Genomic DNA, 261,685 nt, shown 5'->3' with positions numbered 1-261,685 from the left:
TGTGTGTGATGCTCACAAACCTGCTACCCCACAGCCCTCAATGCCTCTTTTAGGTTTAATTCCTGGCCATTTGGGCCCTGTGGATTTTCCTCTGCTTTGTGGTTCCCCAAGCCCTGCTCCACAGCCCTCCGGTTAGCCCCTTTGCCTGCCCTCCACCACAGCACACATGAAATAACCAGCATGCCCAATTTGCCCCCCTGTGTGCCAGTTGCCCACTCTTTGTTTCCAAGGGCTGCTCTGTGTCTCCAGCTGGCATTGCCCTGGAGGCTGCCTTCCGGCCACCTGGGCCTGGTATTGAATGTCGCTCTTGCCACGTGGCTGGGAGTCTGAGCCACCCTGGCACTGTCCCCAAGGAGGCCAGACGGCGCTCTGCTTCACGGGGTAATCCCCATTCAGAGTCGGCCCGGCACAAAGCAGCTCTCAGAGTGTGTCCCCCACCCACAGGAAAGCCCTGGCTCTGCCTGAGGCAGGGGGGGGGGAAAGGAGGGCAGGATGGTGCCCCCAGCAGAGGCCGTCCAGCTGGTGAAGATTCACCCTCCCTCCGACATCCTAGGCAGTGTGAAATTTATACCCCCAGAAATATCCTCCTGCTCTCAATGTCCTCCCTCCGAGGAAGAAGAAGCCCACCGGAATCCCCTCCACGCTGGGTCTCTTTCAGACAAAGCTTCTCCCTGTTTTGGTGGCAGCCAGAAGTTTGGCTGGGTTTCAGTCAATGGAACTCCTAGCAACATGGAGCAAACACCAGGTTTGCCAGGAGTTCTCCCTCTTCCCAGGGGGTGGGAAACCTGTGGCACTCTGGATTTATTTATGGATTATTGATCAAACCTGCACACAGCCCAACTCCCAGCCACTCTGGGAACCTGCTGAAGTTAACGCACGCACGCGCGCGCACACACACACACACACACACACACACAGAGAGCAATAAAACCTTGTTGTAGGATGGAGCAGGACTACAACTCCTGACATCCCCCAGGATTCTGGACCAGCAGCATTGCATGCTGGGAGTTGTGGTTCAGTGGAGTCTAGCAGGCCTACATCTGCTGGAGGAGATAACCGGCTTGTAGCCTGAGTTGGCTTTCACTCCAAGCTACAGTTGAGGGGTTTAGGGGGGAGTGGGAGGCGCCAGCTGTTGGCTTTCTGCCCACAAGTCAGCCTGAAATGTTTTCACAGAACTGGGAGAGAGAGGGAGGGTCTTGGTTTATTAAATAAACCAAGATTAGCTCAATTATCATAACACATTAAGCCACAAATCATGGTTTCCAATCTCAGATTCACATAACATTAAAACCAAACCAAATGCTTTTTGGGTTTGTGGATCCAAATCGATATTCCCATCCGCTGCCCAAATCCAAGGAAATTGCACTGAAGTAACGTCAGGGTGGTTCCTTCCTTTGAGTGAAAATGATCTTTGAAAAGAAGAAGAAATCTGTGCTCTGCCTGAAGGGAAAGGCTGTCTGTCTGCGAGAGCCATGCCCAAGAATCAGAAATGTCCGGGCTTTATTACTTACAGGAATAGGTAAAATATTCCATCTGGAAATCAAAATTCAGACTCTCCTCATGGCAAGATTGGCAGCAAATAAATTCAACACATAAAAAATAAAACTGAGTTAGTTTTGTTCAGAAAAAAATGCATTGAAGGTGACAAGATAATAAAACGCGCAAACATTATTGTGAGGAGCAAAAGCAGAATAATAGAATGCCAGAGTTAGAAGGGACCTCGGAGGTCTTCTAGTCGGACCCCCTGCACAAGCAGGAGACCCTCTATCATTTCAGACAAATGGTTGTCCAATCTCTTTTTGAAAGCCTCCAGTAATGGAGCACCCACAACTTCTGGTGGCAAGCTGTTCCACTGGTTAATTGTCCTCTCACTGTTAGGAAGATTCTCCTTGATTCCTGGCTGCGTCTCTCCTTTCCATCTGTGCGGTTGGAGAATAGGCGGAGCCCCTCCCTCTTCTTTGTAGCAGCCCCTCAAATACTGAAAGGCTGCTCTCATGTCCCCCCCCCCCCCACCGCCCCCCCGTCCTCCTTTTCTGTTCTTCTGGACTGTTCGTGCTGTTCTGGACTGTTCCGACTGTGATAACGAAACCCTGGGTGGATATGGCGGATTTTATCCTTAGGTGAGTGGGATATTCACTTGATAGCAAAAGTAAGTAAGTAAATAAATGAATGAAATTGTTACACCACAATTGTTACAATAAGATAATCCAAACCTTTATTTTTCCTGAGATGTTTCTGGATTTTGCTACTTTCTGTCAGCCAAAACCTTGTAGCCAGAAGTGGCTACACACTTAAACAGGGGAAGATGAGTGCTAATTAAAAGAATGTTCCGCAATGCATTAATAAGAGTTCAGATTTCACTGTTACAAAGGATCTTAGAAATTGTGAAGGGATCATTTATGGGGGGTTTTATATGCTGCAAAGCCACTGCACCTTGTTTGGGGTTTCAGATCATTATTTAGAAATAGAGAATAGAATGAGCTGGAAGGAACCTTGGAGGTCTTCTAGTCCAGCCCCCGATCAAGCAGGAGATCCTATACCGTTTCAGACAAGTGACTGTCTAGACCAGGGGTATCAAACTGGATTTCATTGAGGGCTTCATCAGGGTTGTGTTTGACTTCTAGGGGCCAGGGTGGGGGGTGGCCAGGGTGGGGGTGACCAGGGTAGGGGGGTGGCCAGGGTGGGGGTGGCCAGGGTGGGGGGTGGCCAGGGTGGGGGGTGGCCAGGGTGGGGGTGGCCAGGGTGGGGGTGGCCAGGGTGGGGGTGGCCAGGGTGGGGGTGGCCAGGGTGGGGGTGGCCAGCTCGACCTCACTCATGTTGTGGGTGTCTGTGGGGGCCCGAGTGCTTTGCCATCAAAAGTGGCCTCCCAAGCTCCGTTTTCGACTGTGACTGCCTCCTGTCCGTGACTCCGTGACTCCGTGGCCCTTTCCAGCCCCCTTCTGGTTGGCAGAGTCACCGCAGGTCCTTTGCTGTTCCCAGGGCAGCCCCGCAGGCCAGATTTCAGCACCCCATACACTGGATCCGGCCCCCAGGCCTTCCGCTTGACGTCCCTGGCCTGGGCTCTTCTTAAAAACATCCAGGGATTTTTAAATGGCTTTTTTAAAGGCAAGAGCAAGAGGACCGTGATGGGAAACCTATGGCGCCTGTGCCAGAGGTGGCACAAACAGCACTCTCTGCTGGCACGCACACCATCTCCGGCTGCTCCTCTGGTCTTCACAGGTGCCGGAAAACGGACTGAAAACGGCCAAAAAAACAGACCGTTTGGGGGGCCATTTTCCTGGACTTATTTGGGGTAAAAACAGCCCGACAAACGGACTGAAAATGGCCTGAAAAATGGTCAAGTGACGGGCATGGACGGGCTGGCCGGCTGGCCTTCATGTTCCCAGAGCTCCAGCGTGTGCTCACATGGAGGCACGATCCAGTTTGCACACTCAGTGCCGGAAAGGTTTGCCGTCACTGGTCTACAACAACTCAGCACAGTGAGATCGGCACAAGCAGGCGGGTGTGTGGGTGGGTTGTAGGCAAATGGGCATGGATGACTTGGCAGATGGGTGGGCACTGAGGGTTGGGTGGGCACCTCAGAATGAGACGACGTTTCCTCTAGTGGTGATGGGGGCGGTGCCCCTTACCCACTTGGTCCAAATTATCTCACAGCGCAGGTTGCCCCACTCCTGCATCTCATCTGCCGACACATCAGGGACTGTCGTGACCCGTCAAAACCGCGGAGGACAAAATCGCGGTCGACGAAAGCGCGCATGTGACGTCATCACAGCGCGACGAAAAAAATTAAAAATTGAAATAAAATTAAAATTAAAGCAAGCCGATTCACATAAAGGTAAGGGTTAGGTTTAGGGTTAGGGTTATGTTTAGAGCGTTAGGGTTACGTTTAGCGTTAGGTTAAGTGTTAGCGTTAGGTTTAGCGTTATGTTAACAGTTAGGTTTAGGGTTAGATTTAGGGTTAGGTTAAGGGTTAGGTTTGGGGGGGTTAGGGTAAGGTTTTAGCTTTATTTTTACATTTTTCGATCACAGCGCGATGTTTTCGTTGCGCTGTGATGACGTCAAATGCGCGCTTTCGTCGAGCGCGATTTTGTCCTCCGCGATTTTGTGGTGGAACCGGGACTGTTGCCTCTTCTGGGGGCTTGTCAAGCTGTCCTCACATCCAGTTGGCTGGGGTGACTTGCCAGGATAGCCGCGCCCTCCTCCCCTCCACACCTACCCCTCTGTGCCCACCCATGTGTACCGACCTGGCCTCACTAACTCATCTGCACCCAACCTCTTGTGCCCACATAGCCATGCCCATCCATCTGTGCCAGGCTGGGTGCACTGATTGGCCCCTTTCTGAAGGAAATACGCCATGCAGGCTTTGTGCACCGGACCACACCTCTCTCTCCCCCTACTCCTTCCTGGATACTCAAGCAATTCCCTGCTCAAGGAACCCCACCCATCCTGGGGCTGAGAGGGGCCACTTCTTCCTCCAGCCTCACCAACCTGGATGGTTGTTTTAAGGTCCACCCGAAAGGGGCACTTTCAGCCCTTAAAATGGACGGATAAAATCAGAAGAATCTTAACTGAAATAAATGGAGGCTTATCAAAGAGGCATCCAACCTAGAACTAAAGAGAAATTTCCGGACAGGCAGAACAATTCTGATCAATGGAAGGGCTTCCGCCCCAGAAGTCGTGGTGGGGGCTCCATCACTGGAGGCTTTTAAGAAGAGACTGGACGGCCATTTGTCTGAAGTGGTCTGGGGTTGGACTAGAACAGTGTTTCCCAACCTTGGCAATCTGAAGATGTCCGGACTTCAACTCCCAGAATTCCCCAGCCAGCATTCGCTGGCTGGGGAATTCTGGGAGTTGAAGTCCGGACATCTTCAGATTGCCAAGGTTGGGAAACACTGGACTAGAAGACCTCCGTGGTCCCTTCCAACAATGGCATTCTGTGGATCTGTTAAGAAAGAATTCACTTCAGTGAAAGAAACCTCCTAACCTGCAAACGATGCAGAATTCCCGATGGCCTCCCTGCAGCCAAGAAGGTTTTTCTAGCTGGCTCAGTGGGCCCCATTAAGCCACAGCCTGTTCATCCTGGGTTTCTCTGATGCATCACAGTTTTGAAGACGCCCAGCCCCAAAGTTGGTGGGCAGGTGGGCCACCCATTCACCCGGGGAGCCTGCCTCGCCTCTGATCTACTGCAGGGGTTAAGATTTTTGTCAATAAACCCCAAAGGAAAGAAATGGCTGCCCCATCGAGCCAATTTCTCCAGGTCTCCAGAAGGTTCGGCTCGGTGGGGTTCAGCAGCCACTCTCACACACACCCCAGACGGGTGGTATTTTATGCCCAGGGCGGGGCCTCTGTTGTGCCCCCAAAGAGACCCAACCCACTTTCCTTTCTCCATGGCTCAGTACGCCCCTTGGTCACTCGCTCAAGCTCTCTGGCGGAGCCTCCTCCCTCTTTCTTCCCCCTCCTCCCCCCCTTCCCTTCCTTCTGCCCTGGGAGAGGCTGGAGACCCCAGACTCCCTTGTGCTCCTCATACAGAGGCAGACCGGGGAATCTCTCCTACCTGGCCTCAAATGGCAGATCCTTCTGAAGGGGTCAAATGAGGGGGGTTGCTTTCTTCTGGGCAAGTGTGCTTTCCCCCCCCCCCCGTGCCTTTGTTCCCTGCCCCCTCCCACCCAGTGCCTGCCTCAAGCACAGTGGGCCTCCCAGCAGCTGGGCCCAAAAGGCCAAGCAGATCACATGGATCAGATTCACCAAAGGTGTCCAGCAACCAGGACGTCCCACTTGGCGGCCTCCTCCTCACCAGCTCTGCACAACCTCTTTGGGGTACATCCCTCTCTCCCTCCCTCAGGGTTTGCCCACTCTTCTCCAGAGCCCGATGCCCAGCAGACTCCACCTCAACGGTCAAGGGGATGGGAGGAAGACAAAGCCCCACCCTACCCCACCCCACCGCCAATCCCAGTTAGGAGATAAGCCCCTCCGAGGCCAGTCGTAGGGCTCCAAAGGAGGGCAACATCCCTTGAGAGAACATCTTGGGAGACCACCTGGATTTCCCAAGCAAGCAGCCATGCCCCGCTTGGGTGAGACCACTCCCCCACGTCTGGTGTGAGTGGGAGAGGCTTTCTTTGCCCCCCCCCCAGCACCCAAAGACTTACAATGGCATTGCTTCCATTTTGAAGGCAGCTGTTCTTTTTTTGCAATTGATGGATGTGTGCGCATGGATGCCTTTGCACCTTCACAGCCCTACTGGCGCAGCTCATCCCATCCATCCCAGGTTCTCATGTGGCCCCTTGGAAAAATGAAAGTCACCCCCCCCCCTGCTGTGGATGATTGAAATTGTCTGACGTGCATTACCACATTGTCAATTTTATAAAGGCATTTTGTGAATCTACATTGTACCCCTAAGAAATAAATTCCTGGAGAGTCCAGGTAAATTTTACATGAACTTTCCCTGGATCTTTGTGCAGTAGCTAAATTTTGTGTTTCTGCAATGAGAGCAAGGTAGAATTGGTCAAAGACATGTTTACTTTTGTTTACAAAACACTCCATGATTTGATATATCTTAACTGTTAACTCTGGGTGATATATAGTTTTTATTTTATACCTGTTAATATTTTACATTTATCACCTGTGTAAATAATTGTATTCATTAATACACGTAAATAAATGTTGTGAATATTATATTCCAAGATATATTCTACTAGTTGTAACTATTTCATTGTATTTATTTACCTCCCTCTGGACTTTGGTCTCCTTTCAAAGAAAGTCCATTTTATTTGATCAGTGACTGTATTCACACAACAGTCAAAGATGGTGGTTTGCTTGGTGCAGCTCCACCAACAGGGGCTCCAAATCTTGGTTTATAGGTGATATGCTGTGCCGGCTGTGGTTTATTCCCTTGGTTAAGCAAAACAAAGATCAACCAGGTTGTGTGAACGCTACGACTAACCACCTTTCAAAAGCTGGGGAAGTAGATCCCTCCAGAGAAAACCTTCGGTGCAAAATTCTCCTCATTGTCTCAAGAAGCCTCTTCAGAACCTTTGAAGTTGATGCGGATGATGATTATTTTTTCTTTTTACGTTTTAGCCTTCATTTTACACGCAGCCCTCAACTTACAACCACAACTGAATTCAAACTCTCTGTTGCTAAGTGAAACTTTAGTTGGGAATTTTGCCCCATTAACGTCCTTTCTGACCACTGTTCTTAAGTGAATCATCACCACAGTCATTAAGTTCATAACATCCTGGTGAAGAGATTCTGGATTTCTCGTTGACTCAATCGCAAAAGGAGATCACTTGACCCCGGGACAATGCAACTGTCATAAATGTGAGTCAGTTGCCAAGCATCATGTGACCATGGGGCAGTGGTGGGATTCAAATAATTTAACAACCGGTTCTCTGTCTTAATGACCATCTGGGTAGGTGGGGCTCAGTGGTCATGTGACCGTGTGGGCGTGGCCAACTCAACGTCACTCAGGTCGATGGGCGCTTCGCCTTAGTTGTTACAATGGTGATAAGGGATAACCGGAGAGGCAGTTTCTGTAAGCAGGGCAACAAAGATTAGGCTAGAAACAACACCAGAATGTTTCCTTCCTGCCTCCCTTACAGGATTAGCCCTGTGAAGCGGGAAAAACCCAAAAAAAGATTTCTTCCAACAACCAGTTCTCCGAACCGCTTAGAAAGTTAAGAACCGGTTCTCTTGGATAGGTGCGAACTGGCTGAATCCCACCACTGCCATGGGGATACTGCAGCAGTCATAAGTGTGAAAAAAATGGACATTAGTCACTTTTTTCAGTGCTGCTGTTGTAACTTTTTTAACAGTCACTACATGAATTCTTAGTCAAAGACAGTGTTTCTCAACCTTGGCAACTTGAAGATGTCCGGACTTCAACTCCCAGAATTCCCCAGCCAGCGAATGCTGGCTGGGGAATTCTGGGAGTTGAAGTCCGGACATCTTCAAGTTGCCAAGGTTGAGAAACACTGGTATAGCTCTTGGTGGCAGCTGCCTTCAACCTCTTGGTACAAACCTCTACACCACGGGGGTCAAACTTGCCATGTCACGTTGCTGTCACATGAAGTTACATGGCATTCCCCCCCCCCCACATTCAGGGAGCTGAGGTGGGCGTGGCTTGGGGGTGGCTCACCTGGACCACTCGCTCGACATCGACACCTGAAGCAGCAGCAGCAGCTTCTTACACAACAAGCTTGGCCAACAACAAAGCCAGCCGGGATCCCACTGGAGGTTGATTTGCCGATCCCACCTTTGGCAAACAGGGGTTTGCTTTATATGTTGATGTTTCCTTTCCAGACTGAGCCAGACGAGAGAGCCGGGTTTCAAAACCCAGCAACTCAGCTCAGGATCTGCAGGGGCTGCAGGACAAGCCAGGGAAGTGCCTGATGCTGGGGGGGGGGGTCAGGTCCCCCCCCCCATGGCTGTTCAAAGCAGCTGTGTTCAGAGTCAGGTGGAGAGAAGCTGCTGCGTTCAGGAGTTGCAGGCAGAAGCCGCGTGAGCGAGAATCCTTGCATGCCCCCCAATTCAAAGGGGCCCCATAGAGAGGCACCTTCAGCGCTCAGACATTTCGGAAGGGGGAGTCCCCAAAATCACAAAGCTTAAGAGTGGGAGGTCAAAGCGGGCAGCCCCTCCCCCAGGAGACGGCTTTCACCTGGCTTCCGTTTGCAAGCAGTCACAGGTCCAAAGTTGGCTTCTTCGAGAGCCGAGGTGGCACAGTTGTTAGGGTGCAGCACTGCAGGCCACCTCAGCTGACTGCAGTTCTGCAGTTCGGCTGTTCAAATCTCACCGGCTGAGGGTTGACTCAGCCTTCCATCCTTCCGAGGTGGGTGAAATGAGGACCCGGATTGTTGTTGGGGGCAATATGCTGACTCTGTAAACCGCTTAGAGAGGGCTGAAAGCCCTATGAAGCGGTATATAAGTCTAACTGCTATTGCTATTGCTATTCGGATGCGTTCAGCATTTCCCACCATCCCTTTGGAGTGGGAGAGGACTCTGGATACCCTTTGGCCCTCCCTCCCTCCCTTTTCACTGTTCCAATTAGAAAATTCCCAATTATTTGATAGTCAATTTCACAATGCTCCTGACTGCAGAATTTTGGGCCCCTTCCTAGCCAGACCCTGTTTTTCAGTTCTGGTGATTTTACAGCATCAGCATCAGTTCTTCTACCTGTTGGTCTTTCAACACGCGTGGAGCCTGCCTGGTGTTTTCTCTTTGTTTTCTCTGCCTGGTTCCACCCCTGGCACCGTGCAACCCTCGGGGGGGCACCCTGGTGTTGGTCTCCTAATAAGCTGTCTCTGCGCCAGACTCCCAGGAGGGCAGCCTCTGTCTGTGAGTATGCCAAGGGCTCCCGAGACCCTCAGATGAGGTCAGGAAGGAAGCGGCTCATTTACTTCTAATGCCAGAAACAGGAGCCGCCAGCCCCTCCCTTCCCCTTCCCCTTCGGAGGCTCTGGCCCCCTCCCCTGGGCCCCCAGCGGCCCCTCGGCATCCCGTGGGTTCTCCCTGGCACCAGAAGGGTCCCACAAGGCAGGCCTGGTGCCTGAATCCTCTGCACCTGTGCCTGGCCCTGCTGGCTCCTCACGCACAAGCCCGATGCCCCCCTGATGCCGCTCTCCTTGTTGCCCTAAGCACCAGCACCACCACCAGCGACCTGCAGTCCTGGCCTCTGCTTCCCTGCTCATCTTCCTGCCTGGCTCCATTGGGATGAGAGAGTGAGAGAGCTGGCGTTTGAAACTTCCCACAATGCTCTGCCAGCCGCAGCTGAGCTCCAGGGCCTTCTGGGGCAGGTGAGAGGTGGGCCGTCTTCCTTTGGCACTCCAGCAGGCCTGGCTGAGCAGGGGAGCAGGGCAGGCAGCCTGGCATGTTGGCTTTACAGCTGTGGCCTTCCCACTGGCAGGGGCCAGATGAGAGAGACGCTCCGTAATGACAGAGGGAAGAGGAGGGGGCCACGCCTCGCTCTGGGTCTTGGGGAAGTGGGTCCTATTTGGTGCCAGGGCTCCACTTCCCCTCCTTCCCAGGGCAGCAAGCTAGGGGGCAAAGCTGACCCTCTGGCCCAGGACTATCCCTCCCCCCCAGCTGCCCACAGGCGGAGAACCCGGGAACTCAGGGTCCGATGGGAAGTGGCACAGTAGCCTTGGGCAGCCGGTAGGGGGAGGGCAACCCTTGCCCGTAAACCTACCCTGGATCCATTCGCAGCAGGTCCAGCACTTGGTCCAACTCTGCTCCAGCAAGAATAGAAAGCGACTCTTGAGCCGGAACGAGAAAACCCACCCAAGGCTTCCCCTGTGATGACCTTGGACTAGAAGAGAATCCCTGTCACCCCCCCCCCCCCCCTCTGAGGTCCTCGGTGCTCTCTGAGCTTGGCTGCTGCGGACATTTCATTACCCAACTAGGTAACTTCATCCATGGTCCTGGGTGTGGGTTTTCCTCCCTGGTTACCTACCCTAGCCCTGCCGGTGTGGGTGGTATGCTTTCTCCTTGATAATTCCTTGATTAGGGCATCGGTTTTTTCCCCCCCTGATGTTTGTCTGGTGTGAATCCCAGCTTATCTGGGTGTTCCCTGCTGAAGGCAGAATGGCACAACTTGCCACTGCAAACTCACCAGGGGACATTTCGATTTGATTTGGGGCACAGGTCCAGTACACATGTGGAGGCACTTACAGCTCCCATGGCTCCTTGTCCACATCCTCAGTGGTAACAGCTTGAAAATCAATCCAGTGATGTCCTTCCAGATTCTCCCCTGGTGCCTCGGCTGGCTCTGCGCAATTGGAGTCCAGGTCCGTCCGAAGCCGAGCAACTTTATCCGCGAGGAATTGGACGTAATCCTCAGCTCTGCCTTGCAAAGGATCGCTCGTATCCCTCCTATTCAAATTATTTCAATAATTCAACGTAATTATTTGAAATAAGTATAAAAATGTTTTAATTTTTGTTATCATATTTCATTTGTTCCTCCTTTGGCATCCTTTCTTTAATGATTCCATCCCTCCATTTCTTCGATATTAATGTATCTCTTGTCCTGTTCTCGTAGACCCCGCTGAGGGGATGCGTTCCAGTCCTTTTGCTTCCTTCTTCTTAGCTTGCTTGTCGTCTTTCGATTTTATCATCTGTTTTATATTATTCCCCTTTTCTTTGTTTTAGCCTCAAAATGTAGCCGAACTCCGGCTTTAGCTGCTGGCAAGTATCGTAGCTGCGAGTCTTCCCGTTTCAGAAGTGGAATTGACAAAGGGCAGATTCACGACTCGTTCAGCCCTTGATGCCTCGAGACCCTTTCCCCACCAACCTGGGGTGTCCGCAGGAAGTGGGCCAGAAAGATGGTGGCCACCACCCTGAAGCCCCACCGAAGCCTTTTCCAAGAGAGCCACGACTCTGGCCCTCCCTTCCCCCGCCCTCCCCAGCCTCATCGGTGTCCTGTGAAGAGGGCCAGAGGGCTTGTTCAGGGCATGGCGAAAAGCAGAGCTCCCAGGCCCTGGCCACCAGTCCTGAAGGCTCACAGTTCCCAGTTGTTCACAATAATAATGTTGGGATTAAAAAAGAAAAAACCCCTTTTCAGCGCAAGCAGGAAAAGGAAGGGAAGAGCCGCTGGGGGAGGGAGGGGGCAGTGTTGGGCTGTCTGGAATTTCAGCCACCTTCTGCCCACCTCCCATTTCTCAAAAGGGGGGGGGGCTTGCCTGAGGCCACCAAGAACATGTGGGCGGTGGCCACAAGAGCAGCCTTTGCCAAATTCAAGTCAAAACTGAATTCCTGTCAAAATCTGTGGAGCTGAAGGGAAAGAAAGAAACTTGTTCAAGTCTGCAGGGCGATTGGTGAGGATCGAAACAGGCAAAGGTGCTTCTGAAAAGCCAGCTGCACACGGCCAGCTCTGCATAGTCACGACCCCCATTGAGCTCAAAGTTTCCACAGTTAAGCAAGACAGTTAAGTGAATTTTGTCCCATTTTACGACCTTTCTTGCCACAATTGTTAAGGGAGTAACGCGGTTGTTAAGTGAATCAGGTTTCTGGGGTCACAGGATCTCAGGACACTTTGCCCATGATAAGTATGAAGCAGTTGCCAAGTATCTGAATCTTGGCCAAAGGGGCAAGGCTGCCACGGTCATAAGTTTGAGAAATTTCTCTTTCTTTCTTTCTTTCTTTCTTTCTTTCTTTCTTTCTTTCTTTCTTTCTTTCTTTCTTTCTTTCTTTCTTTCTTCCCAGTTGAGAGTGCAAGGTCAACTTCTCCCCTTGTCCACTTCTAAGTAGCCCCTGAAATACCCCCCCTCCCTCTTTCACAAGGTCAGGCACGAATGTGGACGGCCTTATTTTAAGTCTCCGCCTTTACGTTCTTTCCCTTCATCCTGGGCCAGTTGACCGCAATTCTCAAATTAACACCCAGGGTCTCAATTAACCCCCAGGGGCTCAAATTAGAAACTCATTGGTTCAGGAAGGAACCCCCCCCCCCCCCAATTGCTCTCCAAGCCACTCCATTTGAACTGCCTTGTGAACAGCCAACTGTGTGGTAGCCGAAAGGCCTGTGAGAAGGCAAGAGAAACGTTTTCCAGAGAGGTGGGAAGTCAGAAGTGCCAGAAGTTCTACACTGTTCCAGCCAAAGTGCCAGGGCAGAACCCATCTTTAGGATGGCAGGGGAGATGGCTGGCTTCATGGAGGGCTGGTGCTGAGGGTGCTGGGATGGGGAGCATTTTCCCCCTGCCCCTCCCTCCCCCCAAGTTCTTGGCAGGTCTCCAGGACCTGCTGTGGCCCTGCCCAGCCCTCCCGGATGGCCAGGGAATCCTTGCGAGGAGAGCGATGGAAGAGCCTTACTGGGCAGGCGGCAGGGAGGGGAGCCCCAGGGCTGCGCCTGGCTCCCCCCCTGCCTTTCCTCCCCCCACCCACCCCTTGCAGAGGAAGAAGCCTGCCGGCAGCAGCCCCCTGAGCATCTCCCCAGGGCTCTTCCTCCTCCCCTCTGCCCCTCCCTCCCGATCCCCTTGCCCCTCCCCTCCCCTCCCTTCCATGAGCTCATGCAATGGATGGCGGTGGTGGGAGAGACATCTGTTTTGATTCAAAGTGGGGCTGGAGCCTTCCAAGAACAAAAGCCATTCCAGCTCTCACTCCCCCCCTCCCCGTTTCAGAGAGAAGAAAAGGCATTCCTCACCACTCCCCCCCCCCAGATTTGGGAAGAGGACTCAGTCCAGCACAGCTTCCTTTCCTCTCCCCCTGCCCCCCCTTGCTGATGATAAAAGGGCAAGGGGAGGGGCCCAGAGTCTGGGGTCTTTGTGGCCTCCAGCACTTCCAGCCCAGAGCAGCACCCGGGGTCCCTCCCTGGCACAGAGAGCCGGCTGTGTCTGCCCAGGTCTCCTTTGCTCTCCTCTACACTTTTGCGGCTGAGAACTGGGCTGCCATGGATCAGACTTGGTCAGAGCCGGGTGGAGGGAAGGGTCTCGGCTAGGACTGAAGGGGAGGGGGGCTCGCTTTCTTTCCAGGTGGCAACTGTCTCTTCCTTCTTCTTGTGGGCAGAAGGCAGAGCATGAAAAGACCCCCTTTGTTAAATCCCAGAGTTGTCCAAAGGAGCTTGGAAGCCATCCCCAGGGCAGAGTCTCGGAGAGGCTGGTGACAGGTTGGAGCTGACCTTGTCTGACGTCTCAACAACTTCAAGCTGTCTGGACTTCAAGGCCTGGAATTCCTCAGCCAGCACGGGAGTTGGAGTCCCTACCTATCAAGCATGCTGGCTGGGGAATTCTGGGAGCTAGACTCTACACGAGGCTGTTGAGGTTGAGAAACTCGTGACCCGTCAAAAGCGCGTTCCACAAAAGCGCGGTCGACGAAATCGCGTATGTGACGTCATCACAACGTGACGAAAAAGATCGAAAAATTGAAATAAAAATTAAATTACAGCAAGCCGATTCACATAAAGGTAAGGGTTAGGTTAAGGGTTAGGGTTAGGGTTAGAGCGTTAGCGTTACGTTTAGCGTTAGGTTAAGGGTTAGGGTTAGGTTTTTAGTTACGTTAAGGGTTAGGTTTAGGGTTAGGTTTAGGGTTAGGTTTGGGGGGGTTAGGGGAAGGTTTTAGCTTTATTTTTACATTTTTCGATCTTTTTCGTCGCGCTGTGATGACGTCACATACGCGCTTTCGTCGACCGCGATTTTGTCGTCCGCGGTTTTGTGGTAGAACCGAGAAACTCTCCTGCTTGTGTCTGTGTCTGACCCCCCCTCTTTCTTTTGGAAGAAATGATCGATTCCTTTGGAGACTAAACTACCATGGTTAAGTCAGGGTTACCCTCAAGAATGCTTTCCCAACCTGATTGGCCTGGGATTTCAGGCCCACCATTCCTGGAGGACACCAGTTGCCGGAAGAAGACGGCTTAGAGTGAAACCATCTCTGCTCCCAATTCCCAGGCCCCAGATAGAGGATAGCAAGGGGGCCCTGGACTTGCAGTGGGTGCTGGGCCAGAGTATTGGGGCTTCCGGAGCGCAGTGGGAGCAGGAGGGGGAGGATCCTTAGAAAAATCATGAACTGGGAGATCCAGAGGACAGCCGGAAGGCCCATATCCTCAATGAAGCAGAGGGGATCCAAGGGAATCCTCACACAAATGGAGAAGGGTGCCTGGGCTAAAACTACCTTTCATTTCATGGATATTTCACAAGTAGGTGTATTCCGTGGCACGACATAAGCGCGAACGTCAAAAGCGCGCCGACAAAACCACGGCGCTAAAACCGCGATGTCAAAAGCGCGCCGACAACAGCGCGCCGACATAAGCGCGATTTAAGTTAAGGTAAGGTTTAGGGTTAGGTTTAGGGTTATGTTTAGGGTTATGTTACAGCACGCTTCTGTTGGCGCGCTGTTGTCGGCGCGCTTCAGCGCTCATTCGTCTCCGCGGTTTTGACGACACGCTTTTGTCACCGCGGTTTAGTCACACACGCTTTTGTCGTTCGTGCATTTGTGGTGGAATCGGTGTATTCCTTTTTCACGAGCTCCGTCACTTCTGTCACATTAAACAAAAACAGCAGCTGAAACAAATGAAGTAGAGAAAGTCCTACATGGAGCAAATGCTGATCCCCATCAGACTCAAGAAAACCCCAGGTGTGGATCTCTCTCTCTCTCTAGTCCCTGGGTTCATTTCTACAATGCTAAGTTGGGGCCGGGGACCCTCAGATGACAGGACCAGCCGGGGGGCAACCCAGTTTCAAGTCACAAGGCCACAGGGGGAAGTGGGGGGGGGGAGGCAGATTTTAGTCAACTGGAGGGCCTGGCAGGGGGCAAAGGGCCTCCCACAGAAATTGATGGCGTCATGGCGCACCCTCACCACTCCGCCCGGAATCCAAAGGAGCCGCCTAACCCCTTTGCTGATCCACGGGGTTTAATGACAGGCCAGAAGCTCCTTGGATGGACGTGGGTCAGATGACACAACAACCCAACCCAGGATTGATTATCTATTCATTAAACAAATATACATCCCCCCGCCAAACTCCTGCACAGGTGACAGAGGCTTTGTGGCGCCTGAAACCCTTCCAAAGTTTTATTACAGCATTTGGTGGGCCACTGCCCAGTTCGTACCCCAAAATGACAAGGAAATGTGTGCCTGGCGGCAGGAATGAGGGTGGCAGAGAGTGGCAAGGCAGAAAGGAGGGTCTCTAGACGGTGCTAATTACTTTATGAATGCTCTCCATTCACAAAGCAAAGGCCGCTTGAGAAGTCTCTGATGTTTCCACTCTCTTTCTGTGCTGCTGAACACACGGATTGGCCTCTCTCTCCTAAGACCGAGCATCATGGGCACTGCTAGTAGATGATGCCCCCCCTTCTCTCTCTCACACACACACACAAACACACACGAGTGACAGATGATCAGGTGTAGAAGCTCCTGATATTGAGTGGGATGCAGTCAGATCTTTAACAGTGTTGCCCGTGAAGACATGGGATGAAATCAGCATCTCTGGGTCCTGAATGGCTGAGCTTTTGACTCAGAATAACAAATGGTCACAATGTGGGGTATCACAAAGGGCAACCGCCAGAACCTGAGGGAACAGGGGCTGCCCCTTAACTGCAGGGTCAGTTTTACTTAGCAATTGGCTTCTGGTCCAAGAAGGTTCGCCCTTAACAATGCTCCGTGCCTTCATGAACAACTAGACAAGTTTATCAGAGGCCTCCCATTGTTTCCAAATCGCCCTGTTAGTAAGTTCAATTGGGTTGCTTCCACCGAGGGGCCTCTGGGCTCAGGCCAGCCTTAGGGACCCTCCAGGGGGCAAAATAGGCTCACCCTGTTCAGGGCCCTGGGCTCCTGGCCGGAGAGCCTGCAGATCCCCGCTGGGCAGAGCCCAAGCGCCCCGGGGCCACCGCAGGGGCCAGCCTTCTCTTCCCCCGGGGCTCTGGATGCCAAGAGCCCCCAGCCGGGCCAGGAGCCCCCGCCCTCCCCGCTCCGGCGGCTTTTCCTCCCCCAGCAACCCGCCCCGAGGCGCCGCTCCCGTCCCCCGCCTTCCAGGCCGAGCGCGGGGCCAGGCCGGAGCAGCCGAAGCCTTCCCGGGCTTCCTCCGCGAAGCGTGCGAGCCCTGAGCCAAGCAGGGCACCGCCACGCCCGGGACGCGGCTCGCTGCAACGGCCCCGCGCTGCCAGGACGGAGCGGCTCCGGCGGGCCCGGCTGGCCAAACGGCGGCGGCGGCGGCCGGGGGGTCTGGGAGGGAGGGGAGGGGGCGCTGCCGGAGAGAGGCGGCTCGGGGGGCCGGGAGAGGCTCGCAGCCCCGCCCGCGCCTGGCCGCCTTCCGCAGCGCTGCCGCCCGCCCCGCCCGCCGCGCCCGCCGCCGCTCGCGCCCGGAGAGCGAAAAGGGGGTGTGTGAGCCGCCCGGGAAACTACATCCCCCATCAGCCTCCGGGCCTCTCCGCCAGCGGCGGCTTCGGGCAGCAGCAGCAGCAGCAGCCAGGGAATCGGGAACAAAAGAAGCTCCGGCGTCGCCCGCCCGCCCCTCCCGCGGCCGGAGCCCTCCCGCGCACCGGACTCCGGCTCGGCGGCTGGCTGGCTGGTGGCGGTGCAAGGCGGGCGGACTCGGGCGCTCCTCGGTTCTGCCGGGTCTCCCCGCCCCTCCGCGCTTCTGCTGCGCGCTCCCGCTCGCCTCTCTCCCGGTCTCCATCTCCACACCCCCTTCTTCTCTGCCAAGCGGGATCTGGGAGAGCAGCGAGAGCGGAAAGCAGGAAAGGGAAGGAGGCAGAAAAGAGAGAAGGCGAAGGGAGGAAGGAGACAAAGGGGGAGAGAACGAGAGAGGGAGAGAGAGGGAGACAAAGAAAGAGAAAGAAAGAAAGAAAGAGAAAGAAAGCGGGCGGGCGCGCGGGACAGCTCTGCGCGGCTGGATCCACGTCGGGCAGGAAGATCAGGTTTCAGCGCAGGCAGCACCGGGCGAGGAGGCGAGCCGAGCCGCGCCGCCAGAGGCGAAAGGAGCGGGGAGCTGGGGCTCGGCCAGCAGGGAAAGAAGGGAGGTGGGCGGGGGTCTCCGGCTCTTCCCTCCCGGCCGCCTCGCTCCCCCTCTTTGTGCCTCCCCCTCCCTCCTCGCAGGCTCTTTGTTCCCCTCCTCCTCCTCCTCCTCCTCCCCCGCCGCCCAGCCCCCTCCCCTCCCAGCCCACCAGCAGCAGCAGCGGCGGCAGCAGCAGCCGCCCCAGCGAAAGCAGGAGCAGCCCCATCATCGCCATCCCGCCGCCGCGCCCCCCCACCCCCCTCTCTCCCCAGCCTTTGTTAGCCATGCCTAGCCTGGTAGTGTCAGGGATAATGGAAAGGAACGGGGGCTTCGGGGACCTGGGCTGCTTCCCGGGGAGCAGCAAGGACAGGGCGCTGCTGGAGGACGACCGGGCGCTGCAGCTGGCCCTCGACCAGCTCTGCCTGCTGGGCTTGGGGGAGCCTTCGGCCGCCGCCGCCGCGCCCTCCGCCGCCGCCGCCGCCTCGGCCTTGGGGGGCGGCGGGGCGGCGGACGACAGCAGCGGCGGCCAGCAGGCGCAGCCCCCGCCGCCGCCGCCTCCCCAGCAGCCCGCGCCCCCGCCGCCGCCGCCGCCGCCGCCCCCGCCGGCCTCGGCCCAGCAGCCGCAGCAGCCCCCGCCGCCCGCCGCCCCCAAGGCTCCTCGGGGGCCGCCATCCCGCCGCCGCCCCCGCCGCTGCCGCCGCCGCCCCCCGGAGTCCCCGAGGCCGGCAAGCTCTGCGTCCTCTACAAGGAAGCCGACCTGCGGCTGAAGAGCAGCTCCAACACCACCGAGTGCGTCCCGGTGCCCAGCTCCGAGCACGTGGCCGAGATCGTGGGCAGGCAAGGTGAGCCGGGGCGTCGGGGGCAGGGAGGGAGGGGGCTCCCCCGCCAGGCCCATTGTCTCCGCCGCGCCCGCCCGTTCCCCTTCCCGGCGCTGCCTCGGCGAGGACCACTCCCCCTCGCCCGCCGCGCTCGCGCCTCGCCCGCCCGCCCGGTCCCGCGGCGCCCGCTCCCCTCGGCCCAGCTCCCGCCTCCTGCCTTTGTGCTCTGGCCGGCCGGCGGCGGCGGCGGCTACACTTGTATTCTGGGCGCTCCCGCCACCGAGCCAGCCCGGCCCCTTGTCCGACCCTCCCGGCGCCCCGCGCTCTGCTCGGTCGTCGGAGGCGCTTTGGGGCTCCCTGGGTTAGTGCCGGGGCGGCGGGCGGGGAAGGCTCCCTCCCAAGTTCAGCGGCCCTCGGCGCAGGTGGCGGACGGGCACTGCAGGGGGCGGCGCTGGGGCCCTCCGGAGCGAGGCCCGCGGGGGCCCCTCTTCCCGGCCGGGCGCGGAGGCGGGGAGGGGAGGCGGGGGGGTCCCTCTCCTGCCGCTGGAGAGGCCGGAAAGTTGCGCTCTCTTTGTCTGCCTGGCGGTGCCCAGATGCGGCTCTGGAAGCGGCTGCCCAGCCACGGCGGGCGCCGAGCTTGGCGGGAGAGAAGCGGGGGGGGGGGGGGGTGCGCGGCTTCGGCGCTCAGCCTGCCCAGAAACACGCCGCTTACTTTTAATTGTGTGCAGCCCCCTCCCTCCCCCCCCTTTGTTCCCGGGAACCTCCGTTCGGAGCCGTGAGAACGCGCGGCGCTTGTCAATGGGCGGCTGCTGGGGAGCCGGGGGGAGGCTGAGAAAATCCCTTCTTTTGTTGAGAGTCTTTCTGGGAGCGAAAGGGGGTGTGGTTCTCCGACTCTCTCGCGGCGGCGGCGGCGGCTGAAGGGGGGGGGAGCCGGGAAGGAGGCGAGCGCTGGACCCGGCGGAGGCTTCGGGAGCAGCCGAAGGGAGTGGGACTTGGGCAGGGGGACCTCGGAGCCTCCGCCTGCCCGCCTCGGCCTTCCCCGGTCCCCGGCGCTGCGTTCCGGGGGCGGCTGAGGGGCCGCCGAGGCTGCCTCCATCCCGGGGTCTTCAAGCTCGGCTTTGTCGTCCGGCGTAGAGCGACCTGAGGCGGGGAAGGGGAACCCGGGGTGCCCCACCCTCCAGGAAAGAATGCCGGCCGCTGCTGAAGTCCCGTCCTTTGAAGAGGGGCGGGAGGCAACGGCTGTGGAAAAGAAAGATGAACCCCCCCCCCCCCCCCAAGCGAGGCTAGGAAGGGCTTGGAAAGAGGTTGCAGCTCCATATTGATAGGCGCCAGGAAGAAAGGGGGGGAGGGTCTTTGCTGGGGCTCCGGGCAGAAGGGAGGAACTGGGGTTCAGGATGGGGGTCTTGCTGTGGTGGGAACGGAACTTAGGTGAAGTTGGGATCCAGAAGCCCCGGTTAGAACAATGGAAGCGTCGGTGGGTACGGAGGCTTTGAGGCCCACCAGCTGTGCTCCCGCAGCAGAGAGGAGCCTTCCTGCCCCCTCCCAGGAGCACCTTTCTCAGGCCTCCCGGCAAATCTGGTTATAAATCCTTCAGAAAGTGGGGGGTGGGTTAAAAAGATCTCCCTGTGCCCTAAAACCACTCAGGGTTCATTCACAGGCTCTGCAAAAGAAAGAAAGAAAAAGAGCCCAGGACATTCTGCTCTGTCGGGGTGTGTGTGTGTGTGTGTGTGTGTGTTTGTGCACCCCAGCTCAGGCGCCTCCTCCCCCTCCCCTTGTTCCCCCCTCCCCCCCCGCTGTCCAGGCTGGCCCACCAACCCAAATCCCCCCCTGCCCAAGCCCTCCACCGCCACGGCAGTGGTGCAGGCAGAGCCCTGGGAAGGTGCATTGCAGCGGAAGCCGCTCTGCTCTTTGTTTAATTAGGCTGGGTTCTTGCAAGGGGCTGGAAGGGTCCCCGCTCGCCTTACTTCCACGGCATTTTCCAAAGGAAGTGGCCTTTGAAGCCCCCTCCCAAGTGGGATTGTGTGCGTGGCTACAACAGAGGCTTCTTTTCCGCAGGCAGGCTCACCTGCTGACCCAAAGGGGCTCTTTGTGACCCACATGGCAGCCAGTGGGGCTGGCAGGAAAGAACGGATTCTTTGGTGGGGGGGCACAGAGAAATCCCTCTGCAACCCTTTGCAACTCACATAAATACGCCTGGGCTGCCTTCTTAGCCTGACTGGGTCCTCGTAGCTTCTTCTTTTTTTAATTTTCCCTGGAATGAGGGGGGGGGGTGTATTTTGCACGACCCCCAAAAGCAGAGAAGCCCTGACAAGGCCGAGCATCTCCTTGGCTGCTTCTGAAAGGGTCTCCCGCTGCCTCCAGGCAACAAAGAGGCTTCTCTGGCCCATTGTTCCCCAAGGGGCCTGGCGGTGGGGCTTTGGGGGAAGGGCCTTCTCTGGCAGGCAGGCAGGCAGGCAGCATGGCTTCCGTTGGGCCCCTGCTCCATTTACCTGCCTTGAGAGTTTTGGGGAATGGCAGAAAACGGCCCTCCTCCTCCTTCCCGGCCTTTGCAAACAAATGAAAGAGAATCTCAGCTTTGCAAATGTCTTGTGGTCTGAGCCAGTGAGGAGAAATCGGGTCTCTTGGATAAGCGACATTCGGTTCTGCTTGCCCTTTTCCCATACATGGCTGTAACTAGACGTGTCTCGCCCCCACTCCGGTGTGATTCATGGGGGTCACTCCTGGGGAACCAAGCCCTGTTTCCCAGTTGGCTTTCTCCAGATGTTGAAGGGATCCAGAGAAGGGGGGAGGGAGGGAGGGAGGGGGTGTGAGACTTAACTTGAGTGCAAGAAAACCTAGGAAGCCATGAAGACAGGGCTTGCTTACAAGCAGGCTTTTGTGAAAGCACCCAGTTTAAATCTCACCCCCTTCTTCAGTGGGGGGGCAGTTCTTTCCTCCACCAGCAAGGCAAAGACTTGACAAGGTGAGCTATGAGAGAGGTCAGCTGCCTGTGCCCATTAAAGGGCCCATTGAAGACTCCCAGAAGGCTTGTGAGCGGGCATTCTCTCCTGCTCCCCCCCCCCCCCAGGCTGGAGGAACAAAACGGGGATGGGGCCTCCAACCCCAACAGCCAAAAACTGAGTTTGGCTTCCAAAAAGTGGGTCCCTGGCTTAGTGTGGAAACACCTGTCCTTTTTCCCATGCAACTGGATTTACGTGGAGATAGGTGGAAAAGTGGATCCAGTTGACAGGGAAGGTAGCCTGAGAATGGCCCGTTTGCATCCTGTGTCTCTGCAAAGCCATTGAGGGTGGAGGGGGACAATCCGGGCTCTTCCGCTGCAGTTTGCGAAGGACGCGGGATAGCTTTGTGTGCAAAGTGCCAGCCTCTGCCCAGCTCTCCGTTTCTTTCATTATTATTTAATTATTAATCTTTCTCCTACTTTGCTCTGTCCTAATGGCTCGCCAACAGAGCAAGAAATTTGCTACCAAAAAAAGAGAGAAACAATAGCAGCCAATTGAGACATGCAACGTTTCAACCTTGGTTTCGCTGAGCCAATGGCTGAGTCCAGGATATGGTGTGGTGGTGAGGATTTTGCGCTGATCCCTGGGGATCCAGGTTCAGATCCTCTCTCGGCCTCGGGAACCTCCCTGGGCAAATCAAAGGCCCGGACTTCCTCTGCTGCTGTGGGCCAAATATGGGAGGTGGGAGGGCTGGATGGAAAAGAGGGCAGATACCTGCCAGCCAATTCAATGAATAAAACATGGAGCCCTTGCACAGCGTGGAGCCCCCAAACTCTCTGGGCCGAGCCTGTCACGTGGCCTTTTGTTAACCTGCATTCAGGGTTGAGCGTCTTGTATGAACCCAGCTGCATCTGGTCAGTGGCTGCTATGAAGGGGCAGCTGGGTGCTCAGTGCTTGGCAATGCTCCTGGGAACAGGCCCAGGCCCAGCCTTGGGGGGCTTCCAGGCTCTTGGGTGGAAATCCCTCCCCCTTCCTGGGACTTTGCATAATCTTTCCTCGCAATTCTCCCACCTTCCTTCTTTTGGGGAAACAAAATGTGTTGAGGAAGAAAAGAAAGCCCACATTGCCTTTTGATGAGTGGCTGCAGGAGCCATCTGGCTGGGAACCCCCTTGGCTGGGTCTCCAGGGGGGAATAATGAGCGTGGCAACCCTCCACCACATGCCCTTCTCTTCGGGCTGGCGCTGGGGATGATGGGTGCCGCAGAGTGGCCTTCAGATGGTGACGGAAGGGCAGCTGGCACTTCCAAAAGCTTCTTCTGGCTCCCCTTGTGTTGAACCCAGAGGAGATCCCACCGAGGACAGGCATGGGGCCTCTTTGACGGCGGGGTCTGCCCTCAGGTGGGGCCCCTTGTGGGGCCTTTACCTGCATATGGGAGGCCCCTTCGGGATCAAGGGAGGGGCTTCCCAATAACCGCTAAAGATCAAGAGGCTTTGATTAACCTGGAACCACAGCTTCCTCCACAGCACCTTCTGTACAGCAGAGGGGCTGGAGTTGAGGGGCTTCACCTGATGGGGAGCATTCTCTGTGCGGCAGCTGCCTTCCTGGCTGGGATGGGGGATATGATGGAGGTCAAGATGAGGTTGGGGACAGAGATGAAGATGAGAGGGTGGAGATGGAGGTAAAGATGGATGGAGATGATGGAAATGAAGATGGAGAGGTATTATGACGGAGAAGATTGAGATGGAGAGGATGATGGAGGGGCATGGGGATAGAAATGAAGATGAGATGGTAGAGATGGAGATGATGGAGATGGAGTTGATGGAAAGATGGAGACAAATGGAGATAATGGAGATGGAGATGAAGATGGATGGAGGTGATGGAGACGATGGAGATGGAGATGGGGGGGCAGGTCCACCCATTGTCCTGCAGGGCTGCAAGTTAGCACAAAAGATTCTTTGTCGTGGCACGGGGCTGGCAGGCCAATTCCAAGAAAACTGGGTGGCTTAGCTCAGTGTTTCTCAACCTTGAGAAACACTGGCTTAGCTGAAGCTCTTAGCCTCCTGGATGCCCTTTCATTCCGGATGGATTTTAGATCCCCTCACAGCCTGTGATGAAGGCCTAATTTTGCCCCTGGGGCCCGCTCCCCCCCTTGCCTCCTACTCCCCAGATGCATAGACGGCTTCTGAGCAGCTGCAGAGTGCAATTCTCGTACTATTAAGCAGCCGCGGAGGCTTTTCCAGCAGAGGGAGGACTGATGGCGACCGAACAGGAGGGCATCCCTAGGCTCTTTTCCAGAGGTTGAGGGGCTGGACTCGAACCAGCATCCACCCCCCTGGCATTGGTAACTCCTGAGCGAGTGGATGAGGTAGTCTCCGGGATCACAAAATGGAAGCGGTGACTCAGATGATCAAATCATCATCACAGACAGAAGCTGCAGTTCTCCAGACTCAGGTGATGACTTTACTCATGAGCTCAGAATCTTTCTCAACCTTGGCAACCTCAAGATGCTTGGACTTCATCTCCCAGAATCCCCTCCGCCTTTCTGGCCTTTTCTCCAGGGGCTCCAAGCCCCTCTGGTCTTTGGGGCAGCCTTCCCTCCCTCCCCCCCCCTTTTCCCTTGGAGGAGAAACCTTGCAGGCAAACTGGGCCCACAAACAACCTTCGCACAACCAGCTAACCCAGAGTCCCAGTTTCCCCAAAGGCAGCATGAAGAAGCGATACGCAGATGGTCCTCTCGACATACAACTTTCTTTAGCTGAAAGTTACAGCGCCACTGCAAAAAGCGACTTATGACCAGTTTTCACACTTACGACCATTGCAGCCTCCTCATGGTCACGTGATCAAAACGTACATACTTAGCAATTGACTCGTATTTATGACGGTCGCTGTGTCCCAGGGACACAGGATCCCCTTTCGCGACCTTTGGAGAAGAACAGGGATTCACTTAGCAACCGTGTTACTAACTTAACAAGTGCAGCGGTTCACTTAACAGCCGCGACAAGAAAGGTCGACAAATGGGGCCAAATTCAGTTAACAAATGACTCACTTAGCAACAGAAATTTTGAGCTGGTTCCCTTATGACCAAATGGATCTAATGTACAGAGCAGGCTTTACTCAGCCCCTGCCTTGGCCTTGAGATCCACAAAGGAGTTGGGCCAACCTGGGTTTCCTCCTCTCCGGGGTTCAAGGCTTGCCAAGGCCTCCTGGCCACCCGTCCGAGAGGCTGCTCAGGGTCATCCCCGAGAGAGGGGGAGGAGGAGGAGGAGAACGTGGGGTGAACATGGCCGTCCTTCTCAGTGGCTGGAGCGAAGGCTGCTTCCCTGCCGGGGGGGGGGGGAGGGAGAGCCCGTCGGGAGGGGCGCTGTGACCAGGAAAGGATTCAGCATTTCAGGATTGGTGCCACAAGGTGTGCCGAGGCTCCTTCCATATCTGTACCAGCAACCCCGTCCTTCCCTGGAGCCTGCACGGAGGGCCCCCTCGGAGCAAGGCAGGGTGACCCCCTCGGCCAAGCCAGGCCTCTGAGCCACTCTGGTTGCCACACCTCTCCATGAACCCTTCCGGGCCTTTCTTCCGCCCCCCCCTGCATTCAAGAGCCTTCGGTAGCGCCAGCTGCTCCACGGCTGCCTTCAACCCAGTCTGGAGTTCAACCTGCGGCCCCTGTTCGGACTCTGTGGGTGGGGTCTTCGTCCTGGGGCCCAACTCCCAGGCCCCCCTCAGCCAGGAGGTGCTGCCTTCCCCTGAGTCGCTCTGCTCACACAAGGCCGCCGGCTCCTGGCTGAAGGAGGCTGGCCCTCTTCACCCGAGCGGATGAAGCCCACCTGCCAGCCTCGGCAGGGCCCGTCCTGTGACCTGGGTCCTGCAGTCTCTGAGAGGCTCCCTCCGTCTCCTGCCAGGCTCTTGCCCGGTTGCCCTCCCTGCAACGGAGACGTGGGTCCAGCTTCAATCGCAGCAGAAGCGGCCCTGGAAGCCCGAATGGCAGCGTGGAGCTGGGGATTGGGGGCAGGGAGGGAGGTGGGGGCCTTGTCTGCAGAGCCTGTGCCCGCTTCCCCTGCCATTGGCAGAGGCCGAGGACCAGGCCTGCCTCAGCTGCCTTTCCATGGCAGTCCCTGCAGAGCTGGCAGCCGCCATCGGCCCAGCGTTCCCCATGGGTGTGGGGGGTGTGTGGGGGTGTGGGGGGGTGTGGCTATGATTTCTTAGGAGCGTGGAAGAACTGAGGAGGGGTTTCCTGACAGGGAGAACAGTGGGACGGCTTCCCTCCAGCAGCTGCGGGTGCCCCTTCTGCCCTGGAGGCTTTCAGGGAGGGGCTGGGCAGCCGCTTGTCCAGGATGGTCTCGTGTGTCCTGCTTGAGCAGGAGGGTGGACTAGAAGGCCTCCGGTGTCCCTTCCGACTCCCTGGTTCTGCAGTCTGTAGACAGAGGAGCCCTTTCAACAGGGAGGAGAAGTTGAGGATTGGGACCCAGAGCAGGAAGGCTGGGGGAGGGGGGGTAGCTGCCCAGTGCGAATGGGTCCTCCTGCCCAGGCCAGGAAGGCAGATGCTCCGTGGGGCGCAGGGGCCAGGCTGAGAGGTGGGGCTATTGGTGGCAACTGGGGGAGGGGGCGTAGGGGGATCAGTCCTGCAGAGTCTGCAGCCCCCCCCCCCGCCTTCCTGCAGTCTCCGGATGCTGAAAGTTGAGAGCTAAAGTGCCCAGTTTGGTGGGGAAGCTTTGAGCTCCTGGATGCTGCAATGAGCCAAAGCAGGTATGGGAGGTGGGAGGTTATCTGCCCCCCCCCCCCACCTCAGCCTGGCCCTGCGCCCTGCCTGAAAGAAAAGGGAGGTCAATGCAACTGCAGCAGCTGAGATTGGGGGGGGGCAGAGAACAATGGAGCTGCCTGGGTCTTGGCCCCTGGGACCCCTGGAAGGAAATACTTTTCGGGCCTCCCGGAGAGGGACGGTTGGAAGCAGCTGCTGGGCTGAGTCAATAGCCCCTCAGAGGCCCCCATTTTTACCATGCAGATGTTTTACAAATTGGCTGCTCTGCCCCCTGAGACCCTTGGCTTCTTCCAGAGGTGAAGGGCAGGAATCTGCAGGGATCTGGAGGTGCCCTCGGAGTTGCCTTTCTGCCTCTCCAAGAGCCCCCCTCTGCCGCCTGGCAGCACGAAGGCCACGGGAAGAAGACTTGCTAGTCCCATTCTGCCCGTGTTCGTGGTCCATTTCTGCTGACGGGGAGACCGTGGGCCACTACTGGTTCCTGGCAACAGCCCCGTGGCTCTCGCAATCTCACGTGTGCTGAAGTGTAAGCACCAGGGCCAGAAGTGTGGCTGTTCACGGGGAAGATGCAGAAATGTCGGAGCCCAGTTCTGCCTCTGAAGCTCCAGAATTGAAGCCTCCCAACACACTGAAGGTTTTGTGTTTTAGGGTTAGTGGGAGCCGAACGTGCTGAAGGGCTGCCACCGGCTGGTTTCCCTTGCTGTCTGCCCAGGGTATCTTGGCCAAGGCATGCCAAGGGTCCAGGATCACAGCATTGTGCCTGCCCATGGAGAGCCCCAGCTGCGACTTTGGGGCACCGGGTCTGTTGGCCCCCCTTGCCTGCTGGTCCCTGTCTCAGGACCCCTTCCTCTGCTCCTGCCCCCTGGGTGAGCCTCCTTCCTTGCCTCCCATCTCGCCCCCTGCCTCCTGAGAGCATCCTGAGAAGATGCCTCAAAGCCCAGCTGGGTGGGGCAGCCCACAATCCTTGGAGAGAGCCCACCAACCTGCCCTGCTAGGGCGATGGTGCCAATTTCAGGTGGAAAAGGCAGCAGGGTGGGGGCACACTTATGAAGGCTGGCTGGCCCACTCCAGGACACGGGTTTTGGAAAATAAATCTTTACTTATTTTGGTTTTTTAAAAGGTTGCATTTAACGTTGCAAGCGTCATTCCTCAGCACACAAAGGCACTTTTTTCTGTCCAGATATCAGAAAAGAATATCAATGATTAATCCGCTCTGCATTATGAGCCAGATTTAAGACATCAGATTCGTAGCTGCATCGGACCCAATAGAGAACGTTTGATTCCTCGGGAGTAAAGTTCCTGGAAAGGGAGGCCAGGGAGCCCCCTCAGGACCTTCCTGGGGCTACCTCTGTTCCAGTTTTGCTGCACGGTGATGCACAAAAGTTCTCGGGGCAAAATTGCATGACGAATTTAAAAAAAATCAAATGTCTTTGTGACTGCAATCTTTACAGTGCACACTTACTAGCTCAGGTTTTTCTCAACCTGGCCATTATTTAGAGAGATCCAAGATATTTGGACTCCAACTCCCAGCATTCCAGTGGCCAGGGAAGTCTGGGATTGGCGTTCACGCATTTTAAAGTTGCTGAGGCTGGGAAATCCTGGACTCGATCACAATTAGTTGGTTGGTGAACGGACAGTTTTAGCCTGTTTGGCCCTGAGACCATTTCGTGCCATTTCCTCCCCCTCCCTCCTTGTCTTGCAGATGTTTCAATACCCAGCTGGGCAACATCAATGCGTCAGTAGCACTGATGAGGTTGCCTAGTTTGAAATGAAACGTCTGCACGAAAACAGCCGAGCTTGGAGAGCAGCAAGGACCCCACAACTTCCTTCTCCCCCTCTCTACACACCCCCTCTCCCTCTAGCACTGATGACGTTACATAGTTGGGTCATGAGAGAAGGGATCTTTTCTGTTAGGACACCCAAATTTTGGATCTCTTTGAATAAAAAAACCTTTTTCTTTGTCCTGCCTCACTGACCTGCCCATCTGGGGGGTGCAAATGTCGACTTGTGCTCTTTCGGACAGATGCACTTTTAAAACGAGGTTTAGGAATATCGCTGTGCATTTTCTACAAATCGTGGATTACAGGTGGAGTGTAAACATTTCTGTTCTTGCAGTCAGGATCACCCACCACTTTACATAGTTCCATCACTTTCTGTACTCCCACAATCGCGGCCTCCTTAAAGGAGTAAGGGAAGGCAACGGAAGGCTTCCTGGCCAGATGGATTGGGGCCAGTGGGTAAAATAGTTCTAGCTCCTGCCTGGTGCCTGGTGTGTTGGTCAGTCTCTGGCTTAGCTGCACCTGGGAGAATTTTAATTCTGGGGTTCTGTGTGTTCTTAAGGGTGATAAACATGGATTATAGTAGCCGGAACCAGAGGAAATTAGGGTTCCTGAGGCTGTGCAGAGATCCTACAAGGGGCATCTTGTGAAAGATCACATGGGGAGGTTGACTTCCTCCAGGTTCTGATCCGCTGGAGAGCTTGTCTTTTGTGTGGGGGGAGGGCTGGGGCATCTGGGTCCAAGATCTCCCAAGTCTCCTCTTTGGTGAGTTGAGGTGAAGCCCCTCCCCCCTCCTTTTGCACCTTCAGCCAAAGGAAATCTGGAGAACTCCTGAGCACGAAGGATTTGCAGAGATGGGGACTTGCTGTTCTGGCCTCCTCCGTTTGTTGTGGTGCTTGATGAGGATGGGTCTTGACTTACGGCCTTGACTTGCTTAACAACCGTTCAAAGTTAGGATGGATTCCCCCTCTCAAAGGTCTTTATGGCCTTAACTTTCACCAGCTTCCAAACTTTCGAAGGTCCCACAACCCCCCCACACCCCCAGTCACTTGACTGCATTTTGCAGGCTTGGTAAACAGCATTTAGACATTTGCATTGACCCCGTGGCCATTTGCCCAGGATCTATGGCGGTTTTTGTCAAAAATTGCCCTTCTGGTTTTCAGCAAAAACGTCCCAGGGCTGACTTAACAATCACCACAAAAATGGCTGTGAAGTCGGATGGGTTGCATGCATGACCCGCTTGACAACTGTCGCGGCTTCTGCTGTCCTGGGCAGCCTCCCTCGGTTCCTGTACAAGCAGCGTCAGGCTCCCTGCCCTGCTTGAGAAGGTGCCCGGAATGACCCCCCTCCTAGGCAGCCCCTGGGAGAACGGCCTCACGGCTCCAACCCTGTGGGGTTGGTCCCTGGTGGTCTGGCTGGCTGGGCAAGGTGGGCCAACGTCCATTTGGTGAAGGCTGAAAACTGGGAACGAAGCCTTGGGCTCCACTCTTGAGCCTGGATGCAGCCTCCTTGCTGAGGACGGGGGACCCCGCAAAGCAGAGACCGCCGCTAGGGATCCCCCCCTCCCAGCCCTTCCTCCAACTTTCTCCAGCCCGAGCTGAGCTGCAGGATGGGGGTGGGGAGAGATGGAGTCCCTCCTGCCGAAAGGCATAGCACCCCCCCCCCCACAACCCAATCCGACTCCTGTTCTCGCTGGTTCTCCCCTCTGCAGACCCCCTCCCCCCGGACAAGGCTGGTGCAAATGACATTTGTTCTTGGTTAAGCTCCTGGCTTGATTTAGACTCCCTCCATCTGCCGCCTGCCTGGGCTCCCCCTTCCTTTGTCTCGGCGTCTGCATGACCCCTTTGTTGCCGTCAGCTCCATCTTTCCGCGGCTCCTGCCAGCACCGCTACGACCCTCTTCTCTCCCAGATGGGCGGGGGGGGGGGGAGCCAGCCAGCTAGGAAAGGCCGCCTCCCCAGGAGGACTTTGTCTCAAAAATGGTCCCCAGATGCTGGGAAATTGCAAAAGCCAGTTGGAGGAGGAGGGCTGGAGCGACCCCTGAGAAAGAGGATGCGGGAGCCGCTCTGTTTCAGCCCTTAAAGCAGCCGCCTTTTCTCTCTCTACCTCCCTTTTGGGATGCAAAGGAACTGTAAGTCCTCTCCTGCATGGAGGCGGCCCAAGGCAGCCGGGCCACACCAGAGGGGAGGGGGGGGCAAAGGAAGCAGCCTGGAGGGTTGGTCGTGGATGGTGGATCCCATTCAGCCCTGCTGCAAATACACAGCCAAGCACTCTTGCAACACACACAGACACACACCCCAGTGAAGTCTTTCTGGCTACCCCTGAGTTGGGATCCCAACCGAGAATTGTGAGGGATGAGTGTGGAGTGTTTGGGGGTCTTCTAGGGCTGGGGGGGGCATTGCAGTGGGCGGGGGGGCCATTGATGAGTGGGGTGAGAAGGCAGGAATTCCACCATGGCTGGGACCAGTGGAGGAAGACCGGATGGGGAAGCTGAGGATGGGCTATTTAGGAGCAAGATGGGAGGTTTGGTCGTTTCCTTCCAGTCCTCAGCCCTCATCCTGGGGGCCACAGTGTCCGATCCTGAGGGGCCCTCAATTCCGGCTGAATGAGCCTCCTCATTGGCCACTTACTGTGAATGAGGCAGCCAACCTGATGGGCATAAGTCAGGCCTTGGGGCAGAGTGGCAGGGAAGAGGGTGCCCAGTTGTGCTAGTTATATAATCTTTCCTTATAAATTGCAAACACACACACACACACACACACACACACAAAACTGGTGGACAATTTCAGTTCGTGGAGATTTAATTAAGAAGAATTTTGCACAAATCTGTCCTCCAGAAACTTTTCCAACAACCACTCCTGCCCGGGTCACCTTGGGCTACAGCAATAATTCTGCCATCCAAAGCTTGCCAGAGCAACCCAAGCTCCCGATGATGATCACCTCCAAAGCCTTAATGGCAGGCAGGAAGCCTCCTTACCCAAGGGACCCTTGGTCTTCCCTGGTTTCTCCTCAGCCTGGGCACAATTGGCACAGTCCTGGCGCCTTCCCTTGGGCCACCGATTCCCCACCCGAGCAACTTTAAAATGGGTGGCCTTCGTGCTGGGTGAGGAATTCTGGGAATTGAAATCCAGCTGCCTTCAAATTGCTGGGGTTGAGGACCCCGACCTTAGGCCCTACGAAGGAGCCCCCCTTTCTGCCAGCGCCCGTCCTCTGAAAAGCTCTCCCCACAAGGTACCCCTGGCTCCTGCCCTGCCCCCCCCCCAAAACCTTTACAAAGTGTGTTTTCTTTCTCAGAATTTTTCTTCTTCTCTTACGTACCATTTTAAGTTACATTCACATACTGTTATTCTTCTTTATATTTATCATTCTTATACATTTATTATTTCATTTAATATGCAGTTTGGGTTGCTTTGTTTACCATCTCTTCCTCCTGTTGTAACACCACCTTATTTTCCCTTTCTTTTCTCCCTCCCTTCTCTGCTTTCTTCCTTCTTCCTCTCCTTCCCCTTCCTTATCTTTCTCCTACTCCTCCTCTTCCCCTTCCTCCCCCCTCTCCTTCTCTTCCTCTCCCTTCCATCCTCCCCTCCTCCCCTCTTTCTTCTTTCCCCGTCTTCCTTTCATTCTCTCCTCTCTCTCTCTTTTCTATTATTGTAGGTGTCTCTTTCAGATCTCAGTTTATGTTTCCTTGGGATGGTATTTCCGCAAACCCAAATATAATTTGATATCATTTCTTACTCCCTTCCCTTCGCTAATCTATCCTAACTATATTTCCCCTCCCCCCCACACTTTATATCTCGCTTTTGGATATATATATATATATACATACATATACATACATATATATGTGTGTGTGTGTGTGTGTGTGTGTGTGTTCTGAGGTTTTCGCGGGAGTTGGTATGTAGGTCTCTAGTTGTTCGGGTTTTCTCCCGCGTAGAATTGGAGATGTCTTGGCGACGTTTCGACGAAGTGTCATTCGTCATCTTCAGGCTGCTTCAGGCTACTTCAGGCTTGGTGTTTCCAGGAGTAGTGTGAGATCTCAGCTGTTTCTTCCTTTTAACTGTTCAGTTCAAACTGAGTTCAGTTCAAACCCCCTCTGGCAGTTAAAAGGAAGAAACAGCTGAGATCTCACACTACTCCTGGAAACACCAAGCCTGAAGTAGCCTGAAGCAGCCTGAAGATGACGAATGACACTTCGTCGAAACGTCGCCAAGACATCTCCAATTCTACGCGGGAGAAAACCCGAACAACTAGAGACCTATATATATATATATATATATATATATAGTTTTCCCCTTCTCCCCTCCCTCCCTTTTCCATTTAACAGTGCATCGTCTGCGTTCTATATCTTCTTCTCCTCCCTACTTTCTTTTCTAGCTTCCTTTCTCTAGCCAATCATAAAATCTTCCCTATGTCTTGAAGTACTCCGATTCCTCTTTATCCTTTATTTTCATTGTCAACCTATTCATCTCTGCACAATCTAATATCTTTTTTATTATCCCTTCATCTGTTGGTAGCTTATTTGATTTCCAATTTAGGGGAAATGCAATTCTTGCTGCTGTAGTTACATGTATAATCAAATAAGTATCCTCTTTCTCGAATTTCTCTGGGAAAATACCTAGTAAAAATATCTCTGGTCTAAATTCTACTTCTTGTTCTAACATTTTCTTTAACCACACTCTTATCTTAGTCCAATGTTTCCTTGCTTCTGCACGTGTCCACCACATATGATAATAGGAGCCTATTATTTGTTGACACTTCCAACATTTCACTGATTTGTCTTTAAACATCTTTGCTAGTTTTCCACGTGACATGTGCCATCTATAAAACATTTTGTATACGTTTTCTTTGTAAGCTGTTGACACAGTTAATTTATAGTTCCTTTCCCACTTTTCTTTAATCACTTCTTCTTCTAAGCTAGTTCTTAATAGGTAGCTATATAGTTTCCTAATTATTTTTCTTCTGTTCCCATAAGTATCTTCTCCAACTCCGAACTTCCTAGGTTAAAACCGTATTCCCTTTTATCTTTTTCATATCTTGATTGTATTTGCAATTGTAAAAACCATCCTATATCAATCCCTTGTTTTTCCAATTCTTGTTTTTGTTTTAGTTCCCCCCTTTCTGTTAAGATATCTTTGTACCTAATGATAGTTTTCATACTACAGATATTTGGATGTGTCAGTGCTTCCATTGTTGAAAGCCAATTGGTATTTCTAAAGAGTGTTTCCCTTTCACTCTTTCCCATATTGTTAACAATCCATTCCTTACATAATGTCTTTGAAAATGGCCATGTGCCTTAGTTTTACCATACCACAAAAAAGCATCCCAACCTAGTTGCAAATCATGACCTTCCAGTGTCAATAATCTTGTATTACTTAGTAAGATCCATTCTTTCATCCAAGCTAATCCTGCTGCTTGATAATACAATTCCCAGTTTGGTAATCCAAATCCACCTCGAACTCCAGCATCTTGCAACATTTTTATATTAATTCTTGCTCCCCCCCCCCGCTATATATATTTCCCCACTATTTTATTCATACTTTCAAAGTATTTTTTCTCTAATTTTATTGGTATTGTTTGGAATAGGTACAGCAATCTTGGTAGTATATTAACTTTACTACTGTTATTCTTCTCATCAATGATAAGTGTAGGTTTTTCCATCTTTCCAGATCTATCTCTATTTATTTTCTCACCTTATAATAGTTATCCTCCTTCAGTGTTACACACCTTGATGTCAATTGAATACCCAAATATTTCACTTTTTCCACCACCTGTATGTCCAGTTTCCCCATCATCTCTCTTTTCTGTTTTTCTGTTATTTTTCACCAGAATTTTTCTTTCATTTTTATTAATTTTCAAGCCTACTACGTCTCCATATTTTTCTATTATTTCAGCTAGTTTTGGCCCTGTTTCTATTGGATCTTCCATAATAAACACCAAATCATCTGCGAATGCTTGTAATTTATATTCTTCTTTCTTTACCCTCATCCCTACAAAGGATGTTTGATTCATCTTCAAGAATGTTTTCCTTCCAAACATTTGGATTCTTAATTGTGTTTTATGATTATTTTTACTGTATATCACCCAGAGTCAGAGTTACGGAGTTAGGCATTGTTATAAATGGAATGGAACAGAATGGAGGAGAAAAATAGGAGCATAGAACTGAATATAATAGAGATGCCTTTGAAGAGATAGGCAACATACAACTTTGATAAAGAAGAATAGAATATAGTAGAATAGAAAAGAACATAAACTATAGAACAAAATAGAACTTAGAACAGAACAGAAGGGAATAGGAGGTAGTCCTCAATTTGTGACTGGCCACTTAGCAATTTTTCACATTTACAACAATTTCCAGCATCCCAAGGGCAAATGATAGCGATCCGTGATGATTTTGCAGAGAACTGGCATTTACTTCTGGTTTCTAGCATGGCTGGCTGGGGAATTCTGGGAGTTGAAGTCCACCCATCTTAAAGTGGCCAAGTTTGAGAAACAGTGTCCTAGGTGAATGGTGTCCAGCCTGAGCTTGAACACATTCAGTGTGTGTGTGTGTGCGTGTGTGTGTGTGTGTGTGTGTTGTGTCAAACTGCTCTTAATATTAGGAGGAGGAGGAGGAGCCGCTGCCTTCCCATTTCGGCTCCCTTCTGTGCCATTTTTCCTCAGTGGTCCGAGTGTCGTGTGTCCTCCTGAGTCCTTTGTGTCCTTCAGATCTGTGTCCAGCTACTAAGTTTTCTTTCTCCTCTGTTTCTTCTCTCCTCCCAAAGGTTGCAAAATCAAAGCTCTGAGAGCGAAGACCAACACTTACATCAAGACCCCGGTCCGCGGCGAAGAGCCCGTCTTCATGGTGACTGGGAGACGGGAGGACGTCGCCATGGCCAGGAGGGAGATCATTTCGGCTGCTGAGCATTTCTCCATGATCCGTGCTTCCCGCAACAAGGCCGGCCCCGCCTTTGGCAGCGCCCCCACCTTGCCTGGCCAGGTCACCATCCGGGTCCGGGTCCCCTACCGTGTGGTGGGCTTAGTTGTGGGCCCCAAAGGAGCCACCATCAAGCGGATCCAGCAGCAGACCAACACCTACATCATCACGCCCAGCCGCGACCGAGACCCCGTCTTTGAGATCACGGGGGCCCCCGGCAACGTGGAGCGAGCCCGGGAGGAAATTGAAACCCACATCGCTGTCCGAACAGGCAAAATCCTAGAGTACAACAACGAGAACGACTTCCTGTCCAGCAGCCCTGACTCAGGCATGGAAAACCGCTACTCGGAGGCCTGGCGGGTCCACACTCCAGCCCCGGGCTGCAAACCCCTCTCTACCTTCCGCCAGAACAGCCTCGGGTGCATCGGCGACTGCTCCTTGGACCCTGCCTACGAGACGCCCCGGCTGAACGACCAAAATGATTTCAATTACAGTTACCTCTTCCCTAACTACGGGGTCAACAAGCAAGATCTATATTACGGGGTCCCTGAGTCGGGAGCCCCGCTGTGGGCTGGCCAGGAAAACACCAACCCGGTTTCCGTGCTCTTCTCCAAACAGCGCTCAGGCAACGCCAGCACCCTCCACCCCAATTCGCACCGCTCCCCCTCGTCATCCATCCAAGAGCCCCCCCTCTCCGGGCTTCCGAGGCGGTCTCAGGGGGAGCCCCTGCAAGGGTTCTCCAAATTGGGTGCTTCCGCGACCAGCCGGACATCCCTCTCGAGCAGCCGGGAGTGCATGGTGTGCTTCGAAAGCGAGGTAACGGCGGCCCTGGTGCCCTGCGGCCACAACCTCTTCTGCATGGAGTGTGCCGTGCGGATCTGCGAGCGGACCGACCCCGAGTGTCCCGTCTGCCACGCGGCAGCGACTCAGGCCATTAGGATATTTTCTTAAAACCAGCAGCAGCCGTGGAAACCCTGACAAGCAGGAAGAGAGGCGAGGGAGAGAGAAGACAAATGGGAGGACATCTGAAGGCAGGAACAAACACGGGAGAGAAATGGACATTAATTTAAAGAGGGAAGAAACTATTTTAGGAGCAATGTATGTTATTTTTAACAAAAATAATGATAGTGGCGACGACGATGATGAAGATGACGGATACGATTTAACTGGAGAACCTATAAGTATTTGGGCAGGAGATTTGATAACGCAGTGGTTGGCGGTGCTGATTTTTGGTGGTGAATTCTTTCTCAAGATGGTCTGGGGGGGGCTGGAGGGCAGGCTGACCGTCCGGTGGATCTGTGGTGCCTCCTGGTGACCGAGAAACTTCTCCTTGGGGGCAGCAGCTGCTCCTCCCCAACAACCCAGATCTGGTGGCGCTCACAACACGGCCAGGCAACGGCTTTGGGAAGAACTGAACCAGAAGGACAGGAGGAAGGAATAAAGGAGAGAGGAGCCTCTGGGGAGCTGATCAAACGAGGGCACAACTGCATTACCTCAACATATAGAAAGAAAAAAAAAAAGAAGCAGCTAAAGACCTTTATATTCTGTTTCCTGTATTTTTTTTCCTAAGAAAAAAAGTTTAATGAAAATGAATCATATTTGGGCCAGGGAAACGAGGAAAGGGGTCGGAAGAAGAATCCTCCTGGCTACTCCTTAACCTTTTCATTTGGAGTCTTCTGAGCCACCGCAAAGGGTTTTGAACACTGATCTTTCGTTTTCTATTCCAGCAGGGATTCATCTAATAAGAATCAGGAGTCACTAACAGGGTATTTCCAAAAAAAAAGAACAAAAATCCCGCATGCCAATCAACCCACCCAAATTTCGGGCGAGGGTTGAGACCTCCATAAAGCGTGCATTTCGTGATGCAATTTCAAAGACACACCCATGCAGAAGAGAAGTATTTCCCCCCTTTTTTTCCTCACTTGGTTTTAACAACAGTTTCACACGAAAACCTAAGAAAACCATCGCGCAATACTGGCAACAGAGCCCCATTTTAATCCACAACCCAACACAATGCAAAAACACCACCAGTAACTATTCAAATTAACACGTTCATATATAATTTTGTTATCTAAGTGGACCAAAACTTTTGTTACTCAAAATCAAGTAAAAAGATTTTAAAAAAAAGAAAGAGTATTTCCTTATGGACCAAAACCTCTTTTCACTGTCCTCATCTGGATCTTCCTGAGGTTATCTAGTTTTATATATTCTATTTTTTTCAGAATGAAGCAGACACGTGCTCAAAAAAAAAAAAAGGGAAAAAAAGAGAAAAAAACCCTAATATTGAATTGCCTTGCAGAATATCCTCCTCAATCATTTCAAGACTTTGGACGGCTGCGTTTGCCATCTCAGATACTTGGCCCGACTTCTGGGACAGAGGCGGCTGCCGCACTGGCCTCCCTGTGGATTCACACCCAGCCACGTCACTTGGGTAGATTTATTCAACTTGCTACCTGGGTGCCAAACTGCAAAAGGGTGGAACAAAGCGACACACACACACACCAACACACATACATATTCCTTTTCTGCCCGTTTTCCTTGGCTTAAACTTCTTTGCAGAAGGAAACTTTGCAAGCTCAGAGACGGCTTGAGAAGACAATAGATTCTGCTTTGGGTTTTTCCCTTGTGCATTTTATGGAAGACTTGTTTCATCGCCCCGTATTGTTCTTGGGGGAAATTCCTTCTTTTTCTCTGTCCCAAACATCACCCTCTGGCCTCTGTTGATTTGTCCCGGGCCCTCACGGACGGTGCCGGGTCCACCACCTGCAGCTATGGCCACCCCTTCCTGACGTAGCCGATCCCTGCCTTGGGAAGATGCTCACAGCTATGCATGTACCCCACGCTTCCTCCCTTGGCCACAGAAGAAGCCCCGCTGTGACCCACGGGACCCCCAATTTCTCACGATGCCAAATCCCACCTCAAGCCATGCGTTCTCAGCACAGAGAATACCCACAGCCCTGACCTGTGGCCAGCCCGACCAACCTTCTTGGGCCAAAGGTGTCACCTGGCCAGGATCTCTTTCTGTGGGGAGGACCTGGGGAGGCCACGGTGGTGGTGGCAGGCGCTGTTCTTCTTTATGATGAGAACATCCAGGTCTTGTCCAGGAGTGGAAGGAACGGGGCCGAGCCGAGGCTGCCCGCTCACTCGCTCGGAGGCCCTGCATGCAAAGACAATGTTGAGTGAACGGGGGGGGGGGGGACCTGCCGGCTTCACCTGGGCCTTTGTTGCCCCCGCCCTGCACTGCAGCTTCATCTGAATGCCATGCCATCCCAATGAGTGGCCCTTCATCCCCATGCCACTCGTGCCAGTTCCATACCCGGAGCAGCTCCCCCCTTGTGTGCACCGAAGTCTCTCGGGAGGCTCCCCTCTGCACCCGGCCGGAACCGAGCAGCCCCAGCCAGGCGTTCAGCAGCAGTGTTTCCTGGCCCACCAGGGAATCGGAGGTGGACCACAAGGGGGGGGGGTCCCTTGGCCCCGAGTCGGCAAAGGCTCCGGGCTGCTCCCTGTCCATCTGCAGCTGCCCGGATCCCCTGCCCCCCCCCCCCACTTGCAGGGGAGGCTCCCAGCACACCAGCCAAGCAACTTTCTATGCATTCCTTTCTGGAGCCAGAAAGCCTGAGTGATTCCCTGGCTTCGTGGGGTTTTTTTCACCGCAAACCCCTCATGGATACCACAAATTTTGACAGTCTCCCTTCACATCTATTCTACTACTGGGATACACACACACGCACGCACACACGGTCAGATATGTCTGTTCCAGGAGAAGACGAAGCAAGGGGGGGCAGGGCCATCGAGCAGGGAAACCCTGTCCTTTCTGGGGGGAGGGGATGGGGGGGAGGCAGGTCCCCACTTCTGCTGATGTAGATAAGGGGGGGTTGAGGTTTGGGGGCAAGGCAGGAAGTGACGCTGGGGGCCCCCAGGGGTTCTTGGGGTTAGGTGTTCTTGGCAGAATGCAGTCTGTTTTGTAATTCACGTGAGAACATTTTGGGTCAATGTTGGGTTGCTTTATGCCAGGCGAGGGAGGTTTTGCTGGCAGCCACTTGTATATGGGGCTGGGGGCTGAATAGATACCTGGCCCTTATACAGGGCGTGTGGGGGGGGGCATGGAAGGACCGTGTGCCCAGAGGGGCAGATGAATTAGCCCCTTTCCTCCTGTTCCCCCTTGTTGTCTCCTGAGTAAGATGGGAAGTTGAAACAACCTTTCCGCCATATTCACCCATGATGAATATATTAAAATATTTCCCCTTTTAAAGAATAAATGTGAATATAAAATCCATCTGATTAAAACTGGAGGAGTAAGGAACCCCTCTCAATATTTAAAAAAGAATAACATTTTTTCATTCCAATAATCTTTTGTCATTCATATATTATGTGTGCATATATATATATATATATACCCTGTTTTCCCCCAAATAAGACCTTCCTGAAAATATTGCAACACAGCATCAGCCATGAGGTGACCACGCTCCCCGCCTCCTGCACCTCAAAAATAATAAGACCTCCCTGAAAATAAGGCCAAGCGCTTATTTTTGGGGGGGAGGGGTGTCAAAAGAAAATAAGAGCCTGTCTTATTTTGGGGAAAACACGATTATATATATTTTGCCCACCTGTCCTTGTCATTTTTAATGTTAAAGAAAGAAAGAAAGAAGGAAAGAAAGAAAGAAAGAAAGAAAGAAAGAAAGAAAGAAAGAAAGAAAGAAAGAAATTGAGCAGAGTTGCAGACTTTCTCTTGCAAAATCATGATCAATCTTTGATTGGGGGGGGCGGGGCAGGGGCTCCTGCATTCTGCTGAAAAGGAGCACCCTGTGGAAGGCATCCACACATTGAAATCCCCTGCACTTCTTATAAGAAGGGCGTGAGAATAATTTATATATATATATATACACACAAAACAGATTAAAAAATGCCCATGACCTTAATGTTTTGCTCTGGCCTGTATCTTCCTTGATAGGTAGGGCGAGATCTCTTGTTGGTCTGAGTCACCAGCAATAAAGGGGAGAAAAATGGATGAGGTCTTCTTTTTCCTCCAGATAATCCTTCCCGTAGGATCAGGGCAGCTCATGGAAGCCTGGGAAATGGTCAGTTCAGTCGCTGCACCAAATGTCTTGCCTCCCAACTGCCCCCCCCAAACAAAAGACTGAGCTGCAGCAGAGATGGCACCGGGGGTCCACCTGGGCCCAGGCGGGGGGGGCAGCTGGGCACCAGGTGAAAGGATGCCAGTCCCCAGGAACGGCATCAACTGACCCTCCACTCGTCTCTGAGTGAGCAGGCAAAAGTTCTTCCCTGCCCGCATCACTGCTGCTAGCTTGGAGCATTCGGAAGCCCTGGCAAGAGTTGGGGTCTCTTCCTGTGTGATGGGAGCCTGTTTTCTGGAGAACCAAAATGGGAGATTTGGGAATCAAGACCATGTCTGTTGCCGGCCGACCTCAAGAACACTTCCCAGAATTCCTTGGAGGAAGCCATTAATGGTGCTTCACCAGCGCAAGGGTGTGTGTGTGTGTTGATGTCATCTGAGCAGACCATCAACCTCCCCAGCGCCTGAGGAAGCTTCTTGGCCACTCACCAACCCTGCTTTGGCAACTCCATGTGGGCCTCGGCCAAGCATGTGCCAAGCTGTGATTGGGGGGAGATCCTAGGCACCCAATCAAGCCAGTGGTGGTTACCCCAAGTTCTGGCTGGTTCTACTGTGTAGGGATGGCGACATCCGGAGCCCCCTTGCAGACGGTCCCAGTGCTGAGGCTTGAAAGGGAAGCTAAGCATCTTTCCTGTGCCTTTCATGGCATCCTTTTTAAAGAGAGGCCAGAGTAGATTTTAATCAGTTCAGTAGGGCCCTCTTGCCAAACCATAACAGAATAATAACTGCAGTTATTGTATTTTATAATAACTGAATCAGAAGCACTGAAATGAAGCCTTGGACAGGTTGGACTAGAAGACCTCCATGGTCCCTTCCAACCTTGGGAAATCCAAACCTCAAAGCTTCAAATTTTCAAAAGGACCCAGGCCTGGCTGGCATTGCCCCAAGCCCCAAACACACCCTCAGGAGACAAAAGGGAGTGGGGAAGAAATTGATTTCAAGTCGCAAAGCAGAACTTTTCAAAGAAAAATTCCAGTTTTCTGGAATTTATCCATCTTCAATGGGGAATTTACAGCGTTAGAAGGGGCCTTGGTGGTCTTCTAGTCCAAACTCCTGAACAAGCGGGAGACCCTATAATATCATTCTGGGCAAATGGCTATCCAGCCTCTTCTTAAATGGGAAATTTAAAATTCAGGAAACCACTAAGGTTTGTCGCTTTAAGAACTGAAATTCATAATTTGGCACTTAGATTTTTGAGAATGTTTTTTCAGATCTTCACGGATTGGTACTTTCTTATCAGCAATTTATCAACAGAAGGGGAAAAAAAAACTTTTGGGATATTTATTGTTTGCTTTTCATTCTTGTCAAGTAACTAGCAACGTTTAAAAAATAGAGTCTCGTCCAGTTAAAGGAATATTCATTGATTTTATTTTAAATTGAATGATCAATCCAATTGCAATCTGCAGAAATGACTATCTGAGAGAAAAGTAGCACCAGGGCTGTTTTTTTTATATACTACAAAATGCCTTATGCCAGCAATACTCTAGAGCAGTGTTTCTCAACCTTGTCAACTTGAAGATGTCCGGACTTCAACTCCCAGAATTCCCCAGCCAGCATTCGCTGGCTGGGGAATTCTGGGAGTTGAAGTCCGGACATCTTCAAGTTGACAAGGTTGAGAAACACTGCTCTAGAGCAGTGTTTCTCCATCGTGGTCACTTTAAGATAGGTGGACTTCAACTCCCAGAATTCCCCAGCCAGCTGTGCTGCTCTGACTGGGGGATTCTGGGAGTTGAAGTCCACTTATCTTAAAGTGACCACCACGATGGAGAAAGACTGCCTTAAGCAGAGGTGCTTTACGCTATGTTCTCTCCAGTGTAGACCAGAAAAACCTTGTTAGTTTTTTAAACTCTTCTATACAAACCATTTAAAAAACGTCTCAGGACTCCTGTGAGTCAAAGCTTGTTTTCTGGTGGTTCCTTGGGACAAGTTACCTGTCGGTTGGAGAAGAATGTGGAAGTGGCCATATTTTTTATACTCTCCTGCTCTCCCACCCCAAAAGCCACCCAGGGCTGGACAGTCCAGGCTAACCAGCAGCTGCCAAAAAGAATGCAAGTCCGCTCCAATTGGTTGGATTCCTTTCTTAGAAAAATCTTGCCCTAGCTCTGACGTACAGGTGGTTCTCGACTTACGACCTCAACTGGGACCAGAATTTTGGTTGCTAAATAATGGTGGTTGCAGCTGATTTCACAACCTTGTTTTGTCACGATTATTAGGTGAATAACTGCAGGCATTAAGCAAGAAAATGCTCACGGTTTTTAGGCGAATCTGATTCCCTCCGTTGACTTCCTTTGCGAGACGCTGGCGGGGGGGGGAGGCCTCGGGTAGCTATCACACGTTACCCTGGGACATTGCAAAAATGGCACAGACCCACGCTGGGTACCAAGTGCCCAAAGTTTGATCACGTGGCTACGGTTGGAATGTTGCCACGGTCATAAGTGCAAGGATCTGTTGTAAGTCAGTGCTTTTTTCAGTGCTGTTGTAAATTTGAGTGGTCACTAAATGAATAGTTGTAAGTCGAGGACTGCCTGTGCCACCATTTGCTCAACTTGAATGTGACTCTTTAAAAGTTTTGGAGCTTTCGATCTTTAACAGTTTTCCTACCATTTTAGATTTTGGGTTCCTTTTCAGCTCTCTCTGAAAAGTTTTTCACCCTCGACATCCGCATTGGTTTGGGAGGGGGGTTGAAAATAATGCCAAGTTGTGTAAGGTTTGAAATCAGAGGAATCTGGTGTGTTTCTATAAAAGGGAGAGGTATTTCCAATTGTTATACTGTGATAAGGGTTTGACTGATATTAAATATATAGAAAATAGTATTATAATGCATTTAATGTTAAGAAATAAATTCGGTTTTATATTTTAACAAGGGGATATGATCAAAATTACTGTCCTATCCATAATCTAGCTGCAGAAATATTTTTTTGCTAAGGGGAAATACTTACATTGTCTCTGCCCCCCCCAACACCCCTCACTCATTCTCAGATGCAATTTTAAAATATCCAACAATACAAAGGCTCTGACTGTTAATTCTCTTGAATCATATCAACAGCAACAATATTACCAATTTTTGTTCCATTCATTTTTTCCCCTTGATGATGTTCATTTACATGCTTAATCGTTTTGAGTTTTTTTCCTAATAGAGAGGTGGGGGGGGAGATGAAAAAAATTAAATCATTTCTTTATAATTTAATATTTCTATTTTAATAAATGCATTTATTACATATAAATGTAGTAAGGAACTGGGCTAAATAAAAATACTTTTTATTAGGTAATTTATTATAAGGAAAAAGGATATTTTATTTTATGATAAAGTGATCCTTAAGAAGAGTAGAAAGTTTAGAATATATGTAGGTTAAAAATACATTTGTATCCAGAGTATTGCTTAAAAAAAGTGTTTTTAATATATGTTTCTTTCCCCCCCCTTCCTTTTGTGCGTGCGCGTGTGTATGTATCTGTATAAGTGAATAGTTATGATAAAAATAGCCGTTCCCAGAAATTAAAACGCTATCGCAAAAGTTGTATGTTAAAATAATTAAAAATGGCAAAACATTAGGAATTGGACAAAGGCAGAACCACTTTTAGCAATGCAAGTTGTTGTTTCTGACTTAAGATGCTCTGACTGCAATGGGACTGGGGGTGGGGGGGGGCGTCCCAACGAATCCTCCGTCCTGGGCTTGAAAGCTCTTCAGTCCTGCCAGCACTGAGGGGGAAGCCCACCTCAAACCAAGCAGGGGGAGGAGCCAAAGGCAGAGAGCCAGGCCCCAGGGCCGCTGGCCAGCCTCCTCCTGCATGGATCGCCAGGAGGCTCCCGGTTGTCGCCGTCCAGAGAAGTTCCTCCCTGGGGGTGGGGGTGGGGGGCTCCAGACTCTCAGCCGTAGAAGTGACTAGAAGGGGGTAGCTAGAAGCCCTTTCGTTCTTCAGGAGTTTTAACAACATCAGCAATTCTTTCCTTTTTTTCCCAGGACAGATAAGAGTCTTGTTTGACTTACGATTAAATATTTCCTTTGGCATTTTCTCTCCAGGCCAGCTTAGGAGAGATTCTGTCCCCAAGCTTGGAAGAGCCAGGCTGGGGAGCCGCCCTCCCAGCAGACTGGCGAGGATGCCCAGGATCTGGGCTTGGGCTGGGCAGACAGGCATGGGCATTAAGCCAGGGTGTGTGTACTGAGGAGAGAGGGGGTCTCACCCCCTCAGAGACACTCCAGACGAGGCTTGGTGGGGCAGGTTTCATCAGGGAGATTGGCTTCCATCCAAAGTTCTCCCGTTTTCCGACTCTTTTTCCCCTCTTTTTTTGAAATCAGGAGGGAAGAGAAAGAGGGGCTCCGCAGAACTCTCTGGATGGAAGCGTCTCTCCATCTCAATCATGGCAATTCCAAGTTCCTCCTTGTTTTAGGAGAGGAATATTTCTGGCTCTTTCTGCTTGTAGTGTCCCAGCTGAACTCCAACAGCCTTTTTTTTAACCAAAAAGAGAGAGAAAGAGAAAAGGAATAGCTAAGTATATATAAAAAAAGAAGAATCTTTCTAAAAGTATAAGCTTTCTAATGTATTTCTTATAATCCTATAGAAAATGATAATAATGAATAGTAGATGCTATCCATATAAAATATAAGAAAATTGATAATCCCAGACTGAGTGGAATGTAAAATAAACTCATAATCACAGCAAGTTTTTTTGTTCTTTCTTTGGTTCGGTTTAATTTCCCAACTGATCTTTTACTCTTTGGCTGAAATTTGATCCCCACTATTGCAACTTTCTTTCAGTCTAAACTATAATGTTATTTTTTTACAGAATGGGAAAATTATGAGATCTGATAATATGTATTTTTTAAAAAAGAAGAAACCTTTTTTTTATTGTTGATCTTTTAAAGTGTATCCATGGAACACAATACCAGACAAATGCTAGTCTTTATACTTTTAAATTTAGACTTCCTGTACTACGCTAGGAAGCTGTCTTTTTTTAAAAAAAAAAATGCAACTGAAATAGGAGAATTTTAAAGGTTTCTTGAAAGATAAATCATTGTTTTCCTAGGAAGAAAAAAGAGAAAGTTAAGGAAGAATATTCTCGAAAATACAAAAGAAGTTTGGAAGATTTATGAAAACAATTTCAACATGTAAATCAAATAAGTAACCATAAGCAACGGGATAGATAGAAAGCACTTGGGAAGACAGTTTTTGGACAGGGCTGTCTCTGGAATACGGTGAAAGAAATTGAGTTGCTGGCCGTTAACACCTCAAAGTCCACCTGTTTTGTACAGGTGAAACGGAAGGACCTTTGATCATCCCAGTTTGGACACCAGCAGGTGGGACCTTTGATATACCACCTTGGCCTTTTTGCCGGTGTCCTGTAGATTCCTTGCCTGCGAAGGAAAGTTTGGGCTAGTATTCTCCACCCGCTCCCGCCTGTTCCCATTCTTCCTGAATCTGCAGCAACCAAAAGAAAACCCCCTGGAATGACCTGGAATGAAACTGGCTCATCCCAAGGTGAAACTGCCAAGAAACCCTGGAGGACAGAGACCTTTAGGGTCTCTGTGCAGGAGGCCAAGGCACCCAGCTCTGCCAGCCTGCTTAGCGTTCCTTCCCCTGTGCCCTCCACCCCCAGCCCGGTCCTTCAAGTCGCTCTCTCTGCCAGCCACTCTTCCATCCTTGGCCAGGCCTCCAGAGCAAACCCTGATCCTCCTCTAGAGAAATAAAACAGGATCTCCACCTGCAGAAATCCAGCCTTCTCTTCCCTCTGATCCCATCCCTCTTTGGGGAAGGAAGCCACTCTAGGCAGCCAATGGAAGCCTAACTTTCAGAGATAGAGAGAGAGAGAGGAAGAGGCAGCATTGGGACCTGTTTGAGGGATTAGGGAGAACGTGGAGGGTCAGCTGGGCGGTTTCTGATGAAGCTCTTGCCCTGCGAAGGAGTGTATATTAAATATTCCAGAAAGGGAGGGCTGGGGGGGGGCGTTGCCCTTTCTCCATTTCCTCCGCCTTTCTGACCTTGAAAACCATGGAGTGGCTGGATCTGCGGCCTCTGCACCACGAAAGGAGCGATAAGAATTCATCACTGTCTTAGATTGCGCATTACAACGAATGATAACGTGGGCAAAACAAATAGGTGTTATTCTTATTAGAGTAATTTTGACTGAAAGCTTCTATGTCCTTTTCTCATTCTTCCAAAACTGAGGGTGACCTCCTGCACATCAAGGGGGGACCTGTCCGTTTCCAATTCTTTCTCGCCCTGGATGTGGTGAGTCCATCTGAGCGGGAACCGTCCAATCCGTGCTTCTTTTACCTTTGAGGTCGCTGTGGGTTACCGGTTCTTCCTTTCTTGCCCGTTGGATCCCTTTTCTCCAACTTCAAGCCAGTCATGAGCCAATGCGAACCTTGCTGGCCCCGCGTGAAGGATGCCTGCCCTGGTACCCCACGGTATATCCCTCCCCTTCTCTTAACACCGAGAGTCCCTGGCCCCTCCGCTCCTCTCTCTCTTCTGGAGGCATGCAGAGAATCCTTCCCTCTTAAAAGGGGCTTGCAAGGTCAGCAAGCCCCCTCCCCTCCAAGCCACCATTTCTTTCCATTCGTTCTTGCCTCGCTTTGTTATTTCTGTTTGATACTTGAACTCTAATAACAATAATGCCAGGACTGACTTTCAGGTGCACTTTATAGTTACCTCACAAATCTCCACTGGTTTCGAGCCACTGGCATGTTCCCTCCAAGGAGTCTTTTTACCAGGGTGCTGAGAATTCTTTTTCCAATCTTGATTGGTGGTTCTGAAGCTGCCAAAATTGCACTTGAGGAAACGCCATGTTACAGGGAACCAGTTCATCCGTGTAGAGTAGATTTATTTCTAACCGCAATCCTTGCTTTGGATCAAGGCAACGTGGAAGCTTTTCCTCTCCGTCCTTAGAAGCAGACAGAATATTTGCTTTTCAAGAAGCAGATCATGGTTCTTGGGGAAGACTTGAGCATTGATTTCATTGTGTAGAAAGCAATGTTAGAAAGCCAGGATCCGTTTCCTTTGAGCGCTTGTAGAGAATCTTGCGGGCTTTTGTTCAATTCCGGCATGCAGCTCTGTGGAGTTTTCTCCAGCTGTGGAACAGAAAGAGGTTCTCAAAATCTCAAAGCAATATTTCACCTTCCAGATCAATAGGGAAAACTCGTATTCTGTTGGGATCTGTGTGTGTTGTAAACTGACCAGGTCCAGATTCAGTGGAGGACATAGAAGTTGAGGCAGGGCAGTTTCTGAACCAAACTGAAACAGAGGTTTTGCTCGGGGCATTAAGTGATCAAAGTAGAAAGATTCAAAGCTGAATAACTGAGATTTGGAAATTACTTTTGATATGATAGCAACATTCAGTTCCTAGGTTAGGGGAAAGCAAGCAACTTCTTCCTGGTGACCAAGGAGAAGGAGTCTATCTGATAGATGTAGAGATGGCTTTGTAGTGTTCCTTCAGGTCCAGCTTGACCGCAGGAATGGAGAGCCCTCCACTACCTCTTGTCTTCTGGAGCAGCTGATCCAACACACTTGGAGGGCAGGAAGGGGAATCTGTACTCCGAGTGTCCTGGAATCCTTGGAGTGGAGATATGGTTCTCCTTCCAAATGGAAGGATGACTCAACTTATGTAGAGTTCTTCCATGATCCTTCAGAAACAATCTTCACAAAACATTTCTCATGACGTTTTGCTGAGAGCTACCTACACAAGAGGGACACAAACCCATCATCTTTGGTGGCCTGGAAAACAGCCATGGTCTCTCTAGTCCAGACGGGAGTCAGTCCTTTCTGAGACTTGAGAGATCTTTCAGGAAAGCCATCCAGATATCTTCAACAGATCTGGAGCACACGAGGTAGGGAAGGAAGCAGCCTGACAGAGTAAATCAGTTTTCCACACTCTTCCCCTTAAATACCTAATTGTAAGTAGAAAACCTATTACTGGAATTCTAACCAATTTCCTGAGGGGGAGGGCATCTAAGTTTCAGGTAAACCATCTTCTCTGGGTGTCCAAGGAGGAAAGTCCTCTGCACCTGAAATCACATTTTCATTGGACAAATGGGAAGTTTGCTGTCCAGTTTAGGATGTTAAATTCACTGGTTAGGAATGGGCTGAAATCTTGAAATTCTTCAGATTATGGGGTTTAGGCATTGATTCCATCCAGTATGATGGAAGCTATTTCCCATCATTCTCAGCCAGCAGTTGGTTGGCTGTGGATTTTGGGAGTTGTAACCCAACGTCTGAAGAATCAGAGTTGTTGTAGGTTAAATAAGGACTATTGTGGACTTAAACATTTTTTCTGTTAATATGATGTTGCAATGTTTTTCTAATTCACATATGTATTTAATATTCATGGTTCACTTTGTATTCCTATGATGCTGGGTGTTTCTAGCCCATTCTTTGTTAAAATATTGGAATTTCTTTAACATCGGAAACTTGTAGTCAATTTTGGACGCTGATCATACATTCCTGGCAGGATTCAGATTTTATTTTGTTTTTGATTCCATCTCTCCTCTCTCTATATAAAAATCCAAAAGAAAAAAAAGATAGAACAAGGAGAAGAAGAAGAGGAAGAGGAGGAGGAGGAGGAAGAAGAAGATTGTTGTTGCTGAGGCATATAGTGAAAAAAAGATTTTTAAAAAGTTAAAATTTTAAAAAGAGAATAATGATGTTGCACAACTTGTAGGAAAACAAAGAAGGGAAAAGGTTATTGTATTAAATGTGCTAAATTACATTAAGAACTTAATTTTATTAAAGTATTGTTACTTAAGAAACACACAGCTGTGGACTCGATTCATTCCTGGAGGAACTGGACATGTTTGTAAAAATAAAGCCAGTGGGGGCCAACTCCCCCATCTGTACAGTTGACCCAGTGCAATGATAGCTCCTTCAAGTGAGATGATTGACATGCTAAACAGACCCATCTGCTTGCTGTATTCATGGTGGCCTCATCACTACTCCTGTCCTGGGCCGAAGTATAGATCCTGGGGCTGGAAGAGACCTTGGATCTTCTAGTCCGAATCCCTCCCAGTTCTCTCCCTACGGAGCCTGAATCTCTGAATGAAATGTGCTTATTATTATTATTTCATCTGTGTGCTTTATCACCGCCTGAAAGTGACCGGTTTGCAGATTTTTTAAAGAGAGTACCAATTATGCTACAAGAACAGATGACAATAAAGCTCTGTTGTCTGATCCCAATGGTTCTTCCAGAAAAATCAAGGTTTCACCAGCTGGGTTTCCCCGAAGAGAGCTGAAGGCCCAGGAGATTTCTCAAAATGTGAGCCTGTAGGAGGAGCCCCTTTGGGGGTCCAATTAATAACTATTCCATTTTGTTTTGGTTGCGTCTGTTTTTAACCCATGCAGACATTAAATTTCTGGTTGCTCCTTAATGGGGCAGCTAGACACCTGACCACTCCATCAACTTTGCAACTTTAATAAGATTTGTATGCCGCCCGCTCCCTAGGGACTCTGGGCGGCCCATCAGTTGCTCCCAGCTTTTCAGGCGGGAATAGAAACACTGGAATGGTGACCCCCGACTCCTAACGCTAACAGAGATACGAAAGGCTCGTCAACCATCCCTAGCACCCTCTCCAAAGCTGCTGACAGGTGAAGGAGGACAAGGATGGTGACTCTAGGACAGGAGTCTTGAAACGTGGCAACTTTAAAGCATGTGGACTTTTAACTCCCAGAATTCTCCAGCTATCATGATTGAAATGCACAAGTCTTAAAGCTGCCAGTTTGGAGAGCCCTGCTCTGTTTGACTTGTTCAATTGTTCTCTCAAATCCTTCTGCAATGTGCAGAATCCCCAGGCAGCCATGTAAATTGGTTAAATAAATTATTACCCTTCTCTCCAGATCCCATCACAGGTCATTCATCAGAATGCCAAGCTGCTATGGGTTCTATCCACTACAACAGTGTTTCTCAACCTTGGCAACTTGAAGATGTCCGGACTTCAACTCCCAGAATTCCCCAACCAGCATTCGCTGGCTGGGGAATTCTGAGAGTTGAAGTCCGGACATCTTCAAGTTGCCAAGGTTGAGAAACACTGCACTACAATCTTCTCTGTCTGAAGCCCCATCATTTTCTCAACAATCTTCTCCAAAAAGGGGTGCTTTGATTGTTGTTGCCCAAGATCCAAGAGGGCTGGTGGACCAGGGCCTGGCTCAGGCTTCCAGAACCTTCCCTCTCCTCACAAAAGCACTGGCACTCTTACAGGTGTTTGAGGAGTGGAATCTCCTCCTCCTCCTCAGCCATCGCTTCCCGATGCTAAACATCCCGGCTCTCTTTGGGCAAAATGTCCTCAGCTAAAGCCACTCCGTCCTCTTCTAATGATTGCAGGCTTCTCCTCAGGTTCTGCTCACCACAGCAGGAAGATGCTTCCCTCACTGTGGCCGAAGCTCATTCCAGCAGAATGTTGACTAGTCCCATCCTCAGCTCTTTGGAGAGGCCACTTAAATGGCCCCTTTCTGGTTCTATGCCTCCTATAGCCGTGTTTCCCTCCTAATGTAGCACTTAATAGTAGGGTGAAGAATTTGCCATGCCTCATTGACAGTAATGCTTCCTGCTGACTCCTTGAGAGGCCTACAGTCATGGACTCCTACCTTTTGGGTACTAGAAACTGCTGCCTGTGGTTCTTGCCCTCGGGCTGCCCAAGAAAGGTCTTCCCAGCCTAACCCAACGCCCCCTCCTCATATCTGCCAGCTGGAACATTTGGAGTTTTAGGCTACGCTCAGGCACCAGCATGAGGCACCTCAGTTCTGGTGGCTGCTCATGTGGTCTTGCAGCTGGATCTTTCTTCCACCCGTACTCAACCTTATTTGGAATATAGGGCAGCCATGGGGACACCTGAAAGTTATCCCGACATGCTTTTCTGCCCGCTCCAAGAGACTAAAGCAGAGCAATAGCAATAGCAATAGCAGTTAGACTTATATTCCGCTTCATAGGGCTTTCAGCCCCCTCTAAGCGGTTTATAGAGTCAGCATATCGCCCCCAACAATCCGGGTCCTCATTTCACCCACCTCGGAAGGATGGAAGGCTGAGTCAACCTTGAGCCGGTGAGATTTGAACCGCCGAACTGCAGATAGCAGTCAGCTGAAGTGGCCTGCAGTACTGCACTCTACCCACTGCGCCACCATTAACAGAGTGGAGAAGAAGAGCCCTCAGCTTCTAGTTCCTGTTAAGCTCCTTGTCCTTTCTGGACCGGTTCTGCTTTGGCCTGGATCCGTTCCAAAGGGAGAGAAGGTGACCCCAATGGGTACAAGGCAGAGCGTCATGAGAAGGAGACCCTGGTTCCCCCAAATTGCATTCAATTGAAGTCCCATCCGTGGTATTTTTGGAAAAGGTTGAGGAGATTTATGGAGGAACAGTGGGCTGACAGGCCCTTCCTCACCCAAGGAAGCAAGGACGCCTCTCAGGGTTTCTGCCTCTTGGTCACAGTCAGAAGCAACACAAACCACTGGAGGGTGTTTCAAGACATGGCCAGCAAGGATTTCCTCCAGATGGACAAGTTCAGTTCCTTGAAGAAGCTGGGTCACCAATCCAGCTCCGTCTCCACCACCCAAGAAGCATCCTTGAGAAGGTGCTTCTGCAACCCAGATGTGTCCCGGTTTTCTTTGACTTTGTCCCTCAAGAGGAAAGGGAGATGCAGCTGCTGCAGCTGGCTGGGGAATTATGGGAGTTGAAGTCCACACATCTTAAACCTGCCAGAGTTGGGAAAACGCGGTTTTTAAAGCGCTGCAGAATTGGGCACAATACTCAGTGTACGATCTGGCCAAAACACAAACAAATTCCCAATATTTGGAAGTTGTACTTCCGTTAATGCTGGCTAAAGTTGCCTTTCCTTATTTTTATATTACATTGCTGACTCATATTTGTGTGGCACTGAAGTGTCAGGCAAGATTCCCAGAATGATGCAGAATTTCTGCAAGACGGATTGCAAAGTTATTTGTAAAGTAAAAATGAAGTGAGGGGCTCTCCAAATATTTTCCCAAAACATTCTGAAATGACTCTTAAGATATACCTGCAGGACACCAGGCTTGAGAAGGCTGCCTCAGCAGTGGGATCAGGCATAGAGGTGCCTTAAAAAAATAAAGATGGTGACCACAGCCCTGGAATTGGACCCCCATCCATTATTTTTACATAGTAGCCACTATCTTAACTTTTTAAAAATCTCTTTTCTGCAGAAACACCCACCCACCCACCCCTCAGAAATCTTCTGCAACTTTCTGAATAATTCATCCACCAGGTTAGATTTTGGACTGGAAAAGCAGACATAATGGCTCAATGAATTACTTTTCTCGGCTAACTGAGGAAGATCTGATGGAGAAGTGTCCAGTTTTCCCAAAATCTCTCCTGCCCTGGCATGACTTGGCTTGGCTCGGGAGAAGCCTCAACAAGACAGTTGAGCTGAGGAAGAATCGCCATGCAGGCAAGAACCCAGCCACGCACAACGGTCCCGGCTGTTGCCACTCACCATTTCCACCTCCAGCCCTTCCCTCCTCAAATCAGCAGACGCTTAGCAGTCTTGAAACCAAGCAACTGGTATCTGCTTAGAAATTTGACACCTCTGGCACGAGAGCCATTGACTTCTATCTCAAAACCTACACAAAGAAACCTCAAAGCGACAGAGGAGAACTCCTGACAAGATCCACTTGGAGACATTTCATGACAAAAGGAGCAGCAAGGAGCGCTGATTTGCTGCTGCAAATTCACTTACCAAGTCTCCTCGTCTCTGTTTCTGCCTGCAGGAGGCGTGAGAAGATCACTTGATGGCCCAAGTGATCTTCTTTGAAGCCTTAGAGACCTGTTCCAGGCTCGATGATGTTATATTGCAATGTTAAGCCTCTCGAGGGGCAGTTTTAACAGCTTGATCTACAGTTGTGATGGCTGCTGCTCAGTTTTCCTGCAGCAAATCCTTTTTGGCAACCCCAGCTGATCAAGCCAGCCTGAGAAGGAAGTGGCTGCCCGTTTCCTTCTGGAAAGAAGTCTCCTAGTAGTTGAAAAATGCCCCCATCGATTCTACTGGTCTCTGTGGCCTCGAACTTAAGCTCAAGGACCATTCCAACAGGTAAAATGTCTAATTTACCTTTTAGACTGGTTAAACTACCCATCCCTCCTGGACCCACAGCTGACTTTTGACCACCATTTGTCGGCTGTGACCAGGGGGGCATTTGCCCAGGTTCGCCTGGTCCGTCAGTTACGGCCCTACCTGAACCGGGAGGCCCTCGCAACAGTCACTCGAGCCCTTGTGATCTCTAGGCTGGAATACTGCAATGTGCTCTACATGGGGTTGCCCTTGAAGTGCATCCAGTGACTGCAGTTAGTTCAGAATGCGGCCGCGCGAGTGATAGCGGGCGCACCGCGGTTCGCCCACATAACACCCATCCTCCGCGAGCTGCACTGGCTACCTGTCGGTCTCCGGGTGCGCTTCAGGGTATTGATGACCACCTTCAAAGCACTCCATGGTAGTGGATCTGGGTACTTGAGAGACCGCCTCCTGCCGATTACCTCCCTCCGACCGATTAGATCGCACAGACTGGGCCTCCTCCGAATCCCATCTGCCAGTCAATGCCGACTGGCGACTACACGGAGGAGAGCCTTTTCTGTTGCAGCTCCGACCCTGTGGAACGACCTCCCCGTCGAGATTCGCACCCTCACCACCGTCCAGACCTTCCGCATAGCCCTCAAGAACTGGCTCTCCCATCAGGCCTGGGGATAGGTTCCCAATTTACCCGCCCGAGTGTTGACTGTTGAATGCAAGTTGTGTCTTATCATTTTATTTTGTTCACATATTGTTTGTTTTTGTATTGCACCCCCTTCCCTACGATTGTAAGCCGCCCTGAGTCCCCTCAGGGAAAAGGGCGGCCTATAAATCCCAATAAAATGTCTAAAAAAAAAAAATGTCTAAAAAATCCCTAAATGAGTAGTTCTATTCCATTGTAAAAAGTAAATTAGACATTTTACCTGTTGGAATGGCCCTTGATCGTGAGGACCATCCCTACGATCCTGATCCCATGACATCATCAAGAGTGATCGATATAATATCGGTCCCAAATCCAAGCTTGAATCATCCTATTCTTCCTCTCAAACATCTTTTCTGGAAACAGAAGGTGGGAGGCAGGTCAATTATTATTCAAGGCGAGTGATAATTTCTTGAGGTGGAAGAAAAACCCTCCTCACCACCAACGGCACCCAACCCCATCTACCCCTCTCCTAGCCAAGTACTAGAGGGTCCAATCTGCAGAGAGCACAGCTAACAACAACAACAGAGTAGCAGCCCATTTCTCCAGGATCCACAAGTTCAAACTAATGCCAGGGAATATTGCAAGATGCGACTTCTGCCACCTTAACTGGATTTGACAGCTGGCTTCTCACTTCAGGTGATCCTTATCCTCCAGACGCCGGGCAGCTTCAGCTATGCAGGAGATCGTCTGGCCCAGATTTTCCCAAAAAGGATCATGGGACTTTAAACAAATTGTTAGATAGCTATTCAACGATTCAAGAGGAGCAGGGAAGTAAGCCTCCTCATCGGCCTTACTACTTGTTGTAGGCTTCAACTTAAGCTCTTAGCAAAGTCTGCTCCTGTTCCTCCTTTGGTTTACACCAACTTGGCTGCAAGTGTTTTGCCCCCCTGAGCTGCTTTCAGTGCCCCTGGGCAGGTCCATCTAGGAGCTCCCTTGGACCAGCCGCTTGGGACAGCAGCTCCAAGGTGGGCACCAGAGTACAGCCTCTGCATAAGGCCGGGCAGTGATCCCCTGGGACAAGGCCAGAAGGGCCATAAGTGTGGGAGCTGCTTCCCTCTATGTCTGGCAGCTCCAAAGCAGGGAAACAAAGAGGCTATCAACCCCAGGTGATGGAGGAGGGGCTGGGACACAAGACCAGAAAGGTGTGTGCTCTTCATGAACACACACACACACACACACACACACACACACGACTCCCATGTCTCCTACTGCCCATCACCACGAGAATTTTCTTCCCTGCCCCTAATGCCGGCTTATTCCCTGCCAGGGTCATGTTATGCCACCCACTCCCAGATCCTCTCTCAGCCTCAGGGTGCTTCTGACACCAAGGCTTCCAAGCCCAGCTGCACCCTCCTCCCCTCTCCCAAAACCACCCACGCCACCTTTCCCAATCTCTTGCTCTGCTTCCTGTTTCCTAATTCTGCAATGTTGACTCTCCTCCCCGCTCAGAATTTTAAGCAGAGCTCAGTTTAGTGGCTTTCCTACCCTCTTTGAAAGTCCATGTTATCTTCTTGACTTAAGAGTAGTATTTTCTTAATATGTGAATAATGTAGTTTCTGTTTTAACATGTGTGAATTCAGTCACTGTGATTTATGAACAGTGGCTTACAACTTAGTACAATCTCTGAAATTTCAACAAACTACAATAAGAAAGGTGGGAAAAAACAGAATGAAGGGTCTGGAAACCACATTGTATGATGAACAAGGTGTGTCCAGCGTAGCCTATTGAAAAGAAGGACTAGCTGTGACATGATAGTTGTCTTCCAATATTTGAAGGACGACCCCAAGAGAAGAGGGAGTCAACCTATCCTCCAAAGCACCTGATGAGGGCAGGACATTAAACAATGGATGGAAGCTTATCAAAGAGAGGTCCAACCTAAAATTAAGGAGAACTTTTCTGAGGGAGAACAATGAATCAGAGGAAGAGCTTGCCTCTGGGGTTAGTTGTGGGTGCTCCTTCACTGGAGGCTTTTCAGAATAGACCCTTTTGACTGGGATGACAGAAGACCCCTGCCTGGAGCAGAAGATCTCTCAGGTCCCTTCTAGCCCTAGGACTCTATGTCCTGAGACTCATGGTGGATGCCTCCTTCCGGCTGCAGAATTCCCTAGTCCCCATTCCATCTTGAGAGGCTGCCATGCAAAAGTGAGGTTCAATCATGGTTCAAAAAGTGTCCAAGGGCTGCTTCCCCCCCCCCCCCCACTTCTTCTTCTTCTTTTGGTTCTGCTGCAAGATTCTGCTGATACCACTTTTCTACTCAACTCTTTAGAACAGGCGTCTCCAACCTTGGCAACTTTAATAGCAGTTAGCAATAGCAGTTAGACTTATATACCGCTTCATAGGGCTTTCAGCCCTCTCTAAGCGGTTTACAGAGTCAGCTTATCGCCCCCAACAACAATCCGGGTCCTCATTTCACCCACCTCGGAAGGATGGAAGGCTGAGTCAACCTTGAGCCGGTGAGATTTGAACCGCCGAACTGCAGATAGCAGTCAGCTGAAGTGGCCTGTAGTACTGCACTCTAACCACTGCGCCACCTCGGCTCTTCCAATCTGGAATTCTGGGAGTTGAAGTCCACAGGGATTAAAGTTGCCAAGGTTGGATAACTGCGATTTAAGCATGGTGGGAACAATAAAATGCCTTTAATGCCCAGACTCAATTTTCTTTATTTTTGTCAATATGGAAACCAAGTTTATCTAAATTCCCCACCCATCAGCAACTAATGAGACTGAGAAAGCAGGGCCAGGCTGGGGTGGAGGAGGGCAGCTGCTGGGGGCGACTGGGGATATTACTTGACATCATAAGTAAATGCAGGTTTTGGGCAAAACTGTTGTAAAATGTGGTCCTGTGTCTGCAGGATGCTACAAACAGCTGTAAATGCAGCCTGGTTACCACACCAGGTGTGGTCACATGACAGGGGGGAGATTGACCGTTGGAACTTTGAACCCCTCAGGTACTCATGTAGTAACTTCAAATGGTCACTAAGCAACCAGTCATAAGTCGAGGAGTACCCCAGAGGTGTTTCTTCTGAGGATCCAGGATCAACCTCCTCCTCCTCCTCGTCACTATCTGAACACCAGGACAAGTGTTTGCTTCAAAAGTGAGATCGGGCAAGCCTGATTCAATTATGACCAGAACATGGTTATTGGACATTTTTATTTAAATACTCAAAATCCCACAGATGACATTAAACACAAATTCCAGACCACCACATGGCACACATTAAAATTCCCGTGTTTTATTATTTACACAACTGGAGCAAAACCGCAATAAAACTCCGCTGGGAAGGCTTTGGAGAACATCCAGAAATACCCTCGGAGGTTCACCCACCCCCACCCCCCCCACCCCCACTTGTGGATTTTCAAAAGGCAGCCACCGAAATGGGGTCCCCGCTGGACCCTACAGGAACCGGTTTCTCCAGGCACAAACAGTGTGAGAATTCCAGAAAAATAACACTCCCTTTTCCAGAACTGCCTCAGAAAATATTTGCAAGACACAAAGGTAAGGAGGAGCCAATTCTGGCAGAGGGGAAAAGAGGGGAGGGGGGAGAGAGGTAGATTGTTGGGGGTGTCGGATAGTGAGACTCAAGTCCACGTCAGTGACTGGCAAGGAGGACCTCCTGGGAGGGTCCTGTGGCCAAGAGGGTCTTCCTCAACCTCAAACAGAGGTCACGCTGGACCAGCAAGTTGCATTTCTGCGACAGGCACACAGAGACAATCACCAAGGAAACCCCACTCCTCACAGACTCAGGGGAGGGTCCAGCTGAGGCAGATGTGCAGGCCAGGCTCTACCTTGGATGCAAGGTTCGCCCTGGGCATCAGCCATGAAGCTCCCGGGCAGCCCAGGGACTTTTAAAGTCATCCAAAGAACTTGAGATCATGTGGGGAAAGTGTTTTAAAGATGCATCCCGTCCCCCAAAATAGCCTTGGAAGAAGCCATGAGCGGAGACCTTTTCATCTGCTGGTGGCCACCCAGGAGGGTGGACCCTCAAGGACCAAAATGCCAGTGGCTCTCCCTCAAGTTCTCTCAAGACCAGGCTAGCTGCTGCCTACCAACCAGAAGGGCAAAGAGTTGGCAAACCACAAGAACCTCAAGAGTCTGTTCAGAGGCTCCTCCATGCTTCCCTCCCCCCCCCCCACCAAATCTGTCAGAGGCTGAAGAGCAGCCTCCAAGGAGAATCCAGGGCTGGGCCTCAGCTGCAACCACGGGGTAGCTTCAAGTAGTGTGGAGAAATGGGTTTTGCAGGGCGCAGAGCAAGTAGGTCTTAGGGGAGCTGGCCCCTCTCCTTTCCCACCACAGGTTAGATGTTCTGGCAACAAGGGGTCTGCCTCGCTTCCTGCTGGGTGGGCAAGACTTTGATGGGCTCGATGGTGGTCCCATGGCTGAACTCTGTCTCAGGCTGCCCTCCTGCAAGTTGTCGCTGGGATACAATCCGGTAGATTTCTGGAGGAGAAGAAAACAGAGAGGAGGCCGAATGGAGTTGGAGGTCCATCTCGGGGTTGAGCAGAAGCAGCCATGGGAGGAGAAGACAATCCAAGCTAAAGAATAACTTGGGTCCACAGATCGACTTGCCCACCACTGCTCTCCCTTCTAAAGTATACCAAGTGCTGCACTGTTATCATCAGCTTCTCCAAAGGCACAACGTCCCGCTCTCAAGGCAAAGAGGGTCCTTAAACACGGGTGTCCCGCCAAAGTGGTTCCTTCTCATTTCAGTGTTTCTCAACCTTGGCAACTTGAAGATGTCCGGACTTCAACTCCCAGAATTCCCCAGCCAGCATTTGCTGGCTAGGGAATTCTGGGAGTTGAAGTCCGGACATCTTCAAGTTGCTAAGGTTGAGAAACACTGGTTTACAGACTGAGCAGACTGAGAAGATGGGAATTCCCAAAGGCCTCTCTCAAAGGGTGGGGTTCAGGTGACTTCCTCATCTGCTGGGCTGTAAAACTTCCCAGGTATTGCGACGGCCTTCCTGAAGGGAAAGTCCGAGTGCTGCAGAATTAGGGAAGTTACAGAAGTTACGCCTGCAGAGGAGGAGGAGAGGCTGTGGACCCAGAGACACCTTCCGGCCTTGCATGGCATTTTGAAGCATAAAATAGCCTAATGAAACGCAGTCACGGAAGAAGACACAATACGAACCAACCCTTATACAACCTGATAGAATAAGTCCAGCGTCACGTGACCTCCTGGGTCAAAGACAGACCAAGCGCTCCCAAACTCCCATTCTTGCCCTAACGTCAGGCACAATGTTTCTCGACCTCAGGAGCTTTAGGGTGGGTGGACTTCAACTCCCAGAATTCCTCCCAACCAGCCTGCTGACTGGGGGAATCCGGAGAATTAACATCCATCCACCTTAAAAGCTCCCGAGGAGATCAAGAAAGACTTTCCAAGTGAAGCCTTTGGGTCTGGTGGTTCTGGGGTTGGTTTTCTTTGGAGTCCCCAATTGGCCTTGAGCTTAGTGTCCCCCCTGCAGGGAACCCCCAGGTAACATTTCCTGGTGCTGATGACATCCAAGGGGCAGGGTTGGTGCCCCACTCACCAAGGGATGCGTCCGCCTGCCTTTGCCGCTCCAAGATCTGAGCGAATCTGAGCCTGTGTCCACCCAGGTAGGTGCGAAGGGAAATCAGACATACCTGCCAGGCTGTTGTGAAAGGCCGTCTCCACGTTGGTGGAATCCAGAGCGGACGTCTCAATGAAAGACAAGCCATTCTTCTCTAGGTGGACACATAGAAAAGGACACCACCAGTCACACATGGCCCACAGGTAGCCTCTGTGAGAAGCCCCGCCCAACCCCCAGGTGCTCCTCAGAGCTCAGCACCAGAAGTGCCCAGAGCCAAACCGTTCACATTGGAGCTCATCTCCCACCTGTCTAGAGAGGTTTCCCTCCCTGAGCAGCACCAGGTTTAGGCAGCAACCTCAGAGCATTGGCAGGTGGCACCTGAGAGGCCCCCCCCCACCAGATTTTGTCCCTTTTAGTTAAATACATTTTTTTTATGCTTTTCAGATCCACGTTATGCTTTAATGTATATCATTCATCGCCTGGTTTTAAAATGTTAGTAACTCCCTTTGGGAAAATCTCTTTTTAGCTGTAGATTACAAATTCATCAATAAATAAAATTAGGCTGAATGTTCTAAAACAGCCCTTCATTTTTAAAAGACGGGAAGCGTTGTGTGTCCAGAAGACACAGTCCAAGTTCAGAACGAAGATCCGGGGATCTTAGGTGTCTTCTTTTAAATTTAAAAATGCACATTTTTAGTCCTCAAAGTTATAAATCTTGAATCGTGTTGCTGGAAACAAGGGTTTTTAAGTGAATTAATTTTGCTCCTCGCTCTAATTTAAAAATGAATGAAAAAAAAATCAGCGACATCTTCGCAACCCCTGGGTTTCCCGCGTGCCCCCAATGGCCAATGGAAAAGGCCCTCAAACACAACGCTCCTTCTGTGCAGTGGTAACACAAAAGGCAAGGGAGGACCTGTGGCCCTCGGCTGAGCCCCCGTCCCTGCACTGACAGCTGCAGGGCGACCCCCTTGCTCCAGGCCTGGCCAAAACCCTTGAAGACCCAGCAGGGAGCCCAACCACCTGGGCCAACGTGACTCAGCCACCCTCCGGGGCTCTCCTCCCTTCCCCACAGGATGCAAGAGTGGCTTAGCCCAGTGTTTCTCAACCTTGGCAACTTGAAGATGTCCGGACTTCAACTCCCAGAATTCCCCAGCCAGCGAATGCTGGCTGGGGAATTCTGGGAGTTGAAGTCCGGACATCTTCAAGTTGCCAAGGTTGAGAAACACTGGCTTAGCCAAGGGCTTGGCTAATGAGCGCATTTAACAGCACGGATGAGTCATGTGCTTCAGTCACTTCCTGTGGCGGAGAGGAACGGAGGAAGCCAGAATCTCCTCTGGGGAAGGAGAGGCTCCTCCGTGGGCCGGGAGCCTCACCTGCAAAGCTCTTGGCCTCGTCGGTGGGCACGGCCCGTAGGTGTCGCAGGTCGCTCTTGTTGCCCACAAGCATGATGACGATGTTGGCGTCTGCGTGGTCCTGCAGCTCCTTCAGCCAGCGCTCGGCGTTCTCATAGGTCAGGTACTTGGCAATGTCATAGACAAGGAGGGCCCCGACTGCCCCTCGGTAGTAGCTACAGGGGGGAGAGGAGGAGAAGGCAGAGTCACTTGCCAGCAGAACCTTCAGCAGGGTCTCCATCCCACCATCAACGGGGCCCCTCTCGTTTACAGGGGGCTGCAAGGCTTGGCAGAGAGATGCGGGGGGCATCTTGCTAAGCCCACAGAACTGGATCAGACCGAACTGCCCTTTCCAGCCTCTCGTGCTCAGGTGATTGATTGATTGATTGATTACATTTATATGCTGCCCTTTTCCCCGAAGGGGACTCAGGGCGGCTCACAACTCAATCAGGGAAGGAGGTACAGACAGGGGGATAAAAAAAGACGAGACATAACAATACAAAATTTAAAAACACACAACAACCATACCATTCGAGAAGGGGGGCAAGGCCCCAGGCCTGTCGGAACAGCCAGGTTTTAAGGGCTTTGCGGAAGGCCTGGAGGGTGGTGAGGGTGACCGCAATTTATGATGTTTTTGCAAAAGAAATTGGCATTCACGTCCAGTTTCTAGCATGGCCGGTTGGGGAATTCTGGGAATTGGAGTCCAGCCGGCTTAAAGTTGTCAGGGGTTGAGAAATACTAGCACAGATGGGTCTGTGAAGCTCGGCTGGGCTCCCAAGCAGGAGGACGGAGGTGCAGGGAATCTTCACAAGCGAATGCAGGTCAAGGAACCGGATCAGAGGGCGAGGAAAGGAGATCCTGTCTAGCCGAGGCGCCCTCCCCGCTTCTCTCTCGGGCACCCAAAGGCAGCAACCGAGTCTCTTACGCGGAAGTGATGGCCCGGTAGCGCTCCTGCCCAGCCGTGTCCCAGATCTGGGCCTTCACAGTCTTGTTGTCCACCTGGATGCTGCGCGTGGCAAACTCCACCCCGATGGTGCTCTTGCTCTCCAGGTTGAACTCATTCCGGGTGAAGCGCGAAAGCAGGTTGCTCTTCCCGACGCCCGAGTCCCCAATGAGGACAACTGCAAAGAGGCAGGGGACTCTGCGGTTAAGTAAGACACTCAGAACCCCATGAAGATGAGCCAGGTTAGGTTATAGGTTTATTTCATTTATATGCCGCCCTATTCCCGAAGGGACTCAGGGCGGCTAACAAACCCGGGGGAGGGAGGTAATACAGACAAGGCAGAAACAACAAACAGGATACAGAGAAAATTTAAAAGCAATCAACAGTCACACAATACGAGCGGGGAAGGGAACTCGTCAACCCCAGGCCTGCCGGAACAGCCAGGTTTTAACGGCTTTACGGAAAGCCTGAAGAGAGGTGAGGGTCCGGATCTCCACGGGGAGTTCGCTCCAAAGCTTTCATGCTTGCTCGGTTTTTCTTTTCGGTAAGAGGTTTATCTCATCCACATTTCTGAAGTGCTTTGAGCCAAAGAACAGGCCGGGCGTGGCACCAAGCAATTCGACCTCAGATTTGACAGTCAAACAATAACAAAGTCTGGGCATTTGAACCAGGGGTGGGTTCCTGCCAGCATTACTACCGGTTTGGCACCCAAAAAACTTTGCTCCCCATGTGTGCGCAGGTGCTCTTAAAACAGCTTGCGCATGCGCACAACATTAAAAAAAGGGGGGGGGTTATTTTTTTCAATGAAAATTGTTCTGTGGATGTGCAGAAGAGAAAATCAAGATGGCGCTGAACTGGTCCGAACCGGGAGGAACCCACCTCTGATATAAACCTCCCAGAATATGGTATAGAGCCGAGGTGGCGCAGTGGTTAAATGCAGCACTGCAGGCTACTTCAGCTGACTGCAGTTCTGCAGTTCGGCTGTTCAAATCTCACCGGCTCAAGGTTGACTCAGCCTTCCATCCTTCCGAGGTGGGTGAAATGAGGACCCGGATTGTTGTTGGGGGCGATATGCTGACTCTGTAAACCGCTTAGAGAGGGCTGAAAGCCCTATGAAGCGGTATAGAAGTCTAACTGCTATGGTGAGGGAGATGGAGGTTTCTACACAGGGATGGATGGATGGTAGAGAGATGCTTCACATATAGATCCGTACACGATGGAAGATATAGAATATAGATAGGGTATAAATGATATTCTTTTATTGATCTCAAAATGGCCACCTCACTATTGTTAAATGATGCACCGGTTCCCTCTGGACAGATCCTGCTTGAAGAACCTGCCTTCCCTTCATCCGATACCTGTTGAGCCACGGAGCCAGAGGAAAAATTGCAGCTCACAACAGCTTTACAGTAAAATGCCCTGCACTTAAAGGAAGCTAACCGGCTCCTTCTGAAACAAGAATGGGAGACAGAACGGCAGAGCCAGCTTCACACAGGAACTCTAGAGAGGACCACTCTGCTTTTCCTTTTTATAATTGTTGTTTCATTATAAAATAAAAATGCAGACTTTTCCAACTTTTTTTTAGTGCAGTAAAATACAAAAAAGGTCAGCTTAACCTTCTGTTTTCCACTTCACAACATTTCAAGCCATTTCTCTAACTCCAAAATCATTCTAGTCCTCGCAACCTAAAATCCAATCATTTTTTTAAAATATTTCGAGCAAAAAGTCCAGAAGTGGTTTCCAAGGAGAAACAAAACTAGACAAATTTTTCTCTTTCATTAAAACTCTCTCTGCTAGCGCCATCACTTTTACAACCCACTCTTCCATTGTGTGAAGTAGTGTCTCTTTCTATTTCTCTGCGTATAAGACCTGCATGAGTGATATGCACTCTGCTCTTCCCAGAGATCCCCTCACCAAAATCCCCTCGGCTGCTGAACCCCTGGCAGGTCCCTCATTCTGGCCTCCGACAAACCTGCAATGTGACGTGTGTGTGGCCCATCCCACACCTGTCCTGCTAGTTGAGAGCAGAGCTCCAGCAAGGAGCCGCCCTTGAGAGCCAGCCCTGACTCACCCGCTGGAAAGCTCTCTTTGGCAACGCCAAGCCCAGTTCCCCAGAGCAAATGCCTGGCTGGGGAATTCTGGGACTTGAAATCTGCCTCTGCTAAAGTTGCCAAGTTTGAGAATCCCTGATATAAGCAGACAAATGGGCACCAAAGGCTTTTCAACCTCAGGATAGCCGGCTGTGTGAAAGCAGCAATTAACTCAGAATACCTGTGGACTTCAAGTCCCAGAATTCCCCAGCTAAAAAGAAACTTAATTCTAGAGTTGTTTTCCTTCCTCCTTTCCGCTCCGCATTAAATGAAAGCTGAGAGTTGATTGACAGCTGGCCGGAGAATTCTGGGAGACGAAGTCCACAGGTCTTCTACTGAGTAAAGGTCTCAGGTGGGGATTCCACATTGTCAGGTGGACGAAAAGTTTTTAGGATCCGGGAGATCCTGGCCTGGGATGAGACCTGCTGCCAAGGGAGTGAAAGGGGGGGGGCAGCGTACAGGTCTAGAACCCTCAGCCTTTCTCCCTGCGGGTCCTCCTACCTCGGGTATTGGGGGGGGGGGGCAGAATGAAGCTACCTCTGGAGGGCTGTCCTCTCCGTTTGCCGTAACTGCAATTCCCAGAATCCTGGGCTGGCTCGGGATTTGGGGAGGGGGTCCCTCCCAGCCCACCTGGAGCAGTCAGGGGGGCGCCCCGCGAAGCTCCCGCGCGGAAGCTCTGGAGGGCCGGCTCAGTCCCGAGTGGGAAGGGGAAGGAAGAGGATCCCCACCAACCGGCAGCCACCGGCGAAAGTTCACCGGCTCTGCGGAACTGCCGTGGCGAAACCGGGGATTCGGTTCCAAGCCTCTTACGGCCCCGGAACCGGCCAACGAGAACGGGGCCGCCTTCCCAGCCACCCCGGGAGCCCGAGGGGAGAAGGGCCGCTCCGGCGCCGCACCTGCAGGCGGGAGGAGGAGGGGAGGGGGGGACTTTGCAAGCGCTCACTCACTCTTGAAGAGGTAGTCGTACTCGTCGTCCTTGCCCCGCATGGCGCCCGGACTTCTGCGCTGCCTCCCGACGGAGCGGCTCAGCCACACCTGCGCGTCTCTCCTCGGCCGGAAGAGCTGCCGCTGATCTCACGGCCCGGCGATTTCCTGCCTCTGGCCGGCTTCAGGTAGGCGGTTGTTGGGGGTCAGGCTTTCCGGGCTGGGTTGGTGCCTCTCCGGTGGCGCTGATTGGCTCGGCCTCGCCCCTCCAGCTTTATTGACTGCGGGCAGGTTCTTCGGCTGCTCACCTGGGCAGGTAGGAGGAGGGGAGGGGCGCGCGCTCCCTCCGGCTCTTTAAAGGGGCCGCCTCGCCCCACCCGGAGGGGAGGAAACAAGGGCGGGCCCCAAATGGTGAGTTTCTGCCCGCTTGTAGCCTGTCCGCTTCCGAACTGACCCCACCCCGGTGAAGTAAATGGGGGTGTGCAGCTGCTCTTTCCCAGCACCCCCAGATTCTGCAGCCCCCAGAGCCAAATTCTGGGATCAGTTATGCAAATAGAGACCCCCTGCCGCTTCTGTGGGGTGCAGGGAGAAACTTCCTCAGAAGTCTGAATCCCCCCACATCAGCCCCAGTCCGCCTGCCTGCCCGCCCGCCCGCCTGCCTGCCTGCCTGCCCGCCTGCCTGCCAACCAGATGTCCTTGAAAAAGTCTTCATTGAGATTTCCTGGCAGAAAACTTTGCCTTTTATGTATTTCCAGATTTGGGCATCACAGGTAAAATGTCCTTGAAGGTGGTAGTCCTCAACCGTTTGTCTAGCAGTGTTTGAAGTTACAGCAACATTGAAAATGGGTTTATGACCTGTCCTGACGCTTATGACGGGTGCAGCATCCCAGTGGTCACACCAAATTCAAGCGCTTGGCAACAAGGGTGTCCTTCCAACAGTTGCCCCATGATCCCAGGGTCATCAGATAACCGTTTTGGCAACCTTCCCAGCCAGCTTCCAAAAACCAAAATCAGCCAGGGACGTGGATACATTTAATGACCATGTGACTCACTTAACAACTGCTTGATTCACTTCACACCTGTGGCAAAAAAGTCATAAAATCAGGAGTGACTCACTTAACCACCTTGTTTAGCTGTGGAAATTCTGTTCCCAATTGTGGGTGTAAGTCAAGGACTGTCTGTACTTTGGGGGTCAGCTGGAACAGACCACTAACAGCATCTGTGACTCCCCCCCCCTTTAATGACACGTTTAATCTGTGCTTAAGTCTGAATTAAGGAAGCCCAGCTGTTTGGGGCTGGAAAAATCATTGTCATGATTTTTCTGTAGCTCTGATAATTACACATCAATTTTTTTAAAATGGCTGTTGATATTCACTCCTTGGGGAGGGCCTGGCTACCTTCCTGGCAATCCATGGATCTTGCTGGGAGAGGATGGATTCCCAGTTAAACAATCCTCTGAAACAGATTAAAAACCAGCACTTGACAGTTTAATATTCTTTTCATTGCTGGGGAAATGCCTGCCAGAATAACCCGGATTTTCCTTTGAGGGGTTGGGGGGGGGGCTGGGTGAGCCTGATCTCCTGGCCTCTTTCAGGTTGCACAACTATACTGAAAAGTGCCTGCTAATTATACTGTCATGGGGCACTTTGTCAAAAGCATTCACAGCCTTCCCACCATTTAATAGGGAACTTCTTTGAGGTCAGTTGATCAGTGAGATTTCTTATTAATATTATTCCATGTTCCCCTTTTTAATTTTATTGATTTGATTAAATTTGCTGCAAAGCGATGATCTTCTGGCCATCTCCATGCTGACTCCCGGTGGTAACCTGCAGTGATTGTTTCTCCTCAAGTGGAAAGGAGCCCAGCCTGGCACAGAGAGGCAGCCGGAGCACAGAGGTCGCCATCCCTGAAGAAAAAGCCAGAGGAGGGGAGCACTGCATGGTCAACCTTCAGCTAATTGGGCAGGAAGAGGAATTGGCAATCATGGTTGGCAGAGAAACATACTTTCCATAAGGGAGAGGATGGGATGAAGAGCCAGGAAACCCAGTGGACAAAAATGACTACTAGGACATACACCGCACAGCTGGAACTCAAGGCATCTTTCCAACCACCTCAGAAAAAACATCTTCCGAACCTTCAGAGAACAGGAAGAGATGCTGTGGAAGAGGAAATAGGACGATGGGTGGGGAAGGAGTTGCAGAGTGAGTGATGCTGGCCTCTTCTGTCTTTCTGCACTGAGCAAGATGCAGTCCCCCTTTTAACCTGCCTGGTCCTCAGGGATGGAGGTCATCTGGATCTGGTGGCCTGCCTGGGAGAGTCCCATTCTTCTCATCTTGTTGAGCAGGATCCAAGATGCCTTACACGCTCCTCCCAGTTCCCTTCCCTTTGCAAATCCCTCTTTTTCCAAAATATACCAAACATACTTTCCCCCAAGAGGACCATCATATTAAGCCACACGATAAAAAATATGCACTCCACCATCATCCAGAACAATTTATTTAGAAATATGTTTATATATACATATTTATAAATGTACACACACACACGTTGGAGAGGCTCCTATGCCACGGTCAGGTGTCTTGTGGGTGGAAGATTTAGAAAGAGACTCAAGTGATGCGCACAGGCCAAAGGAATCCCTGCAAGGAAGAACCGCTTGCCTGACGCCACCAAAGGAGAGCATAAGCGCCTAGCAGGCCCAGCCTGGTTCCCACGTTACCACCTGGGAAACGTCTCCGATGGGAGGGCGACCTGCGACTTTCATTTCTCTGCAAGCAAGGAAGCAATTTAAGCTTCTGAGGAGGCTGATTGGTTTAGCTGCAGCTCCCTAAGCCAGGAAGAAAGGCAAAAGATTCGAGGAAGGTCACCAAAGACCACGTTTTGGTCCTCTCGTGGTCCCTCCCCCACGGAGCCCATTATTCCCAAGGAAAGACATCGCTCAACATCAAAAAAAGTGGCATGAGGAACCAGCTTCCTTTGCTCCCCCTCCCCACAACTCAAGGACCACCGATATCCAACTTCTATATACAGGCAGGATAAGGCACGATTCTCTCAACCAATTGTTGTGAAAACCAACCACCAGGATTCGGTGCAGGTGTGCGGTGCAGTAAGCCACAACTCCTGTTTCGTTGACCCAGAAGTAGGGCCCCCACACACTCCCCTTAGCCAGAACATCAGCCACTTTTGTTGACCTCGTTGTCTTCATTTCCTAGATTGATCTGGCCGCCCACCTGATCTGCATGACTCAAAGGAGCTAACAAAACATTAGCATTTCCTTTGAACTCAGTTACTGCAGCTTGTAACCATGGAGGGTAGCTTGGTGTCAGGTGTAACTATGACCTCCCATGGTTTCCAAGTTCTCTTTTGCCAGTTCCTCAGAGGAACCAACCTTCACCCCTTCCTAGGAGTCCAGTTTCACCAATGAACAAAATACTTCTGTCCAGCTCAGTTACAGCTTCTACTTCCAGGCCAATTAAATCCCTTCACTCCTTCCAGAGCGAATAAAATCTTTGCCTTTCATTGGGATTAGCAGATTCAACACATACTAGGGAATTTCCAGATTTCAACCCTCTCTCTAGGGTGGCCAGAGTGAGGGGTGGAGTTCTGCCTGGACCACCTTCCCAAGATGGAGTCCCCTGTATCTTTACTCCTGATTCAGGTGGGAAGAGTATTTTTTAATCATCTTTCCAATTTCATCCAGGTTGTTTTTTAAAACCCTCTTAATTTCCCTCTTTCACTGGTGAGAAGGAATTGGCCGTGGAGAGCTGAGGACCGGAAGAGAAGGACATTCCTGCTCCAGCACGGAGTAGCCAAGCAGGCAAGAGTGTGTGTGTGTGTGTGTGTGTGTGTGTGTTGCCTACAATGGAGTCAAGCTCTGCTTGAGTTTCAACTGGAGAAAAAGTCCTGGCACCAACCCAGGTCAGGAAACACTTGTACGCACCATCCAAAAGACGAATAGAGGTTCAGACAGGGTTCTCTTGGGGGAATCATGGTTAAGATCAGACGGGAAGCCCCTTCCCATCAACTCCTAGCACAGGTTCTGCCCGGATGCTTCCAGGGCCAAGAGGCACTTTCCCTTGGCAAGGCTGCCCAAAGGCTGGTGAGTCGCAGTGGCTGGTGGTCCCATGTTTAGCACTAGTGGCTGGAAGGCAGGGAAGTTCCAGGGGAGGGAGGAGAGTGTTTTGTTTCACAGGCACAGCCGGACATCCGGACTTAGGATTGGCCCCTTGGCTTCTATGGGTGGGTGACTCTGGATCCAATCTAGAAGCCGCTTTGGAACGACTTCCTATGTTGCTCCAACACAAGGCCAAATGCCCGAACTTGAGGTAGGCAAGCAGATCAAGAAATCCTGAAGTCCATCTTCTGTGGCTAAACTGCAGTACAATAGGCTTTTAGCCTATCATGGCTTAATTTTGGCTTAATGTGAACCCAGCCACTAGCTGGTGGGGCAAACCAGGATTAACCTGTCCTCTTGGCTTAATGCAGTGCATGAAACCTGGCTGGTGCCTCCCACCCACCGGCCCCCTCAGAGGTTCATGCAGCAGGACTTCTTCCCCTCCGCAGCCGCCGAGGTGGATGCCGCGGTGTCACTTTCGGTGGAGAGCGAGACTTTGTTGTCCAGGGGGCTCTTCTGCTTCTGCTTCTGCACTTTATTGAAAATGTCTAGAAACAGGAAAATAAAATAAAATAAAAAGCGTTTCCCTTCTTTTCCATCTGCAGTGAAGAGACACCACCAATCTTACATATTGTGTCCCACATTGTATTAAATATCATATAATAAATACAATTTAGAATACAACGGTATGCTACAGTATGATTTGATATGATGTATAATAATAATATAAATTCTGGGAGTTGAAGTCCACACAGCTGAAAGTTGCCGACGCTGAGAAACTGGTTCAGTGGATCCGGATAGTCCTAAACCTTCAGAGGGGCCTTTGCAGACGGGAGGGATGATCAGAGGAAGAACAAGAGGCTCCGGGACGAGGGCTCCTCTTTTCCCTTTCCTTTGCTACCTGCTGATGGTTTGGACTGAGCTGTGAATCTAATGTTTCCTGGACTGTCGAGCGAAGGCTTCTCTGACTGGAGGGGCATATAAGAAACAATCAGACAAACATCTAACCCCCCCCCCCCCTTGAGCAGCCTTGCAACAGGCCTGGCAGTTGAGCCCTGGCACGCTGGGGGGGCTGGAAGCCGCTCTGCAGTTGAAGCTCTGGACAGTCTTTGACTCAACCTGACTCTGATCCAGAAGAAGTCCGGATACCTCCAGGGTCTGTTGAACAGCTGACCCCGTTTGTCTCAGATGAGGCAGCTGGGAACAGACGTCTGCTGTGGACCAAAACTAAGGAACATCTTGAATTCTCAAACTGGTGAATTTAGGAAAGATTCACTATAGAAACCCCAAACCCAAAGAAAATGGCAGTTACACTATCTACTGCTTCTTGCTGGATAATCCGGTAGAAGTCTGTCCAGCTCCATGTTCTTCCTTCTGGCCCCAAATAAGTAAGCGGTTAAAGGCTTCCCTGTGTGGTGGAAAGCAAACTGGTCATCCGCAGGAACCCCTCCTGCCCCAGACCCCCCCCCCCACCTACCTCTCAAGATGGTCTCGAAAGCCAGTTCCACGTTGGTGGAGTCCAAGGCAGAGGTCTCCACAAAGAGCAGCCCGTTGTTTTCTGTGGCAAGGAAGACAGAAAAAACCCTTCAACGGCCAAGGAAGCAGAGGAGTTTAGCTGGAAAAAGGTGTGAAAAAGCCACCGAAATGTCTTCTATTTGCAGGAAGACGCTCCGAGGGGAACCGGCTCCTTCTTCAGGGAGCAGCCGCCCTCTTAGAGAAGACACGCTGGCCTCAAAGATAATGAGGATGGTGCTGCAGTGCCCACGTCTCCTTTAAAAAAAGGATTTGCCCGCTCTTTCCTTTGGGCCTGTTTGTTTTTTCTCCTTAGATCAGTGTTTCTCAACCTTGTCAACGTGAAGATGTCTGGACTTCAACTCCCAGAATCCCCCAGCCAGCATTCGCTGGCTGGGGAATTCTGGGAGTTGAAGTCCAGACATCTTCATGTTGACAAGGTTGAGAAACACTGCCTTAGATGCCCATTTTAATGTGTTTTATTAAGACCATTAAATCGGGGTGAATAAATTGCTGGGCACACCACTTCCTTCCTCTTGCAGCTTCTAGCTGAAAACCCACGTCAACTAATTACCTCCAAACTACTTTGGACTGCAGATCCCATCAATGTGAACTGCCGGGGCTGATGGGGATTGTCATCCAAACTGCTAAAGGCCTGGAGCAGCCGGTCTGGTTCTTCATCCAGGGTGAAAGCCACGGGCCACATCCTACCTTGAGCTCAGTGCGGAAGGGCAGCCGCCACCTTCTTACCTGCATACATCCTGGCCTCTTCTGTGGGCACCTCCCGGGCTTGGGCCAGATCCGTCTTGTTGCCCACCAGCATCACAACGATGGTGGCCTCCGCGTGGTCATACAGCTCCTTCAGCCAGCGCTCCACCACGTCGTACGTCTGATGCTTGGTGATGTCGAACACCAAGAGCGCCCCCACGGCTCCGCGATAGTATCTGTGGCGGAGAATGTGGAGAGAAAAGTGGGGGCGGGGGGGAGCAAGAAGGGAAGAGGGAAAACTTTGCCACGGTGACAGTCCCTCTGCTGGGAAGCTCATCCCTGATGGCGCTCATCATCCTGAGCTTCTGCTTCTAATTCTGTTTGGTGCCTCCAGCAACTGACCGCTCCCCCAGGCCAGGCCCCAAGGGGGACGTGCTGGCCAAGGTGATGGGATGGGTGGGTGGGGGCCCTTCTTTAGCTTTCCTCGGAGGGAGCTGAGTCTCCTCCAGTGTTGTCAACAAGGCAGCCAAGGGTTTGTGGACAGCCCTGAGGACGCCCACCGTCTCCATGCATTCCTGCTGTCCCAAATGCAGGAGAGGAACCGAGGGAGAGCTGCCTTGTCTTACCAGGCTCTTCCCGTTCAGCTCAGGCCCAGAAGAAGAGAGGCATATTTGCTATCGATAAAGGAGAATCTTTGGAGCCCAGAGTTCCACTGCGGGGCCCTTGGTGCCCAACGAACGTGGTTGTTTCATTCCAGCCGTTTCATCACCCAACTGGGTTACACCATCAGTGCTAGATAACACCGATGATATTATCCAGTTGGGTAATGAAACATCTGCAAGAAAACAACCAAACTCCCCACAGCTGTCTTTCTCCTCCACGCTGCAAACCCTACTCTCCCCTAGCACTGATGAGGTTACCTAGATGGGTAGTGAAATGTCTGCAAGAAAACGAACTCAGAGCGCATGAAGGATGTGTTATCTTGACAGCAGTGCATGGGCTGAGTGTGCACACGATGCTTAGGCCGTAGCAAAAGGCCCAAGGATGACGTGGATGTCATCCATCAAACCACTTTGTGGAAGTTTAGTCTGAGGTGATGTAAACTCGGCGGCTTCAGTCTATGTTGAGCCTAGAAAACGGGCGACTCCAGTCATCCCGCATGACAGGCACAGTTTCCCCTCCACGCCTACAAGATACTCCTCCAAGACACGTCCAGATGTGCTCCGACTGCATCCACATCCAGGCTGGTTCTCCAATGACTCATTAATACACCCAGCAGGTTCTGTGGGAATCACCTGTCAACACCTGATCAGCTCAGCCAAAGCACCCATAAAATCTATCGACTGAGGAAGGTGGAAGGAAGGAGACATTTGACCAGGGGGGGGGGACCTTCCCAGCCTGCAGCCCCAAACCCTCCTCGGCCAGCCACCCTTTGCCTCTACTTACGCCGATGTGATGGCCCGGTAGCGCTCCAGCCCGGCCGTGTCCCAGATCTGGGCTTTCACCAGGGCGTCTCCCACCAGGATGGTCCGCGTGGAGAACTCCACCCCAATCGTGGTACGGCTGTCGTGGTTGAACTCGTTGCGGGTGAAGCGCGAGAGCAGATTGGTCTTTCCCACCCCCGATTCTCCAATCAGAACCACTGGGGGAAGGAAGAAGGGGGGGGTTCTGTTTAGGGCGTCAGACGTGCACAGGCATCCTGTTAAGCCATGCGTGTTTTAATCATGGGACCGGGGGGGGGGGCGGTGTTAGCTGACGCAGAGGCTGAGTTCAACCAAACCATCCCATTCCCCACAATTTGGCCCGCTGTGATTTGCACCTTCGGCAGCACTGTGGTCGAGCCCAGGAAACGGCTGAGCCCAGGGAATGCCCAGTTCTGATTGGGACTTCGTTTCCCAGGAGGGAGGAGGAATTCCCCAGAGGCAAACCCAGGTTTGGCCTTGCAAGGAACCCCCCCAGGACCCTTCGCCCAGCAAGGCTAAGCTCTTCCCCACCCACCACACTGGGGCTGAGGTTGTGCAAGAGGCTAACCACACTTTAGCACGGGGTGTGCAGATCCGGTGGATGTGGTCAGTCTGTGGTCCCCGAATTGCACTATTCTGCTTCCTCAGGAAATGGGGTTGAGTAAACCGAGGCTCAGTTAACACCACGGGGGGGGGGGGGGGGGGAAGGCATTTGCGAAAGTGTGTCTTTGTTGCCTCAGCCGCTGCTTGCCCCACAGGAGTCAGTCTCTCTCTCTCTCTCACACACACACACACAGACCCCACTCAAATCTTTATGTGTCTTTACAGGAGAATCTCCTGGAGAGGCCTGGGGGACCCTGAAGTCATTCTGCGGCCTCTCAAGATTTCTCTTCTAGCAACTGGGGAGGGAGGCTGTGCTGACGTCTGAACAGGCCCTCCAACGCGAATGCTAATTAGGGAGAACCAAATCTTCCCCGTCTCTTTGCCAAAGCAGGAACGCAAAATGGGTGAAGCCGCGTTGCCTCCGCAACCTTCCTCCACTGAGCTCCTGACCTTCCCAGCCACCCTGGAAGCATCCGGCTGAGAGAACTGGTGATTGGGATCCCCCCCCCCGCATTGCTCCCCTGCCAATGGCCTGATCTGCCCCCTCTGTGGGAAAGGCGCGTGTCCTGCAGGGGTGAGCCCCGGAGGCAGCCCAGAGACCGGATCCTCCTCCTCCTCCTTCGCAAAGGGCTTTCTCCAGAAACACGGCCTTTGGGGCTTCTGCCTCAGCTCTCATTTCGCAGCGGTGATTTCACGCCCCGAAGGTTTTGCAACTTAATCGTGGCACGAAGGGCAAATGCAACAGGCTGTAAGCGGGCGAAGGGCGCTACCAGGCAGGGCACTCAAGGGCTGGCAGCCGAAGGACATTCCCTGGAATGGGAGCAGCCAGGGGAGATCAGACCCTCTGGTCATCCCGGGGCTCATGGATTGGGGTTCCTGTATCCCACGGGAGGCCTCCTCCAGCGGGGCCGATGCCAGCTTCATCAACAGGGGGGAGGCCAGGACAGGCCTTCCTGCAGGGACACAGCAGGAAGCAACCGGGGGGGGGGGGAGGAGGATCCTATTCAGTTGCTCCTCCAACACTGTATAGGGCCCCAGGCAGGAGCACCACCTTGTTGAATCAACCAGTCTCTCTCTCTCACACACACTCATTCTCACACTCATGTGTACACAAACACCCACACGGGGAGGGGAGAGGAAGAGGGAGAGCAGCCTCTGGGAGGAAGGCAACCTGCAGGACAGCCACCCGGAGGGCCAATAAAGGTTCCCCCCTTGAATCAGGAGGCTAGGGGGGAGCCAGGTAGGAGTAGCCCAAAGCAGGGAGTGACCAGCAAGGGAGCAGGCAAAGCTCTTGGGCCTCCTGGCTTGACTGGCCGGAACCCGGCTCTGCGTTAGGAGCTCAGGGCGTTTGGGGCTGGATTCCTTCCAAGCAAGGTGAGCCCTGGGCTGGGTCAGCAGCCGCACCCCAGGCGGGAGGGCCCTGCACAGAGCAGGCGCTTCCTGGAGGAACCGGCTGCAGGGCCCCTCCCTGGGCCTTGGCTCCTCTCTCTGGCAGTTTGTTTGCTTGCCTGTCCACCCGCCCAGCCTCCCCTGCAGCCCTCGGCCCTCTCACTGCCCTCCTGCCGAAGGGGGAGGTGGGTGCTGTTCCCCTGGGACGGACGCTGCCCGTGGCCTCAGGGTTCATGCGGTGGCTGCCCCTTGCCAGCCAGGTGAGAAGTTTTCCTTGCCTGAATGTCTGTCTGATTTAGGCCCTAATGTGTCTGAGTCTTATCAGCTCTAAAAACCTCCATTTGTCAATAAAAGTACAGTAATGAACCAGTCAAGGAAGTTTGCCAATAACAAAAGAGAAACGTCCCCCTGAAACGTCAGCACTTAAAGAGACCTGAATTAACAAAATACAACTGTAAAATGTTAAACGGAAAACATGAATCCGGCTCTGAACTGATTGCCCATTTGGGTCTAAAGACACTTTGGATACACCTTGGCACTGCATGGGCCACAATTCTAGCCTGAGATTTCCTAGCCAAGAGCTAAATTGCCTTGAGCCAGAAACACGGAAGACGAAATCATCAAATGAACACCCAGATTAAAGGAAAATTTATCCAGATTGAAGTTGATGAAAGCCCCTATCTAGGCTGTTCCTAGAAGCAAATCTTCTTTGACGCACGTTATTGCTTTTCAGTTTGCATTATTATATTTATATACACCTTTCCGCTTATAGTATCTAAGCAGCAAAGGCCGTGAGCAACAATCATAGTTGAGGAAACTCAATGTGGCGCCCGAATAAGCCATTTCTTCTCAATCTGGTTTCTGTTTTCATAATGGAAATGTCTACTTCTTGTTCACACCAGGAAGCAGAGGGAGAAACTCTTGACTTCTGGAGTTCTCTCATTTGGCCCTGCTTGTTTCTCTCTCTCTCCTTTCCCCTTGTCACTCCCTTGAACACAATCATAATTGTGACAGTGTGTGTGTGTGTGTGTGTGTGAGGCGGGGTGTTATACACCAACATCCACGTCTCCTTTTTAATGCTTCACAAAAGCTGAGGCTTCTATCGTGTCGCTGGTGTATTCTGCATTTAATAGCACATTTTATGAGATCAGGGGAGGCCAGTTAATGCAATCAGAAACTATCCTCAGAGAGCAAAAGCCCAGATTGACCAGGTCAATAAGGCTGCAGTCCTTGGCTTCTAATCCTTAGATCAGCCGCTCCCCCTCTGTGTGGGGTGTCCGAAGGCTCCTTGCAGGGAGATGCCTCTGTGCACCTGTTGCTGTGAAGGGAGAAGGTGAAGGCCAGGCAGGCCGAGGACCTTCAGGGCACATGGAAGCACCTGGCTCCACACTCCCTGGGAAAGGACTTGTCAGTGCCCAAGTGGGGCAGGAGGAGGAAGGGCTCACGCAGGAGCCGCCTCTTCCAAAATGTTGTGAGTGAAGCTTTCCAGAACATTCACACCTTTGGAAAGCAAGGCCGCTTCTATTCTGGGCCTTTTATCTCAAAAAGAAGTAGGCCAAGGCTCAGAGGCTGACAATGCCATCAGGCCTTCAACCGAATGGGCCCATTTGGGGCCCCCGGAAGCCGCAAGGAGAGAGGGAGGCTGGTCCCTTCTGGCCCCTGGCACAGGCCGTTCCTGGAGGTGGAGGTGAAGGAGACACAGGGGCCCCAACCAGGCCCATCCTGGGACCCCAGAGCTGCAAGATTTCCGCCTGCCCTGAGCACCCCCACCCTGGCCAAGTCCAGCTCTCCTCACCCACTTTATTGGCAAACAGGTCAGCTAATTGGGGGCTTTGGGGGTGAAGGGGGGGCTAAGCAAGGGCCCTGAAGAGCAAAGGAGTCACAGGACAACCTGAAGGCCGCCCAGTTTCGCCCCTGAGCAGGAAGTCCGAAAGAGCCCGGCCTTTCCTGGCAAGCCTCGCTGGCCCTGGAACCTGCGGGGGGGGGGGAGTGGGGCGGGGGGGGGCGCGGCAGGTGCGGCCGCAGACGGAAGCGGCTCTTTTGCCTCGCAGGGGTCGGGAGGCTGAAATCCTGCAGGGGCGTCGAGCGGATCCCTCCTCGGGGACCGATTCTTGGCAGCCGGCAGAGGGCAGAGCCGAGCCCGGGACGGGCAGAGCCGGCGGGCAGCGGGGCAAACGCCCCCGAAGCCCCAGGGCAGCCTTTCCTCCGCGCGTCCCCCGCCCGCCCCGCTTCCCACCAACTTCCCCCCCCCCCCGCCTCCCGAGCCGCGGCCGGTGGTGCCCTGCAGGGAAGAGCCCGCCCCGCCCCAAGACCCCGCCCGCCGCCCCCGGGCGACCCCCCCGCCGCCGCCGCCGCCGCTCGCCGCCGCTCGCCTTTGAAGACGAAGTTGTAGTTGTCGTCCGGCGCCGCCGCCTTCGCCATGGCTGGACGCGCCGCTGCTGCCGCTGCTGGTGCTCTGCGGGCGAGGCGGCGGCGGCGGCGGCGGCAGCAGCGGGCAGGGCGGGGCGCGGCTCACCTGGGAGGGCGGGGCGGGCGGGCGGCAGGTGAGGCGAGCGCGCTGCTCCGCCGGCCCTTGCCTGGGCTCCCGGGGGCGGGCGGGCGGGCGGGCGGCAGCGGGAGTCGCCGCTTCCTTGGCTCCGCCGACGGGCTTTCGCCGACAGCGGCTCGGGCGCTCCTTGCCGAAGTTCGCGGCCGCCAAGCGGAGCAAGGCTCGTCGGAGGCGCCTCGGTCTCCAAAACTGGGGCGGCGAGGCGGCTGTGGGCAAAGGAGCCCCGGCGCCCTCCGAGCCCCATTTTCAGCCCGGCCAAAACGGCCGGCGCCAGTCGGAGAGAGTCCCGACTGCCGATTCGCTTCGAGCGCCTTGGCCGCAGAGCGGCGGCGGAAGGCGCGAGTGCCGAGCGGCCCCGGATGGCCGGGGCGCCGCAGCGGAGCTCCTCCTGCCACCCTCGGCGTGGGGCTGGCTGGCTGGCGCCCGGGGGGGGGATCAAGTCGGGGGGGGGGGGCGCCTACGACCGTCGTTACAACGAGGCTGCCCTATAGGTCGGTGGGGCTGACTCGTCTGCCGGACCTTGGCTCGGCTGGCCCCGCCTGGGGTGGAAAGGAGGCTCTTTGCTGGCTCTCCAGACAGGCCGGCCTCCTCCCCTTGGGTGGGCTTCCTCTATCAGCGCTGAAGTTTTGGAACCCCGCGGGGTCCTTTTCCTGATTACCCCAGAAGTCCCCAAACTTGGCACTTTTGAGACTTGTGGACTTCAACTCCCAGAATTCCCCAGCCAGCTATGCTTGTTGAACAGATCATTGAACTGATGGGAAAATGTGACTGACAGAATATTAAAAGTGGGAGAAGGCTTGAAAAACTCCCAAATAATTGATCAAATTATCTCTTTTCCTGCTCCTTGGCTGAAAAAATGACCAATCGCCTGTCATCTCCGCCAAGCTTATATCAGTTTCTCAACCTTGGCAACTTTAAGACTTGTGGACTTCAACTCCCAGAATTCCCCAGTGAGCCATGTTGGCAGAGAACATTCACTGGCATCCTATTGGTGCAAAGCAGGTGTGGTCATATCCTCCCTGTGCCTGGGGCAAATCGTTTGAGCAGAGCCGGTGCGCTCTGGAGTGAAACCCTGGGTGATGGCATTTCCTCTGGGAAGCAGGAATGTGCTCCTTTGCCACAGTGGCCGTTGGCGTTTGTAGGCCACAGGAAGCTGACTCTGATGCCACAGGCCTCCCGTCCATCTGGTCAGACCAGAAGGGAGGAATGCGGAGGTGGTGACCTCCACTCGGCTGCAATGTGGAAAGGCAAGTTGAGGTGGTGCTGGCCATCCTCCAGGGTCACCTTGTTTACTTTACAGACGCTCAAGGGTGTCCACAAGGGGCTGGTCGGAAAACTTGAGAAGACGGCCAGGATGGCATGATTAAAACCTGACCTGGTTTTTTAATGTACAGCCTGTGGTAAAATGCATTTAAAAAAAAACAAGTGCAACTTTGATTATACCGTCGTCATCAACATCTTCTTTCAGAACTGAGATGGGGAGTCGCCCCAAGAATATCCCCGAACGGGAACCGGGAGAAGATTGGCACTCTGGGCAAGCAAAGCTGCCACCCTCTTGCCCAGTCGGTTGGCTTAGTGCTCTCAGAGTCCCCGGCCGGCAGTGACTGTATTTACCTACTTCAATAGCAATAGCAATAGCAGTAGACTTATATACCGCTTCATAGGCCTTTCAGGCCTCTCTAAGCGGTTTACAGAGAGTCAGCATATTGCCCCCAACAATCTGGGTCCTCATTTTACCCACCTCAGAAGGATGGAAGGCTGAGTCAACCCTGAGCCGGTGAGATTTGAACCGCTGACCTGCTGATCTAGCAGTAGCCTGCAGTGCTGCATTTAACCACTGCGCCACCTTGGCTCACTGCTTTGTTCTCTTCCATTCCCAGGCCTCGTTTTCATCCAGATTGCTGGTGGTGAAAATTGAAAGCATCCGTGGTAACTCATATAAAAACAAAACATTCAAATTCATATTCAGTGATAAGATAAACCCCAGGTCCTCATTCTGCCCACTTGGTGCCTTCTCAGTGGGAAATATCATTTCAAGAGCTGTGGTGGTGCACTGGTGAGAATGCAGTATTGCAGTATTCTGCTGCCTGCCCGCTGCCTGTAATTTAGCAGTTCGAATCTCACCAGGCTCAAGGTTGACGCAGCTTCCGTCTTTCCAAGATCCATAAAATGAGCCAGATTGTTGGGGGCAAGAGGCTGGCTCTGTAAACCACTCAGAGAGGGCTGTAAAGCCCCGTGAAGCAGTATGGAAGTCTATTGCTATTTTATCACTTTTGGGCTAAGAACAAGCATAATTTTTCCCTAGTCTGAGTGGGATTTTTTGAGATGACATCAAGGAGAGAAGAGTTTGAATTTCCCCCGGAAAGTGGCGTGCAAAGTGAGAGGATTCAGCAGCTACTGGAAAAGCTGTTACTGATTGCGCGCGGGGCCTCTCCTGGGACAGCCCTCCCACACCCAGGAAATCCTTGGAGGATGAGCCCAGGTTACAATCCTCTGGGAAGTCAAAGAGGCAGCACCCAAACTTTGAGGGATTTAAAGGACAAAACATGCACCCTGGATTTAATCTGGAAGTCTCTGGATAGTCAGTGCAGTTTGTCCAAACAGGGGCCACATGTGGCCTTTTAGAAAGCTTTGGCACATGGTGGAGACTTGGGGGTTCTTTGCCCCTCCAAACTAAGGAACCGTTGGCTACTTTGATTTGTTCCCCTCAGCCTGAAATGAAGGCTTGGTACTCGTGTGATTGGTAAGAAGAGAGCAGGCCAGCACCTCCTACAATCCCCAGTGTTTTCTGCCACAGCTCAGGCCATTCGTGGCGGATGAGAACTGAGATCTAAGACACCAAGTGGTGGGAGGTTTGGTGTATCCTGGTGAGGGGAAGTGACCCCCCGTGTCCACTCCCTCCCAAAGAGGGGAAGTGCCCTCTTTGGAGACCAGGGGTTCCCAAGGTTGCCATCTAGTTAAGCTAAGCTTAACTGTGTGGTCCAAAGGCCCATTTATGACTCCAGGCGGAGACTCTTGGAGATCTGCAGGGGGCCTGGAGCTGGGACAGAGTCAACCCTGCTTGCTGTTAGGGGTGATATGTGCCACGCCTCGTGACCCGACAAAAGGGCGAACGACAAAACCGCGCTGACTAAACCATGTCGCTAAAACCGCGACGTCATCAACGCGCCAACAACAGCGCGGAGACAGAAGGGCGATTTCAGTCGACAGAGGGGCGATTTAAGTTAAGGTAAGGGTTAGGTTTAGCGTTACGTTTAGGGTTATGTTTAAGGTTAGGTTTAGTTTTACAGCGCGCTTCTGTTGCCACGCTGTTGTCGGCGCGATTCAGCGCTCATTCGTCGGAGCGCTTTAGAACACGCGGTTTTGTCACCGCGGTTTAGTCAGGCGCGGTTTTGTCGTTCGCCCTTTTGTCGGTGAACCCCACGCCTCCCTCCCCTGCAGCCGGTTTCCTTCAACTGAGTTGTGTTGAAGCCTCTGCACAAATGCCAACCCTTTGCAGAGGTGCTCTGGGGAACTGAATGCAGCCGGTTGCCAGTCTGTGCCCAGCTCCATCACTCTTAGGGAACTGGGAACATCACAAGCAAGCTGGGGACACTCAGGCATGTCTCTGCCACCACCGAACCTGGTGTGGCTGTGCTTGACTGACCAAGGCTGGAAGAGAGCCAGTTGACTGAGAAGCTGCAAGACTTTTGAATGGGCAGGTCCCAGTTCCAGGACTCAGCATCATGTGCTAGGGGAAAAAGGGGGGCTTGCATAATAGGCACCAGGGAAGAGCAGTGAGCAGAGCCATTTCTCTGAAAAGCTGAGTGACGTTGCTGGCCAAGAACATCAACGAGCAGCTTCAGCTGGTGACAACCAGTCTCCTGCACACACTTCTGGGCGCCCCCCCACCCCAATAGGCCAAGGCCAGGCTGAGCACGAAGAAGGGGGTGCCAGGCTGTTCCCACATTTCTGCAGGTGTCTGTAGGAGATGCTTCTTGGCTTTCATTTTCCACTGTCATTGTCTTATCTTTCCTAGCATTTTCCTGTATCTGGTTTTATTAGTTTATAATATAACATACAAAGAAAATACAAAAGCAAGTGTTAGGGAAATTAGGGAAGAAAAAAAGGAAGTGAGTAATGGGGGAAAGGAAGGGGAAAAGGGGAAAAAAAGACATTGACTTCCGACTCTTTTGGTGCAGTTGAATAAGGCGTTGAGATCCACGCTCAACATTTTACTTTTTCATAATCGTAATAGAAACTAGCCATTTCTGTAACAACATATCCATCTAATCCAGTGGTTCCCAAACTTGGCAGCTCTGCTGGCTGGAGAATTCTGGGAGTTGAAGTCCACAAGTCTTAAAGCTGCCAAGTTTGGGAACCACTGATAAGTCAAAGTTTCATCTTTTTCCACCTCAAGCACAAAGGCCTCTCTCCTTCCTGGCATTATTGTAAAGCACTTTGGGATGCTGTGTGGAAGCAGAAGGCTGGTCGTCCACAGTTTTAGGAAATTCTATACCTAATCTTACATTGGGAAGTTTGAAAACCTTCATTGCCAACCACATAAGGAGGACAATTCCCTCTTCCTTGACGTTTTAAGGGCTTCTCTGGATTAACCGAATCGCCTCAATTCTTTCCTTCGGGTCCCTACAATGATTCAACTGCTCTGCTTTGTGCCTTTCAGGGGCTGGGAGGGGTTTCTGGGTAGCGCAGGAGAGGCCTGGAAAGCTCTTCCAACGTCTCTCGGGTCAGTCAGAAGCTCCGGCCGAGACCTTTCGCATGCCCAGCCGCCTTCCCCAGCTTCGAGAGTTGGCAGCCGAGGCTCCCGGGTGATAGGAAGGGCCCCTGTGAGGTGACTCAGAAGAGTGGCACAATAGACCTTATGGGAGGAAGGTGTGGCAGGTGTGGCTTCCCACCCAAAGTCTTGGCACTCAAAGGCTCCTGAAACTCCCTCCCACCTGGGCCTCTCCCTGCAACAGACCGGAGCCACCCTGATACCCCACCCGGAGAGAGTGGCCGTTCAGGAGGAGGCCTGCAGGGCAGAGAATCAAGGATGGGAGAATTCAGCCCCTCCTTCTAGCGATCTCAGCTCGGGAAGCGGTCCAATCCGCAAGCACAACTTTAGGAAAGGCCAACAGCCCCCCCTCCCCATCACACCCATTGGACTCCCCCCTTCTGGTCTTTCCCAAGGCACAGCATCAGCCCCTCCCTTGGAAAAGGGTCACCTGACCCGAGAGATGCCCAGTGCCAGCGGTGAAGAGGCGGGTCTGGAATCAAGCAAGACCAGCCAGGGGTGGGGCATCCTCTCCCTGAGTCTTGGGCGACACCAAGCGGAGGCCTTCAGTACTGCCTTCCGACTTGGGAAGCCCAGTGAAAGGGGGGCTCCTGCCCTTCCCCCGGATTTAGTCCTTGACCTATGGCCATAATGGGGACCACAATTCCCATGGCTAAGCAAGGAGGTTGTTAAGCGAGTCACGCCTGAGTTTAATGACTTTTTTTGCCAGGGCTGTTAAGCAAAGCTCTGCAGTTCTTAAGTGAATTATTCGTATTTCTTAACCCTCTCAGAGAGGAGGAGCTCATGGGGCTGTTAAGGGAATCCATCTTTGCCCACTGGCTTTGCATGTCAGAAGCCGGCTGGGAAAGAGGCAAATGATGATCAGGTGACCCCCATGTGGGGATCCTGCAAAGACCCCGCCTCCTTTTCTGTAATGTTGCAGCATTGGCTGAATGAATAGCCGTAAGCCTAGGACCACCTGTGCTCCCAGGTAAATGCACTTGGGCCATTCCCTGAATGCGTCATTCCCTTCTGCCGTGCCAGGCTCCCCTTTCCCCTTTCTGGAACGATGGCGCCAGTGGTTTCTAACTGCCCCCTTCTCCCTTCGGACAGCTCTGGGCAGCCCTTGGGGTCATCCCAGCCCTTCCCACCCATCCATCCATCAGGCAGAGAAAGGCTGCTAAGGACGTCCTTTATTCTCCCATTCCCCTCCCCGCGTCTGAAAGAAGCACATGGTGCTCAGCGTCCTTCGTGGTCGGCTGGGAGGCTCCCAGGCTCAGCCGGGTCCCATCAGGAAGCGGCCACCTGGGTCAGGGGTTCCTCGAGGTACTGCACCAGGGCCTGAGCCTGCGGAGAGAAGGGAGAACGTTGGACCTGGCAAGAGAGCCCTGCAGCCTCGGCTCAGCTGCCAAAGAAGCCCCAGTGCAGAGCTCTGCTCTCATGAGAGGCTCCCTTGCGGCTGGGGAGAGAGAGAGAGAGAACGGCTACTCTAAAGGTTCCTGCAGGAAATTTTAAACCATGGAATTTTAGTCTAATATGGTGTAGGCCAGGGGTGGGTTCCTGCTGGTCCTTGTGGACCGGTTGGTCGGTGAACCCGGAAGTAATTAACTTCCGGGAACGCTGGCAATGTTCCCTCTAAGGTGTATAGCAGCCGCACACGTGGCAACGAAACACAGCGCTGCAGTTTCTAACTGCCACGCAGTGATTTCTGTCACAGGATCCGGAAGCTGAGGGGGCCTCAGAAAATCTAGGGTTAGCAGGGGCACAAGGACGGCAGCAGGAGCTTACGCGGCACAGCTGGTCTCCTAGGACCTCCTAGGCGCTGGCTGCGCTGCTCATTACCGTCAGTCGCCCCGTTTTCAGCAAAGCAAGCGCGGGGAAGTCCTTTGTGGGCGGCCAGTCTTAGCCGCTTGTGCCCGGCGCTCCGGCTGAAGTGAACCCCCAAAGCCCCCGCCACCCCCGGAATATCTGCTGCCGCCTCCTCCACCTCCAACAGCACTGCCGGATTTGCTGCCCGACGCTGCGGCTGAGGTGAAGCCGCCAAAGCTCCCGCCGGCACCCCCGCCCGTGGCAGTGGTGCCTCCCCCTCCCCTCGGAGCACCTGAGCTGGGCCCCGCGTTACCCCTCCTCCTCCGCCGTGCTTTAGAGGACCCATGAGGCTGCGGGAACCAGTAGGAAGGCGGCGGAGGGGGCGGGAGCAGGAAAAAAAGGCCTCAGGGCTTCTCAAAAGCACGGCGGAGGAGGCGGCGGCAGGGGTAATGCGGAGCCCACCTCAGGTGCTCCGAGCGGAGGGGGAGTCGCCGCCGCTGCCACGGGGGTGTGTGTGGTGGAACCCAGCGGGAGCTTTGGCGGCTTCACCTCAGTCACAGCGCCGGGCAGCAAATGTGGTGGTGCTGTTGGAGGAGGAGGCAGCAACAGTTATTCTGGTGGCGGCGGGGGCTCGTCAGCATCTTCAGCGGCAGCCCTACCCCCTGTAAAAAAAATGAAGATGGAGCAGATCCGCGCAGATGACGTCGCCACAACATGACTGGAGGAGGAATTCTGGGAGTTGAAGTCCACAAGTCTTAAAGCTGTGAGGTTTGAAGACGCCTGGGTTTTTTTTTTCCTAAAGGGTTAGGGGTATAAGGATCTCATAACTTGACATCTTTAAGACTTGCATGCTCCAATGCCAGAGTTTCTGAATAGCTACTTGGACCAACCTAAGTACTAATTCATAATTTCATATCCGGTCACATGGGTGGCAAGCCACTCCCATCCAGTCACATGGGTGGCAAGCCACTCCCACAAAGGAGGCCACACCCACAGAGTAGGTTCCAACAATTTTTTGGAACCCCCCACTGGTGTAGGCCATGGCAGTGCAGTGTGATTTTTGACGTGTCTCATGAGAATCCAGAAAATAGGATTAATTTCATAATCCAGTACTTAGGTTGATAACCATGTATAAGCATGTCATGAAATATTACTGAAAATATTATTCCAAAGACTGTTTGAAGTCTGATCCTACATGCAGGAATAGGAGATATTGGTCTAATTCATTGGACAGGAAGCTTCTTACGGACTTTTTTGTGTAGAAATGAACAAAATGAATCTTTCTACAATTATGATGATTACAGAAAGAAGAGCAATAAGATATAACTTCTTCCTTTGTACTTATAAGTGGAGTGAAAAATATCAGGATCCATTTCTTTATATATTTTTCCCCGTCTTTCCTATTTTTCTTCCCCCTTACCTTCGCTTTCAACATGCCAAAGCCCACCGTCTCCTTTGCATACATGCACAGCAGCAGGTTAGCCACTCTGGTGATTGCCACGCGGCCCTCCTGGATTTTGGGAAAGAATAGAGAGGGAGGCTAGGAGACGCGATTCCTAAAAGGAGATCTCTTGGCCTGGCCCCCAGCACCCCTCCACTCTGGCCCCGGAGCAACTCGGGACAACTTTCACCAACAACTTTCTTCTATAAGGAACGTTACAGAGAAAGTGGGCATTGCTGCAACTTGAGATACCTTTGCAGGAACTAGATTACTGGATTCCCTTCCTGCTGCATTTCAGATCTGGGTGAAACAGCCCTGATCATCCTCTCGCCTTCCAGAGGAGGGGTGGGCAACTATAGATGACCTGTGGACTTCCACTCCCAGAATTTTGGGAAGTCCACAGATTGCTAAGGGCCCATAGTTGCTCAGCCCTGTAGCGAAGGCTTCTAAAAACAGTGTCCAAGCAGGCCAGAGAGAGGAAATAAAATCTTAGTGCGCATACCATGCAGTCCATCAGAATGAACTTCAAGTTGTCCTCATTGAACGCTTGATGCCCATTCTTGTCGTAGGCCACCCATATATTGCTGGCTATGGCAGCTGTGACTCTGGCATCTGTGTCTCCGTAACCGGAATAAGCAAGAAGGGAGCCCTCGTTGTTCAGAAGCCTGGAGGAGGAGGAGGAGGAGGAGGAGGAGGAGGAAAGAATGCCAAAACACACGGATGAGGTTGGGGTCTTGGAAGACTTGCGCAAAAGCCCTTTTGAGTCCGATAACCATTTGACCATAAGGATCTTGCTAAAACAGACCATGGTCCTGAACGGACCAGTAATCGGGTCACTTCGGAACAGTCAGAAGGCCAAACAACTCTCTTCCCTCTCTCTCTCTCTTTCTCTTTCCCTCTCCCTACCTACCTACTGTATTTCTCTCTCTCTCTATCCCTGTCTTCCCAGCAATTTACAGTTTACATATATGCTGCTGTAGAAATGCCATACATGCTGTATGGCTTTAAACCAGCCTGCAGGGCAAGAGTGTTGGACATCGGTGGGGATTCTGGGAGTCGGAATCCACACAAGTTGCCAAGATTGAGAAACGACGGTCCAGAGGGGGAAAAAAAATGCCAACGATGAAGTCTTTCCCGGAGTTACAGGAAGTCCTCGACTTACAACAGTCCACTTAGTGACCATCTGAAGGGACAATGGGGGTGGAAAAAGTGACTTACGACCGTTTTTCACACATATGACCGTTGCAGCATCTCCACGGCCTCCGGATCAAGACTCAGGCTCTTGGCAACTGACCCTTACTTAGGACTTAGGAGGGTGGCAGAGCCCCGGGGTCATTTGGTCACCTTGGGCGGCCCTGACAAGCAAACTCAACAGAGAAGGAAGGTTTACTTAAGGCAGTGGGTCCCAAACTTGGCAACTTTAAGACTTGTTGGACTTCAACTCCCAGAATTCTCCAGCCAGCAGAGCTGGCTGGAGAATTCTGGGAGTTGGAGTCCACAAGTCTTAAAGTTGCCAAGCTTGGGACCCACTGACTCAAGGCAGCCATCCTCCGCCGCAGCGGCTGCGCTTGTATTCCGGCTCCCTCCTCGCCCTCGTCCCCCCCAACTGCCAGGCGGCGGAGGAGCCTCCGTGGGCCTCGGAGCCCCTTCCAGGCGCGGCTTTCGGGCCCGGGGGGGGGGGGGGAGGCAGGGCAGGGCGGGGCGGGGGGACTCACAAAGTGCTCTGGACGCCTCCCGTGTTGGCCTGGCTCAGCACCTGCGTCAAGGCCTTCGGGCGCAGCATGGCCGCCTCTCCGCGCTCAGGAAGGGAGACGGGGGAGACTCCAGCGCCCGGCTTGCCCAGCTGATCGGGCCCGCGCCCCCCGGTGCACGCTGGGAGTGGTAGTCTCCGGCCTTTCTTCCTGCCTTTCCTCGGCGCCGCTCTATCCCCGCGCCTCTATCCACCGGGGCACTCTGGGAGCTCGCCTCGCTGCGCCGCCCGTCGCTCAGGCGACACCGGGGCCTAGCCCGTAGGAGCCCGGGCGCCGTTCTTTGGGGCCTGGAGGGACGCTACGCTTTTCCGGGACAGGGCTTTCGCAAGGACGGCGCGGCTTCCCGGAACAACCCCACCCATTAACTCCGAACTCCGCAGGCGGCCCTCCGAGAGTTCCGGAAGTACGGCCAGGCCGCCGGAAGTACTCTCTGCGCACCCTCTCGCTCGCCGGCGGCCAAGATGGCGGAGCTGAGCAGCGGCGGCGGCGGCGCCTCGTCCTCCTCGCAGCCGGGCGGCGGGGGCGACGGCGAGGCCGCGGCGGCCACGGGCGCCCTGATCCGCGTGACGGTGAAGACGCCGAAGGACAAGGAGGAGATCCTGACCGGCGAGCGCATCTCCGTCAGAGAGGTCCGGGCGGGCGGGGCTGCCGGGGGAGGGGGGGGGGGGGAGGGGGAGGGGGGGGGAGGGGAGGGGGGGGGTCTCCGCGCTCAGCCTGACTCCCCTCCCCCCCCCATCTCCCCCCCCCCAGTTCAAGGAGGAGATTTCGCGGCGCTTCAAGGCCAAGCAGGAGCAGCTGGTGCTGATCTTCGCGGGGAAGATCCTGAAGGACGGCGACTCCCTGCTCCAGCACGGCGTGAAGGACGGACTGACGGTCCACCTGGTCATCAAGACCCCCCAGAAGTGAGGGGGGGAGGGGCTTCAGCGGAGGGGGGGGGGCGCTGGGGGGGGGGGGAGACCCGGCTCCGCCTGGCCGGGGGTGCGAATCAGGCCCCCACATGGGGGGGGGGGGTTGCGAGGGGGGTCCTTGCCTTTCAGGGGCTTCTGGGCCTCCGATGGGGGCATTAAGGGGGGGCTGAGGCTCCCTTGCAGGGAGGGCCAGTCTGGGCCGCCGTTCCTGCCTGCCGGGCACAGGAGACTCCCCGCTTCTTTATTGCTGGTCACCGGTTGGCAAGGACAGCAGGAGAACCCCGAGAGCTGGGAGGGCCCTGGGAGGCGGTCTAGTCCAGCCCTCCACTCAAGCAGGGGACCCCGACCATTCCAGACAAGTGTCCTTAAAAGCCTTTGCGCAATGGAGCAGTTCTCCCTGCCAGGAAATCCCTCCTTAGGTCCAGGTTGCTTCTCTCCTCGGTTAGTTTCCATCCGTTGCTTCACAGGTTGCCAGCTTTCCCTTGGGAAAGGATATAAAGGCAGAGCTAAGATTGGGTAATGAAACACCCGCAAGAAAACAGCCGAGCTCAGAGAGCAGCAAAGCCGCCTCACAATCCTGAGCCTTCGACCCTTAACTCCCCTGATTGGACTCCCCTGTTGGGATATCTCGCACCCCCTGCCCACCTTCAGGCAGTGGCTGCCTCCCCAGGGGCGATGCTCATGTCCCGCTTGGTTTGCAGGGTGCAAGAACCTCCCGGGGTGACGGCGGCTTCCCTCCCTGTCCCCTCCGCCACTGCTTTGCCTGCCACCGGGGTAGTTCTGAGCCCCCCTGCAGCTCCTGCGTCCCCTGCAGCCCCCTCCCAGCCGTCCACGTCCAGCAGCGGCCTTCCAGACGTGGGAAACAGCAGCTGGAGGAGCAGCGCGTTGGGAGCCACGCCAGGGCCAGCTGGGGAAGGGACGCCCAGCGGAGCCACCTCCATCCTGTGTAAGTAAGAACTCTCTTCACCCGCAGAGCTCTTAGGAAGCAGCTCAGGGAGGCGGACGCTGTTTCTTGGGGGGTGGGGTGGGGTCTGAGTTGCCAGGTGGCCCTGGGGCCGAGTCCATTCAGAGATGGCAAAAAAAACGACGAGGGACGGGCTTTCAAATACCTGCAGACAGGAATGATGGACAGACAGCTAAAGTTTGAGAGGCAGTTTTCCTGCTTCTCCTTAAGTTCTGTTCCAGGCCGGATGTGGGTCGTCAGGCCTCCCACAGCCAGATCCCTTAGGAAAGAGAGACCCTCGACTCCGTTTGGGTGAAGGGAGAGTTCTTTTACTAAAAGTTGCTGGCTGTAGGAAAGTCAAGGAAGAAGTAAGATTCCTACGTGAAAGGTTACACATTTCCCCTCCTCTTGCCCTCCCCTCCCTGCCTTGACCGGTTCATCTCCAGCCTCCAGAGAGCCGCAGAGGTGTTTGGAGAACCGCTGAGAAGTTTGGAACAATCTATATTCCACTCGGAGGGATGTTGGCACAAACTGGTTCCACGCCTCTCTGGTCTTCCTCAACCTGTTATGCCCCCCCCCCCCTATGTCCCATCATGTTTCTTGCCCATTTGTCCCCCATCCCCTAAATGCTGACGGCTGGATGCCGGCAAGGAGCCAAGCCGAAGATTTGACCGCTGCTTCCTTCCTTTTCTGCCTGTCCTCTCCCAGCCGGCTTTGGTGGCGTTGCTGGGCTTGGCCACCTGGGGATGGGCTCAGCAAACTTCATGGAGCTTCAGCAGCAGATGCAGCGGCAGCTGATGTCCAGCCCGGAGATGCTGTCCCAGATCATGGAGAACCCCTTGGTCCAGAGCATGATGTCCAACCCGGACTTCATGAGGCGGATGATCACGGCCAACCCCCAGATGCAGCAGCTGATGGAACGGAACCCGGAAATCACCCACATGCTGAACAACCCCGAGCTGATGCGCCAGGTGGGCACCTTCTCCGCTCTCCTTTGACTTGGGGGAAGGCGGCCTCGGCAGGTGAGGCCAAAGCAGGTGGGAGGAGCACGGCCCGTAAGCGCCCTTCAGCTACGACGGTTAGCAGTTCCCAACCAATGTGGGACCTTCTCTGCTCTGCACCCAGGGAGGGTCGCCTGATCTGGGCTCCCTGCTTCCTCCTGGTAGCTGAAGCACCTTTGAGGGGTACCTGAAGCAGAGAGAAAGGAGGGAAGGCTTTCAGGAGGGTTTGTGCTGAGGAACCCTGGGGAGAGAAGGGGCGTGGTTGGAAGGCCCTGGTGATTCGGATCAGCCCCCCCCCTGCAAGACTCCCCTCGGCGGTGGGGAATTTCCTCCCCTGGAAAGGCCTGGGTGACGCTGAGTCCCACCTGTGCGCTGGAAGCCCCTGAGAGCCACATTGGAAGCTTCTGAGCACGTGAGATTTGATTGGCCGGCTGACGTGGGACAGGCCGGGTGGAGGCTCAAAGTAGCCCTTTGTTGAATATCCCTGATGCGTTTGTCTCTTGAGTGACAGCTGCCAGTGAGATGGTTGGAGAAATAGGTTGTGTGGGACGTCTAGCCAAGCAGGGCTTTGTGTCTCGGGGCAGAGATTTTCAGGGCCTCCCCCTCCTGGCTTTGGGGAGAGGGGATGGATGGGCTCACCTGGGGGAGGGAACTGTCCCCTGAAAGCTTCAGCCACGTTGATTGTTCTCCTTGGTCCAACTGTCCTCTGCATACCGGAAGCCAGGCCCTCTTCCTCCCCCTGGTCCTAGTGCTGGGCAGTCCATGGTTCACATCCTCCTGCAGACCAGCTAAGGCAGTCTTTCTCAACCTTGGCCACTTGAAGATGTCCGGACTTCAACTCCCAGAATTCCCCAGCCAGCGAATGCTGGCTGGGGAATTCTGGGAGTTGAAGTCCGGACATCTTCAAGTGGCCAAGGTTGAGAAAGACTGAGCTAAGGTGCGTTAATGACTCATCGTTTAAGACCTGACCAACCATTTTTTCAGTCCAGCCTGTTTCCAGAAGAAGAGCTTTTCCAAACAGTGTTTCGCACCCTCTCCTGCCTGCTTGGAGCCTGGTTTCTGGCTGGGTCTGGCCTGGTCGTTTTGCACCATCGCAGCGGGCGCTTCTGCCTGCCTTGCTCTGTCACCGGAAGCTGGTTCAATGCTGGTCAATCCTTGCTTCTTTCAGGCTCTTAGGAAAAGAGTGTAGGCGGTGTCCAATTAATTAATTACTTTTTATGCCACCCTCCTACTCCAGCGGGTCTCATGCCACAAAAAAAGGGCAGTGCCAAGCAAGGTGCCCCCTCCCCCCCAATCGGCTTAAGTCCTCCGTCTCTCTCTCCTCAGACCATGGAGTTGGCTCGCAACCCAGCCATGATGCAAGAGATGATGCGCAACCAGGACCGAGCCCTGAGCAACTTGGAGAGTGTCCCCGGAGGGTACAATGCTTTGCGGCGCATGTACACGGACATCCAGGAGCCGATGTTCAGCGCTGCCAGGGAACAGGTGTGTGCATGGCTCTGCTGTTTCCAGCGGCTAATTAGAAGAGCAGAGTCTTAAGTCACGACCAGCCGGGACTCCTGGCTTGGGCGTCTCCTACAGTTGTACCCGCTGTTCCGTGGGGAGAGTCGTATGTTCGCGTGTCCTTAGCAGCCCAGGTGGGTGGAAGTGTGACCCGTCAAAACTGCGCTCGACTAAACCGCGCCCGACTAAACCACGTCGCTGACGTCATCAACAGGGCGACAACAGCCAGCGCGGAGAAAGAAGAGTGCTTTAAATAGCGCTTTGAAAGCAAGCCAATTCAACTTAAGGTAAGGGTTAGGTTTAGGGTTAGGTTAAGGGTTAGGTTTAGGACTAGGTGTAGGAGTAGGTTTAGGGGGGTTAGGTTTAGGTTTAGGGGTTAATTTTAGGTTTAGGGGTTAATTTTAGGTTTAGGGGTTAATTTTAGGTTTAGGGTTTACAGTGTGCTTCTGTCTCCGCGCTGTTGTCACCCTTTTGATGACGTCAGCGACGCGGTTTAGTCGGGCGCAGTTCAGTCGGGCGCGGTTTTGTCAGGGAACAGGGTGGAAGTCCTGGGGGCTTTCTTGGCTCAAATGTGGGTTGTAAGGAAGACCCAGTCCGATGTAGCAGAACCCCGAGTAGCCTTCAGGATTACGGAGGCTTTGTGAGCAGCCAGGCTTCTGGAGGGCTCCCCTCCGTGCTGCTTCTGGGGATCCCCGAGAGGCCCCAGGTCAGCTTAGCCCTCCCCCCCCCCGACGTGAGTTGATCTGCAGCCCCCCCACCCCCGCCCCCTCCGTGTCCAGGCAGCCGCCGGTGGGGATGTTCCTTTTGCCACTGGCTTCTCTTTCTAGTTTGGCAACAACCCCTTCTCGGCCCTCTCTGGGAGTTCGGACGCCGCAAACGCGCAGCCTCTGCGGACGGAGAACCGAGAGCCGTTGCCCAACCCTTGGAATCCCGCTGCTGCTTCTCAGGAGCCGGAGAACGGAGGCAGCCCTGAGCCCGTCCCCAGCCGGAGCACCCCCACCGTCTCCAACCCTCTGGGCATCAACGCAGCTGCTTTGGGATCAGGTACGGCCGTCCCTGCTTTGCCAGCCTCGCCAGCCTTTCCGGCTCAGTGCCACCCGCTTGCGTTCAGAGGAGGCCCTCGCGCTCCACCGGCCCTCGAGCACCGAGGGTCCCTGCTGCCTTGTGAGTTGATGCTGTCCATGCGTTGCACCTGGGATGCAAATTAAGTAGAAACCCTGGATTTTCAAAGGGAAAGGTGGTCTGTTTCTCGTGCAACTCAGGGCAGTTTGGGCAAAGCATTGATGGGCAGGCGGACGGGCAAACCAGCTGCCAAACCAACTCCGGCCGTGGCTGCTGGGAACTGAAGGCCCCACGCCTGGCTATGGAGCTGGTGCGGGGAGGGGGCTGCAGGGAGATGAGAACTAGTGAAATTCCTGAGGTGACCCTGTTTCTAGAGAAACCTCCCCACAGAACTCGGCCCCTAAGGCTGCCCCCGTCCTGCCCCACTTCCCGTATTGTTCCTTTCTCTTCCTGGGATTGGGGGCTTCCGATTCAAGGGGGGCTGATAATCGTCCTGCAAAGGACAGTAACCCCGGAGGCCTTTTCTTCTGCGCCTTCCGTGTGTTTCGCAGATGGGCATGACGTAAACATCCATCTCTTTCCCCCCTAAATCGCTTCTGTTCTTCCCTTTTTTTAAAGTAAGGGGGGCTTGGGGGAGGGGGGGGGGCTTGCTATGGTTCCCTATCGATCAGAGTGGGCAAAACTCTTCTGGGGCACACGCACAGGTGAAGAGCAACGGTGACAGCTCATGTGCCCAGAGAGATGCCACTTCCGGCATGCGTGCCATAGGCTGCCCATCACGGCTGTCGGTGAATGTCCCTTCCCCCCCCCCATCCTCCCCCAACCCCGCAGGAATGTTCAGCAGCCCCGAGATGCAGGGGCTCCTCCAGCAGGTCTCCGAGAACCCTCAGCTGATGCAGAGCGTGATTTCGGCTCCTTACATGCGCACAATGTTGCAGACCCTCGCCCAGAACCCAGAGGTTGCGGCTCAGGTGAGCGCGGCTCTTTTTGCACCTGGCGGGGGGGGGGCGGTGAGAGATCCCCGGGGTCTCCTTTGCTGGACCACCGTTAAGAGCTAGAGAGAGGCTCTTGAGTCTCTGGCCCAGTGGCCCCTCCGGTGCATTTGCAGCCTGGTTTCCTTCAGGTAAATACAGGTGGTCCTCGCTTAGTGGCTCTTCATAGTGGCGGTGAAAAAGTAATTTTGCAGCCAATCCTCATATTTATGACCTCCGAAGGCCTCTAAGGCAAAGGAAGCCTGAAGTCAGGAGGTTTCATTCGGCTTCACTTAAAGTGTGGTTGCTAAACGAGGACTCTGTGTCCTAATAGATTATTGCCTGTGGAATGTGGTCTCCCGTGGGGGCGTACTCTGGGGGTACTTGAGGAAGGGGGGAGGTTCCTTCTCCTTGCTGATGGGTTGGTTTCCCAGCGTTTCGTTACCAGACTAGATGGCCTCTTCCGTGGGGTTCGCGGGATGCCCGTGCCAGTGGGCTTCTGCTCAGAAGGGCTCGGGGGTGTCAAGGGAGGGTCTTGGGCGGAGTCAGGTGGGAGTCGTCAGGGAGAGTCTGGTGATGGGGAGGTTACATCAGGGCCATTGGGAGCTGACCTGGGGGTGGGGGGCGGGGGGCTTCCGTGGGTCGGTTGGGGCTCGGAGCCTCTGAGGTTGGCTTCTGAAGGGTTCGAAGGCTGGTTGTAGGTCGGGGGCTCTGTGGGTGGAATGGCTGGGGGAGGGCCGGGCTTTGATGAAGGGACCCCCTCGAGTGGGGCGGGTGGCAGCCTGGCCGAGGCTTTGCTGCTGCTCCAATCGAGGGGCTGCTGTTGGGGGTCGGTGGGGGTGGAGATGAAGGACACATTCACCTACCAGCAGCTGAATCAAACGCTCGCAAACCGACCCACAAGCTCGGAGGACAAAATCCCACAGACATTCGCCCTCATTGCCAGGTCGGGGAATGGCTCGGCCTCCGCCCACTGAGCCTGGCTGCCCTGTTTCCTTGCAGATGATGGTCAACGCCCCGGTCTTTGCTGGCAACCCTTCGCTGCAGGAGCAGCTGCGCCTTCAGCTGCCCGCCTTCCTCCAGCAGGTGCGCCTGGGGGGAAAGCTGGGGGGGGGGGGGCTGCAGATTTGAGTCTGGAGTAGAGACAGTTCCCCCCCCCCCGGAGGAGAGCCAGCCCCCCCCCACCGCTTTGGGCTGAGGGTCCCCCTGTGGCTCTTGGTTGTGCCCCCAGATGCAGAACCCCGACTCGCTCTCGGTGCTGACGAATCCTCGCGCCATGCAGGCTCTGCTGCAGATCCAGCAGGGGCTCCAGATGCTGCAGACGGAGGCCCCGGGCCTCGTGCCCAGGTACCAAGAGGCGGGGGGGGGGGACACCGGGGGGGCGTCTGCCAAAGTGCTGCCTTTCTGGTGGCTGCGAGAGGAACCTCCCTGCCGCTTTCTGCCCGGCTCCTTCATGTCAGAAAGGTCTCCTTGCCTTGCAGTCTGGGCTCTCTGGGGACCCCCCAGCCGCCCCCACCTTCCGCTGGAGGAACTGCCGTCCTGGACCCCCCCCTGCCCAGCACCTCCCCAGCTGGAGACAGCAACCCCTCCCAGCAGCTCATGCAGCACATGGTGCAGCTCCTGTCCAGTGCCAACTCTCAGGTAGGCGGTGAGGGGTGGGGGCGGCTGCGTCCACGGGCATTTGTCCTCCTCTGACTGCTCAGCTCTTCCTCCGGGGGTTCACTCCCCCCTCCCCCCACTTCAAGGGAGCCGGGAAGCCCCTCCCTCTCCCCTGGAAGCTTTGAGTGAGGGCCAGGCGGGACCTCCTGCTTCCCAGCACCTCCCTGGCTCTTTGGAGGGCTGCCAAGGGTCTTCCGGGGGGGCGCTTGGCCCTTTGCCCCCCCCTTGGCTTGATGGAGATGTGGTTCCATGTTGCTGTTTGTCAGGATTCTCGGGGCTTTTAACTCGAACCCTCACCTGTCACCTGCCAGGGTCCGTTGGGGGGCCTGTAAATACCTGAAATAACGAGGCACCCGAGGCCTTCGTGGGCCACAGTTGCAGAGAGGTTTCCTTGGCAGCTTCCACAATGGCCGAGCTTCTTTGGCCAGGAATTGGGGGGGGGAGACTCAGAGATGGAGCTGCCTTGCAAAGGAGCCCAGGTTCAACTGTGCAGCAGAGCCACACGTCAGCGGTTGATCCCCCCGGGAATATTTTATTATGTTTTTTGTATTGTACCATTGTGGTAACTTCTATGCCATAAATGGTCTTAGAAGCTTGGCCAAATTTCAGCTCCACAAGAGTTGGGGGCTCTGGGTTTTGCACCCGTTCAAAGGCCTTTGTGCCCCAAGAGGGCCGCCCCGCGGTGCCCTTGCTCCGCCCACTTGAAGCGTTTGGGTAGCGTGTAGAGCAGAGGTTGGGCAGCTGCTGGGGACGACTGACAGGCGCGCCTGTGGCTGAGCAACTCACGCGGGTTTTCTCCTCCTCGCGGCAGGCGCAGAGCCCAGAGGTCCGGTTCCAGCAGCAGCTGGAGCAGCTGAGCGCCATGGGCTTCATCAACCGCGAGGCCAACCTCCAGGCCCTCATTGCCACCGGAGGAGACATCAACGCCGCCATTGAAAGACTGCTGGGCTTCCAGGCTTCCTAACGTCACGCGGGGCTTTTGGCACGCAAGGACCTTTCCAGGGGCAGCCAGGCTCGGACCCAGCACTGGCCCCCCTCCCATCCCTCAGAGACTGGAACACCCCCCCACCCACCCCCAGTTCAGCCCAGCCTTGCACCAAATGCTTGAGACCAGGCCTCTCCAACCTTGGCCAAGACCTGTGGACTTCGACTCCCAGAATTCCCTAGGCAGCTATATTGGTTGGGGGGGATTCTGGGGAGTCGAAGTCCACGGATCTCCATGTTGGAGATCCCTGCTTGAGATGCTGCATTGTGCATGGATTCCAGGACTCTCTTGAAACTCTTCCTGCCCCTCCCCTTCTTTGGCCCCTCCTTTGTTCTCAAAATGAAGCTCCTCCTTTTAGCTCATAGAAGTATAACTTCTAGAGATAACCCAAACTGTTGTGTTCTCTCAGTTTGCCCTTTGCTTAGATTTCCCCCCCTTTCCCCCCCCCCCCCAAAGCGAATCCACAAGGAGAGGCCAGCGTGGCCTTCCTGCCCAGAGAGAGCGTCTCGTGGGAGAGAGGAAGATGGGACAATGTTGTCAAATGCTAGTAAAGATAACCAGAAGGTCTTGTTGTGTCCCTTTCACGACTCTCCCTGTCTCTCCGCAGCAGGCGTCAGCCGGGGTGTCTGGCCGAGGGGAAGCTTGCTCTGCCCTTGCCACGGAGGGGGGGGTGCTGGCACCCGCTTCTACCCCAGTGGGGCTGGAGGGCCGGCATTCTCCCAGCACAAAGGGTGGCTTGGAAGGGTCTCCCCCCATGGGGGAAAGCTTCCCCTTGATGTGCCTGAAGAGCCGAGGTGGCGCAGTGGTTAAATGCAGCACTGCAGGCTACTGCTAGATCAGCAGTTCAGCGGTTCAAATCTCACCGGCTCAGGGTTGACTCAGCCTTCCATCCTTCCGAGGTGGGTAAAATGAGGACCCAGATTGTTGGGGGCAATATGCTGACTCTCTGTAAACCGCTTAGAGAGGGTTGAAAGCCCTATGAAGCGGTATATAAGTCTCACTGCTATTGCTGTGCTTCCTTCCTCTCTCTCTGATCCAGTAGCCTCCTCCTCCCATCCAGAGTCCTTGGAGGCCGTTGCTGGGGGGGCAGAAGATGGGAGGGGGGCCATCTACTGTCCTTAACCGGCTTGAAAGGCTCCGGCAGCCGCTTTTATCTGAACCTTTCAATCCAGGCCCACAGTGGCTCAGCTGCCTATGCCCTCCCCCCCAAAAAAGGCTGCCTGGGGTCTTTGGTAGCTGCCTGCTGAGCTCAGCCTGTTTTTCCTGGCCTTGGAAGAAGCCCCCCCACTCAACAGAACCTCTTCTGGGTCTCTTTTCAAAAAGGGGGGAATCCGATGCTCTTTTATTTTCTGATCGCTCCCGATTTTGGCTCAGCCTCAAGATCGACCTGCCTTCCTCCCCAAAACTCCCTCCAGGCCTCTCTGTGTCATCTCCACCCCCCCCCCCCCAAAGGTAGCCGGAGAGAAGGCCCCTCACCCCAAGGGTTGGTCCCCCATTTCTTGAGGGGGAATTTCCTAGAAGCTGAGTGACAGATCCCCTCCCCAAATCCTCCCCCCCCCATCACACTCATGGAGTGTCTTCTTCGCAAAGGCAGTAGATTTTGTAAAAAAAAAAAGACGGAAGAAGCTTTTCCCCAGCATATTTTTATTCCAGGAAGACAAAATGTATAGAAAGCCTCCTCCAGAGACTTAAGCCGGAGCTGCTCCTGGGCAAGATCTGAAAGACAAGCCGGCCAGCCTCTCCCGGGCTCTGGGCTCCTGGTGGGGGGAAGGGGTGCGGCCCTGCAGCCCCAGGCCCCCCTCCGCAGATGGGGCTGGGCCGGCTCTAGGAGAGGCGCAGGACGGAGTCGGCCTCTGGGTAGGGCGGGAGGTTGAGTGCGTACTTCTTCTGCAGGGCCTCGGGCACAAACCGGCCCCCCAGGAAATGGTAGCGGCCCTGGAAGTGCTGGGCCGCCTTCTTGGGGGCTGTGAGCGAGATCAGCATGTCCGGCTGCAGCCCGTCAGGATTCCCCTTCTCCACGTCCCAGCCTGGCAGGAGAGGGAAGGGGGCCGTGAGGCAGCAGCACTGCTGTGGGCCCCTTGACCCCCCCTCCCTTTGGAAGGTCAGTCTTGTTTTCCCCAGATTTCGGGGGGAGGCAACGCCAGAAGAGAGGAGAGAGGGAAAATGAAATGTCCAGACCCTGAGTCAGCTCCCCAATGTGGAGGCAGAAGAATTAAAGCCCCCCCCCTCCTCTGTTTTGGGGGGAGGTTCATGGACGGACACCCCCGAACCTCCCTGGAGCCTCTGGGGAGGAAGGATCCCGTTTTGTGCTTTCAAATTTGTCCCAATCAGCAGGGCTTCCCCAACCTCTCCGGCTGATCCACTCTTCATGAAGCTTCACATCATTCCATCAGTCCCCAAAGATTTATTTTTACCCGGAAATAATAAATACAACTTTAACTAATTGTACTACGGATAGCAATAGTGAATGCCCCCCTTTGGGCTGTGGGGGGAGGTTGACATGGCCCGTTTTGGAGAGCTTTCCAAAGTCTGCTGGGGTTACCGATGCCCCCTCTGAACAGTTAACCGTTCGTAGTAGTATTAGGGGTGGGTGGGAAATAAGCAGCAGCTCTGAGCAGCTGATTGTATTCTGACAGTTCGGTGGTGTGAAGGCACCAGGCTAGAAATGAAAAGACTTGAGTTCTAATTCTGCCTCGGGCACAAAGCCAGCATGTGACCTCCCGCCAGCCATTTCCTCTCAGCCCTAGGAAGGAGGCAGTGGCAAAGCCCCCCCCTGAAAAGCCTTGCCAAGAAAATCACAGGGACTTCTCCAGGCAGGTTCAGGCACAATTGAATGGAAGAAAAAATGTATTTCATCTCCTCCTAATTACAAATCTAGAATCTGTTAAAAACTAAATGTCTCAGCAGTGGCCCAAATTCCATGACCTAAATTCTCCAAAACTCTTTATTTCTGGGAGGGAAACCTGGGTGGGGCACAGAAGGGCGTCAGGATGAGATACAAACCCCAACAATGACGCAGCCCAGGCCCCCCAGCCCACCTGGGCCAAACGTACCGGAAGGAATATCGATGCTGACCACAGGGATGGTCACCTTCTCCAAGGTGCTCAGGATGGTACCAAAAGGCTCCCGCACGGCGCCCTGGAAGCTAAACCCAAAGACGGCATCCACCACCAGGCCGTAGACCTCGTCGATGAGGGCAGCCTGCAGCGGGAATCAGACGTGTGAGGAGGGGGGCAGGTGGAGACCTACAAGAGGTGCTTCAGTCTCTTTAAAGGGTGGGGGGCTTTCTCAACCTTGGCACTTGAAGATGGGTACATTTCAACTCCCCGAATCCCCCACCAACCTTAACCAGGAGCTGTGGTGGTGCAGTAGTTAGCAGGCTAATTCTGCCGACTGCCAACAGCTCGATTCTCACTGGCTCAAGGTTGACTCAGCCTTCTATCCTTCCATGAGGACTCAGAGGGCTGCAAAGCCCCGTGGAGCGGTATATAAGTCTTAAGCGCTATTAAGCCTAACAGCCCTTTGCAGAAGAGCGTTTCTCAACTTTGGCTGGGTGAAGATGGGTAGACCTCTCAATTCTCTTCCTTTTCGACTCACTTCAGATGGGAACTCTGTGAGGAATGGGATCTCCATCTTCTTACACTGGGTGGTTAAACCTTCAAAAAGTGGCTTGTTGGGTCGTTTGGGGTAATGGAGGGTCGGCTGATAGCCCTGCAAAGACAAGTGGGTTAATCCGTTGCCGTGGGAAGGAATTCCTGGTTTGTCTGGGGTCTGTTCTGCTCCTTGGTGCCTTTGGGGCAAACGCGGTTTGAGAAGACCCCCCAATGGGCAGAAGGCCAGCAACCCAAGCATTGCAGAGGTGGCACGCCTGGGGCTCAGCTGCCCAGGGGTCGGGGAGGGGGAGATGCATTGCGAAGGGTCCCCAGCACTTACAAACACGAGAGAGGGCGGGAGGGGTGCAAATCACTCACAAACATTTTCAGGTGACGGGCACAAACTAGTCCATCTCCGCCGTTGTTCCCAGGGCCGCACACGATCAGCACCGCTGGCCGGCTGATGGTGAAGCTGCTGGCTGGGTAGGCCTTGGGGGGGAAAGAGGCTGCGCTGAGCACGAGACCCACAAACACAAAGTGGATAACGGAAAGAGTGTCAAGATTCCTAATCTAAGGAAGAGCAAGGATTCTAGTCCTCACGCGTCTATCCATAAACTCCTTGAAACAGATAAAATTATACATAAGTGCAGTTTTAGGACTCCTGGACTTCGGGACCTTCAACATGGAGTTTTATACATTTGCTTCATATTCCCTCACCAACGTCTACTTGAAAGGAAGGTAAAAAAGGATAGAAAAAGGAACCCAGAAACGAAAGATGGTTCTCTTATTTCATCCCATATCGAAACATAATCTGGGGAGAAACACATCTGCACAGCCGAAAGCTCTCTGACTTCTGAGTCTGCATTCACAGAACCCTCTAAAGCGGGCTAAGAGAGGACAAATACAAATGCCATCCTTTGCCCAGGAAAACCAGCCCCTGCTGCACACAGCCACTTCCTTCAGAGGCACCTGGGGAGGCACATGGATGCCAGCACCCCTCACTCTGCTCTGCCTCACCAACACCTTCAAAGCCAGCTCTTCAACCTCTGGAAGTGGAGCTGCTCAGGACAGCAACTGAAGGGTAATAACTTCTCCTGGAGCTCCGACTGCCCGAGGCCAGCCCCCTCCGCCTACCTTGGCAATGGCCGTGGCACAGCTGAGGCCCGCCAGCTCCATTAGCTGGTCCACGCTGAATTTGTACTCCTCGAAGAGCTCCTGGTCGATGGCCTGGGCTTCTTTCTGCCTGGAGGGGACAGGAGGGGACGGCTGAGCTCTGGCCCCCTTCTGGTGCATCCACATCCCCCAACCCGTCCTGCCAGAAACAGCAGCCTTGATCACTCCCTGCTGCCCGCTCTCCAGAGAGGCTGACCCCCCAAAGGTTGACTGGACACTGAACCCCCCTTTCTTCCCTCCTGGCTGGACTGCTTGCCCCCTTCTGTGGCCTGCCCTTCTTCCTCCCTCTTGGGCAGCCAAAGAAAGGGCTGCCTTTGCCCTTTGGGAGATGGAAAGGCAGCATTAAATGATCCTTGCTCTGAAGGGAGGCTGGAGGGTGGCCTCCGTCTGCCTCCTCCACAAGCTTTGCAGCCTTTTAAAAGCAAATAATGGGGAGAGAAAGGCCTGGCGCTGCTGGCTGGGCACAGGGGGAGCGGCTGCCCTCTCTCAAAATCAGGGGTGCCCTTGCAGGAGGAGCCCTTGCCCAGCTGGCCTTTCCCTCCTCTCTGCGTGCCCCACCCCCCCAGGCACTGACCGGTTCCTTCCTTCCACCTTGCAAGCCTCAGGCTCTCCGGCCCCCGCGCTTGCTCAACCAAACTCCCGCGGAAGCTCCCAGCGCGGCCTCAGAGCGAGCCTCTCGGCAGAGGCAAAAGGAGCATTTGCGCCGCCCGCCCGCTTCGCTCCCTTCCGCCTCGGCTCTTTTGCGGGGGGACACGGGGCGGGGGGGGGGCTCCTGCCTGGAGCAAAGAGGGCCGAGGGGACCCCAGAGCCCCCATTGCAGGAAGGGAAGCCCCCTCCCCTCCCTCCCCCCCTTTCCAAAGGAGGGGGGGGGCTTCCTCCGCAGATCCGCCCAGGGCTCCCGGGGGGGCTTTTCCTGCCCTCCCTCCCCGGGGGCTCCGCCGCCTACCCCAGGAACTTCAGGACGGGCGCGGCGCTCTGCATGGCGCGGGGAGGCGGCCAGAGCCGGGCCGGACAGTGTCCCGCCGCCGCCCTGGACAGGAGCAGGCCGAGTCCCAGCAGAGCCACCCGCCGCGGCCCGGACATGCGGCCAGCCCCGCTCCCTCCCTCCTTCCTTCCCTCCCTCCCTCCTTCCTTCCTTCCGCAGGCGGCGGCGGCGGCGGCGGCGGCTCTTCCCACCGGGCGTGGAAGCTCCGCCTCTGCCCCGCCCCTCCGGGGGACGCGCCGGTCGGGCCGCCGTAGAGCCCCCAGTCCCAGGGGCAGTCTACCGCCGAGAGCGCTGCTTTGGGGAGGGGCTCTCGGGCAGCGAACTGGGGCTTCGGCTCCCTTGGGCCGGTTAAGCGCCGCTCGCCCAACTCAGCAGCCCCGTGGAAGGGCTGAGCGAAGCCGGCGGGGGCGCCTCGACAGCCCCCGGGGCAGCCGCCAATCGGCCAGCCCAACGGGAGGAACACAAAGCCCATCATCCGCGCTGCGGGGCCTGATTCCCGGGAGGAGAAGCCCCCCCCCCCGGCAGAGGGGCAGTGAAGGGGGGCAGCTGGAGGGACCTCGGGGTCTGCCGGGGGGGGAGGAGCCTCTGCTGGGGCGGGGGCTCTGGGTGGGCGGGGCGAGGGCCGCCGAGGGCCACGCCTCCTGCGGGAGAAACTACAGCGCCCAGCAGCCTCCGCGGCCGCCCAGCTGCGGGGAGGGGCGGGGGGCGGCGCGGGAGATTCAAACTGCCCGGGCGGAGCGAGCGGAGGGCGCAGGGGCGACGATGGCGCAGCGCGGCCAGGTTTCCTCCGGCTGTGAGTCTGGGGGCGCAGGGCAGCCGGGCAGGCCAAGCGCCTCTCCCGAAGGCGGCTGGGGAAGCGAACCGCAGAGCCGGAGTTCTCTCCGCTCCGGAGCCGCGCCAGGCTGGCTGCCGCTGGACCTCCGCAGGCGGCCTGGCCCGTTGCTCTCCCCGGGGACGGCGGCGGGGGGGGGGAGGGAGGGAGAATCAAAAAGCAAACCGCAGGGCTGGGGAATGGGGCGGGTGGGGGGTCTCTTGGGCGCCCCCTCCACTTGGGGGCTGTGCCCGCGAGATGCCGTCCTTGGGCGGGTCAAGGAGAATCAGCCGGGCAGTTATTTGTTCATTAAATTCGGCCGATCTCACCCACGAGGCGCCTGGAGAGCTTATAAAAGTGGTTGGGGTCTCCTGGAACTTTGTCTTGCCGTGAAATTCCCTCTGGTTCTCCCAGATGAGCGTCTCACGGCAGATGAGATGGACGAGAGGCGGAGGCAGAACGAGGCTTACCAGTATCTCTGCCACCTGGAGGAAGCCAAGCGGTGAGACGGTTTTGGGGGTGGCTGGGTGGGAGAGAACCCCCGAGTCCGTCCCCCCCCCCCCCCCGCAAGGTCCTGAGAAGTGGTAACCTCCCTTGCCATATGTGTGAACAGTTATTCTGGATAAAAATCCACCCACGCCCTTTGCTAGGAGCCAGAAACAACTTGGAGGCCATAATTCTAATAGGTGATCAGGCTAGAAAGCTCAAAGACCCCAGAGGTCATCCAGACGAACCCCTGTTCAGTGCAGGATCCCCCAGAGCAGTGTTTCCCAACTTTGGCCCCTTGAAGACAGATGGATGTCAACTGTCTGAATTCTGACAACGTCCATCCACCTTCAAGTGGCCATGGTTGAGAAACTCTCTGCCATGGACGTTCAGCTCTTCCTCATAAGGTTTCGTTGCCATGTCTGAACTGGCTTTGAAGGAAGTGGATCTGAATGGGGGAGAGGGGGGGGAGGGGCTGAATGAACCCAAGTGGCTCTGATCCGTGTGTGTGTGTGTGTCTGTGTGTGTGTTAATTTTGGTGGTCATGAACTTTGAGAGGCTTCATCTTCCTGACCCTGGAGGGGCCTCCCAGCACTGGCCTTCTGGAAAAACGGGGGTGGGAGGGGAAGGGGGCTCTTCCCGTAAGAGGTGAGCCTTATTTCAGGGAAGGGGTGCGCCTGGACAGAGGCAAAGGGCCTGGAGGGATGTGCACACACACGTGTGAATGGCCTGGGAGGGAACTGGGCAGAGATGCTTCCTCCTCCTCCTCCTCCCCTTGGCCACAGGTATTGGGAGGGTGGGCCCAATGGGTGGGGGGGGTGTTTGGACAGTTCTGTGCAGTGGGGAGGATGGAGCTTTTGCTGGCGCCCCTGCCCTGAGCCCCGGGTCAGGCGAGGTGTCTCCAGAGGGGCTGCTGAGAAAACCCAAGGGACGCCTGGGGTCGAGAGGCTTAGTAACCCTGCCCCACTTTCCCCCTCAGCTGGATGGAGGCCTGCCTGAAGGAGCCGCTGCCCCCTCCGACCGAGCTGGAGGAGAGTTTGCGCAACGGCGTCACGCTGGCCAAGCTCGGCCATTTCTTTGCTCCTGATGTCTGTCCCCTGGAGAAGATTTACGACCTCGGCCAGGCCCGGTTCCAGGTGAGGGTGAGGGAGGCCTGGTCTGGGAGAGGGGCCCCACACCTGGGGTCAGGCAGGGGCTCCCCTCCGGCCTCCCTGGCTTTGCCTCGGGGACTCTGGCTTCTGCCACCCCCCCTGGAGCCCAAGAGCTGCTCTTGGGGCTAGGAATGGGGGGGTGAAAGGCTTGGAAGCCCCCCCCCCCACTAGGCAATGGTGAGGAGCCTTGAGCCGGGGCCTCTCAGGCCACCAGAGTTTGGCTCATAAGGGGCTTGTGGGACTGTAGCGTAGAGACCCCCAAAGCGAGACGGGCAGCTTCTGCTCTGGGCTCTGCCATTCCTGGGCAGCCTTGGTCCTTCCCACCAGGAGGCATCCCTCCCCCTTCTGCTCATTGGGACAATCTGTGGCTTCTCCCCGAACTTGAAGGCTGCCCGGGGCCTTTGGGCCATGATCCCATGGGGACCCCTCCCCCGTTCCTTGCTGCAGTCTGTCACTGCCCAGTCACTTGGCTCCTCCCATGTCCCCTTCACGACCTAGAAGAGGGGCGACCAATCTTGACAACTGTAAAGACCTGTGTGGGCTCCCAAGTCCCGAATTCCCCGGCCGCAGCTTAAAGCTGCCAAGGTTGGAGACCCCGATCTGCCTAGAAGAGGGACTGCCCCGTCTTCGTATTTTGTGGAGGAGGAAGTGCCGCTTGGGCCCTTCCGGTGCCGGGCAAAGGGTGCTCCTTTCTGGCGCAGCCCCTGCCCCCAGCCTCTCGGGATGGGCCTCGGTGACTCCCTCCGTCTCCTCCTCTTCCTCTCCGAAGGCCTGTGGGCTCCATTTCCGACACACGGACAACATCAACCGCTGGCGGGACGCCATGAGCCACGTTGAGCTGCCTGCGGTAAGGCCCCCGAGCCCTCCCGCCTTCGCTGGGGCTCTGGGAGAGGGTCCCCTTTGTGCCTTGACATCCCGCTCCCTTCCTTCTCCCAGATTTTCCACCCCGAGACCACCGACATCTACGAGAAGAAGAACATGCCTCGGGTGGTCTACTGCATCCATGCCTTAAGGTCAGCCTCCATGTGTCCGGGGGGGGGAGAGAAAAGATACACACACCCCCCGCCCTTAGATGTCACTTTGGTCTGAGTTCACGAGGAGGAGGAGGAGGAGGAGGGTGAACTTTGCCACTTCAGACCAAGCTGCTTTCCGAGGCCTTGCGGGGTTTCCCAGCTTCCTAGCGTTGCCTGTAACTGGGGGGGGTTTCTTTGTGGTGCCCCATCCAAAGATTAGCCAACCAAGCGTAGCTTTTTCAAGGACGACCACAGTTTCCCAGCTGCCGAGTGTGTTGAGGACCCTCCAGGCAGACTTTTTAAAATGTTCCAGTGATTTGGACCTAAACGGGTTGGTCCGTTTATGCTTTTCATGTAGTACAACAATTAGAAGACAGCATCCTTACAATCTTTCAGAACAAGGATATTGTATTTCCCTCCCTTTATTTATTTAATGTATTTTTCCCTTTTGAAAGCCTAGTTGTTCTCCAGTAATTTACCTTTTAAATGAGATGATTGTCAGGTTAAGTGAGAATGTAGTTGGGGCCCTTTCTATCCATTCTTTCTCTTCATTTCTTTCTTTTCAGCCAATTGGTAAAGTTTTTGTGTGTATAAATCCTACTAGAGAAGCCGGCCTTGCAGCAGGTTTTTTTGGGGAGGGGGTTAAAGACGGAGTTAAAATTGCATTAAGGATCAGGGGTTGATTAAGGAAAAGTTTCCTACCTGCCTTGCAAAGGAAACAGCGTAAACCACTACACAAATACACATCTTTTATTCTCGTGTCGACCCTGTGGGCGCAGTGGTCTACAGGTGGAGCTCTCAACTCTTAACTCTCACAATCAGGAGGTTGTGAGTTCGATCCTAGGTAGTGGCAGATATTTCTCTCTGTGCACGATGAGTAGTCTGCTGTGAGCTCCACATAGGCGTCAGGAAGAGCATCCGGCCGGTAAATGCTCTAGCTCCGTTCAGTCGCCCCGACTCCACCCTGATGCAGGAGATCCCAGGGCTGTTCCAAGGAAGGCAACATTCTCACATCCGCCCCCTGAAGCCTTACGTGGCGACCGCCTCTCTCCCCTTCCTCTCCCATCCCAGGATCTCTCCTGGGCGATCTGCCCTCCACCCCGCACTCGGAGGCTTCCTGCTGTGTTGAGTCTGCTCTCTAAATCTTCCCCTTCGTGTCTGATCCACGTTGAACCGAATCCTCTTGTTTCTTTTTCTGATCCCCCTTTCCAGCTTCTACCTGTCCAAGCAAGGCCTGGCTCCCCAGATGCAGGATCTGTATGGGAAAGTGGACTTTACAGGTAAGGCGGACAGAAGGAGATTCTTGGGGTGCTTTTGGACAGAATCCCAGAGCTTGAAGGCAGTTATAAAAACGCCTCCTCTCACTGCCCTGGTTCTCTCCTTTGCACGGTGCTCCGTCCATCTGGCATTTTGGTTTCAAATGATACCAACTCTGTTGCTGAAGGACAGGAGAGTTTGAGATATGTGGACTTCAGCTCCCAGAATTTGGCTGGGGAATTCTGGGAGTTGGTCTGCAGGTATTAAATTGCCCAAGGTTGGACACCCCCCCCCCCTTGCTGTGGGAGAACTGATGGATCTTGGAGGATGGATGGATGGATGGATAAATTGAGTTTCTTGTGGCCCAAGAACCAGTGGTGGATTAAGGGTCGTTGGTGCCCTAAGCACTGCCAAATCTTGGTGCCCCCCCCCCTCCTTGGTACATACTGTACAAATCTTCATTGTTTTTGTTTTTCCCTTTCTCAACTTTGTGGGCCTGGTGCCCTAAGCATGTGCCTAGCCTGCTTCATGGTCAGTATACCAAGCAGCCCCTTTCGCCTCCAGGGTTCTGCTCCTGAAACGTTGGTCGACAAGGCTGGAGACTGGGAGGGGGAGATTGGGAGCTCAGACCCTCTTGCCTGACCTGGACCCCATGGACACCCCCCCTCCCCTCTCCCTCTGCTTTCTTCCAGATGAGGAAATCAACCACATGAAAGGGGAGCTGGAGAAATACGGCTTGCAGCTGCCCTCCTTCAGCAAAATCGGTGGCCTCCTGGCTAAGGAGCTCTCGGTCGACGAGGCAGCCGGTACGTGCCGATCGCTGTCTGATCCATGGCATCTGCTGCTCTCCTCCCCCCCCCCCCCATGTTAACCCGGCTTCTCCCCTCCAGTGCACGCTGCCATCCTGGCCATCAACAACGCGGTGGAAGTGGGGATCGTGGCAGAGACCGTGGCGGCTTTGTGCAACCCCAGCGCCATGCTAGTGGGTGTGCAGGAGAGTTGTGGGGGGCCCTACCAGGAAGAGCTCTGCCGGGCCAAAGGAGAGAAGGCTGAGAACGCAAAGAACCGGGTAAGCAGAAGCACCATTTCTTCCATCAACCCCCCAACCCCCCCCCCCCCCCCGCTACCTCTCCTCCCTGCTCAGTGGGGCTTCGCTGCTTGCAGAAGGGAAGCCAGACATTTGCTGGTGATCCGAGGCAGCCTCCCAGCGCTCAGGTGTGGAAAACTGCTCAGGTGATTTCAGCTCCCATCCCTGATTATGCCAAGGGGAAAGTGCGTGCCAATGTGTAAATGGGGAATGCAAATTAGCCATTGCATTCCCCCCCCCCCCTTCTCCCTGGTAAGCTCCAAGAGAGGGGCAAACGGGTGGTGGGATGAATCCTGCCTCCCTCAGGGCAGTTTCTCATCCCCTAATAATTCTCTTTCATTCGTTTGGAACGATTCTGGAGGGGGCAAAACGCCCCTGTGGACCACCCGGCTTTCCCTTTGCTTGTTCCCAGCATCTGCAGAAGATCCCGGATGGGGAAGACATTTATGATCACTGTTTGACCCAAGCGGAAATTCAAGGCAGCATCAATCTGGTGAACAGTGAGTAGACCAGGACATGGGTTGGAACCATAAATCACGCTAAGGAATTCTGGGAGTCGGTCCATCCATCTTCCACTTGCCCAGGCTGAGAAACACTGGCCCAGACCACGGTTTGGGTTCTTGAAGGCCCTAACCTTGGCTGGCTTCCTTTTCCCATTCTGCTTTGGGGTGGACTTGGAGGAATGTTGGCGATTACTGACCTTGTCTAGGTGTATTTACCCCTGTAATACGGCTGTAGCACTATTATTTATCATTATTATTATGTTGCATGTACGCTGAGAGCAAATTAATCACACTTGGCCAATGAAGTATTCACTTCAATTCATGTAATCAACCACGGAAAAAATTCCTGTTTTCTAACCATAGTTTGTCACTGAAGAGATCTTGTCCAATCAGAGTCAGCCTTCTTTGGAAAAGGCCCGGGAGGCCCCCTCCCATCTCCCTGTCCCCATCTCTGGTGAAGGCGGGGAGACCGGAGGCTTCCCGGCTGCATTCAAGGTGCTCTGAGCGGATTCTCTCCTGGGGGCCTCCTGGGGGCCCCCGCCTGACTTCCTGCTGTGGGCGCAGGGCAGGTGGCAGAGCTGATGCCAGGGAGGAGGGGCCCAGATGGGAGCTGGGAGGTGGGGTTTGGGGGGAGATTTCTCATGTTCCGGTGGCCTTCAGTGGATTCTTGGCTGAAGCGAAGCAGAGCTGAGGGTCTTGAACAGAAGCCCCCCGAGGGGCCTTTCCAAACTCCCTGACCTGAGTAGGTGGGCTCTGGCCATCGTTCTGGATGGTTCTGAGGGGTCCTTGGTGGAGGTCCTGACCCTGAGCTTCTCTTGGCCTGGTTGTTTGGAGACCAAACCTGCCTCGCCTTCTCCTCTGCCTCTGGTCCAGAGTTTTGGCCTGAGTTCCCTTGTGGGCTCTTCCTTTCCCTCAGTCAGGAGTGCCCTGGAGATGGTGGATGATGCTCTGGAGGCCCAGGACCCCCGGACCCTGTATCACCTTCTGCAAGACCCCATCCTAGCCCTGAAGAGCCTGCGGAGAGACAACGCCAGCTGGTACCTGGATCAACTATCGGCTGACCGGGAAGAGAAGGCGCTGGTATTGCCCAGGGCAGCAGGAGGGGAAGGAGGGGGGTTCTCCTTGGCTGGGGAATTTCTGGATTGCATTCCTCCTGCGTTGGGCCTTCTGCCATGAGAAGAGTCTCCCTCTCAGGAAGGGAAGGCGGATGCTGGGATGGGGCTGCCTCTGAAACCAGCCCCCCCCAAATGCCCCCCAAGCCCCATGGCAGCATTTTGGGCACCCCCTGAAGTCACCTCCCCCCTGTCCTGGATTCCTGGACAATCATTTTGTTGAATCTCTTGAGTTTTATCTGAATAATGTATTTTGGGCTAGGAAGCATTCGGGAGACTGGTGGGAGGCACCTCTCCCCCCTCCTATAATGCCAACAGATCCACTCTAAAAGTTCCTGTTTACTCTGATTAATTGAGGAACGTCACAAGAGGCTGCATCAGCTTTCCTGCTTACCATAACCTCCTCCACCAAGGCTAATGTTGGTCATCTCTGCCAACTCTCTTCCTAGTGGTTTATCCAGAACATCTTTCTTTCTTTGTTTCTTTCCTTCTTTCTTTCTTTCTTTCTTTCTTTCTTTCTTTCTTTCTTTCTTTCTTTCTTTCTTTCTTTCTTTCTTTCTTTCTTCAGGAATTGGGATACGTTGACTTGCTTGAGCAAGGAGAAATTCAAGCTGGGCTCTACATGGCCAACCAGAGGGGTGACCAGGAGCGTGCTGGTGAGTGGCCACCTGCTCCGGACGAGACCTGAGGGTGGGGGGTGGGGGGGGTTTCCGGCCTTGCTTCTCCTCCCCGATTGGCCTTCTGCCTTTCCTTGCTGTTCCTGCCCCAACTCCCCTTCCCCAAACGCCTGAGAAAGCCCCCTGCACCCCTCCAGCCGCACATGCCGTGAGCCACATCAACGCCTCCTTGCGAAGAGGAATGGCGGAAGAGACCGTGCGCGCCCTGGCAAACCCCGAGGCCCAGCTCCCCGAGGTCTTCCCCTTCGCTGCCGAGCTCTACCAGAGGGACCTGCTTGCCCTGCAGAGGCAGCACCCCCAGGTGAGGGGCTTCCCCGGGGCTCCCGGGGGGGGGGCGGGGGATGTCCCAGCTCAAGCAGCTTTCCTTGTCAGCCCCTGCCTGGCCCCCTCTGTTGCAGGGGACGCTGGCCCAGGAGGAGCTCTCGGTGGCCGTGGAGATGCTGTCCGCGGTGGCCCTGGTCAACCAGGCCCTCGAGGATGGAGACAGCCGCAGCTTCAGGAGGAGCCTCCTCAGCTCTGCCCTGGGCCTGGCCAACGTGGAAGAGAGCCACGCCCAGCGGTAAGAGGCCCCGCGTGGGAGCCCCCTCCTCCTCCTCCGGAGCCCCCGATGCTGCTGGAGAGACCAATAGGGGTCAGCTTTGGGGGACAGGCGGCCCACAGGCCCCCTCCGCAATCGGGACCAGAATTCCCATTGTAAATTATTGTCACGTTGGACACAGTTTAATGACAAATTTTATGGTAGTTGTTAAGTGAATCCCTGTGGTCGTTAAGCAAATCAAACCATTAACTGAATTCAGGTTCCCCAATGGGCATTTTTTGCTGAACGTTGATGGAGAAAAAAGGTTGCAAATCACAATTGTTGCGACCCCTGATAAACGCCAGGCGGTTGCCAGGCTCCTGAAGGGCTGAATCCGGTGACTCAGGATTGACGTTGCCGTGACGGGCGTAAGTGCAGGTCGGAAGTCACGTTTTCCAAGAAAGTTGCAGCTTTGGTTTTTAAACGGAACGACTGTAAGTCAGGAACTCCCCGGAGACGGCGATTAATTTCTGCACTCCTAAGAAATGCTGCTTGCAGCTCCAGCCTGACTTTCTCTTTGGTTTCAATTCTGCAGGTATTTTGAGGGCCTCTCGGAACAGAAGCGGCTCCTTCGGGAAACCCAGCGCGGCTTCCTGAGTTGGAACGACATCCAGGCCTCGGTGAACGACGTGAACGCCTCCGCCCAAGAGGAGCGGGACAGTAAGGCTCTCCGCCCGAAGGGAGACTGGGGGTCAATTGTGGAGGACAACTGACAGCCGAAGAGCCTCCTGGGGCAGCAAGCGAAGCTTCTGCTCCTGAAACTGGAGCCAGCGGGGTGGCTCTCGGCCCAGCCCCCTTCCAAGGATTGTTGAGGGGGGGGAGAATAGGAGAAGGAAAGAGGATTTATTTATTTTTCATATTTCTTAATCCCCCCCCTCTCCCTTGGGGATGTGTGTTTGTCCCCCAATAACAAAGGCAGGATAAAAACCTAAGAATTAAAAATAAATACTCATGTACAAGTTGCAAGCAGGTGAATGGCCAGGCGATTCCCCCAGATGACACCAAGGGGCCCAAGTCCTTAAGGAGTGTTTCTCTCCAGCCGCGGGTTCAGCCAGTGCCTCCTCCCCTTGCAGAGATCCATGCTGTCCGGCTGATCAATGAGGCTCTGCTGGGCGAATGTCCCGAGAAGACCCTCCGGGCTCTGCTCCTGCCGGCAGCCGGCCTCTCCGACGTGACGCTCCCCAGAGCCAAGCGCTACCATTTCGTTCTAGCCCGGATGCTGAGGCAGAAAGCCCAGGTAGGAAGACAAGGGGGGGAGGATTGGGCTGGGGGGCTCCTGGGCCAATGCAGAAACACCGTCAGGCACCAGGACCAAAAGTTCCAGGTGCTCCCAAAACTGGGCGTCTCCCTCTGGCTGAGCCTCTCTCCAGAAGCTGCACCGAGGGCTCCACCGAAGCCGGAAGTGGCTTCATGATAGAAACCAGGATCCATTGGGCTGCCTCCTTTCTCTGTGGCGCATGGGCACCTGCTCCAGTCTGGACGCCTTTCGGCTGTCTGTGCTACAATTCCCAGAGTTGGGAGTTTGGGGAACCGCAGTCCACCTGCGTGGATGTCACTGGCTGTGGAAGCCGAGGGCTGCACTGCACTGATGCTACAATCTGTATGACATTTGGGAGGGTCAGGTTTGAACCCCCGGCCCTGGCCCACCTTTCTAGGCCAGCTCGTCTTCTGTTGTGTTCTCAGCCCTGGAGACTTTAAGATGGGGGGGGGGATTCTGGGAGTGGAAGTGCCCCCCCCCCCCCCCCCAATCTTAAGGCTCTGAAGGCTGGGGAAGGCTGAGTGAGGCAGTGCAGGAGGACAGCCATGTCCTCCTATATGGGGTGGCCCTTCTCTGCTTGCACAAGGGGATCCTGTGGCATCTGATTCTCCATAAAATCTGGGAGCCATGAAAGGCTTTTCTGCTAGCGCAGCCCCCCTTCCCCCCCCCCCAACCTCTGGTCCGCAACCTGCTAGGAACCGATGAGTGACGCTTCGTCTGTGCCTGTGCAGGAGCCCAGGCAACGCACGAAGCCACCCCTGGCCCCCTCCCCTGCCCCCAAGTCTGGAGAAATTGTCTTCCACGAATCGGGTCCCTGAGGGCCAAAGAGCCGGGACCCCTGAGACGGAGGGGGAGGGGGAGGAGGAGGGAGCTTCCAACCGCCTGAGGGGCTCAGGGGCCGCCGTGCGCTCGGAGGATGGTGGCTGCTGGTGTGAGGCTTGCAGGGGACACTGGCTGCCTCCGTGTGACCTACCTCGGAGGGTTGTTGTGGGAAACGTAAGGCCATCCCACGCACAGACTCCACTTATCCACGTACAGCAGATTCGGCTTTTGGGAAGCTGGCAATTGTGGCTTCTCCAGAGCCACCATTTGTCGGTCGGGGGAAGAATGGCTGCACTGACGGTTTCTGGGCGACTCACTCCGGATGGGGCCCTTTTCTCTCCCCCCCCCCGCAGGCGGCAGGAGGCCCCGGAGCTTCCTTGTGGTGGGAGGAGATCCAGGAGGGCGTCTGCAGGGCCAACCGAGACAGCAAGGCTGCCCAGCAAAGTAAGGCTTCTGGGGGCTGCTCTCCGGGGCCCCCTCCAGGGGGAAAGGGGCTGAGCGGCCATCGGGGGGGGGGGGAGGTGGGCTTGGGAGATGTTCCCCACCCACCCTGGGAAACTCCCGGGGCTTCCCAGCCGCAGCCCCCTCTGTGTCTCCTGACAGTGGCCCTGGGCCTCGCCGCCATCAACCAGGCCATCAAGGAGGGGAACGCGGCGCAGACAGTGCGAGTCCTGCGCAGTCCTGACGTGGGTCTCTCTGGTGTGGTGGCGGAGTGTGCCGCGGCTTACCAGGCGCAGTTCAGTGCCATCCTGGCAGCACGAAGGCCGGCAGGTAAGAGGGAGGGTCCGAACTGCGGCCCAAACCCGGTGGGGGAGCCCACTTCCTCAGCTGCTCCTCCCGACTTCTCATCTTTTGCCTTGGGTGTGTGTGTGTGTGTGTGTGTGCAGGGGGCCACTCAGAGGCGCTCTGGGTACGGCACAGGCTGAGAGATGGCTCCGAGTACTACTTCCACCTGCGGTCCTTCGAGGGCTCCTGGGAGCAGCCCCTCACCCTCAGCACGGCCCACCTCAGCCGGGAGGAGATCCAGGTGGGTGTGGCAGGAGCGGCCAGGGGGCCCCACCAGGCCCACGCAGTGCAGCCGGGGGGGTTGAAGGGGAGACACGAAGGACAGAAGAGCCTCCTCTGGGCCCCACGGGGGGCTTTGGGCTCCCCCGGTCTGTCCTGGTGCCCCCTCGTTTGCACCATGCCGCCTCTCTGGGCGTTTCCTTCCCCAGGGAAGCTTGGGGGGCATCAGGCGGGCTCCCCCGGTGGGCTCTCCTGCAGGAATCCTCCCAAAGGGAAGGGCTGCTCCTGGCCTCTCCCGACGGGCCTCTTCTCTGTCTCCCCTGCAGGAGGCCATCACCCGCGTCTCTTCCGCCCACGACCGGCAGCGCCTCTGGCAATCCCAGACCCGGCTTGTGGTCCGGCTGCAGGCCCGGATGAGGGGCTTCCTATTCCGCCGCCACTGGGCAGCTCGGCAGCACTTCCTGTCCCGGCAGGTGCCGGCGGCTGCCAAAATCCAGGTGGGCGCCGCAGGTGAACCTTTGCGGAGAGGCTGCCTTCCCCAACCTGGCGCATTTAAGCAGGTTTCCTTCCTCCAACCCGTCTTGCGATACGGGAAGCCCCCTTGGCCCCCCAGAGCGGGGTCCCAACCGCCGGTCCGTGAATTGGCACCAGGCCGCAGCATGCCAGGAACCAGGCCAGGCAAAGAAGGGAAGGGCCACCTGTGGGATGCCGGCAGCTCACAAAACCTTCCGTTCCACGGAAAACCCTTTGCACAGACCGGGTCCCTGGTGCCCAAAGGGGAGGGGGGGCATGGGGGGCTGTTGCCCTGGAGGAGCAGCGACTCCGTCAGAAGCCCCCGACAGGCTGGGCATCAGCCGCCTCCTCTGCCTGCCTGCAGTGGGAGGGGAGGGGGGGGGGACTGGAAAGACATGGGAGGGGGAGCATCTGCTGCTGCTGCTTCAGGGGAAGATCCCCCCTCTGTGAAGGGGGCTGGGAAAGGCCACGGAAGACGAAAGGAAGGGCTGGCCCAGGGGAGGGGGGGGGCCCTGGAGGTCGGAGGCTCACCTCTGCTCTCTGCCCCCAGGCCGCCTGGCGTGGGCACCGGCAACGCAGGAGCCACCTGGAGAGGATGTGCTACCTGCGGAGAAACACAGCCGCTGCGATCAAAGTGAGCCCTGGGGGTGGGGGCTGGGGGGGTGGGGGTGTCGTTGTCTCCCCCTGAGGAGCCAGTCATTTGCTTTCCCTCTGCTGTCTCTGCTGCGCCAGATTCAGTCCTGGGTTCGGATGTGGCTTGCCCGAAAACGGTACCTGGGACGCCTGCGCGACTTCAGGGAGAAGGCGAGTGTTTCTTTCTTCCCCGACTGTTATGAAGTTTGCTTGGCTGGGGGGCTCTTCCACTGGGGGTCCCAGATGCCTCCAGGAAGCCCTTTTGCAGGCTGCCCCTGAATGTGGAGGCTCCGTTACGGGTGCTGCTTCCCCAATTAAAGGGTCTCTAAATAAAGTGCCTTTTGTCATCTTCCCTAACCTCTGCGCTCCAGATGTGCAGGGGTCCCGCCAGGGGCAAAGAAAGGGATTGCAGCGGTCAGGTTTTTAGCCAGCAGATTTTTATAGGCAGCTTTTTAAACTCAACAGGATCCAAGTGAACCGTTTTATTTTATTTTTTAACTGCTCTCTGTTCCCCCTGATTCCTCCTCTCTCTGTGGGAGACTCTGCCGCTTCTTGGAGCTCTTGAGAAGGGCAGAAAAATGCTGGGGCCATTTTCATTCTCTGTTCCTGGGCTGGTAATTCTTGTAAAGCCGGGCTGGGGAATTCTGGGAACTGTAGTCTCCGCCCATCTGGACATGAGAAATCCTTGAAAAATCACCCAGCCAGGTTCACACCAAACTAAGTTGTGGGTGAACTGACCTTTGTGCTCCTGTGAGCTGGCAAAGGTGCCCCCCCCCCCCGGGGGAGGCTCTGAGCCTCTTGTCCTGCCTCCCGCACAGGTTGCAGCCGTGATTAAGATCCAGGCCTTCGTTCGAGGCAACAAGGCCAGAGAGGAGTACAGGATGCTGGGTGAGTGACCGGGTCTTTGCTTGGGGGGGGGGGGCTGTGCTCCTCCTTCCCACACTTGGTGGGAATTGCTGCTCCCACTGCAAGATGGGCGTGTGAGCGCCAACGAAATGCCTGGCCCGGGGGGGTCCAGCTGGGCCTGGGTAGCTCCAGAGGATCTTCTGAGGGGCAGTTAGTTGTGGGTCAGCGCGGGGGAGGAAGGTTCTGGGGGGCTCCTGGGGGGCAGTGGGGCCGATGGCGGGTTCTACGCTCTCTCCGCTGCCAGTGCACAGCAGGGACCCCCCGCTCAGGGTCATCCGGCGTTTCGCCCACCTGCTGGAGCAGAGCCAGCAAGACCACCAGGAGGAGGCGGAGCTGCTGGGGCTGCGGGAGAAGCTGGCCAGGGGGATCCGCTCCAACCAGCAGCTGGAGAGCGACCTCAACCTCATGGACATCAACATCGGATTGCTGGTCAAGAACAGGATCACCCTGCAGGTCAGGAGGGGGCAGAAGAAGAGATCTCTCTTTACAGCTGGGGGGGGGGAAGGGTCAAGTGAGGGGGGGCTCTGGGCATCCTCCGAGCGGACGGAAGCTGTTCGGCTTCTGCGCGGGAGTCCAGCGCATCCGTCAAGGCAGGGCAGGAATCCAGGGCCCTGGGGTGGGAACTGGCCTTTTTCCGGTTTTGGAGGAGAATTGCTGCTTTATCGAATAAAAAAATCACGCAATAGCAATGAGTAAATATTTCGCAGGGATCAGCCTGAAGATGCAGACTTTAGCCCCCGAAGGAAGAGGAGACCAGCGCTTAACCCCCCCTCCCAGGCCAGATTTTCCTGACCGTGTGGCCCCTTTCAACTCCCAGAATCCCATGGCCAGCAGTGCCGAGTTCTGGGAGTTGAAGTCCGGAAAGGGCCGAATAATCTTGTCCTTGACCTTCCCGCCCGAAGGCAGAAGTGGCCCCCACTGAGCAGCCGAGCAAATGAGCCCCCTGGCCAGGTGGCCACTCAGCTTCCTTGGGTAGTGACGGAGATGTTCTGGCCAGCATCACCTCTGCCTGCCTCGTCCAAAGCTGCTTCTCAGCTTGTCTTCTCCTGCTCTGTGTGTTTGTGTGTTGTGCCTGTCGAAATGGAGCCTGGTGTGTCCTCCCTGCCGCACCCTCACCAAGCCCCCATTCTGGGACAGCCTGTTCCCAGCCTTATGGGTCTGACGGGGACCCAGGCAGGCGCCTCCTGGGTGCAGGAGAGAGCTGGAGGTGGGGGGGGTGGTTGTGCCATTGTGCGGCTTCGCCCCCTGGCAGGAGGTGGTGTCTCATTGCAAGAAGCTGACCAGGAAGAACAAGGAGGAGCTCTCCAGCAGGATGGACGGGGGCAAGGAGAACGGGCTGAAGGGGCTCAGCCAGGAGAAGCGGAAGGCGCTGGAGGCCTATCAGCACCTCTTCTACCACCTGCAGGTGGGTGGAAGCCTTGTGGAAAGGCAAAGCGTTTGCCAGCTGCGGCTGCCCTGCACCCAACCGGGAGCTTCTCGCTCGGGGCCCCTACTGAGCAACCCCAGGCCACCTGCGCTTTGGGATGGCCGCGTGAGCATCGCCACAGTTGGGACCCCTCCCTTGCTCCCCCCCTCCCCCCCGGGGCAGCATCTCTTTTTTAAAAGATGGATTAGCAGAGCCGCGAAGAGAAAAGGAATAAAGAAAAGGCAGGTTGTACAGAATTGAACAAGAATCCTCAAAAGTCATCTTGAGAGATTTAATCCTTGTTAGGAATTAAGTCTTGCCGATTTGTCTGGGTAAATTATTCTTGATCAAATGGCAACTGAGCTTGGACGAATGAACCACCGTCGGTTGGCGGTTTCTGCCCTGGGAATCTGCTCCTCTGCCCTGCTGGGTCTTCCACGGTCGGTAGCTGCCCGTAGCCAGGGTGGGTGGGTGGAGGTGGCGCCCAGTGCGGGAAAGCCGTTGGCACCTAGATAGCGCTTTCCTGCTCTTTCCCTCCCTCCAGACCCAGCCGGTGTGCCTGGCCAGGCTCCTCATGCAGATGCCGCCCAACAAGTCCACCCGGTTCATGGAGTCGGTGGTCTTCAGCCTCTACAACTACGCCTCCAGCCCCCGGGAGGCCTACCTCCTGCTCCGGCTCTTCCAGCGCGCCCTGCAAGAGGAGATCGCGTGAGTCCTGCTGCTCCCCTGCGAGAACAGCCAGGCTCCCTTGGGGGCTCTTGGCCGTTGAGGGCACTGAAGGGGGTTTCACGGGACCTTTGGGGGCAGGACAAAGGTTGGCAGACCAGGCAGCCATTGGCCAGGCTGGTTTCCACCTCGCGCTCCCCCTTTTCAGTCGCCTTCCTCACTGTTTTGTAAGAAAACCCTCACCAGTTCAACTTCCCTGGACAAAACAGTGAGGAAGACGACAGAGCTGCAAGCCTCGGGTAGGATGTGTGACTCGCGGCCCAACACCTCCCACCCCGCCCCAATGCTCGCAGAACCCAGGCTGCTTCCCTTCCCCGCCGTCTCTTTCGCGAGAGGGGTAGCAAAAGGGGCGGGGGAGGAGAGGCGTGGGGCGAGGGTCCTCTTGCTGTCACTTCTCCCCCACCCACTCACCGGCCATGGGAGGCTTCCTCTGCAGCTTCCAAGCCGGGGCAGAGAGATGGCACAGGGCGAACGGCTCACCCGGAGATGAATCAGACGCTTCACTGGAGAAAGCGCCCCACGCCAGCCCAGGCTTCCGAAACCTCTCGCTCCCCGGATCGCCCACCTTGCAAAGAAAGCCCAACCCACCTCCAGCCCCCTCTTCCTCCTGGTGAAACTACATTTTGAAAGGATGATCTCCAGGTGGGGGGGGGGATTTCCTGCACATCGGCAGCGGCGTCTCCTCACAGGGCTTCTCCCGACGTCCCAGGCGCCAAGCAACGTCCCGTGAAGGAAGGCATGGAAATCCATACAACTGGGATGTCGGAAGAAGCCCCCTGAGAAGACGCCGCTGCCGATGTGCGGGAAATCTCCCCCCCCCCTTCTGATAGCCTTGTGGGCTGGCCGGAGGGGTCTTCAATGACCCTCGCTCTGCCTGTGTCCGCAGGAGGCAGCATCCCTTTCCTCCAATGTTTCCAAGCAAAACGCCGTCAAGAGAGGGGAGTATCTCTTCCCCCTCCCTCCCCAAACTATGCGTGCAGGCACAAAGCTCCTTCATCCGCGGCTGCTGCCTCCCTCGCTTTGTGCTTTTCGTGCACATACCCACATACCCCACCCCCACCCCCTGCCTGGGGATGCCGTTTCCCCCTCCCAAGATTCCGTGTCCAAGGGAAGAAGAGCGCTGGGGCCGCACTGGACTTCCCCCCCCCCGCCCTGCCTGGCTCCCCTCAGCCTCAACTTTGCTCCTGGAACCCTGCGGCCACTTCTCTGCTTGAGCCCAGCCGAAGGGGGGGGGGGGGCTGAGGTCAAGTGAAGCTGATCGCTTCCTCTTTGCCTTCTCTCCGAAAAACCCTCCTCGGGCGTAGCCGCTTCTTCAGCAGGGGGCTCCAGACGGCCTTCCGAGGGGCTCTGGAGCAGCAGCTGTCCGCAATTTTTTTTACCCTTATTTTGCTCCCATCCACATGTCTCACTGGGCCACGTGGGTCAGGACGAAATAAGGATTACAAAAACTGTAGACAGGCTCCAGAGCCCTTCGGGAGGCCGGAGCGAGGCCCGTGGGCTGCATCGCTTGGCCTCCTGCTGCTTTCGTGGCTGCAAGCGATGATGGCAAAAGCAGCCGCACCCCCCCCAGAGGGCTGGGCAGCCCCCGCACACCGGCTGTTTTGTGAACGGCAGCCGGATCGGCTCAGCCCACCTGATTAAGGAGCCGAGAGGCGCTGAGGGGAGCAGGGAAGGGGAGGGGCCGCCTCCTGTGCTGGCCACGCCACCCTTTCACCAGGGCTTATTTTCAGGGGAGGCCGCATATTTACACCCACCCCAAACACCAGGCCTTTGTGGCAGGACATGTGGTGTTTTCGGGGAATCACAGTAGGAGAAGCAGCCGTGGTTGACGAAGGGGAGGGAAGAGCCGTCTCCTCTCCTCACACGGCTTGGCCAGGGAGAGGCTGGGCTGCCTCTGCTCCTGGTCCCCTTCCTGGCACTTTCCCACTGTGGAGTCACGCAACTTTTCTGCTACTGCGAAGGCTTCTAGCCGGGCCCGTTCTTCATTTAAAGACGGTTTTGTTTGTGTCTTCTGAGGTTGGCTGATTTCAGGGCCCGGCGCTGAGTAAAACAGGCCGGCCTGCAGGGGGTCCTCAACTTACAATCCTTTGTTCAAAGTGACAGTGGCACTGAAAAATAAGACAACGGTCCTCGCACTTGTAACCGTCATGGCTTCCCCACCATCACATGATCAGGATTCAGGTGCTGGGTCAACCAGCGCATATTTGCAAAGGTTGCAGCCTCCTGGGGGCCACGACCCCCGTTGAGTCCAGGGGAAGCCCTGGCGCCTCTTCCCAGACGCCGAGATGCCGCCCTGGAGAAGGGGAGGCTGGCCGCCCTCCGCCTGCCGGGTGATGGAGGTGCTGCCTCTCTCTTCCTCCCAGCTCCAGAGTGACTCGGCCGCGGGAGATCCTCACGGGGAACCCAGCCGTCATCCGCATGGTGGTGAGCTTCTACCGCAATGCCCGCGGGCAGAACGCCCTGCGCCAGATCCTGGCAGAGCCGGTGCGGGAGGTGCTGCAGAAGCCCAGCCTGAGCATCCGCACCAGCCCCGTGGAGATCTACAGGGGGTGGATCAACGAGACGGAGTCCCAGAGCGGCCAGAAGAGGTGGGTGGCCACATGGCTCCCTTCCGGCTGGGAGGGAGGGCAGGGGGAGCTCACGGCTTGACCCTCGGGGAGCCTACGGAACCCATGGAGACCGCGGGGGAAGAGGAAGGAAGGAAGGAAATGGGGCCATGGCAGGCACCCACAAGTTGTTTTCTGCATGAGGCAAAATAAGACTCAACTGCGGGAGGTGGAAAGAGCAAACGTCTTGATATGCTGTGGCTGTTTTCTCTCTCCCCAGCCACCTGCCGTACAACGTTACCCCACAACAAGCCCTTGCTCACCCAGAGGTCCAGAGGCGCCTGGACGCCTCCCTCGGCCACCTCCTTGTGCTGGCAGACAACTTCCTCTCGGCCATCCTCTCGTCGGTGGAGAAGATCCCGTACGGCTTTAGTGCCCCGTCTCTTCTTTCGTTCCACTGCCCTCCTCCTCCCTCTGGGGTCGGCACCTGGCTCCTAGCAAGACGTAGAGCCGCCGGTGTTAGGAAACGGCCACAATGTCGGGCGATTCCAGGCCTTTGCCGTGAAATCCTGCTAGAGGTGGCAGCTCCGTCTCAGCCCTTGCGAAGCTTCAGGCATCCACACAACTGGCAGACGGGAAGGCGATGGGCTGAGATTTTAGACGACCCGGGAAAAGATGTTTCAGGCCAGGCGGCCCCTGCAAGGCTTTAAGCCACAAGAGGGACCCCCACCGAGTGATGAGGGTTCCTGGGCCACAGCTGTGTCTGCTTCCCCCCAAGAATTTCCCCCCTCCAATTTGCAACTTATATTTTGCAACCACAGCCCTGCGGGGTGAACTGAGCCAAGAAAAGAGAGAAAAGTCACGGCTGGAAGGGACCCCTGCCTTCCCCCCCACATCCCCCTTCCTCATCAGCATCTATTTCACACCTATCAGATTAATGTTCGCCAAAACCGTCCATGGCATTGCTCCGGAGTGGAGGGGGTGTGTGTGCCACAGATGGACCCCCTGCAGTATCCCCATTTCCTCCACGGCGTATACGGGAGCTGTGTTGGGGGTGGGGTGGGGGGCTACTTCCTGCCTACCCAGGAAGAATAAAATATGGTTTTCCTTGCAGGTATGGGATGCGCTACATGGCCAAGGTCTTGAAGGCAACCTTGACGGAGAAGTTCCCAGATGCCTCCAAGGAAGAGATCTACAAGGTCATTGGGGGGGGGGGGGAGGAGGCAGGGCACAAAAGCAGAACGGGCATCTCCCCCTCCCTCTTAGGCTCTGCTCTTTCCCCTCCATTTAAGGTTTCTCAGCCAACATGAGAACGTTGAGGGCACAGCAGGGCTCCCCAACGCTTGGTCCCCGGGCCGACGCCGGCCCACCCGAACAAGCAGAGCCCCACGCAGGGGATGCAGGCAGCATGTGAAGCCCCCCCACCCCCCTCTCTCTGGTCCATGGAAAAACCTCCCCTGGAACCAGTCCCTGGTGGCCCAAAGGGTGGGGGGGCTACAGGGCAGGGATTCACGGCTGCTTCTGCCTGTTGCTGAAGAGATGGTTATTTGTGACCAAACGAAAGGTCCGCGTAAAGGCAGCACGAATGTCCCAGCAGGTCACCCGCTCGACTGGATTGGCCTTCAAAAGCCGCTTTCACCTGGGGAGGTGTCCTCAGGGGAGGCCAGTCCAGAGGCCTCGGTTCCACCTTCTGCCCTCCAGGGCTGCCCAGAGGAGCCTCTCTCTGGAGCTGGAGGGAGCTGCCTTCGGAGCCCCTCACCGCAGCTCTCCAGAGGCTCAGTAGTTTGATTCCATGCTCTCCATGCCAGCCCTGGGAAGGGGGGGATCGACTCGAGGACGGGGGGAGTCAGCAGAAGACTCGCACTCGCCCAACCTCAGGCCAGAGCCGATGGGCTGCCCATGGACCAGGCTCGCTCCTTGGAGTGAGACTTCTGCTCCTCCCGTCTTAGGTGGTGGGCAACCTGCTCTACTATCGCTTCATGAACCCGGCGGTGGTGGCGCCCGATGGCTTTGATGTGCTGGACTTCTCTGCTGGGGCACCCCTGCACCCCGACCAGAGGCGCAACCTGGCTTCCGTGGCCAAGATCCTGCAGCATGCAGCCGCCAACCAGCTTTTCGAGGGAGAAAACAGCCACTTGAACGTGGTAAATGAATACCTGGAGGAAACACACCAGAAATTCAGGTGGGTTGGGGGGTGAACCGTCCGTCTTGCCTGGCACTACCTTCAGGTGCCCCCCCTCCCCCCCTCCGGCCCTGAAGGAGGAGCAAGAGGATGTTCCTCACCCCTCTTGGTGCAATGGGGCTGCTGCTCCATTCGCAGCTCTTGGGTGTCTGGGTGGGCATTCCTGACCTGTTAACTGGGTGTGTGCCCCCCCCATGCCCACCTTATATGGGCAGTGTATAATCTACCCCCCCTGCTTAGCCTGTGCCCCCCCCCCCCGGGCTTCTGGCCAGAGGAAAAGGTGCAGCTGGAAGGGAGAAGTCCTTCCGTCTGCTCAAAAGGGCAGCTCATCCCGAAGCATCCCAGAAATTCCAATGGATAAATGAACTGTTGGACGGTCCAATAGATTTCCCCTCCCATCAAAGAACTTGGCCTTGGCTGTTTTGGGGAGGGCGGGAGGGCCCACCATGCCTAACCTGGTGAAAAGGGTGGTACATGACCGCAGTCTTCCAAGACTTGAGAGGCTGCCACAAAGACGCGGGGCTCAACCTATTCTCCAAAGCACCAGAAGGAAGAGCAAGCAATGGGTGGAAACTAATCAAGGAGAGAAGCAAGCTGGGATTAAGGAGAAATTCCCTGACAGTGAGAACAATTAACCAGTGGAACAGCTGGCCACCAGAAGCTGTGGGTGCTCCCCCAGTGGATGTTTTTAAGAGGAGGCTGGACAGTCACTTGTCTGGAACGGTCTCCTGCTTGAGCAGGAGTTGGACTAGAACAGTGTTTCTCAACCTTGTCAACTTGAAGATGTCTGGACTTCCAACTCCCAGAATTCCCCAGCCAGCGAATGCTGGCTGGGGAATTCTGGGAGTTGAAGTCCAGACATCTTCAAGTTGACAAGGTTGAGAAACACTGTCCTAACCACTGCTGGGGAATTCTGGGAGTTGAAGTCCAGACATCTTCAAGTTGACAAGGTTGAGAAACACTGGACTAGAAGACCTCCCAGGCCCCTTCCACTCCCATGATTCCATGCTCTTTTCCCCTTCTGTCTCTTCCAGAGCATTCATCGACGCAGCCTGTTCGGTCCCCGAACCGGAAGAGAGATTTAAGGTGGACAAATATTCGGAGCTGGTGGCCATCACCAAACCGGTGGTCTACATAACAGTTGGGGAGCTGGTCAACACCCACAAGGTGCAACGTCAAACGTCGGAAAAAAATATGATTTAAGGAGGGAGAAATAATTGCTTTTGCGCAGAGGCCAATCTCTGGCTTTCTTGACTGTGATTTTGCAAGCCAGGCTTTGTGGCTCGACGGGTGGGAATCCCAACCATCTGTGGCTTTTTTAAAAAAAATAAGCCCCTAGTGTTTATAGCCCTGAACCCACGTCCCCCCCCCCCAGTTCCCACCTTGGTTGTGTCTTTTTCCCACGAAGCCCTTTGGTTCACAGCAGGGCATCCAACCTTGGACCCTTTAAGACTTGTGGACCAACTGAGGGCTGGGGGATTCTGGGAGTTGAGGTCTGCAGGCCTTAAAGTGGCCGAGGTTGGAGCCCCCCCCCCCCCTGGCTTAGAGGAGGCCTCTGTGGCTTTCCTGCTACTCAGCTTCTTCATCTTCGTTGCCTTGTCTCTGTTTATCCCTCCGTTGATTCCTAATGTTGAGACTGCATTTCGATTCTCCCAACGATCTTCCTTTCACAAAGAGTTTGGGAAACTCTCTGAGGGTCTCTTTGGGGGGGCCAGTGGGGTATAAATAAGGCCTGGGGGGGGGAACATCCTCCTCTCTGCCTCTCCCTCTTTGCCAACCACACAGTTGCTGCTGGAGCACCAGCCCTCCCTGGCTCCCGACCCCCAGGACCCCCTGCACGGACTTCTGCAAGACCTTGGAGAGGTGCCAACCGTGGCCTCGTTGCTAGGTAAGCTGAGGGGGCTCTTCAGACAGACGGCCCCCCCTCCCAATACAATTCTGGCCTGGGGCGGGGCACTATTCCTGCCCAGGAGAGGAGGGCCCTGAGGGCACCTCCTCCAATTGGCAGGCTTTATAAGAGGCTCACAAGGAGAGTCCGAATCAAGGTTGCCGGGGGAAGAAGCTGCTGGGAGACTCTGCCAGAGACCAGCGCGTCTCTCCTTCCACAATGTCTGTTTCTGCATTTCTTTCCACCGGTTTCTGTAGCCACCCAGTTCAGCCAAGCGACTCTGGGTGGCTTATAATGCTAAAATTATAAAACAATTACAAAACGTTAAAACAGTAAATACATCCACAAAAATGAATACGTGCAAATGGCAGCCGTGACGTTTAATCAAATAATAGCGAAGCCAAAACAACGAGGCCCTTCACATTTATGACCCTAAACCAGGTTTTTCAAGAGGGGGGAGAGGGGGGGGGGGTTGCTGTGTGCAGCCCAGCTCCCAGGTTTTGGGGCCGTAGCCATCTGGCGCAAAAGCTGGGGCAGTTCAGGGAGGCGCGGTTCCTCCGAGGCTGAGCCGTTCTGGGTAAGGGTCCTTGTGGGACACAGTCTTGAGGGCGTCCGTGTGGATGATCTCTGGCTGGCCCCCATTTGAGGCCACGGAGCATTGCTTCACCCCACGGGTCGCCCCGTTCGCCCGTTTTCCTCATCCGGTGCCCAAGCAAACTGCTTGAAAGCGGCATCGACCCGGCCAGCCTTGTGCTGATGCCAGAAGCAGCGTCCGGTTGGCTCTTCCGCTGCCGACATGTTGGCTTGTTTGTCTGACTTGATGGTTCTCAATATTTCAGCAAGGAAACCACGTTCCCTCCACCACTGACAGGACCAACCGTTGTATACAAGAAGAGCGCAAACCCTGCCCGCTTCTAGCACTGACGATATTACCTAGTTGGGTCATGAAACGCCCAGAAGAAAACTAACCTCAGCCAGCAATAAGGACTCCACAGCCGCTTCCCTCCTCTTCCTCCTCCTTTCCACAAACCCTGCCCCCCTCTAGCACTGCTGCGGTTGTCTAGTTAGGTACCGAAAGGTCTTCAAGAGAACAAGCCCAGAGAGCCCCCCAAGGCCTTCGCGGTTCCCTCCTGAGCTGCAGAGACCCTCTTGGCTGCCCCTCATTCCTGCCCTTCGGTGGTGGCTGTGCCTGGGACCCCCCAATCCACACCAGCCTCTGCCCCAAAAGAGCCTTGGGCTCCTGCCCGGCTTCCTTCCTCCGAGCCTCTTGCGCTGCTGTCTTTCTGTAGGCCACAGCCTGGCGCAGGGGGCGACCGGGGCCTGGGAGGAGGCTGTGTCTCAGCTCTCCAGGACGGAGCTCTCGCTCACGCTCAGCGGCAAGTACGGCGGGGTGGAAGCCGAAGCCGAGGGGGAAGCAGCTGCCGGAGGCCTGTGGCTGAGGTGGGTGGCTGCGTCGTCCCTTGTGAGGGAAGGTGGTCAGACCTGCATCCCGCCCCCCCCCTCAAGCCTGGTGAATAGCAAGTGGGGGACGGCCAGGAGCACAAAGGGCCTCTCAGACGCTCAGCGATGGGGGAAGCCAGCGGGAAGGGCAGAATTTTAGGTAGCCCTCAATTGGGACTGGAATTACTGGCACTGAGTGATGTGGCCGTAAAGCATGAGGTCACCTGTGTGCATTCTTAACAACGGCAGTCCCATGGCCCTCATTAAGTGATGGTTGTTAAGCAAGGAGCTCTCTGCAGCCTCCCACCGGCTTCCCACAAGTAGAGGTCATTGGGGAAGCCGGTTGGAAGGGGCAAGTTGCGTGCAGGCAGGCCGAAGGGCAGGAAGCTGTTGCTGCCATGTGGGGAGATTGCGGGGGCGGATGGTGTGAGCATGTCGCACCACTAGAGGTTGGGGGGGGGGGACACAGACCAGAGCAACCTTTTCTGCTGCTTTTCGCGTGGACTTTGCGTGTGGGATGCTGGCAGGGAAGGTTGCGGGGGGGGGGGCGATCAAGTGGCCCTGGGGGGGGGGCACAGCTGCCCTGTTGCAGTTGCCAAAATCCCGAATCCCAAACGGACGACCACAAGGGGGATGGGAGAAACAAGGACTGGTGGTGTAAGGTCCCTTAGTTCAGCACCCTCAGAACAGTCACTGAACAAGAGGTCGGTAAGCGAGGACGTCCTTGCATCTTGCTGAACCAGAGGCTCACCAGTCCGTCTCCCTGAGGCAAAAGTGGGCTGCCAGGAGAATCACACACACACAAACGCCCCCCCCGGGCAAAAGCTGGCAGAGCCTCTCTTCAGTTCACGTGGTCAGCAACGCTGGGGGGATTTGCGCCTCTCCCTTCCTCATCTCGGGGGGGGGGGGGCAGTGGGGACGTCTCCCATCCAAGCAGGATTGACCCAGCTGAGCTCTCCGAGGAGGGAGGCGAGTGGGGGGGGGGTCCTTCAACACCCCACACCCGCCCTTCCTGTCACTCGCTTGGTCACTAAGGTTTTTCCACTGGGAAAACATTCACTCTTCTGCCCGTTTACCTGGCAGCAGAACAGGATTAAACCCAGGTAGATTTTCTAGAATCGCAGCAAAAAGAGCTCAGAGGCAGTGTGGCCTCTTCCACTCGTCCTCCTGGGCAGCAGTGACCCTTGGAGCCGGCCCGAGAGGACCTCCTGCCCTCTGCCCACAGTGACCGCTGCCCCCCCCCCCTTTCTCTTCTGGTGATGAAGCACCAAACAGATGCTGCTGGACGTCATCCAGTCGCAGCCCGGAGACTCCCTGGACGAGATCCTGCACTCGAAGGCCTCGGAAGCGGAGGTGGGTGGAGCAGTGAGCAGGGCAACCGGTTGCCCAGAAGGGGCGCGATGCCCTTCCTGGGGGCCTCTGGGCGGAGGCCGGCTGGGTCTGCCCGGGGGCTTCCCTCCGGATCCCTGCAGGCGAAGGGGGCGTGGAGGCCTCCTTCCCCTCCTGCAGAAACTCTGAGCCGTCGGGAGGATTTCTGGGACCGGAAGAGAATAAAAGGCCGTCTTCCTTCGCATCTCCTGTGGTGGGGAATGGTCTTCTCCCCCCCCAGGACAGCTGGATCCAACCACAGGGGCCTTCGGGAGGCCAGTAAAAAATCAGCTCCGGGGCCGGAATGAGGAGAGCTGCCTTGTGGGATCTCCTGGTTGGGCCTTCATGTTCGGCTTGCAGCTGAATTGGTGGTCTTCAACTTACAACCGGCCACTTGGCGACCAGCCGAAGCTGCAACCTCCTTTCCCGCAGGAGCAGCTCCACCGACAGCTCTTGCAGAGAAGGGCCACCGGCCACCCGCAGGGCCCAGGGGGGCCACCGCACAGCCATCTTTCCCTGGCGGAGAAGAAGAAGAAAGTCCTCCGGAACCTGGAGCGCCTGGCGTTGGTGGGCTCGGCCGGCCAGCCCCGGGCCCTGCTCAGCGAGATTGCCCAGGTGATTGCCCAGGCAGCAGAGAAGGGAGGGTGGGCCACCCCTGGCCTCTCTCACTCTCTGGCCTACCTGGCGGGGCTGTTGTGCATCCTGGCTGTAAACGGTCGCTGTAAAATGGAAGGAGAAAGATGGCAGAGAAACCGTTTGTAGGCCGGCGGTGGGGAAGGGCCGGAGGGAGGCGCCTTTAGCTCAGGGGGCTCCTCCACTCTGGCCACTTTAAGACCTTCAACTCCTCAGCCAGCAGAGCTGGGAGTTGGAGTCCAGAAAGTCGCCAAGGCGGAGGAGAGCCGGCCGTATCCTTCTCTTGCCAAGTGGGAGCGCCTGCGGTCTTCTGGGAGTTGCAGTCCACTCACGTCAAAGTTGCCGAGATTGGGAACAACAGGGCTCCAGCCAAGGGATGGGGGCCAATTCAGCGCATTGCCGGGTGCATTTGGCCGCTCTCCGCTTCCCGCAGGATATCCGCTCTCAGAGGCATCACCGGCAGAGCCGCAGGGGGCAGCTGGCCAAGCTGCAGCAGACCCTGCGAGGCCTGGCCTCCAAGCGCCGCTTCTACCAGGAGCAGGTGGACTACTACCAGAAGTATCTCCGCACCTGCCTGGACAACCTGGCCTCTGCAGACAGGTATGGGGCGCGGCCAGCTGTGGCCGGGTCCAGATGAGGTTCTGGGGGCGTCTGCCTCGGGCTTCCTTGCCTGAAAAGGAAGCTGCTAATCTCTTATGGGGCAGCTTCTCCTTTGGCGAAGTGGGGTTCTGGCTGCCCCCCCCCCCCCATGGCCTCAGCCCTCCTTGGTAGGGAAAGTGCAACACCCCCCCCCCCAACTCACCTTTTGCAACTTTTCAGGGCAGCCACTAAAAGAACATTGCAGATGCTCCCCCCACCCGAAAGGCCTTGCAATACTGGCCCCCTTCCCCAAGCAGAGCCCCCTCCCCTGGCATTCCTTGACTGGCAGCTGGGCCCAGGTCCACCATGGGAAGGCTGGCAGAGCCCAGCAGGAGCCCAGTGGGGCTCGGGAACTACCCTGCTCCTTCCCTGCCGACCACACGGGGGGCCAGAAGGAACGCCAATGTGGGGGCAGGCGAGGCTTGGCGTTCTCCCCCCCCCCCCCCCCGCCCCACTTCTCCTATCCAGGCTGCCCCCTTTTTCTTCCCTTCAGGCCCAGCAAGAAACAAGCTGTGCTGCATTACACAGCTGCCCGCCTGTTTGAGAAGGGGGTCCTGCTGGAGATTGAGGCCCTCCCGCCAAACCAGTAAGTCCGGACGCCCCCCCTGACTCCCCCCTGACTCCTGCTGCCCCTCGTCCCTCCCTCTGGGTGTCCTCTGAGCCTCCCAGTAAGGTGGCAGGGGGGCAAAACGCCCGGAATCTCAGCTTTGCTCTCCTGAAGGAGAGGCCGAACTTCTCTTCCTCGTTCTGTGGGAAAAGCAGATCTCTTTTTCTTGCATTTTCTCAGCTTCAGGCCTTTAATTCCTCCCCCTCTCTCTGGTTCCCCCCCCCCCCCCCCACAGACTTAGAAATGTCATTTTCGATATTCTACCTTCCCGAGAAGCTGGCAGGTTCCAGGTCAAGGCAAAGTTTATGGGGGTCGATATGGAAAACTTTCAGCTTAGTTACCAGGTAAGGGTCCGACTGAGAGGAGTTCACTCCATGCCATTTGGCGATTTAATTATTTACTAGCTTTCCAATGGTGGGAGAGGGAGCCTGCAGGACCACCGTGCCCCCATCCCTCGCACAAATCACGCCTAGAGCCCTCTGGGCCCCGTGACATTCTGCTGCGTTCTGTTGCTGGAAGGAACCTGGGAGGTCTTGTAGTCTGACCCCCTGCTCAAGCAGGGGACCCCGTGCCATGCCAGCTTTCTCTCCCTCTCAGGACCTCCTCCAGCTCCAGTACGAAGGTGTGACTATCATGAAGATGTTTGGCAGAGCCAAAATCAACGTCAACCTTCTGATCTTCCTTCTGAACAAGAAGTTTTTCAAGAAATAACCTGCTTTGAGCAACAGCTGTGGATTATTGGGGTCCCTGTTGGAAAGATGCCAAAGAGATATAGTGGTGCTTGCTTCTTCACTCCAGCCCTGCTTCAAAGAAACCCAGAAGACCGCCCCCCCGCCTCAGAGGGACCCTCAGGGCACCTGACTGGACCTCCCCCCACCCGGGCAGCTCCTTGCATGGCCAAAGGCTTCCTTGGCATCTAAACCTCCTGCATGTAGAACACTAGACCAGCATATCAAGGATAGGCAAAGCATTTCACCTGCAGTGCAGCCCTCTTGAAACAGAAACACACTAGATCCAACGTCTACCTCTCTCAGTTGCTACACTCTGAGAAGGCCAGGGGTCTCCCCCTGGGTCCCTCCGCCTTTTGGACCCCACAGGTTCCTGGCACTGAACTCCTGGAGGGCACTTTGTTCCCCCACCAATAGGGCAGCTGGCAAGAATCAGGCCTGGCAGCTGCCCGTTATTTCGAGAGGAGGGCAGTGGTGTGCGTGTCAGAGAGAGAGAGAGAGAAAGGTGCTTTTTAACACTTGTCACTGCCAGTGGGAGTTTACACAAAATCAGGATTCCTCAAATGGAGAGTTTTAGAAATTCAGATTTGTGGATTCCACTTCCGCCCAGTGGTAGTTTGAAACAAAGTTGTTAAAGAGCTCAATTATTTTTAAAGCAGCGCTTGGAAGGCTATTGAAAACTGAATTCATTGGATCTTCCCTGATAATTTTAAGTATCCAATCAAAAGAATAAGACGATAATATAAAATGTTTACGCAGAGTGTTAATATAATCACACATTTTATTAAGATGTACAATAAACTCTATTATTCAATTTTTAAAATGTGATTATTGAATGTTATCTGCTAGAAATAGCTATGGGTGTAACTGAAGGAGTTCTGTTTTATGTTTTGTACACCAGGATTCTCGTAATTCGTACAATTCAGAGTTAAAATGCAGAACTTAAACCTAATAATTGAGAACAGAAAAATCGAATCGAAGAAACCAAATCTAGCGGATAAGGAAAACGTGGGGACTTAAAGAAATGACAGAAATATGGAAAGATCCTCTGAATGATATTCCTGTTGTTGAGAGGCAAAGGGAATTTTTTTTAAAGGCTTTTGGTAAAAATTACCCAGTCGATTTGGGAAACAGAGGAGACAGGGAGGGAGGGCAAATTATGCCTGTCCCTGTTTCTCTCTTAATTTCCTAGCAATATCAAAAGGCCACAGCATTAAACAAACCAATTTGTATCTTCAAATACTCCCAAGCTTTGAATGTAAAGACTTGTCTCAGCCTGGGGGAAAACACTGCCAGAGGCGATGTGTCCATTAGGTGGCGCTGTTTTCAAGGGAAGCCAGAAAAGGGAGCAGGCAGAGGTTGGGAGGAAAGAGGGGGGGGGGAGATACCCAGCCTGGCCCACCCACCCAGGGGCCCAGGAAAGCCCCCCCGGGGTGCCCAAGAAGTGCCAGGTGGGCTGCTTGGAAGAAGGAAGCGCCTGGGTGACCACAGGGAGGCCTCCACCAGTCGCTTAGCCTGATCCCATTTCCAAGCCACATCTGGTGGTGGTGAGTTTCATAGGCCAAATCCAAAAGCCGTTTGTTTCCATTTATTTTTTTTGGGGGGGGGTTGGCATTTATAGGGAGTTGTGGGCAATGCAATTAGGGAATTGTGCCATGCGATCCCCTCCCCCAAGCCTGCTTGATTCCCCTGCACTGTGGAGAGCCGAGCCTAAAGGGGGGCCCTGAGGAAGGTCCACCAATGGAAAGGCTCTGGGCCGGTTGGATGGGGCCACGGAGGGCGCCACAGATGGCCACAGACAGAGCCTGTGCCCATTGGTTTGGTCAAGCCATGGGGCCCCCCAGGCCTTGGGCCGGTCCGGGGCTTCCTCTGGCCACGCTGAGGGTGAGGGGGGGGCTCAACTGGACCTTCAGGGCCTGCAAATCTCAGAAACCAAAGACCAGCCTGGATGCCCTTTTCTGGCCCTTTGGCTGCCCAGACCACCTGCGGGGGGCTTCTCTCCTGCCCCAGGAGCTGGGCAGCGCCAGAGGGGGCTGTTCCCACGCAGCCAAAGGGTGGAGGAAGCCCTGAGCCAGAGGCAGCTCCAACCCTGCTGCTTCTTGGAAGGCTCCTCTGCAGTCTTTCCGACTGATGGGCAGGGCCTGGAGGGGAGCCAGGCCGGGAGGCAGAGGTGCCCCTCAACCGCCGGTCGGCTGGCTGGCTGGGGCCCCCACGGCTGCAGAGCCCTGGCAGGAGAAGAGGGCATCTGTGGCCTGTGTGGCTCGGCCAGCCAGAGCAGACGGGGCAGGGGAAGAGCAGGGGGAGGAAGAGGGGGGCCCAGCAAAGCTTGGAGCCCTACATGGGGGGGGGTGAGGAGGCCCACTGATGCTTTGCCCATTCACTGACCCCGCGGGTGGCCTGAAAGGGCTGCCTTGTGTGTGGGGGGTCAAGGCGTTGATCCTGGAAAGGCCGGCTATGGGGGGGAGGTCAAGCAGCCAGAGGCGCAGCTGTCCAGGGAGGTGGCGCAGCATCTTCTGATCCGGGATGATCCGGAGAATCAGCTCCACACACCTGGTGCTGATCCTGGCAGCCCCAACCAGAATCCAGCATGATGGCATCATGTTTGACTGATATTTCGTCAGCTCCTTTCCCGAGGTCTCCTTAGGTGGCCCTGTTGAGGTGAGACATCACCCCCCCTCTGTGTAGGAGGGAAGCCCCTGCAGGGCCAGAGGGCAAAGACTCCCCCCCCCCCCCCGCATGGCAGGTGAGGAAATATAAAGGCTACCTTGAACTGTTCAGCTTCATCCCTGCAGATCTGGCTGCAGGCCAGCTGCAACGATGCCATTGCCAAGGAACCCCCCTCCCCCTCATTTGCTGCCCAGCTGGGGGAATAAATGGGTGCTGGGACCCCCCCTTCCCCTTCTCTGGAAACATCCGTGGCTGCTCCTAGAACTTTCAAGGATATGGATATTAAGGATGCCAGAGGGAGATAAATTGCAGTTTGTTCCCTTTGTGGTTTTGGGGCTGGGATGAGGGTCTCTCGTTTCTTTTTGACTGGATTCGTGGGGGGGGGGGCTTCCCGATCCTTCCCATCTTGGAGCTGAACTGCTTGCAACTGAGGAGGGGTCAGTTCGGTTGGATGTCCTTCTTTCTAGGGAGAGTCAGCAGCCTGGCCTTCAATTCGAATTCTGCGGCCTTGTAATTCGCACTCAACTCCCCCCGTGACGGTCCCTTGCCCCTCCGAGAGCCTTCAGAACCGTGGCCGTTTGCCAAAAGCTCTTCGGAAGCTCCTGGCTGGTGCCCAGTGGAGTGGCCTTGCTCCCCCTCCCCTCCCCTCGGCCGGACGGTGTGGGCAGAGGAGGTGCCCTGTTGTGCAGGCACTGGCACCCCTGCCCAGCCCCGCTCTGGTCCCCTGCCGGCAGTGCCCCTCCCTTGCCCAGAGAACCCGAAACTGGCCCAAGCAGAACCACACGGGACCTTTGCCCCACGGTCATTGTGGTAGTGGGATGCCACCCGCCCCCCCCCTTCTACACGGGCACCACTGGCCGTTTCCTTTGTTAGACAGCGAACCTTCTTCAAATTAAGGAACATAAGGTGGTTACGGTTGCCAGGGCGACATCCGATTTCCTTGGCAACCGCAGCCGGGTAAAGCCAGCTGAGTTTCATCAAGGGTCACGTTGCAAACTGAGGGAGAATGGGGGGGCTTTTAAGAAGGGGGGGCACAGGATGCCACCCATAGGCAAGTGCAGAGTTCAAGTCCGGCAGCTGCTGCCCACCGTCCCCTCCCTCGCCCTCTCTCGGCCCCTCCCAGAGGGCGACTTTGCACATGGGCACCATCACATGGGAAGGAGCAGAAGAAGTGGGGGACACTTTCCTCCCCCTCCCCTTCATTTGGTTGATGTTGCATGGTGTTGCCCCCCCCCCCCAGCAAGCCCTGAATGGCTCCCCAAATTCCTAGCTGCTCCTGCTCTTCCACCCATAGGGGCTTCAAGGTCTAATGTTACTTCCCCAATAATTCTGGCCCAGGCCGAGAAAGACCCCCGGGGGACCCTTGCCGGCAGGGCTTCTGTGGGGTGTCAGACATCTTCAGGCTGGGGGATCCATTGATGGCTCTGCGTGTCCTCAACTTCCCCAAAATGGGCCTCAGTGGTTGCTTACTTTGCATGGAAGTCATGCAACCCCCCCCCCCCATTAGAATCCAGGCACTGGCATGCAGGTTTATTCCGGCCATTAGCCATCCTGGCTTGCTTAGAAGGGAGTGAGGGGGCTTGAGGTCAAAGTGCACCTTGCTGGCTTTTCTGGAATTGTGGCCAAATTGTGCTGTTCTTAACACTGGCAGGGAATCCTGCGTAGCGCAGATGTGACTGGCTAATAAGCCAATCACGACACTATTCTCCATGGTACTAAGAAGCATGAAGTGGAGACCTTGACTGAACAAAGCGATGACAAAGCCGGCCTCGGTCGTGATTTTGCCCGGAAGAGGAGCAAAGAGGAAGGGCTGGGAAAAGGCCGTTTGCCTGTCTGGGGAAACAAGCGCTTTGCCTTACAGCCCTTCAAAGAGGCCAAGATGGAGTCACCTCCATCTTATACTGTTTTAGCATTTGTTCAGATCACAATACGTTCAGCCTGGCTCACCACGACGGGACCCTGTATATAAGGGTGGGAGGGAATCTTGGTCTCAGCGTTCCAAATATCACCCAGAATTAAATCAGAGTCCAAGGCAGAGGCTTTCATCAAAGTTCCAATTTAACAAGAGAGACATGTTGGTACAAACTGTGGAAACCCGAATCTGAAAGCTTCCTGCATTTCCACCCAGTTGAAAGTTCAAGACCTTGCCCCCCACCCCACCCCACAAGTCCATCCCATGGTCCGATCTTCCTCTGCCACGCTGGCATTTCCACCCATCTAGTTCCGGTCAGGTGCACAGGTGCAGAGGCAAAGAATGACCTTGATTTCTAGACAGGAATTTTTTTATTTTGAAAAGAAACACATTCTACTCCTTACTAATCCCCCCCTCCCAATTCCCCACTAATGAACAGCATAGTAAAGAAAGAGAGAGAATGTGGGGCAGGCCAAAGATCCCAAACAGAATGTAACTGCAGGCCTGACAGTCTGTCCAGGAATCCACCCCCCCCCCACCATGGGGATTTAAGCACCACCTCCATGGAAGGAGAGCCACCCTGTCCTGAGTGCTCTACCCCTGGACAGATGATGTCCAACCACGTGCTTCCTTCTCCTGCCCTCTGGAACAAAGCAGGCCCCATTTTATAGATGTCAGCTCTGGCACTTTGATGTCTCCCTAAAGTTGCCTCTTCTCCACAAGTATTTCTCACCACTTGCCATTCTGGACCTGCTCTACGATGGCCTGGCACTTCAGCCTCGTGGCACCCTGGCCCTCCCTCCCTCCCTCCCTCCCTCCCTCCCCACTCCCCACTCCCTGGGGACCCTCGCCCAAGGCTCTCCTGCTTCAGGTTCTTTCTCTCCCCTCTACGGGCCAGTCTTTACGCTGACCCTGACCTGAATGAGACTAAAAGGCATCCCGGCCATCAAGAGAGGGAAGGGGGTAGAATTTCGTTGGTTGCGCATGGGAATGTGTGCAGACTTTTGCAGGCAGACGACTCTGTGCTCTTGGCTGAGAAGCCATTTTATACTCTGCGAGTGACAACCGTAGCTTTGAAAATGAATGTGTCAATGAAGATCAAAGCAGCTGCGTTTGCCAGCAAAAATAGAACAAGAAATTGGACGTTATTCATAAATGGTGGAAACTGGAGCACTTGCCTACATTCCCAGAGTGTGTACATGGGGAATGGGATAGCGCATGAAGACATTTCCAGGTGGGCAAATATGGTCTGCTCCAAATACGCCGCAAAGAGGCGAAAGTGTCTGGGTCTCACAGGCGGCTGTGGCCCACTTTGCCAGAGGGAAGCAAGAAGGGGGGGGGGCTATGCAAGGGGGCCTCAAAAACAGCTGAAAGAGAAGGAAGGAATGAAGGGGACGAGGGCAAAACTGGGTTTTATGAGAGCGTCTGAATATAGGAAGCTGGGACCGCGAGTGCCCAGCAAAGCTCCTGCAAATGACCGTTGCTCTTAGGCGGAGAAGAGGGAGGGCAGGGAAGCTGCCGTTGACTTGTGGATTTCGATTTCCAGAATTCTTTAGCCAGTTCAGGAATTCTGGGGCTTGAAGTCCACAAGAGTTAAAGTAGCCACGTTTGGAGCCCCCTGCTTTACTGTCCTAGCCACCATCTTGAGTTGCACCCGGAAGGTCCTGGGAGCCTGTCCAGCTCTCACAACAGGGGTTGAATCTACCCTCCTCAGGGGTCCATGGGGGAACCCCTCAGGGCGTGTCCTGCCACATTCTGAACCAGCTGTAACTCGGGTGGCCTTCAAAGGCTGCCCCATGTAGAGGATGCTGCCGTAATCTAGGAGGGACCAAGGCACGAAGGGCCTCTTTGGACCTTTCCCCCTTCCAGGACTTGGCTCTGAGGGCTGCATTTGCCTGATTATTTCCTTTGTGTGTGTGTGTGTGTGTGTGCGTGCGTTGGTGTTGCCTGACATTGCTTGCCATCAGAGGGGGCTTGCAGTTCCTGCTTTCGGTCGGGTGGGGGAGCCAGAAATGGCTGGTTTTTCTCTCTGGGCTCCCGTATTCTGGCTGCCCTCATTGCTGTCGCAAAGGCCAAAGTCTCCCAGGGTGATTTGGGGAACTAAGTGAGCGTTGCTAGAGCTGGATTTCTTGGTTAATTAATTTACATATATATATATATTACTATTGTGTTTTGTTTATTTTGATCTGCTGGTTTTGTTTAATTCTGTGGTGAGCCAATGTGAATCATTTATGGTTTGGCAGCGTAATATGTTGGATAAGTAAATACCGTTAAGTAGATAGTAGGGTGTTGGGCAGACGGAACCAGGATATTTTATTAGGAGGAGGAGGAGGAGGAGGAGGAGGGGGTAGCTCCTCCACCGAGTAAGAAGCAGGTCAGATAGATCGGCAGACAGAAATTCCCCAAAGGCAGGAGATGAAGATCTTGTTAAGCCCTTGCCTCCCCCCCCCCCACAGCCATGTTTCATTCTACTTATTTTCTCTCAAGCCTTTGGAAGTGCCTGCCACCTCACAGCTCTCCACCGATGGCTGCACACGGAGGACTCTGGTGGCGAGAGCAGCTTTCTTCTCCCAGCTTCTCTCTGAAGGCCTCTGTCCTGGGTGCTGATGGATTCCCCCCCTGTAATTAAGCAGGCCAAAAATAGCCCTGAGGTCGACTGCAGGCGGACTGGAGGTTTGAAGAGGAAGATCAGCAGCCAGAAAAGAGAAACGGCATTCGTTTGCTTTCTTGCAATCTGAGTTGTGGCGATGATGGTTCCATTATATGCTGGGTAGGACAGCAGGAGTAATTTGGGGGGGGGGGGTTTGTCACTGGCCACCTAGACAGCCAGGCCAGGCAGTCCTGGGAGTGAGGTCACAGCTCTTGACCTGCGAGAAAAAGGTGGGGAGAGAGTCCTCTGGAAGTCCCCTTTAGGTCATCTTGATACAGGATCCCCAGGACATTTTGTCTAAAATTCTGCCTCTCCTGAACCAGGTGGGCCCAGGTGAGTCTCTTCCGCAGTGGGCCAGCACAAGAGACGGACATACTTGGGACTTTGCTTGGTTTTGTCTAGTTGCGAAGGCAGAAGGCTTTTCTTCTGAAAGTGGAAAACAGCTGGAAAAGACCAGCTCGGAGCCAACCGTCCCCAGGAGAGGAGAGTTAGAATCTGCCCATAATCCAGAGATTGCAGTCTAGAGGAGAGACAGGAAGCAAGGCCCCCTGTTTATTGGCTGGCGGAGGGTTTCAAAGGAAAGCGAAGAAGGCTAGAAGCTGACTCGGGCCAGGCCTTTTCTCCCCAGGACACCCGGCTAACGGCCCCCTCAGGTGCCTGAAGCAGAGCCCTTGGGGGGGGGGGGAGTCAGACCCTGGGATAACCCCAAATCTTCCCTCCTCTTTTGGCTTTTTGTTCGGCAGCCAATTCAAAGGATGTCGATAGGTTTTGTAAAATAAATAAGCGGATTCAGGGTTTGTATTTTACAAAAGGCGGCTGCTGTATCCATTCACCGGAGAGGTAGAAAAGGGGAGACAAAGGAATTCCATAAGGAAAGGTTTAAGGCAGTGTTTCTCAACCTTGGCCACTTGAAGATGCCCGGACTTCAACTCCCAGAATTCCCCAGCCGAACGCTGGCTGGGGAATTCTGGGAGTTGAAGTCCGGGCATCTTCAAGTGGCCAAGGTTGAGAAACACTGGTTTAAGGGCTCCATTTCCCGGAAGGCAACATCGTTCCCGCTTGTGGCCTGGGGTCCCCGGCAGACATGCAGGGAAAGAGGAGGGAGCGTTGCTTTACACGCTTTTAAACACGGGCTTGTAACCCTCGACTTCCCACGACTCCTTCGCCCCCGCCCGCTTCCGCCCGTCTGGCGGGCATCGAGCGAGCCGCGTCGCGGAGGAGCGGAGCGGGGGGGGGGGGGGGGGCGGAGCCGCCGCCTTCCGCTAGGGGGCGTAAGCCGCGCGCCGCCGTCTGGTCGCGCAGGAGACGGTGACGCACGCGTGACGCCAATGCCGCGGGGCCGGGCCGCGCAGAGTCGTCGGGCGGCCGCGAGGGGGCAGAGCGTCCTCCTCCTCCGAGGCCCCGCCCTCCCCCCCCCCCCCGCGGAGGCTTTACCGCCGGCCTCCGCTCGTAAACAGCGTCTCCCTCCGCCGCGCGTGCAATGTAGTCCCCGGCCCGGCTGCCTCCCGACGACCCGCTTCCCGACACGCGTGTCGTCTGAACGCGCCCCGAAAGCGTCGCCGGCGCGATACAATGTGACACTCCAGTTGCCGCCGCCGCCGCCGCCGGCTAAGCAGGGCGGCTCCCACCGCTTGTGTCCCCGAGGGAAGCGGAGGGAGGCTCTGGAGACGAGCGGGCGAAGGTCCCGTTGGCCCCCCCGAGAGCGCAGCGCCCGGCAAAGGGCGGCCCCCGTCCTCCCTCCCTGGGCCGCCCCGCTTCCCCGGCGGAGCGGCTGGCCTGAGGGAAGGGATCTCGCCCGCCAAGGCCCCGGGCTGCTGCGGGCGGAGGGATACGGGCGAGGCGGCGGAGGAGGAGGAGGAGGAGGCCGCCCCCCCTCCCTCCCTCCTCCCTTCCCCCCTCCCCCCCTCCCCCTCCCTCCCCCTCCCCGGGCGGGCGCGGCGATTGGTCCCCGGCTGCAGCTCCCTCGGCCGCCCCGCTCGCCCTGCTGGCTGCCGGAGGGGCTGAGCGGCCGCCGCGGCCTCGGAGCAGCCACGCGGAAGGCAGCGGAGCCGGAGCCGTCAGGAGGTGCCGGAGCCCGCAGGTGAGCAGCAGCAGCAGCAGCGCCCGCCGGGCAGGGCAGCGCGGGGACGGAGGGCGGGAGGGATACGGTCGCTCCAGCGCCGCCGCCGCCGCCGCCGCCGCCAGCCTGCAGGGCCGCCGGAAGTCGGCTGGCCGGGCGGAGGGCAGCGGCGCGCCCTTGACGGCCGTCCCGAGGGTGGCGCTCCCGGGGGGTCCGCCTCGCCCCAGCCGCCCCCGCGGGGGAGCCCGGCGGCCTCCGTGGGGCTTCCGCTGGCGGACAGCCCCCCCCCCCCCCCGCCGCCGCCGCCGCCGCCCCGTTAGCCAAGTGGCCGAGGCCTCGCGGGGGGGGGGGGGGGCTGTCCGCCAGCGGAAGCCCCACGGAGGCCGCCGGGCTCCCCCGCGGGGGCGGCTGGGGCGAGGCGGACCCCCCGGGAGCGCCACCCTCGGGACGGCCGTCAAGGGGGGCAGCTGCGGTGCGGGCGGGGCCCTTTGGGCGCCGGTGGGGCGGGGGGGGGGGGAGCCTGACGGGATGCGGGACGCGGCGCTTCTGACGCCCAGCCTGCTCCGCCGAGCCGGAGGGAAAGGGAAGGCTGCGGGGGGGGGGGGCGGCGACTGCAGTAATAATGCCCCCCCTTCGCAGGGGGCCCGCTGGCCCTGAGCCGCTGGGTTTGTCTGTTGGCCCGAGAAGGGATCCCCCCCCCCCCTAAGATCCCTCGAACCCAGGCTGGGGCTCCTGAGCCCGGAGCCGCTGGACGGACGGCGGCTGCTTCTTCCGTCTACGGAGTTGCGAGTGATGGGACGGGGTGGCTGGGCGTTTCATGCCCAGGATGTGCCGGCGTTATAGTGGGGGTTGGCTGGGATTCGCCTTCGTGGCCGTGAGAAGCGTGGCCTCTGATCTGGTGAGATGGGTGATTTCTCCCTCCCGGCTCAGCCTTTCAACCCATTCGACTGCGATCCCCGTGTCTCACTTTTAATCTTGATGAGCTTTTGCGATGGAGCGATAGCCCTCGTGGTTGGTTTATCATCCTTCTGTATGTCACGCAAACTCCCAGCTGGGCTCATGGGCCAAGGAAGCAGGTTGTGTGAACTCGGCCTCTGTGCCATGGAAGCGCCCAGGTTCTCACGGGATTCTGAGTTGCTTTCCAACAATTTCCCTGCCTCCGTGTGTGTCTATTTTCTTCCTCTCCCCTTGAATGGGATGATTCTTTGAGGCTGCCTTTCCTGGTGGTTATGGATTCATCCGTGGGTTGAATTTCCCCACGTTTGGGTGATGTTGGTCTATGTAAAGAACCCCCAGGTGGTTTTGACATGCCAGGCTAGTTGGGCAGCTGGTTTTGGGTGCCACGCAGGGACTGCGCCACCACCGGGCAATATGCCGTTTTAGGACAGACTGTCCTGCAAAATTGGCCGGTGTTATTCCTGTTGGATTATTTCCCTAAACCGTGGCCAAATTTATTAAGAGTGGAGTAAGCCTGTTGTGAAACAGCCACTGAGTCGGAGGGGTCGGGGGGCTCCTCTCCTGCCAGGATTTCAGACCTCGCTTGCTGCCACCCTGGCGGTGGTCTCTGGCAGGCAGCAGGCCGCGTCTGGCCCGTGGGCCGCAAAGGGTGGGCTCTTGTGGTGCCTTGGCCCGCCCCGTGAACAAGCCAACTGTGCCAGTCAGAATTGTATCATTGGCAGGAGTCATGTGTGTGTGTCGGGGGGCAGTGGAGACCAAGCCCTGGGCTGGCCGAAAGCTTGTTTTGGGGCAGGGGACCGGGGAGGGGGTGGAGAAAGGGAGGCAGGTCCCGCAATTGAAAGGCTGAAGGAGGCCCACAAGTCTTTGCTCTTGCGGGGGATCTGTGAAATATGACCGACTGCCACAACGTTTTTGTTTTCTTTCTGCTGCCCAGGCGTAGATTGGCACAGCTGTGTGTGATCAGGCTCTCACATGGCCCAGGAGGGGTTGCGTCCCTGCAGCCGGGTTCCCACAACTTGTTTAGCTGGGTTCCTGAATGAACGCCGAACCCTCAGCCGGGCAAGGAGGCGCTTCGCCCCAAATTGCACAGGACTAAAATTAGCCGCGCTGAACACGTGGGAGTGTAACCACCGGGCCTCCCATTGAGCCACTGAAGCATGTTGTGTCGATACAGCCCATGTTGCACTTTTTGCCAGTCTCCTGACCGGAAGCAGCAGCCCTCCTCTTCTGGGGTGCGCCCCCCCACCCCGTGGAGAAATGGGGCACGGACATGTCTTTGAGGAGGGTGAGTCCTAATGGTCAGAGGAGAAGGAGGCCCAGTATACGGTTCCCTCTTGCTAACCATGGCTCCGTGTGGCTGGCAGGCACCGTTTATTCTGGTTATGTAAGTTGAGGGTTTGCGCAGCACCTGAATGGCCTGTAGCTCTCTCCGTGCCATGGGAACGGTTGCTTCAGCTGCCGAGAGGGTCCTTGAATGCCAAGCCCGCGATGGGCATGGAGGGAAGGAGGTTCTTTGGGCTGTCTTCACAGGGAGGGAGAACCCTTTGGTCATTGTCTCTGGGTCTGCTCCCGCAAAGGAAGGCTGTGTGAGGAGGCCGTGTGGGTGTGGAACTCAGCCTCCTCTCCCACCCGGCCGCTGCACGGGGGCTTCTCCCGAATCCTCTCGGCCTCTTCCTTGAACACAGGCCTGACGGGCCTCTTTCGAAAGGCTCTGTCATTGCCCCCTTTCCAGGCTTCTCGGTCGACCTGCCAGAGCTTTCTGCTGGTGCTGAATTCCAGATCTCACACCCAGGAGGAGCCTCGGCAGTTTCGGTAGGGAGGGAGGGAAGGAATGGTGCGCGAGAAGGAGATTTCGGTGCAGTTTGGAGCACTTCAGGTGCAGAAAGGGTTGGTGTAAAGGCTTGAGGGGGAGAGAAATCCTGGCCCAGCTTTGGGTTACAAAACCCCCATCCCTGCCCCACGTCTCAAGGGGCACAGCTGGCCCTTCCCTCTGCGGCCTCCCCTCCTGTGCCTCTCTCGGTTGGGCTCGGCTGGGGCAGCAATGCCCGGCCCAGCTCCTTCTTTGGGTGGGCTTTGCAGGCCCACACCAGGCACACCCAGCGCTTCAGGCTTGCCAGTTGTCGCTTTCATTACTCTGGCAGTCCCCTCTGCCCACCCCCCCCACCCCCCGCCTGTCCTGGGAGAGAGAGCCCGGCTGCCGTCTTCCTGGACAGGCAGGGCACGTGGGCCCTGCCAGCAAAGCCAGCCAGCTCTGCTGCAGGTGGTTGCAGGGGCTCCGGCTGTTGCCGGTTTCTCCCTCTGCCCCTCCCCTGGGCAGCGTTTTGGGCTGGCAGCCTTCGCCTGGCCTCCCTCCCGCCTCCTCCGCTCCATTCGTTGCATTTTGACAATTTGCATTATTGTCCTCGTGTTTGGCTTTGAAACTCTTTCCTGGAGGGCGGGGCTTTCTCTCAATGATGCCAGCCGCCTTCTGCTCCAAAGGGCAAAGAGGGAGGGGGGGGAACGAGGTCACCTAATCCCCTCCTCCTTTGTAGCCGCAGGAGAGCCCACTCCCCTGCTTATCTCTTATCTCTGTCTTAAGGAAGATATCTGGTGTTCTCCCTGCCTTCTGCTTTCCCAACTCTGCCAACCGCTTTCTGAATCTGGCCAAGGGAGACAGAGGGTCGGGGCTGCCCGAGGGGCAGAGGGGGGGCGAGGGGCTTCTCTGAACCCGAAACTGCCTTTGCCCGGTCCTTGAAAAGCCCAAGGTGCTCATCGCCCCAAGAAACCGTCCTTTGGGCTCCTTGGCTGTGCCGATGGTTTTGCCTTTGCCTTTTGGTGCCCCGGCCTTTAAGGTCTGGGGCTTCTGGCTGCAGTTCATTATTTTGTTTTTATGGGGAGCTACAATTTCCTTTTTTGTAATGCTTCCGTTTGGGTTTGTTTACTTTTTAATGGTTTGATTCACTTTTCAGTTGCTCAGTTTTAAATAACTTGTGTAGACAGAAGAAAAGGCTAAAAGTAAATCCGATCATGGTGCCCCCAAAAGATCAGTTTCTAGCTTCCCACATCAGTTTGCTTAATAAGCCACAGTTGGCTGTATTAGTGTAATGTTGCAATGCTTTAGAATTTATGCTTTAAAAACAGTAGTAGCTCAACCCCCCCAAATATGCTAGGCCAAAGGTATGGAAATTGCACGGTGGCTTCAAGTGTGCTGGGGAGCTGGAGAGTAACTTCTCCAAGACCTGAGAATATTGCCCAGCCAGGAGATGTGGAGGACAAGCTCCAGCGGGGCCTTCCTTGAGCCCGGTTGAGCCCGGTTTCCTTCACCAGCTGCTGGCAGGCAAAAGCTTCCAGAAGTCTTGGCGAGAGGAATGCAGAAAGAGGAATCTCTGAACAGTTTCAACAAAACCATCCAGAGCATTAGCAAATCTGGATGTGGTTGTGATAAAACCACAGTAATGCTATCTCGTTCCCTGATTTTGCAATCCGTTTCCCCCCTTAAAATCTGGATGCTTGGGGTTTCTCCCCTTGTGAGTCTGGAGAAAGAGAAGCCCCGGGTTCTTCAGAGCTCCCGGTGTGTCTATGCTGGGACTCCCGCTCGGCCCCCCCCCCTCCTCCTTTGAGGCTTTGTTTAGCTGTGGGGATAAGAAGAGGAACGGAAGGACTTGGCCACTTTTGGCAGACACAAATTCTGCATGTGTGAAGTGTACTTTTTCCTCTTTGCCATAAAACTCTTTGTCTCCCACGGATCAAACCTGTTCAAGTGACCCTGTTTATGTCCTTTCTTGCCTGATCTGCTGCCGCCTAGATTGTAAACTTTTGCACCAGACACTAAATGTCCCACTTCCGAAGGAGCTAATGGCTGTTGATGGCTCCCCGATGGGTGGGTGGGTGTGCAGGGACACCAAGCCCCATGGTCCACACCTGCTGCCTCAGGGGGAGCGTTGGGTTATTGGTGGGTGACAGCCCATGGCCAATGGGCGGCAAGGTGAGTGTCGCTGGGGAGCACGGAGTCATCCCAGTTTTCAAGCCCTTCAAGGTGAGTCTCAGCCTAGCAGGAGTCTTGGGGAGGGTGGGGAGAAATCGGCCCCATCGGGCTCTGTGGAGAGAGATTCTTGGTCAGGAGACGGAGGTCAGTCTGCCTCTCTGCATTCTTTGCAGGGGAGGAGCTGCTCAGGCGACTCAGTGGTTGACAATGAGCTCAGACTCCGAGTGCTGCTGTTCTCCTGGGAAAGCGGGTGCCAGGTTCTGCCTGCATTTGGTGCTGTTTAGCCCCAAGTTGAGCCTAAAGGATGTTGGGTGCCCAGTTGACCAGCTGGGCTTTGGTAGAGAATGAGGCCGAGGGGGGCAGAGGAATCCTCATTACAGGCCTCCTGGATGTTATGCCCTTTGCACCGAAGGCATCGTGGTTGGCCTGAATTTCTGCTTCAGTAGCGTCCTGAGCAGGAATGGCCAGAGATCCGAAGACATGACGGTGGGGTACAAGTTGGGAACCTTGGGGACTTTCAGGCTCTGTCTCCCGGAATTCTCCAGCCAGCTGTGCCAGCGGAGGAATTCTGGGAGGTGAAGTCTACGCTGCTTAAAGTTCCTGAGGTTGGCAAACAGTCAACGAACGCGATTCCCGCTCATGACAAACTGCTCAGCTGTTGGATGCTAAGTTTACCTTTTGAGAGGAGGCAGAGAGAGTGAGCGAAGGGAGGTTTGGAGTTCACTGTATTTCTTATGGATCACATTTCTGTAGCCGCCCATCTCACCCAAGGCTGCCTTTTCCGTCGTGTTCACGCTGTTGTGGTCACCATCTTGTTAAGCTCGTTTACTCGTTGCTGCTGCCTTCTTAGCACCCTACAGACAAGAGAGTGCCAGGCGCCAGTGGGCACGATGCCCCTCGAAGAGGAGACATTCTGTTCTTGCCCAGGAGGATGCAGCCGTGGGGGTCACCTTGTTTTGTTAAAAATAAGAAAGGTTGTGTAAAATATTCATCTGGGTAATTTCCACGGAAGCCTCCGAAGTTGAGAGCCAGGACGCTCTCCTGAGACCAGCTGCCCCCTTGCCTCACGCCCAGCGCCTCAGGGAGGATCCCCTCCTCTTGGCACAGCGGCACAGTGGCAGCTGCTTTCCTCGACTCCAGCCCCATCCAAAACCCACCATGCCCTGCTCAGCACCCCAGTCCAGAGCAGGCCAGCCAGAGGCTGCCTCTTGTAGGTGGTCTTACCGACCAGCACGCAGCTGAGCCCCCTCCTACTTTGATCTTTTGTGGGGAAGACCATCCTACGGGGCAAAGAAATACAAAAACTTTACAAGTTAAACGGTTGAGATAAGGAAATGTCATTGATAGCAACATCCACAGGCTGCTTCAGGGCCTCTCATCACTTTTTCAGGATCTCCTCACTTCCAGCCAGCCAGCCAATTTCTTAGGTTTCCCCATTTATTTTTGGCTGAAACTCCTTGACTTACAACCATTCATTTAACAATCGCTTGAAGTTACTCTGGCACTAAGAAAAATAACTTACAGCACTTAGGATTGTTGTAGCATCCCCACAGTCGCACGATCAGAATTCAGATGCTTGTCAATTAGCATGAATTTATGATGGCTGCAGCGTCCTGAGGTCATGTGACACCCCCCCATTTCCCCCCCCCCCAAATCAGCTCCCAACAATGGCAAAGTCAACGGGGGAAGCCTGATTCACTTAAGTCCAGTGAGTTATTTACCCAAGCCAAACAAGGTTATGAAATCAGGTGCAATTCACTTAACAACCATCTTGCTTAACAATGGAAATGCTGGTGCCAATTGGCCATAAGTTGAGGACTAGCTGTACTTACGTAGAAGTTTAAAATTCTCTGTATCCGTTCCTAATGTAGCTTGTTTGAATCTGAGCTCCAACTGGAAAATGTAATTCCGTCTTCTGGTTTCCTAGAAAAATCCGGTGGTGGTTTCGTTTGTGCTTAAGGAGAGGGACGACCGCCCGGCAGAAGTGAAAGGAGGGAAGAAATAGGAAGTGCTCGGCTGAATGGGGGGCTCTGGGCCGGAGGGAGGGGCCGGTCTGCGTTTCCATCGATGTTTGCCCTGCACCCTTCGACCAGTCACTATTGTACCATCCACAAATTTCAGTATTTTAACAGAGGGATCCTTTGAGAAGCCATCATTGGTCTAGAGGGAGAAGTAGAGAGACCACCCAGCCCAGGGGGCCCCCGTGCTAATTCTATCCGATGTGATTTTGCTGAGCTTCGCCTGCTGCCTCCTGCCTGATAGGAAGCTTGGGATCCACTTACAGTCTGGCCAGGCACGGCTGGATCAGTTCAAGTGGAAGACTCTCTGGAGTGACGGTGTTGAATGCTGAGCTGAGGTCCACAGAGAGGACCCTGGCGGAGGTCTTGGGAGATTCAAGGTCTGGTAGGATGTGGCGCAGAGCCATATTAACAGCAGCAGCAGCAGCATCTGTCGATCTGTTTGCTCGGTAGGCAAATTGCACGGAGCCTAACGGAGGATCCGTGATGGTTTTCAGGTGGGCCAGCACTGAATGGCTCTGGACAGCAACACCGGTTTCCCCCCCCCCCTGCTTTCTTTTTCCTCTGGTGCCCCCCTCCCTGGGAGCCCTTTCAGCTGAAGGGGGGGGGGATGGGAACACACTCTGGAAAAGGGGGTCATTTGCACGGTTGTTCTCGGAGTCAGTTTGTGAAGGTTGCGTGTGGCATTGCAAAGGGGGAACCGGCTGCTCTCTCTGCTTGCTCTGCTCTCCCCGTTTCCTGAGGGCCCAGAGAGCCACGGGAGAGCTGTGCGCCATGCGCCGCCTCTCAGCCAGGACGAAGCAGCCCTGGGAGGAGAGAGGGGCAGGCCGAGTCGCCACCAGGAACCGGCAGCTTTAGGAAGAGTCGACGTTGATGATGTCACGTCTCTCCCCCTGCTCCTCTCCGCCACAGAGGGACACCTGTCCTCCTGGGCTGTCGACCGTGTCACGGGCCCTGATGGCGGGATGAGTCGTTCCTCAGCCCTGGGGAGCCGTGATTGATGCCCTGGAGACCAGGGCTGCTGTCACGTATCCGGAGAGAGAAGCCAGCTCCTTCCCAGGTCCCAGAATCGGCCTCTCCAGTAAGGAGCTCAGCTTGTGAAAGACACCTGTCTCTGCAGGCCCAGAGCAGCAGCTTCAATCCGGCTGGCTCCTTAATGAGGCTCTTGGAGGACTTGGAGAGAGAGAGAGGGAGAGAGAGAGGGAGAGAGAGAAGGAGAAAGGGGGGGAGGAGAGGGAGAGAGAGGGAGAGATAGAGAAGGGGAGAGGGGGGGAGAGAGAAAGAGGGGGGAGGGAAGGGGGGAGGGAAAGAGAGAGATTCACTTTAAGATGTCCACCTTCAGTGGTGGGCTTGGAAGTCTCTTCTGTTGTTCTGCAGGGGAAGCTTGGCCCTCGGAAGCCTTTGAGCACAGGGGTGGAAAGACGGAGAAGCCCCCAGCCCAAGGGTGGAATCCTGCTCTGACCACAGCCGCTTTAGGTGGCCTTGGAAACTGCAGTATCCATGCTCACTTTGAGTGGACCGTGTGGTTGGCAAAAGGGCACCCAGGAAAGTGGGAGGCATGGGTTCGGGAGGGCAGCTGCACTTCTTCCCTGGCTGAAATGCAGGAGAGGAATATTGGTTGTGTATCACACATAGTTGTGTGCTGGCGGGCCGATGCTTCCACCGAAGAACCTACAAGAGAGCCCCTTATTTCAGAGTCACAGCCCTCCTTCCTCCCAGGAGGGAGGGAGAGAATCATGTTTCCTTTGTGGGAAGTTCTGAGAAGTCTTGGCCAGACCCAGGGGGTCCGTGAGGAGCCGGGAGCCCCTGCCCCGTGGGCAAAGGCAGCAGGGCCCAACAGCTCAGCCGAAAGAGGGCAGCCCGGCTGGGCTTCAGCAGAAGCCCCTTTCAGCGCCCAGGGCATCGTCGTAAGTGCAGCAAGAGCTCCTTCCTTGCTCTCTTACGTAAGGCCTCTTAGTCACCGTGCTGAGGAGGCTGCCTGGCTGCCTGACTGCTCTGAGAGATCTCCTCAAGGGAGGCAGGCAGAAGCCCAGGATGGCCTTGGCTCCCCACATCCCTCCTCTGCTCCTCTGCTTGGCTGCCCAGATGGGCCCTTCTTCCACGGGGGCCGGAGGGGGTCAGCCCCCCACCGGCTTCTGCATTAAGGAATTGCAGCCCATAGGAAACGGAGGCCCTTTTCCTTCTCTAAAGAGGGGGGGGGCTGCCCCGTCTTCCCCACGTTTTCCTTCCCAACTTTTCTATCCCGGCTTAACGTCCCCCACTCTGACAGTCGTCTTCCTGTCCAGAAATGATGATTTCATCGCACCCGGACAGTTTCTGCTGCAATTTTTGTTTTAGTCAAACATTCAGTAAAAAAGAATAATACTTTGTCAGAGTTTAGGTAGGGAAGAGGTGAAAGGGTCGGAGTGGAACCTTCTGTTAGTCTTTCCAGCACTTAAAACTGAGTTTGCAAACTGGCAGAGGCTGAAAGAAAAGTTGCTGTGAGTTGGAGGCGTCTTTCGGGGGTTCAGCAACAGAGTCGCTGCTGTCAGGCTCCCCGAATGGATCTGAGCCTCTTGCAAGCCCTGCTCGAAAGACGGGGCCCCGGAGAGGCCCCAGAGTCCAGGGGAGCCATCGTCTTTCCTGGGCTCTGCCCTCTCCCTTTGCAGGCAAAACATGGCAGGTGGTGAAGCAAGGACATACTTCTCCCATCTGCTCCCGCTGGGGGTTTCTCAGTCCGTGGTGGAGGAGCGCATGCATGCTGCAAATCCTGAGGAATTAACTGAGGGTGGTTCCCTGAAGGTCCTGCGTGACCCCAGACGGGGCTTATGGTAGCCGAAGGGGCCACCAAGTCTATTAGGGTCTGTAAACACGCTGGACCAATTGCAGCTTCATCTCCCTTCCTGCCACCTGGGAGTGTAAAGCAGCCCCTGGGGGGGGGGTGAGGGGGGGATGAGGTCTTCACGTGAGAGAGGATTCCTGTCTCCATCCTGCCCTCTTCCTTTCTAGGTTTCTGAAAAGGCAGGAGACTCCCCCCCCCTCTCCCCTTGCTCTTGAATCCTTCCACGAAGAGACCGCCTGGGGGCCTTGCTCCATGCAGAGCCACTCCTTCCGGGGATGGTCCTTCCTGGGTCGCACCTGCCTCGGCCACCTGTCGGAAGAGACCACAGCTCTGCTGGGTGTCCGGTCTCTTCCCTAACCCATCCTGGAATTTGTGCCCTTTTGCAAACTGGGTCTCCTACTTGCTCTCTTGAGATCCTTCTCACTGGTTACAGACATGGAAGGTGGGTTTTATTCCTCAATAATTTGATGTCATCGGCTTCCCTGCTCAACTCCCCCTGAGAGAAAAATTATTAAAGCACTTTAAATGTTTCACATGATGAACCTTCAAAAAAGACGGCTTCTACGGGAACATTGCTTTTTTCCATACCTCTTGCAAAAATACGTATTACCTGTGTTCAGTTCTTTAATCTGCTACTGTTTTAAGAGGGCCTCTTCCCCCATGGCCTTCATTCCCCTCGGGGGGCTCTTAGGAAAGGTTGCCCCGAGCCTTTCCAGAAGTCTTCAGATGGCAACTGTGTGGCCTGTGTCATTGAAAGAGATCAGCAAGGCGTAACTGAAGTTTCTTTCTCTTTTGCAAGGCTTCCTTCCGAGTGGGGGGTGGGCTCTGGGTCGGTCTTGACTTCTGGCCCCTGCCTGGTCAAATCCCCACAGTTTCCTTGCCGAGGTTTTCCAGAAGCGGTTTGCCATTGCCTCCTTCCTAGGGCTGAGAGGGAGTGGTTGGCCCAGGGTCACCCAGGTGGCTCCATGCCCAAGGCGAGACTAGAACTCCTGGTTCTAGCACGGTGCCTCAACCACGGTACCAAACTGACTTTTGTATGCTTGAATTTTTAAAGCTTTTAATGATGATAACAGCTTCATTTTCTGTGGATCCCTTTTGCAGAAAGTAACAGTAATGGTATTGGCCCCTTTCCAGCCCTCTGGACTGAGGTCAAGTCTTAAGGACACCGGGTGGATTTTGGCTGGAAGATGAGCAATTTCATGCTTGAGGTGAACCTGGGCCTGGAGATTCAGGTGTTTCCATTTGTCTTCTTTTCCATCTCTCTCTCTCCTAAGCTCTTGAAAAGATATGTATAGATATATATGTATATATATATATCCCTCCCCGCCCTCTCTCTAAGAAACGAAGCATTGCCAGCTTCTCAGTGTGTCCGGTTGCACCTGAAAGGCGAGGCGTCCTGGGGGTTCTTGCTCTGAGTCACGCAGGCCCACTTGGGGGTCTGGAGGGCGGGAGAGGGGGGTCCCCCAAGAGGCAGGGGGCCTTCCTGACAGGAGCTCCGTGGCTTTTGAGGAGGCTTTTTTCCAGATCGAGCCCAGAGCTGATCTGGTTTTTCCCCTTCCCTCCCTTTTCTCCTCTTCTTCGCACTGCAGAGAAAGCCAAATGGGAATCTGGCTCTTTCGGGGAGTCTGAAAAACACGTTTTATGAAGCAGAATCAATTATTAATATTCATTCTTTTCATTCTCCTTGGAAAAGGTGCTACCAGATTTCTGACGTTTTGCCACTGTGGACTGACCCGGTCAGCTCCTCCTCCAAGCTCCCTTCCAGGAAGTACCTGGGCAGACTCACCTTCCCACCTGTCCCTCGCTTAGCAAGAACTCTCCTTCACGTGGGCAGCATAGCAGGTGCCACCCAAATGCCCGACCTGCAGAGCTGCCCAAGCCCCCTTTGGCAAACCGGTTGACCTTGGCAGCATTCTTGCAATTCCCACAAAGGTGCCTTTCCCAGAATCCTCCGGGGTCGCCTTTTAGGGAGCCCGAAGGGCATGAATATCGGGGTTATTTTCTCTCTCTCTCTCTCATTTTTTGTCAGCTGTTTTTGAGGTCAGATTTGCCTTTCCCCCCCCTATAATTGGCCTTGTACACCACAGCCAAATACAATTGTAGGTTTTCAAAAGAGCCAAATAAATTTATAGCAGGAGAGTCCTTGAAATAGATTTTATTTAGATTTTATTTATTATTTATAGGCCGCCCTTTTCCCTGAGGGGACTCAGGGCGGCTTACAATTCATGGGAGGGGGTGTGCAAGACAAAACATAAGACAGTACGTGAATAAAAAAAATAAATAATAAAACACAACTTTCATTCAACATTCGGGTGGGGCGGATTACAATCTTTACCCCCAGGCCTGACGGGATAGCCAGTTCTTGAGGGCTGCGCGGAAGGTCTGGAGGGTGGTGAGGGTACGAATCTCCACGGGGAGATCGTTCCAAAGGGTCGGAGCTACTACTGAAAAGGCTCTCCTCCGTGTAGTTGCCAGTCGATATTGACTGGCGGATGGAACTCGGAGGAGGCCTAATCTGTGCGATCTGATGGGTCGAAGGGAGGTAATTGGCAGGAGGCGGTCTCTCAAGTACTCAGATCCACTACCATGGAGGGCTTTATGGGTGGTAAGTAGCACCTTGAAGCGCACCCGGAGATCAATAGCCGCCTTGGGTGAAAATCCAGGTTTCTGGTGAAGCAAACAAGACTTTCTCTTCGTAGTCCAGAGGTCTCGTCGTGGCTCCTTCCCAAATTTAGAGCACGTGGAGCTTAAATGCATATTCATGGGCTTTAAGAGAAGCCAGGCATTTCGGGGGCTTTGTTTTATGTACTTTGATTAAAAATAGCCGCAGAGACTTGTTTGCCCTCATCTGCCCCCTCTCCAAAACCGGAGACCAGGGATAGGAGGCTGGCTTCTCCGGGCCGTAAGTGTGGGGGGGGGGGCTTTTTCTGCCCAAAGTGGAGCTCCAGCAAAACCCCTTAAAGGGACCACAGTGCACGGCCAGCGGGATAGAGCCGAGGCCGAACTGGTGGGGGTGATTCCTGGGCTGCAGCCTCTGCAGGACAGGAGAGGTTTGGTGGCTGGGTGCAGTGAGGAAGGAGATGGCTCCTCGGCCAATGGGCTCTCTACTTGGGGCAAACTCTTGAAGAACCGAGTAGGTCGTGTTTGAGGATGGGGCAATGGAAACCTGAGAAGGATCCATTTGTAGCAAATTCATTGCCCAAATTTTGGGCCAGGGACGTAGCTGGAAGTGGGGGTATTTTGTGTGCTGCCTGGCCAAAGCTCTTGCCTGTCATGAAAAACCCACTCTCCAGAAAACGGAAAGCTATTTCGGATGCTCCCTGTCGCTTTCTCTGGAGTTGGCGGAGAAACTGCTGGACGGCATCCAGTGGCCACTTTTGGTCTCTGACAAAGTCTCTGGGGCCTGCATGGAATGCAGACGGTTCCTGGGAACCTCCTGGAGGAAATGGGGCTCCCAGGGAATCAAGAGGAGCTGTGGAGATGGGGAGCCCACCCTCACGCTCGGGGCGGGGGGGGGCCTGTTGAATGGGGGCACCCCGGCTGTCTCCAGGGCTGCGTTTTCTGGCATTTCCTCCCTTTTCCTACTGTTGGAATTGCTCACAATTTCCCCATTAGCCTACTTTCTATTAGTCTTCTTAAATCTCCTTTCTTGAAGTCCAAAATACATGTTTAAATGTGCTGGGCTTTACAGATAGTCCTCGCTTAATTATGGTAAACGGTGACTCTTGTCACTAAGCCATATGTAGTGCGACGTCATGTGACTGTGTCATTTCACAACCGCAGTGGTTGCAGTTGCCGTTGTTAGGCACTACAGTCCTTTGACCGCCATTGGCCACCACCGGCCAGTTTCCCCATTGGTTGGTTGGAAGCCTCCAGTGGAGATTGTTGCAAAGGGTGACCTGGGGATGCTACAGCAGTCCTAACTGCAGGCCAGGCACTCAAACTACAAGGGGACACCGTGACCGTCCTAGCTACAATTCTGGTCAGTGAATGAGGACCGCTGTAGTCCTTAAAATGAAGAACAGCCGCTTCTTGTGATCCTTTCCACCCAGAGTTCTTCTCTGCCCTCAACAATGTCTTCTCAATTGATTAGCCTCAAGTCAAGGTTGGATTATTATCCTTCTGTGCCTCCTTCCCAGTCTAAAGGAGGAAGTCACCCGCAAGATAAACCGGGAATTTCCTGGAAGGCCCACCTTGGGATCGCTTGCTTCTTCACCCGAATGTCAGAGTGGGGAGGGGTCTTCCGGAGTTCTTCCAGTCGAAAGCTCAAGCAGAGAAATGGGTGTCCAATCTCTTCTTAAAAGTCTTCTGGAGGCCAGGTGGTTCTCCCCATGAGCAGAACCTCATGTTTATTTGAAAGACCTCTTGAAGACTTCATCCACCTCTTCTCCTTGTCTGGAGGAGCCATGCAGCTGGATTGCCCCCAGTTGTTCCTCCTTCGGTGCAGATGTTCTCTTGGCTACGCGGGAATATTTTCCAAGCACAGCCCCTCCCTTCTGATTGCTGTCCCAGTTGTAGCCTTCGTTTGCTCCATTACAACCATGGGCGCCATCGCTTGAATTATGAATGTTGTTTTAAAAAGTATTTTATTTTATAAGATCTAGAAAATCAGGTGGGATACGGAGCCTGGCAGGCACTGGGTGAGAACGTGCTGGGCACGGCATGCCCCTCGGGGCCACCCTGGGGAGTCCAGCTGGTTGTGGCTTCTGTACTTTGATAATGAAAACTGGTGCTTTCCCTTCTGTTGGCCCCCAAATTCTGCATTGATTCTGGTGTCTGGATGAGCCATTAGTGTGGAGAGCCGATCCGGTGGCTCTGAGGAAGGTTTATGCCGCTCCTGGGAGGGTCCAGGCGGCTGACCCTCCTCCTGTACCTGTTGCTGGATCGACGGCTGCAGGGAGCATCCAAGGGGAGCCCAGCCCCTCCCCAGGAAGAAACGCACTTCCCAAGCGAATGCGAGCAAGAGGGGAAGACGCCTCCTTGAACCTTCCAGAAAGAGAAAGGAAGGAAATCTCTGGTCAATGCAGAAATTAAATATTTAGATTGCAGAATGAAGAACTTACAGGTAGTCCTCAGTTAGTGACAGTTTGAAGGTACAAGAGCACTGAAAAAGGTGACACGACCATTTCTCACACTTACGGCCATTGCAGCATCCCGATGGTCGTGTGCTTTTCATTTGGATGTTTGACCATTGATTCACATTTATGACGGTCACAGTGTCCCGGGTCTCGTGTTCACCTTTGGAAACATTCTGACAATCGGAGTCAATGGGGAAGCCAGATTCACTTAATGACCGTGTTACTAATTTAACAACTGCAGTGATTCATTTAACAAATGTGGCAAGAAAGGTCGTAAAATGGGGCAAAATTTAACAAATTTCTCACTTAGCAACATAAATGTTGGGCTCAATTGCGGCCGTACGTACATACTGGGCACTGGCATAGGGGGAGCCAAGCGAACAGGGTGGAGGGAGGCCCTGGAGGAGCCGGCTTCACCAGGCAGAGAGAGGCAGAGTTGTAGAGAGAGCCGTAGACCCCCCGCCCCCCCCCCTGAAGACGCCAGCCAAGGGCCCCTGGGGTCAGGAGCTCCCCAGCCCACTTGCTTCTAGTGGGATCTGCTCCCTTGGGCCGACGGTCCCACCGAGAACAGCCCTGGCCACTGAGGACTCCGGGCACGGAGGGCAACGTTTGAGGGATGCGTCCCTGTGCATCCCTCCATCGTCCCCAGGTTTCACGTAAAGCAAAATTCAGAATGCAGATTGCTCAGGGGCTTTTGAACCTCTTCTCCCTTCACCAAATAATTCCTTATCTGTCAATCTGGAGAACAGCAGAAGACCTGGCTGGCATCTTTAAAGCTTGTGAACTTCAACTCCCAGAATTCCCCAACCAGCAAAGCTTCGCAGAGCTGACGGGGGAATTCTGGGAGTTGAAGTTCACAGGTGTTAAAAGTTACTGCGGTTGGAGACCCCTGACCTAGAGTAAGTCTTGCAGCCCATGGAAGCCCTGATGGATCCTTGGTGGGTACAGCCGCTCTCCCTCCCTCCCTCCCTCCCTCCCTCTCCTGGGTCGATGGCTTAACCGGCTGATGGGAACGGACTGTCTTCAAGCCCCTTGATTGGTTGCCTGTCTTTCTCTACCAAGGGGGGGGGGGGCTCAGGTTTTCCAGGCCTTCCCCAAAAGCTTCAGCGTCTCTAAACTCGGCTCGTCCGAAAGCCACACTTCCTGCTTCCGATGTGCCTCTGTTTCCCCCCCTCCGTTCCTGAAGCTTTCGTAGGGGTGTGAGGGAGGGGCTGCGTCCAGCTTCATTCCTGAGGTCTCCTGGGGCCGACTTGTGAGAGGGGGGGGTCCTTCCTTCTGGCTTCCTCCGTGAGCAGCTCATCCTCGGATAAGATGGAGTTCTGGCTTTGGCCCCCCCGAATGCCGGTTGTTTCCTCAGGTCCAAATCCTTGATTCTTTCTTAGGATTTTTGTTTCGTTCCTTGGTGGAAGTTCTTGAGAGAAGAATTTGCCTGTTCTGGGTCCTGATTTGGTGATAGGAAAAAATAAACTCCCTCCAGGTATTATTTCTGCACCCACCTGCCCCCCTCCCTCCCTCCCTCCCAAACAGCTGGAGGGCCTCCAGCTGCATTTGCTGGTAAAGGTTCCTGCTTTCCCTCTTAGAGGCTCCTGTTTTCGGGAGGGGGCCGCTGGGACTCCCCATGTGCTGAAAGATAGGAAACGGGCCGGGGGATTCTGTGTAGCCGTGGACATCCATTCGCTATCAGAGGCTAAGGAAATGGAAACCAGGCTGGTGGCTTCGACTACATTTTAAGAGAGAGACGGGAAATAAAATTGCAGGTAGCATCGGTGCATTCAGTCTGTCGGGCACCCGTGTTGGAGATCGTTGTGGCTCCTCACTGTCCCAAAGGATCTGGTGGAAGCAGAGGAAGCAGCTCAAGGGTTGAAGGTTGGAATGGTTGTGTGAAAGCCCCTGTGATGCAGGTAGATTCGAATGGCACAGTTGGACGTCCCAAGATCGGAGAGTTTTCTGGAAAGAGATTCCCGGTTGCCTCTGAGCAGTCAGTATTGGCAAAGGCATCCGGCAGCATCGACTGCCGGGGCAAAGAGCAGGAGGCCGGGGTTAAGCAGGCGGTTTTGTAAGTTGTTGTGTTCCTTGGGAATAACAAAAAGGCCACCTTAATGCGTGCAGCAAGAGTTGTGATAGGACACGGCTGTTTCCGCATCTGGCCAGCTGCGCGGGGGGGGGGGGAAGGTTGGCCGGAAATGGGTGCCTCCTCTTCTTTTCCTTCATCCTTCACTGGTGTCCATCACTCCTGGGGTCCAAGGCCCAGAGTTAGCGAGGCTGGCTGCAGAAGGGCAGTCTCCCAGCTCAGGTTTTGTTCCAGGGAATGGACTGATATTCTCGAAGGGACAGAAAAGCATCTGTCACCCCTCAAAGATCTGGAATGTTGCTTTCCACTTCAGGTAGGGATTGTTGCCTTGTGAGTTAAATGCAAAAAGGCTGATAAAGGCTGATAATACTGTGGTGCCCCTTGATCTAACGTTTTGCCATGGGGCAAATTCTCTGCTGCAGTGCAGCTGGTCCTTCGCTTAGGACTACAAGGGGGACAGGAATTTACACCACTCTGATGTGGTTGTAAAGATCACATGATTGCGGGGGCCCTGCAACATAACTTCCTTCCTCCCTTCCTCCCTTCCTTCCTTCCTTCCTTCCTTCCTTCCTTCCTTCCTTCCTTCCCTCCTTCCTTCCTTCCTTCCTTCCCTCCTTCCCTCCCTCCCTCCCTCCCTCCCTTCCTTCCTTCCTCCCTTCCTTCCTTCCTTCCTTCCCTCCTTCCTTCCTTCCGCATTTCTTGAATGCTGACCCAAGGAAGAGAGCAGCTGCGCTCGAGCCCTTCTACAGATCGTCCTAGATAAGGGGGGTCACTCGATGATCCTTTCAGGTTTAGCTGATAGTTCACATGAGGCACCTGGCTGCAGTGGAGGGTGGGAGCTGCCCCAGAGAATCCTCTGGCCCACCCCACAAGGGCTGAAGACGGCTGGGCCGCCCCAGCGCCTGGGGAAATGAAGAGGTGGCTTAGGGCTGCAGGAGCTTTAAGCTCAACCGTAGTATCTGCTGACCATCCTGCTGAGAGCAGGTTTCCTCCTCGGCCGAAGCTTTTACCTCTGCCTGTTACTTGACCTCAGGGGGCAGAGGAGGAGGAGGCTTTGGCTGTGGAGGTCAGGTGCCCCCCCTGCCCCGGCCCAGAGGGATTCCACGGAGCCCTTGAGACGGCCACACACATGCCCCTACTTGGTCCTCAGCCTAAGAGGGGCTGCTCAGCTCCGCCTGGCCCTTTATCTCCTTGCAGCCCTCATGATGAGGAGTAATAAAATTAGCTAATCGCTTCACCCAGCCGAGGCAGTGCCAGTCTGAACGTCACCGGAGGCGGTGGCAGTGGGTGGTGGGGAGATCTGCCAGCTGGACCGGCGGATTCCTCAAGGGGTAGAGCCCTCCGGTTTCCCATGTTGGATGGTGGGGGTGGGGGGCAACCTTCTCTGAGAGGCTGGCCTGCTGGCAGTCCTCCCCCCTCCCCCCCCACTCCCATGGGGATTCTGCAGCCGCCCTTGGCCAGGCCTCCCCTGGGCAGAGATTCCTTTCTGGGGAAGGGCAGTTTCCTTGCAAGCCCCTCTTCATAGGAGAGTGGGGGGGGAGGGTCCTGCTCTCCAATGCATCATTGGCACCGTTTGTGAAGAGCCCTTGGTCACAATGCAGTGTGGTTGGGTTGACTTGGTGTGATGTTGTTGCCGTTGGCCAGTTGGAAGGTGGTTTAAAAGACGTTGGTGAAGCCTGTGGGGGTTTGGTACATGGTCAGATCATAGGTGGTGAGGGAGGAGGAGGAGGAGGATCTTGGTAAGAGCTGTGGGAGCTCCATTACCAAACTGACAAGGGATGGGATGCAACCTGAAGTCCACAAGAGAGGGAGAGAGACAGCCCCCTCCCCAGTCCATTGAAGTATTAGAAGGGGGGGGGACAAGTAGACTTACAGGTTAGATGGTTTTAGCCCTCCTGAGTGCAGTCAGAGAGGATCCTTGGTCTAGTCCAGCTGGTTGGAGCTGATCCAGCCAATCCTCAACCCAGCGCTGGGCTCCTCCGCTCCCAGCAGCCCCAGAGAAGACAGAGGCAAGCAGTGAGGCCCGTCCAGCCTCCCTAAAGGCTCCAGGGAAGCCTTCCCTGAGGCCGGCTGACCCTCTGCTGAACAGGCCCCTTCCCTCTTCTCTTCCTTCTGCAACGAGGCTGGGCAATTTTGCTCCCATTGAGGCCCATTGAGTGCGATGACAGGTGGAGGGTCTGTGCTGAGCTCCTGGGCGGTTCTTCCCAGAGAGGCTGACCTTTGCTGGACGGGCAGGTGAGCAGAGCCTTCGCTGGTCCCTGCTTGGGAAAGTTTGGCTTCCCCGTCTACACACGGGGAGCCTGGGCCGGTCCTGGGTGGCCGGGAGCCAGGGCTTCTTCCAGGCTGTGGGAAAAATACCATGACACCCCCCACCCTCCGGTGAGCCCTGGGAAGGGCTGCGGCCACTCTGGAGTCCCGATGGTGGCTGTGGGCCCGGCAACAGAATTTGCCTTTGGGGGGAACGAGGGGGTGGGGGTGTCTCAGACCCAGGTTTACCGGCTTTCCGTCCCGCAGGTGAGCTTCTGGGGTTGGTTGGAGGGGGGCTTCAGCTAAGTCGGGTCCAAAATGCCTCATCCAGAGCGGGTGAAAATAATGGACCATTTTTAGGGCCGTTTCCTGGTCCTGTGCTGGGAACGGCATCAAGGGTGCCTCAGCCACACTCTCCCGGTTGAATTGCTGCCGTTCCGTGAACCAACCGGTGACCCGTACCTCTTCCTCAAGACGGCCGCCTGGAGCAACGGCCTGGCAGGCGAGGAGCCAAAGTGCTGGCAAGATGGGCGGCAGTGCCACCGCGGTGCCTCTCCTCCCTTGGTTGGCCGTCCTCCTCGCCTGAACGTTAGGAAGAGGAGAGCCATGGCGTGAGCAGCGAACGCAACTCCTTTCCCACCCAGGAGGGGCCCTTCCTGCGTCTCATAAGCATTCAAGTAGAATAACAGCATGTCAGAGTTGGAGGGGACCCTGGAGGTCTTCTAGTCCAGCCCCCTTCTCAAGGCAGGAAACCCTGAGCATGATGGGCAAATGGCTGTCCAATCTCTCCTTGGACTAAAACCTCCAGGGATGGAGCAACCTGTGGGGGCAGGTCCTCCCCCTGACGAATTGTCCATGTCAGCCCAGATCTTCTCTTCTTTAGGCCAGGAGACATTCCCAGTTCCTGCAGCTGCTGGCCGTATACTTTACCCTCCGAACAAAGAGGGCTGCCCAATCTCCTGGCCATTCCTGTCTGCTGCGGCAAAGGCCTTGGAGGCGTGAGGCGGGGGGGGGCTGTTGAGAGGAGACCCCCTTCCTCCCCCCCCCCTATTTGTCAAAGCAGGAATAAGTTTCTGCTAGCTTCCAAGAGTCCATAATTTTCTTTGTTTCTTGAAACCAGACCTTTGACCCGGAAGCACATGGGGGTGTCCCTTGTGTCATGTGCCAGTCTGAGCCCCCACCCCCGGCAGTCCCTCCTCAACCTCTCCTGGCTCCTTAACGGGAGGGGACAGGATGTGGCGTCTTCGGTGCGCATAGCTGCTCTCATCCCCATGTATGGAAGAAAGAGGCTGCCAACACCAATAAATCTTTTCTCCCGTGGCCGTCTGGACAGCAAGGAAGTAGAGATAAGGGTCACTGCAGGCAGAGCATCAGAGAGCAACAGCACTTGGACTTCTCTGCCGCTTCCCAGGGCTTTACAGGCCCCTCTGCAGGATAGCAGGGATCCAAAGCGATCCTGTCGATTGCAACTGCTCTCTCTTGCTTAGCCAGAGCTCCCGGGGAAGGGGAGCTGGACCTGCGGACCCCTCCTCGCCCCCTCCTCGCCCCCTCCGTGCTGATGCCTCTTCCACGGGTCGCCTTTTGTTCTCAACTTCTCACCTCTTTTGGGGTGACTCATCGGTCTCCCCTCCCCCTCCCCCTCCCCCTGCCTCTCTTGTGATGTCATCACCTGGTAGCATAAACCAGTGTTTCTCAACCTTGGCAACTTGAAGATGTCCGGATTTCAACTCCGGAGTTGAAATCCGGACATCTTCAAGTTGCCAAGGTTGAGAAACACTGTCCTAGACACTGAATTGTTTATACGCGAATGCTGGCTGGGGAATTCTGGGAGTTGAAGTCCGGACATCTTCAAGTTGCCAAGGTTGAGAAACACTGTCCTAGACACTGAATTGTTTATACACGAATGCTGGCTGGGGAATTCTGGGAGTTGAAGTCCGGACATCTTCAAGTTGCCAAGGTTGAGAAACACTGTCCTAGACACTGAATTGTTTATACGCGAATGCTGGCTGGGGAATTCTGGGAGTTGAAGTCCGGACATCTTCAAGTTGCCAAGGTTGAGAAACACTGTCCTAGACACTGAATTGTTTATACACGAATGCTGGCTGGGGAATTCTGGGAGTTGAAGTCCGGACATCTTCAAGTTGCCAAGGTTGAGAAACACTGTCCTAGACACTGAATTGTTTATACGCGAATGCTGGCTGGGGAATTCTGGGAGTTGAAGTCCGGACATCTTCAAGTTGCCAAGGTTGAGAAACACTGGCATAAACACCCACTTTGATTGGACTTCCAATTTGGCGAGTATTGAACCGACGGCATCAAAGCCTTCAGCCGAGATCCAGACGGACGCTGCCTCGGCTGTCTTGCCAAGCAAGCAGGGGATCCAAAGGTCAGCCAGTCCCCGGCCCGCTGAGGCACGAAATCCGCTCCGCAGCTTCTGGATGGGTGGCGATTGTGCATTGCCACGAAATCCTCATGGAAGCTTCCAACACATTCAGTTTGCTCCACAGCCACAGATTGGTTTAATTCAGCCGATGTCTCTTAATTCAGACATTTCTCTCCTTCAGCTCTGTTGGGTCGGTTTCTGCCCTGTACTCTTCAGCGCTTCTCAATTGTGGCAACTTTAAGAATTGTGGACTTCAACTCCCAGCTATGCTGGCTGGAGAATTCTGGGAGTTGAAGTCCATGGATCTTAAAGTGGCTGAGAAAGCCTGACTTGGAGCAAATGCGAAATAAATAATTCCTGTGTCTTATCTGCCAAATTGAATAAGTTTCTCTTCCACTTTTCCTCATCAGCCTCTTGTGAACATAACCGAGTTCATGAATAACGTCTTCTTAGATTGTGTGTTTGTGCGTGGAGGTGGGGAACGGCCGAGGCATCAGGGAGCCCGGCCTTCGTGCTTCCTCCTCGCCATGCAGCTGGAATTGCCTTTACCTCCACTAGACCGATTAGATCCCACAGATTGGGCCTCCTCCGAATTCCATCCGCCGGCCAGTGTCGACTGGCGACTACCCGGAGGAGAGCCTTCTCTGTGGCTGCTCCGACCCTCTGGAACGAACTCCCCGTGGAGATTCGAACCCTCACCACCCTCCAGGCCTTCCGCAAAGCCCTTAAAACCTGGCTGTTCTGACAGGCCTGGGGCTAAAGAGTGTTTGCCCCCGTCTCGAATTGGTATGACTGTTGTGAGTTTTAAATTATATATTGTTATGCTCTGTTTTTTAAATTTTTTGTCTGTATTCCCCCTTCCCTGGTTTGAGTTGTGAGCCGCTCTGAGTCCCCTTCGGGGGAAAAGGGCGGCATATAAATATAATAAACTGAACTGAACTAAACTATTTCTAGTCCCGGCCTTCCTTTGTGCCCAGCGGAGGCCTCTCCCCCACGGCAGGTCAGGTTCTTAAGTGTGGTCAGGTGGAATGACAGGGCACCTTAGGGCGGCTGAGCTCAACATCAGCACAAAATCTGAGGCTCCCAAGCACATCTGGGCCAGAACTAAAGAGCAGAACTGGGCAGATTGAGAACGGAGCAGCATTGATTTTGCGGGGGGCTTCAGGAGAGCCTCCCGAGGGGCAAAACAAGAAGCCCGAGGGCAGTGAAACCAGGGACCGATTCCTTGGGGCAGCCAGTGGAAGGATCCTGACCTGCAAGCCAATAGCTCCCATTTAGCTCTCAACCCTAATTCTGCATTGCATTGGATGGGCTGTTCATTCCGTAAGGCCGGCTTCCTTTCCCTTTTCTCTTCTTGGAAAATGCAGAGTTCTTTGGAGCCCTTTAAGTGCATAGCAGTCGCCCCGAGGCTTATATACCCCTTCACGGTGCATTTCACTCTCTAAGCGGTTCTTGCCCCCAACCATCTGGGCCCTCATTTTACCCACCTCGGGAGGACGGAAGGCTGAGTCAACCTGGAGCCCGGTGAGGTTCGGTCATTCGAAGGTCATGGAAAAGGATGTGCCACTTAAGCGGCCTCCAATCCTGCCTGATTCAGACGTTCAGGGGGCACCAGGGAGGGAAGGAGGAGAAGGCAAAGGAAGCCCTTCCTTGACGTGCTCAGGCTTCCTGTCAGGAGGAGGAAGGTTTGGTCAAACTCCGCGTGTTAAAAGAAAACCTCGCAGGATTTATGTATCCGTGGGATCAGGGCCTCTTGTGAGATTTGCAATGATCTCGGCCCCAACGGCTTCCAGGATCCCACATGGATAGACTGAGATCTTGCCTGGAATTTTGGAAGATCTCTTGCAGAGGCCCTGGGGGGGGGCAAATCCTTCCTCCTAGAGGTGGTGGGTCCCTCTCGCCCCCCCCCCCCATCTCTTCCCCCGCCCCTTCCCTTCTTCCAGACTGCTGGGAGAGCTTGCTCGTGTGGGAGGGGGCCTCGCACACCTTGCCTCCTGCTGCCAGTTGTGGCTCGCTTGCCAGAACAGCCGTGCTCCTGCTGCAACCTTTGTGGGCCAGGAAAGTGTGTGTGCGTGTGTTTGTGTGTGCCCATGCGCTTGGTTGCCATGGGAAGGTTGGCAGGCTGTCATTCCACCTTGCATGTGGCGCATTGGTGTGGGGGTGGTGTGTTTCTCACAGGTTGCTGACTCACAGGGAAGCGGCTGCACATCTGGCCAAGCGCGGGAAGGTGCCTCTGCTGATCCCCTCTCCCCCCCCCCTTTCTCTGGCTGCAGCAGCAGCGGGCAGCTCCCCACCGCATCTCCCCTTGGAACAGCAGCAGCTGGCCAGACTGGGCGGGGGGAGGGGGAATGAAGCTGTGGCAAACTGAGGTCATCTTGCCCAAATAGGTGCTGCCGCCGTTGCTGCCGCCCTGGGACTCCAATTTCCGTGGCCGCCTTCCAAGCGGTGCCAGCTGCACGTTCTGCAAGGGGGATTCTGTGCCAGGACCCCCCTCCCCAGCTTGTTCCATGCCTCAAAATGACTGGGCACTTTCTGAGAAGGTCCCTGAAGCCGCCCCTGATTATTAGGAAGAAGGTGGCAGAAGGTCTGAAGGGGGTCGGCCTCGGACCTTCCTCAATCCCTCTTGCTCTGGGCAAGGGGTGCTTCCCCAGACCCTTGGACCTTCGGGGGGGGGAGGGCAGTCCCTCCCTCTTAGCTCTGTGCTGTGCACATGCGTGGGGAGGGCAGGGCAGGGCAGGGGAAGGTATCCCCCCCCTGAGGGCAATGTGAGAATTGACACCCCACACACACACTCGGCAGCCATCTGTAAAGCCAGCCTGCCCTGGAGCAGCGGCCAGGGGCTGCCAGTCCCCATGGAGGTGCCCGTGCCTGGCAGGAAAGATCCGGATTATGTAACCCAGCAGCCCCTCCCGGCCAGCAATTAGCCAGAGGCTCTTCAATCATTAATGCTTTGGCTGACTCGGCCACTAAGTAGGTCACGAATGAGATGGAGTTGGGGGGGGGGGCTCTGTCTCTCCCACCTTGAGAGGGGCGGGGCCTTTGCCGAAAACTTCCCCCTCCCCCCAAGAACCTGGCTTCCTGCTTCAGGTGGGGAAATTCCCTGCCCGGCTCCCCTTCTTTTAGCCCTTCGGAGCGGAGGGTTCTCGGGGCAAATGGAAGATGGCGGTTCTGCATCACTCTCTGATGCCTCTCTCAAAGACCTCCAGCCCCCCCCCTCCACCTCGTGGGGCGCTGGGTGGGTCCTCCCTCCTCTGACCCCTGGATAGGAAATGGCTCTGTGAAGGCTGCCTGGGAGCATCTGAGCCCCAGAGGGGGCTTCGTCTTCCTTTGGTGACAAAGGCGATTGGGGGGGGGGGCGTAACTGTGAAGGGGTTAGGATTAGGGTTAGCGTAGTCCCAGGCAGAACACTCCCCCTCCCAAGCAGAGGCTATAAAGTGTTCTGTTCCTGGACTGTGTGCAGGAGGTTAGACTGGATGACCTCTTAGCTCCTTTCCTGCCCCTCTGTTTGCAGAATTTGCTTTCTTGGGCCGGTGTGATTTGAAGCAGGGATGTGTCAAAATGGTCAGGATGGTGGCCACAGCTGTGCAGTGGAAGCCCCACCCCTTTTCACACACCACCTCATTGTCATGCAAAGGGGGCGGGGCTTCCATCGCATGCGACGGTCTGCCGCTTCAACTCATTTTCTTTCCATGATTGGACGACTGAACCCCAAACCTCAGTGGGGGCCCCGAAACCCGGCTGCCCAGGGACTGGCAAGCGCTCGAGACTTTGGGCCTCGGTTCGGCTGAGATCTGCAGGCGGGAAGGACCGGCCTTTCAGGGAAAAAAAGGCTGCTTTTAGTGTCCTTCTGAGTTTCGGGTTTTTCAAGGTCTGTGTTTTAAGCCAGTGGTTCCCAAACTTGGAAGCTTTAAGACTTGTGGACTTCAACTCCCAGAATTCTCCAGCCAGCTCTGCTGGCTGGAGAATTCTGGGAGTTGAAGTCCACAAGTCTTAAAGTTGCCAAGTTTGGGAACCACTGTTTTAAGTGAACAGCCTTTTCATTGGATTACAGGCAGTCCTCAACTTAACAACCATTCATGTAATGAGCATCTGAAGTTACAACGGCACTGAAAAATGTGACTGACAGCCGATCAGCGCACTTACAATTGTCACAACATCCCCACGGTTACGCAATCAAAATTACGTATTTCGGAGGGTTGCACCCTCTTAGGGCCACCTGAGAGCCACCTGAGACCTCCTGGGTGTCTCCTGACAAGCGGAGTCTGTTGGAGAAGCTGGATTTGCTTAACCACTATCTAATTCACTTAACAACCGTGGCAAAAAAGGTCATAAAATAGGTGCAACTCAATAACTGCCTTGCCTAACGGCAGAGATTTTGGTCCCAATTGTGGCCATGAGGAGTGGCATCCTTATTTTTCAGAAGGAGGAGAAAAACTCTGTTTGTGGAAGTAAAAGAAATTTCCAGTGTGCCAGCACCCATCGTTGCCTGCCTGCGCCTGGTTTGCCTTTGAAGTGGGTCTTGTGGGCGGTTGTGGAGGGTTAGAACTGCTTCTAAGGGTGGGACCCGGAGCCGAGACCCCTGGATCTCCCAGATGGAGCTCAGAGCCCCCTTGAATGCCCCTGTCTGTGAATGTGGGGGCTTCCTTGAACTGGGCGTCCCTATTTCTTAGCTTGTTGTAGGGGATGTTCCGTTCTCCAGGATGTGCAAAGCACAGGAAAAAAGGACAGGAGCCTCTGAGAACCTCCCCCCCCCCCCAAATAGCTTTTAAAGATGGCAATATTCCATCGCTGTTTTGGTTTCACGTCCATGTTTATGGGGTTTGGGGATTTGTTTTCTTTTTAATTTCACTGTATGCAATCTTTTGTCAAATGGTGATACAGATGCCATAAATAGGTCCTACAGTGTAGAATCAGTATGCAGAATTTTAAAACGTGTGGGATTGAGGAATTTAACGAATAAAAATCAGCTCTGGCACTGATGATGTTACCTAGTTCGAGTCTTGAAACAGCCAAGCTCAGAGAGCACCAAGGACCCCTCATTTCAACCCTGAGCTGCAAACATTTTCCTAACTAAGACTGAAATCAGTTTTAATGTTATTTGCATCTGACAGCAAAAGTCCAGCCTTCACTGACCGTCTTGAATATTCCATCTCAAATATACTTTTATTAAGAATTTTAAGCGCAGTAGTAAAAACTAAGACAGATTTAATTTAGAGAAAGGGAAGAGAATGGAAAGAGAAAAAGTGCAAGAAAAGAGAAAAAGGAAAAAAATAATAAAGAAAAATAATAATAAATAAAGAAGTGATTTCCAACATTCACTCAAGTATAAAGAAATTTAATAATACTTCACCCCCTAAAAAGTTAAACAGATATCACTTCAAGCCACATCCTGGATCTTATCTATAAACAAATTCATGAAACATCAACTTTTCAATCTTAGTGTCAGCAAAAGGTCTGTAAAAGGTTGCTAGAAGATTACAATATGTCTTATTTTGACCTTGATCAAATAAATTAACATTATATTCCTTCCTCTTATTTTCCTTTTGCAGTCTAAAACCATTAATCAAATGTAATACTGTTATTAGGATTTGATTTCATTCATTTTATCCCATTGCATAGATTTCTTCAAGGCTTTAACATGCCTATTTTGTAAAATCAGTAAGAAAACTTTTAATAGGACATTCTCTTTATTGTTTATATTTTCCTTTTATTTTTTAAAACTTCAGCCAGCCAGGGCCCCCCCTTTTTTTAATAACTAGTCAAGCATCCTTTTCCCAATCATTCTCTTAGCCTGTCATTTGTAGTTCCACATTGTAGTTCCTTATCAGATAAAATCTGTTCCTCTTTTGTCATTCCTTCATTAACCTCTTTTGGTCGGTGTCTGTCCAGAGAAGCAGGCGTGTTTACTGGCAGTGTTTATGTTGTAGTTGCTGACTCCATTCTACAAAGGTCTCCAATGTTATAACATTTTGTATCATTCTATAAATCCCAGAATTAATTGACATATTGGGCTTTTTCTTCTGGTTAAATTTTTTTCGTCCCTCTGGTGTCCATTTTCTAAAGCCATCATTTATCTTTGTTATAACTTGTTATTGCCAGGATAACCAAATCAAGCCTATTTCCCATGTTGTTGTTGTTTTTTAATACTTAATCCCAAAATCTCATAGTAAAAAATAATGTTCCAAATTTATCTGGACTCATCCATTTATAATTTTATTATATTAAAGTCTTATTTAGTTTTTTGTTGACTGTTTCAAATTCTTAAGCTTGTAATTATTATTTTTTATTCACATTTGAAGATAAAACCACCCTATGGACTCTTTTCAAGCTTGATGTTCTCAATGTCTCTGATAGCTTTAGAATAGTTCATAGGGAGGTTTTGGGAAGGGATCAGGCTGAGGTTGGTGAGTGGCCTTTAAGAGGCTGCTGAGATTGCAAAGAAGGTGGCTGACTCCATTGTGCTCCAGTGCTGAAATTTATGAGAAACTGCTGTCTTGTAGCCTCCTATGAGGAGCTGCTGTCCAGAGCACATGCAGGCGATCTACTCTTTCCATATCCAGAGAGGTTAGCAATAACAGTAGACTTATATACCGCTTCATAGGGCTTTCAGCCCTCTCTAAGCGGTTTACAGAGTCAGCATATTGCCCCCAACAACAATCCGGGTCCTCATTTTACCCACCTCGGAAGGATGGAAGGCTGAGTCAACCCTGACCCGGTGGGATTTGAACAGCCGAACTGCAGAACTGCAGTCAGCTGAAGTAGCCTGCAGTGCTACATTTAACCACTGCACCACCTCAGCTCTGCTCACAGCTCCCGAAGTCATTTGCCAGCTCCGCTTTTGCAGAGGCATCTTCAGGTCTCCATGCCCGTCTCCCCAAAGTCCTGAACTTCCTCTCGGAGGGAAAAGCATCGCCCGGAAGGTTCTTTCAAAGGCTTGGGGTTGGGGAGTCCCCTAAAACCAACACGACATGATTACACGGATCCAGCATTTGAGGGGCTGCCACAGAGAAGGGGGGGGTCCACCTCCAAAGCACCAGAAGGCAGGAGGAGAAGCGCTGGGTGGGACCCAGCCAAGGAGAGAAGCCGCTGAGAATTAAGAAGGAATTCCCTGGCAGAACAATCAATCAGTGGAGCACCTGCTTCCAGGCCCTTTTGGGGTGCTTTTTAAGAAGAGGTTTGTGCAGGGTTTCCCTCTGAAGCAGAGGGTTGGACTAGAAGACCTCCGAGGTCCCTTCCAACTTCCTTATTTTGTGAACTCCTTCCTTCTCTCTCTCCTGGTCCGGTCAGCCGCGGGAGAACTGGAGCAGTTCTGCAGACAATCTGCTTCTCGGTGCGATTGGCTTCAAGCCCTCTTGAGGTCTGGGCTCTCTTCCCTGAGCACTTGCTGACCTTCTGGTGATCTCTTGATAACTTATTGCCCGGGAGGCCTGGGGCTTTCAAAAGTTGCTGACTTCTGTGCAATGGGTTTTTAGAGATCTGCGGATCTGGCAGATTTCCCCAGTAGCAGGCCTGTTGCAACTCATGGCCCAGGATGGCCACCGTTGCTGGCTGAGGTGGCTTGTGGCATGTTAGTGGTGCAGGAGGAGGAGGAGGAGGAGGAGGAGGAGGAGGAGGAGGAAGGGCTCTTTAACTCCCCCACAAGTGGGCCTCCTTTCTTCAAGGAGCAGAAGACCCAAAGGGTTCTCTGTGCTGCCAGGATTTCCTGCGAAGGCCAGGCCCTCCCACACCTTCCGTTTGCTGAAGTCAGCTGAGTGACCGCTGGCTCAAGGGAGACGGTCCTGGCGCTCACAGGCAAGGCACCCCAGGGGGATTGTGGGCAGGGGCTCTTTGCACCACAGGGTGGCTGTTAAAGCTCTCCGAGACCCCTTCCTCCCCCCCAGGCTGGCTTGGGGTCCGCTCAGTGTCCTGGAGCAGCCCTGCCCACAAGCAAGGGATCGATTTTGTTTTTCCTCACTCCAGCCTCTCCCCATCTGTTGGTTTCACTTCTGTCTCTCCCTGGGCAAGAAGGAAGTTGATCAGCGAGACTGAAACTCGTGGTTGTAACAGTCACAGCCCCACATTGCTCTCTGGTTCACCACATGGGTTAGGATTCTCTAGTAGGGTGCAAGCACTCACAGAGAGAGAGAGAGAGAGAGAACGGGGGGGGGGGAGAGAGAGAGATGAGGGAGGGAGGGAGGGAGGGAGAGCCAGGGCATCCTGTTGTTGTTCTGCCTGCCCTGTTCCCCCCACTGCTCTGGCCCTCCTGAACTGAACTGACCCTGTGTTTCTCAGAAGGGCCCACTCAAGAGGGCCCAAATCAGCCAATGGCCAGCCCTCTCGCGCTGCTGACCCCTGGCTAGGACTTCTGCTTGTCCTGTTCCATTGTAGTGCAGCCCAAAGGATGTTCTTTCCGTTCTTCAGGAGAATATATTTGGGGAAACCACGGAATAATGGTCCAGGGGTGCATTGTCCAAGATGTGTGTGCAGGAGACTATGGAGGCCCAGCTGGTTCTGCAGACCCTTTGGGTGCAAGGCCAGGTGGGTCTCCCCAAAGGTTCCTTGGCCCGTGGGGACACAGGGAGGGGTGGTGGTCCTTTCCCTGGGGGACACAGGGAGGGTCCCTGCTTTAGATGTCTCTGAGTGAGAATAGACGTAGCTGGAGACCGGGAGTAACGGCACGAAAGCTGCCTCTGGACTGAACCGGTCATTCTCTCCAGCCTCCCAGGTTCATGATTCTGTGTACCGACCCTTATTTTACAATAAGGGTTCATCACAAAACAGTTTCCTTCAACTGATCCCCCCCCCATCATGAAGTGCTTTTACAGGGGTGGGTGGGTGATGCAGCTGTGGATGTGAGTGGGAGGATGGGGTCTGAGGAAGGAGCCCCCGGCCAGCCCCTCTCAAACACAGGCTCCCCTATGGGGTCTTTATAGAGAGCGAGGGTGGGTGGATGAGAGAGGCGGCTCGAAGCCTGACTGGGGGTGGGCAGCCTGTGATCCTGGGGGGTGATGGCAGCAGCAGAGATCCTTGGACTCTCTGAGAAACCCAGAGACAGTAAGCCCTACTGGAACTTATATGCCAGGTTCTTGTAGTTTTTAATCTTCAGCCAGTTGAGTTTTATAGTTTTAGTGCGATTTTATATGTCCTTTAATATTTGAGTGGAGCCATAGAGAGTTGGTTGAAGATGGGTGGCCTTATAAATATTTTAAATAAATAGGTTGCTCAGAAAAGGTCATAACCTGAAGTCTCTCTCCTGATCCCGGATGGCTGGCTCTGCCCAGGGGCCTCCGTCTTCTGGAGCCACCGCCAGCCTTCAGAGGCAGCCGGATGGAGAACCCCCCCTACCCCCCACCCCCGTGTGGGCAGCATGCACAGAGCCTGGCTTTGCCCAAAGGTGGTTTTCTCACGAGGCCCCTGGACTTTGTTTTTCTTTGAAGATGTCTCACTCCTCATCCCAGAAGCTTCTTCAGCTCTAGCAAACGTCTTCAAAGAAAAAGAAAGTCCAGGGGCCTCTTGAGAAAACCACCTTTGGGACAACCTGGATGACTGAGAGCGCCGTAGACTGAGGCTGGCTTGTTCTTGGGGTGTCCGTGAGAGAGGTGACGGGGGGCTACCATGCCAGAGAGGGGGGCAGTCTAGAGAGGCTGGGAGCTGTGGGATTGTGTGCCATTCCTCCCTCCAAGTTGCTCAAGAGCTTTGAAGGCTCTTTGTCATTCGGTGGGGAAAGGGATGGGGCGGAGGGTGCGGAGGGCCAGCCCTGAAGAGCCAGGCAGCCTTGGGTGGGCTGACTCTCTTGCAGTGGCCCAACTGCCAGGCCGGCCCTGAGCTTCAGCCAGGGCACCCAGCCGCTCCCTTTCCCCGCCCCATGTTGTGTGATGGACAGCTCTGCCTCCCAATCACCTTCCAAAGACAGCTGAGGGGAGGGGGTGCCTGCCAAGAGTCGTGGGGCTTTGGGGGGGGGCAGCTGGGGGTCCCAGGAAGAGGAAAACCTTTCTCCCCGATGGGGAATCCACCCTTTTAAGTCTCTTTCGAGAGAAATGGTGGAGGAATTAAACTCTCCTCCTAAACAGTTTAGGACCTGTGCTGAAAATAGTTGCATCTCTTCCTTCCTGGCAAGTTGATGTAGCAGCTTCTGGTTCAGCCACTCGAGAGATCCGGTGGTTCTTTGGGAATAGCTTGGCCGCAGAATCAAGGAGACGTTCTCATTGGGTCACCCACGTGCCAGGAAAACAACTCAACAGCATATTGTGTGAGTGTGACAGGAGCACCCGGGAGCATAGGCTAGTCCAGTGGTTCCCAAACTTGGCAACTTTAAGACTTGTGGACTTCAACTCCCAGAATTCTCCAGCCAGCAAGGTCCACAAGTCTTAAAGTTGCCAAGTTTGGGAACCACTGGGCTAGTCGAACGTTGGCCAACTCAGTCCTACTGGAGGGGGGGGGGTCTCCCCTGGACGGGGGCAGCTGGCTGGCTCTTGTTTCCCCCTGGGAGAAAACCACCTGAGTGACTCCATCAAGGCTGCTTCCTGGGGTCCCGTGGAGGGAGAGCTGCGGTGAAGCCAGGCCGTCCGTCGGGGTCTGGGGGTCTGGCCAATCCAGTGATGTGAGTCTCATCCACAGGTGAGGTCTGTGGCAGGGGCAGAGTCAAGAGGGAAGAAGGTTGGCCTGGTGCCTGACTTGGAACCTGGTGGGCTCCTCTCGGCTCCCACCTGCCTTGCCAGCCGCTTGCCCCCTCCCCTTGGACCTCAGGAGGCTCTTTCGGCTTCATCCAGCTGGCCAAGAAGGACGGACCGGCTTGGTGGAGCCTCTTGCCTGGGGAGATGCTGGCGCAGAACCTCTGGATGGAGGATTTAGAGCCAGCTGGGGGGCAGCTGATGCCAGCAAGAGCCCAGGGCTGGGGGCTTCTCCCATCTCTGCCACTTGATCAATGTGGCTCCGCGTGCACTAATATTGCTCCCATAAGTTTATTTTTATGCTGCTGCTTCTCTGCCTGTAAGGAAATCCTGGCGTGCAGAATACTTTGGGAAACCTTTTTTATTAATTTCATAAAGGTTTTTCGTTTGGTGTAATGTATGTTTTATTGGGTAAAAACTTGAAACAGAGTTTAAAACGAAGACAAATGCAGCACATTGAGAGTCTTCTTGGGAAATAAAAGCATTGTGACACTTTTCATAGGACACAGGATGAGAAGGTGTGAAGTTTGGCCACGGAAATGAGACGCCAAATCATTTTTGTGAGTGTTTCTCCCAAGGACAGGATGAGAAATGGAGGCATCTGTGCTTTACTTTTATCTAGAGCCTGGGAGAGCGAGCGCTGCTCCTGCCGAGGCCAGAGGGGCTCATATCCCAGGGAGGGGGGGCTGGGGTGGGGTGGGGAGCACGGGGCAGCCTTGGCCCCCCTCAGCCGCAACCTTGGGGAGGCAGAACCGGCTTCTTTAGGGGGGCTTAGAAGGGCCTCCTGCGTGGAAAGAAGGTTTCCATCCACGTTGCACGCGGGTTGCGGATCAGCAGAGGAAGGTTGGGTCAGCTCCCCCTAACCTGGTTGTGTGAACCCAGGAAGCAGGATTTTGCTTTCCTCCTTAAACCTGGGTTTTCCATTTGCTCACAGCCCCCTTTGCCCCCCCCCCAGCCCAGCTTTTCTCTCCTCCTTGTGGCTGATTTGGGCCTCTGAGGGTGAGGAAAACTCAGCCATGAAATCGTAGAAGAGGAAAAGGACCATTTGTTGTTGGGCTCAGATGGTGAGACTTTCCTCCCTGTTTATTCACGGTTCTCCCCAGTTCAGGGAAATTGTCCTGGCTGAGCAGCTGTGGAATCTCGGCCGGGTTGCTCTCTCAGGGCCTGCCGTGTCCGGATCGGCATTTTGTGTTTTGGAGGCAAATACAGTGCAAAAAGAGAAGGTCCCTTTGACGCTCGATGCCCAGGAGAGGTCGGGGAAGAAGGGGGGGGAGAAGCAAGGGGGCAGACGTGTGTCCAAGCGGGGCAGAAGGCGGCATTGAAATGGGGAGACAACCTTTTTCCACAGTCCCCCACAGCTTCTTTCATCACTGGCCTGTCTTTGGGCAGCCTCCCCCCCAATTCCTCTCCCCATGCAGCCCCCCATCCTCAGGCCTCGGTCTCGGCTCCCTCCCTCCGTCGGTCAGACAGTTTCTCCGGGTCAGCCAAGCAGGGGACAGGACGATTCTCCGGAGTCCAGGCGAGGGGAAGGGTCCGGTGTGCTGGTCATCAGGCCCCACTGGGCCCTGCGAGGGGGCAGCCGAGGCAGGGCAGGGAAGAAAAACCTCTTTCTTCGTGCCCAGCCGCTGAGGTGCCCACTGGGCCTGGCTGGCTTCCCCGCAGGGGGAAGAAGTGGGCAAGGATGCCGTCTTCCCGGCGCCTCTGAGGGCTGCCTCACTCTTTCCACTGGAGAGTTAAAATTAGCAGCTCCCTCCCCTCCCCCCCCCCCAAAAAGGACGGGCATTGTTTGAAGAGAGCCCGGCCACCAGAGGCTCCGCGGAGGCTTCTGGAAGCTCCTGGCCTTTTGGGAAACGGGGCCGGCTCAAGCGAGGTCACGGACGGGGAGTCTGGGCCGAGCACAGGGAAGCGGCTTGGCTCCGTTTTCCTGTCGGTCGCCTTCGCCTTTTCTTATGGAGACCCCCAAAACAGAGGCTGGAGGCTGGAGTCCTGTGTCTGGGGAGAGGCCTCCTCCTCCTCCTGCGAGGGTCGCCTGAATGGCTGCTGGGTCTTCAGAAGGGAAGAGGAGCCGCAACTTCTGCTCCAAAGCCCCAGGGGAGGGGCTGGGGGGCTTCTCCAGGCCTGGCCCGGGGTGGGGGGTTGGGTGCCTGTACACCCAACTGCTGATGGCATGAAGGCAGCTATGGCTGGAAGCCAACGGCCACAGGCTTTCATTCAGCTGCCAGTCTTTAATTGGCGAGTTCAGCCTTGTTGATGCGTTTCTTCGGCTTCTTGGTCACCTTGTGGTTTTCTTTTCCTGAATCCACCCCAGGGCATCGGCCTCTCGCTGTGGGGTGCACAGAAGGGAGTCCAGAACTGGGGTGTTCATTGCCAGTAAGTGACCTTCCGTGGCCAGAAACCCCTGAGAAGGTGCAGTGGGTGCCCCATAATGACGTCGGCCCCTTGCCTCCTGTGCCAAGGACACCCGCGTCCATCCCTGGGGCTTCCGGTGGGCCAGGGGAAGGGCTGGTCTCTCCAGCACAAACCAGCTGAGGTTTGGGGTTGAGGAACCCTGGAGCAGATGTTCAGCCTGTCCAAGGGCTTAACAGGCTTACCAAGTTGATGCGTTGGGAGGGAAGAGCCATAATTGGATTAGGAGGGTGGCCCTCAAGGAAGAAGCTTAGCCCTTCCCTTCGCTCCAGCCCCTGGATTACAGCCCCCCTCCCCCTATCCAGTTTCCCCAGAACCAGAAAGGTGTTTAAGCCCCCCCCCGCCCCCCTGTGAGTAAGGCAGAAACTCTCCAAGCCAGCCCACTTTCTCTTCCCTGCTGGCCTGGGTGGGAGGTGGCCCAGCGTTGGGTCCAGAAGGTGCCTGGAGCGTCAGCCACGGAGGAGTCGTGATGCTGGCTGCCCTGAGCTTCTCTGAGAGGCCTTCGGTTGGTGCACAATCGGTCCTGTCCCTGTCCAGCTGCTCTTTAGAGCCAGCAAGGGACGTCATGGTGGGCACCAAAGACCCCCTCCCGCCCATCTCTGCATCCTGTGGGCCCAAGGATGGTGGGGGGGGGGGTGCTGCCGGTGGGAGGGGGCCCTGTTCCCTCCCTTCCCTCCTTCATTCTTCCCCTCTCTGGGGAAACCAGGAGTCTTGGTTTCTTTTGTTCTTTTCCTTGGTGGAGCTGCGGGATGGGGTCCGTAGGCCTTGCAGCCCACCCACCCTCCCTCTCTCCGGGTCAGGCTGCAGACGGAGTTGCATTCGTTGGGGGGCAGCGGAGTTTCCTGGGCCGCCTGCTGTTCATCTCTGCACAGGGAGGGGTGGCGGGTTTGGAAGGCAAGCCGTTGGCGGGGGCCTTTGGAGCAGTTCCGGCGGCAAAGAGCCCCCAGTGCCCGAGGTTGTCCGCTTGGGGGCTGCAACTCAGCAGAGCCCCCTCCTTTCTCTGCACCCCTTTCGGCTGCCTCTTCTCCCCAGCCAGGGCTTGGAGAGGGAAGGGCCCATCTGGCGGCAGCAGCAGCAGCTGAAGAAGCAGGCGGCGTTTCTTGGGCTGAGGAGGGCCCAGGTGGCCCCCTGGTTGCCTTCAGGTGGCCCAGGAACCACCTGCTGGGTTATTGGCTGGGTCCCCTTTGGCCCAGGTTTGTCGTGTGCTGTGAATTCAGCCCAGCCGTTGCAGGTGCCGCTTCTGCAACTCGCCTCCAGGGCAGGCTGGTTCTCCTCTCCTTTCCCCCGTCGCAGAAGGGCCTCCTTTGGCCCAGCGGAGGGGCTTCCTAGCTGCCCACCGAGGGAAGCCGAATGCCTGGAGATGCAGCCGAGGGGCTTCCCACGCAAGGCGGAGGCCTGCCTTGGCTACAGAGACCACTCAGGGTTACAAGGGCTCCTTAAAAAGTGACTTACGACCAGGACTCACGCTTGTGACCGTCGCTGCATCCCCACAGTCACATGATCGGCAACTGCAGCCGGGGGGGCTGGGATTGTCCCCTGCAGCCTTCCTTGGGAGCCTCTGATAAGCAACGTCAGCGGGGGAAGCCTGGTTTGCTTAATGACTGCGTGATTCACTTAAGAACTGCAGTGTTTTGTTTAACAACCATGGCAAACAGCTTGTAAAATGGGGCAGAACTCTCTTAGCCATTGCTTTGCTTAACGGCAGAATCTTTGGCCCCCAGAGGCTTCCCGGGAGAACCAGCAAGGCCAGTCCCAGCCTCCCCCCGAGCTGGAGAGCCCTTCCTGCCCAGGGAGGCCTTTTCGCCTTCCCTGCTGCAGCTCCTCTCGCCTGCCGCCCTCCAGGGCCTCGTTATCGGGGATCTCGGCTTTTGCAGGGACCGGAGTGCCAGCTGGGTATCTGGCAGCCCCACCTTAGTGCAGGGAAGTGGTGGCTGGTTATTTCGTGCCCTGCAGGGCGCTGGGAGCGGGGGCTGCAGGTGCTGGCAGCTCCCCTCCATCGAGAGAGGAAGCGGCATGCGGCACCGGCTCTTTTGAGCTGGCTGAAATCACCTGCGTTGCTGCTGTCACGCTACCTTTGGACCCAGGGCAGAGGATTCCTGGCAGGTGAAAGGAGAGCTTTGCCCTCGCCTCCTTCCTCGTGAACCCTGCCCGGGCCGGGACTCTGTTTGCGAAGGAATTCTGTTCCTAGAACCCAAAGCCTTTCAGGTTGGCCTGTGTGAGTCCTCCTCTCTTCCTCTTTCCCCGCAGAGGGAGGCTCAGCTGAAGGGCCAGAGCTCCTGGCTCCCTGGCCTCACCATCAAGCTGCTCCCGGAGGTCTGTCCTCCTCCGGACACATAAATCTATCCCTGCTTGTCCTGCGGTGATGGACCCTGACCTTCCCCGCCTGGTGTCCTTGAGGAGTTCTCGGCCATCTGAATATGCCACACCTCCTCCAGTGTCTCTCCGCCCATCTTGCTGCTCTCCGCTTCATCTCTGTTGTCCTCCAGTTTCCTATCAGGTGCAGCCTGAAAAGCGTCCCTTCTCTGTCTTCATGCAGCTCTAGTGCTAAGGGTGTGAAACCAGGCAGCCACTTGATGCCTCAGTTTGGGGAGGGATCTTTGAGGAGCCTCTGTAGAACAGTGTTTGAGCCCCCTTGCTCGTCCAAAGGATCCCTTACGGCTGCAGGGTTCCCACGTCTGTGCAGGAAGTCAGCCAATCAAAACATGAGATAAGATTAGCCTGGTCTTGCCAAATAGATAATTGTCTTCCAGTTGCTCTTAGATTTTACTCTTATTGGCTGGATCTCCTGAATCCCAGCCACCGGATTCTGCGGAGATTTAAGGTGTAAAAATTTGGTCAGAGGGTCCTTCTGCGTCCCAGCAGGGGATCAACTGGCCCGCTCTGGCTCCACTCCTGCTCCTGCTCCTCCTCGGGAGGCCACCACTCTCTTAACAATGTGGAGCTTTTCAAAAAGCTGGGGGAGGTTCAGGAGAGTGACCAAGGGCCCCCGTCTCTTCGTGGGAGCCCTCAAATGAAGGCGGCCAAAAACCACCTCGTGTCAAAGGTGTGATGGTGCAGCCAATCAGGTGAGGAGGGTTTTTCTCTCTTCCCCTGTGGTCAGTTTTTGATGACAAGGTTGAAGGGCAGGAGGGTTTTTAGTCTTTTCCCCCTCCTGTGTTTTTAGTAAAATCGATGTCCATTTCTTCAGAGCCATTTCACATCTAATTTAGAGCCAAAACCTGCAGTGTCGGAAATGAATTCTCAGTTATGAAGTTTGGGGGAACATACAGGGTAGGGGTTCCTCCCCACCCACCACCCACTCCCGCAAAAGAGAAGGCAAAAAGAAAGTCCTGAGCATCTCCAGAAAGTGGGGCCAGGAGGGCTGGTGTTTTGAAACCTCTTTTCAGTCCCAATTGATGTGGCCACCCACGTGCCAAGCTCCGCTTGCTGGCTGTCAAGGAATTAAAAGCACCAGATTTCACTGAAATCGGCGTCACATCGGATGCCCCGGCGGCCTCTGGACCTTCTGGCCTGGGAAGCAGAGAAAGGAGGGAAGAAGAGCCTCCCTCTGCTCGGAGATCCGTGTTCACAGGGGGTTGCCCTGGTCCCCTCCCGAACGCTGGAGAGTTGCAGGGCGGCTGGCACCGAGAGCTCTGGGTGGCACCAGCTTTTTCTAGGGCATGTTGGATCATTTAGAGAGAGACGGGAGATGCTTCCGAGGGCCACCTGAGGACTCAGATATGACGTTCCAGTGGTTCCCACCCACCGCCACCCGTGATCACAGGACTGGACTTTGGGCATTCAGCAACAGTGCTAAATTTATGGCCATCGCAACTTATGCTTAGACTTCATGACGGTCCTAAGTTGAGGACTGGCTCTACTGGGGCTTGGAAGAAATGTTGGTGGCCACCGTCTGAATTTAGAGCAGTGGGTCCCAATGTGGATCCCAGGCCCCACAGGGGGGGGTTGATTTTTAATGGGGGCAATTTGAACCTTTTTTAAACCAAGTTAATGGCCTTTTAGGCTTCCTCCACGTGAGTCGAGTCCACTTTTTGAGCAAAGTAAGAATTAGATGTCACTGGGGGAGGGGGGGAGCATCAGGATTTTAAAGATGCTTAGGCGGGACGTGGCCCCAAAACGGTTGGGAACCACTGATTCAGAGCGACCGGGTGGCCTTGCAGGAATCTTTATGACTACATTGCAAGATGCCAACTTTTAAATCCCTTCCCCTCCCACCCTTTGGCCTGGCTTTGCACCCCCAGCCGAATTCTAACGTTTCTGGATTCACATACAGACTGGAGTTGAGCAACTCGCTGGCCGGCGACAGCCCCATGATGGCGAACCTATGGCACGCAGGCCTCAGGTGGCTCACACAGCCATATTTGGTGGCATGCCAGCCATCAGCTCTGGCGCACATGTGCTCGCCGGCCAGCTTGATTTTTTGCCCTTTCGGAGGAGGGTCTGGGGAGGCCATTTTGGGACACACACACACCCAGATTTCAGGAAATCCTCCGGAGGCTGAGGAAGTGAAAAAAGGCTCCAACGGGCCAACCGGAAGTTCGGAAATGATCCATTTCCAGGTTGCGGAGGGCCTCTGGGTGGGTGGGGGAGGCCATTCTCACCCTCCCCAGGCCTCAGGAAAGCCTCTGGAGCCTGGGAAGGGGGTCACACACGCACAGGTGGGTGGGGAGATTGAGTGGGCACGCGCACATGCGCAATTTTGACAGGCCATAAGAAAAAGGTTCTCCATCACTGAGCTAACCCAAGAAACCCCTTTCCCCAACTTCCTTTCTCCTCTCCTCTTCAGCTTCAATTTGGAGCAATTGGTGGGAACGAAGCCCCAATGCCCTTGGCTAAGAAGGGCCTGCTTACTTTATTTACTTTTATTTACTTTTATTTACTTTTATTTACTTACTTATTCATTTTATTTTATTTGTTTTATTTATTTTGTTTATTTTGTTTATTTAGTTTACTTTATTTACTTTATTTACTTTATTTATTGTATTTATTTTATTTATTTTATTTATTGTGTTTATTTATTTTATTTTTTATTTTATTTACTTTATTTACTTTGTTTACTTTGTTTATTTTATTTACTTTATTTATTTTATTTACTTTATTTATTTTATTTACTTTATTTATTTTATTTACTTTGTTTATTTTATTTATTTTATTTATTTATTTTATTTATTTTATTTATTTTATTTATTTTATTTATTTTATTTATTTTATTTATTTTATTTATTTTATTTATTTTATTTATTTTATTTATTTTATTTATTTTATTTATTTTATTTATTTTATTTATTTTATTTATTTTATTTATTTTATTTACTTTATTTATTTGCCAACATGTACAAGGTAACAGGTATTAGTATAGACGTGGACATTTTCGTATGAGGTTGGTACAAACAGGTGGAGATAAATGTATAACATGGCCATGAACACATAAAATGAGTACATGGGGACAGTCAGACAGGGACGGAAGGCACACCGGTGCGCTTATGCATGCCCCCTTAGGGACCTCTTAGGAAACGTCTGAGGTCCACGGTGGACAGTTGGAGGTTAAAGATACGGGCGTTTGAGGAACCAGCAACGGAGTCAGGTGGAGCATTCCAGGCGTTGGCCACTCGGTTGCTGAAGACGTATTTTCTGCAATCGAGTTTGGAGCAGTTTCCCTTGAGTTTGTATCTATTGTTTGCCTGTGTATTATTGCAGTTGAAGTGGAAGTAGTCATTTACAAGTAGGACGTTATAGCAGATAATTTTGTGTACTACGCTTAGGTCGAAACATAGGCGGCATAGTTCCAAGTTCTCCAGGCCTAAAATTTCAAGCCTGGTGGCATAAGGCATTTTATTGTCAGCAGATGAGATCAGTACTTTCTGTTGTATTGATGTCCAATATGCAGTGTGGATTCCAGGCAGGTGAGCAGTATTCAAGGATTGGTCTGGCAAAGGTTTTGTATGCCCTAGTTAGCAGCACAGCGTTTTTCCAGAGGGAAAAACTTTGTAAAATAAGGTCGACAACTCCGAATGCCTTTCTGGCAATGTCGTCACGGTGAGCTCTGGGGCTCGGATCTTTGGAGATAAGCAGAGCAGGGGGTGGGGGGTGTCATTATTAGGTCGTATCCGCCCACCTTGTATTTGGTGTTCGGGTTTTTGTTGCCAATGTGTAGGACAGCATTTGTTAGCAGAGATCTGGAGTTGCCAATTGTTCGGCCGTTCAGGTAAATCATCACGGCCGTTTTGTAGGATGGCCGTGTTGTCTGCATTAAAGAGTTTTACATCATCAGCAAAGAGGCTGCAGCTGCTTAGAATATAGCAATAGCAACAGTTAGACTTATATACCGCTTCATAGGGCTTCCAGCCCTCTCTAAGCGGTTTACAGAGTCAGCATATCGCCCCCAACAACAATCCGGGTCCTCATTTCATCCACCTCGGAAGGATGGAAGGCTGAGTCAACCCTGAGCCGGTGAGATTTGAACAGCCGAACTGCAGAACTGCAGTCAGCTGAAGTAGCCTGCAGTGCTGCATTTAACCACTGCGCCACCTTGGCTCATTCTAATGAATATGATTGCAGAGGTCGTTTACGCAAAGCAGAAAGGGTGTGGGGGTCCTAATACGCTGCCTTGGGGGGTCACCCCTGTTAACTGGTGAAGGGTTTGACGTTGCACTTCCAATTTGGCTACTTGTTGCCTGTTTGATAGGAACGCAGCTGTCCAAAGATCCAGAAATGCTCAAAGATCAGTCAAGGAGCCGGTTCCAAAGGGCGTTCCCATAGCTCGTGCTCAGAGGTTCGGCTATGGCCGTGAAGAGCTTTTTCAGGAAGTCGGCACGTATCCCATCAGGACCAATAGAGAGAGGTGGTTTTAGGTTATCCAGTGGCCTTTTGACACAGGTGTCTTCAGTAAAACCATCGTGTATCGGTTCGTTGCAATTGGTTGAGGTACGACTAGGAAATGAGGAGGAGATGCCATCGCTGTTGACAAAGACTGAACTGAAAAATGTGCTGGAGAGGTTGGCCTTAATGGCTCCATTGTTGCAGTCGTCCCCGTTACGGCCTTTTAGAAGTGGGAGGAGGTTTCTTTTTTATGAGTTTTTATTTATTTATGGACAAAGAAAGAGGAAGGAAACATAAAAACATACAACCTTCACCAATTACACATAGCATGTCGTTTGGTTACATCACCGCTTTCAGTTATGTATAAAATCACAAATTATCCATCAAACGTACAATAGGTCTGTGTAGAAGTGGGATTGTTTTTGAGTCTTTTAAGTTTGGTGTTTACGAAATTAGCGGAGGAGGCCCTGGTGAATTCTGTGTATAACAGCCTCTTCCTCCTGTTTGCAGTGGTAATTGGTACATCCTGGTTTTATTTGGCGGAATAAGGTTTTGTATCGGTTTTTGAACTTAGCTACGTAGCCAGGTTTGTTTTTGTTTTGGTTTTTTGGGCCAAAGGGTTTTCTTTTTGGGTTGGAGTTTCCTTATTGATATGGGTAATTTGCTCTTTTTTGGCTCTGGGTGTTACAAAAGGTAGATATAGATTAATGACACTTTTGCCAATCTGGAGATGAGAGGTGGGAAAGCTATGAGATCGTAGTTTGCTTTTTTGGAGCTGTATTTAGGAGTCATGAGATTCTTTGTATGGATGTACATTTAGATAGATGCCAATCATATTGTGGTCACTGTTGGAACAAAGGCTCTTTGATTTGTAGGTTATAAATTGGGCAGAAGATTTGGGGTTGGTGTTGCTGTCCCTTCTCTGTTTCTCTGGAGCTGGAAGAACATGTTAGAATGAAGCTAGATTAGTTTTTAGTACAGAAACTAAAAAGCAATAAAACAGATGTGAGGATGGCAATAGAACAAGGTAACCTTTCTGTGAAAGAAGGGCCATAAACTGTAGTTCCGAAGGAAAAACTGATACATTATACCGTGTTTCCCTGAAATTACAACATGTCCTGATGATAATAAGACCATGCCATATTTTTCCTGTGGGCAAAAATATAAGCCCTCCCCCAATAATAAGCCCCCTGGACAACCCCCCCCCCTCCAGCCAGGCAGAGCGCTACTCACCAACCTAGGAATATCCCGAAGGCGCAAAGCCGCAGGAGCCGTGGGAGGGGGGGGGCAAAGGTGCTCACATTGCTTGATGCCTTTGGGATACCGCTAGGTTGGTGGGTGGCGCTGTGCCCAGCTCGAGCGGGAGGTTGCCGGGCAGCTGCTCATGATCGTGGTCACCTCATGGTGGCTTCGTTGTGCCGCTGTGACAGTGCAACACAGCCGTTTGCCTCTGAGGCTGAGAGCAGCCATCCGGCAACCCCAAACCAATAAGCCCCCCTCCCGATAATAAGGCCCAAGCGAAGTTTTGGGGGGGGGGTTCAAAAGAAAATAAGACCCTGTCTTATTTTCGGGGAAACACGGTATCTATAAAAAGCTGTTGCACATAGTGAAAAAGAAACCCTGTATTAAGCTACTTAAAAAACAAATGTAACTTTATGGTTTAGCCCTTGTGCTCAAGATCTGCAGTCTTGAATGGCAAAATTGTTAAACTCTTTTATCTTAACCCTAAGAAACCCCAGACAGCATTTCTCCTGTGCGCTGCTTGGAGAGTCCAAGCATGGGTTAAATTCAGTCTGTCTGCTCAATGACTGAGTTGATTTTCTTAGCCACGCCTCCTTCTCCTCTTTGAGGTCCAGTTTAAAAACTCAGTCTAGCCCAGTAAGGACCGTTTTTGGGGAGCTCCTCAGTCCTTGACCAGGTAGACTGGGACTCTCCAAGCATTTAGCAATGATTTGTTATTTTTGTCTAGTTATTTCCCTGTTTCAGTTAGTCAGTCAGTTTAGAAAGGATTTTCTGTTGTATTTTTTGTTGATTTACCTCAGAGAGTGCTGTCGCAGCTTGGAGCCTTCCCGCAGCGCTCGCAGGGGAGGTTTCTACAGTGGCTTGTCCAGTGGTTGCTGGCGAGCACGGGGGGAGCGAGGAGGCTTCCTTTTTCCCCCCCAACTGTCGGAGGATCGTCTTTTTGACGCTGGAGGCTGCGTGGAGGCTCCGGCTGCGCCCGACATTCCGCAGATCACCCGACAAGTGTGACGGCCATTTTAAACAGCCTTTTTTCACGTGCTTTTTTTTTCTGGGTCTAAGGAAAATCGCCAGTACAGTCTTCGCATAGCAGATCGCCACCAGGGGGGTGTTGGTCTTAGTTTGGGTCGCCGGCAAGGCCTCCCCCCCCCCATTCACTCAGCGGGTGGCAGTGGAGTGTTTGGCCCTCGGGTCATACTCCACAGTTGAAGAGATCTGCAGGTGCAGCGGGATCAGTGGGTCCACGCCACGTTCACCGCTACCACCACAATCGACCCACTGAACGACCTTGCAAGAGCTGTGCAGAGTTGCGACATCTGGGAATGCTGAGATTGCTGAGGATCATCGCAAACGTGGCCGAGGGAGGTTTGGTGGAGGAGGAGGAGGAGCTGGCAGGGCCTTCCAGATCCTCCTCGCAAGGGGGGTGGGGCGTTAAGGGCAGGAAGCGCACCAAGGGGAAGGCTCCCCAGGGCAGCAGTGAGACTCGGGGTTTGCCCAGGGACGCAGACGCAGAGGAGACACAAGGCCTTTGAAAAGCCCCCAAACAGCCTCGGCCCTGCAGGCCCAGCAAACTGCCACCTCTCCAGCCCTGGACAGGCCTCCGGTTGAGGTCATGGAGGCTCCTCCGCAGCTTTCCCCACCCAGGGACCCAGCACCTTCCATTGGGGAGGGAGGAGGATCGCTGGACCTATCCCCAGACGCCTCCTGGTTCCCCCCATGATGAGGATTTGGGCCCTTTTGATTGCTCCCTTCCCGAAGAAGTGGAGTCTGTCATTTGTAGCCGCTTGAACAGGGCTGCATGGGAAGATCAGGGGCCGGACCCGTCTGCAGAGGTGTGCCAGGTGGTTGCCCAGGCGATGTCACAGGGCATTGCCAAGGGGATTCAGCGTAAGGAGCAGCGCCCGTCCAGGGCTTCGCATGCTCGGCCGAGTCAGGTCCCTGAGACCAGGGAATGTTTTCCTAGATCCAGGTCTCCTGGCACATCCATGGCCATGGAGGGATCCGTGTGGGAAGAGGAGGCCATGGGGGAGCAGGAATTGTTGGAGGATGAAGCCCTCCCTCCTGACAAGCCCGCATTTTCAGCTTATTTAAGCCCCCTCTTTTCAAACCAATTACACACAAGGCCAGGAGTAGCCTCTCAACTGGGTACTCTTGCCCAGGGGAAGCAGGGGACCTCTGGGTCCCAGGATCCCAGGGAGGGTCTTTTCCAAGAGAACGCCCCCCCCCCACTCAAGATCTGGCCCTTGTCCCACAATTATTTGGGGATGTGGTTCAGCACCAACATAACACGATATAAATACAATATCATACAATCATATATAACCTGGATTATAGCGTTTTAAAAAATAGACGTCAGAAGCTTTGGGGAGCTTAATGGATCTTCTAAACCTGTTTCTTATTTTAATCCAACAACGGAAGTGAAGGACCCTGCTGGGACCCTTGTGTGCTTCTGGCCAAACGATACATGCATGGTGTGTGTGTCTAAAAGGCAATTGTGCAATGAAAGAGTCTCTATTCCCTCTTCTGTGGCTCCGGACTGTGTTCTTGTGTGTCTTTGTTGCCCTCTTGGAGTTGTCTGAATTTCTGCAACCAAATCCTGGTTCCTGTGCTTGGATATATATATTCAGATTTGCCTGCATTGGGCTGACGTCCTTCCCCTTTCGGGGCTTCTGCTCGGGACATCTAATCTCTCTCTCTGCATCCTCAAGGTTTAGAAGCAGGGCCTTCTTCTTTTTTTTCCAAAGTAAAAATGAGAGTCAAGGCCTCCAAAGACCTGGTGCTGTGCCTGCTCAGGCAATCACATCCTCCCAGGCCCGGAAAAGGGCCCCCCCCCCGGCAGCTTTGGGGGCTGGCAAAGCCCCCCTCCCCAGGCCCTGCTGCTGATCACTTTCCCTTCTGTTTGCTGCAAATGCCTGCCGTCGTCCGTGTGTCCTCTGTTTACCTAGTTATCCTGCAGGCAGGGGGAAGGGGCTTGGGAAGGGGGGGGAACCTCTCACTCTGTTGCATAGTAATAGTTGCCATGGAAACCGTTCCCTCTGCATCCCTGCATCCGGGCTGCCTGATGTTCCTCCTCTGGTCCTGCCTCACCACAGATCTGAGAGAGAGGGGCTGGGATGGGAGGGACAGGTGGGGAGGGTGCCTTGCCCTTCGCCCTCTCGGGAAGCAGCACGTGATGCCCCTCGGGTTGGCCATTGGGAGCGCAAGGGAAGGGTCCTTCCCGCTTGCCACCCACTCCCCATCTGCCCTCTCCCCCCCCCCACCGCGCAGCTCCTTGCGAGCCAGCTCTTCTTTTGCAAACTAGGTCATGCTTTCTGCCCGTCCTCCTGAGGAGAACCACATGTGCCTGCGAATGCCCGCCCTCCCTTCCGAAGAAGGTCCCTGCCCTGGCACCTTCGTCTTCCTCTTCCCGGGAAATGTTCCACTGGGCACCCCTTCCTCCCTCCTCCCTCCTCTGCTGCTGGGCTGAGCAAAGCCCCGGCTTCAGCCCTTCCCTCCCCGGAGGCCTCTCAGGGCCACTTCAGCAGGCCCTGGGGCTGACCTTGCAAGGCCTGGCGGGGAGCTGGCGGGCCTGGTGCTGGGCAAACGGACGTCACTGGTTTTCCCAGCACGTGTGAAGTCATTCCAGCGGAGCCCCGGCATTTTGTACAAACGGGGAACGATTGTGTTTGTCTACCATCTCTTGGATACGGAAAGCAGAATCCCCAGCCTGGATTTTGGCAAGGAGGTCTTGGGAACATTCGAGGCTGGAATCTTTCCTTGGTCCTGAAGCTCACCAAACGCTTAGGGGGAGGGGGAGGGGGGGCATCTTGTCTCGGTTGTCTTTGCTTCTCAGGGTTCTTGCAAGCAGTGCGGGACCCCTTCCTTCCTTCCTTCCTCCTTCCTTCCTTCCTTCCGTCCTCCTTCCTTCCTTCCTTCCGTCCTCCTTCCTTCCTCCTTCCTTCCTTCCTTCCTTCCTCCTTCCTTCCTTCCTTCCTTCCTTCCTCCTTCCTTCCTTCCTTCCGTCCTCCTTCCTTCCTCCCTCCCTCCCTCCCTCCCTCCCTCCTTCCTCCCTCCCTCCCTCCCTCCCTCCCTCCTTCCTTCCTTCCTTCCGTCCTCCTTCCTTCCTTCCTTCCTTCCGTCCTCCTTCCTTCCTTCCTTCCTTCCGTCCTCCTTCCTTCCTTCCTCCTTCCTTCCTCCTTCCTTCCTTCCTTCCTTCCTTCCTTCCTCCTTCCTTCCTCCTTCCTTCCTTCCTTCCGTCCTCCTTCCTTCCTTCCTCCTTCCTTCCTCCTTCCTTCCTTCCTTCCTTCCTTCCTTCCTCCTTCCTTCCTCCTTCCTTCCTTCCTCCTTCCTTCCTTCCTTCCTTCCTTCCGTCCTCCTTCCTTCCTTCCTTCCTTCCTTCCTCCTTCCTTCCTTCCTTCCGTCCTCCTTCCTCCCTCCCTCCCTCCCTCCCTCCTTCCTTCCTCCCTCCCTCCCTCCCTCCCTCCTTCCTTCCTTCCTTCCTTCCTCCTTCCTTCCTTCCTTCCTTCCTTCCTCCTTCCTTCCTCCTTCCTTCCTTCCTTCCGTCCTCCTTCCTTCCTTCCTCCTTCCTTCCTCCTTCCTTCCTTCCTTCCTTCCTTCCTCCTTCCTTCCTTCCTCCTTCCTTCCTTCCTCCTTCCTTCCTTCCTTCCGTCCTCCTTCCTTCCTTCCTTCCTTCCTTCCTTCCTTCCTCCTTCCTTCCTTCCTTCCGTCCTCCTTCCTTCCTTCCTCCTTCCGTCCTCCTTCCTTCCTTCCTTCCTTCCTCCTTCCTTCCTTCCTTCCTTCCTCCTTCCTTCCTTCCTTCCTTCCTTCCTTCCTTCCTCCTTCCTTCCTTCCTTCCTCCTTCCTTCCTTCCTTCCTTCCTTCCTTCCGTCCTCCTTCCTTCCTTCCTTCCTTCCTCCTTCCTTCCTTCCTTCCTCCCTCCCTCCCTCCCTCCTTCCTCCCTCCCTCCCTCCCTCCCTCCCTCCTTCCTTCCTTCCTTCCTTCCTCCCTCCCTCCTTCCTTCCTTCCTTCCTCCTTCCTTCCTCCTTCCTTCCTTCCTTCCGTCCTCCTTCCTTCCTTCCTCCTTCCTTCCTCCTTCCTTCCTTCCTTCCTTCCTTCCTCCTTCCTTCCTTCCTCCTTCCTTCCTTCCTCCTTCCTTCCTTCCTTCCGTCCTCCTTCCTTCCTTCCTTCCTTCCTTCCTTCCTTCCTTCCTCCTTCCTTCCTTCCTTCCGTCCTCCTTCCTTCCTTCCTCCTTCCTTCCTTCCTTCCTTCCTTCCTTCCTCCTTCCTTCCTTCCTTCCTTCCTCCTTCCTTCCTTCCTTCCTTCCTTCCTTCCTTCCTTCCTTCCTCCTTCCTTCCTTCCTTCCTTCCTTCCTCCTTCCTTCCTTCCTTCCTTCCTTCCTTCCTTCCTCCCTCACTCCCTCCCTCCCTCCCTCCTTCCTTCCTTCCTTCCTTCCTCCTTCCTTCCTTCCTCCTTCCTTCCTTCCTTCCTTCCTTCCTTCCTTCCTTCCTTCCTCCCTCACTCCCTCCCTCCCTCCCTCCTTCCTTCCTTCCTCCTTCCTTCCTTCCTTCCTTCCTTCCTTCCTTCCTTCCTTCCTTCCGTCCTCCTTCCTTCCTTCCTCCTTCCTTCCTCCTTCCTTCCTTCCTTCCTTCCTTCCTTCCTCCTTCCTTCCTTCCTCCTTCCTCCTTCCTCCTTCCTTCCTTCCTTCCGTCCTCCTTCCTTCCTTCCTTCCTTCCTTCCTTCCTTCCTTCCTTCCTTCCTTCCTTCCTTCCGTCCTCCTTCCTTCCTTCCTCCTTCCTTCCTTCCTTCCTTCCTTCCTTCCTCCTTCCTTCCTTCCTTCCTTCCTCCTTCCTTCCTTCCTTCCTTCCTTCCTTCCTTCCTTCCTCCTTCCTTCCTTCCTTCCTTCCTTCCTCCTTCCTTCCTTCCTTCCTTCCTTCCTTCCTTCCTCCCTCACTCCCTCCCTCCCTCCCTCCTTCCTTCCTTCCTTCCTTCCTCCTTCCTTCCTTCCTCCTTCCTTCCTTCCTTCCTTCCTTCCTTCCTTCCTTCCTCCCTCACTCCCTCCCTCCCTCCCTCCTTCCTTCCTTCCTCCTTCCTTCCTTCCTTCCTTCCTTCCTTCCTTCCTTCCTTCCTGGGCTGCGGCTGTGCAAGCAAGTGGAGGAAGCCCCCCCCCCCCCCTTTGCATCTTAAGCCAGCAGATTCTGCTTATGACGGAAAGTAGCTCGGCCACAGCCGGACCTCTCCCAGACTGGGGGTGCTGGTCAAAGAGGAAGAGGAGGTCAGAAGAGAGGAAGACTCAGGGGAAGCAAAGCGTTAAAAAGTTACGATACTTATGTATTTGCTTACCAAGCACATCTAAATTATATTAAAGTAACCAAAATATCTCTACCATCCCCAAGGCTTGTTCATAACCTTTGAGCACCCCTAATGTAGGGAAATGGAGCATGGGAGCCGCGCCATGCCACAGCAATCCTTGGCTGCCTCAGCCACGAAAGTCAGGCCCCAGACGGGCCATTGTCCCTCTTGGTCTGCACTGGTCAGCCCAGCACTCGACCGGAGGGTCCCATTTAGGGCAGCACATTTGAGGAAAGATGTGGGCATCCTGGTGCCCGTCTGGGGGAGGCAGCCAATCAGGACCACCCGAGCACAAGGAATGGATGGAGACCCTGTGGGGGGGGGGGGTTTAGCCTGAAGACAGGAAGAGCCTGCCAGGACAACTCGGCTGTCTTCAGACATTTCCAGGACGGCCATGTAGGCCACAGGGCAGATCTGTCCAGAGTTGTTCCAGAAGAGAAGAGAAGGACGGTGGGTTGAAGCTTAAAGAAGCAGATTCTGGCTGGACATCAAGAAAAGATCCATTAGGCCGTCAGGGGTGGGGTGGGGGTGAGGGGGGGTCATCTGTTGGGGAAGCTGCAGGGGAAGCCCTGGGGGGGGGGTGTGGAACTCTGGTTTTGGGATAGGGGGAGAGATTTTGATCGGTGTGACTCTGCATGTGGGCTGCTAAGGTCCTCCAGGGCTACGTCACTCTGCACTGACTGCCACATCGTGCTGGACCCCACAGCTGTTGCCAAAGGCAGGGTTGCGGAGACGCTGATGCCATCCTTCCTTGGGCGGATGGGCTCCGGGTCCAGAAGGAGGGCTCGTCTTTGCCCAGACGGTCAGCTGGGGAGGGATCTTACTGAGGCACGTGCGAATCTTGCCTGGGCTCAGCTGCTTCTTGGGGTTGCCAGCAGAATTGAAGCTCTTGCTGGCTCCCCAAGTGCCCCTTTCTGTGTGGGTTGGGTGCTGTGGGAGCGGGTGCAGCTCCTGTGGGGGACCTGGGTTGGGTGCAGCTGGCAGCTGTTCTCAGGGTCCTGGGCTGTAAACAGGATTCTCTCTTTAAAGACTTTGGCTGCTGGGTGAGGCTCTGCTTTCTCCAGGCGCCAATGCAGAAGAGACCCACAGTTGCAGTGACACACACAACCACACACACACACACACACGCACACTGTGCCCCCAAGAGGCCTTCTTCCACTTGGGATGGAGAGTCCACTTTCCTGCTGCTGAGTCTCTGGGCTCCTCTCCTGGCAGGCTGGCTTTTAAGGTGGGGGCTCTGTTGGAAGCTGACACCTGTCATAGCAGGCGGTTGGGCATCTCTGAGGCAGGGGATGGGTCCGGCCTGGCAGAACTCCTTCCAGCCACCTCGCTGAGCTTGCCCCACAGACTGCCAGCCTTGCCCCCGACAACTGGGAAGGAAGGCCCCTTCTGGCATCTGCTGAACGGAGTGGCGCTTCTTCCCGTGGTACGTGATCTGGGGCTTGGTTGTATCTCCACACTCACTGCAGCCCCCAGCCAGGCCCCCAAAGAAGCTGGGTTTATTCCAGCTGCTGTTTGGCCTCCCAGGATGCTTTGCCTTCAGTGGCCTTCGGATGGGCCGGGCAGGATGCAGCGGGAGGGCCCACACTGGCCTGTGGAGAGCAGAGGGTTCTTCTGGATTCAGGACATGGGGGAGATGATGGGGGGGGGGATTCTGGGGGTCTCTTTGGCTTGTAAACAACAGCTTGGATGCCACCAGAGATCCCGTCCCAGCTGGACCAGAAAGCGCCTGGAGGGAAAGAACGGAGGGCTGGTTGCGTTGGCTTTTTAGGGAGGGGGGAGATGATCAAGTGTCCAGGTGCATTTGGGGTGAGGGTCCTTTTGGAATCCTCTGGAGTTTGGGGGTTCAAGCGGAGCCCAGCCCAAGAGGCGAAGGCCTATTGGGCAGCCCCACGCCAGTGGGCTTGGGGGCAGTGGGGGATTTGGTCTCTGGGGGCCTCCGGTGCTTTCAGAAGGCCAAGCGCCCATGTGGGAAAAGCATGTTTTGAAAGAATCACAAACCACGAATTGATTGTTGGCTGTGGCTCTTTTGTGCCTGCACGGGCCAGGTGCGCGCAGTTCGCACTTCCTGTTGTGGTGTTCTGGGGTTTAAGTGTTGTGAATGGAAACTTTTCTTCCACTTCTCTCTCCTCCTTCCTGGGGGGCAGAAAGGGACCGCGGTGGAGCCTCCGACCTTCCCCGGCGTCAGAGGCCTCTCTGCCCTCTCGGGAATCATAGAGAGTCCGAAGGGACCGGAGAGCTCATCAAGTCCAACCCTGCGCACAAATTCTCTTCTTCCTTGTCTTCACTGTTACTCTCATGTTGTGCTAATGACTTCAATGATTCCTTTCGGTTTTTTAACACTGTGCTGTTCGTTGGCCAAACGAATGTTATTGACTGAATGATTGATCGAAGGGCTCAAGAAGCCATCCAGGCTAAACCCCTTCACGACATCCCCTCCAATAGATCATCAGGCAGCCTCTGTTTGGAAACGGGTCCACTTTTAGTTATCCAATTTTTAACTTTTGCACACGTCTGAATGTCTTTGTTGCCCTGGGCTGACCTTGGCCGAGCTCAAAAGAATGGAGCGGGGGGGGGGTTTCAGGTGGCCGGAGAGAAAATCTCAAGAATGGAGGAAACCACGCCTGACGAGGGGGACGTGGCCAAGTGGGGAGCTGTGGGGCTTTTTCCAGGCAGGGGACCCACAGATTCTCCTCCCCTGCTCCTCCCCATTGTTTGGGGGAGGGGAGAGACCCCCCCCCTTGCTTTCTGAAAAGGTTGGGCGTTGGGAGCTTGTCTTGGAGCCGGCTGAGCTCATGGCGGAGGGGATGCCCTTCCTGGACAGGCAGAAGATGCACCCGGAGGGGAGGCAGGAGGCCCAGGCAGAATTCTGGTGTTTCTGGGGAGAATGAGAAGTAGTTGGAAGAGGTTGGGTGTCCCCCAACACCCCCCTTTCCACTTCCTGGGGTGTTTTAAGGGGGGGGGATTTTTATCAGGAACCTGCTGCAAGATTGTCAGGGGGAAAGAGGGTGAACTGGGCCCATGGTGTTTCCCCTGGTGTCTGTGTGGGGGTATGTGCCAGGATCCCCAGCTGATCTTAGAGGAAGGTGGGGGGGGGGGGAGAGAGGCAGCCCCTGAGCCCACAGGCAGCCAAAAGCCTCGACGTTAACCCCTTCTCCTCCTCCTCCTCCTCCTCCTCCTCCTCCCTTCTGTTTCCCTGCAGGGCTCCTGCTGCTCCCCCTCGTATGACTCCCCGCCTGGATTTATAGCCAGTGGAATATCATGGACTGAAGAAATTCACCCTCCGGTTTTTGCCTTCTCGATTTTCCCTTTTTTTTTTAAAGGAAAGCTCTTTTTTTTTTTAATGATAACATTTTGCTTTTTTTTTTTTTTTCCTTTTTCATCTTTCTTTGAAAATAAAAATTGAGTCGCCTCATCTCGTGAGAAGATGGGGAGGAAAAAGATCCAGATCCAGAGGATTACGGATGAAAGGAACCGGCAGGTCAGTCGCACGGAGTGGCTTTATTTGTGTCCTCAGCTGATCCCCTTCGATTCACAGAGGCCTCCTTGCTGGCGAAGCAAAGAGGATCAGAGCCAGAGGGAGGCTTGGCACGCCCGGCTGTGCCTGATGGGCTTCCGGGGGGGGGGGGGTCTGAGATGCCCAGAGGATCATCTCTGGCGGTTTGGGGGGGGGGCTCTAGGACAGTGTTTCTCAACCTTGGTGACTTTAAGTCCTGTGGACTTCAACTCCCAGAATCCCCCAGCCAGCGCAGCTGCGCTGGCTGGGGGATTCTGGGAGTTGAAGTCCACAGGACTTAAAGTCGCCAAGGTTGAGAAACACTGCTCTAAGGATGAAGCCTCATTTCCAGGGCCTCCTTTCCTGCTCATTCTAGGCCTGGCATCTGCTTCCCAACCCTTGTCCTACATCCCCAGCTGCCCACTGGTTCTCGTTTGGATGGTCATACAGCCTAGTGGTTAGACGTCAGCCAGGACGGCTTCTGCTGATGCCAGGAAGCCTTTGAAGCCTTCGGAGCTGATCTGGGCTGTCCCTTTTCTTCTCACATATTCCTCAACATAGGGGAACCCCTTGGACAGTTTCAGGGGGGCAAAATGTCGCTGCAGGGTTTCTGAGGCTCCGTGGCTTTCCCTGGGGTGAGGCGGGGGATTAATCCTATCCTGGTATTAAGAGAGAAACAGATTCCCATGTTGACCTGGGAAACTCAAAGCAAGCACTGGATTTCCTTCCCCTCCATGGAAGCAACGCAGAGGACGACTGGGGTGCCAGTGGAGAGAGAAGGGGGGGGCCGCTTCAGGCGCTGGAGTTAGCAAGGGGCATCTTAGCAGCGGCTGGGTTTGTACGGCCCCAAGTGCGAGTTAATCAACCCGCTTCTTGTGTCCGCATAACATGCTCCGGCCACATCCTTCCCTGCCCTTTGGGGATTAGGGTCTGAGAGGGACCCCCTGGTGACAGAAGGCCCGTTCGGGTCTCCCTCATGCCCTCTCTGCTCAGGGCGCCCTGCAAATCCTATTAGGAGACACGAAGTGCCTCCTTCAGCCGAGTGCGCCCAGCGGGTGAACGTGGGGAGAGGCACTGGGAGGGGCTTGGGATGGGAGGCCATCAAAGAGGTCGGGTGCTTATGCAGTGGGGCACCCCCTTCGGTCTCTTTCCTGGAAGGTCCCCTGTGTGGCCAGGGGTGCTCACGGAGGGTCCCAAGCGCCTAGGAGTGATGTGCCCGCATTTGCCCCTCCCCCCCAGGCAGTGCTCTGAAATCTCTTTCAATCCATTTGGACCCCTGTGGATTGAATCTGAACAGAATCTCGAAGCTTCCTTCCCCCATTGAGTCCCCCACTCCTGGCTTCCTGAACATCTGGAGGCCCATTTCAGTGGGCAGCTGACCTCCCAGGAAAAGCTGCATTTGGGGGGGGGGGTTGAGCAGAGGAAGAAGGCCTGGACCATCATGGCTCTCAGCATAGGCAGGTTGCTCCTTTGGGGACAGAAAAGTGTGCCCCCCCCCTCCAGCACACGGCCTCTGTTCCCCTCCCAGAGCATACTGGTAATTGGTGGGAAGGGGCTCTGTGGCCCCCCTGGATGGAGCAAGGCCAGGCTGCAGCCCCCCCCCCCCTCCTCCAGGGGAGGGAAGTAATTGACACGGCTGCTTATCCCTTTTGGGCCCTTACAAATATCCTCAATAAACTTAACAATCAGGTGCTCCAATGAATCAGCTGGCTGCAGTGTACCATATATATATTGTTTTTCTTTGTTTGACATATAAGGGGGATGGCCTGACTTCTGGTGATGTCATGGAGGCTTTCTGGGGGTTTGGGGGTTTTTGGCCCTGACTTTTTCTGAGTGTTTTTCAGTTTCCCAAAGGCCTCCGTTCCGACTCCTGGCTTGTAAACCTTGGGATGAGGTACCATCCCTTTATTCCTAGTGATATTTTTCCAAAGTTGACAGCAACCTTGTAATATAACAACAGTGGTTCCCAAACTTGGCAACTTTAAGACTTGTGGACTTCTCTCTGGGAGTTGAAGTCCACAAGTCTTAAAGTTGCCAAGTTTGGGAACCACTGTAATATAAGTATTAAATATTGAAAAAAAAAAGTGTTATTTTGAGGAGAAATGCTACAGTCACGAGAAGCGTATGTGGATTTGAATCAATCAGTCCAAAGCCCCAGGACTGACTGACGGACGGGACGTTCTTCGTCCTCTTTCTCAGCCTTCGGCAGAGATTTGGACTAGGAGGGTGGAGAATATTTTGGATTTGAGCTGTTTTGTGTCCCAGGGCCAAATCCAGCCTTGCAGGGCCAGAGAGAAGCAGCTTCTTTTACTGAGGGGAGGGCCATGGCTCTCGGGCTCTTTTGAGGAGGGAAACGGAGTTGGGGGGCTCAAGTTCCTGCCTTTCTTATGGCCGCTGCCTTCGTGGCTCCCGCCGGGGTGCTGAGGACGTGCTCTGGAGCACGTGGCTGCTGGGGAGCCGGACGAAGGAGGAGGCCGGCTGGATCCAACCGCCGCCACCGCTGCCTCGTCCAGGGGGAGGCCCAGCATGACGGAGGGTCGGCAGGCACCCTCCGTGTGAGGGGTTTTCAATGGGGCCAGCGGCTTCCGTGGGTCCTGGTCCACAGTGACGGGTGGGGCGGTTTGTGAGGCAAGTGGGGAGAGAAAACAGCCCAGTTATTCAAAGACTCGGTCTTCCTTTTTAGAGCCGAGAAATCCTTTGCTCTGTCGGGAAGGAGCCCTGGGGAGGAGAGAGGAGGCCCGGGGCTCCCCTGGGGCTGCGCATGCCGGCCTGTGCATGGGGGGGACGGGACCGCAGGGGCTGCTCAGGGAATCCCGGGGAAGCATTTGTGATGAAGGAGGAGCAGTGTGGATTCGTGGCTGTGGGTGCAGGAGGCCTCTTAGCCCGGGGTTGGGCGTGTGAGGGAGAGGCAGAAGCTTCCTTAGGGACAGTGGTTAGAATACAGATTCTGCCCACTGCCAGGAGTTCGAACCTGACTGGCTCAAGGTTGATTCAGCCTTCCATCCTTCCAAGGTCGATAAAATGAGGACCCAGGTTTTTAGGGGCAATTCGCTGATATGTATAGGCTGCTTAGAGAGGGACGGAAGCGGTACACATAATCCTCGACTTATGACCCTAATTGAGCCAAAACTTTATATTGCTAAATGAAAAAATGTGTTAACTGAGTTTTGCCCCATTTTACAACCCCAGTATGCGGACGATACACAGCTGTATCTGTCCGCCCCGTGCCAACTCAATGAAGCGATGGACGTGATGAGCCAGGGCCTGGAGGCTGTTAGGGACTGGATGGGGGTTAACAAGCTTGTTCTCAATCCAGATAAGACTGAGTGGCTGCTGTGCTTCCCTCCCACTAATTGGCCAAGTGTTCCATCTCTCAGTCTGAGGGGGTGAAATTATACGCCCCTCAGAGAGGGTCCGCAACTTGGGAGTCCTCCTGGACCCACAGCTGACTTTTGAACATCATTTGTCAGCTGTGACCAGGGGGGCATTTGCCCAGGTTCGCCTGGTGCACCAGTTGCGTCCCTACCTGAACCGGGAGGCTCTCACAACAGTCACTCCAGCCCTTGTGACCTCTAGGCTGGAGTACTGCAACGTGCTCTACATGGGGCTGCCCTTGAAGAGTATTCGGCGACTTCAGCTAGTCCAGAATGCAGCCGCGCGAACGATTGTGGGTGCGCCTCGTTTCACCCACGTAACACCTATCCTCCGCGAGCTGCACTGGCTACCTGTCGATCTCCGGGTACGCTTGAGGGTGCTACTTGTCACCTACAAAGCCCTTCATGGTATTGGACCTGGGTACTTGAGAGACCGCCTGCTGCCAATTACCTCCACTAGACCAATAAGATCCCACAGACTAGGAATTCTTCCGAATTCCATCAGCCGCCCAGTGTCGACTGGCAACTACCCGGAGGAGAGCCTTCTCGGTGGCTGCTCCGACCCTGTGGAAAGAACTCCCCGTGGAGATTCGTACCCTCACCACCCTCCAGGCCTTCCGCACAGCCCTTAAAACATGGCTGTTCCGACAGGCCTGGGGCTAAAGACTTACAGCCCCACTCCGAATGGTATGATTGTTGTGTTTTTTAGCTGTGTATGATCTTTATGTTCTGTAACTTTGTTTGTTTTTCCCCCCTCCCTTGAATTGTGAGCCGCCCTGAGTCCCCTCAGGGAAAAGCGCGGGATACAAATAAAGTAAATTCAAATTCAAATTCCTGCCCCTTTTGTTAAGTGAATCTCTGCAGTTGCTAAATGAGTAACCCAGTCGTTAAGTGAATCGGGCTTTCCCATTGACTTCGCTTGTCAGAAGGTCCCAAAAGGTGACCCACCTGGCCCTGGGATCCTGCGATCGTCATGAATGTGAGCCAGTTGTCAATCATCCGAATGAAAATCACATGGCCATGGGGATGCTGAAATTGTCATAAGCGTGAAAAATGGTCGTGTCACTTTTCTCAGTGCCTTTACAACTTTGAATGGTCACTGAATGGACTGTTGTAAGTCGAGGATTACCTGTCCGTAAGTCTAAGTGCTATTGCCATCCTCCCTAGCAATAGCAGTTAGACTTATATACCGCTTCATAGGGCTTTCAGCCCTCTCTAAGCGGTTTACAGAGTCAGCATATCGCCCCCAACAATCCGGGTCCTCATTTTACCCACCTCGGAAGGATGGAAGGCTGAGTCAACCTTGAGCCGGTGAGATTTGAACCGCCGAACTTCAGCTAGCAGTCAGCTGAGGTGGCCTGCAGTACTGCACTCTAACCACTGCACCACCTCGGCTCCCTAGGCCAACGGGGAGGGATTAGATCAGCTCTGCTGGCTGGGGGATTCTGGGAGTTGAAGTCCACGGGACTTAAAGCCGCCAAGGTTGAGAAACACTGGATTAGATGGACCCAGCCTCCTTCATGACTGATGAGAGGGCTGACCCAGATGTGTCGCTGTGTGTGTGTGTGTGTGTGTGTGTGTGTGCGCGCGCGTGTGCAGCCAGGTTTCAGGGGCACCGTAGTCCTAGAGCAGGGCAGAAGCTTTGAGGACCCATCAAAGAGGCCGGACTGCTCTGTGGAGAAATGGGTGTGAGGGGACCCCCCCCCCTGCCTCCTCCCCTACCTGAGCTGCGGGGTCTCTCCGTGGCTGGCTTGGCAGTGCAGGGATGGGTCAAGTGTCTCTGGGGGCTTCAATCTGCCTTCCTGGAGGTCGGTCTGAATAATAATGGCCACTGGGGGCTTCATGAAACATGGGGGGGGGAAATATCACACACCAAATCTGGTTTTTCTCTCCCGGCAGAGGCAACCTCTGGAAGGAGAGGAGGCTGCTGTCAATCCCTTGTCCTGGGAAGATGTTTCCCCTTGCCTTCCTCTTCCTCCCTGGCTGCCCCCTTGCTGGCAATAGCAATAGCAGTTAGACTTGTATACCGCTTCATAGGGCTTTCAGCCCTCTCTAAGCGGTTTACAGAGTCAGCATATTGCCCCCAACAACAATCCGGGTCCTCATTTTACCCACCTCGGAAGGATGGAAGGCTGAGTCAACCTTGAGCCGGTGAGATTTGAACAGCCGAACTGCAGAACTAGCAGTCAGCTGAAGTGGCCTGCAGTGCTGCATTTAGCCACTGCGCCACCTTGGCTCACCTTGGCAGGAGGAGGAAGGCCCTGCTTGATGTTTAATGGACCCCGTAGAAGGAGCCTGTCCTCAAGGTCCCCCCCCCCTGATCCCCTGGGCTGCTTGGAGTCAGTGGGTGGATCACAAGGGGTGGGGGGGACTCTTGCTGCTTTCTGGCCCCAGGGAGCCCCTCGGAAGAGGCGTCCAGACGAGGAGCAGATCTGACTCGATGGCGGCCAGAGCAGCAGAAGAGAGATTCCTGGGCCTTGTGGTCTCTCTGGGCTGCTGGCTGTGACTAAGGTGACCTGGTGACTCTCGGGTGGGGAGGGGCTGGGAAGCCCCTGGAAGGTTGCTGCAGATAAAGCCCCTGGGATCTGCTCTGAGCTGGATTATCTGGACCCTTCCTGGTGATCTGGGGCAGGCAGGGGATTTCTCTCCTGCCCCCCTGACAGAACGGAGGTCGCCAGAGCTACCCACCAGGGGATCCTGGAGAGGTTCGGGGGCCGAGGTGGGGAGTGGGGGGCCAGGTGCCTTTTGGGGGGAGGGAAGGAGAGGCCCAGAGCTTCACTCTCCCTCCCTCCCTGCTTAGCATCCCTGTGAAGCTGCTGGATGAGGCCTGAGGGTCCTTCCCAAAGAAAGCCGTGCAGGTGGTGGGAGGGGGCCCTGCCTCTGCTCACATGGGCCTCACTTGCCCCGGGGAACTTTCGGGAGGGAAATTCAAGGTGCTGGATTGCCCCTCCCAGCCCCCCCCCCCCCCGGGAGGCCACAGGCCTGCCTCTCCCCCCCCCCCAATTGCTCAGGTCCCTTTCTGGGCTCTGGGGGCATCTCTGCGCTTTGCCCTGTGGAGCAGCCCCCCCCCCCCGGAGGCTGGGAGGGCTCTGGCCCTCTTAGCTGCTTGGGGGGGCTGGGAACCACCCCCACCCCGGAGGGGGCTGGTAACTGAGGCCACTTTGTGGGAGGGTCTGTTACTCCCAGCCCCTCAGCTTCTTCTGCAGGACGCTCAGGTTGGATCACGGTGGGCGAATGCTTCTACTGATATTCTGCACCCAGAATAATCTCTTTGCAGTTTCAGTTATGAAGCGACTGGACCTTTGCAGGGTTCCTGGGAGCTGTGAGGAGCAGAGAAAGTTCTTGGGAGGCTGGGAGGGTCTTCGGAGCCCCGAGTGAATGGAGGCTCCCTGTGAAGGAGGGCCCTGCAGCTGCAGCCCCCTTCCCTCCCTTCCCCTCGGGACAGAGCTGGGGGGGGGAGGGAAGGGGGCTGGAGCCCCCAGCTATGAGGGTTGGGTTCCATCTGCTCACCTGCCCCCCAGAGCCAGGGGAGGCGTCTGTCCTGCAGGTGGCTGCCCTGGGTGACCTCCCTGCTCACCGCAGAAGCACCCACTGGCCTCCTCCGGACCAGCCCGGGTGATTCTGGCCCAGCTTGGAGGGTGGCGCCTTGGTGGCGGGATGTCCTGGAGGCGGCTGCACGGAGAGCCTGGCTTCAGTGGGCGTCCTGGCAAGATTAGCATCTAATCCTCCCTTGAGCCAGAGGCGGCTGAGCTGCAGCAGGTCCTCACCGCCGGCATTGCCCCAGAAAGGAGGCCGCAGCGGAATGAGCGCTGGGGGTGGGCGGGACAGGAGTCTCTGTCTGACTGGGGCAGAGCCCCACCGTGCTGGGACCTGCCACCCGGTGGCACTTGCAGGAGTCGCAGAGCGGGTGCCAGCCTTGGCACCTCCGAAAGGCAGCGGGGCCTTGTGCCAGGCCGGGACCCGTGGCCGTGCCTCCCGGCAAAGAGCTTACGTCCCAGAGGGAGAGGATTTGGTGGCCTCTTAGACTTAAAAGGTTAATGCCTCTCCTGGCTGAAAGGGCAGGCGGAGGGAGAGAGTCCACCCCCGGCTCAGTTCCTGGCAGGGCCCGGGGGTCTCATTCTGCAAAGACCCCACTGGCCGCCCTCAAGCCGAATTCAAAGCCAGCCCAGGTGACCCTCGGAAGCAAAGAGGAAGCTTCCTAGGAGCTGGGTTCAAATTCCCTCCCGGCCGAGCCGCAGGATTGGCTGGCTACTCCTGGAATCTATGACTGAATGAACCAGGCTGCATGAATGTTGCGCCACCGGGAGGGCCTGCTCTCTTCGGGGCCCACGCCCCAGGGATGGCAGGGGGGAGGGGGGTGCCTCCCCGGCTCGCCCATTCCGTCATTGTGCCATGGAGTTTGGCAAAGAAGAGTGGCTGCACACACGCACATGGGGACAGGAGTCACCAGAAGCTTCTTGTGGGACTCCATAGTTCTGCCTTCTCTGTCCTCCCTTTGATGGGTTGATTGTGGACTCGCACCCCCTCGTGCCTCAGCGTCGCATTCCGCTGCCCGGTTGTGGGATTGTCTCCCAAACAATTGTGCAAAGCAGAAATAAATTTCAAAGTAATGCATTCTGAAGCTTTGAATGCTCTAAAGCAAAATAATGTTCGAATGCAACTTTTTCTGCTCTTCGGTATACATTCATGCTGCCTGCAGAAGGCCATTCCTGCCTGTCTGGGTGGTTTTGTAATTCCTGCCCTGGCCGGATCTAGTGGGTCCCTCCTTCCGGCCCACAGGCCGCCTCTGAGCCCCCTGAGGATGCTGCGGCCACCGCCTGCCCACCCACCTCCCCACCTGCCATTTAGCATGGAGGGATGGATGGGTGGATGTGCTTCCCCCAGGGGGCAATTTGGGGTTGTTCATAGAATCTTAGGGCTGGAGGGGGCTCGGAGGTCATCTAGTCCAGCCCCCTACTAGCCCGAGGCAGTAGGAGTCCTTATACCATCCCAGACAAATGGATGTCCAAGCTTTCCTTGGAAGCTTCCAGCAATGGAGCACCCAGGGGTTAAGGGCACTTCCGCTCATTCAGTTGTGCTCCCCCAATTCTTTTGGGGTGAAGGCAAGAGTGGGGAGCAGGCTTTTCCTCTGGAGATGCCAGGAGATTCAACCAGGTGGAATTGATGCCTGTGTGACTCTGACGAGGGAAGGAGGGGGCAGAATTCACGATCTCTTCTGTGGTGCCCACCCGTGGACAGGCCTAGGCCTGGGGACGCTTCACGTGCTTTTCTGTGATATCTGGAGATGTCTCCAGTGGGTGATGAAGATTTCTCTTGGGCTGCAGTCTCCTCCAGGAATCACAATGGCTGCCGTGTGTTTGTATGTGTGTGTGTGTGTGTGTGTATTTAAAGGGCTTATTCTGTGCCACCTAACTCCCCCTTTCCACCATCTTCAACCAGAATCAATCAGAATAGAGGTGGAAGGGACCTTGGAGGTCTTCTAGTCCACCTCCTGCTCAAGCAGGAGACCCTACACCATTTGAGACAAGTGGCTGCCCAGTCTCTTCTTTAAAACTTCTAGAGATGGAGCAGCTGCTCCACTGATTAATTGTTCTAACTGTCAGGAAGTTTCTCCTTAATTCCCGCTTGCTTCTCTCCTTCAATACTTTCCATCCCTTGTTTTCTGTCTTGCTTTTTGGTACTTTGAAAAATAAGTTGACCTCCTCTTCTTTGTGGCAGCCCCTCAAATACTGGAATCCTGCTAGAAATCATGACATTCCTAGTCCTTCTTTTCTCTGGACTGGCCATATCTAGTTCCTGCAACCATTCTTCCCGTGTTTTGGTCAACAGGCCTCTAACCATCCCAGTTGCTCTTCTCCGCACTTTTTCCAAAGTCTCAATATATACAAAATGTGGCGACCAAACCTGGATGCAGTATTCCAGCTGTGGTTTTACTAGGGTGCAGCGGTAAACAATAAATAAATAAAATAAAAATATAGCAGTAGTAATACTTCATGTGATCTTGATTCTATGCCTCTCTTTATACAACCAAGGATCGTATTCACTTATTTGGCTGCTGCCACACACGGCTGGCTCATATTTAAGTGATTGTCCACCAGCTCTCCAAAGTCCTCCTCACGGTTACAAAGACCCTTTCCCCCCCCCCCCACACACACAGTTTCTGCTGTGAATTTTTGACCCGCCAGGCTGCTGGTAGTTTGCTGATGCTACGGAGATGCAAACTTCCTGGGGCCCAGCAGCATTCAGGGTCTTATGCGCACCCAAGGATGGGCAACATGTCCGATGGCTTTCTTCTGCCATGCTCCGAAGGGGTTCGTTATGGCCAATGTTTGGAAGGGTTTGGGGGCCTCCCAATGGCCCAATGGGGTCTCGGTTTGAGTGGCTGTCCCTAGGGGATGATGGGCTTCTGGCTGGTGCAGCTGACTAGAGATGCTGCCTTCCTTCCGGCTGCCATGGCGAGGGCTGAAGTGGGTGCCAGGTGGGCAGGCTTTTCACAGCAGAAAAAAAAATGCAATTTGCTCAAATCTGGTGAAGGTGTAGAAGAGACGGACTGGAGGGAGGGAGGAACGGGTGGGAGCTGGATTTTCTTCCTGGTGCCTCTGCCCCTTCCTTCAGGTTTCCCCTCGCAAGACGCCCCAGGGTGGCACCCGACCCCTTCTCTCCCCCGTCCCACTGCCTCTGCCACCCACATCTGCAGCAGGGGGGGGGGGGCTCTCGGGGCTTCGGCCATGGCTGCACATGAAGTGCTTTGGGTGCACATAGGCAGGCACACAGGCTGAGTCCCATAGGGCAGGGTTTCTCAACCTTGGCCACTTGAAGATGTCCGGACTTCAACTCCCAGAATTCCCCAGCCAGCGAATGCTGGCTGGGGAATTCTGGGAGTTGAAGTCCGGACATCTTCAAGTGGCCAAGGTTGAGAAACCCTGCCATAGGGAGGCATTGTGGTTTCTGTGCCTTCTGTCGGGAGGTTTTATCTCCTGGGCTCAGTCCTGCAGGAAGAGGCGCTGCTGCCCCTCTGGGCCGCCCAGGGCCCCCCCCAGGTGCTGGTGGGGGGCGATGGGGGAGGGGAGGGAGCCGGATGAAGAAAAAACCTCCTCGCTACAAACATCTGGGCCTCCAGACGATGTTTGCGGTTGGGCTTCTTCCCTCGCGGCATCTGCGCACACATTTGTTTATTATTTGTTTGTTGACGGTGGTTTGTTAGTGGTTGAGTTGCAAATGGCTCCGAGTGGCTTTAACAATGAAAATGGAAATGCCAGCGGGGGTCTCCCCTGGCGGGGGTGGGGGGCGGAGCAGCCGGTGCTGGCGAAGGCTCCCTTCTGCAGCGTCTGTGCTTCCAGAGGGGGAGGAGGGGGGGTCCCGGACATTTGGGGCCAGCTCTTCCGCGGAGGAGGCCACCACGGAGAAAGCCCTGCAGAAGCCCTTCGCTTGGGGTCCCAAAGGGTCTCCCATCCTGATCTTCAAGGAAGCTCTGAAAAGTGCAGGAGCTGATGGGGGGCGGAGGGTCCCATGGGGAAGCCATAACTCCTGGGTCGCTGCAAATTCATGCCGGATGAAGCCCCCAGATGTCACTGAGGCCGGCCCTGTCCAAAGCCAGCTTCAGGCAGGGACTCACTGCAGCCTCCTCCTCCTCCCGTCCTTTGGCCGTAAAGCCTTCTGGGGGCGGAGAAGGGGCGGAAGAGAGAAATTATCCTCCTTTCAAAATAAGGAGCCGGCCCTGCGGCAGTTTCAAGGCTCCTCCTCCTCCAACCCAAGAGCCGCTGGGGGGCATCACCACCACCGCCTCCCTCTGTCCAGGCTTGGCCTTGGGCCCTAATGCTGGTCGTCGGAAACCCCCTGATCCGTGGCAGGAACAGATCTCGTCCCAGTGGGCAGCCAAGGGAAGCTGGCAGCAGGCACGGCTGCCTCCCTCGGAAGACCAGGCCAGGGAGCTGCCCTTGGGGGTGACCCTGCGGGAGAGACCGGACGGAGGCCCCCAGGTCAGAGCCTCGGCAGCCGAGAGAGACCACGGAGAGGGGGGGAGGGGTCCCTGTCTCACCTTGAAGGGAAGGCAAACTCCTCCCATCGGCTGCAGCCCCTCCTCTTCCCCCCCCCCGGGGGGGGGCTGTCACTCTCAAATCTCCAAATGTAACTTTAATGTGACATTTTTAAATCCCTGGAGGGGGAGAAGAAGAGACTTTGCTCAGAAGCAGCCCAGGCCTTGCCATGGGTCCTGCCTGCAGAGCCCTTCCTCCATTCCCCAGAGGGGCTCAGGTGGAGAGCAGCCCCCTCTGGGCTTTCTGAGTAGGGGGTCTCCTGGTCCTGTGCCCACCCCTCTGCCTCTCCCTCTGCAGCCGGGTCCCTGAGGGCCAGCCAGGCCTGGGTGGGAAGGACTGGCGGCTGGCTTCTCTCTTTTGCCAGTCCCAGCACCTGGAGGAGCCCCAGCTGGGCTGGTGGTGGGGCTGAGCAAGGGCCTGTTCTCCCCTTCCAGAGGCCGAAGCCAGAGGAGTGTGCCGTGGGCAGCCGAGGGAAGGGCCGTGTGGGGCATCCGGGAGAGGCATGGGCCCTCCTGGCAGATGAGAGGGGGAGGACATCTGGGAAGGAAGGTCTCGGGAGCTGGAAGGCTTCATCCAGAGGAGAAGGCAATTAGGCACCTGGGGTTTCCTGGGGGGTGGGGGGGGCGCCTCCTTTCCCACAAAGTCCTCATTGCGGTGTGCAGCTTCCGGGCACACGAAGAGGCTGCCTGGAACCCAAAGCAGGGCAAGGCTTCCTGGCTGGGGGGCATCCGAGGGTCAGCAGAGACTGCTCCTATTGTCACCACCGCTGAGAGGGTTCCAGCTGGGGTGGGGGGGGCATCAGGTTGCTCGGTCTTGCCCAGGGTCCTTCTGGCCTCCTCCATCCCCCAGTTCCCTGCCCAGCATCTGCCCTTCCATCCACCCCTGGCTGCCCTCGCCAGCCCTGTGGGCATGGGAGGGCTCAGCAGCCTTTCCCTGGGGTGCCAGGCCAGTGAAGGGAAGGGCAGCCTGCTGCTGAACTCCCAGCACTCCTGCCCACCGCTGCTGCCCCCCCCCCCACAGAGCCACGTGGCTGCCCGGCAGAGGAAGGGCCGAAGCTGATCCCGCCTCGGGTGGGTGGGTGGGGGGGCATGGTGGTGTGTCATTCAGCCCTCGGGTGGATGAAAGATGATTAGGACTCAATCCTATTAACCACTTTTCAGCCTCTGCTGGCGGTAGAGACACAGAAGGGGGATCGAGCCCCTCTCCCTCCCGCCACTCTGCTCCAAGGCTGCCCGGCCCCTCCCTCCCTTGCGCCTCCTGGGATGATTTAGGAGGCCTCCATGGAGCCTCCTCAGCCAGGACCAGGAAGGCTGCTGGCCTAGCAAGATGGCAGCGAGCGGAGAGCCATGCCCGGAGGAAGGCCCTGGCGCATCAGGGTTGGGTCGCTGGCCGGAGAGATCAAATCTGATGAGCTCATGGGGCTGACCCCAAAGCCCCCCACTTATGCCAAGGAGAAGATGCTTTTGCTGGGAAGGACCCCGGGAAGGGGAGTCTCTCCAGAAGCCTCAGGATTAATGGCCAGGGATCTCCTCCAGGGATCTGCGGGAGAAGCCCAGGATTAGTTGAGACAGGGGGAACCTTTGGGGGGAGGGGGGGACTTTTGTATTTATTCCCTTTGTACAAGTTCAGTCATTGTATGCATTTTATGCAACTTGGGTCTCTGGATGGCAGGGCTGTTTCTAAGCCCAGAGGCCGCCATCATCATCCGCCTTGTTTCCTCATAATTAAATACCTTTTTTCCTGCCAGATCCTTTAAAGTGATTATATTTGAACACGTTTTCATTTTTATCTCCTTTGCCACTAAATGTTGGGAATATCACTTCAAGCTAAAAAAAAATCAGATCCCTTCCTTTAAAGAAAAATATAAAATTTATCCACCTCTTATGAGAGAATCCTCTCCCCCAAAGGAAGGGTTGGGGGGTGGACTCATAGAGCTTATTTTGTGTCCCCCTCATTTTGCCCCAAAAGCAGCCCAGGTTGTGGAATCATTGTCCCATATTAGGGTTACTACTATTAGCACCCCAGATTTGCCTCTCCTGGAAGAGAAGCCGCCACTGAATCTAAAGGGGAGGCCCAGCTGATGTGGGTCAGCCCAGACATCCCCCTGGGAGAGCAGACTTGAGACCCGGGGCTGGGATGGAGAGGACAGGGGGGGGGGGATGAGCCAGCAGCTCTGCCCCCCAAAAGGAGTCTTGTGATTCTTTGGCCCTCAAGCCTTTTCTGGACACTTTGAGCCGTTTCCTTCCAGAGAGGAAGGGGGGCGTTTTATACCCCGCTTCAAAGCAGGAGCCTTCAAACGTCCTTTGCCCAGAGGAGGTGGAACCAGGCAGTTTGTCCAGCAAAAGCTCTTAAGAAAGAAAAGCAGATGAAGAGGAAGAGTTTGGGAAACTCAGCCGAGGTTTCCCTCCGGTCTCCTGCTCCCCACTTGCTCTTTCATTCGCAGAAAAGACGTTGGCTGTTTTCTTTATTATTATCAAACAGTTTCCCTCTTTCTTTCCTTAACACGGATTTTGTGCCCACAAAGATTTGGCACCTGAAGCGAAGGCCTGCCTTGTCCCCTAATGGCTAGCCCAGAGCTGTGCCACCCAGGGCCTGGGGGGGAGAACATGAAGTTTGTGGGAGGGGGCATCGTCCAGTGGTGGGGAGAAGAGGCTGAGAGAGCCATGGAGCCTCTGCCCTCGTCAAGAGTTCCAGCTTTTCCTGCTTGCTCCATTTCTGGGGAGAGGCTCTCTCGGCAGGGCTGCGCCTGCTTGGTCTGATTTCGGCCTGAGAGGCAGCTGAGATCCTTTGGTGCTTCGCCAACAGACCTCAGCCTGGTCCAAGGAGGGAGTCTGTGTGGCTGATGCCCTCGGATCCCGCAGTGGAGGGAGTGCGGGTGCTGCGTAACCCTTGGGAACCGGCCTCCGAGGCAGCCCCCATCTTGGGAAGCGAGGAGGAAGGAAGGGGGGCCGGAGCTCCACTCCCGGGGGTGGGAGGTGGGGACAAGGACAGGGTCCGATGTGGGCTCCCCCCTCCCTGTGCTGAGGCTGCCCGCTCTCTGCTGCTGCAGGTGACCTTCACCAAGCGGAAGTTTGGGCTGATGAAGAAGGCCTACGAGCTGAGCGTCCTGTGTGACTGCGAGATCGCCCTCATCATCTTCAACCACTCCAACAAGCTCTTCCAGTACGCCAGCACAGACATGGACAAGGTGCTGCTCAAGTACACCGAGTACAACGAGCCCCACGAGAGCCGGACCAACGCGGACATCATCGAGGTGGGTGCCCTGTCCTGGCCCCGGAAGGGGGTCCCGCTCCTGGCTCACCCTCCGTGCCAGAGCCCGGCTGCAGAGCCCGGCCCGGCTCAGTGAAGAATCTGGGCATAGTTTTAGCCTTGCTCCGTGGGCATTGGGCTGAGCAAAGGGGTGCCCCGTATCCAGAAAGGAGCAAATCCTCCAAGTGGCTCCGTGCAGCCTGGCCGCCCCAAAGGGGGCAACCTTACGCAGCTGCTCCAACATGGTGCGAGTCTTCCTGGGGAAGGGAGGGAGCTTCTTCAAGGGCCTGGGGCCACGGACAGCCACGCAGAGGGTGAACCCTGCATGCTCAGGAGGACTGGCCGGAGGTCAGTGAGAGAGTCCCGGGACGGAGTGTGGCCGGCTGGACTCTGGGGCTTCCTGAGGACCAGCCGGGCCCTCCGACCCCCCTCTGTGCCCGGATGGCTTCCCAAAGAGGGACCGAGGGAGACGCTGCTGCCGCCGCCATTCCTTTGCCTTCCCTTCAAGGTGAGACAGGGACCCCCTCCCCCCCCCCCGTGGTCTCTCTCAGCTGCCGAGGCTCTGACGTGGGGGGCTCCGTCCGGTCCCTCCCGCAGGGTGACCCCCGAGGGCAGCTCCCTGGCCTGGTCTTCCGAGGGAGGCAGCCGTGCCTGCTGGCAGCTTCCCTTGGCTGCTTGTCACCTTTCAATGAAAATGTGCCCGTGGGTGGCTCTCTCTGTGCTTGGCAGGATCCAGACAAATGAATGGTTTGGCTGGGTAATTATTGACATTACAAGTGAGCAGAAATTAAGGCACACAAAACCTTTAGTCATTCAATTTATCTGCTCAAGATGGAATAGGAAGGGGGAGGGGGAGGAATCTTTCTGCAGGGAGGGGGGGGGGGTTGTGCCAGGTGCACTCTTAGGCACGCACTCTCTCTCACTCACATGTATGTGCATGCGTGCGCGCGCACCCACACACGCACTGCAAGTGGAATAAAAGAGGAAGAGAGCCTCGCATTTGAGAGTCCCATTCCGTTTGGGGAATAACACCTGGGCTGTTTGGGAACATCCAGACTTTGCTGACTGCATTTCAAAGACCCCTGTGAGGCTAGTGGGGGGGGGGGTCTCCTGGCAGCCAGGGAGCATGAGACTTTTGGGGGGGGGGGGCTGGTCTTTGCTGGGGTCTAGACACGTGAGGTCACCTGTGGGATGGGCCTGAGCTTTCCCCCTCCTGCCTGGCTCCCTTGGCGGTGCCCCGATTGGCCCTTCGCTGTAATCCTTTGGGGAAGGGACTCTGTGCCCATTCCAGGGCTGGCTGCAGGGGCTGAGCAAAGGGCCTCCTGGCATGAGCTTTGCCCAGCCCATCCAGGAGAAGCCTCGGCTGCACCCAGCCGCCCCCTGACCCACCAGCCCCCGGGAACCCAAAGGCTGTGCCCCCCCCCCCCGCGTTTCCTATGAAGCCTCCTGTTGGGTGAAGCTGCGTTTCCAGGTGCTTCGCTGCCATTGAGGAAACATGGAAAGTGTCATGGAAGTCAGATAAGCTCCTCTCGCTGAAAAGCCCCCACCTTGCCCCCCCCCCAGGCTTTTCTCCAGGTCAAATGCCACCCTGGGCTTGCTTGGCAGTTGGCGCAAAGCTGCCAGGGAAGTCACTTGGGGCAGAGGAGAAGCAAAATGGGTTAATCCAGGTAAGGCGGACGCCCCGTGGCCAGGAAATCAACTAATCTGAATGAAGGATTAGGGCTGCCCTAGATACGGCCGCCTTCCCTGGGGTCCTGGCTGCTTCCTCTCTGTGTGTGTGTGCGTGTGTGTGTGTGTGTGTGTGCGTGCCACCTTACTTATTGACTTCATCCTCCCCGCCTTCCAGAAGGGCAGAGAGTCTTTGGTGAGAGCTTCACCCCTTTCCGAATCCAAATGGAAATGCTACCCTATCCTTGGGAGCGTTTTTCTTCCAAATTTCTTGAACAACCTTGAGTATTTTGAATATTTTGAACAACCTTGAACATTTTCTTGCTTAACAAGAGAGTTACGTTGGGGACTTGAGAGCTGGTCATTTTGGCTGGCACAACAGTTCCCAAATTGGTGGGTACTGTGGACCCAGAGCTGAGTGGGGAACTGTGGGCTTCCTCCTGCCTGAAATCCGTGCACTCTGCTGGCCGTGTGAGACCGGTGGCCCCCAGCCCTTCTCCCTTGTGCTGCCCTTGAGCCAGATTCCCCCCCCCCCCTCGGGAGCTGTTCCTTTCCCTTTCCTGGCCTGCCTGCTTTCATTTCCTCCCTGTTAAATTCCACTCTGTGTCTTTCCACCCCCACTTCTAGCCCCCCCCCCGTCTGTTTAACTCCCCCCCCCTGCTCTCCCGAGTCTTAACCCACCCCGCTCACGTCATCCGGCAGGGGTCTGCGGTCCCCCTGAGCCGCTTCCCCAGGTCTCAGGCCTGGCTCCCATCTGCCCTCCCTGGCAGAGAGGGCCCTGCTTGTGAAGGGCTGCCGGAAGATGCTGCTCGGCCCAGTTTTCTTTGGGGGGTGGGGGGGCTGGAATCCAATGGCAACAAGAGGCAGAGGGAGGATGGAGGAGGAATCGTGGGGAGGGTTTGCTGCATCACCCCCCCCCCCAATCTTCCTTGGCACAAACTTTCTGGCTGAGATGGGTGGCCCAGTGTGTGTGTGTGGGGGGGGGGGCTCAGGGAAGGCAAAACCCTTTTGGTTGGTGGCCATTTTGTAAGGCTGGGGAGGCTTTCCTGCGTCCCCCCCCCCTTTGCTTGCCTCCCCTCCTTCCTGAGCTCTTGGGCTGGCTCTTGCTCCCCCCACCCATCCGAATTCAAGCCTTTTGGGTCTTCCCTGAATTTGGGGAGGGGACGCTTCTTTGATGCTTACAACCCCCCCCCCCATGAAACTGGAGTTTCCCCCGGGGGGCCTTTCTTCATGTGCCCCCCCCCCGCTTTTTGTGAAGGACAGGATTGCAGGGCCGTCCTTGGGAGCTGGAGCTGAGGTCAGCAGGGGCTGCCCAGTTGTGCCCCACGTGGGCCACATCTGGACCACTTTGAGAGGAGCCGCGTCCCACCACGGCTGCGGTGGCAGAGCCCAGATGGGGGGCCGGGAAGCCAGATGTTCCGTGCTGGTTTTTCAGTGGGGCTGCCAGGCTGGTCCTGAGCCGGAGCCTTATTTTTATTTCGTCTGTTCATTTCTTTGTAGAATTTAAATGCCCCGGAGAGTCTTCCACTCCAGCCCCTTTGTGGGAAGGGGCCCTCCCTGGTCCTTCTGGGCTCCAGAGCCCCTTCCTCTTCTAAGGGCAGAAGCTGGGCTTTGGGGCAGCCCCCCCCCAGAGAGCCCCCCCCCCGGCTGCTCCAGAGCTGGAAGGGCTTGCGGGGGAGGGGCTGAGCGCTGCCCTTCCCGGAGGGAGGGGGGGGAGGGAGGGAGGGCAGCTGCTCTAAGCCTCGCCCGACTGTCCTTGAATCATAGCTGCCTCCTCTGGTGCTCTGGGGTCCTTTCTCACCCCAAATCAGCTTCCTTTCCAAAGTGATAATTCCATGAATTCCTAATGGCCACTCACAGTCCCTAGGCAAACATTGCGGGGGAGGGGGGGAGCCCCAAGTGTTCCTGACCCCCATTTGCTCTGGGAATCCATGTCTCTCAGCCTTGATTCTGTGCCTGGGTCCTTTCTCTCTCTCTCTCTCTCTCTCTCCCTCCTCCCTCTTTCTCTCCCCCTCCTTCTCTCTCTCTCTCACACACACACACACACAAGGACACACGGAGACCCCTTTCAATTTCTCATTAGCCCAACAAGAGATCAAGGCTTTCTCCACATGCTTCCTGCAACCTGACTTTCAAAATGCTTTGGCAAGTGGGGGCTCCGTGATGGGGTCTAATTGCTTCTGGTATTTTGAAAACACAATGATTAAGTGAGGCGGCGGAAGGCAGCCTTCAAATCAGCTGCCATGCCTGGAATAAATACTTGGTAAACACGCCGGCAGCGTTTGATGTCCTTGTGGCACACGCATGGGAAGTGTGCAGCCGCTCCTCTCCTGCCTGGGAAGAGGTCGGCCTCGAGGGAGGGGGGCGCGGAAGAGCCGCCAAGCAAGTTCTCAGGATTCCTCCAGATCCATGGGATCTCGGTCCGTTTCATTTCCCGGAATCAAGTTCTGTTCCAATTCCACCCGCCTTTGTCTCCGGGAAGCAGAGCCGCCTCCTCCTCCTCCTGGCCCTGGGCACGGCGGGAGCAGCCGGGGAGGCCCAGAGGAGGGGGCTGTTGGGTGGCCGAGGGACGGGGAGGCTGTGGTGGGTCCCTCCCGCTTGATCCGGCGGCACCTGGACTCCCGTCCCCTCCCGGGTGCCAACTGCTCTGCCGAGGCCCCCCCTGAACGTCTCCCGGTTGTGCTTGCAGACCTTGAGAAAGAAAGGCTTTAATGGTTGCGAGAGTCCGGAACCCGACGGGGAAGACTCCATCGACCAGAGCCCCCTGACGGAGGACAAGTACCGCAAAGCCAGCGAGGACCTGGACAACTTCTTCAAGCGCTACGGTGTAAGTAGCCGCCCCCGTCTGGCCAGAAAGCCCTCACCATCTCTCTCTCTCTCCCTCTCTCTCTCTCCTCTCTCTCTCGTTCTCTCTGTTGGGTTCGACCCTCCCTCCCCCCCAACCTCCCTCCCTCCCTCGCTGGACAGGCGCTGAACAAGAAGCATAGAGAGGGTTTGAGCCCCGACGGGGAGGACGTCTTCACCCTGACGCCCCAGACTGAAGAAAAGTATAAAAAGATTGATGAGGAGTTTGATAAAATGATGCAGGCTTACAGGCTCACAGTGAGTAACGGGGGGGCAACCCACTCGCTCCCCCCCCCCCCGCATGGCCAGTGCGGCTGCTGAACCGTGTGCCCTGCACATTGTGCAGCCCTGCACGTCCTCCAGGCATTAACACGCGTGTGGACGCCGTCCCCTGACATCTGCTTGCCTGGCCTGCGCCCGGGGGTGGCAAAGGGGGCCGGGCAGATCAGGAAGGAAGAGACTCTGCCGGGGAAATGCAGGCCCAGAGGAGACCGTGCTTCCCCCCCTCCCAAGAGAGAAAGAGGGGAGGGTCTGCGGCCAACGGCCTGCCCCTCCCCCTCCCTCTGGGCATCAGACTGGCTTTATTCACTTAGCGTTTATTTATTAAACGAATGGATATAATCTTTTACAAAATGTAAAAGAAAAAATCCATCCCAGAAGAGCAGCCCCCTCCAGCCTCTCCCCCCCCCCCCCTTTCAACTCTCTTCGGTTCGAGGGTCTCGGGGCAAAACCCACAGCAGGAGATCAGCTGTAAAACAGGCCGACTTTGCCTGTGGTGGGACCCAAAGGGGGCTGGGGCCTGTTTTGCACCCACCCCCCACCCCAACTGAAGGGAAGGGCCTCTGAGGGCGGTGTGGCCTGAAAAGGCCTTGAGGGGAAGCAGCAGGGGCCGCCCGTGACAGGGACACCTAGTGGGGTGCCCTGTCTGGCCTCCGCTCCTCAGCAAATGTGGGCCCTGAACTGGCTCCGGAGGCGGAAGCCATCCCCATCTCCAGGGGTGATGAGTCAGAGGCCCGAGGGGGATGAAGCCCAAGGCGATTTGGGGGGAGAAAAGGGGGGGGGGCTGCATGAGCTCCCTGAGAGAATTTACCCCAACCCTCTGCTTAACTAGATGGTAACCCAAGCTGTGCCCGGCCAGAGCTTCGGCCTCACCCCCCATAGCTGTGGGCCTCCTTTGCAGCTGCTGGCAGTTCAGCCCCCCTCTTCTTCTCTTCCTGCCCCACAAGGTCCAGTCCACTCCTGAGACCAAGGGGAGGTTGGGGGGCAGGGCTGAAGGCAGAAGAAGCAGAGGGGCAGCAGACCCCAGGCTCCTCCCCAAAGCAAGTGGCATGCTAACAGTCCCAAGGCAAAGCGGGGGGGGGGGGAGACAAGGGGGGGGGGGCTTTCTGCTGAGACCGGTATAGGGAGGAGAAAGCGTCTCTGCTCTGATTAGATTCCAGAGAGGCCTCTTCCCGCAGACGTGGCCGTTGAAGAGGAGTCGGGCAGTGCCAGGGCTGGAGCCTCCCGGCTGCTCAGCCTGGGGCCCATCTGACCCAGCGGCTTCCAACCAGGACCCACCCTCCCCTGTGGGAAAGGGGCACAGCAAGCAGAGAGGCGTTTCCAGGCTGCTCTGGGCCTCGTATGCGCACCAGCCTCAAGGATTTCCCCACTTTGCCACAACAGCAGCCACCTCTGGAAACTCCAGGCGCGGCCCAGGGAAAGTGCTGTGGCCGTCCAGTTAACAGGCGCATTAAAGCCTCCAGAACCTCGTAGGGATTTGAACTGTGGCTGTGAAAGCGCGGAGGAGTGAATATTCTCAGTTGGCATCAAAACGACAATCCTGGTGGCGCCCGCTAGTTACCCTTCCTTCCTTGGAGCGGGTGGGCATCCCAGAGGCTCCCGGGCCTTGGTGTCTTGGCCAAAGCTTCAGCAAAACGTTTCCCACCAAGCACCCCTCCCTGCAGGGAACTCAGAGGGCAGCTAGTCCACCTTCCTGCTGGATGAATCCTGCACTTAACAGCATTCCTGCAAAAAGTCCTCCCCTCCCCAAAGGCAGCCCCCCCTCGATGCCCCCCAACTGTGAGCAAAGAAGGAAGGCGGCGCCATCTCTGGCCATGCGACTCTTGTGTGCCCCAATTAAAATGCCCCCCCTCCCTCCCCCCGGTCCTCACCCTGCCCGTCCTGCTTGCTGATCTCAGGAGCTTCTCCCTTGGCGCAGGAGGCCTCTCTGGAGAAGGCTGGCTGTGTGGAGTTGGGTGGTGGCTCCCTGGTTCTTGCCCACTTTGTGTCTCCTCCTTCCTCCCGGGCCTGCCGTGATGCCAGCTTCTGCCTCCCTCCGTTTCTGTCTTTGACTTTTGGGGGGTTGTTTCTGCTCGTCCTGCGTGGTCCGAGGGATGAACAGAGATGCTCCACCAGCTTTGGATCTGGCAGAGGGCAGAATCGTGCTGGATGGACGTCGCCTGAGGTTTTGTTCGCATCCCAACATCTGTGTGGGCCTGGGGGGGGGGCGGCCTTTGGCTGCCCCGGTTCCCTGGAATCCAAGGCCTCCCGCAGCCTCTGGTGGCTGGGCAGCCGGTCCTGCCGGGCGCTGGGGGGGAGGGGGCAGAGGAGCCTTTCCCCTCCTCGGCTCCCAGGGCTCAGCCTGCTGTCCTGCCCCTTTTCTCTCCAGTCCTCCGTTCCTGCTCCCAACTTTGCCATGCCTGTGACGGTGCCAGTGAGCAACCAGAGCGCCCTGCCCTTCAGTAGCCCCGGGGGCTCCCTAGTGACCCCCTCGTTAGTGACCTCCTCCTTGACCGACCCGCGATTGCTGTCCCCGCAGCAGCAGCCGGCCCTCCAGCGCAACACGGTCTCCCCGGCCCTCCCGCAGCGGCCGGCCAGTGCAGGTATGGCCTTCCTCCTCCTCCTCCTCCTGGGCGTGAAAGGAAATGTGCAGAAGAAAAGGGGGTGCAGAGCAGAAGGGGAGGGGGGGACCTGGGTACGGTCAGGCCAGGCGAAGGTCAGGGGCTGGGGAAGCAAGAGGGACCAACGGGACGAGGGCTGCAGCCACAAGTTGATCTTGGCGGTTTATAGTTGTAGGAAGATAACAGAAGCAGTCCTCGACTTACGACTGGAGATGGCCCAGTACGATAGTCAGCTATCACCAAGCAGGTCGTCCCATGACCAATGCAGTTCCATCATCTTTTTTGGGCTGGTCATTAAGCAAATCCACTAAGATCATTAAGTGAATCCACTGAGCAAATGCTGGTGTCGTTAAGCGAAGTCACTGTTCACGATGGGGTTTTTTGGCCAAAACCTGGAAGTAAATGCTGCTTTTGGCCAAAAGAGCCATAAATGGACCCCTGTGGCCCACGGAGGCCTCTGACAGTCCTGGCCAGTTTTTTCAGGCCTGGGGATTGATCTGAGGGGGGATCCAGGTGTGTCCATGCGTTTCGCATGCAGGCAGGCAGGCTCCCTGGGAAGGTGGGCAGGGGGAGCCCAGGGTCTCTGGTGGGGCCGTCTTCTTCGAATGGGGCTCTCCCGATGCAGCTGAGCCTCTGGCTTCTTCCTAGGGGCGATGCTCGGAGGGGAGCTCGGCAACACGAACGGCGCCTGTCCCAGCCCCGTGGGTGAGTAGCCGCAGCAGAGTAGCCGGCCTGGGGAGCTCGGGAGGCTGCCCCTCCAGAAGGGAAGAGGTTCAGGGGGAGGCCCCAGCGCTTGGCGTAGGCTCTGAGCCCCCCCACCATCACCCGTGGCCTTCACCCTTGCCCTTGTGGGTACCTCCTCCCTGGCGGTTGAGCCAGAGAGTTGGCTGAGGGCAGAGCAGATGCAGGAGGAGCAGCTGCCCTCAAGACTTTGGGGGGGGGGGGCGAGAAGGAAAGGTGGGGGGGGGCGTTTGAGGCTCCCGTGTGGGAGAACCAGACGGTCCCGGATTGGGTCCCCTCTGCCATTAGCCCGAATGTTGAGCAGCCGTTCTTTATATTGTGCCTGAATTTCTATTGAGAATTTTATACGTACGAGTTGTATGAAAGGGGAGGGGGCTGTCTTAGGTAGCCATAACCCCCCCTCCAAAAGAAAGAGGCCACCTTTGAAGGTGTCTGAGGGCCTCTCCACCCCAGAGGAAGAGCCGATGCCCAGAGGGGCAGGGGGGGCCCTTCGAGGGTCTCTCAGGCGACTTCTCCTTTTGCCAGCCGGCAAGCGAAAGGGCTGGAGGCCGAAGACGGCCGAGGGGAGAAAGGCTCCCTTGCAGGCTCCTTCCCAGAGGCCGCCTGAGGGGAGAGCCGGCCCTGGTGGGGTCCCGGCCAGCCAGTTTTTCTGCCTGGGCTTCAGTCCCTCCCTTTCCCTGCCGCCCGTGTCCAAAGGGATCCTCCTCCACAGGACGCCTCTCCTGGGTGGCTTCGGAAATAAGGCCCCGTTTTGGATGACTCTGCCCTTAATTACAGCCCGTCGGTGGGTGGAGAGGCAGCGTCCTGGCCGGCTCTGCTCCGCCTGAGAGGCTGTGTGCAGCCTCTTGGGGGGAGGGGGGGCTGTGCCAGGTGGGGGGGGGGGGCAGAGAGAAGCTATGCAGCCTGGGGATGCCCTGACTCGTTAGAGCCAACGGGCCAGACTGGCTGGCCTCCTCCTCCGGCCTCCTTCCCTCCTTCCCCTCCTTTTGGCAGGAGGGGCTGCCCTGCCTCCCCCCAGAAACCCCCCTCTTAACTGTCTGGCAGCTGAGCCCACCGGAGGCAGACAGGAAAACCCTCTAAGCAGCTCCAGCACCTTCCTTGAGGGCAGCCCGCGAGCAGCTCCCCAGGCTGAGAAGTCCCGTCCTGGAGTGAAAGGCAGCTGGAGCTGCCCTGGGCAAAGGAGGCCTGGAGGCGGCAGATGGCGGCACCCGTCGGAAGCTCCAGGAGAGGCAGCCGGGGGTGGGGGGGGGCACTGAGCCGGCCTCTTCCTGGCCACGAAGCTCTCCCGAGGAGAGGAGGGGTCTCGGAGGGTGAGCTGGGAGGGAGGAGGCCCTGCTGATCTCGGGGAAGGGGCTCCGCTGGGCAGAGGCTGCTGCCTCATCCTGTAGCCCCCTCCCAGCTCCCCTCCTTTCCCAGAGAGCCCCCACGTCAGCTGTTGTGAGCGGCTGTTCCAGCCTGCGACTTGGCAAGGCCCCTGAATGTCAGCATTGACGTCACGAAAACATTCCAGGAAATGGGAGCAGGGAGAGCCCTGGGCAGGCCTGCGCGAGACCTGGGGGGGGGGGGGCACTGGGGACCACTTTCCCTGGACCCCCCCCCCTCTGCTGGTGGGGCTTGGGCAGAGTGCGAGGCACGGCTCCCCCTCCCTTCACAGAGGAGGTTAAACCTGCCTCCCCTCCCCAAAGTGTTTGTATTACTCCAAGGCAGCCTTTCTCCATTCTGGCCATGATGGGCGGACTCAAACTCACAGAATTCCCCAGCCGGCCTGGAGTTGAGCTCTGCCCATTTTAAAGTTGCCAAGGCTGAGAAACTCTCCTTTAACGCTTGTGCCAGGGACTGTGGGTTGCTGAGCCCGCCATTCCCCTGACTCCTCGGCCCCTTGAAGGCCAACTGGGTGACGGGGCCGTGGGGCTTCTGCTCTGCGGCTCAGATGGACCCGCACAGCTGCTGAGGCCAGGAGCAGCCAGGCAGCGGCTGGGGGTGTGTGTGGCCTGCAGCACCAACTTGTGTACCAAGCCCGGTGAAGGGCTTTCCTGGGGGCTGGAAGAATGCCAGGGCAAGAGGGTGCAGAGAATGAGCCCTACAGAGGCCTTTTGGAAGGTGGCTGGTGCCCTTTGCCCCTTGGCAACTGCCATGCTCTTATGGCCGAATGAAGTTTGTGGGCTAATGCCCGCCTCTGGCACATTGGCACCCTGGCCTTGTGGTGAGGAAGGGGCTGGTGGTCTCCGGTTGGTTCTGGGGTGGGCCCAGCCGGCTTAGACTGACTTCCCGGCTTAGGGCTGGTGGTCCTTGCCCGGTCCGTCTGTCCAAATTGTTTCCGGAGAGCTCGTATTTCAGCCGTGGCTGCCCTCAGCCAGAAAAGCTGGGCTTATTTCAGGAAGCTATAATTTGGATGGGCCGCAGTGGAGAAGGGAGGCAGCCACGCATTTCCCAACATGGCAACTCTCGGAACGGCTTTGTCCTCCCTTGCAGGCAATGGCTACGTCAGCGCCAGGGCCTCCCCGAATCTCCTCCCCGTCTCCAATGGAAACAGTCTCGGCAAGGCCGTCCCGGCGAAGTCGCCCCCACCGACTGCCCAGCACAGCAACCCTCTGGCCACCAACATCCGCAAGCCGGACCTCCGCGTCATCACCTCCCAGGGCGGGAAAGGCCTCCTGCACCACCTGGTGAGTCCAGCTTGGAAGGTCCGGCCTTTGAGGGCTCCGAAATTCCTTCTCTGCGAATGCCCCAAACTTCCCCTTCCAGCAAGAGCCTCGAGGGGGGAGGAGGCCGTTTGTGAAGGGAGATGGCCGGGCAGCTTTGGCCAGGCTCTTGGGCCCTTTGGGGAAGTGGGGCTCGCCAACATTTATGGATCCCCTCAAATAGGCCGTCTGGATCTGCCTAGAGAAGATGCATTTTGTGGGCAGAGCCTCTCGGCGGGCAAAATTCTGCTTTCTACCTCTTTGCTTTAAAGGTTGCAGAAATCCACTTTGGTCTAGCAGAATTGCTTTAATCTGTTTGTCTAGCTAATTAATGGCATAGATCTGCAACATTGCAATGCTGGCGAGGGAATTCTGGGAGTCTTCAGTCCCCAGAGGAGAACTCAGAGTAGCCAGGGCTGGAGCCTCTGTCCTAGATGCTTTGTCAAGGGGGGGAAGGGGGGGGAACTAGGACAATCCCAAAATTAATTTCTTGCCTTGGTGTTTCCTACCTGGAAGTTCCCCAGACTTAAAAAAGAGATGTGGGGAATTAGCACAGGAGTGACTTTAAAAAAAATATATTTTTATTTTTAAAACCCACACAAACAAAACAACACATACAAAAATCTTTCCTCAGTTTCATCAAGCACGTTGTTTGGTTACAAACTTTTGTGCGTCAGTTTTTACAATTAAAAATAAGATCCACTGGTTATCCATCAAAGACAACTAAATGCATCCTTACCGTTGAGCATTATGTGTTCAGGTCACCGCTAATATCAATCATCCATCGAGTGTCCAATGCTTCTAGTGTGGCCTATTCAACTCCAGAAATAGCTTCCCCTTAGTTAATCCAAGGAGTTGTTGAAGATTTCAATTCACATATGTATCAATCCGTTACATCATCCTTAGTGCATTTAACGCATAAAAACCTTTCCAGTATAACATGGAGAGCGACTTTTACGAACGGAAGAGAATTCCCTCTTTGTGGGAAGGAGTCTCCGAATTAGGAGCTAAATGTAATAAGTTTCCTTTGCTTTCATTTTTATTCTGCACCCAGACGGACGATCAGTTGGATCTGGTGAGTTATGCACGGGTGTGCCTGTGCGCTTGTGCGTGTTGCGTGCGTGTGTGTGTGTGTGCATACACAAGGGTCTTTTCTCAACCGCTGTCCTCAAATGTTGGGGGTCTCCTAGAGCAGCCTTTCTCAACCTTGGCCACTTGAAGATGTCCGGACTTCAACTCCCCAGAATTCCCCAGCCAGCGAATGCTGGCTGGGGAATTCTGGGAGTTGAAGTCCGGACATCTTCAAGTTGACAAGGTTGAGAAACACTGTCCTAGAGGAAACACAGGCTTCTACACTGACTTCGGGCCCCCTCTGGGGGGTCTGGGGGCTTTTCCTCCTGGGGGTGCATGCTTGCCTGCCTCTGCCCACCACCCCCTCCCCCCCGGGATTGGCATCTCTCGGCCTGCGACTGACAGGCTCCTCTTTGGGCCAGACCAGCCGTGCCCTTCCTTACTGAGGGGGAGGAGAAAGAGCTGTTTGCCTGAGTCCTCACCCCCCCCCACAGCCCCCCTTGCAGCATGGCTCCTTCCTTCGGGTGCTGCCCCTCTTCACTGCTCCCGGGGGGGGCAGGGGGGGGGCTCCCCTGGCACTGGCCATCAGGCTGAGTCTTCTCACTAATGCGGCTCAGTTATCCCACCAGATCCGGCCTGGGGTTGATGCTCCCCTCTGACCCCCTTATGCCCCTCCGTGACCCCCCAGCTGCCCCCTCCAAAGAGTGCCTGGCACCCAATGCAGAAGAGCCGAGGCAGGAGCCCGGCTCTGGGGCCAGAGGGGCCGTGTTGTGCCCCCACCCCTAGGAGAGAGCTTGGGGACTGCTGGGGAGCCAGGCGAAGGACGCTGCTTTCCCTTCCCCCCCCCCATCCCGAGCAGTGGGGCTCTGGTGCCTCTTGAGATGGAAGGAGGAGGGCTCAAGGCATTGCCGGGGGGGGGGGGTCCTGGAATGGGGGTGGCTACTGCTCACCGTGGGAGAAGGTCTTGACCATCCACACTGGGTGGTTTCCCGGAAGACGTGGAAAAGAAGTTTCCAAAGGGGGGGAAGAAGATCTGCACTTGGGAGGAGAAATTGAGGGGAGAAGCAATCGCATTTTCTGGCTGCGTAAATGAGGGATAAATGAGAATCGGGATTTTCTAAAGCAAGAAGGCCTCCTCCGTCGCCTTGGCGTCTCCCTGCTCAGCCAGGCCCCTCTTCCCCCACCTCTCAGCTGGCAGGGGAGGCTCTGAGGGTCCAGGAGGGGTCCAGAGAGGGGGCAGCCTGGGTGGGGCAGGAGGAGGAGGAGGAAGGGGGCTCTGGTGGTTGAAAGCCAGCCCCTCCCCCACTGCTTAGATGGCTGGCTTGGCCATTCTCCTAGCGGGAGGCCAGACCAGCCAGAGGGGGGCTGATGGTTCGGGCATGACAGGTCAAAGGGGCGCTGGGGGGGGCCTTTAGTTAGCCCTGCTTTAGGGTTCGTCTGTCTGGTGAGATGCCCTTCTTTTCCCTCTGCAGGGGAGCCCCGCGTGGCTCCAGGGAGCTTTCCGGTTGGCAGAGCCTCGGGAGACTGAATGGGCAAGGCAACCGGGGGGGGGGAGGGTTTCAAGCTGTGAAAGGTGCCGTTTGCCACAGGCCTGAGCCACGTGTGGCCACGGTGAACCTCGGAGCCTCCATTGGCAGGGAAGGGTTGAGGGCTCCGGGGTCTTTGCACTGCAGAGGACAGCCCCCCCCCCCCCCCGTCTTCCCAGCTGCTCTCGGGCTGCACCTGGCCCTGCTCGCCCCCCCCCCCCTCCCCTCAGGCTGCCTCAGGGCAGGGGGAGCATTAAGGGGCAGAGAGACCTCCATCCCCAGGATGGCATCCAGCTGCCACGAGGACCACTGCTGGCTGTCCCTGCTCTCCATGGCATGAGGCTCTGATGGGGCCAAACATCGGAGGGACCCACCACTGAAAGCCCTCTTTCCGATTCCCTGTCCCATTCCTTCTCTCTCTCTCTCTCTCTCCCTCAGCAGAACGCCCAGAGGCTCATGGTGTCTCAAGCCACACATTCTTTGACCACCCCAGTCGTTTCGGTGGCCACGCCCAGCCTGCTGACCCAGGGGCTGCCCTTCTCGGCGATGCCCACGGCATACAACACAGGTGAGGCCCCTGCCAGAGACGAGGGAGGGGGCTGCCGCTCTCTCCCCCGGCTTCTCTCGGAAGGGACACTCGGCCGCCGTTTGGCCAGCAGGCACGACTGCTCTGCGAGTGGACAATTGCAGTGGACGGAGCTCGGCCTGGACCGGCCATAAGGGAGACCTGTGGAAACCCTCAGGGCCCCCAAAGGGGCTTCTCCAAAGGCAGGGGGACCCTCTTGGCTTTTTCCCTTGAAGGCCTTTCGATTCCGGTCAATCCTGAAGAAGCTTCTTGGATCAGAAGGTCTCCAAGAGAAAAAGAATGGAGGGAGCCTCTCGTGCGATGGCCACCCAGGGGCTGCCTCAAGGAGCAAGCGGGGGAGGGAGGGGGGGAAACGGTGCCTTAAGCAAGGGCCCTTCGCCTTTAACAATCCTGGGGGGGCTTTGAGGGGCTGGGGTGGAGAAAGGAAGCGCCCACCTGGCTCAGGCTCCCTTCAGAGGATGGGGGCAAAGGGAGGAAGGGCCTGGCTCTGAGGGCTTCGATGGGGAAGGAACACCTTGCAGCTGGCCCGGGAGGCCGGGGACCAGCCCAAGGTGCTTCACCCGCCACCTGGCGTGTCCCAGGTGTGAGCCGCTTATCTTCTTCCGAGTGTGAACGCCTTGCTCCCTCCAGGCCTGCCTGCTTGGGGAGGCCGCCAGATGTTGTGTCCTTTGGCTTCCCAGGGCAATCTGCTCAACCTCCAACTCTCCCCCCCACCCCAGATGTTGGGAAGGAGATTCTGCCAAGTAGGCCAGTGACTCCGCCCCTCTCTTGTTTGTGAGGGGGGGGGGTCTTCTGCCTCTGGAACGGAAAAGCCCCCAAGCGACGTCTCCGCCCTCTGGCTGCCTTTTGCTGCAGTGCTGGGAGTCGGGAATTCTTGGCTCAGTCTTGACTTTTGGGAGGATTATATGGGGGGGTGGGGTTTGCCAGAAACTGCAGACTCCCCCAAAGAGAAGGGTGGGATGGGACATTGCAACGAAGAGGCCTTGGATTAGCATTCGACTCAGAGCAGCCGTCACCAACATGCCTCGAGGGAGATTTCAGCGATGTGTCTTCCCTGGAGAAGAGGGACTTTCCTCCGGTCCTTCAGCCCTTGTCTGGGACCCTCCCCCCCCCCCAAAGACAGGAGCCACCCGGGAGTTTCAAGGCGGTGGAGAGAAACTTTGGGTGTCGAAATTCCCGTGGAGCGATGACAGGTGTGGGGCGCAGATTCTTCCCACCCCATAGCAGGCTGGGTGTGTAATGGATTGTGAAAAATTAGCTATGCAGAAAAACAGGCCCAAACTTCCTCCTGCCCCCCCTCCCCTCGGAGGCTCTTCCTCAACTGGGGCTGGCTTGGGGGAATATATTCTTCCTGCAGAAAAAGAGGGGCACCGACTCAATCTCTTCCCCTGCTTCCCTTTCACGAAAGCTCCAGGCTCCCTTTCCTTCCGCTTTGAGGAGAGCCAAGCGGCCGTTTCCTCTGCCTCCCCCTGGGATCCTCCTGGTCGGTTTGGCTCCCTCTGGAGTCCCCCTTCGCCCCGCTTTCCACCAGCACAGCCCCTCTTTTCTGCTTGGAGGATGAGCTACAATTGCATCTGTGACACGAAGTAGAAGGGACCTTGGAGGTCATCTAGCCCAACCCCCCCCCCCCCCCAGCCCAGTGTACATAGTATCTTCATGGCCTCCTGGACAAAAGGCTGCCGGTTTTTTCTTAAAAACCTCCAGGAATGGAGGCCGCTCAGCTTCTCAGCCGGAAGCGAATCCCCTCTTTCTCAGGCAGGGGGAAAGAGAAAATCCCTCCCCAGTAAAAGCTTCCGGCCTTTTTTATTTCCTATTTCAGAAAATATTATTGGCCCAAACTTGGTTTGTGCTTAATAAGCAGCCGCCTTGCCCTCTTCTGTCCACGGGGGAGGGTCTCTCAGGAGGCCTCCCTGGTGCTCTGAGGACCCCGGGGGGCTTAGTTGCAGTACATGGAGTCTGAGAATTTTATGGATGTTTCATCATTTATTTATCCCTTTATTCCTTCCTTCAAACTCTACGGCCTCCCATCTCACCCAAGTGACTCTGTGTGGCCTACAATTCCTGAAGAGTTAGGAGAAGGGAGAAAGCCATGCAGATGAAGAAATAAGACCCAGGGGCCGATGGCTCAGGGGCCAAAGAGCCCGGCTCCTCTTCCTTTATCCCCGTGGTGGGATAAACAGATAAACAGGCTCCCCTTGGGTCCCAGGCTGGCCTCGGGTCCCTGGAGAGCGTCAGCCGACCAGGCTGGCTCCCTCGGCTGCCCTGCAGTCGGACACGGCTGGACCTTCCCCTGACTCCCCTGGGCTGCCCAAGTGGCCGTCCCAAGGGGCCCTTGGTGGAGGAGCACGGCGGCCCGGCTGGAAGGAGAGTCCGGGGCCTTCGGTTCCTAATGGCCGCCCTGCCTCTCCCACGGCAGCGGCTGCTGCTTTTTCGGGTGGCAGAGATGTCGGAGCCCCCCCCCCCATCCAAGGCTGCAAGGGAGGCCAAGAGGGTGCCGAGGGCGCCATCTAGCGGCCAGTCACTTTGAAAACCACCTCCAGCTGCATTTCGCAACCGTGGCAACTTTAACCTTCTGCTTTGTCTAAATGTGTAAGACTTCAATTCCCAGAATTCCCCAGCCAGCCGAGTTGGGCATACAGTGAGGATCCATTCCTTGGACTCTTCCTCTTATTTCTTCCTTTATTTCATTCGCCCAATGTGTGTGCTGCTACCACATTCCCAGGGATCCTGGGGGGAGAAGGGCAATACCCATTCCAGAAATTAAACAGATTGGATAGGAGCGAAGCGGAGGGCCCTCATCCTCCCTCCCCGAAGGCCTGGGATAAAGACCAACTCTTCAAGCCCCTTGGGAACAATGGCAGGGTGGGGGCCGCCCACATCTCGGGGGAAACCTCGGGGCAAGGCCTGTGGCACAGAAACGTTCTTCCAGGGCCCCCACGGATGGCACCGTTCCATTGGAGGAACTGTGTGGGAGCTTCATCCCTGGAGGCTTTCGAGAAGAGGCTGGGCTGCCATTTGTCAGAAATGGTGTAGGGTCTCCTGTTTGGGTGGTGGGCTAGATGCCCTACAAGGTCCCTTCCAACTCGGTTAATTTAATCTCGTCTAAACCCGGCCAAGTTGAACCGGTGGGCAGGGGCTCCCGCGTCAGCAGGCCCTGTGCCAGGAAGGCCTCGTGGGTGATGACCGGCCCCTTGAGCTGCAGCGCAATCCGTCCGGGGCCGCTTGGGATTCCTGGGGCGGCTCCTCATAGGAGGGTTTTGCAGGAGTCCAGCTGTGCGGACGGGGCAGGGGGCAGCGGAGGGGGGACGCTGGGCCTGACCCTTCTGCTTCCTTCCAGACTACCAGCTGAGCAGCGCGGAGCTCTCCTCCCTCCCGGCCTTCAGCTCGCCCACCGGCCTGTCCCTGGGCAGCCTCTCCGCCTGGCAGCCGCAGCAGATGCAGCAGCCGCAGCAGCAGATCCCGGTCTCCCTCAGCAACCTGATGTAAGTGCCTCCTCTGGGCCAGCAGGGCTTGGCTGGGGTGGGGCAGGGGCTTCCTCCCCAAGGCCTCGGGGGGGGGGGGGATTTCGGAGCATTGGAGGCATGCGATTTTGAGCCGTGGGGTTGGAGGAGGGAGGGAGGGGTCAGGTGGGAGGAAGGCAGGAGGGGTGCAGGAAGGGAAAGACGAAGAAAGAGAAGGATGGTGCTAGATATTCTCAGTGGTTGCAAAAGTCCATGAAAACAGGTGTTTCTTGAGGCATCTCAAACAGACGGAACTTCCCAGCTTTTTCTTTTCTCTGAAATTGGCTCTGCCTCCGTCCTCCAGGATGGGGATTTTCCAGCTTGTTCCTCTCTAAGAAGGGAAGGGCAGGTGGGCAGCCTTGGGAGGGGCAAATGACTGGCTGTTGAGCCCCCACCGCCACTTCAGGCAGAAATTCTCAGCTGCCGGGAGCTCCCTGCCTCCGTCTGCCCCCCCCCCTTGTGTCCTGCACATCCCTCTTTGGACGAGGCCACAGAAGGATGGCCAGGGGACCCTGGGACAATTGGCCAAATTGATCCAGGAAGCTCAGCAGCTTCTGTGGGGGCAGCCAGTCCAGAGCCCTCCAGCCGCTTTGGCCATGGACCTCTTCTGCCCTGGACACTCGTTCCATGCTGTTTCCTTGGCAGCAGAATTGTGATTTTGAGGGACTTTCCAGACAGACCCCCAGGCTGGCTTTTCCTGGTGGTCTCCCATCCCAGGACGTTCCCCGTTTGACCCTGCTTAGCTTTCCCAGAGCCTCCGGCCTTGGCCCAGAGCTGCCACCCAGCCGGCTGCCCTAAGAAAACATACCCTAAAGCCACACCTGACGAGAATACTCTTCCCCTGACTTGCTCTTCTGCTCCCAGATGTTGTAAGGAGGATGCTCTGAAGACTCTTGTTGGCCTCCGAAGGCAGCCATTGGGTAAACCGTATGGACACTCTAAGACCGGGATGGCGAACTGTGGCACCCATGGCACAGGTGGCACCCGGAGCCATTTCTGAGGGCACAAGAGGCGTTGCCCTGTCAGCTCCAGCCCATTTCGGTCTTGGCTTTTGCCCGCTGTTTGCCCTCCCGAGGCTTCCTGGGAACCGAATTCCGGTCTGCGTGTTGGGCTCTTTTTCGCCCGCCGGAGGGAGGAAAACGGCCCAGTGTGCAAACCGGAAGTCAGGAAACGGGCCGTTCCTGGCCTCCGGGTGGCCTCCAGAACGGCGGAGGAGGCCGTTTTTGCCCTCCCCAGACTCCAAGAAAGCCATGCACGCATGCACTGGGCAGTGGGGGAAGTTACACGCACGTGTGCAGGGAGCAGGGTGGGGGCATTAAATTATAGGGGTGGGCACTGCTCTAAGGCTTCCCTTCCGGGCCGTTTCCCTGCCAGCCCTTCCACTTTTGCAGGGGAATGAGTAGTTTAGTCCTCCGATGGGGAAAGGTCACTTGGCCCCTGCTCAACTTCATAACAGACCTCCCCCCCCCCCAGTTCTGAACCTCCAATGACCGCCCCTCGCCCACCCCCCATAACTGCCTGTTGGGCACTCTGCCAGAATTGACGGCTGTTGCTGTTCCCACAGTCAGGTGACATTTATGTGTTTGTGACATTTTGTGACTCGTTGGCCAGAGGCCAGAAGCTTCTTCCAGCGGACGGGAACGCAGCCTTCTCTGAGAGCAGCTCCTCCTCACCCCTCCCCCTCCTTTCTCTGCCAGACAAGGAAGCCACCTGCCCCACACGGCTGCTGCCACGGCCTCCGCTTCTGCCGCCACCTTGACCGTCAACACCAGCCCCAGCATCAGCATCAAGTCAGAGCCCATCTCGCCCAGCCGGGAGCGCAACAGCGGCACCCCGCTCTCCTCCTCCTCCTTCCCCCACCAGGCCCGCCACGAGCCCAGCGGACGCTCGCCCGTGGACAGTCTCAGCAGCAACGCCAGCTCCTACGAGGGCCCCCCCGAGCGGGAGGACCCCTCCCGGGCCGACTTTGGCTCCTCCCTCGGGCTCCTGAGACCCAGCGCCGAGGCCGAGGGGGAGAACCCCTCCATCAAACGCATGCGCTTGGACGCCTGGGCCACGTAACTGCCCGCCACGTGGCCCCCTCTTTCCTGCGGGGGGCTCTCGGCTCCCCACCCCCTGCGGTTGTGTCGGAGGGAGGGCAGTGGAAAAGGAGGAGGGAGGGGGGAGGGGAGGCATGGGGAGGGGGGGGCTTATTATCAACTGCCTGAAAAAAATAGCTTTAGGATTTTGTAGGCATCTGTTCTAGAACCTTATGCAGTAGGAAAAGACCCCCCCCCCGAGGGTCTTCCAGGAACAGCCATCTTGGTCCAGGGACTCTGGCGATGGCTGGCTCTGCCAGGGGGTCAGGGGGGGAATGGGGTGGAGGTCTCCCTTCGGCCATTTCTGGTCCTGATTGAGAGAGGAGAGTGCCTTTGGGTGTCCCAGGGGGCTGAGAGAGGGGAGGGGGGCCATGGTCCAGCACCATCTCCTCCCGAGCGGCCGCTTTGAGGCAGGAGAGGAAGGGTCGAGCCTGCCAGGGCAGCAGCCCCCCTCCTGCTCCCTTGGGAGGCTCTCCGGCTCAAGGGAGGCTGGAGAAACGCAATAGCTTTTGAGGACGGGGGAGCTCGCTCCTCCTCTCTCTCCAAACTTTTGATAATCTGGGGCACAGGGTTTTTTCCCCCTTGGATCAAAGCCCCCTCGCTCACACGCTCCAAAACCCCCGGAAACCTTTCCCAGGCCCCCACTTGTCCGGCCCTCGTCAGCCGGCTCCTTTCCGTGGGAGGGGCAGGGCAGGGCCCATGTTGCACCGCAGCAGCACAAGAAAGCCTGGAGACAGCTGGAGGGGGGGGGGAGTTGGCAGGGGCAATCAGTCAGTGATGCTATTGTGGGGTGGGTCCCCCCCCCCATTTGCTGGAGGGATGAAAGCTGCAGTATTTGCTTGGGGGGGGAACCTTTTCACACACTGCATGGTTCACACTAAAGACGCTGCAGCTGTCAGAGCTTTTCCTGTGATTTTCAACCCCCAAAGTCCCCCCCCCCTCTCGGTCCAATGAAAGGGCCGCTTGTTTCACTTCTGAGTCGGCCGGTGGATCAGCCTGGCCCACCTGAACCCGGCATGAGGAGGAGCAGCAGCCGGGCGGGAGAGGGAAGAGGGCGCAGAGCAGCTGAGCCTGCCTGGACTCAGAGAGAGGGGCCTGCTCTGAGGGGAAGCAGGGGGGGCAAAGGGCCCGGCCCAATTAAGGGGGGGCAGCAAAGCTGTGGGAGCAAGTGGGGGGGCAGCAAAGCTGGGGGGGCTAACTTCTTTCCCCTTATGTTTGCAAAGCCCTGTGCCCCCCCCCCCCCGCGGGGATTTAAGGAGGGAAGGGGGGTGCCGTTTGTTCGCTCAGGAATCTTGCATTCGCCGTGGAAGGGCTGCTGGGAAGCTCCCGAGGGGGAGTCGCCACCCCCCCCGAAGGACCAGGGTTTAGTTCCAAGTGGAAGCATCCAATCTTGGTGTGTAGATCATCATTGCTCTGGGTTCATCTTTATTTGCCTTCATTTGTGGCCGGAGTGTTGGAGCCCCGGAGGCCTCTTGGGATTCTGATGGGGGAGCAAAGCCCTGGGGGGGGGGGTGGCAGTGACCCTGGGGGGCTGCTGCTGCCTTGGCTTCCATGCTTCTTTCTCCCGTTTGCCCCTCCCCCACTTCCAATCTGGGCATTGGATTAGTTCCCTTTTGCCTGGAGCTCTGTGCTCTGCCCAGGAGGGCTTGTCCTGGGTGCCCTGGGCACCAACAGGAGCTCCAGAGTGGGAGGGGCAGAAGAAGACCTCCCCTGGCTGAAGCCAATGAATGTGATGAGCTCCGTTCTGTCTGTCACACAGAGAGTGGCCGGCTCCCCTGGGGAGGGCTGTGCCTGAGGCACATGGCCCTTAGGTAGGGCTTCTGGGGGGGGGCTGGGGTGTTGAGCCTCATTGCACCCTCCTGGTGTGCAGAAAACGGGTTTGGCCTCTTGGCTAACTGCCTGGAGCCTTGGGCCACCAGCAGGAGCCACGACAGGTGGGGCACGGGGGGGGGGGGTACATCCAAAGAAGGGGCTGCCTGATCCAGCCACGGGAGGGGGGGTTGGGGGCATTTGAAGAAGTCCAGAATTGTTCCTTCACTTCTGTCCACCTGAGGTCCCCTCCGTCCATTCTTGCAATCCCTCCCTCTTTCTCTCCCCCCACCTCTTTCCCCCCCACCACCTCCTCATTTTTTGAAAGACAAGCAAAAGAATGACAATCTACAAAATCAAACCACCTTATTTGTATTTCTATAAATATATTCCTCCAGAGCTTTTAATTTTATTTCTTGTGTTCATCCGTACTGTTGACAGTTACATTGTGTATAATTTTTTTTTAATTTGTATAGGGTTTTAGTTTTAAAAAGTTATCTATATATATAAATATAAATATATATTATATATTTTCCATTTTTAAAAAAAGGGGTGTTGCAACGAAACACGAAATTGCACGATTTAAAATGACTTTAGTTGAAAATGCTGCAGTTTTTAGAGCCGTGGGAGGAAACGGAGCTTATTTATTCTCAAAGGCTACAAAAAGTGTACAATGCATGAGAGAAAAACATTTGCAAAAAAGACAAAAAAAGACAAAAAAGTGTAACCTGAACAAAGTGTAGCGTTAAAAAATTTAAACTACAAAAACGGCTAATATATATTGTGTTTGGCTTTTGGTTTTTAACTGTTTCCTTTCTTTCTTTGAGAATGAAATGCAATAGTGGATATTTTCCTATAAGAAGTATGCACTCAGATGTTTAGAAACCATATATTACTTTCTAAAAGCCTGGTTACTTAACCAAAGTCTGTTTCTGCTCTTTTCCTTGGCTGAAACCGGGGGCGACCGGGGGCGGCGGCGGCGGCCGTCCGGAGAGCGAGGGCTGGGGGGTTGGGGGGCGCCCGCCTCGCCCTGCTTGGCTCGGGGAAACTTTCGAAGCGGCTGCCAGCCGCGCCGCTTCCTTCGCGGGCATCTCGGGAGAGAGAGGGGCCTTTTCCGAAGCGTTTCGCCCCGGAGCACAAAGGACGCCCCCCCCGGCTCCTGCCCCTCCCTCCCTCCCCCTCCCCCGTTTGCACCACGGAGTCCGAAGCTGGCTTAGGCGGGGAGCAGCGCCCACCTGAAGCCAAACGGCCGGGGAGGAGACCCCTCCCGCTCCTGCCCCGGGGGGCCCTGAGCCGGGCTCGCTGGGCACGGGGGGGGGCGGAGGGAGGGGGGTCTGGTCCCTGAGGGCCCCTGGGCTGGCCCCGCCCCCTCCTCCTGCGCTGCCCTCGGGGGCGGGGCGAGGGGTCTGCTCCGCCCCCCGTCAAACTCCCTTCGCGGCTGCGGGGAGAAGGGCTGGGGGGCGGGGCTCCCGCGAGGCTTCTGCCAATGGGAAGCCGAGCGCCTTCCCTCCGCCCGCTCGAGGCTGCTCCGCGGTCCCCGCGGCCGGGAGTCCGCCTGGAGGGTCCGGGAGAGCCTCGCTCCGGTCCCGCTGCGAATCCTCGCGGGTCCCAGAAGCCCCCCGGGATCCGCTGAAGCCTCGCGGCGCCGGCTCCGCCCAGCCATCCTTTGGGCTTACGGACCCCGCGCGAGAGGCCGCGGGAGGCGGGAGGGGCTCGCAGGCGGTCCGCCCCAAGGGAGTTTGGGGAACTGGCCTGAACTGCCGGCTCCACTTTCTGCTTCTCTTCCCCGCGGGGAGCGGGGCGGTGTGAGCGTCGCGCGGCCTCCCTCGGGGCATCTTGCGGGGCTGCTCCTGGGGCGTCGATTAAACCGGCTCCTGCCCGGCTCCTGCCTGCCCAAGTGCGGGGCCGCCGCCTCCTGGCTCGTGTCCCGGCCTTCCCCTGCCAGCCACCCCGAGGAGGAGCTGGTCGGGGCTCTGGCTGCCTCGGAAACACCCCCCCCGCGCGGCCAACGCGGAAAGCCCGGGGTCCCTGAGCGCCCTGGGGGCGCCGTCGGGCGCGGGGAGCCTGCAGCGCTGCGGACACCGTCGCCGGTGGGTCGGATGGGCGAGAGGAGGCGTCGCCGCCAGGAGTGCAGTCCGTCCCCTCCTCGGTTTGGCTCGGGCCGCGCATGGCCGCAATTGCCGCTTTATGCCCCTCCTTTTTCTGCTGAAGAAGCCCAGATTCCTAGAAGAGAAACCGCCGCTCCAAGATCCTCCTGGCCGCTGCTGAGCTGCGCGCTGCCACTCCTCCCCCCCCCTTGGCTGGCATGAGTGGCACCACGAGGAGTGATGGGAGCTGCCTCGATGGCTGAGTGGGGAGGAGAGCCAGAGGTCAACAGCTCTGACCTGGAGGTTGCCAGGGTCAGATAGGTTAACAGGAGCCAAGCCCTGAAACACCGTTGAGGGGGGGACTCATTTCTGGAAGGTAAAGAGCCGCTTGGGTTTAAAAAGTGGTGCCTGCCCCCCTTTTGCCCCAGAGCAGCCATCGTGGTTTCTACATTAACCTGCAATTCCAGGTCGTCCCCTTGAGCTCGGCCTCCCATCCTGGGCGGTCACGGCCATCCCGAAGACACGGACAGAGAACGGGCCTTTGGGTGGGTCGACTCCATGCAACCCCACAAGGTCTGTTTGAGCCTCCCCCAGACCCACAGGTGCAGTCATGGCAGCGGCCTTAGAAGTGGGGGTGCCCCCCCCCAGTTCACCTGCCCCCTCCCCACAACCTCCAAGACAAGTAAATGTCTGTGTGAGTGGCAGGAAGAGTCACTGATTGAATTGTCTTTTCAAGGAAGTCTGAGTTGCTGTGGGAACGTGCGGTGGGTCAAGAGCGCCATCAATTCGGGGAATGGGGGCTGGCCAAGAGAAAGGGGGTGGGGGAGAGAGGGAAGCCTTTTCCTTTGTGCCCTACATTTCCCATGAATCCACACCTGGGGGTGGGGTGATCTGCAAATACACCCCCAAAGAACTTCCAGAAAAGGGGGCTTAATGATAATCCTTTAATCCCCTCGATGCCCTTCTGCTGGCAAGGGGGCTCTCAGAATTGCACTTCTCTGCCTGGCTTTCCCACCAGCCCAGGCCCAAGGGTTTCCCTGATGTGGAGGATTGGGGGCCAGAGCAAGGGCACTTGCAGTGCCGTTCTCAGTGAGGGGGGGAGGAGAGACAGAGCAGATCCCCCCCCAACCCTTAGATTGCCCCAAAAATTGCTTTGGATCAACTGGAGCCACGGCCACATTTAGTGGATAGTGAGCTGGGTGGCATATAGATTTAATAATAAATAAATACACTTAATGGTCTGATAGTGGGGCCCACTAAATAGTCTGCCTTTTTAGAGCCTCCCAGAATCTACTACCAGTAGCAAAAGCAGCGTTCCATGAAGTATCCTAGGAGAACAGAGCAACCTGGGGATTGAGAAGGAAGGTATCCAAAGGGGGGAGACCTTCTGCCCTTCAGCAGGAAAGGAACAGGCGGAGGGGGGGGGCTTTGAAGTGGTTTGGTTTCTTGCAGACCTCTCATTACCCTAACTAGGTAGCAGCATCAATGCTAGCAAGGAGTGCTGATTGCTGTCCCTTCCTATCCTGGGCTCTTCCCCGTCTGTGTGGGGGGCTTTGGGGGGCGTTTGAAGGTTCTGTGGTTGGGCTGTTCACTGAGGGCTCTTTGGCCGTTTCCTGATTGGGGTGTTGCTTACTCGGTGGCTGGTCTGACCTGGGTAGCCTTTGAGTGGATGGGTCAGCCTGGCGCTGGAGTCTCCGTTCCCTTTGGGGTGCTGGGTGGCCTCCCTTGCAGAGTCTACAGGTGTCTCCGTGTCTCTTCGTGGCCACCAGGAGTGCCAGCAGGCTTCCAGAAATTCCCTGGCACTTTGGGACTTTGGTCTGCGCCTGTCACATTTTCCCGACTGAAACCTCGCTTCTTCCCAGGAGGCTCCGTCGGCAGGTGCGGCTGTGGCGGAGCAGGGCCGGCCCTTGGAGTCATTGCGGAGGAATCGGCCTCCCCCTCGGAACGCAGCCAGGCTGCAGAAGGGGCGCCTCTTGCTTCCGGGGTGATGGCTGCCCGGTACTTGACCGCGGCGGGAGAGGCGTAGCTGGATCCTTCCTCCTGCCGCGATTCTGAAGCCACTCGGGCTCGGCTGGGGCAGCTGCTGCGCGGAGACGAGCGGACCGTGGCTCCCGGGGCCGAGCGGCAGCTTCGCAGGGACGCTTCTGGGAGGGGAAGGGGGCCGGGATGCCGAAGCGCGCGGAGCGCTGATCCCACCGCCACACTCCACACGCCCGTCCGGGCCAGGCAAGAGGAGCGAGAAGCGGGGGGGGGGGGGGGGCAGCCTTTCGGCAGAGCGAAGAGAAGCCTGTTCGGCGGCTCCCTGAGGAAGGAGTTGTGCCCAGGGGGTGTGAGTAAATTCGGATGAACTGCGGGGGGAAGAGATCCCCCCCCTGGGCTCCCTCAGAGCAGCCGCTGCCGGTCCAAGGGGGTCCCTGCCGGTCCAGCTTGATCTTCTCAGCCCCCCCTCCCCCAGCCGCTCCTGGCAGCTGAAGACCAGACTAGACTCAGCCTCCTGGGCATGGGGGGGGGGGCTTCTCGGCTGTCCTGGCATGAGGCCTCCCCCTGGAACAGATGCCCTCCCACGCACATGCCAGAGGGGGGCAAGGGTTGGAGGCCATGCCAAGGCCTTTTCTGCCCCCAAAGAGTGTTCTGGCTGAGGCATCCCTGGGGTCTCCCTGGCAAAGCCCCTTCCTCTCTAGAACAGACGTCCCATCCTGTTCCTCCTGGCTTGTCTCCTGTTGAGCCCAGAAAGGCCAGGCCTTCCCCACAGCAGTGCCAGCACAGAGCGGATGTTGGCTCTGCTCTCTTCACCACCACTCAGGCCACAGCAGGGCATGGGGAAGCTGGGGGGGGGTGCTCCTTCTGCATCTTTTTAAACCTTTTGCCCTGAACATCATCCACCACCTTTAGCCCTTTCCCCCTGGTATAGGAGAAGCCCCCTGGCCTCCCGGGACCTGAATTTGTGGGGGCAGACAGGGAGCCCCGCTGATCGCCCCAAACGTCCCATCGTTTATAACTTTGTGTAAAATCATCTCCCCGTCTAGGAATTTCCATCTCTCTCTGCTGAGCGAGGACCCTCCCTCTGTCCTCTGCCACGACCCCCCAAGAACATTTATTCCTAAGTAGGTTGGGAGGGAATTCTTCTGTAGAAGGTTTTTGAAAAGCAGAGCTGAACATGGTGCAAGAGAGATTCTTTTTATCAAGGTTCTCTTATTCTCCCGTTTAACCTAAAGTCCACCAATAGTCCATTTCCTGAGACTGCCCTTGATTTTAAGAAGAAATGGTATCCACATTGGCCACCAGGGGTCTTCAGCCTTCCTTTCCATTCTTCTTCACTTTTGTTTGGTATTGAATCAATACAATATGTGCCGTTAGGAACAGTGCAAAAAGAAATATATTGAGGTCAAAGGTCAGGATCATCCAGCATGGACACCATCTAGCATGGCTCCATAGACTGTCCAGCAGGAGAGTTCCTCCTCATTGTGACGGAAGCATTTCCAGGACTATCGGGCCCCTCTCTGTTCTCAGCTGCTGGACAGGTTGAAGGGTCTCTGCCCTCAGGAGATCAACTGATACAGAAGAAGGCGTCCATTTCCTAGTCTGGGAGGGTCTCCATCTTGCTGCTTCTCTGTTCATCCTGCAAAGTTCTTTTGATCTTCACGGATGAAGATGCTTTGGCCAGCTGAGGAGTCCCCTACCCTTCCGCTTTGCTCCCCCAAGCTCTTCTGCTGCTTTTCAGGAAGGTCAGATTCAGCCAGAGCTGCTACAAATCCTGTTCTTTAGCCAGTCCTCCCCCCCCCCCCCCGCTCCCAAGGGAGGTGTCTGTAAGCATTGCAGCTCCTTCCAGAAACACAATTTCTCTTCTAGGGAGATTAGAGTTTAAACTGCAATAATAACATGGGAGGAAGTTGAAGACGGGGTAATTTAATAATTCACATTACCATAACTAGCCTGGCTATAAATTATGTTTTAAAAATTACAGCTTCATGTGATTTTGCAAGGAAGACCAGAGAAGAGGGATTTGGGGGCAGTCGGGGGGGGGGGGGATTAGGTCCTCCTAACCCAATTTCCTCCTTGCGTTCCAGAGTTGCTTAGGCTTAATCCTGAGGCAGAAATGCCCGATGAATCTGCCACTGGCCCATTTTTTTTCATTTCTAGGAGAGAGCCCTGGGCATCCACGGAGCTTGCCCTACATTGTGCAAACAGATAGCAGCCACTGATAAAGCACTGCAAACATGTACGCGTTGAATTGGCTCAGCACAGAGTTTTTATTTTGGGCATCTCCCCAAACATATTCCCCAAAAGAGAATCTGGCTTCAAATATTTTTGCGTGTGGAAAAACCGCCTGGGAAGGAAGAGATAGACGCCTTTTGCCTCCCACAAGGTGCAGCCAGGATGCTTTCACAAGCCCCTGATTGTTTCAGGGCAAGGCCAAAGGATGGGGGGCTCCCGGGAGAGAGTGGGAGGGGCAGGCAACCGATCCTGTTAACATTCTGGAGGGAACGTGCAGCTCCTCTATAGAGTCTAGACGGCTGAGCCTCAGTTGTTCCATTGTCTTAATTAACCATTTGGAGCCTCCTTGTAAGAGACAAAGCTGCCTCCACCCACCCCCCAATTCCCTTGCCCTTGCATGAAGAAAGGGGAGCACCCGAGCAACCGTCTTGATTCATCTGAGAAAATGCGCCCTGTTCCTTTTGATGCCCCCCCACCCACCCCCAGAAAGCGGCAGACTCCAGGAATTCTAGCTGAATTCCCTGAGAAAATGTCTCCCGGTCACCCAGTTGACAGTGGAAAGTGGCTGGGAAGGTGCTGCACAGATGGCGTCTTCCCCCCCCCCCACCATCCCAGCATGCCACCCCCGCCCTTTCTCTTGCTCAGACCCCTCCTCCTTCAATGGCAAAGCCCAGCTTTGGAGGGTGTAAAAGAGGAAGACCATGGCCAGGCGGTCTTGAATTTGGAGAATTCAAAGTATTTTCAAATCCTATAATCTGCTTAGAGGTAATCAGCGTGTAGAAGAGGGGTTTATCCTGGTTAAGTTCCCCCAGAGAGAGCAGGGCCTCCCCTGACTGCCTCCAGCAGCTCAGCTCCTCCAGCGGTAGCTTCCTTCTCCATCCGTGGAAAGGTGACTTCACTCTGCAAATGGAAACTGCCCGACCTCCCTTTCCAGAAAGAGTGACCAGCATCCTTGCTTTTCTCCTGTTAACCCGTGTGCCCACAAAAGAACCAAATTGCCATACTGCCAATATGGGTGTGAGATCCACAATCCCATCTACCCATTTTTCTGCAGTTGAAAAAGATGAGTGGAGTAGAAAAGTTAAACCGAGTCTGTAAACTTTGAATTGGTGCAATGCAAGAATTAAGGCAAGGCCTTAACGTTGATTTTGGGATAGTAATGGTCAACATCGGTGCATACTAGACATATCGGATGAAGGAGCATGTGCTCTTTCCTGTCTAGACTTAATTGTCAACCCAGTGATTCCAATTTTAGAGGTAAGCTTAAATTACACGTGTCAAAGTTGGTGGAAGCCGATAAAGAGAAATACAACATAGAAGTAAGAATACATTCTTGACAACAATTAATCAATGCTTGTGCCCTGTCACTGGAGGTTTTCAAAACTAGCCTGGACATCCATTTGACTGGGGTGGTGTTAAGACTCCTGCCTTGAACAAGGCTGGACTGGAAACCTCCAAGCTCCCTTCCAGGCCTCTGATTCTACCCAAATTAGGCAACATCACCAGGGCTGGTAAGATTTGCTCTCATTTTATATTCTGGTGACTTGCTGTGTCGAAACCCCAAAGCCTCTCCCTATCCGAGTCTGTTTCATTTGTCCTTCCTAAATATCCAGTAAGGTGTAACTAACAGGAAAAATAATTCTCTTGGCAAATAAAGTCTCAAGATAATAAAGATAACAAAAATGTTTAACTTTCTTTAAAATTCAGCCATTGAGTTAAAATGGGGTTTTAAAACTTTTTATTCTTACATGCTTTGGCAGATTGCCAGTAACTCTTGAGAGTTTCTAGGCAGAAATAAATTGTAGATTTGGTGTCTTCCAAAGCAAACAAAAATGGAAAAGCTGCTAACTTGTCAGGTCCATTGTAAGACATCCAATTTAAGTTTCATATGAAGAAATGCATTTCAAATTGTTTCTGTGAAGATGGTAAACCAGGGGTTACTCCAGGGGGAAAATACATCACCATTCAAAGCTCCAGTTCCATTTTGCAGAACCTGTCATTAAGAACGTCAAGCAGTTGACTTTTTTTTTAAATATAGCCGTATTGAACTGAAATAGAAGAATCCAGAACCTCCTCCTTCTTGCTCATAAATGTCTCAAAAACAAACAAACAGTTTTTGTTCAGGTAAAGTTTCTGTCTCTTGGGCCCTTTTGGCCCAGACGACAGCAATTACCGGCATTGTGTCATCCGATTTACACATTAAAAAGGCATTCTGAATAATTGTTTTCTCATTCGATGCAATTCCATATAATTCGTAAATTATATTTAGGGAAAATGTTGAGGAATTCTTTTACAACATTTATGGAGTGTCAAAAATCCCTGCACCCAGACCAGAGTGAAGCTCTGTGTGATGCCATGAGGCCGAGGCCGCCCTGTGGGTTGGTGCCATTGGAGAGCTTGGCTTCAGCAACCTTCTTCCCGGAGGCTGGTCTTTCCCAGGGCCCGGAGGAAGATACGTGGCTGTATTCCACCTTGGTGTAGATTTAATTACACAATCACTGACTAAACCAGACCATGAACCCTTTTCACAGCAGGGAGAGCTCGCCTGTCTTCTCCCACCAAGAAATGGGGTTCAAACATGGTGACAGGCCTGGGCACGGTTTCTCCAGGCTTTCCTTGCCTGGGTGGCATCCGGGGCAGGGGGGGGGGGGAATGCCACGCATGACTACTGCAGAAGCCACTGGCTCAGGGCAACCCCACAAGAGGAGGCTTGGGAAGGCCTCATGGGAGAACAGGGAGGCAGCTGAGCTTGGGAGGTGGTGGTGGAGGTCTCGCCCCAGAGGGACCAGGGAATTCCTCCCAGGGACGGATGCGTGAGAAGCTCTCGCATCAAGTCTAGAGTGAAACCCTGGGGGGGGGGGAGGGCTGAGTTTCTGAAAAGACGCTTATCCCAAAAAGGGTGTTGAGCTCCCAGAAGACCCTGCAGGGCTGATGGCTCCTCTCCAGGCTCAGCAATGTGACAACCGTCCACTCAGGTACCTCATTCTGAGGTGGCACGCCAGTTTTTGCCAAGGGAGACGCGGTGGCATGTGCCAAGGGGAGGCCAAGCAAAGGGAGTCCGCGGGGATACAGGCCAAGCCCCGATGGACGGGCGCAGAGACCCGCTGACAGGCTGGCCATTATATTGTCTCCCACAGTTTGTACACAGTTCAGTCATTACAGATTCATTTGGTTGCTGCGGCAGCCAGCAAAAGTCTCCCGTTTTGTTCCTTTCCTGTTTCCCCCTTTCTCCCTCCCCCTTTCCCCTCCTCCTCCCACCCGGTTTTATTATGATTGTTATTAGCATCTTATTTACAGTTTGACAGAGTCGCGGGATCCCTTGCAAGCCATTCTGTGGCTTTCATGTCTGGAAGAAAGGGGCCCCTTTGGAGCTGAATGGAGTTTGGGGACTGATTGTCTGACCAAATGCAAACTGTGGGGGCCATTTATTTATGTCAGGAGGAGAATAGGCTGGGAGGATCAGTCTGCAAGCCAGGAGGCGAAGGGCAGGCTGGGAAAAGGCCCAGAAGAGCTGAGAAAGGCAACCGGCCATTCTCTCCACCCCCCCCCCCCGGCCTTGAGAACCGGAGGCGGCCTCCCTCCGATGGCCCTGAACTTGGGGAGTCTGAGAGCCCCGTTCCCAGGCCTCTCCCTGCCACGGTGAGGTGCTGTGGGGCTGGAGCTCCAGATGGGCCAAACCGAGGGCTCCCCACCTCCCTGCATTGCCCAAAGATGCCGAGCAGGTGCCCTGGCAACCTTGCAGCAGGAGCCTGGGAAGAGAGGGGCAGGACAGCGGAAGAGAGGAGAACCGCCCAGCTCCCACTCACTTTGCCATGGCGGGTGGTGAAAACTGGCCCCCCAGCTCTGTGGCTGAAGTGCCAGGAACTCTCTGCCATGCAAACCCATCTTGTTTTTTGCCCAAAAAGGAATTTCTGGTGAAAGACTTCCTGCTGCCCTTTGGACATGGAGGCCAACCTTAAGGCAGCTTTCTAATTCTCCTGCCAAAGCGGCTCAGGGGAGAAAGCTCTCCAGCCACCCTTCGCCTTCTGGGTAAAACCAGCAACTGAATTCCAAAGGGAGGAGAGTGAAACTTCTTCACCTGGGTCCCTGGGCCGCAGGTGTAGCTGGCAGCTGCCACAGGTACGAGAGGCTTTTGGGGAAGGCGAGGCCACTGCAGGGGGGCCTTGGGGGCAAAACTGACCGTAAAAGGTCAAAGGACTTGGCCTCGAGGAGAGAAGGGAAGGGGGGAGGCAATCGAGGTCTTTCTCCAAGCTCTCTCACCGGAATGGGCCACGGGCTCATTTCCTCCACTGCCCAAGGGTGGGGCCAGAACCACCGGCTGGATCTGCACTCAAAGCAAGAGCCGAGGTGGCGCAGTGGTTAAATGCAGCACTGCAGGCTACTTCAGCTGACTGCAGTTCTGCAGTTCGGCTGTTCAAATCTCACCGGCTCAGGGTTGACTCAGCCTTCCATCCTTCCGAGGTGGGTGAAATGAGGACCCGGATTGTTGTTGGGGCCGATATGCTGACTCTGTAAACCGCTTAGAGAGGGCTGAAAACCCTATGAAGCGGTATATAAGTCTAACTGCTATTGCTATTGCTATTAAGGAGGAATCTTCTGGCCAGGAGAGCTCTTAAGCAGTGGACTGGGCTGCCTCTGCGGTCACAAGGGGCTCCCCAAGGAAAATGATGGAAGGAGAGCTCCTGCCCTGAGCTTGGGGTTGAGGAGAAGACCACTAAGGCTCTGGCAACGGAATCATCATCGGTGATGTTGGAAAGGACAAATCATGGCTTTTCCACATGGGATGTTTCTTTCATTATTTGGAAAAAAATGTCAGGAATCAAGAGAATCACTTCTAAGTTTAGATCAAAGGTTCACAATTCTTGATCAACTTTGCCAAAATCAAGGAGAAATATGAAGATTCAGAGAAAAGGCTCCTGCATTGCTGTCCCTCTGAGGAGTTCAGGGCCCGTCTCAAGAGTTTAAGCATCACCTGGGATGGAAAGAGAAGGGAGGGGAGGCTCTGACAGAGAAACTTGAGTTGAGCCAATTTGTGGAAGAGGAAAAGAAGTTTTCACTCAGTCCCAGGCACACAATGCTGCTCTATTCTGTGGATCATGGAAGCTAATCCACTTCACTTTTAATTGGCATTTGAACTAAGCTGATTTAAACCTCTTCACCTTCTCGGGAGCCTCCTTGGCCCATTACTGGCTTGCTTGCTTTCTGCAATCTCTCTCCCCCCACCACCACTTTAGCCCCAAACAACAACGCCACCATCATTACCATTCTGTCCCCAACACAATGATATCTTTGTATGAGGAGGGAGGGGGGAAGATGAAGGGGGGGGGGGAATACAGAGCCAGCTCTGAAACAATGAGCAGTTTTATGAATTAAGCAGGTCACTGGCAAAGGATCTGCTTTGCTGGGCTTCATTAATAAATGCACTGTCCTGTTCACACACACACACCCCCAAGCACACAATCCCACACTAACCTTTGCTCCATCCAGCCTTTGACAAGCTTCCAGTGGAGAACCTTGGAATAACTCTATGCACAAAAACACACACGGCACTTCCTAGTTTTCATAACTGTGTGTGGGGGAGTGTACAATGTTCTCTAGAAGCTGGCAAAATGGGCAGCAACACCTGAGCTCCAGAGCCGGGAAAGGGACCCTCCCACCCCACTATTCCAGGGACAGGATAAGGCCTTCCATGGCAACCGCTTCCCTCTGCTCAGCTGCAGCTGCCGAGCGCCTGACTACCACCTGGGAAATCTAGTCTGGGTGCTGCTGTGAGGGCTGGCATCCAACGCCCATAAGAAAAAGCCCTTTTCTGAACAGTCAGCCTGACCCGCTTGTCTTGCCAGGCAGTGGCCAGAATGAGCTTCAGACACCCAAGAGACTCTTTTGGGGGGAAATGGGGGGGGGGGGAGAGACCATTGCTGGTGCTTTGTTTTATATCTTGAATTCCAGGCATGGATTTGCAGCTTCACTAATTACTTCTCTCATCTTTGGATCCCTGGATGAAGTTTTAGGGAAACTGCCTGAGTGCAACAAGGCAGAGAAATCCGTGTGGTCTAAGAGGGTCCCGTTCTCCTAAGTGTGTTTTCTGGGACCAGCTTCAAATAGAACACAGAGCTGGAAGGGACCTTGGAGGTCTTCTAATCCAACCCCTTGCCTAGACAGGAAACCCTTCACCCCTTCAGAGAGCCTGGCTTATCTGCCAAGCAGCTACTTTATCAGGGGCTACTCAGGATAAATGTTAGGGAAAGCAGATTCTGACCGCCACGACCACCCATTTCAGTGGATTTCTTAAAGCGCAGGCTGGACAACCACTGACTAGGAGTGGCCAGACGTTGGTCCCAAAGATCTCGAGTGCCTTTTCCAACTGTAGGGGGGGGGCTTCAGGTCTCTCTTTAATGTGGAGAGAACAGCAGCCCCAATGAACTCTTCAGCTGCTCCTTGGCCTAATGCCCGCATTATCTCTGCAAAAGAATCTCTGCAAAAGACTGAAAAATTCACAACTTCCGAAGTGCGTTGCTGAAATGGGGAAGACAAAGGCAATGCTTGTTGTCCTGTGTTAGGTCATCCATTGGTTCTTATGGGATTAGACCAAGTCACAGAGAAGACATCTCACCACCGGGCCAGGAGAGCTGAGATCTATTTGCCTCTTTTGCCTAGAGTTGTATTTAGGCAGGGAAGAACAAAATTGCAAAAATCTTAGCCCACAAAATTGAGGTGGTTTGAAATCTGACACCCACCCACAGCACAGACCAATGCAAGAAGCCCTTATAGCATTCAGACAAGGACACGGACTCTGCTTTGTTTGCCATTGGGTCAGCCGCTGAGGACCCTGTGACATATCGGAGGAAGAGCTGGAAAGGCAGGGGAAGAAACCCACCTAAGGCTGGGACCCCGAAAGTTGCCGGGGTAAATCTTTTGCAACCCAAAAGAGTTCAGAGAAGAGCAACAAATGTGGCCGGCAGGGACTTGGAAGTCAAATTCTAGGAAGAATGGGGAAGAAGTGGGCTTTTTTAGCCTCGAATGGGGAAACATGAGGAAAGCCTTGAAGGGCTGTCCCAGGGAAGGGGTGGATTTACTCTCCATGCACCCAAGACCCGGTGGGTGGAAACCGTAGTGGGAGACCAAAAGGAGGAGGAATTTCCTAACCATGAGGGTGACTGAAAGAGGGAAGCGTCTCCTGGAGCTGTGAGGGTCTTTCACTGGAGGTTCTCCACAAAGGGTCAACCAGAGATTCCTGGATTTTAATTTTGTTTGTGGAACCGGCTTCACAAGAAGGCCTCCTTCACACGTGAGAGGATAATGAACTAGCAGTCACCAGCCTCACTTTACCCCAGTCCAGTGGTTGTGCCAGGTTCTCCCCTTGGCTGATGCTGGAATGGAGCCATTGCCAGCCTTGGGCTGGTGGGCAATGCCACCAGGGGTGCCTGTGAGGCTCTTCCGGCTACCTGGTGGCCCAGGAAGCTGCTCGGCCTCCACCCGCACCCGGGGTCAGGTGTGGGCCCTGCAGGTGTGGGCGCTGGCAGGACTCTTTGAAAAGCAGGCCTGGCGCAAGGCTCTTCCCAGCGGCCCCCGAGACTCGGCCATTTTGCCGAGGCTCCCTAACATGGTAGCTGCCCTCACCCTGCCGGCCTCCCCGCTCACCTCGGCCCGCCGCTTCCGCGGGGAAAAGAGGAGGTCGCGGGAGGGGAAGCAGCTGGGAGGAAGCGGCGAGAAAGGCAGGGAGGCTGAAAGGCCCCTCTGTCTTCGCCCGGCAGAAAGAAAAGCCGTTGCGTGCTCAGGGCCTGGGATGGCGGGGAGGGGAGGCGAGCCCCGGGGAGCGGGAATCTTCCCTTTTGTCTTTGCCGAAGCCCCCTCCCCAAGTCGCCCGCTTTGACTTTTCCCACAGAGGTAGCCAACAATCGGGAATGCAAATGAGGTTCATTATGCAAATGTATGCAAATCAAGTTTAGCTCTAAAAGGAGGAGGGGGGGAGGGAAGCGGGCCCAGAATGGCTAATGAAGTCTGCCGCGGGTGGGGGCAGAGCGGGGGGGGGGTCTGCCACCGGCGGGAGGGGGGGGAGGCGGCGGGGGTCATTAATTACTCCTTGGTGGAGAATTCCCACCGTCCCTTGCCTTCCAAGAGCCGCTCCGCTTCCCCGGGCCACTCCCAAGCTGGAGCAGGCTGGTCATTAGCAGGAGAGGCCTCCCTGCAGCCCACCCCGCTTCCTGGGAGGCGGCAAGGCCAGGAAGGAGCGGGCGCAGGAGCAGCAGGAGGAGGAGGAGGAGGAGCAGGGGTGCTGCCAGCAGCGAGCCAGGATGGCGCGAGGCGGGCGAAGCGAACTAAGTGCCGCCCGGGGGAGCACGAAGCCGCCCGGCATCCCAGTAGTTTAAGGGGCAAACCCAGGAGCGAGGCAGGGGTCCCAGCCCGTCTGCCGGCCTTGGCTCCTCCGGGGGGGGGGGGCTGCAGGGGCGTCTGCGCAGGGTATGGTACAGAAGCGTTGCCCGACTGGGCTTTCTGGCCACCCCTCTCCGTGCCCTCATTGCCTGGTGGGGTTTATTGGCGGCAGCAGCAGCTCAGGAATGTTTCCTTCCCCGTGGAAATCGATTCCAAAACACGGAGGGTCGGAAAGGAAGGGAAAACTGGAGCTCCCGGGGCTGCACAATGAAGACTTCTATTAAATTAACGTCCCTATATTCATTTAATAGTGATTAATCATTCCCTCAGTTAAAAGTGCTATGACCTATTTCATATCTTTATGAATGTATACAAATAATTCATATAATTTGTTAGATGTTTTGATTATACAATATAAATAATTATAATATATTAGAAATAAAATATATAATTATGATACAAGTTCAATAATGATGTATTTGCAAAGCTGCAATCTCCGTGACATTCGGATTCCTTGTCCACTTACTTGCTCCTTAACTTACAATTCACTTTTTATTCTTTCTAGACGCCTCTCATCCTTTAGGGCTCCGACTATTTTTAAAATGTCAGGTGGGCTTCATAGACCCCTCTGCAACGCCAGATCAGCCCCTCCGCTCGTTCCCTGCATTTATTTAGTTAGTTAATCACAACCAGTCATGTCAAAGATGTGGGGGGAGAGCGGGGGAGGCCCAGAGAACCAACCTGATTTTGCAGTGATTTATTTTTTGGGGGGAGGTCTGGAATAGGGACCACCAGGAAAGCCATCCTGATGTCTGAAAATAAAAAAATATATATTACAAGGCAAGAAACCCCAGCAGCTGCTTCAACTACACAGTTCCAAGACAGGCCAGATTGTGTTGTTACATGATGCCACACACACACACACACACACACACCCTTCAAACGTTTTGTGGGGGAAGCTGTGGCTGAGGCAGGTGCCGGAGTTCAGTTTTAGCCCCAGGAAAGCCCACGGAGTTGTGGCTGGGCCTCCCTTGAGCAACCAGTCTTGGACTGACACCCCCACCCCCCAATCTCTCCGGGGCGGGGCGGGGGGGGTATTCCTACAGCTATTGGGGACTGGGCGGGGGGGGGGCGGGTAGAGAAGGAGGAGGCACTTCAAAATTCTTCCGTGGCTTTTGGCAGACGGCTGGCGTTCCCTCCTCTGGTTTCGCCCCTTTGCTGGGAAAAAGAGAGTCCCGGCTTCCCCTGGAAATGGCAGGCCGAACTTTTCAGCACTGTGGACAGAGAATTCGGCTGAAAGGCCGCCAGAGCTGCTCCCTTCGCTGGGCATCTCCTTCCCTCCGTCCCCGTCCCCCCGCTCCATCCCACGGACGAAGATTCGGCTGAGTCCCAGGCGGCAACGCAGAGAAGCCTGAAGAACTGCTGGTTCTCATCTCGCAAACTGCTCGGAACCGTCGCCTGGCAAGGATGCGGGCAATTTGTCCCTGTCGGTTTTGTTCCTGCTTTCTGGAGAGGGAGGAGAACTTTTGAAACTGGAACCTTCTCATTTCTCCCGGCCAACCAGACGGAAGTTCTTTATTTCCCAACAATGAATTAATGCGTCCATCTAGGAAAGGAGTCTTTAGCTACACTATGAGAAATGTAACAAAACGATCCATTTCCACACACCCAATTCTGTGCTCGGCTCAGCTCTGAACGCAGCGGTGCTGGTGGGGAGGCAGCTCTAGCGGCATTCACTGAAAGCCAGTTTTGGGGGGGGAATGTTTGGCATTGAAATTCCAAGAGAGCTACAACTCAAAATGTTACTGCTTTGAAAAACCCCAGAGATTCCATAGAAATAGGATGGGGACCCTGAGGAATGGCAATTCTCAGGTCCCCCCAAAAGAACAATGCTGGAGCAGGCGTGAGAGAGGAACGGGAAGGGGGGGCAGTGAGGAGCCAGACAAGCCCATCCAAAAAAGAAGCAGAGCAATGGGAAACAAGCAGGTGGTTCCCGGACAGTAAAGAGCTCCACCCACCCACCTTTGTCACCACCCCGCTGTATCTTGTCTCCAGCGGTTTCCTCTCTCAGGTGCATCCCGGCCCTTTTCCCTTTCTCTTAGCCGGTGGATGTTTGCAGGCTGCCTCAGACTGTATCTGGATGCAACAAAGGGAATCCAAGAAGGGAATGGAAGGATCCTCCCTTCCTTCCACGCCGCCCTCAGACTCTTCCTCCGTTAGAGACCCTCTCTTTCCCGCCCAGCTATTCTGGAATCTCTGGGGTTCTGGGTCGCCGCGGCCCCCGCTGGTTTCCTGATTTGCAAAGGGCTGAGGAAACCCAGGCAAGATGGCGGCCTCGGCGGCCACCCCACCGTTTCATTCCGAAAGGGGATGGGAAGCCCCCAAAGGAACCCAGGGGGAAGCCCAGCCGGTTGGGGGCCAGGCTCACCCGATGCCGCTTCAGGCCCCAGCAGTCCGTGGCTCCCAGCCTCAGGCCGGGTCCTCCTTCCGAACCAGAACGAGGATTCTGGCCCTGCCACTACAAAATTCTGGACAATTTATCTCAAACTGTAAAATGTTAATCAATGTGAGGAAGAAAATAATGGAATTATTTCCAAACAATGAATTAAAGTGTTCATCTAGGAAAGAATTCTTTAGCTGCAATATGAGAAACGTAACAAAATAACCCATGTAGATGTATTTAGCTTAATATTTAATTTATTTAGTTATTTGTTAAATTTATATGCTGCCTATCTTTACCATGAGAGTAATCTACTGGGTGAGTTAGGGAAATTTAGTCCCATGCACTAAAGATTTAAATATAAGGTTGACCAATAAGAATTATTTGCTGATTCTCTTTACAAAGTATCAATAAAACAAGCTCAATACATGGACATTTGACCTTAACTCTAGCAACTGATCTGGGGCAATTCAGGAAGGATTTCCCGGTAGAAGCAATATCCAAACAACAGAAGCAGGCGAGGAAACATCAAAGACTGCAAGAGTGGAACCAACTCATCATCCCGTTTATGATTCCCAGTTCTGAATAAACTGGGAAAATTAGTGGTCACTAAATTAAGGATGCAGACCTAATCGGGACAAAATCCTTTCTGAGACCCGGTGCCAGAAAAAGAGGCTTCTTGGAGGCCCCCCGTGTGGGCAGCAGTGACCTGAATAGCTAGCGCCTTCTTCACGCGGGACGAAACGGCGACGGGAAGCCCCGGTTCAAGGGGGCCCCCCTTGAAGGAGGCGCTGCGCCGGGGCCTGGGTACCCGAAGGCAGCCTCTCAACGCGCAGAGGCACAACCGGGAGGCCGGCCAGCAGCGCTCCCGCCTCTCCGCACCAAGGCGCTCGCTTCCAGTCTGACGCTGAGGCGGCTTCGGCCTTCTTGCTTCTTCTCTTCCTCAGGCGTGTAATGGGGTTATTTTTACTTTCGGTTATCTAGCTTTATGAAGACTTGACCCCACTCATACAGCTAGATAACCAAAGATAACAACCAACCCCTGCAGGCAGCTTTTCTCTCGCCGGCTCCGGGAGAGCCGCTCCGAAGCAGGGCGTGGAGCCGGGAATCCGCCGCCGCGCGGCCGGGAAGGAGGCCGGGAAGGGTCCTGCGGGTGGCCGCCGCGGCTTTCCGGCGTTTGGGGCGACAGTCAGCGGGGCAAAGGTCGCCTCCGCCTCCCCGCCCCACGCGCCAGGCGAGGCTGGGGGAGGCCTGCACGAGGAAGCCGCTTGGCAGAAGGCGAGGACGGGAGGCGGCGGCTATTCAAGGCTTTGCAGGAGGCGGAACGGGGGTCTGGAGGGGGCGCTCAAAGCCCGCGGGGGCTTCGCTCGCTGGGCTTTTCCGGAGCGTCTCGGTGACAAGTACTTGCCCGCCCGCTTCTCCGGCAAACGCCCCGCAACTCGGGCAGGGGGGGAGCAGGAGGAAGAGCGAAGGGAACGAGCGGCGGGCGGCGCTGGCTCAAGCGGCAGGCCGGCTTCAGAGGCCCCTGCCAGGCGCTTCAAGGGGCAGAGAAAGCGGCGGCCTCTCAGGGCTTCGGCCCGGGAGCCGCTCGGTCCGCCTTGGAGCAGCTGCCACCAAGACGAGGCGCGGGAGGCTTGGCAGCTTCACGGCCACGACCCGAACTCCGCCGGAGGGCTTCCCCAGTCAGCGCCCGCTTCTCTCCGGGGCGTCCCTGGGCGATGGGCAGGAAAGCGAGCGGGGCGAGAGGCGCGCCGTCCCCCCGAGGAGCCTGGCTGGGCCTTCGGGAGCCGCCCGGCGTTCCCGGTGGGCAGGCGGGGAGTCCCGCTCTCCGGGCCTACAATGCCTTTCACCCGGGAGATCCGGAGCCTCGAGGGAGACGGGTCTCCGTCGGAAGGGAGCCAGGCGCCCCGAGAGCCGCCAAAAGCCTCCCGAAGGCCGGGGCCCGATGGCTCCGGGATGAGCAGGCGGGGCCGCCCCGGCCGCCCGGCGGGAGGGACCGGCGCCCGGGCCAGGTAGGCTTCGGCGCCCGCCAGCCGCCCATTGGCTCCGGCCCACTGACGTCACCGCCCCTGGTGCTCTCCGCTCCGGCCCCGCCGCTGCTGGCTCCACGGCGGGTGAGGAGCACGCGGGGCCCGCGAGGCGGCGCTTGTGGCGGGCCCGGACGGGCGGAGGGCGGCTCTGCCCTCGGCTGGGCTCCGGAGGGAACGGGGACTGCGGGTTAATTGCGAACCTTTCCCTCTTTGCCTCTAACGCCGCCCGGGCTGCGTCCGGGTCGGTTTGGCGGCGGCTGCCTTGGCTTTACGGCTTTGGATTCCGCACCGGACGAGACACCTCCCCCCCCCCCGGATGGGCTGAGGCGTCGGTTCCCCTCCGTTCAGTTTCTGGTTTGACCTTTTTTCCTATTGGAGAGAGGGTGAGCTGGTTTGGCTCCCAAGTGGGGCCTCCTCCTCCTCCTTTGCGAGGGTTCTCGCCCCGCGGAGTCTCCTCGACGGCTATTTACTGCCCACATACCTCCCCACCCAACGGTCTGCTTTCCGAGAAGTCTCAGGCTGAGGCAGAAGGGACAAGCAAAGCCCGGCGTCACTCACCGAGAAGGGGGAATGGCCGGAAATCTTACCGCGCTGATTGAAGTTTTAATCTCGTCTATCAACGGGCCCCAGGCTGCCTCGGAAGGGGTGAAGCGGCGCGGGGGCCCCGAAGAGGAAGCGTTGCTGCCCAGGAATTGAGGAGATTGCAACGCGGGTGGGGGGGGGGAGGGCAGCAGCCACTCACGCCTAAAATTCTTCGGGAAATTTGGCGGGGGGGAGGGGCGGGGGCATCTCAGACCGTTGCCCAGAGGCAGCTGAACACGCGCGGAGGGCGGCCACACCCGTCCCGGGTCACCCGTGGAGTCAAAATTATTCTAGGAGATTCTGCGCAATCTGAATCCAAAAGGCCCCTCTATTCTGAGATCGAAATGTTTGCGCGAAATCTATCCGGCTTACAGCAGAGAACTTCCTTGGCTTGGTCCACAGTGGCCGTGGGCGTTGGGCCAGGGGGAAAGTGCCGAACCCCCCCACCCCGCTCTCGCTCCGCTGTTTTGGCAGCAGATTTTTTTTACTGGAAACGGAAAGGTTGGATCGCAAATGGGTCTCTTTCGAGCCGCCTCCGCTGCCGCCTTTCTTCATTTGGTGGGGCTTTTCGGTTCTTTCCCTACAAGCAACAGTTCCCGATTCCAGGTGGGTTTTGCCCCAATTCAGAGTCCTGCGGGGGGGGGGGGAAGGACCTTCCTTTGGTTTTATAACTGGGGAAAAACGCATCTATCAATCCGCTTCTTTCCTTCGGCGACTATCAATTTGAGCCTGACTCCTCCTTCCAGACTTTCGATATTTTAAGAACCGATTTGTTCTGATGATTTTTAAATCAATCTCCTGGAATATGAATATTTCAAAATTTAGCCAAAATGAAAGGCCGGTTAAGGACCCCCCTCGCCTCCAGAAGCGCCTCTAACAGCCCGGAGAGAACACAAGGGCCCCAATCTGGAAACTGGGACCAAGTCGGCCGTTCAGCACCAACAGCCGAATCAAGTGCTAGAGGATCCTTTGGATCGCCGTTCAGGGCTGCCCTTTTCGATGGGATAAAACCCCCAACAGTCCCACAGGACTGTTTTTGAAGACCAGAAGGGAAAAGTCCTCAAAGGCTCCTCACTTTTTTTGCATCACAGCAGCCTGGGCTCCCTCCCCGTTTCTCTTATCCACTCAAACCAGGAAACCAACCCAATTAACTGAAATCATTTATGGGAGGATGATATTTCAATACATGAATGTGTGGTTTGACCTGCAAGGGTCAAACTTTGATGACTGACCTAGGTCTGAGTCGCCTCCCCCGAAAGTTGTACTTGAGGCCAGCATAAAAGTAAAGAGACATTTTGATTTCACAGACCTTTTGTTCATTCACGCTATGAATTTAATGATTACAACGATTATTAAAAATGATAGTTTGGGAACAATTCTGGGTGCCATACCTTTTGGGTGCCATGCCTATTAAATCCCTGGGCTGCCCCTCTGTTCATTGGAAACAAAATCTTGCTGCCATGGTTCAGCCAGGCCAAAAGATCCAGATTTCACAACTGTTTTACACATAACACACCTCCAATAGCTTACATCTAATTTTCTATCAACATTTGACACATTTTATCCTCAGCTTTTGCACTGCCCTCTAAATTATCAGCAGATGTGCAGCTGAGACTGGCTCCCCTCAGCCTTCAAAGCCTTATGAGCTGTGGGGAGAAGGAGGGAGGGAGGGAGGGAGGGAGGGAGGGAGCAGCCAGACCCACAGTGCCTCCAGAAGAGAATATGGTGTTTGAAATGAATTAAAATGTCCAATATTGGTTACTCTGTTGCCATATTTATATGGTAATGGCATAAACCAATATGAAAGGAGGGATTAGGGCAGTGGTGAAATTCAATTTTTTTTTTACTACCTGTTTTGTAGGGGGGGGGGTTGGTGGGCGTGGCATGGGAAGGATATTGCACTATCCTCATTCCCTCCCCACTCTGGGGCCAAGCAGAGGTGGTATTTGCCGGTTCTCTGAACTACTCAAAATTTCCGCTACTGGTTCTCCAGAACCTGTCAGAACCGGCTGGATTTCACCCTGGGTGAAGGTTTTGCAGAGAGGGGCTTTGCTGACTTAAAAGACGGGTCTTCCAAGCAGGACACAACGGAGGAGGCGTGAATCATGTCCTGCAACTATCTGTCCAGTTTTGCAACGGTTTTGTCACCAATCTGTAGCAGAGGATTTGATCCACTAAGAGCATTCCTCAGTTTTAAGATGTCATGAGCATCCCTCATTTTCATGTCCCTGAAAGTTGACATCCCTTTTGTAAGCCTAACCCATAATAAGCTCATGTTTCAAGTGTGGATTTCAGTCATAAGAACTATGATTCATGGGAGCTTATATGATAATAAATTATCTGTAAATTAGAGATTAAGATTAGAAGACACTTTGTTTTTCTGCTACATATTATTATAATTGTCATCCTTTGTAAATAACACCTTCATCCTAAACATCCTTGGGTGTTTCTTTCTGCAAATTTTGTTTTTGTCTGAATAGAGGGACTAGATCCTGTCTTAAGTTTATTTTATTGTCCTTGCACCTCATTCAACGAAATCAAATGCCATCTTTAATGTACATTATAACTATAAAAATAAAACACAAACACACATCCTTCACATTCTATACAATTGATTTGAAAACCCAATATTGCATTAGTATTGCAATATAATCTATATACAGTAGAATTCAGTATTGTTACTGCTCTGGGATAGAAGCTATTTTTCAGCCTATTTGTCCTTTTTTTTTTATCCTGTACTGGCTGCCAAATGGTAATAGTTAAAAAAAGTGCCCAGGATGAGATGGATCTTTGAGAATGTTTTGAACTTTCTTAAGGCATCGGGAGCTATAAAGCTCTTCCGAAGAGGGGAGGGGGCAACCCATGATCCTCTGGGCAATGGCATTTACCCTCTGGAGCCCTGTCCTGGCTGCCACTGTGCAATTGGCAAAACAGACACAGGTGCAGTAAGTTAGAATACTCTCTATGGTGAAGTGGTAGAAGGTCACCAGCAGTTTTTCATTTAGTTGTTTCCCGAGAAGTCTCGGGTACTATAATCTCTGCTGGGCCCTTTTGACCGGGGCTGCAATGTGAGTTACCCCAGGTCAGGTCTACCCTGTTATGGTAACACCCAGCAACTTAAAACTGGCCACTTGCTCCACTTGCACGGTCCCCCTTGATAAGCAAGGGCTGGACCTCTGACCTTTTCCTTCTATAGTCCACTATAAGCTCCTATAAAGCAACCGGCCCACCTCATCATCTCGATAGGCAGACTCATCCTCCCACCCCTCCCGGAGATGAGTCTCACCATTGTTGCATCATCTTCAAATTTAGTAATAGTATCACTAGTGTGAGTGGGAATGCAGTCATGCACATAAAGAGTATAGAGAAGGGACTCAACACACAACCCTGTGGTGTACCAGCGTTAAGAATAAGGGCTGAAGAGAGATGATGACCTAATCCGACCCTCAGAGAGCGGCCAGACAGGAAATCCATAATCCAAAAGCAGATTGAATAAGAAAGTCCAAGATCCAAACGTTTAGACACCCGTCTATGTGGAAGTATTGTATTAAAGGCAGAGCTAAAATCTACAAAAAGCATCCTCACGTAACCCCCCCTCCCGGCTGTTCCAAATGAGCCACAGCAGCGTGAAGAGTGGTGGTTATAGCATCCTCTGGTGATCTTGTTTCGCATCCTTGAGGGAGTGTGGATTCCCCTGGCCGTTTGGGGTGGGGGAGACAATAGAGGAACCCCAGGCAGAGAAGGAGCGCTGGTGGATATTTGCTGATTAGCTTCTCTGAATTCTGCATGCAGATAATTCTAGGCCAGCCTGGAGGATCCTGCTTGGAGGAAGACCCGCAACTCGTGGGAATAAATGAGGGAGCCCGAAGTATGGCAAGCTCCCCACTGGGGCTAGGCATGGATGGCTTCACCTGGGCCTCCTGATGAAGTTTTGGCTGGAGACAAATTACCCTGACATGCTTAAATATCCTGTGGATAAAACAAGGTGAACTTGTGAATACTAGTTTCACCCGCTGTGGAAACAGCTTTGCTTGTTGGGGGACATTTCATTCCTAAAGCAAGTAGGGGCGCTTCCACAGAGCTTTGGCTTAATGCCGCCCCCGCCCCCCCTCCCTCGGGTCCTCATCTGTGCCAGTGGCGGCCTCTTTAAACTGACCAGCATCCATTTAAGATCCAGGCACAATTAATCCGTTGATCTTTGGGTACCATCAGATTCTTAGCTAGCCCAAAACATTTCTCCCTCCCTAAGTCCGGCAGACTTTTCCCGTCCAAGCAGCTTAATCAAGGCGGCTCAGAAAAGAGTCAATTGAAGAGGCACAAAAGGCGTGGCTGGGTTCACACAGCCTTTGGGCTTGACAAACGCGACTGTCCCCAGGGATTTTCCTGCGGAGACCACGCCTTTCCTCCGACAGCTCAGGCTCAGAGATTCCCACGGATGCCCGAGCCCCACTGACTCAAGGGCGACAGCCTTTGGCTAAGAGGGACCTGGCGGCGACGACCCAGTTGCAGGGAGCTGGGCAGCCCCCCTAGGTCGCCTGGTGTCGCGGGCCAAAGGGAGCCCAGATTGGGGCGGCGTTCCGGCTTCAGCTACCCTGCGGGTCGACCCGGCGACACAGGCGCGATGGCCGGAGAGAGGGAGGGAGGGCGGCCAGGTGGGCAAAAAGGGAGTGGCGGAACAAGGGAACGGCGCGCAACGGTCGACCCCACCGCACAGCTTCACGGCCGGTGAACTGCCGGTTTGCTGGCCTGGAGCCGAGCCAAGAGAAGCTCCGCGCCTGTTTGGCTTGGGCTGCTCCTGCGCCGGGTCCAGAGGGGCCTCGTGGGGGGGATCGGGAGGAGAAAAAGCGAAGCCTCTCCGCGCTTCTTCGTAAGCAATTTCCAGGCTCGGCGAAACATCGTCCACCGGGCTGGGAAGAGGCACCGGCAGACCGAGAAAGGTGTCCCCGCCAACTTTAGAAAGGGGGGGGTCTCTCCAGAGGAAGCGTGGAGTGCGCGCACCCCAAGAGCGGCGTCTTCCTGCAATGCAGGTTCAAGCCCCGCCGGAGCTTCGCTTGAACAAGGCGGGAGACGGAGCTGCTGGCCTGACCACCTCCCCCCGGCCTCCTTCCGGCCAGTAGGACAGCCGGGTTCAGTCACCGCCCGGCCCGTTGCCAGCCCGCCACCCGCGCGGGACACCTTCACATCAGGAAGCGCGCGGTTCTGGGTGAAGGGCCCCCTCCGCAGCTGAAGTCGATGCCAGGCCAAGGGGCATTTTGGCGGCCTTGCACCCCCAACAGTCTCTGCTCCGGACTCGGGTCAGGCCTTAGGCGACGTCCCGGGGCGGTGGCGTCTTCGCCCGGAGGAATGCGTGTTTGGTTTAAGCGCGGAAGGGGAATTGGGCGGTCGCTGGTCCTTCGGTATTGGCGAGAAGGAGGCATTTGTCTTATGCCTCCCCCGGGCGGCTCCTGCCGTTGTGGAGAAGCCCACTTAATTTTGTTTAAGTCCGCAGATGAAAGGAAAGACAAAGGCTGGAAAGGCTTAGTTCATTAAAGTAACCAGCTCCGCCTGTTTATCTGCAAACCTCCAAAGAGTTGAGAGACTATTTTAAAAGGAGGAAACTCTCTCCCCACTGACTGGATTCGGTTCTTTTCCGAGGAGACGCGCTTTGGGGGAAGATATTTTTCGGGAGCGATCTTTCTCCAGGAGAACCTATAAATCCCATGGCAGAAACACGGACTCCGGCTGGGTCAGCCTGGTCAGGAACGCCATACACGCGAAATAGAAGAAGGCCTAGATCGGCATGAATCCTCCCGGGCGAGAGAAACAAAGCCTCGGCCACCTTTCCGCGGGTCTCCCGTTTCTCTTCCGGCCAGACTGCCCCTCGCCTTTTATATCGCCTGCCCGCCCGCTGCCGTCGCCCTGCGGTGGCACTCAGGATCGTGGTTCGGGATCGGTGGAGAATCACCAATAATCTCACATTGTCTGAATCCTTAAATGGATCTTCCTTTCTTATATTTCAAAGCATACATGATATAATTAAAATTTAAAAAATCGTTGAACAGAAAACTTCATAGAAATTAAACTCGACGCTGTTTTAATACTTAGCTGTAAACGGTTTATTCTATTTAATATTGTTACGTCCACTCTCTTAATAACTCTAAGAAATTAAAACGAAGCACTACGAAAACGTCGCATAAAGTTCATAGCTACAGGCACGAAAGTTACAACAGTCGCATTAAAGATCCTAGGGGAAAATATTAAAGAAAACCAGATCGATTCCTGGTGTAAAACAAATCTGTACTAGGAGTCTGCAAAATGCCTCCGAAAGGAAATGCTCAGGAGCCACGAGACGCCTCCGAAACCGTCCCGAGCACCTCCTCACTTCGGGCTGCAAAACATTAAAACGTACCGAGTTTCAGACCGCCGCAATTGTTCTTGTGTGACGCGGGTCCTGTTCTAAACTGAAGTCCCCCCTGAGTTTGCAGGCAATCGGATCTCCCCGCGGCCGGCTTGCTTGATCGGCCGCTTGTGCCAGGGACCAGCCGTGAAGGATAGGAGGGGGCGGTAAGCAACGTCTCCCGAGGCCACTTAAGTGGATGGGCAAACGAACCAAATGCTTCTCGGAGCAGAATTGGAGCCCAAACGCTGAGCGGGACTTGCCCAGGAACAGCAAGCAGCAACTGAAACCAAAGACCAGCCTCGCTTTGGGGCGTTGGTCTCTTCAGCACAAGCGGCATGCGGGGAAACCCCCGCCTCAAAGCGCCGGCCTTTCTCACCCTCCCCGTCCTCTTGAGCGCCAAACCCCCCGAGGCTCCCGGGAGCCTTCCTCCCCGCCCAATGTCTCCGCGTCCCCCGGGCTCTAGCCCGCGAAGGCCCTCCACCCGCTCGGCACGCCTTTCCCGTTCAGCAGGGAAGCTCGGAGCCAGGACGTGCGGGCGGCGTCGGAGGGGACAGAGCTCGGGAGGAATGGAGAGACTTTCTTACCCGCCTCGGAGATCCGCGAACAGGAGTCCCTCGGCCACCTCCGTAGCGCCGCCGCCAAGGAGACCCGGGAATGAAGCCCTCGCGCCGCATCCGCGCCTCTTGAAGAGCCGCGTGCGCGGAGGATGACGTCGCCGCCAGCGCTGCTCTCAGACGGAGGCCCGCCCCCGCAAGGCCTCCTTCCCCCCACCGGCCCCTTCGAGACCTTCCACGGAATTAACCCCCTCCGCCAAGACTCCCCCCCCAGCCCCCGGCCAAGGCAGCAGGGAGACGCCCCCCCCCAAGCGATGGGCGGCCTCAGCTCCTTCCTGGAGACTAAGCGCTCTCCGTCCTGGATTGGCTCCCCGGGATGAGGGTCTCCCGGCCTGCAATTCCGTCCGACAGGGAAGCCGGTCTCGGGAAACTGCGAACCCTGGCAGTGCCGTCTGCGGGGCTGAGGCGCAGGCAGCTTCCAAGTGCGGCCTTCCGAGCCAGAGCGCGCAGTTCGGCTCCGCGTCCCTTCCCTTCCCTTCCCGTGTTAAAGCCCCGAAGACTCGCCCCACAGTTAGGCGCGCAACCGTCGAGGGCTCCCTTGCCTGTGTTCCTGCGAGTTCTCCCCGGGGAAAACGGATTGGCTTTGGCGGGAGCCACACGCGGCCAGGAAAGTCAACCTCGGCTGAAAATGGAAGAGATGCTTGTTCCAACAGAAAGGAGACGGGGGGCCTTGGCAAACCAGGACCACCAAGTACCCAGACTCCGCCGAAGAAAGAAACGGGCTGGCTCAGATGCCACCGGGAAGCCTCGCAGCCTCCATTGGGAGGCTTGGCTCCTCCTTTTCGCTCCGAGCCGGGCCTCCGGGCGCTCCGTTTCCCTCGAGCAGGAGTCCGCTCTGGAGACCTCGGGAGCAAAAGAAGCCAGGAGAAGACCAGCCCCCCCCCCCCCAGCCAGGTCTACCTGCCTTTCCCTCCGACTTCATTTAGGTCACCCCCCCTAATCGAGGTCCGGGAACGCAGCTCTCCCCTCAGCGAGTGGCGCAGGGCTACCCAGCCCGCCAGTCTCCTTTCGCTCTTCGGACACGAGACTCGGCTGTAACAAATACGCCGCGCCGCCAGGCCTCTCCGGCAGGTCTCATCGGACCGGCTCCGGTAGAAGCACTCGGCCGTCCCGGCACCGCATCGGGTTTCCGGAAAGCCCACAAACTGGGACCCCAACAATGCATGGGATGCCCAGCCGGCGGCCTTTTCCTTGTGGGCGGCGGGGTCTGCCGGGGACCCCCTGCTGGGCGGGAGGAAGGACCTTCTCGGGGCGAGCCTTTGGTTTCCAAGCCCGGCGGGGGCGGGGGCACACTGTTCCGCGGAAGGGATGTCTTCGGCCACGGATTCCGTCCTTCCCGCCCGCCCCCGCCTCCCGTCCCATTCGCCCAGCCGCCCCTCCTGCTTGGGAAAGAGACGGGCCGGGGCTTTCTCACCCGCTTCCTTCGGGCTCGGCGTCTGCCTCGGACGTGTCCAGCAACCCAAGGCGCTCCCGCTTTGTTCCGCCGCCCCTCAGGCCCGAGGCTGCAACCACGTGGCCTGCCCTTTCCATGGGGCTCCCCCCGCCAAAGGGCTCGTTAACAGGAAAGCGTCTCGGCATTTAATTTTAATTAGGCATCTTCGTCTCGCCGAAGAATCTGCGAGCATCTCGTCGTGCGCGACCAAGAGGCCCGTTGATGGGGACGCTCACAATGGAGAAAGCCATGGGGGCTCTGCACCCCCAAACCATTCTGCCCCCGGAAGCCCCTCCAAATCTTCTTCCCCTTTCCAGGCAGTTGAAAGCTCCAGGGGGGCTGCCTTGCTTCCTTCCCTGGCCTCTAATACAGGTGGGAGGTCAGTGGCAGTGGGGCAGAAAACGGGGGGTGAACAGATCAACCGCCAGGCACCCTTCAGGTCTCCCAGTCTTGAGTCTCCCCGTCCCTCTTACGGCCTTGGGCTCTCCTGCCCCCCCCCCCACTTCCTGCCTTGGCAGGCTAGCTCTCCCTTGGGACACCCTGACCAGGAATCCCTCCAAAAATCCCCGCCCAGAAGTGGACCTGCGCAGGCTGTGCTCAGTGGAGCCTCGGGAGGAAGAGGAGCCGGATGTCCAAAGAGGGAGCCAGGAGGACACCCTTGGTGATCTAAGCAGCCTAGACTGCCAGCTCCCTACGAATGATTGGCACCTGAGCTCACCGTACCTTAGGGCTGGTTGTCCCAAAGGTGTTTTTTCAAGAGGCAACTTTCTTGTTTCTTTGAAGACGTTTCGCTTCTCATCCAATAAGCTTCTTCAGCTCTCAGCAGCTTCTTGGATGAGAAGCGAAACGTCTTCAAAGAAAAACCAGAAGGTCCAGTTGTCAATTGGGACAACCAGGACCGGGATGACTAAGAAGCTCCACAAAGACTTTGGGATGCTTGGCCAGAGTGGCGGTTTTCATCAGAGAGGATGGGCATCAAGGAGACTCGTCTGGTCCCCATTTTGGATGCTTTAGATCTTGGCTGTGACCGGTGTGGCCGCGGCTGCTGCTGCTGAACGGCCTCAAAGCGGGAGGTGGCCAAAGCTGCATCCAGCGACCTCCCTGGAAGCTTCGCTGCCAAATCAGCAACCCAGAGAGAGCGCCCTCCCCAGCTCCCCAGACCGGCCCCCACTAGCCCACCTTAAGCTGAAGGCCGGACGGACTTGCTGGGCAGAGTAGAAAAGCAGAGCAGCACCATCTAGTGGCCCGACTCGCATTTGACACTCTAACTGGTGGCGCCCATGCCAAGAATGGGAGACGGCTCCGAAGGTCCTTTTCCTTCCAGGCAGAGATATCCATTACAAATATATTTTATAATCATTAAATAGATGTTCTATTGCAGTTTATATCTATCGGAGTGGAGGCCGGGCAGCTGCTTGCTGGGACGTCAAAAAAAAAAAGCGCAAATTATCTGAGTTTGAAAGTTTGAAATTTTTCTCTGGAAGAAGAGACCATGAAGCACTTCAAATCTTATGGATTGAAACAATTAGAAGAGATTTAAAAACTAAGTTATTATAAATGATTTAATGAAAATTTGGGGAAAGTATAGGAACAGGTTTAACAACAGCAGCAATAATAAGTACATCAATAAATTGCAGCTTCCTGCTATAACAACAGCAGAACTGCAAAGAAACCTGTGCTACATCGTATATTTTAAGAAGGTCCTTGATTGATACCTAGGACGCTGTTAGCAATCCGTATCAACCATCAGCACCAGTCAATGGTATTTGTGATGCATTTTTGAATGTTCAGTTGACTGAGGTTCATGTTTAATGAATAAAGTATAATAATAATAATAGCCTTTATTGTCATTGTACATCATGTATACAACAAAATTGGTTTAGTCTCTACTGGTGCAATCCATAACAGTACAAGTAATTGTGTGTGTGTGTTGGGGGAAAACTAGTCATACATTTCCACATGTACGTGGAGTGATTGTGATTGTGTTTAGGAGTCTGACACCCCATGGATAGAAGCTGTTTTTAAACCTGTTTCTCCAGTTGGCTATAGTTCGATGTCTTCTGCCCGATGGTGAAAGTGAAAAGAGACACCGTGAATTATCCCTAAGTATTTTCCTTACTCTGCTGAAACAGTGAGACCTGGTGATGTCACCCAGTGGTGTCAGAGGGCAACCAATGGTTTCTTGCGCCAAATTGATCACTCTCTGTAGTGCCTTCCTGTCCACAGCTATTAAACCAGCATACCATACTGATATATAGTATGTGAGGACACTTTCTATCGTGGACCGATAGAAAGAAACCATCAGCCATTGTTCCAGCTGATTCTTCTGCAGGACTCTAAGGAAATGAAGTATCTGTTGAGCCTTACTAACCACTAGGCACATGTTGTTTTTCCAGGTGAGATCTTGACTAATGAGCACTCCCAAGAATTTAAAAGAGGAAATCCTCTCCACAGTGGGACAAGTTCCTCTCTGTGCTTCTGGAAATCCAGCACCATCTCCTTTGTTTTGCTAGTATTTAGATGTAGGTTGTTTTTTTGAACACCACTTCTGTACTTCTTCCCTGTATGCTGATTGGTCCCCTCCAGTTATAAGCCCCAGCACAGTTGTGTCATCTGCAAACTTTGTTATGTTGTTGGTTGGATTTGAGAATATGCAGTCTTGTGTATACAGCGAGTGCAGGTAGGAGCTGAACACGCAGCCCTGCGGGGAGCCTGTGCTGAGCTTCAGGGTGGAAGATGTCAAGGACCCAACCCTTACTGTGTGTGGATGGTCCATCAGGAAGTCTTGAGCCAGTCACAAGAGAGGGGAGGGAAATTCAGGCCAGTCAGCTTTTCAGTGAGAATGCCTGGGAAGATGGGGTTAAAGAAGGCATTCTTTATAGATGTGGTCTATAAAAAGCATTCTGACATAATTCCCAGACTTCTCAAGGTGTCTCAGTGCAGTATGTAGAGCAGTGGCAATGGCGCCTTCTGTTGACCTGTTGCTTCTATAAGCAAACCGGTGTTAATCAAAATCTGGTGGAAGACCAGGGATCTCCCTTTGCCTCCGAGGGATGGGCAGGTGATAAGGGAGGGTGATAGGGGACTAGGCCCTCTGTCCGAGCCCTCTGGGGATCCTGATGACCCACACCTCCTTGCCGGAGGTCTCCCTCCTTGCGGGCCTGGGGGGTGCTCTTCTTGGTGGAGGACCTCCCTCTGGTGACTGGGGGAACTCCCCTGGAGGCCCCCTTGCCCCGGTCTGACTCCCCTGGGGATCTAGGGCCCGCTGCTCCCCAGCTCGACGCTTCCGCCATTCTACTCACGGTTGCGCCGTTCACCACCTCCTCCTTCCTGCCAGCCTCGGCTCGGCTGCGCGTCCTGCCGCTTTAAGGCTCCATGCCCTCCCGAGCTTGCCGGCAATCCGCGGACCGAAAGCCGGCCCACCGCTAAACTCTGGGCCCTCCCTGGATTATCAGCAGAGTTCAGGCCCCTGCAGCCTTCCTTTGGCTCCAGTGGTGGCTCCAGCGGTGGATTCTGAGCGTCCGCAGCATCAGGCACGCCAACCACGCGCTCCACTCATGTGCATCAAGATGGCCGCGATCCAAGTTGGTGACCTCCGAGCCGGCGGTCCAAGCTCTCTGCTCCAATCCTCGGGAACGCTGGGAGGATGTCCTCTTGCTGGGCCTCTGACTCCTGCAATCCCTCAATGCCTGGATCTCCTCGGAACTCGTGGCTAGGTAAGAGCTTCCCCCCCCCCCCCGTGACTGCCGGCTGCTCGGGGCTTGTGCTAGCGAAGTGGTAAGGCTCTAGTGCTAGCAGCAGGTGAAGCACGGATGAGGAGGGGTGATCCAAATGAAGGAATAAAACTGTTGGAAAAAATCTTCGAAGTGAAGGGAGACTCAGGAAAAACACTCCTTCTGGGCCGAAGACTGAGGTTAATCTGGGAGGTCAGGAGGAGGAGCGGAGGTGTGGCCTCAAGATTTACCTCAGTCTCCAGGGCAAAAGAGCTGTGTTAATACCCGTGCTCTACATGGGGCAGCCCTTGAAGAGTATTCGGCGACTTCAGCTTGTCCAGAATGCAGCCGCGCGAGCGATTGTGGGTGCACCTCGGTTCACCCATGTAACACCTATCCTCCGCGAGCTGCACTGGCTGCCTATTGGTCTCCGGATACGCTTCAAGGCGCTAGTCGTCACTTATAAAGCCCTTCATGGTATTGGACCTGGGTACTTGAGAGACCGCCTCCTGCCAATTACCTCCACCAGACCAATTAGATCCCACAGATTAGGCCTCCTCCGAATTCCATCCGCCGGCCAGTGTCGACTGGCGACTACCCGGAGGAGAGCCTTCTCTGTAGCTGCTCCGACCCTCTGGAACGAACTCCCCGTGGAGATTCGAACCCTCACCACCCTCCAGGCCTTCCGCATAGCCCTCAAAACCTGGCTGTTCCAACAGGCCTGGGGCTAAAGATTCGCTGCCCCTAGTTCGAATGGTATGACTGTTGTGCTTTTTAATTATGTATTGTTTTGTGTTGTTATTAAACTGTCTGTATCCCCCCTTTCCTTTTTGAGCTGTGAGCCGCCCTGAGTCCCCTTAAGGAAAAGGGCGGCATACAAATGAAATAAAACTCAAACTCAAACTCAGTTGTGACTCCTCCCACGCCTCACTTCGGAGACTGGGCTCATTCGCATCCATAGCTCAAGTTCATCAGTTTTGTCGACAAAGGATCTAGCGTTGGTTAGAAAAACACTGGGTAATGCAGGTCTATGAGGCTGCTTCCATAACCGAGCTAGCAAACCAGCTTTGCATCCTTGTCTCTGCCTCTGCTCTCCTGGCCGTCCCAGGCCCAACAGCGATCCACGGAGAGCCCAGCAGTCTTACTGTGTCACTCGGTATATTATGAGACCACTGAAAGTGACAGTTAGTTGACTAGAAGATCCAATCTTTAGTGACTCCCAGTTGGGTAGAGACTAATTTTTGCCCACTCGCTCCACTGTAACCCCAGGAGTTCAAAGGATCAGCGTCTACATGCGCCGCCCTCTTATCACAATTGACATTTTAGAGTAAGATTAATCGGTGGACTTTTCATAATTTGTATGGATTTTAAGATTTGTGAGTCAATAAAACCAGAATGGAACCTTATGAGAAGACGACTCAAGCATGGATTGAAACCTCTCACTGATTCCAGCATTCACACACCAGCATGGCAGCACTTAACGAAATCCTTATTTGGGAGTCTTATTTTTATTATTATTAATTTGAATGTATTAGCCAGTGGACTCTTAATAGAATAAACGTAATAGAATAAGAATGTTTTAGTACAAGAGTCTAAATATTTATTAGAATTTAATTAAAAATTATGGATAAAATTTAATCCTGAAGCTGAACAAGTTAAAGTTTGTGTGATTAAACAAATACATAAAATGGATACTATTGATATCCAACAATGAGAATCTTAACAGTAAAGTAATATTAACTTTACTTCAAATAGCACGCTTAAAACTATGGTGTACATATTTTTTCATTGATATATTACTTCAGTTTAACAACTGAACAATCGTGTTAAAATGGCTCCCAATTTTTCAAAATAAATTGGAAACATGATAAATAATCTTTCGGCTGAAAAAAGTCAACAGTTTTGGAAAAGAAGATATCTTAAGGCGCAACACATTTATCTTGCCCTTTACTTGCTCTTCAGCTACTTTATTGCCAAATTTCATAACATTACATTATTTATGCAAAAAACCAAACCACCCCAATTGTGGAAGCCACACAGATGGGTGAAAGCCAGGGGTGAAAGCCAGCGGGTTCTGGAGAAGCAGGAGCGGGAATTTGGAGTAGTTTGGATAAACGGCCAGTGCAACCTCTGGCCGGCCCCAGAGTGGGAAGAGATTGGGGGTTTTGCAGAATCCTTCCCCTGCCACGCCCACCAAGCCACGCCCACCGAGCCACGCCCACAGAACCGGTGGTAAAGAAATGAATGGGTGAAAGTGCTTCCATGGGGCCAGCAGAGCTGGACAACCCCTTCTTGACTGAAACATTCAGAAAAGCTCAGAGTCGGGCTTGATAAGGGCCAAGGTGGCGCAGTGGTTAGGGGTGCTGTACTGCAGGCCACTTCAGCTGACTGCTATCTGCAGTTCAGCGGTTCTAATCTCACCAGGCTCAGGGTTGACTCAGCCTTCCGTCCTTCCGAGGTGGGTGAAATGAGGACCCGGATTGTTGTTGGGGGCAATAATGCTGACTCTGTAAACCGCTTAGAGAGGGGCTGAAAGCCCTATGAAGCGGTAGATAAGTCTAACTGCCATTGCTATATTGCTATTGATTGCCTTATTATTCACATCTTTTACTAGGTTGCTGCTTGTTGCACACTCTCAGTTACAGGGAGTCCTTGACTTACAACAGTTCATTTAGTGACCATTCAAAGCTACAAAGGCACTGAAAAATGTGACTTATGAACCTTTTTCACACCGCCCTTGCAGCTTCCCCAGGGTCACGTGACCAAAATTCAGGAGCTTGGCAACTGGTTCCTATTTATGACGGTTGTAGTATCCTAAGGTCGCGTGACCCC

The 261,685-nt window shown here is 55.0% G+C and overlaps 8 protein-coding genes across 11 annotated transcripts; 4 read left to right on the top strand and 4 right to left on the bottom strand.

Annotated features, from left to right (window-relative positions):
* The first annotated feature begins 17,691 nt into the window (after nt 1-17,691).
* Nucleotides 17,692-35,553, top strand: MEX3A (mex-3 RNA binding family member A). Its single transcript, XM_032234412.1, has 3 exons — nt 17,692-18,060; nt 18,129-18,249; nt 34,451-35,553. The coding sequence occupies exons 1-3, from the start codon at nt 17,692-17,694 to the stop codon at nt 35,551-35,553; spliced, it is 1,593 nt and encodes a 530-aa protein (XP_032090303.1).
* Nucleotides 35,554-56,594: 21,041 nt separating this feature from the next.
* Nucleotides 56,595-64,646, bottom strand: LOC116520287 (ras-related protein Rab-11A-like). The gene is made up of 5 exons (XM_032234452.1): nt 64,363-64,646; nt 61,308-61,503; nt 60,365-60,558; nt 59,065-59,145; nt 56,595-57,879 (listed from the first exon to the last, which is right to left on the bottom strand). The coding sequence occupies exons 1-5, from the start codon at nt 64,400-64,402 to the stop codon at nt 57,737-57,739; spliced, it is 654 nt and encodes a 217-aa protein (XP_032090343.1). The 5' UTR covers nt 64,403-64,646; the 3' UTR covers nt 56,595-57,736.
* Nucleotides 64,647-66,896: 2,250 nt separating this feature from the next.
* Nucleotides 66,897-76,546, bottom strand: RAB25 (RAB25, member RAS oncogene family). The gene is made up of 5 exons (XM_032234248.1): nt 76,488-76,546; nt 72,117-72,338; nt 70,713-70,906; nt 69,928-70,008; nt 66,897-68,998 (listed from the first exon to the last, which is right to left on the bottom strand). Exons 1-5 carry the CDS (start codon nt 76,544-76,546, stop codon nt 68,862-68,864), a joined length of 693 nt encoding a protein of 230 aa, XP_032090139.1. The 3' UTR covers nt 66,897-68,861.
* Nucleotides 76,547-82,601: 6,055 nt separating this feature from the next.
* LAMTOR2 (late endosomal/lysosomal adaptor, MAPK and MTOR activator 2) lies at nt 82,602-86,746 on the bottom strand. The gene is made up of 4 exons (XM_032234053.1): nt 86,392-86,746; nt 85,179-85,341; nt 84,656-84,745; nt 82,602-82,773 (listed from the first exon to the last, which is right to left on the bottom strand). The coding sequence occupies exons 1-4, from the start codon at nt 86,457-86,459 to the stop codon at nt 82,717-82,719; spliced, it is 378 nt and encodes a 125-aa protein (XP_032089944.1). The 5' UTR covers nt 86,460-86,746; the 3' UTR covers nt 82,602-82,716.
* Nucleotides 86,747-86,850: 104 nt separating this feature from the next.
* Nucleotides 86,851-96,028, top strand: UBQLN4 (ubiquilin 4). The gene is made up of 11 exons (XM_032234052.1): nt 86,851-87,056; nt 87,178-87,329; nt 88,037-88,281; nt 88,987-89,249; nt 90,606-90,764; nt 91,610-91,826; nt 92,676-92,815; nt 93,818-93,901; nt 94,047-94,162; nt 94,297-94,456; nt 95,286-96,028. Exons 1-11 carry the CDS (start codon nt 86,889-86,891, stop codon nt 95,436-95,438), a joined length of 1,857 nt encoding a protein of 618 aa, XP_032089943.1. The 5' UTR covers nt 86,851-86,888; the 3' UTR covers nt 95,439-96,028.
* A 1,063-nt stretch (nt 96,029-97,091) lies between these two features.
* On the bottom strand, nt 97,092-101,344 carry NAXE (NAD(P)HX epimerase). The gene is made up of 6 exons (XM_032233924.1): nt 101,172-101,344; nt 100,187-100,295; nt 99,431-99,541; nt 99,057-99,170; nt 98,513-98,660; nt 97,092-97,486 (listed from the first exon to the last, which is right to left on the bottom strand). The coding sequence occupies exons 1-6, from the start codon at nt 101,306-101,308 to the stop codon at nt 97,284-97,286; spliced, it is 822 nt and encodes a 273-aa protein (XP_032089815.1). The 5' UTR covers nt 101,309-101,344; the 3' UTR covers nt 97,092-97,283.
* An 83-nt stretch (nt 101,345-101,427) lies between these two features.
* Nucleotides 101,428-129,997, top strand: IQGAP3 (IQ motif containing GTPase activating protein 3). Of its 3 annotated transcripts, XM_032233923.1 has the most exons (39): nt 101,428-102,003; nt 102,436-102,523; nt 103,487-103,643; nt 104,428-104,505; nt 104,595-104,671; nt 105,884-105,951; nt 106,621-106,734; nt 106,819-106,997; nt 107,093-107,161; nt 107,428-107,515; nt 108,435-108,598; nt 109,199-109,286; nt 109,445-109,608; nt 109,706-109,866; nt 110,420-110,544; nt 110,958-111,121; nt 112,318-112,408; nt 112,568-112,735; nt 112,852-112,991; nt 113,296-113,466; nt 114,033-114,116; nt 114,215-114,286; nt 114,934-115,003; nt 115,266-115,474; nt 116,274-116,426; nt 116,971-117,134; nt 119,516-119,740; nt 119,979-120,119; nt 120,813-120,897; nt 121,648-121,880; nt 122,915-123,047; nt 123,666-123,768; nt 125,058-125,208; nt 126,474-126,561; nt 127,009-127,191; nt 127,643-127,809; nt 128,342-128,434; nt 128,691-128,799; nt 129,053-129,997. In XM_032233923.1, exons 1-39 carry the CDS (start codon nt 101,973-101,975, stop codon nt 129,164-129,166), a joined length of 4,962 nt encoding a protein of 1,653 aa, XP_032089814.1. In that variant the 5' UTR covers nt 101,428-101,972; the 3' UTR covers nt 129,167-129,997. The 3 variants fall into 3 exon arrangements, with proteins under 3 accessions (XP_032089814.1, XP_032089812.1, XP_032089813.1); XM_032233921.1 differs by lacking the exon at nt 101,428-102,003 and having other exon boundaries at nt 102,225-102,523; nt 107,093-107,143; XM_032233922.1 differs by lacking the exons at nt 101,428-102,003; nt 107,093-107,161 and having other exon boundaries at nt 102,225-102,523.
* An 8,318-nt stretch (nt 129,998-138,315) lies between these two features.
* Nucleotides 138,316-227,907, top strand: MEF2D (myocyte enhancer factor 2D). Of its 2 annotated transcripts, none has more exons than XM_032233808.1 (10): nt 138,316-138,492; nt 190,653-190,931; nt 205,406-205,609; nt 209,963-210,100; nt 212,765-212,978; nt 213,645-213,701; nt 216,210-216,403; nt 219,457-219,583; nt 222,939-223,083; nt 224,799-227,907. In XM_032233808.1, exons 2-10 carry the CDS (start codon nt 190,878-190,880, stop codon nt 225,160-225,162), a joined length of 1,497 nt encoding a protein of 498 aa, XP_032089699.1. In that variant the 5' UTR covers nt 138,316-138,492; nt 190,653-190,877; the 3' UTR covers nt 225,163-227,907. The 2 variants fall into 2 exon arrangements, with proteins under 2 accessions (XP_032089699.1, XP_032089698.1); XM_032233807.1 differs by having other exon boundaries at nt 219,454-219,583.
* Nucleotides 227,908-261,685: the final 33,778 nt, after the last annotated feature.

This window comes from Thamnophis elegans, chromosome 17, assembly GCF_009769535.1.
Source record: "Thamnophis elegans isolate rThaEle1 chromosome 17, rThaEle1.pri, whole genome shotgun sequence".
NCBI lineage: Eukaryota > Metazoa > Chordata > Lepidosauria > Squamata > Colubridae > Thamnophis > Thamnophis elegans.
Note: the sequence above shows the minus strand (reverse complement) of the source record. Positions and strands in the feature narration are given on the sequence as shown.

Bases quoted from the DNA above. Each gene is read 5' to 3' on its own strand.
- MEF2D (XM_032233807.1), top strand. From the start codon at position 190,878: ATGGGGAGGAAAAAGATCCAGATCCAGAGGATTACGGATGAAAGGAAC. The intron at 216,404-219,453 runs GTGAGTCCAGCT...TCTCTCCCTCAG, and splicing joins AAGGCCTCCTGCACCACCTG to CAGAACGCCCAGAGGCTCAT. The intron at 223,084-224,798 runs GTAAGTGCCTCC...TTTCTCTGCCAG, and splicing joins GTCTCCCTCAGCAACCTGAT to ACAAGGAAGCCACCTGCCCC.
- IQGAP3 (XM_032233923.1), top strand. From the start codon at position 101,973: ATGGCGCAGCGCGGCCAGGTTTCCTCCGGCT. The intron at 106,735-106,818 runs GTACGTGCCGAT...TCTCCCCTCCAG, and splicing joins CTCGGTCGACGAGGCAGCCG to TGCACGCTGCCATCCTGGCC. The intron at 123,048-123,665 runs GTGCAACGTCAA...CCAACCACACAG, and splicing joins AGCTGGTCAACACCCACAAG to TTGCTGCTGGAGCACCAGCC.
- LAMTOR2 (XM_032234053.1), bottom strand. From the start codon at position 86,459: ATGCTGCGCCCGAAGGCCTTGACGCAGGTGCTGAGCCAGGCCAACACG. The intron at 84,746-85,178 runs GTATGCGCACTA...CCCAAAATCCAG, and splicing joins TCATTCTGATGGACTGCATG to GAGGGCCGCGTGGCAATCAC. The intron at 82,774-84,655 runs GTAAGGGGGAAG...TTCTCTCCGCAG, and splicing joins TTGGCATGTTGAAAGCGAAG to GCTCAGGCCCTGGTGCAGTA.
- LOC116520287 (XM_032234452.1), bottom strand. From the start codon at position 64,402: ATGCGGGGCAAGGACGACGAGTACGACTACCTCTTCAAGA. The intron at 60,559-61,307 runs GTAAGAGACTCG...TCCCCCCTGTAG, and splicing joins TACCGGGCCATCACTTCCGC to CTACTACCGAGGGGCAGTCG. The intron at 59,146-60,364 runs GTGAGGCTCCCG...GTGTCCACCTAG, and splicing joins CGAGGCCAAGAGCTTTGCAG to AGAAGAATGGCTTGTCTTTC.
- NAXE (XM_032233924.1), bottom strand. From the start codon at position 101,308: ATGTCCGGGCCGCGGCGGGTGGCTCTGCTGGGACTCGGCCTGCTCCTG. The intron at 99,171-99,430 runs GTGAGTGATTTG...TTGTCTTTGCAG, and splicing joins CCCGTCACCTGAAAATGTTT to GGCTATCAGCCGACCCTCCA. The intron at 97,487-98,512 runs GTACGTTTGGCC...CTCTCCTGCCAG, and splicing joins CAGCATCGATATTCCTTCCG to GCTGGGACGTGGAGAAGGGG.
- MEX3A (XM_032234412.1), top strand. From the start codon at position 17,692: ATGCCTAGCCTGGTAGTGTCAGGGATAATGGAAAGGAACGGGGGCTTC. The intron at 18,061-18,128 runs GCTCCTCGGGGG...GGAGTCCCCGAG, and splicing joins CGCCGCCCGCCGCCCCCAAG to GCCGGCAAGCTCTGCGTCCT. The intron at 18,250-34,450 runs GTGAGCCGGGGC...CTCCTCCCAAAG, and splicing joins CGAGATCGTGGGCAGGCAAG to GTTGCAAAATCAAAGCTCTG.
- RAB25 (XM_032234248.1), bottom strand. From the start codon at position 76,546: ATGGCGAAGGCGGCGGCGCCGGACGACAACTACAACTTCGTCTTCAAA. The intron at 70,907-72,116 runs GTAAGTAGAGGC...TCTCCGCCACAG, and splicing joins TACCGGGCCATCACATCGGC to ATACTATCGCGGAGCCGTGG. The intron at 70,009-70,712 runs GTAAGAAGGTGG...TCCTTGCCACAG, and splicing joins AGAGGCCAGGATGTATGCAG to AAAACAACGGGCTGCTCTTT.
- UBQLN4 (XM_032234052.1), top strand. From the start codon at position 86,889: ATGGCGGAGCTGAGCAGCGGCGGCGGCGGCGCCTCGTCCTCCTCGCAG. The intron at 91,827-92,675 runs GTACGGCCGTCC...CCAACCCCGCAG, and splicing joins CGCAGCTGCTTTGGGATCAG to GAATGTTCAGCAGCCCCGAG. The intron at 94,457-95,285 runs GTAGGCGGTGAG...TCCTCGCGGCAG, and splicing joins TGTCCAGTGCCAACTCTCAG to GCGCAGAGCCCAGAGGTCCG.